The 274,030-nt window shown below is 42.2% G+C and overlaps 2 protein-coding genes and 2 long non-coding RNA genes across 22 annotated transcripts; 1 reads left to right on the forward strand and 3 right to left on the reverse strand.

Moving 5' to 3' along the window:
• Positions 1–13,018: 13,018 nt before the first annotated feature.
• Positions 13,019–119,894, reverse strand: LOC147916365 (uncharacterized). 10 transcript variants are annotated; one of them, XR_015553259.1, is made up of 12 exons: positions 119,760–119,894; positions 106,885–106,968; positions 61,410–61,636; positions 60,229–60,299; positions 46,020–46,140; positions 45,601–45,717; positions 45,170–45,365; positions 44,345–44,613; positions 28,281–28,418; positions 22,959–23,317; positions 21,351–21,510; positions 13,019–20,609 (listed from the first exon to the last, which is right to left on the reverse strand). It is a non-coding gene; the product is annotated as an uncharacterized LOC147916365 (long non-coding RNA). The 10 variants fall into 10 exon arrangements; XR_015553261.1 differs by lacking the exon at positions 45,170–45,365 and adding an exon at positions 58,207–58,281; XR_015553262.1 differs by lacking the exon at positions 45,170–45,365 and adding an exon at positions 67,987–68,079.
• A 155-nt stretch (positions 119,895–120,049) lies between these two features.
• CREB1 (cAMP responsive element binding protein 1) lies at positions 120,050–185,636 on the forward strand. Of its 5 annotated transcripts, XR_015553272.1 has the most exons (10): positions 120,125–120,257; positions 138,837–138,958; positions 144,763–144,909; positions 145,664–145,705; positions 152,383–152,483; positions 157,464–157,606; positions 162,168–162,350; positions 164,251–164,401; positions 179,396–179,963; positions 181,268–185,636. XR_015553272.1 is itself a non-coding variant. In XM_014784760.2 (9 exons), the coding sequence occupies exons 2-9, from the start codon at positions 138,845–138,847 to the stop codon at positions 179,538–179,540; spliced, it is 1,026 nt and encodes a 341-aa protein (XP_014640246.1). In that variant the 5' UTR covers positions 120,050–120,141; positions 138,837–138,844; the 3' UTR covers positions 179,541–179,628. The 5 variants fall into 5 exon arrangements, 4 of the variants coding, with proteins under 4 accessions (XP_014640246.1, XP_004426902.1, XP_087291840.1 ...); XM_014784760.2 differs by lacking the exon at positions 181,268–185,636 and having other exon boundaries at positions 120,050–120,141; positions 179,396–179,628; XM_087435713.1 differs by lacking the exons at positions 120,125–120,257; positions 181,268–185,636 and adding an exon at positions 136,936–138,058 and having other exon boundaries at positions 179,396–179,628.
• A 5,420-nt stretch (positions 185,637–191,056) lies between these two features.
• METTL21A (methyltransferase 21A, HSPA lysine) lies at positions 191,057–203,594 on the reverse strand. 3 transcript variants are annotated; one of them, XM_087435716.1, is made up of 4 exons: positions 203,451–203,594; positions 202,756–202,935; positions 201,005–201,116; positions 191,057–192,759 (listed from the first exon to the last, which is right to left on the reverse strand). In XM_087435716.1, exons 2-4 carry the CDS (start codon positions 202,900–202,902, stop codon positions 192,362–192,364), a joined length of 657 nt encoding a protein of 218 aa, XP_087291842.1. In that variant the 5' UTR covers positions 202,903–202,935; positions 203,451–203,594; the 3' UTR covers positions 191,057–192,361. The 3 variants fall into 3 exon arrangements, with proteins under 3 accessions (XP_087291842.1, XP_087291841.1, XP_004426904.1); XM_087435715.1 differs by lacking the exon at positions 203,451–203,594 and adding an exon at positions 203,076–203,159; XM_004426847.3 differs by lacking the exon at positions 203,451–203,594 and having other exon boundaries at positions 202,756–203,166.
• Positions 203,595–217,710: 14,116 nt separating this feature from the next.
• Positions 217,711–226,119, reverse strand: LOC147916366 (uncharacterized). Of its 4 annotated transcripts, none has more exons than XR_015553269.1 (4): positions 225,998–226,119; positions 225,493–225,562; positions 219,985–220,122; positions 217,711–218,253 (listed from the first exon to the last, which is right to left on the reverse strand). It is a non-coding gene; the product is annotated as an uncharacterized LOC147916366 (long non-coding RNA). The 4 variants fall into 4 exon arrangements; XR_015553270.1 differs by having other exon boundaries at positions 219,649–220,122; XR_015553268.1 differs by having other exon boundaries at positions 217,711–220,119.
• Positions 226,120–274,030: the final 47,911 nt, after the last annotated feature.

Below are 274,030 nucleotides of genomic sequence, written 5' to 3' on the forward strand. Positions count from 1 at the left end.
ATTCTGAAGCTTAACGCACCAAGTCCCTAGTAGTTGGCCCCTGCCTGTCTTTCAACCGTCATCTCCCACCTCCCCCACATGTACGTTGTAATTCCACCATCCTGAGCTGCTAGTGTCTCCCATGCTTCTGCGTTTGTGATGCCTGGGATGCCCTCTGCCCTCCATTATCTAGCTAACTCTTACTCCTCACCCAACAGCAGTTCGTCTTATCCCCCAGGAGTCCTTCAAAAACCCCCACCCTGATCGGATATCCCGGCTCTTTGCTCTCAATATCCTTGAACCTACCTCTAAAATAGTACTTATTACACTGCCATGCAGTAAATGCTAATCCACTTACCTGTCTGCACACTAGTTCAGAGCTTCTTCCACTCGTCAACAAAAGCATAAATTTTTACCAATCCAAGTCTAAGTGTTAAAGAAATGGCCATTGGGATTGCCTGGTACGTATGGAAAATGAAGTAGGCCAATCTAACCAAGAATTGATGTCGTATTTATCAATATCCTCAATCAGAATTTTTTAATTAACTAGGAGATTTATCATATGGTGGAAGCCTGAGAATAATTCACACTATTCAATTAAATAATTTATATGTAAAAGTTATTTTACTTTTAAAATTAAAATGTTATTTTAATTTTCCTACGTGTATTCTTTAAGTCACAATTAAAGCTCTAAAAAGCTGCTTTTAGCTGCTGTCTTATAATCTGACCACCTCAACTGGTAGCAAAAACTCCACCCTACTGAGGAATTAGCTCAGTGTTCTCTGTTTCGTGTGTACTGTCTTCCTTATGTCTCCAGACACAAGTGTTTTGTCTTTGTTTCAGCCCCTCTGTAATCATAACCTTTTCTGCCTCTTCACGGGTTTCCTGTTCAATTCCTCTGTTAGTCAAAACTCAGTTGGAAGTGTCAGAAAATACAGGTCAAACCATCTTAAACAGACAAACTAAAAAAGACACAGGGTTGATTTTCCTGGGGCATCTAACTGAGCAATTCAGGGCACACAGCTAGATCCAGGGGTTGAAATGATGGCATCAGGAATCTGCCTCTCTTCCTCTTCAATGATTTTATTCTCCGTCAGACTCTACAACAAGGAGAAGAGATGACCCCATCCACAGCTCTAACCTTACGTTGCCCTTTTGGCTGGCAAATTCCATAATAAACTGCCATATAACTGAGAGTTGAAGCAAAAGTCCCAAGGGGAATCTTATTGTCCCAACTTGAGTCACATGCCCATCCCTAAACCAATCACTGTGGCCAATGAGATGCATTATTCTGATTGGCTAGGCTGAGCCAAATGCTAAACCCTTTCGTGAAAGGAGGCCACCCCATTCAAAGTGGGGGACAAGATTCCCCACTTTGAGGAGACAGAGGAATGTGTTACCAGAAAAAGAGAGAAAAGAAAAGATGCTGGGCAGACCAAAATTAGACACAAATCCTATATCTCCCCTCCTCTCCGTGTTTTGAAAAACAAAAAGGAAAAGCATTCCTTAGTACCCTCTAAATGTTTCTACTGAAGAGCTCCTAATAACAAAGTGGAGTGTATCAGTCAGGGTTCTACCAAAGACACAGAACCAATAGGATATATGGAGATTATATATGCACACACACGTGTGTGTGTGTGTGTGTGTGTGTTATATATAGATACACATGCATACATATATACATACCCAATGTCTGATGCTGCTTCCTGGCTTGTACGTGGCTGTCTTCTCGCTGGGTCATCATTTGGAGAGGGCAGACAGAGTAAGCTTTTTGGTGTCTCATCTTGTAAGGGCACTAACCCCTTTCATGAGGGCTCCACCCTCATGAACTAATTACCTACCAAAGACTCCACTTCCTAAGACCATTTCAATGAAGGTTAGGATTTTAACATATGAATTTGAGGGGGGACACAAACATTCAGTCCATAACAGGACCACATTCTCTTTTATCTCCCCTCACTAAATTCTTCTCCCTGTAACACACCCAAGACCCTAATACCATGCACACTGTAAATATTCAGTAAATATGCATGGAATAGATAAATGAACAAATTGCATTTTAAGTATCTCACTTGCTCCATTGAATATGAATGACTATTTTTCTCTTCATATAGCTTCTACTACATGAAGTAAAATAGTAAATTAAAAAATTTTGAACAATGCAGAGCATTAAGTAATCTGTAAAATAATTTTTCCATGTATAATAATATAGATATTACAGCAATTCATATGCTCAACATTACAGTCAGAAATCCTACTTGCAATAAAGTTTGTAATTTTAATTAACTTACAGACTTTCTGTATGGCACTGTGCTAGGTGCTTCTAACACCTATCTATCAGGAGACTAGCATGATGAGAAGGGAAGACTAATTCAGTTGTGATAGCATATAGGATAGACTGCAGAGTGAAATGCTTGAGGTCAGACTATAGGACTATGATAATAATCCAGGGCTGAAGGAGGATGGTAACACTGAAACTGGAAAGGGAGAATGGATTAAAAAGACATGACAAGGGAAGAGTGGAGAAGATTTGAGTTAATCAATTGCTATGGGGAGAAAATTCCAACGTGTGAGATGGGGTAAATGAGAGAATGATGAGACCTTAATGAGGCTGGAGAAGGAGCTGGGGTGGGAGGCATTTTGATGAGTTAGTTTATACTCATTACGTTTGACGTTACGGAAACCTCCAAGTCAGCAATGTCCATTAGGCAGTTGATGATGTAGTAATGACACTCAGAAGTCGACTAGAGATTCAAATTTGGACACCACAGCATGACAGGCATCAGCAATTTCCTTCCAATCCTGTGCTACGTGTCTGTGTGATTAGATGTCTCATCTCCACAGAATCCCCCAAAGATGGAAGTTCCTTCAGCCTAGGTTCTTCTGACTTTTACCTGAGTGACTTTCTACTTCCGTAACCTGGAATAGGTAAGAAATCAGGGAGAGCATAGATATCATCTTCAAAACAACCCTTCCTCTTCAGTTACTGCTGCTTTTCATCCCCTGCTCTCTAGAGGAACACCTTCCTTGGCAAGTTGACATCAGCTTACTCACACCACTCATACACAGTCTCCATCTGTAGTCTAGCTTGAGGAGTTTCATTAAGGTGGATCAATAAATATTTATTGATCATATAATTTGGTTCAGGAACTGTGTTCACATTGAGGAAATAAAAATGATTAAGACCTACTCTCTGCCCTGAAGGAACTATAAGTCTGTTAGGAAGACATAAAAACAAGTAGGTAAGGATGGTCTGTGGAATAAAGGAGGAAGAGATCTACTCTGCTTGTAGGATTTAGGGAAGGCTTATGAAAAAGAGGTGCCTAGAAGGACACCTAGGAGACCACCATGTGAAGAAGGTGAGAAGAAGCAGGGATTTCCAGACAAGAGGAAGATTATGTGGGAGGCACAGGGGCTATGAACCACATGGTCCATTAAAGGAACTGAAAGAGACTCAGTTGGAGGTTGACTGGTACATAGGATGTGAGGCAGCAAATGGCTGGAGGTAAGGCTTATGAATAAGGACCAGAAGATGGTGGGACTTGTTTGGTTAGGTTTTTGAATTGTAGGGCACCAATCATGTACAGTTGAGGCCCATCACAAGTAAATCTCACGTCACTCAACAGGGTATAAGCTTGAAGCACTAAAGACTATTTCTAATTACTGAAGGTTTTTGTGAACCCTCTGGCCAAAAACCCCAGACTTAACCCTTGGAATGGGGGTCACTGTGATTTTCTTGTTCATCTAACCTGCTTTCCCTCCCAACCAAGAACTCATTAGTTCTCATTCTATCCATCCTATACCTTTTAGAGTCTTATAATATAATAGGATTGTTTAACTGCAAGTAGCAGAAACCTATTCAGACTAGTTTAAACCAAAAAAGTTGAGTTTATCATAAAGGTATAGGAATGGCTTACAGAAATTGAAGGCAGAAATGCATCTTGGCCTCTAAAGAGAGTGGATCCAGGAACAAGAGAAACATCCAGAAGAATCTCTTATCTCTGCTTCCCTCTGCATGTTATAGACCAGAAAATGAAGCTAAACAGGCATACTCTGCCTCTTGGGTGCACATGGCAGGGAAGAAATGCCCCCCACACAACAAGGAAGCTTTCAGTGGTCCAGCTCCCCAGTAAAAATCTGACTATCTTTCTGTCATTTTCAATTCCAAATCCCCAGGGAAGGGACTCAGGTCCACCTTGGATTAGGTGCATACTCTTGAACCAATCCATGTGACCAGAGAGCAGCGTCACCTTGTTAAAAATGTACCATGGGGCCAGCCACTGTGGCCAGTCCAGCCAGCTGAGGGGTTCATTTGAGCTGGGCAAATCCTGAAAAGGTGCTGTCCTCAATAGGTCAAAAATCCCAACATCACAGTCACCTGCACAACTAATTCACAGAGAATTCTTCAGCCTTTCTCCACATAGATCCTTGACTGGCCTTGCCTCGTTCCGAGGAATGTCCTCATACTCCTGAGCCGGACCTCCATATCAATCACCATAACCAACATTCTTTCTCTAGCCTTCAACCTGTTTCTCTTTAGGGAAGGCCTAACCCTGATCTTTAAACTAGGTATTTGAGCCCCCACCTCACCCTTCACTCACCTTCTCCAGCACAGAAGTCTCATCCTCTTGGCATAGATCTACCCAACCCAGAGGATGTGTGTCTTTCATCCTAAATAACAGGTTAGGATGTCATAGAAAGCCTCATTTAAATCTTTTGTATTCATTTTCCATCAATTCCACTGCTCTCGAACAGTCTGATAAATTTCAAATTAACAAAGATTTTGGGGGAAGGAGTTATTTTACAACAGACTACAGGCAGTTCTCACTTTGCATGGTACCGTGCTAACTCCATTGTGTGTATATCAGAACCATGTCTCATTTTTGTACAGTTCCATGGTAACCATCTTGGTTACCACTAACCGAGTAAAACGATGACACGGTTCTGATGCACACACAATTCAGTTAACGTAGTATCATGCAAAGTGAGGACGACCTGTATTCTAATTTGACCAGTGGACTAATGGAAAAAGACTATTCCATATGGTCACGCATCCAACATCTCAAGAGTTACCCTGTTCTGCTCAGCTCCCTCCTCAAGTCTTATAGCCTTCCAGCATCAGAAATTAGAGAGGTTGGAGGGTGACAGGGCTGGGAATTTTCTCAGGCTACCTTTCTTGCTCATTATCCTGTCAATTTTCATTGTTACTCTTTTATTGTTATCAAGTTTATGGGAGAAATAGACGGCATCATATTAAGGTATAATTAGGATAATAAAGAGGAGCTGTGGTTTGTTTTTGGACTGATTCCAGTTGGGTAGCACACATAATCACCTCTAGCTGACTGCTTGGTGATTATGACTTTGACAAATTGGCATTATTTACTGCTAATGGATGAGATGATGATTTATTACTAATTACTCTCTTTTTCTATGATTTTTATATTATGTTAAATGAAGGATTACAGTTGGGGTAATAAATATTCACTAGAAAAAAATGTCTAGCTGCAGAGTTCATAAAACTAGACCCTGCGTAAAAGAGCCATTTTAATTAGTCAGGACCAGACATTAAAGGAAACTGTGGACTAGTTAGCGTATCCTTAGCCTCTCCCACCTCTCCGGTGAGCTTCTCTTTCCTTCAGTCAGGAGCCCTCACCCCACTCCAGGTTCTCCAAATCACCCCATCCACCTGCTCTTAGTTTAGCTCTTCCTCCCTCCTCATGAGACATTAGTGAAAACTCAGGTGAAAGAGCTTAAGTTGTAACACGAGACCCTCCTGGGTCACTTTGAACTTGAAGCATCTTCTGGGGAAAAAAAGAAGAAAATAAAAAGCTTTCTAGATATAAAGAAACAAAGATGGGATTAAGATCTATTCCTTTCCAGAAATTCGAGCATGTAGAGAAAGTCAGAGTGACAGAAGTGAACTTGATTAAATGTAAATGAGGGGTCCTAACTCTTACAAACAGTGGTGAGACCTCTGGGCCAGAAGGGGGTTACATTAACCAGTTAAAAGTGCCCCTTCTGGAAGAGGGACAGATACAGGCTAGGGTGGTCCCAACTGGAGTGTGAGACTTGATGGGTGGACGTGAAAGGTGAAAGAACTCGTGTGCTGATGTTGAGATGCAGAAGAGGGTGTGCCTACAGACGGCGTTCACTGATCCCAGTCTTCAGTGCGAGGTTAGGAGAGGGAATCAGAGACGAAGCAAAGCTGAGCAAGAGAAGAGACTGAAAGCTCTTTGAGGACAGGAACCACCTCTTTATACTTGTATAATCTCCACAGCACCTAGCGCAGTGTCCAGAGCACAGAGAACACTCTGAAAATGTTTGTTGACTGATTTTTGGTGGATTGACTGAAGCAGTGAGGAGCAACATTATCTGCATGCAGACTAATTAATAGCTAATTTATTTAAAGTTTGAAGACCACATTTGTAAAAGATGCTATATTTTTATTAGTGGGAAATGCAGTATCATCAACTTAAGCATTATTCCTTTATTTCTCTTTCACTAGAGGTTTTCATTGAGGGCTAGAACTTTGTAATTAGCACACATAGCAGTATCTGATTTTAATGTTGTGCCTGTGATCAAATTTTATTGTTGAGTAAGTTGCTTTTGAAGTTGGTTTATGTTATTTTTCCTTGACTGAATTTGTAGACCTCTTATTGCAAAATGTGTTTTCTTATAGCATCTTTTAATACTATACACTTTGGTTTGAATTCTATTTTCAGATTGTAAACATATGAATTGCTTTATTAAATAATATAATGTGAAATGAATTTAATAATATTTTGAATTTTATGGAATGTTTATGTGTCATCACTGGGCTATCAGCAGAAGGGACCACCGACCACTCACCCCCGCCCCAATCCTTAGGATTCACTAGATAGACCTAGACTCCAGCAGTGGAATCCAGTACACAACACTGGACTCTCACCAATGCTACACCCTCAAGAGATCTGAAGAAGTGATGTGCGGCCTGGGTGCTGAAGGATGAGTAGGAGTTCACCAGGCAGAGAAGAGAGGGTAGGATATCCTAGATAGGGAAAACTACTTCTCAAGGAAGAAAGGCTTGCAGAAAACAGAGTATTTGGGCAATGATGAAAAGGTCACTGTAACAAGAATGTATGGTGTGTGAGGGTAAAAAGGAAGAAAAGTTAGCTAGCAAGGTTGTTTAGAGCGAAACCATGCTAAGTATTTGTGTGGACAGATTTTAACCTATGGGCAACTGGAGGCTCAGAGGCTGTATTTGTCAGGGTTCTCCAGAGAAGCAGAACGAGTAGGAGAGATATATATATATAAAATATGAGGTGGCCGGCCCAGTGGCGCAAGTGGTTGAGTGGTTGAGATCCAACTGTGTGTTGCCTACAGTAAATGTACTTTAAATAAAGACCCATAGGTAAGGTAAAGGATGGACAAGATAGACCATCTTGAGGGCCGGCCCGGTGGCACACCTCTGCAGCAGCCTGGGGTTCACCAGTTCGAATCCTGGGCACGCACCAACACACCTCTTGTCAAGCCATGCTGTGGCGGCATCCCATATAAAGGAGGAAGATGGGCATGGATGTTAGCCCAGGGCCAGTCTTCCTCAGCAAAAGAGGAGGATTGGCAGATGTTAGCTCAGGGCCCATCTTCCTCACAAAAAAATAAAAAATAAAATATGAGGAATGGGGGGCCCGCCCGGTCGCGTAGTGCTTAAGTTCACACACTCTGCTTCAGCAGCGCAGGATTCATGGGTTCAGATCCTGGGTGTGGACCTATACACCACTCATCAAGCCATGCTGTGGTGGCGTCCCATATACAAAATAGAGGAAGATTGGCACAGATGTTAGCTCAGGGACAATCTTCATCAAGCAACAAGAGGAAGATTGGCAGCAGATTTAGCTCAGGGCTAATCTTCCTCACACACACAAAAAAATATGAGGAATGTATATTTACTACACTATGTATTAAATGAAGAACTGCCTCACATGATTATGGAGCCTGAGAAGTCCCACAATCTGCCATCTGCAAGCTGGACACTCAAGAAAGCCAGTGTGTGGTTCCAGTCCAAATCCAAAGGCCTGAGAACTGGAGCCTAAGGTGTAAGTCCCAGTCCAAGGGTAAGAGAAGACCAACGTCCTAGCTCGGCAGCTGGGCAGAGAGCAAGGATTCTCCCTTCCTCCACCTTTCTGTACTATCCGGTTCTCAGTGGATTGGATGAGGCCCACCCACACCGAGGAGGGCCATTTGCTTTACTCAACCAATTCAAATGCGAACCTCTTCTGGAAACACTCAGAAATAATGTTTAACCAGATATCTGGGCATCCTGTGACCCAGTCATGTTGACACATAAAATTAACCATCACACAAGCTTAAGAAGGAAAGTAATATGATTATATCTATATTTTAGAAAAATACACTGACACAATGTAGAGGATAGATTCGAAAGAGAAGGGAGCTGAAGAGACCAGTTGGGAGTTATCCCAGCGAGAAAGTCAGAGATGAAGTGTCCAGGGAGGAGTGGATGGCCTCCAGGGATAATTCAGGAGTAGAATCAACATCACTTATAACTTATTAAATACGTGATCAAGAGAGAAAGAGGTGACCCTAACATTTCTAAATCTGACTCCGTGTTTGAGAAATTTTGTGTGAAATTTTTCCTTTTTTTTTTTAACAAGTGACCCACTAGGCTTTGTCTTCTAAAGAACTTTGGGCTAAATTGAGTAAATAAATACTTCTATACCATAAAGGAAGAAAAACTAACTCTCTTTGAGAACCTACTAAGTGCTGGCTTTAGGCCAAGCATTCATTTAGTCCTCACAAAAGCCCTGTGAAGCAAATATTATTATTCTCTTTACAGATTGAGAAACTGATGGACAGAAAAAATTAATGACTTATGCAAGGTCACACACTTGGTAAATGGCAGACCCGAAAAATTCAAACTCAGGGTTTTTGGCTTTGAAAGAAATATTTTTTCCACCCTGTAATGTTGCCTCTCAGTAGAATAAAATACACCTTCATAAAACTCTACATTCATGTGAGTGATTTCATCAAAGAGAATTCAAAAGGGCTTTGAATTTCCACCCTGGAAATAATAGAGGAAGGAATTAAACAGTCGTTCTATAATTCTGCGTATAATGGGCCGGCCCCGCGGCTTAGCAGTTAAGTGCGCGCGCTCCGCTGCTGGCGGCCGGGTTCGGATCCCGGGCGTGCACCCACGCACCACTTCTCCGGCCATGCTGAGGCCACGTCCCACATACAGCAACTAGGAAGGATGTGCAACTATGGCGTACAACTATCTACTGGGGCTTTGGGGGAAAAAATAAATAAATAAATAAAAATTTAAAAAAAAATAAAAATAAAATAAATAAAATTCTGCGTATACTCAAAACTCGAAGGCCTCAGGTTCTGTCAGCAGCTTTAACCCGGATTGTTTGTGCTGGTTCATTGATTGTCCCCAGGAGTACTAAGAGCAGCAATAAGAATTACTCACAAACAGAATGTACCGCTTGTAATGTCTATTCACATTTCGTCAGAAAAGGACGATTTCAAAAATTCCAAGAGACATAAGTACATTTTTCAAAAACGGATTTCTAACAGGATATAGATTTGTTGTTTGTTGGGTTAACGGATCCCGCCAGGATCTTGCCAATGGCACATGAGGATCTCCCGCAGCAGACCTTGTCGAGCTCACTGGTTGAGGGACTGAGTAGCACTGAATCTCAGTGACGGAAAATGTGGAGTGGAGCCCACCTTCCCGTAACAACTCTCCTGTGTGGATTTTGAACCCCGGGACTAAAAGATTCTATCCATTCATTCAATGAATATGTATTGAGTGACTTGTATGTGCTGGCCGTGTTCTGTGTGTGGAAATACACACAGCAGCGAGCAGATCGTCAGGCACGGAGTTCACGTCTCGCAGATGGAGAGCGGGGAGAAACATGGACAGTAACTAAGTAAACAAGAACAGATAACCCCAAGCAGTAGATTCGTGCCGTGAAGACAACCAAAACTGGTGACCAGGAGAGGACTGTACCGGGGAGGCAGGCGGGGACTCCTGGGGGGATGGTGTTTGAACTGAGACGTGAGGAAAACTACCCAGGAAAAGATCTGCGGTAAAACTTTCCAGGCAGAAGGAAGAGAACACCAAGTCCTAAGGTGAGAATGAGCTTGAGATTAGAAGAGGAGGAAGGCCAGTGTGCTGAGACACAGCATGGCAAAGTGTATGAGAGGGGGCTGGAGAGCTGAGCAGGGGCAGCTCGTGGGGGGCTTTAAAGACTGCGTGCGGCAGGAAGGCTAGCTGTCCCCCAAAGATCCATGCCACCCCTTCCAGAGGGAAAAGCTGTGCCTGTGAAGTGTCTTCCTGCCAGAAACTACATCTCAGCCCCCTAGCTTCTAGGTGGGGCCATATGACCAAGTCTCACCAATGGAAAGTGGTCACATTAGGGTCACGGCCTTAAGTGAGTGAGCCTTCTCCACCCACTCTCTCCCATCTGCCGGCTGGGTGCAGAAGATGCTAAAGCAGCTAGTGAAGGACCGGCCCACAACATGAAAAACCTAAATCATCATGTGGAGGAAAGTGGCTCAAAACCAGGATCACCTGCCCTGCCTGTTACATGAGCCAAGGGTAAATTTTTGTTAAGCCACTGAAATTCTGAGTTTTATTTATCACCACAGCTAGAATCACCTTAACTAATATACCATGATAAGGAGCTGGATTTTATTCTAACTGCAAGCAAATGGTACTGGAAGATTTTAGGGAGAGGATGAGAGAGACCGGGTTTATGTGTTTAAAGACCACTATGGCTGCTGTGTGAAGCCTATCCAGAGAAGCTGATGAAACACTGAGGTTTTCACCTTAACCTGGGCAAGAATTAACAGAATTGGTGATAACAGCAGAGGTGGAGAAGAATGGACAAATTGAGGTCTACTTGGGAGGTAGAGTCAAGCATTTTCTAGCTGATTGGATGTCAAGGGTGAAGGAAAGAAGAGACCTAGGAGACTCCTGGCTTGTGACTTGGTGTCACATCCTCTTGTTCGAGTGGCCTGAGGAGCACGCTTGCGGGAGACAGGCTGGGCTTTGTTTTGGCTACGTTGGTATACCTATTGTCCAGACAAGAAAACTTTTAGTTATTATTTAGTATTTAGTATTTGTATTTAGTAGTTGTATTTACTTGTACTTAGTAGTTGTACAAAATAAATACATAAACCACTTAGTTATAGTATATAGTCTAAAGGAAAGCTTTAGTGACTTGTTTTATAACAAATGAAAGGAAAATGCTAGTACTAGATAAAGTGTTTAATTAATGTCACTGATCATTAAATTTTCCATTATTAGAAGTCTAGCAAAATTAAATAATAAAATTAAAGGCTATATGGATTATATGGTGAATGATGAAATTCTGTGGAACAACACTATTGTTGGTGCAAGTGCTGAATCTGATATTTTTTAACAAGCAGCCGCCATTTTTAAAGCTGGTCTTTTTCAATTCACACCAACATGAATGTATATCATCCAAATGCTGCAAACTATTAGAGGTCTGAAGGACTTTAAAAATTACCCAGTAAAATCTTCTCAATTTAAAAATAATACAACCTAGTCCCATAAAAATGCCTTGTCCAATGTGATGAGGCTAAGCAGATTCCCTGACCTGAAACCCAATCTCAGTATCAAGACATCTCGAAGCGGTGTTAGAAACTAGACTCTCAAAGGCCGAGAATCACAGATAATCTGTTTCACTGTATGGCAGGTTTTCTAAACCAAACAATATTTCAATGGATATAACTGACCACTCAACTGAAAGAGGAGTCAACACGAAGAAGGCTGAATTCAAATATCATTCCACAAATTTACACTCTCATTTTTATCTATCTAATTCCTGCTTCCTTAGTCATATGCTCTGAGTTTGGTAACAATAGGTGTAATATTAGACCAAGAATACAAACATCTGGGTTTTCAAAGTGCCCTGTCTCATCACGGTTCTCAAAAGCACCATGTAGAAGAATCCGGAATAAACACTGAAGAACATGCACTCATACTTTATTTTTCATTAGAGAAACGTAAGGCCGTTAGTGCCACAATTGTTTGTGTCATGACATGGTGTTAACTTGAACTTCGTCTGATGAACAGAGCTGAGGGACAAGGAGCTACACCCCCTATTCCCAAGACCCTCGCTGCAGGACCAACTAAGAAGGGGCTGAACTGTCCTGGGGACTGTAGCCCATCACTCACAACCTGCAGGCACAAAAGAGAGAAGACTCTAGAGAAATTCCCGGCAGTGGAAATGGAGGTGCTCTGCCTCTCCCACCCCCACGCAAAACACCCAACCAACTAGAAGGGGCTTCAACACAACTACCTGCCTACAGAAAGATGGGCATCTTAGTTCATGACTGGTGATCTCAGGGAATGGGGCAAAGAAGAGCTTTTGAGAGAACCTAACCTGTCCTCTGAGATGCAGCTACCCTGGAGAATAAGCAGACCGAGAGGACGACAGAGCGAGCAAGCTGCGCTTCCAGCAGCCGCAGCAGGATAAGGGTACCTGGACCGCGAGACCACCACAGGGGGAGCCAGGCTGGCACCGTCTTGAAAGGCAGAGCATGCGGCCAAAGAAGCTCAGCACAGCCAGAGCGGAGCTCGGAGAGGGCGTCAGAGGTCAGCCAGAGAGCACAGTCCCTGAGCAGGACACAGACCCCACAAAGCACTCCTGAGAGAAACCCTGCACTGGGGCCTCTGCCACAGAGAACTGGCACCAGTGACACCAGTGCCAGCCGAGTCAGAAACTGTTGCCATCCACCACCCCTCCCCCTCTGGAAGAGTCCAGAAGCAGCAGCTTTCTGAGTGGAGACTTGGAGTGAAAGAACAAAGCAGAGAACCGTGGGGGGGAGCGGGGGCAGGACCAGTCAGGCCTCGCTGCCACCCATAGCCCTGAGGGGCCGTGTCCTCTCTGAGGGTTGAGGGGGTCACTGAGGGGCCGTGTCCTCTCTGAGGGTTGAGGGGGTCACTGAGGGGCCGTGTCCTCTCTGAAGGTTGGGGGAGTGTTGGGGAAGGAGCTTCACTTAGGTGAGAAATGAAAGTTTTTATATTAGATTGGGCTGTGCTATGTAATACTTGAAAGTGAGCCTATTTGTTAATACTTTATAATTGACTGATAAGCTATGAGATCTGACCGAGGAGGCAGAGAAGGGAAATCTGACCATATATAATTAAGAGCAGTCGTGGAAGAAAAATAAATGTTGTTTCTTGGTTAAACCCTACTGAGTTTAGCTTATTTAAAAACCAGTTAGAGTAGTAGTAACTAAAAAACCACCAACGAGATACTGAGTTAAATATAAGGAATATGTGTACCTGCTCACAGTCCACACATCTAAGAGTCCTTTCTGGTCAAATCCAGTTTTAGTACATCTGCAACCAGGTGAAATGAGCTTAGAAGAGGCCTGAGAACGGCTCATAAACAATTTAAATACAATAGATTTGAGGGATGTTTTGAAGGGAAAGCAAACTAATGCAAATGAAGCTCAGACCAGGAAACTGATGTCACCGGGGAAGCATATTTATTAGCCATCTTCAATGTGCTAAGTGGTATTTAGAGGCATAAGAAGAATTAGAGGATGTGGCTCCTATTCTTGGAATCAGCTGGATGAAAATAAATCCATGCTTAAAAGAAAAACAACAAACGCTCTAGAAGAGAATGATAGAATAAAGTAAGTCTAACCAAGTGCTACAGTGAGAGGAGGAGGTTGCACTCCTGTAGGAAAAGCACATGCAAAGGTGGGAGGGTGGAGGGGAGTCGTGTAACGACAAGAGGAGAAACAGACCATCCAGAAAGATGGAGGAGGTTGAAATTGCTTTCCTGATGTAGATTTCAAAGCCCAGAGACAAAACTCAGGTCCATGGGAGTCAATGGAGATTTCCACTCTACGGGCATCTGTTGGCAGGCTCATTATGGAAAAACTTGAGCAGGTAAGAAATTGTTAAGGAGCCTTGCTGAGAATTTACTGCTGGGAAGAATACCACTGGGAAATGGTTAACAAGACTTTTTTTTTCTTTTTTTTTTTTTTGCTGGTCAGAAAAGAAAAGTCAATTGGCAATCCTAACCTGTCAAGGTGCTTCAGGGAAAGTGGCGATGGTATGACGGTATTCTGGACTTCTAATCACTAAAGGAAATAAATGGAGATAGCCTGGACTTTAAGGAAACAAGTGTGCCTAAAGCTACATTAATGAAATAACGAAGGCTGAAATACAACCCAACTGGAGAAACTATGGAGAATTTAGTTGGCAGAGGACTTCTTTTAATGCAAGTTTGAGCAGGACAAAGAGCGCTCTGTCTGTCTGAAACTCCAGCAGGCTCTTTGCTCTCCACAGTGACACATGGCCTTAGGTCTCACTATATGACAATTACTTGGTCTGGGTTTCCTTTTGAACCACCTTTGAGATTCTAGGAAGACCTTTTAAGGTGTGTAGGTGGGTTTAGTGGTATAAATGATGCAACTTTGGAGAGAAGCCTTTCTGCCTTATTCCCAGACGGGTCAGTCGCTGGGTAATTACCCTACTGCCTACTTGTTGCCATTTGGATTTGCTGTCCACAGTCATGCCACATTCCCAGAAGTTCTCCTGTTCTTTGGGGGCAACAAAGCATTGGAAAGAGAAAGGAGAACACTGAACCCTGGGGAGGCTATTCAGGTGAGATTTCTGTCAGTTAGTGCACAAGTTATGCTGACCCAGATATTCTGCTTTCAACTGCTTTCCACATCCACTAAAAAGTCCTGATATCAGCAAGCATGTGGCCTGGCAAGCTGGGAGTATTAACCTGCAGTTCCTTCAGGATTCTCCATCATTTTAACGTGGTTCAGTCGTAGTTAGCACGGCTGTACTATTCTCTCACTTTGGGGGTGATTCGTGTTGGTGCTTCCACTTACAACAGATGGAAGTGAACCTGTACCCAGGTTAAGGCCATCTCTGTCTTGACTCTTTTATCTGGCAGTTTTCAGTTAGAAAGATTATATTCTCCTGCATGTAAAACGGGCACTGCCAAGATCCAAAACACAGCTCTAGGTCTGATTATTTTCCAAGGAAAATAACATTGTACCTCAGCAAAACCAGTTAGTCTGTCCTTTCACCACAAGATGTGAGCTGTAGATTATAATTGACCACTGAACAGTTCAAACCAAAATTACAACTTCTGATTAAGTAGTACGGCCTGGCCTGCTGACTCACCAATGTTGAAACTCATCCCTGAAGAACAGGGAGCCCAAGATGACACGGGTTGCCAATGTTTGTGGAAACAGCATGACTTTTTGTCTTTTCAAGTAACTCTTTAATAACTAAACTTGTCCTCCAAATTCTGCAGCAAGAGCCCAATCGAGGTGCCCACAGAGGTGTGACTAGAGTCAGGAAATGACAGATAAGTTCTGGGGAACGATAGGCAGTACTCATGGATTCATTCCACAGATGTTTATGGGCACGTACCCTGTGTCAGGCACTGGGAGAAAAGCAGAGAATTACACCTATGAGACATCTGACGTCTCCAAGACGAAGGTGCACCATCCCGACTTCAGAAAGAAGTCTGTATCACTGAACCTGCATGACCTCAGATGTTATGAAAACTAGTAAATGAATCACTTAGGATGTTTTTGTGGTAAGTAATAGAAAACCCAATTCAAACTGGCATTAACAATAAAGTTAATTTATCGGCTTACATAACTGAAAAGTCCAGAGATTATGTAGACTTTGGGGATAGCTTGATTAGGCTCTGGCTCCAATCTGCTGTTCTCTTGGCTCTTCCTTCCTCAGTGTCAGCTTTATTTTCAAGCTAATTCCCCTCCTGTGACTGTGTTAGTTAATCCTATGTGTCAGTTTAACTGGCCATGGGGTGCCCAGATGAACATTATTCCTGGGTGTGTCTGTGAGGGTGTTTTCGGATGGAATTAGCATTTGAACCAGTGGACTCAGTGAAGGAGCTGGCCCTGCCCGGTGTGAGTGGGCCGCATCCAGTCTGTTGAGGGTCTGAATAGAACAAAAGGCGGAGGAAGAAGGAATGTGTCTCTTTTTCCTACCTCAGCCCTGGAGCTGAGACATCTCGTCTCGTCTTCTCCTGCCCTCAGACAGGGATTTACACCATCGGCTCCCCTGTTCTCAGGCCTTTGGGCTCAGACTGAACTACACCACCAGCTTTCCTGGGTCTCCAGCTTGTAGACTTGTGGGACTTCTCAGCCTCCAAAATCTCATGAGCCAATTCCTCCTCATAAGTGTTTCTCTATAACTATATTATAGATATTTATAAAGAGATATACAAATATCTATAATATAGATGCCTATACATCTATGGAGAGATACGCACATGTACATATGGATATATGTATCTCCTATTGGTTATGTTGCCCTAGAGAACTCTGACTGAAGACAGTGACAAACATGGAAGCTAGAGTTTAGGGTTCACATTCCCATACCAGGTCATCTGGAAAAAGAGAGAGAGCTTCCCGAGCAATGCCCTCAAGTCACAGACCCTCCTCTGCATCAATCACAGTAGACAAAAGGCTAATTGATTTAGGCCAATCAGGGTCCTTGCCTGACCCTGGTAATGGAGGTCACCCCAGCCATCCTTATAGCTGCTTTTCCAATGGTGGAATAAACGCTAAGAGCAAACCTCTACAGTGAACCTGAGCATTCATCTCCAACACCCAGTATTAGGAACACAAGATTTACCAAACGCTTCCTCTCTAGGCAGAGAAGTGGTAAGTTGCAGAAAAAGGCATATACTCACCTTTGTTCACAAATAGCATATGCAGGAGAGTTGAGGTGAATTAACTATATCTCAACAACATTTCCCTGGACAGCCTATGAAAGGTGCAAGTTACAATGTCTGCTTCTGAGAACTTCAAACGGTTTGCCAAACTCATGGCCCCTCTTAATGAGTTTCTGGCCCTCATTCACAGGCCCGGAAATGTGAACAAAGTGACCTGGAAAAGTTGGCCACAGAGGGTGGGTCCAGGCAGGAGTACCTGATCCAGAGGCAGCCATCCATCGACTGGCCTACAAGGTGGTCCAGCATAGGAGCTCAACACTACAGGGGCCTCTATCCTGGATGGGGACTGACTCACCCCGTCAGATCCTCTCAGGGAGTTTGAATGTAGGACACACATGTGAAGAAGTATGAAGAAATCTCACCTTCCTTGCAAGCTAACAATCTAGCCTGCCACACTTTCACAGATGCTGGCAGAAGATGCAGACAAGTGGGTCAGAGACAAAGGACTCATTACTCACAGCACAGCACGTAGCGTGGGCTTCATATTTGTCTTGGTTCCCCTTGTCCCTCACCCCTGTAGGCCCCAAAGGGGTGACACAGAGCAGCCATGTGATGCAGTGGGTTTGCATCACAGTTGGAATCTCAAACTTAGGAAACCTACATCTTTTATAATGGCTTGCTAGCAAACCTAGCCGACCTTTGCCCCTAAGAGAGACACTATTATACTGAACAGCAAATAAAGCCTCCCTCTGTTCCAGAGGGAGACACTGTCACTGTCTCCCAAGTCTGCTCACTGTACAAACATCCATGGAAAGATGGTCCAAAACAAAGGCCGTCAATGCCTCTGCCTGCAAGATATGCAGAAATGCAAGAGACCCATGAAGAACTGTCACCAACAACAATATTAAATAGAAAGTTGTAGAAACCAAGAGACCCACAAAGTGTGGGCAGCAAGTACTAACATGATGCAGCAGAAGTCACAAGGTCGAGAGAAAGAAAATAGGAATGAAAACTATTTCATAGCAGCAGGAGCAATAGGTAAGAAAGGATACAGCATCTTCATGCCAATGGAAGCCTGACAGTCTTTATAAACATGAACTGGAATCATATTCCCTCATCAAAACAGAATCACACAGTATTTGTAGAGAAGTTATCAGTGAATGTGGGCAACAACCAACATTGGGGATCATTTTGTTTGAGAGTAGAGATTTCCCACATTGCCCGCTAAGGTACCCCTCATCACAGTTAAGTCAGTCAAGCTAGAATCTCCGCTGGGTCAGGCTTCAGGGTTTTGTGGGAGATGGTATCATGTAGATGTGAGCTAAATACCAGAGGTGATTCGCCTCAGAAAGCTGAGCACTGGGGAACCGTCTCACTGTTTTTAGCTTCCTGCATTTTATCTCCTACTTTGGGTCTTAATCCAACCTGCTTCTCTAGACAAGAGGTGTTTGTTGTTGTTTGTCAGTGGTAATAACACCAGATGATTCTAGATACATCCTTGTTAAAGTCAACCCAACAATTACCTCAAAGGGGAATAGGCATATTTACTTTAAACACTAACTTGGCCTCTGTTTGCCATTTGCCTAGTTTGGTTAGTTCATTGCATTTTATCTCCAAAACCACAAATATCTCAAATTTCTTGCATTAGGTGTACACTCAAAGCAGGCATCTTAAGTTGTTACTACCTCTTATTTGTATTGCATTAAGCATTTTATTCACTCCCACAATAACAACAATTAAAAAAAAAAAAACCTTCCTGTTCATTGATAATTCGATGTTTTGCTTCATTTGGATTTCCTCCAACGATCTTCTGTTCAGATTCAGCTCTTATAATTAATTCTCCTCTTGCTGAACAACTGAAAACTGAAGTCTGACCAAAGTACATCTCATCCCACACAGATGTCCTAGTTACTCCACAAAAGGTTAATTAATCATAAGAGGTGCTTTAGAGCAGAAGGCGCTGGAAGAAATTCAGACCTAGTTTCTGGCAACACAGAAAAACCATCATCATGCCCATTGCCATTGAGCTCACACTGAGAGAATCATTTCAATGGAACAAAAATTCACTGCACAGAGTAGCTGGTGGATATAATATCATGCCTCGACAATGGAGCACACCACTTCCCAATCACTGATGATTCGGAGCCACAGACTGCTTGTGAGGGAGGTCAGCCCTGTGGACCCTCGTTTCACAGAGGGGCCCGAAGCTCCCAAGTCACGACAGTGGCAGAAGCAGGCTTCATTGTTCTCCTCGCTCTGGCTGGGCGCCATTTCATTACACGAACGAACCCTCCTCTGCAGCCAGAACAGTGTACACACCGTCTTCCCAACACACCGCCCACTCTCTCAACCTGTGGTTCCACGATGCCAGTCCTCCCAGTCCAGGAATAGCCTTGCCTTCTTCCACTGTCTGGCCGAAGCCTATAATTCAGTCAAGAGCCAGTTCAAATAACTCTCCTCACAAAACTGCCCCCAGAACATTCCAACCCAGAGGAACTCCTTCCTCTTCTGGCCCAGGAGCAGCTGTGGTGCCATAGAAGGGACAATGGCCCGGGCAACAGAAAATATGTGCCATACTGTCTCTATTTAATGCATAACTTGGAGCAAGTTGTTCAACTCCCGTGAGCCTCAGCTTTCTGCTCAATAAAATGGGAAGAACAACAACTGCTCTGTGGCCTTTGCCATGGGAATCAAACAGAATAAGGTATATGGAAATGTTCGCCACTTTGTTGCTGCTCAGAACATATTTCTTCGCTTGCTTGATAGTGACCATTCTTGTGTTTTTGTTTTCTTTCTTTCTCTATTTTTCTTCCCTTTAAGAAAAGATGTGACAGAACATCCCCTTGTGGTCCTTCAGATAGTAATCATCATCAAGCAGCCACCCTTAGGAGAATAGGAAGATGTTTCCATGTTCCTGAGAACACAGATGTCATAATTGTGGGTTTTAAAGATCTGTGAGAGGACATTTCCAGACCCTGGGGAGGAAATTGCTGGGGGAGCAGAGAAGGAAGAGCGGTCAGGACTCTGAGACTGAGAATCTGCACACAACGTGTCCAAGCGTGGGGCCCCATTTGTGGCACTGGAACTGGCTGTGAACTGAACAGGGAGAGAGTCCGCTGCCACAGGCCACGCTGCCTGAGGCAGCATCCGTAGATGGCCCTGACTCCCCTCACCCGGGCATGGTGGTCTTCTGCTCCCAGCATACTCTCTTGGGCAGGAAGAGAGACTGCATATGGATTTCCAGGTCCCTTGGGAGTCAGGAAAGAGAGCTCTATATTATGGAGATGGAAGAGAAGTGATGTCCTGGTGACAGCCATAAACTGTCTCATCATGTCTCATAAACGATTACCATGCCTCTTCTCCCCAGCTAGACTCTACATTCCTGAAGGCAAAAAACTAGTTTTAAGTTTTGTATGTTTTCCTCAGGACCCAGCCCAGAGCTCAGTGTGCATTAGGTAGATTCTGGTTTGTCTCCACAGCCTCACGAGATGAGCCCCTTTTCTCTTTCCGTCAGTCTCTGCCCCTTGTTTATTGTTTAGCCATGATTTAAACCATGTTAAAGTGGGTTCTAAATCAATGTTGAGGATTCTAGATGGTTATTGTTTCCTCCTTGCTGAACAATGCGCTCCATTTCTCCTGGAAGCTGCCACTGAAACAGTCAATGAGCTTGAGGGAAGGAGAGTGAGAAAGGAGCAAGGAAGAGGGTGGGATACGTGGCTTTGTACTGGGAGCAAAAAGTGCAGTGAGAAAAAGATGGCAATTCTGGTTCATGGTGGCAGCAAGGGGGCAATGCTGCTCCAGAGAGAGGCAGATGGTCCCAGCCTCCTTGTCCACCATGTTTATTTAGCTCTCTTGCAGAAGTCAGTCTTGAGCTGACGGTACAGGGAAGGTTTCCTTCCTGCCCAAGATGTCAACCTGTAAAACATAGTGATTGAAATAAATAACAATTTGCATTCAAGTCACCTTTATTCAAGGGTTCAAATCTCTTTTCAAGCATGATCGTGCCCAGTCTTCAGAGATAACAGGGTACTAGTCAGTTGTCTTCATTTTGGAGATGCCAAAACTGAGTCAGTAAAGTCAAATATCGAGTTCAGCTGAATAGAATTGGAACCCAATTCCATCCTTTTCATATATATAATTATTATAATTATTATCATTCAACAGCATTTCTAATGCTAACACAGCCCACTGTGCAGAATTCCGCCAGCGCCTGAAATGCAGCCAGGGAGACAACGTTTAATAAAAAATAATTCCGAGACCACAGCACTCCCAGTTTTTGAAAACCTTAAAATAAATCTCAAATTTATTCATAATGGAAATAAATCACAGAATCCAAGGTACAAAATTATTTCCACAGCTGCTCCAATAAACATCAGGAAAGGCCTTGCCAACTCCTAACTATTTAGGCTACTGTTGTACAAAGGAGCAGTTTTTTTTAAGGAATAACCCTTATCTGTCCTCCTGAAAGGCTAATAAGCAGGCATTATCAGGTTCTGAAAAGAACATGTTCAGTTTCAAGTTTTCTCAAAGCCTTCTGGTTATATTTACTCACTTTCTCAATTAGCAGGTGTTTGAAGCCCTGAAAAATGTTCTCACTGCTCTAATTTTATAGTCAATGACATAGATACAGATATAGATAGAGAGACAGATACATACCTTGTCTAGCTCCCTAACTGGATTGTTAAGCTTCTCGTGAATCCTCCCACAGCCAGAGTCTCCGGTGTCCCCCGGGTAGGTAACTGCTTCGGTTTCCATGTGGAGAGGCATTCATAAATGCATGTTGAGTGATGACTCAGTGTAAATATACAAGCTAATTCTGAATGGATGGAAAAGTAATGGTGAGCTCGAGAAATCAGCCCACATCCTTACCCCTCCAATTATAAAAAAAACAGTGCACCGAACTATAGAGACAGTAAAAAGATCATTGGTTTCCAGGGATTGGGGGGCAAGGAAGGAATTATGAATAGGTGGAGCAGAGGGGATTTTTAGGGCAGTGAAACTACTCTGTATGACACTACAAGGGTGGATACATGTCGTTATACATTTGTCCAAACCCACACAATGTACAACACCAAGAGTGAGCCCTCATGTAAACGCTGGACTTTGGGTGATGATGACGTGTCAGTGTAGGTTCATCAATGGTGAGAAATGTTCCACTCTGGTGGAGAGTGTTGGTAGTGGGTATGTGGGGGGGGGGGGGGGGAGGGCAGGGTGTTTATGGGAAATCTCTGTACCTTCCTTTCAATTTTGCTATCAACCTAAAACTGCTCTAAAAAAATAGTCTTTTTAAAAAGAAAACAGTGGTCCTTCCTAATTCTGTGGGAAGGATGCCTGCTGGTGCACGCATCACTCCAAGGGAAGGAGCCACCTAGCAGTGGTGAGGCTTCCAGAAGAGGGGAGCCAGGTGGGCGAGGGGCAGGAGAAGACAGTGCTGTGATGGGGGCGGGGGGGGGGGGTGCAGCGCCACGGTCCACACTTGTGCAGGCTGTGGGTTCCCCAGTGATGGAAAGTGATGTGAGTGGAGCTGTGTTTGGCATTAGAGAAGTCTGGGTTCAAGTCCTAATTTTTGTCTCCTACCAGATGGGTGTCCTTGAGCAAGGTGCTAAATCTCTCGAATCCTCATCTTTCTCGTCCATAAAACAGGTGGAATAGCCCCTTGGTGTGAGGATTAAATATGCTGATTAACTCAAAGTGCGATGACATGAACGGAGCACTCAATTAAGGCTAGTTTCTTCACCTTTCTGACTTCCTTGTCTACCAAGGCATAGTTTTTCCATAAAAGCACATGCTGGATAGATCCCTAAATGCCCCCACTTCTCTCTGTCACAGTATTTCTCAAGCTTTTAAAAGTCCTCATGTCCCTCGATCACACAGAGGCTCACTTTCCAACATCCCCTGTTGAGATTTATGGCTTTGACCCCTAAGATGGGTTGGAAAATTAAAAAGGCCAATAATACATGAACATTCCCTAAGCCTTGTCTCCAAACCACAGAGAGCACTGCAGCGCGGGTGGGTGTGTGCAGAGGGAAATGCTCTCAGGTTACTCAGCCCCCTTCACCAGAATTCAGGGATTCCCAGAAGTCAGGGGCAAGTTGAGTCAGCTGTTTTGCTTAAAGGAACAAGATACAACTTAAAGCCCCAAACAGAAAACAGGGGAACAAGAAGTGGTTTGGGAAACTAAGTGATCACTGAGGCTCTTGCCAGCGACCCAAGGCAGGCTCTCACCAACTGATTGTTTTTCAAGAAAAAATGCAAATGACACACCTATTTGCTTTGTGATTTCTCGGGAAGCCATCCGGCTTGGACTGTGCGAAGCCTCCAAGCTGGACTATGACCCAGCGTGGGGAGGGGCAGGGAGGAAGTGAAACACGCATCCTTGAGACTTCACTTCTTACTCTGTCTGCATCCTGGGAGGAACCCGCCAGACTTGTTCCGACACGTTACCCACTTTGTAGCAGTTGTTGGACAAAGGGGCCGGGCAGCTTGGACCGCGTGTGGCATCGCACAGGGCTGGGCAGTGTGGGGACATTTCCACAGTTCTCTGTTAGCCTGGGACAGGGAGGGAGCCAGCGAAGTTTGTGTGGCATGCCTCCAGAGAAGTCTCCGTGGGAGCTGTGCAGAGACTTTGGGGAAAAAGTGTTGAAAATAAAGAAGTAATATGCCAAATAATTTCAATACATGCAAAAAAAATCAAATCAAGATCTCTATAACCTACCTGTAACTGAACATCCTGGGCTACCTTTTTCATATTCTGCAGTTTCATTTTCTCGCTGTAAACCACACTCTTCTAAATTGGTTTGGTCCAATGCCAATCACATCTACACACATACGCAGCCACATTTAAAGAGGCTAAAAAATCTTTTCTAGTCATAAAATCTGGGCTACGGTAGTGATTTGACACCTCAGGGTAACCTAGGATTGGCAACTTTTCTCCTGAAACAACGGTTTTGATACACATAGGTCATTCTCTGGCAAAAAAACACAGAGGTCAGCAACCCCTTTATCCAAAGAATTCACAGGCATTAATTTCTAACACAGCTAACCCACCCTCATGCTCGGCAGCACAATACACCCAAACACCCACACAGGCGCACGGGCACACACACACACACACACCCGGCAATTCTATCAGCCTCTAGTCCTTCCTGCCGAGTCTGGGAGAAACAGACTAAACATGTTTACATTTTCTGAACTCAGAACAACCTGATTAGAACCGCAGTCTCACTTTTCATTCTATTCTTTGAACCATCTTCCAGAAGGAAGATCCACTTGTACAGGGGGGTGTGGAGCAATGCCTAGAAATAGGCACTGAGGCTCAGTGAACACTTTGCCGTTGACCTGAGTTGAAGGCAGCAGCAAGTAAAACTGGGAAACAGAACGGCCCTTCTCTTAGCCATGTCTGGCTGTCATCTCTCCATGTTTAGTGCTCAGGAAACGGGACGAACCAGACAAACCCAATCTCTGCACTCGTGGAATTTACAGAACAGTGGCAGAAACAACAAGTGAAGAGACAATTTCAGGCTGGGGTGATAGGTGCTGAAGGAGGAGTGAGAGGAGGACGCCCTTGGAGTGCAGAGAGGAACGTCACCCTGGAAGATGACCAGGAGTTAGCTGAGGAGGGGCAGGAGAGTGGAGGCATGGTCAGGAGTCCCTGGTGGTTCCCGGTGGCTGGAGGGCGTGAAGGATTCTGCAGAGATGTGGTGAGGAGTATCCATCAGACAACAGAAGGCCTCACACGAGCCAGGATAAAGACCTGGGGAGTCAGAGAAGTACCGTGAGCAGGGTGGCGACATGGTCAGATGAGCTGTTGAGAAACAGCACCATGGCTGCAGGACAGACAAGGGCAGCAAGGAGCGGGGAGAGCAGTGAGAAGGCGGTCAAGCGGTCCAGAGAGAGCTGATAGTGGCCTGGACTGCAGACTGGACAGTGAAGATGGAGAGAATGGACAGAGTCAAGAGGCTGAATCCCTAACTTTCTTCAAACAGGTGCACCGGAATGATGCACCCCAGGGGGAGGGGGACACGACATTTTGCCTAATATTCTTCAAATACCAATTATCACTTCATATTCTCTCTTAGAAAATCACCATCTCTCGTTCATCTTCTCCAGTGACATTCTTGGTAACTGAGGAAAGTATGGAATCTATCAGTTACCTGTATTTTGAACCAGAAAGGTCACGCAGTTCTCCTGGCCAAAACAGAGGGCTCACTTTGTAACCTTCCAGCGTGTGTTTCCACAGGACCCGCACGGCCACTCCTTCACCCTGGCACCTGCTCCTCATTCCACTTTCCCACCACGAAGGAGTGGCCGATGGCAATGGCTGCTCCCAAGCAGAGTGTCAGGGGGTAGTTGCCTGGCGGGTAGAGCAGTCGTCACGGTAGCCATGCTGGCATGTGGGTGCTGCCGATCACACCACGCTTCCTGATTCCTTGTAAATTGCAGGAACCTTCACTCCCGTAGGAATCACTATTAATGGGTAATATCATTATGCTAATAGCTGCTTAAAGTACAATTTAAGAATTTCAAGTGATCTAAGCCAGATATTAAAAACACTACAATAACCTAACAGAAATGAGCCAAAAAATAAATGTTATCACATTTAAGGAAATTATTTTTAAAGCGAGACACCTGCAATTTATCCATAAAAAAACAGACTTATACTGCTTGGCCTGAGTGATTAAATGTATGCACATTTTTTCAATTACTCAACAAAACAGAAAGTTCAAAATGGTCCACTATCTGAGCTCCTGTTCATGGCTAATCCATGAGCGTTTATACATACACACTCCCATTATGGAATATGCAGAGGCATGCCACCATTTATTCATTCATTCAACAAACATTGACTAAGCACCTACCCTGTGCCCAACACTATGCTAAGCACTGATGACCCAAGAAAAGAACAGAACGTGCTGACGGCCAGAAGGGGCAATTTACATTCACATAAGTACAATATTGACATATGTGCCAAATAGAGGCAAGTGCAAGGCATGGTAATGCTATAGAGGAAGATGCCCTTAACTCGATCTTGGTGGGCTCCCTAGAGGAGGTGACTTTTAAGGCAGCTCTTAGCAGAAAAGTCAAGAGGTTGGCAGACCAATCCAAACAGTGGGGGGATAACCCAGGAAAAGAAGAAAAGACTGTTCAAGGGTACAGAGGTCCAAAAGAAAACGGTGTGACAGGGGAGCTGCAGGCCTAGGGCACAAGGCCCATAAAAGAAGAGTTGAGAGAAGACTGCCGAGGGCTGGAAGGCCAGAGTGGGCCCCTGGAGCAGGAAGAAGCACTGGTGGATTATCCTTGACTTGCTCTTTAGAACAAGAGACTCTATGCGGCTAGGAGACCACCTTTGTATTTAGTATAGACAGTTAATGGTCTAGTGACCATGGTGACAAACCACGACACAGGGTAGACTACTGGAAACAAGACTCTCCTCAGAATTCAGGAAATATCCCCGTCCCCTCCCCCTGCTACCTTGCTGACTCAGACTCACCCACCAGTCTGGCTTCAGCGTCACTTCCTCAAGAAGTCCTCCTTGGCCGCTCCACTTAGCAACCACCACACATCTGCACTGAGCCATACTGGGAGCAGGCTGTGGGCTGCCCAGGACCCTGTGCAGGCTGCCGAAAAGCACCCTCGCCTTCCCTCCACTCTGTACAGTCAAACACACACAGCACACACACACACACACACAACATACACACAACACACACATACACCCCCAACACATACACACACACCACACACACACACCACACACACCCAACACATACACACACATCGCACACATACACACTACATACACATTCACACACATACACATACACAACACACTACATACACATGCACACACATACAATGCACATACAACACACAACACACCATGCACACACCGAGTGTTGAAAGTCTCGACACTTGCTCAGGGCTTGGTCAGTGTCATCTGGGAGATTCTGTTAATTATCTGGCTTATAGTTCAACAGGAAATAGTTGATCCCATTAACTAGCTTCACAGTCCTAACTTAAAGTCAGGGCACCCTGAGGAGGTGGGAGCAGCAGGGTAGCCAGCGAGAAACTAGGGGGCTTTAGTGGAGGGACAGTGGGAGGAAGTAAAGGGCCCCCAAGAATAGAGACACTGCAGAGGAAGGAGGCAACAGCCACTGAGAACTGATGGCACAGAGCTTCAAGTTCTACATGTAGAAAATTCCAGAGACAGCCAGTGGCCTGACAAAATTAAAGCCACAAGACGGTTTCCTGCCAGAGTCTGGGCTCTTCGGCTTCATCGGGAAGCAGTGCGCCGCTTGAACATCATCTCGCTTCTGCGCCCCCATCGCCCTTCATCCTTAAGGCGGTCCTCCCGCCCAGACTCTGCAGCCTTCCAGGCCGCCTGCGGTACCTGAAGCCCCACTCAGTCAGGGCAGTGCTGGCCGCCTGCACTCAGGGATTTTAATCTTTCCTCATACATCTCTCCCTCCGGCTCCTTAATCACGTGTGACAAATTGCAGTGACTGCAGCTCTGCTCTGATTTCCCTGAAAGGTCTTACGAGCTAAGCAGGGTTAAGCTGAGTCAGTAACCTAGATGGAGGACGCGAAACCACACAGGAAATGCACCAGATGAGTCAACAGACAACACATGGCTCTCCAAACGCCGGCTCCTCACCGTCTGCAAGGGGAGCTCCCGGGGCCTGGAGCCCCCCTGTTCTTTGAACAAGGAGGCCACGAGCATCAAGGCTGCTCCTGCCTGTGGAAGCCGGAGGTTAGACCAGGGATCCTCAAGGGCCCTTCAGCTTTAGTACACTCCGCGTTGTGCCCCCACTTCCTGTGAGAGGCAGACCGCCCTGAGCAGGGTTATGTCAGAACCAATCGAGCCTGTATGGCAGGAGGATTTTGACCCAAACTGGAAGAATTCTGAACTTGATCAAGACCCCAGGCCATCGCTGCTGGGAGTGAGGCTCGGTTCCAGCCCTTATTATTCTGAACTCAGCACTATTACAGCCCCGTACTGCCTCATCCAACAAACACAGCCTCCCGGTGATGGCCTCTGCTTCCTTGGCCTCTGAATGTCATGTTACGATCCCGTGATTCTGTGTGTTTGCTTGATCTACCGACACAGGGCAAGACAGAGGTCTCCCAGTGCCGATTCTTATGATAACAAGTAACGTTTACCTGGGGGCTTAATCATAACAGCCACCCTCCTAAGCACTTTCCTCATAACAACTTGTTTTAAACTTCTTGACAACCCTACAGGTAGAGGAGACATTGAGATACAGAGAGGTTAAGGACATGCCCAAGGTCACACAGAGAACAAGAGATAACCCTAGGATTTGAACCCAGGTAGTCTGATCCAGAGCCCGTGGTCACCACACTGCCACTCTACCTAGACCCTTTGGCATTATGGAGGTTTCTGCCTCTTACAGAAAATTGGGAGCATAACAAGAACTTACAAGGAAATGATAAAAAATATATAAACAATAAGGCCCGTGGAAGATGATAACCTCTAAAGTAGGAGCAAAAGCCACTGGCTTTTCTGAAAACATGGGAAGGAACGAGGGCAGCGAGACTATTCAGTGGGAGGTGGAGACGAGTACTTACTAGTGGATCTAGCAGCCCACTTCGAGGTGTGGGAAAGACAGTAGTTCAAACCAAAGAACACTGGGCAGGACTTGAGAGCAGGTGAAGTGATGATCTTGAGTGCACGCTGGTTGAGGGAGGGAGTGAAGAAAGCCGGCACTGAAAGAAGGTAGAGAGATCAAGGTCATGGGTGTCCCTCAACACAAATTATGTCACTGAATCCTCACAGCCATCCTGGGCTTCATGATTATCTCCACTTGAAAGACGAAGAAGTTTAGTCTTAGGGAAATTAGGTGAATTGCCCAAGGTCACGCAGCAGGTAAGTGGCAGTGTCTAGTAAACGAGTGCGAGGTCAGGCAGCCTGATCCAGAGGCCGAGCTCCTGGTCACCAGGCCACGGCCTGCATGCCTCCCTGGAAGGATCAGCGGAGGAAAGAGACTCCAGAGGCAAGAAGCACCGGAAGCGTCTGGGAAGCAGGGCTGGGAAGCAGCGCGGGGGGGGGTGCCAGGAGGCATGCGAATAGGGTTAGACTTACACAGAAGGTCAGAGTTTTCCTTCCCCTGAGATTAGAGGGAAAGACTGAAGGTGGAGTGAGCAGCTGGCCATTCTTGCGAAGAAGGAGAGGTTAGCTCACGTCACATGGGTCTCCTTTTCTCAGCCAGGTAGAGCAGAGCTCATCTGCCAAGGTCTCTAACCCTAGCTGGGTCGGGTCGGAGCTACAGCTGGAGACCTGGCGACTCTGGGGCGGCTGTTTGCGGTGCTAGCCTCCTCTGCAAGCAGAGGGGAGCAGTGCTCAGCGGCTTGGGGCCCTTCTGAGCCTGTGTCGTCTTCACAATGAAACCAGTTGCCCTGATTGTGTGATTTTCTCCAGCAATGGCTGCAAGTACAGGAGTAGAATTAAAGAAAATGACTGAGGTCCTTTCCTCAGTGTTGGGACTGCTTGCAAACACATGAATGCCCCAAAGTGTTACAATTATCCACTTTCTTTTAAAAAAGAAAAGTTCGAGGGGTGATAATCCATACAGTGGAAGACCAAGGCACAATGAACCCAAAGTGTAGACACTGGCATCAAGTTTGGGTTCAGTTCCCAGTGGTGCCTCTTGCTACCTGGTGACCTTGGAAAAGTGACTTAACTTCTCTATGCCTCTATTTCTTACCTGTAAAAGGGAGTACGATTTGAGTCACTTCATAAGGTCGTTGTGAGAATTAAATAAAACATATAACAGACACTTAGAACAGTGTCTAAGACGTAGTAAGTGGTCCATAACGTTAACGTTATCAAGGCTCACACAAGGACTTCCCTGGTACTCTACTGGTCAGCAGTCACTACCAGAAGCACGACATCTCATGCACACACATCAATGCACTAAACCATGGGAGAGACAAGAATTTCTCAGCCATCTGCAGTTGCTTTAAATTTTCCAGCTGTCCTGACTAGCTCTTGTTTTCAGAAGAAAGAAAAGTGGTGGTGTAATGGACTATGAGTTTGCTCCTAGGGAAAGTGGCCAACTGTTCCCTATTTAATGCCAACAAGAACTTGACCTTCCCTGCTTTCTATGTCAGCCTTGCTCTCATAAAGCAAACCCAGACCACGAGTCTGGCCAAAGAGTCGATATTAAATTAAACCTAGAATTTTAAAACATTACCCAGGTCTTTGTCAACAATTACAACCCTTTGTAAGCATTAGGTTTTCTGTGTGGGCTCCCAGAGAGTGGCAGGATAGAGCTGCTATTGTTAATCCTTCTTCCAAATCTCTATAGTCCATTCAGGGTCATTGCTTTTTATATTCTTTCATGTGCAAGTAATACAGGTTGCCCGGGATTGGGTTCTTATTCTTCATAACAAAAAGACTTTCTTGAAAATGTGATAAGAATACAAATGCCTTATGCACTTACATGTGTTAAGTAGCCATATTCCAAACTTCCTAAGAACTTTCTTCCTTTTGAGGAAAGAGAAATGTTTTTTCTCTTTTTCTGGAAAATAGAAGTAACAGAATACAGAAGCCTAATGACTAAGAATATCAATGATGTTCCTTTCTCTGAAGTCTTATGCTGACTGTGGTCTCTTCCAGGCCATGTCTCTAACTGTTGCACATGTTACTCTCTTCTGCCTCATTTGGGTGGGAGTATCATTTGCTTCTCTCGCAGTACCTAACAAGTTCGTGAAAGTAGAGAAGTGACCCAATAAAAACTTTTTGATTGACTTAAAATGGTTTTTGTATAATTAATTCATGTAAATCAGGGGACCAGGCAGGCAACTAAATAATGAAGCAAGCTGGGTGTGAGACAATATGGAGTAGTGGGGACTGAGGTTATAGGAAAAATGCATGTTCCATCTAAAGGGGTAGCTGGAACTCAGCTCCAGCTCACTCTTGCCAGGTAGCAATGTAGGCTTTGTGTGGCTAGATGTTCCAATTTTTAGAGAGAAGATAGATTTTTCTTCTTTTTATTTAAAGCTTCTTTTTTTTTTTTTTTTGAGGAAGACTGGCCCTGAGCTAACATCTATTGCCAATCTTCCTCCTTTTGTCTCCCCAAAACCCCAGTAGATAGTTGTATGTCATATTTGTACATCCTTCTACTTGCTCTATGTGGGACGCCAACTCAGCATGGCTTGATGAGCAGTGTGTAGGTCCACACCCAGGATCTGAACCTGCAAACCCCAGGCCGCCAAAGTGGAACGTGCAAACTTAACTGCTACACCACCAGGCCAGCCGGCCCTGAGGAGATAGATTTTTAATGTGAAATCTCCCAGCTTTTACATGCTGGCAACCAATTAAATAAAAATTTTAATACAATGCAGGCCCAGTCTAACACATCTGTGGGCCAGGTTCTGCCCAGGACCAACAGTTTGCAATATCTTAGTTAAAGGATATTGCTGAGTAATCATGATGAGAAATTCAGACTCTCCTTGTCTATCCTTTACACCAGACCCACCTTCAAGCAGCTTTGTGACCACGGCCTGCAGTCCCATCCTCTGTCTCTTCCTATTGCCAGTCACAGCTGGGCTGGCTCTCCTAGCAAGACTCATCTGGAGTCAGAACAGAATGACACACACCACGAATGCACACAGCCCGCTGAGCCCTTTGATGGTCTTGAACAAAGCTGAAATGATGGTCATTGGTAGAGAAGGTGTGCAGGTTAAACATTGTGACAAACCATTTTAAAGGCCTGAATGATTTCATGATTCTAACGTAGCCCCAGCAAAGCCACCTAAAGAATCAGCACGGATAATCAGGAGTCCTGTCTCAGACGTCAGCTGACTGTCTGCAGTGGGAAGCATGGGAAGGAATATTCCACTCCCCTCGTCCCCACCAGCTCCAAATTAGTCGGTACATGGCAACGATTCCTACTTGCCTATGAAACTCAAAAACATGTCCCTGCTAAAGGAACCATATTTAACCCAATAATAGGTTTGTATTCTTATCAGAATTTATAAATTTTCCTTTGGCATAAAACCCTGTCTTCATACACCCCTTGGAGCATAGATAAGGCTCAGTACTTTTTCTAAAATGAAATACTACTGAAATTCCCTGAAAACGGATCCCGTATCACGTCATCCTTTCTATCCCCAGCACCTGCACAATACCAGTCACAGAACAGAGACTCGACAGACGTTTATTCAAATAATGAATTAATGATGGCGAGATTGAACTCAGTCCATGCCTCGAATGGCCTCACTTTAGAGTAATGCTGGGGGAGGGGATAGAAAGAAAGAGGAGAGACGGGGTCGGCCCAGTGGTGCAGTCGTTAGGTTCATGTGCTCCACTTCAGCAGCCCGGGGTTCACAGGTTTGGATCCTGGGCATGGACCTACACCATCAAGCCATGCTGTGGTGGCATCCCACATGCACACACACACACACAAAAATACAGGAAGACTGGCACAGATGTTAGCTCAGGGCCAATCTTCTTCAAGCAAAAAGAGGAAGACTGGCACAGATGTTAGCTCGGGGCCAATCTTACTCACAAAAATAAAAACAAAAAACAAAGCAAGAAAGAGGACAGAGATCAGCATCTGTAAGTGCAACATGCAGCGCTTTGTCTCTGAGTTTAAAATACGTTAGAGAATTGTGAAGTAATTTATCTAATCCATCCTGTCAGGAAGAATCCGAAGATGCAGTCTCTGCCTCCCTGCTAAATCTTAGCTTGTACTGATTTGAGGTGGCTCCAGAAGTGAAGCTAAAACAATTAATTGCACTATTAAATAAACACTTTATGTTCCCTTGAAAACCTTTAACAAGAGCCTGAGTGTCAGAGGAAAAGATGCTGAGGCATCAGAACTGTGAAAAGGGACATGACATTTCTTTCCACTGCAGCCCTGTGGATCCAGCGCCTGCTCTCCAGCCCCACCAAGTTCACAGTTCCTGAACACGACACAAGCTTGACGGGGAAATAGCAGGTACTTGAGTAGTATCAGCATCGCATCTAGGAGGAAACTGAATTACAGATGGAAGGAGCTTGGGAGTTGAGAGCATCTGTTAGAAGAATCTGGATTTGAGAGGATACATTTGAAAAATAAGTCTCCCCAACTTCCAAATGAACTAAAATTGTTCATGATTCTCATTGCCTTTCTCTCTCTCTCCTTCTCTGCCTTTTAGAAGGAGTGAGAGGAGACTGAAGTTTTTCCACACTGTCAAGGTGAAGAATATTATTAGAAAACATTTCAGAAAATAATGAGTGGTTTTTATCAGTAGTGGAATGCCGATTAGAAATGTTAGAATATTCTAAAGATTCTTTTCAAAAAATCCTGATATCCTTGCCCAAATAAAAAGCACCGTGTTGTCTGGGGGTCTTTAGAAGTGACCTATCATGCTTGGTCAGCACGAAACACCCAGGACCTGAATGTGACCTTTCTTGTTGCCATTGTGTATCTTGTTTTAGCTAATGTAAGAAGGGACTAGGTAGTTATTATTTCATTCAACACAGATGTCGCTCTTTGAGCAAAGAACTCTCAGAGGATAGTTTATGGTTCTAAGTAAAACTTCCTGATAAATATCACCCCTAAACTACATAAAGGATGCAGTTCACTCCTTCCCCATCACGTTCCGACAATGGCTCAAGTCACACCTGACAGAACCCATCCCAGGCATGTGGATTCCAGGCTACAAAGGAAATGACTGGAAGCACACACTCATTTGTACCCAGGTCCACGAAGCAGCTTCCAGGATCTCACACCCTTTACTATCCCCGGTCTCCTCTCCAAATGTGAAAGATGGCTGCTTTGTAGACAGAGATCACCTGTGACCTCTTAGGATCACCCGAGACCAGCTCATGCCTGGACCAGATAACTGTGCCTCGTGCCCTTCAGCCTACAGTAGGACTTCATTCCAGCCTGCCCAGCCCCTCCCCACCACCCACCATGAGTTCAGCTAACCCCTCAACCTCCTCTAAAAACTAGTTGAGATCCAAGGTCCTTCCATGTTGCCCTTGGCCTAGTTCCCACACCATTGGATGCTGATTCCAGCTTTCCACCAATCGAAAGTGGGCGAAGGGAGATGAGAGGGAGGTGGAAGGCTTTACCCCCAAACAGAAAGCAATTAAGCAAGAGTAGATTCTGCACCAAGGAGGCAGGGTAGCTGCAGGACCAGGGGTGGCTGCTTAAATATGGCTGTGCAAAGAGCTTTTTAAATGACCTAATAGAGACCATTGGAACATAGAGCCAGGATCAAATATCCATAAAAATAAAATTCATACTTCCTTTTACAGGACTTTTGAAGAGCCCTCACCATTCCTCCCTGACCCTGGAGCAGTGGCTCTCCCTGTGTCACTCAGCAGGGACTCAGGATTCCTGTGGGTGTGCTGTGTGCACTGTCCCACCACCTTCTCTCTCATCATGATGAATACAACGGTTTGGGCACATCTGGCTAAAGTCAGGAGCGTGAGGCAGCCACATCTGGAGTCTGGCTTTATTTCATCTCTAATTTAATAGCTGACTTCCTAGTTCTGAAGCTGACAAAGGACTCGAGCGCAGAAGAATGAAGGGTGATCACTAAGCTTTGTTGGCTTCCATGTACTCCCTCTCGCCTTGGGGAAATGGGTGTCCTAGTCGACTGAAGACACTGCTCAAGAGACAGTCATAACCTGATAATAGTGCTCACAAAATTTTCTAAAGATTGACTTTCTTACTGATAGTCCCTTAACCTATGGTTGGGGTCAGACCTACACTGCAGAAATTTCCCCTTTATGCCACGGGCTCAAGGTCATCGCTCACCAAGGGTAAAAATACCCATTCCCACTTTCAAACTTCGCAATTCATTTTTTATTTTCTTTGTCTCATTAACCTTATTGATCCTCTCACTTCCTTGCACTGTCCTGTGATCATCATTTTTAAAGTTTTATTTATTTAGTAAGCTGGTGGCTTTTTTAAAGTTTTGATTAGGACAGTCTCAAGAGATCTCTGCTAAATGTTTTCTTAGAGCTGCTGTCAGAATACCTTTCTCCTTGCCATTTCTTTTTTGAATAACCTCATCTCTTAAGCATATCTTTATCTTCTTCACACATAAACCCCTCATTTTAGGATCCTTGTTCTTATTGTTTCCAATTTAACTTTACAATCTTTGCACAAACTTGATGGACCAAAAAAATTCACTGTAAGACTCAGGGTCTCTGTTTATTTATCTTTGAAATATAATTTTTATATGGATCTAATGTGACTTTATTAAAATACCAAACTTTGAAAATATAAAGTAAAGTACTATGCTCCCTATACAACAATCCTAAATAAATGAATTTAGCTGGTGCTTCTGTAGATGATACCAAGGGTAGTTATTGAACCAAAGTGGCTGGGTAACAGAAGACATTACCTGACAACCTGAAGCTCCTGAGAAATTATATTCCCCTGGGAAACATCTAATGAGCTCCGACTACATGTAACGCAGGAGGCAAGCGCCAAAGGGGTGGAAAAGGGACTCCAGGACACTCCCTGCCTGCCTAGTTGCTCCTTATCCAGGAGAAAAAGCAGACTCCTAGACCTAACAGCAGACAGTAGAACCAAGGGCAGAGGAGCTTGAATAATCGGATGCTAAAGCAGAATAGAGGGTTAGTGGAGTTTGCTCTGGCTCCTGCCCAGAGCACCAGGAGGTCTTGGAGCCCCCTATGCAAGCCTGCAGCTAGGAAAGGTGACCTTGTGGTGGGGACCATCCATTACAACTGACTCTCTGAAGAAATGCCGGCGACCTCTACGAAATACAAATGGCGAGTCTCGGAAAGGGGTCATTAGTCCCTACTCTCAGTTGAAGAGTCGGAGAGCCAGGAAGCCACTGGCAGAGCTCTGAGAGGGGTTGAGCACGAGGAGCAGCCGCCCAGTGGCCTCCCGTTCCCTCTCCCTCTCCCAGCCCGGAGCCTGCTGCAGGGGTCAGGGAGGGACCTTAAACATGACCACCCCAGAGGCCTCTGGCCCACTCGGGTCACACTTCAGACTCGGCAGCCCCTCCCAGCAGCATTTCCAACAACCCACTTCCGACTACCTTTTTATGACTTTACAACACAGTTTTTCCTCGAATTTTATGGCATTTCATTAAAGCCGCCAGAAGGTGATACTGCCCCTTTTCTAGGAGTGACATAAATTCACGTTTTATCGCTTCTGGAAATGCCCGAGCAGCTGTCAGGACATTTGATCGATTTTCTCAATTACAGGACTTGTGGAGCATTTTATACTTAACATCTGCACCGGAGTCCAGCACGAGAAACGCGCCTCTTGCCTCCCTCTCTTTATCTCCTGCATCTTTTCCCTTTTAATGACCAATTGGTTATTTTTTCCCTTTTATTTCTCCTTACCTCTTTTCTTCTGCATTTTGTTTCTCTTTTTGCTGTTTGGTTTAGAGAATGATGCATTTCTCATACAATCTTACATTCTTTGTAGAAGAAAAGGGAAGGAAAAGAACCCTAACCATGATCCACAGAAGAAAAAAGTAGTAGTTAAAATTTAAAAGCAAATCAGTTTTCCATGGGGGACTTTACTGTTAATATAAGGTACACTTTGCACATGTAGTATTTATTAATGTGGCATGAGATATGTCGGGTTGTTTCCTAATGGGATGGAGACTTTGGACTGTGTGACTTTTCACACTAATAAGGCTGCTCATTGGTGTTTTTCTTCATTATCAACATGCAGAATATCAGCTTTCAGTGACAACTTCGTGGATTATTCAAAACTGCAGAACCATGGTCCCAATGGATGCTAAATAAATAAAAAAGGTGAATGTGCAGCATAGACTGTGCCAGTGGGACGCACAGACTGTGGTTCGGGTGATAAGACATCTCGCTGACTTTGAATGGATCATCTTGTGGACAGAGCAGAAACTTCAGAAAGCAAATGGGTGATCAAAATGTCTGTTTTCATAGAAACGCTTTTGCTTAACATTTTAAAACATTGGGGTACTTTTGCCAACATTATCAAGTGTAACCTCCCCAGCAATCCTGGAGGGTAGGCAGGATGAGTATGATTACTCTCCTATTAGAGATGAGGAAACCAAGGCTCCCAGAGGACCAGTGCTTTGCCCAAGGTCAAAAGTGGAGTCTTAACTCCAATCCAGCTCTTCTAAATTCCAGTGATTTTCCTCTATTGTTGATCCCCCAGAGTACCTGACAATCTCAACAGGAAACAGTTAACTGCTCAGTTTCTGTATAGAGGACCTAGTAATACCTTCCAAGTACCTGTGACTTTAAAGTCGTCAAAATGTGCTCAATCACTCTCTCTGAATTTTCCCTGTCATTCTTTATACCATTACCCTGTTTAATTTTTTATAGCCCAAATCACACTCTGAAATTATATTCCTTATTTATTTACTCACCCATTTATCGTCTGTTTCAGTTATCAAATGCTGTGTAACAAACAACCCCAAAACTTAGTGGTTTAAAAAAACAATTTATGGGGCCGGCCCAGTGGCATAGTGGTTAAGTTTACGCACTCCCCATCAGCAGCCCAGGGTTTGTGGATTCAGATCCTGGGCATGGACCTACACACCACTCATCGAGCCATGCTGTGGCAGCTTCCCACATACAAAATGGAGGAAGACTGGCACAGATGTTAGCTCGGGGACAATCTTCCTCACCAAGAAAAAAAAAGAATTCATGATTTCTCACAAGTCTGTGGTGGACTGGGATCAGCTGGGTGGTTTTTCTGACCAAGGTGATGTAGCTGAGGTCATTGACACAGTCTTGTTGAGCCAGGAGCTTGGTTGGGACTGAAACGTCCAGGACGGACTCTCATCTTCCAGGCACTTCCCCCATGTGGCCTTTCAACATCCGGCCACCAAGCCCAGGCTTCTCTATAGCGTAGCGCGTGCTTCTAGACAAGAACATTCCAAGAGGTAAAGCCCCGATGTGCAAGCTCTTCTCAAAGCTTCTGCTTACATCCTGCTGAGGTCTCATTGGCTAAAGCAGTTCACATGGCCAAATCCAGACCCAGTGGGGACAGGACACCCATGATGTGAATGCCGTGTGGTGCGAATCATCAAGGGCCACGATGTCACAGTGTAGTCCAGCATCTGGAGAGGAAACTGCTGGAATGTCAACTCTGTGAGGGCAGAAACTGTCCTGTATACTGCTATAACCCTAGCATTAGAACAGCTCCTGGCAAATCAAGAAATATACATATTTGTTAAAAAAATGAATAAATGGATGAGACACACCCTATGAATCAGAACAGATTTTATTAACTTCATCTCCTTTTATTAAAGCCTAACTCCCCACGCCCCCTCCTGGTCACTACCCCTCTGAAAGGGTGACTACTATCCTGACTTCTAACACTTTGAGTTAGTTTTGCCTGTTTTTGAGATTTTACATAAATGGAATCATGCAGTATAGACTCTTGTGTCTGGCTCCTTTCATCTCCATCATGTTTGTGAGATGAATCCGTGTTGCTGAGTGAAGCTGCATTATTCCTTCTCCCTGCTGTATAGTATTCCATAATATGAACACTCTCCCACATAGTTATCTGTCCTACTGCTCATGGACATTTGAGTTGTTTCCAAGTTGGAGCTACTATGAACAGCTTTACTGTGAATATTTATGTTCATGATTTGAAAGTATGCATTTCTCTTGGGTACGTCATCTATAAGTGGAATGGCTGAATCACAGGATAAGGATCTACTCAGCTTTAGAAGATGCGCCCAGTTTACCCAAGTCGTTATAATGTATACTCCACCAGCAACACATGGGTGCTCCAGTGGTTCCACCTCCTCATAACACTTAAAATTACTTGCTTATAGCTTTCTGGGGGTGGGTAGAGGTATCACATTATGCTTTTAATTTGCTTCTCCCTGACAATTAATAAAGGCAGTTTATTAGTTTGCTATGATTGTTGTAACAAATTACCACACACTTGATGGCTTAAAAAACATAAATGTATTCCCTCACAGTTCTGGAGGCCAGAAGTCTGAAATCAAGGTGTCAGCAGGGCTGTACTTCCTCTGGAGGCTCTAGGGGAAAATGTGATCCTTGACTCTTCTGGCTTCCGGTGGCTGTTGGCAGTCCTTGGCTTGTGGCTGCCTCACTCCCACCTCTGCCTCTGGCTCTGTGCCCCTTTTATGTGTATCTGTGTCAAAACTCCCTCTGTCTTTCTCTTATAAGGACACCTGTAATTGCACTTAGGGCTCATCCAGATATCTCTTGCCATATAAGATGCTATTCACAGGTTCTGGGGATTAGGAAGGGAATATATCTGTCGGGCGAGCATTTTTTCAGCCTGCAGGTGGGCACCTTTTAATTTGTATGTACTCTTTTGTAAAGCACCTGCTCTTTTATCTACTTTTCTCTTGGGTGGTCTGCCTTTTTCTTATTGACTTCTCTGTTGTTCTGAATACAAATCTTTCATCAGATAGATGTATTGCAGATTCCTCCTCACTCTGTGCCCTGTCTTTCCACTCTTCTAATAGTGCCTAGTTCTTACTTTAATGTAGTCCAGTTTATTTCACTTTTTAGTACATCAATAAATTGGTTCAGAGATGCCTAATGACTTTTCCAGGATGTATCTAATTAGAGGGAAGTACTTCTTCTCAACCCTGTGTCCATGTTACCAAAGTTCATTAACAGATGAATGAGGTTTTTTAGTGCTATAAAACCACAGGGTATTTCTAAATGTTTCCTTTGGCATTTAGAGTTTTTATTTTTTAAAATAATAAAATAATAAATTTTTACATTAAATTTTAAAAGTTTGGTTTCTCCAAATTCCTGTTGACTTCTTTACAGAAATTGATAAGTTTATCCTAAAATTCATATGGAAATTCAAAAGACCCAGAGTAGCCAAAACAATCTTGATAAAGAAAAACAAAGAGAACTCACACTTCTTCATTTCAAAACTTGCTACAAAGCTACAGTAAATAAGACAGTGTGACACTGGCACAAGGCTAGATCAATGGAATAAATTTTAGAGTCCAGAAGTAAACCCACATGTCTTGGTCAACTGATTTCAGCAAGGGTGCCAAGACCATTCAGTGGGAAAAGAACACATGGTCTTTTTAGAAAATGGAGCTAGGACACTAAAAACCATTGAATTGTACACTTGAACTATTGGAAGATAGACGAACACATTTTTTCTTATTGTTCTATCATAAACCATCTTTAAGTAACATTCTATTCATTTGAAAGTTATAATAGATTTAGCAAGACATTATCTGATACAAAAGATTTATCACGTAAATGAATAGTGTGAACATAAAATTTTACAAAAATGTTTAAGAAAACTCATTGTCCTTTTTTGAAATGCAACTTTTGTGTACCTCTATAGTTTTACTCACATGTTGCACTATAACTGCCTATCCATGAATCTCTTTTCCCACAGAAAAGTCCTGTCATAAAGAGCTCAGAGCTTCCTTTTTTTTTTTGTATTTCCAGTACCTAGCAAGTGCCTGGCAAACAGTATGCATTCATTCAACAAATATTTACCAAAAGCTCACTGTTTCAAAGTACCATCCTCTGAACACTTCTGAATCCATTTACCTAAAAGCAACTAGTGTGCACATCAAAAATTATTCTTTTGGGGGTCAACCTAGTAGCGTAGTGGTTAAGTTCATGCACTCCGCTTTGGCAGCCCAGGGTTTGCAGGTTCAGATCCCGGGCACGGATTGAGGCACCGCTCATCAAGCCATGCGGTGGCAGCGTCCCATAAACAAAATAGAGGAAGATGGGCACACGTGTTAGCTCAGGGCCAATCTTACTCACAAAAAAAAAAATTTTTTGTTCTTTTAGCTTTGCTTTCTAAAAACACCTTCATTAGGAAATTTTTTGCTAACTTTCTTCTAGTTATATGTTTCTGTAAGTTACTAAACTTCATATCCACACTTCTTTACAAAATGTGGTATACTTCAGATTTTTCACCAATTCAGTCCTTTCTAAAAATTACTCTGAGCTAGTGAAGCTTCACTGTGCTAAATCAGTATTTGCGTTTTCAATTTTGGTTTTAAATATGCATATTCTTAGATCCAGAATTCTCATCTCCCATAAAATCACCCCTGGCTTGGTCATCGCAATCCAAAAAAGTTGATGAGTTGAAAGTAAATGTAAATAAACTACTGGTTATATTTGCTATAGGACTAATGTTAGCACTTATTCGGGTGGAGGCTACACAGGTGTTGGTTAGAATGTCTTTTGTATTTCTTGCACATTTTTTTAATTTTTCAAAATTAAAAAAGGAGGAAGAAACATTAGGGAGCTGCCTTAAGAGGTGTTGAGTGAGAAGTTGTTTTGGATGCGACAGTTAGGATGACCTGGCAGTAGGCAGAAAGGCCAAGGATGAGTAGTCCGATGTAGAGAAAAGAAGTCGGTGAAAGTTGTGGAGGAGGGAGGGGAGTCGTGAAGGGCAGCTCTGGGCTCCTCCTTTAACTACACATCACAGTGAGTTGGTGTGTTTCACTTGTGCATCAGTGTTTTTTTTATGGTTGGTTGGTTTTTATATCTGTTAAATACCCAGAAATCACCCTTCAATTCAGAGTCTTAAATACATTCTCTTTAAAAGGACAGACACACTCATAAATGATGAGCTTTCTATATCAAGCTAGAATCCAGTTCTTCTATGGCCTTATTTGTGTTTGTGTCTTCTTAAACTTCTGACAATGGTTCCTAAATTGTTTAGGATGTTGTGAGAAAAAAAAAAAAAAAGATAGATGGATAGATAGATAGAAATTTTTATAATACCAAGGGCAACAACAAGTAGAGAGAGAGAAAAAGTCCTTGCTGACGGTAATTAGCTGTATTCTGCACATGAGATTGTATTACTCTTGTCTTGACAGGCAAAGGTTACCCTCCTTCATAAATTTTATCCTGCCCACAGACCAATCTAATTATAGCAAATAATTTTCTCAATTCACAATTCTGCTTTTCTCCAAACTGCCCATTATTTTCTATATTTTTGCAATAAGCTACTACAAAATTGCATGTTTCACTACCAATTCAACATCTCTCTGAAAACGATGCAGTTTCAGTTAAGTCAGTTCCTTCCCCACTCTGCATCGAGAGTGCTATGTTCCTCAGTCTTTCGCACCATAAAATCTCTATTCAATAAAGAGTAGTTAATTTTTGATCAAAGAAGTGGGGGCTGTGATATTTTTACAACACTGGCAATATTACAGAAACAGAGAAGCAATATTGTGTTTGTTGGTGTGGGATGGTAGAAAAAGCATCAGACTGGGAGTCAGAGGATCTAGAGACCTACTAGCTGTGCCATCCTGGATAAATCCCTTTATCTTTCTGAGCTTCAGGTTCATCATCTATAAAAATATCATCCATCTTCTCAGGCTATTGGGGGCTCAAATGAAACAAGTAAAAGTATTTGAAAATCATAAAGAGCTACATAAACATGGAATATTAATATTATTTAAAATCACATATAAGTTTTTAAAAGCCCAGCTTCCACTCCACTGGCATGTGGCTCTCCGTTACTGAAGAAAACACCCAAATTGAACATATAGTATGTGCCCCCATATTTACTATTTACTCCCAAATAAATCCTCCTGCTATCTCCTTTTGTGGGTTTTTCTTGTTTTTGTTTGTTGTGGTTTTGGGTTTGTTTTGTTGTTTTGCTATCTGAGTTATTGATTTTGTAGCTTTCCTCAATAAGGAGAAGTGAAAATTTTCATAGGTAGAAATCCATCTCCATGCATGCTATCATTCCATCATTTCCCTGCACTAGGGGAGACAACCTACAGAACCTTAAACCTCTTTTTAAAGACCCCAGTGATGTATGAACATTCATTTCCAAGCGCTCCCGCTAGAGTCATTCTAATCTGGAGAGCTCTAGGGACTGTTTGAACGCGGTCTATATGAAGTCGTTTCTCAGGCACTTCTTCTCACTGTCATGTAGCCAACAGGCTGAATCAACCGCATGCAGTAATGAAAACATCCTGTATTTATAGGAGTATTTCTCCAAGGAACATCCTTCAGCAGGCATGCCTGAAAGAGTTCTAAGAATTGAAGGACATATTTCAGACATGTCTAACCTGTCTCCGAACCCCTATAAAAATGGTCAGGATACCAAATTGCTCCTTTCCCCGCCTCGTGCTGTAAAATGAAATGGGAGAGTTGTTTGGCTTTATGGCTCTCCATGTCATTGTGTCTCTTTGCTATTACATGGGTGTAAAAAAATAAATAAAAATAAGCTATATTAAGCATTATGCCATGTCACCTCCTCACCAAGCAGCTACATAACTTCAACTGTGAATTTTGTTTTATTTTAAAGAATTTTTAAAAACATCAGTCTGTACAACATAGTCTACAGGCATATGATTTTTCGATTTGCCTAGACAAAGCTCTTGGCATCCAAAAGTATTGAAAGGAGAAAAAAAAGATAGTAAGCTTTTGTAGCAAACCACAGTTTACATTTTCTCTTCTTTAGAGTGAAGGCATTTGGACTAGATTTGTTTTAAGCTCCTTGTACTGCTTAAATTCTTGAAATACATAAACAAAGAGCAAACTGAGCAGTTAATTATTTCATGATAGAAATATATATTTTTCAAAAGCTTTCCCAAAAGTAGCCTTTATTTAAAGTGGCCTAAGAGCAAAAAGGTTCCCAGGATTTCTGGGACAAGCAGTTGATCATTTCCTTGGTCGTGGTGGGGAACAGAAGAGGGACTTCTCCCAAGGAATGTGCTCACACGCCAATCGCCGGCAGCAGGCATCCGTTTCAGAAAGGCAGACAAGATACCAAACTTCACGTGGAGGTTGATGGAGGGAGATCCCATCCATTGATCAGGGGTCTTTGCCCAAGGGTTGGTGCAATGCAAATAGTGTCACTTTCACCTCTTTGCTGTCCTAGCCAGATTCAGAGTCTTGCTCACAACTCTGGATTTGTTTGCTCAAAACACAAGTTTAAAGAGGTGGACCAAGTAGATGAAAGGAGTGTCCCCTGATCACATCTAACACCATGGAGATGGAACACAGCCGTTATGTCAACTATGTGGCAGGCTGGAAAGAGGTACGTATTGCTTTATTCCAACGTGGCCAACATGATTCTTTGTCCTCTCCATGCCTTTTGCCTCTTCCCACCTTCACCCCAGGAGGTGACTTCAGCATAGTTACTCCAAGTGATACTACAAGAAGTGGTCAATATGAGCAAAAAGATGCTCTACTTTGAAGAATGATGGCAGGGGAACACCCACACCTATACGATGGAGGACCTTGAGGACCCACCATCTATTCCAATGAGTCACCATCATCGCAAGGGTTTCACCAGCCTCAGCCAATCCTAGTACCTGGAAAATGGAGCTAAGACACCTGGGGGTGGAGTGGGAGTGGAGGATGGTAGAGGCAGAACAAAGAACAAGATCAGGTTTCCAAAAGTCTGTTTTGATACCCATCAAAGACGGGTTCAGTGGGCCTGAAAGGCAACCCAATGGAGGAAGTTCAGCACCTCACTTTGGACTTTGTGTATATTCACGATCAGCTTAGACTGAGTTCTTTTAAGTAATAAACTGTTTTTCAAGCCCTTCTAGATGTTGCAGAATTACAAGATCCTTATTGCAACCTACAAGGTCCAGAAGAAGAAACTAAAGCCCAGGGAAGTTAGGTAACTTGCACAACACACAGCTAACAAGTAGCAGAGCCAGCATTCCAGGCCAGGGCTGCCTGACACCCAAGGCTGTGTCTTACTCACCACACAACACACCCTCTCACTGATGGCTCCTCCTGCTATGCTTCTTCTATTCCACTAATGGACATAGGATGTATAAAAATTCAATATTCGTCATTCTGTTTAAAACAGTTATTTGTGGTGATGCTGTGTTTATTCACATATTTCTAGGTGCACCATGATATTTGAAATAACTTCTTCCACTATGCATTTCACATTCATTCAACACACAGTTCCCGAGTTCCTCAGCCAAGCCAGGCATTGTGCTGGGTGCTTTAGGAAGTCACGGTCCACTGGAAGAGATCACATTAAAATGAAAATAAGTGCTTGGTTTCCCGTGGTACAGTAAGGCATAACCAAGAGATTAGAGCTTGCTTATTGAGCTGCAATCCAAAACCATATTATTGGGCTATAATTTCCTATTTGATTGACAAGAAAGGACTGAGTAACCAGCCCAAGGTCAAGCAGCTAGTCAGCAGCCATTCATTTCACTTCCTTTATTGTCTCTGAGATACCATGTTTTCATGATCAGTCTCTCTTAATAGCCTTATGTAATTTTCAAAACATATTTCATCTTTTACAGACATTTGTAAAATTTAAGGCCAAAGAAGCAAAAACATCAAAGCTAACACTGGGCTGGATCACATTTTGACTGCCAGCTTTGTGGACGGCAGAGAGCCTACAAGGTTTGGCTTTCCCCCAGGCATGTTTCCAGGCTATGGGAGCAGTTAATTCTGCCCTAAACGCATGCTGTATCCTCATCTCCTCTGCAGCCCTCTATCCGGCAAAGACTTAATTGGTTTGGGTTAGGTAATTCATAGTGTCTTATAAGGGCATCAAAACACATACCAGGCTCTCTAGTAATTTTCTCCCCGGAAAGAACATTGATTGGCTCCTTCATTGGGAAAGGAATTAGCTAGAGGACTCTTGAGTTTGTGCAAAGAGATTAAGTCCACAATGCATGATTTCAAAGTGTATTCTGCAATCAGATTTCTTTGAGTCTGTAGATCAAATTTTTCTTCTCTTGCTAAAACTTCTTGCACACCTACCCAATAGCAAGAAAGTGCCAGTTACCATGCAGAAATTATATAAACTATAAGTATTTTAAAGTTTTCACTTGCCAGTCTCCTGGTTTTCTTTTGTCTGAGACGAACTATGTTAATGCACTAATAGGAAAAACCATCAAAAGATTGCTTTTCTGCTGATCCTGATTATTAATTACTCTGCCTTCTGCTGTCGTTGTAACAGGCTCAGTCAGTGCCCTGTTCATATCCACTCACCTCCACACCTCGAAGGATGCTGTGAAGACCTACGATTCTCTGCTTACATTTTCTGGTTTCAGGAGATGGGTCAGCACTCCCACAGAGCGAATCGAAAGTGTTGGAGTGTTGATGCCCCTGGAATCAACCAATGACAGAGGATATTTTGGGGATAAATAGCCCAGCTTCCTCACCCCTCAGCTGGAGTAACTTTGAGATATGTTCTACACTCTCATCCAGAGTTCCTTGGCAGAATGAGCTTCAGTTGCCTAAAGTGATGACTGGCCTGATTATACACGCTTTATTGGCCTCTTTCCTTCCCAGTCTCACTTCCTCACTCCACTGCAAGTGTTTCCTGGGCTCTTCTCCCAAAAATATCACTTCCACTTGACTCCTTGTCTCAGGATCTGCTTCTGGGGAACCTAAAGGAAAAAACTTACCATGGTCCAGTCAATCTTTGACCATCTGAGGTCACTGAGACAGTTGTCCTGCTGTGGTCACTGAGGTCACTGAGACAGTTGTCCTGCTGTGGTCATTGAGGTCACTGAGACAGCTGTCCTCCTGTGGTGGGGGTGGAGCATTCTCAGTCAACTCTGTGTTCACCCTACAATCCGGACATAGTTGGTTGGATCTGGGGACTAATGGTTGGATCTGGGGACTAATGGCGTAGACTCACCAGGAGCCCGTTTTCATTAAGGTTAAAGGAACTTCCAGGAAAATAACTGACTCAAAAACAAAAGAGCGTTGAGACCTACCAATCAGGTCCAAAGACTTTAGATGAGTGTTGGTGAGAGGAGAGGAAGCGGTTGGGACAGTTTTGAGTAGAGTGTGACTGTACCTTTGACATTCTCTCATTCTGGTACCCTTAGTCCACACCCATGATCTTCTGAAGGGCTCTAGGGATCATGGTGGGGGCGAGGGGAGGGAGGGCAATGAAAAACAGGGAGTAAAGTAAACTAGAATAAATGAAGTGCTGCTTTCCTTACAGTTGCTGAAGGAAGTCAGAACAGAAACTTGCTGGTTTTTGTTATTGTATTCTATTTTTACCCTCAGATCGGTGTATCATGTGGAAACATTAGTAAAACTTCAACTAGCATCCCATAAATATAACTTCTCTTAATGCAGCAAGACAGCCAATTCCTAAAAACCTGCGAAGTCTTCTCTCAAGATAATATTCTAGGACTTTCCTACTGGAAAACAAAATAAAGCCATTCCTCTCTCTCCAATCACACAAAACATGAATTAGGCATATTGCCACTTACAGTCTTGAGAGGGCTGACCTGCTGGCTTTCTTTTTTATCCTTTGCTTTCTTATAAAATTGACATGACCCCTAGTATCAGCATGAACAAAACTGTGAATGGGATCCACTCAGGAGATTCCGGATTCTGAATCCTCCAGGAGTGTCCCATAATGCCCCTGTCAGTTGGTTTTGCCCTTGGGCATCTAATTTAACTGACAAATCTGAAGAGTCACATGGAGGCAGCCACCTCCCCAGTGACTTCACAGATGGGAACCCTGCAGTGAGTGAGTTATTCCAGCAAGTTTGACATTAGCTTATGCTGAACATTCTCCTGACAGGTCTGCTCATTTCTTAATAGCATAAAACAACTCACTGTTATTAGGCATGAGTCTTTCTTGACTTGATAAATACCATGGCCCCATTTCTGGCTGTTTTTATGGATGTCCTAAAGGGAACTGAATATGGTATTTTACAGTTGGCAGACGCTGATCAACAACAATTTTTTCTAATTAGTCTTGGAAGCCTCAGCCTTAAATGCCCAGGGTCAAATCTTCCAATAAGTGAAGGATATCCAACTCTCTGGACAAGTGCACTTTTGAAGGTGAATGGAGATAGGGAGGGCATTCATACTGCCTGAGCACATGTGGGCACATTTTGCAAAATCAACTTAGCTGCAAATTTAACCTGAAATCAAATCATGTCTTGGCATTATGCCTAGCAGGCATTATATAGTTGTTAGTTTCAATCACAAGAACAATTACTTCAAGTTATAGTGCAGACCAGTTTTAAAAGTCCTCAGGCCAGCAAAGTCTTCCTAGGATGCAGCTAGCTGCAAAAAATCAGTAGATGAAAGAAGTGCGATGCTTTATACTTTCAGCTTTTATTAATATTTTGTCAGTCAGTTGGCAACAGGCACAGGGCCCTGGCGGTGCACCAAACACCATGTGTATGGTGCCGAGAGGGTACAATGAATGAGGAAGACACGGCCAACGGGCTCAGAAAATGTGAAGTCTACAGGGAGAGTCAGGCCATACTGCATAGGCCTAGACAAAACTGCGAAGAAAACACAGAACTCTATGTAAGGATGAGATCATGAATGCAAAGCACTTAGCTCCGTGCTGAGGAGGCCCACAGTAAATGCTAAACGAGGAGTAGCTATTATTATTATTGCATTAGAAAGCTTAAATTCATAAGTACATAAATACAGAGAGGGAACAAACTCAGGTTGGAGGGGAGTGAGTTCTGAGTCAGATTATAAAGGTTTGGAGAGTAAAATTGGAGCAGAGAAAACACGAGGTCCATTCCCATCAGAGAGATCTTCTTAAGCCACAACACAGTCAGGAAGTGGGTCAATTTCATGCAAGGGCAGTAGGTCTAGGTAACCTCAAACAAAGATGCCATCAAGGAGAGGTTAAAATAAGAGGCTCTCAAGATGGGAAGGTGGGCATTCACCTTAGCGGCTAGGCAGAGAAGTTTAGATTCAATAGAAAATAAGGACCTAATGTAAGTTCTTTAGGCAGGCCGGCCACAAAATTTTCAGGGCCCAGTGCAAAACAAAAATGTGTTCAAAATTTCAAAGAATTTCAAGACAGTGACAGGAGAGCATTAAACCAAGTGTGGACTCTTCTGAGCCCAGAGCTGTGTAAATGCACATGTCGCATGCCCATGAAACCAGCCCTATCTTTCAGAGTGTGATGGTGAAAATATTTCTCAAAGGATGTGATTCTACCACCTACTCATTAGATGCATTGGAAAAGGAAAACATTTGAGGTAGAGAAACCCACAAGGTGACTCAACTGAAATTTGCCAAGAGATGTTGCAGAGAAAACTCTGGGCGAAGTTGACAATAGAAAAGATGTAAGGCATAAAGGAGAAAGACTGCTTGAAATCACCTCAAGTTAAGCAAGAGGACTAAAAACAAGATAAAATGCGGTAAGAGTGCTTTTAACCGACCAACTCGTTTCATTAGCTGAAGGTGTTATTCCCTCTGCACGATGTGCTGACTGATGTCTCAGCACACTGCACGCTGGCCCTGGATGGAAGCTCCAGAGGGCAAAGGTGTTTGTCACTTTCGCTCATTTCTATATAGCCAGGTGCCTGGCATAGAGTAGTCACTAAATAAATCCTGAATGAATGAATGAACAAACCCGTGTGAGTAGGCTCCTGTCTAAGAGACTGTACTTCCACTGTAAATTGAACCCCTTTAATCTTGTCTGAAGTCAGTTACTTTCTCAAACCTGTTCATGCCATTTGTTTTTATTGTAATACTGTGATTTAATCAATTATGGAAACCAATGAAGTTTGTATGCAAAGAGACTTGTTTTTATAAAAACTTGGTTGGAACAATGGAAAGACTCAATAAAGGCAAGCTATTGGGGAAAAAGCTCTCAATTAGACGTGGAGAACACAAGCAGGAAAGAACAAGGAAAATAAATAAATTTCAGAATTCTTGACTCAGATTGCTTTGCAAGTGGCTCTAAGTTTCCCTCCGCTTTAAACAGACTAAAACTGGAAACTGCAGCCTACCATGGATGTGTTTAATGCAAGAAAGACCATGCAGACTTCTCATACCAGATCCATGCTTGAAGAAAAGGCCTCAGCCCTACATCAAAAGACAGATGAGAGACTGCAATGTATATGCCATATGTGTGAGCAATGCATTTATCATTTTTTTGGAATTTCTACTTTAACTGAGATTTCTTTGGTTGCTTATTGTTACCTTGATTGAGCACATACTATTTGCCAGACACAGTAATACCTCTCTACTCACATTATCACTGATTTGCATGGCAACCCTGCCAGGTAGTATCGTTAATCCCATTTCATAGATAAAGTCTCTGAAGCTCTGTTGCTCAGTTAGGTTGTTACTTGCCTCAGGCTACACAGAAAGTGCTATAGCTGGATACAAACCCAGGTTCCTCTGGCTCCAAATCCCAGGGTCTTTCTACCATATCACACTGAAGTGATTTATTCAAAGTAACTAAGGTCTTCCTACTATAAACCTAATTTACTTTCCATTACATCAAGTTAACCAAATATCTTAATGAACTAACCAACCACCAGGTCTGATTGCATCAGATAAGAATAAACTAAAATAAAGTTGAATAAATAAATGATACATACACAAACTAACTTAAGGGAAATAAACCAAAATGTCAGCATAGTAGGTCAATAGCCTAATTATAGATTACAATTATACATTATATGATTATAGTTATAGATAATAGATTTACACTTATATTTTGTATTTATACTTTAACTTTATTATTTTACACTTCTACTTAACATATATTTTAATTTCTACTGACCCAATTATTTGCATTTCCTATCCTGGGAAGTCTCCTCCTGATATCAGGTTATCTGAGAGGTGAATTTTAATCAGAATGCTGATTGGTGAACATAGAGTAAAAATTTCCTTGGGAGGATGTTTTATGTAAACTCTAGAAGAGCCCAATGAAATATCCCTACTCCATAACCACATACACTGCTCTGATGACCAGATAATGGAATCCCCAAATTTAGTATCCTTTTACCATCAAAAGTATGAGGTCCATTGGAGTAGAGAAAGCGATGAGGAACACATTGATAAGCTATATGTGATAGGCAGAACGGCCTCCCAAAGATGTCCAAGCCCTGATCTCTGGAACCTGTGAATATGCTTCCTTACGTGGCAAAAGGGACTTTGCAGATGTGATTAAGGTAATGGACATGGGTTATCCAGGTGGGCCCCCTCTATCACATGAACCCTGAGAAGCAGTGAATTATATTTTCTGTCATATACTCGTTTATATTTTCTGCATCTCAACATTGAATAATTGTTCCTTATATAATTAGGGGAAAATGTTGTGAATTCAGATGTAAAGAAAAAAAGAGAAATAGAAAATAATTCCCCAAACTACAGGACCTGAGAATGAAGCAGGCTGGTTGGAGGTAGGCAGAGGAGGAGAGGGTAGAAACTTTGTCAGGACTATTTAGGTTGCAAGTGACAGAAACCAGTTCAGGTCATGTATCCGTCTCTAGGCCAATTACAGTTTCCAGTGGTTGACGCAGTGACTCTGAGTGGAAGATCCACCAAATACACATGAAATGTGGGTACTCAAATAAGGGGAGGGTCCACTAACAGAAGAAGGAGTCAAGAAATGCTTTCTAGTCAAAACAGTAGCATCTCCAATCCTAAAAGAAGAAGAGGCACAGTTGGGGAGAGGTGGCATAAAGATGGGGGAAGGAGGAGTAAAGATCACGATGACCTCAATTTTAAACTCATTCAAGTCTTTGAGTCAGAAGTTATCCCCAGTGTAGATGTTCTAAAGGCAACTGGGAATCGGTTAATAGAGAGGAAATGAGATTTGCGAGTGATCTGCATTGATGACATAGTAACTGTAGCAGTTTTGTTAAAGACTATATCAAGAGACAAAAATCTACCTCAAATTACTTTCAACCAAGCAACTGAAAAGTCCAGAGTAAAATCCAGAGGCTCAACTGGATGGAGATGCTCAAAAAATGGCGTCAGGTATGTGTCTTGCTCCATCTTCTCAGTTCTGCTTTGTCTGTGCTGACTTCATCCCCAGAATGCCCTTCCCACAGAATGGTGAGAGGACCACCAACCATCTGAGCATTCATCCTACCAGATCAGCAGTGCCAGAGGAAAGAAAGCACCACCCTCGCAGCAGTCCTAGAAAAAGTCCTAATGCTCTTTGGACTGCTTTTCGGCCACATCTTGAATCAGCGCCTATGGCAAGAGAGAAAAAACTATATGGATGGGCCAGCCCTGGATCATATGCCCAAGCCTGGAGCAAAGAGGAGGGGCCAGCAAGGTGTGTCAACTGAAGAGGAGTGATGAGCATTGAAAGTGGGCCCAGAGAAAAGTCCTCTCTTCTCCTCTTGCTTTGGACTTCACAGTTTGCACCCAGTATGTCGACTGAGGTGGACTGTGCCTTCTGCTGGGCACTCCCTGACTGCTCACTTACTCACCCAAATTAGATTTGTACATCCACATCCTTGTCATCATAACATAGGGAGTGGTTCAGTGTCCTGGTTCTTCCCTGATGAACCAGTTCTTCCCTGATGAAAATCCTAATGTAGTTGGTTTTCCTCCAAATGTGTGTAAAACACATGATGCTCCTTTGATCAACATTATGCGAAGAACCAGATGTTTACTTTTCGCTATCTTGCAGACAGTTGGTGTTTGAATGACCTACCTGGTGTTTCATCGTCCTTGTCCATTTGAATTCTGTTTTGGTGTGTGTGTTCCCACACAACTGTGTTATTTTTCCGAGATTGTTTTCTTAGACTGAACTTGAACATACTAACATAGTGTTTTGGTTTTCTATTGCTACAGCAACAAATTACCACACATTTAAAGGCTTGAAACAACACCCATTTATTATTTCACAATTTCCATCGCTCAGAAGTCTGGGCAGAGCGTGGCTCAGCTGGTTGCTCTACTCCATGTCTTCCAAGACTGAATCAAGGTGTGGGCACAGCTGCGTTCCTTTCTGGAGGCTCTGGGGAAGAATCTGCTTCCAAGCTTACTAAGTTGTTGTCAGAATTTTGTTCCTTGTGGTTGTAGGATTGAGGTTCTTTGCTGGCTGTGAGCCAGGGCTGTCTTTAGCCTCTATAGATCTCTCTTCAGGCCTTGCATGTGGCTCCCTACTAAGAACAAGCAGTGGTACTTCAAATCCTTCTCACACTTGGAACCTCCATGATTCCCTCTCCTGCCTCCTAGTCCACTGCAGGTCTGACTCCAAACAGAAAATTCTCTGCTTTGAAGGACTTGTGTGATTAGAGGGGGCCCGCTTGGATAATCCACATCCATACCTTAATCACATCTGCAAAGTCCCTTTTGCCACGTAAGGAAGCATATTCACAGGTTCCAGGGATCAAGGCTTGGACATCCTTGGGGGGCCATTCTGCCTATCACATATAGCTTATCAATTTGTTCCTCATCACTTTCTCTACTCCAATGGAACTCATACTTTTGATGGTAAAAGAGTACTATTTTGATAGTAAAAGAATACAAAGATAGTATTTGGGGAATCTCATTATCTGGTCATCAGAGTGGTGTATTTGGTTATGGAGTAGGGATACTTCATCAGGTTTTTCTAGAGTTTACATAAAACAACCTCCCAAGGAAATTTTTACTCTATGCTCACTAATCAGCATTCTGATTAAGATTCACTTCTCAGGTAACCTGATATCAGGAAGGGACTTCCCAGGATAGAGAATGCAAATAATTAAGTCAATAGAAATTAAAATATGTATTAAATATAAGCATAAATTAATATACAAATGGAAATTAGAAATATATATTAAGATAAATTAAATATAAATTAAAATGATGGCACTCTAACATCCACTGGAATTGGTAATATGAGTCAACAACCAAAAGAACGATCATGTCTAGGAGTACTTAAAACATCGAGCATCCTCATTCTAATATGGTGATCCTCTGAGAGACTGTGTCACCAGAGCCATACGGCAGCCTCATCATGGTCTGTCTTCCCACAAAATCACCACTGAAGAGAGATGTTGGAAAATAGTTTTTATAAATATGTTAATTGATGTAAGCATGGAGCTTCTCCAAGAGCGTCTATCAAGACAGAGGAGTCAGTAGCCCAGGACCTTGTGAGAAGATGCTGGTTATTAGTAGGCAGGGATGAAGAGAGGGGTAATGGATAATTCAGCCAGGAAGGAATGAGCCACCCTGTAACACGTGTTCCTTACCTAGCCTGCCTCTGTCAGCATTTTGACTAATTGGTAATGCGACTGACTTGGCATCTCAAACAATTCCTGGGGATGTTATTTATCAATGGATTTATAAATAGAACTACAGAGTGCCACCCTGTGCAATGGGAACCAAACCCACATACATATATTGTGCATATATATGCATACATATATTATACTTGTGTATATATATTTAAATAACATTCTGTGTAGGCTTGGTGCTAATTTACAATTCCTTAGGGCTCTGCTGCATCCCATGCCATCTGCTTGGCCAATGCGTCAGCATCAGAGACCTAAACCCTGCACCTTTTGTATCCGTACCATCTTGGTTTTCAAGAAGCCACACTTTTATATTACCATTTGACACTGTAGGGGCAGAAAATTTTCCCTTCTACCCTTCCAGGTTCTTTGGCTGGTCTAATAATTAAATTGACATAAGATAGATTAACAGGAGAAAAACAAATTTAATTCCATACATACAGAAGCCCCAAAGATATGAGATGCAAAAGCAGTCAGGCAGTTGATGCTTAGATGCCGTCCTGAACTAAGGAGAAGGGGCCTGGGGCTTCAAAGAGGAGGAAGACAATTCACAGGAAGATGAGATGAGCAGATGTTTGGTAAACAGATGTTGGCCCTGCCATGTAAGTCAGTCTTTCAGGTAAAAAGTTATCTCTGGGAACAGCTCTCTTTCTGGGCCAGGCCCCTATCTGAATTCTTTCAGGCAGTTAAGGAGGAGGTAAAAAGCTCTTCCTGAGTCTGCTGGGTCTTGAGTGCCAAAGTGGCACGTTCTGGGGTGTATATTCTGCTCGACACCAACTACCACTTTTCCTTACAGATCATAGCTAGATTTCCGGAACAGGTGCTCCTCATCCTGCTTCATCACTTCACATCAGAATTTTTGGAATTGTACTACTTTTATTACTATGTTACTTTCTTCTGTATTTTTTTTTTACTTTTTCTGCTTACGGTTATTTATTATTGTATTACTTTTATCACTCAGCTAGAATTTGTGAACTCTCTGTAGACTCCTAAATCATCAGTTTAGGAAGAGAACCAGGAGGTCAAAGAGGAAAGAGGAGCTGCTCGCCAAATTCCCACTGCAGCTGGACACCACGAGTACATCACAGGACAGGTCAGCTGCCTAGGACTTTCATAACAGCTTGATTTTCATTAGATTCTCCTCCAACTTTTTCATAATCTAGGCTTCCTGCCCTGTGTTAATTATATTTCTGACCCAAAATCAACAAAGAGGCTACATGTTGTGATGGAAAATGTGCTGGACCAGACACCAAGAACTGTGAGGGTTAGGGCCAACTCTGGAGCTAGCCAGCTGTGTGATCTTGAACAAGTACCTTCACCTCCCAGAACCGTGTCCCCTCACTTCTTCAACAAACAGCTAATTAAATTATGTCTATAATTCTTCCTGGTCAAAGTGCATCATTCTTTGATCCTGATTCCCTTTCTTCTTACTACTAATACACCGTATATAACAACGTAGTCTACAATGCTTATACACCAGGCTAAGTTGTTATTACTATTTCTTACAAAACATAAATTACTACTCATGAACTATGTAACACTAAAAATGAACACTATGTGCAATTTCGAAAACAACTTTGTTAAATTTATTTCAGGTATGATGCAGCAAATGAGGTATTTAACATACCACTGTGAGGGTAAACCTTGGTTTTAAAACCCAGCAAATAAAAACTGGATCTGAAAAACTGGAGCTAAGGTTGCTAAGGTCCATCACCTTTATGAGAGTAGAGGGACTTAGAACATACCATTTTCCCGAGAACTGGGCAGATAATCTGGAGCAAGAGGGCAGGGGGTGGTAAATTGGTAGAAAATTAAAGAAACATTTTCCCTAGCTGTTTGATTTTTCACGCTGTTGAGTTTGAGGTTACAGTCTGTAACTCGAATGTGAAACATCACTGGGAGGAAGGGAACTCATTTAATATTATGTTAGTTGTGGAATTATAACTAGGCGTAAAGCAAAGAAAGCAGTTATCTATTATTCATTCCTTCTGAATAGACATTTCCTGTCTGTGAATACAAAGCATGACTAGAATTCACTTGCTAAAACTCAGAGATGCTACAAGAGAACATTTCACTTTCATTTGATCTGACCTTGTATATGATAATGGAGATTCTTTAAAACATTGATGCTTGTCTGTTCTCCTTATATTGCACCCCCGAGAATTATTCCTACCTCCGGCCCCAGAGTGGAGAAAATTAACATTAGAGGGTTTCAGTGACTTGTCCAAGCCATGCCAATTCTCTGTCTCTTTGGGCAATCCTGAACAGATGCGGCCATAAAACCCAGTCAAGTTAGTCATCTACGCAGTGTTGGGGGAAGAGGGAGAATCTCCCTCTGCCCTTTCCCTTAAGGTTCTTATGGCTGGCCAAATAATTAACAAGACAGGTTAGCAGGAGAAATTAATACCAAGTTTAACAACATGTATACATGGGAGAAACTCAGAAATGAGCAACTCGTCCCTCTGACTAAGCTGCTTGTTTAAGTATTGCAGCTAAAGGCGAGGAGCGTGTTGGGGGTGGGTAGTGGCCTGGGACTTCAGAGGGCAGGAGGACAATTCTTTTCAGGGTCATCTATAGACAATGTGGTCAGGGAGAGACAGAGTTTTTGATAAAAGGGGCTTGGTGCCCCTCCCATTGTAACATCTATTTTACATTATCTTTATAGCCATCATGATAGAAGATCTGTTCCAGGAAGGAGCCACCATGTCAAGTTCTTTAGGCAGTTAGTGGGGGAGGTCAAATGTCCTTCAGAGAAAATAATCAAGGTAAAGAGATATATTTCAGGGTGGCCAAATTTTGATCTCCCACAGCAGCCATATGTGACCGCCTATGTTACATGAAGGATTTCTCTCACTTCATGAGCCCACCTAGCCGGCACGTCAGATTGACCAGAAATTAACATACTTCTTTGTTCATTCCAAGTGTCTCTAGCTGCAGAGTGAACCTGCAAAGATGGCTTCCCTTTAGCACGGTGACAGAAAAGAAGTGTCCTGACTAGAGACACTGTACAGAACACAGATGTACTAGACATAGACGCACCAGACACAGATGAGCCCCAGGCCCAACTGCTAAGTCATGTGCCCTATCTCCTGACCAAGGCCTTGACTGAACCAAAGCATATGACCCCAAGCTGCAAAGAACCTCAGGAAACAGAGATAAGACTCCCTTTTGTTTTTGTCTTTTGTTTTTGCTTTCTCGAATTAAATTATGCACTAAATCAACTTTAAAATTCAGTCAGATTTGACCTAGAATTTAATCACAGAGTCAGTTTTGACCTAGAATCTAATCTACTCATTTTCTAAAAATTATTAAATCAGAACATAATCTCATTGAATTGATACGTCATCCAGTTTAAGACCTCCAAAAATTGATGGCTAGATGGATGGATAGATGGGTGGGTGGGAGGATGGATGGATGGATGGATGGACAGATGGATGGATAGATGGTTTGATGGATGGATGATAGATGAATAGATGAGATGGATGAGTTCTCTTTCCTGGACTGTAGTTACTGGCTCCAACCTCTAGGAGTATATAACGTACCTCTTCATGTAGATACCACCTTGCTAAAAGCCTGCGCTGATTGAAAAGTGAATGTAAATTTTCTGTGATGAGCTTTTTATCATGTTCATAAGAAGGGGACGTCTGATATAAAGTAGTAAAACAAGAATAAACAAACTCACAATTTGGAGTAGCAGCTCTGGGGACAATAACAAGGTTTTCCAATCTCCCAGATCATAATTACCAGTGTAAAGAATTAAAGGGAAGTTCAGGAAGGAGTGCTTAAACCTTTTGTAAATTTAAAAACAAGTAATGATCTCCATTGCTGTTCTCCAGGTTTATTCAAATTTGGACAATTAGGACAATTAAACATAAAACAGAGACAGTTCTAAAGAGGGAGCTGCAACAAAGCAGAATAATTGCTTATACGAGCTATCAAATTTACATAAAAAAAGATTAAAAAGCTGATTTACATTTAAAAAACAAGATCAGGCAACATCTAAAATAGATAACACAACCCGATGAGAAAAGCTCTTTTCATCAATAAAGGAGAAGCAAAGGTGATTATACATAACAAAACTAATCTTCTATATTGCGTTAATCACCTAAAACCACTTTAACTGTTTATTTGGGAACTGTTATGTGAAAAAAAAATATTGCATGTGAAAGCGTCTAATTTCCAGGTTGCAATAAAACATAGACACCATCAAGACCCTGCTCACACACTCCCTGTTCCTCACCTGCTCTCTTCTCTAGATCCTGTCTTCTCTTGGTTATCAAATTGTTCACCAATTACAAATCCACTCATTCTAGAACTTGAAAATTTGCCACGTAATTGGTTTAACAGATGCCTCCAGAATAGCTGTTCTGTTTATTGTTAAAGTATCTCATGAACAAAGTAAAATGTAAAGACTTTTCCTTCCTAGACTGAGCACCTATGTGACATTTTGAGCTTTTTTCAAAACAGAGAAAACATAATTACCTGAATTTTAATATGTGCCATCACCAGATCTTTTGTTAATATTTACTATTTTATTGTGTGTGTGTGTTTTCAAGAATAGCTATTTATTCATTAGTTAGGTACATTCATGATTTGAGCTTGAGGAATCAAAAACACTTACACATATCTCAAAATTGAGGGATCAATTGCCATTAATAAATATGTTACTGTTCTTAGATCTTCTTGTTAAATCACCCTAGAAGTTAAGAAGAAAATTACAATTATCCCAGTCACGAATTTGAGTTGATTAAGAAAAACAGCAAGAAGGTAGAAATTGGGAGAAATTTCCATTTCAGTCCACTTATAAAGAAGCAATGAAATGCTGATGATGTTGAAAGCTTTCAATATACCCCATGATGGGGCTCAGGACACACTAGCCCAAAGTATGGACCCTGGGCGTATTGAATGGTTTAAGCTGAAGGAGTCTGAGAAACAGCAGGTGCAGGAAGGATTCTCTGACCCTCCCTGAAGCAAGCCATAACACCCTCCTATGAGAGGGGCCCTCCCTCTACCCGAGGAAGGAGCATCCTTGTCTCTGAGGAAGGAGGGATGCTGAGAGGAGTCTGGACAAACAGGCCTTGCTCTGTCTCCCCAGTTTACTCCCTTAGCTCACACCCTTCATCCTACCATGTTTCCACAACTTCTACTCTTCATCAAACCTCGCGCAAAAATACAGGTTTACTGTTTCCTCAGGTCTTCCTTTTCTTACGAAGGCTCCCGTGTCATTTACAACTTATATTAAATAAATTTGTATGCTTTTCTCTTATTCATCTGTCTTATGTTAGAGGGGCCCCAGCCAAAAACCTAGAAGAGTAGAAGGAAAAGACATTTTTCCTCCCCTATGCAAGACATCAAGATAAACAACATGAATGAAAACAAAATCCAAACTTAAGAGAAGATAGAGTTGACTTTAAATTATTTTACAAATTCTCTCAAAACTTGTCCATACATTCCTTTAGCTCCTCTGTCTTAAAACTCTTCATGTGAAAAGTGCCTACTATATGTTGTTTACATGGAATAGTTCCAATTGCACATATTTGTGAATCAAATAGAAAGTATTTGTATGTTACAAAGGCACCAAATATTATCTAGCTGAGTTGGGCATCACTTTTTTTTAGTCAAATGAATCCAGTTTCTCACTCATTTCTATTATAAATAGGAAATTCCACAGGAAACAGAAAAGACAGCTTATGGCAAAAAAAAAAAAATATATGGTGGGAAGGGGGTCAGCGCTGTGGCCTCTCCTGAGCTGTGGTACCCGGAGTCCTGAGCTCCCAGAAACTGAAAACATCGTGTGCTTTCACTGCGGAAAGGCATCAATTAACACCTCCCGTCATCACGTCTGTAAATTTGTAATTTCCCACATCTGATTTATTTAAAAGTAACACAATAATAAAAAGTGTCACAAAAGGTAGAGGTTAAGGACGGGCCATCAACCCTCACACACACAGAGTGAAACAACAGCACGGCAAGAACTCGTGTGACAACAGGATTCCGACACTGTAAACCTCTCCCAATACTCTGGTCGTATAATGCACCTCCTTCCACGGGAACAGTCCTAAAGCACTTCCCAGGGATCAGAAAAGACAGGGACTGAATCCGAGACAGAGGGAGCGACAGCCAGGTTCCAAAATGAAAAGATGAACTAGAAAGTGAAAGTCACCCTGAATCCCTTGGATAAAGGTCCTATAAATATTTATTATCGTTGTTATTATTACAGTAAAACATGCCTCAGCCCTCAACACAACCATTTCGACTGGATGAGCAGTGCACGCAGGGAGAGAAGATAAAAGCTTGCTGTCACAGAGTAGCCATGTGAACTGGAATCTAGTCAGCATTTGTCACATAATATTTGCAAATGTCCACAATATGCTGATATATGAAATGCAGAAAAGACACAGCATGTACTTTAAGAGGTATGGAAGGTACAAGATAAGACAGGGCAAAAACATACAGAATAATAAGACACGAAAACATATAACAAGAGGTGCTATAAACAAAAGAACAAACAACGTGGATGAATCTCAAGATGTAACAACGAGTGAACGAGGCCAGATATAAAGGAATACATAGTGTATGAGTCTATTAAATGAAGTTCAAGAAACACAACTCGTCTGTCATTAGAAGTCCGAAGAGCGCTTACCTGTTCCCGGTAGGTGGACGATAATGGGCTGAGAAGGAAACGGCCTAGGTCTTGATCCAGGTGGTGCCTTCCTACAAAAATACATTTGTAAAAATTCATCAACCTGCACCCTTAAGATGTGTGCCCTTTATGTATGTTATTCCACACATTTTTTTTTAAATGTTTAAATAAAGAAATGCTACAGGTGCCACCTCTGTGGAATTCTCATGAGCAGATGTCAGAGGGATGCAGGAGTGACTGGAGTGAGCAGAGAGGGGCAGGGGCCCTCAGAGAATGTTCCAAGAGTGTGGTTTCTGTATGCTAAGGGACTTGATTCCGCAGAGAGGAAGGGAGAGGACATTCCCCACAAAGGAATAGTAAGAGGCTCCTAGATAGTCCTAGACCATGTTTCCAAGTCATTAAAAATACCATGGACCTGTGACTACAGCAGAAGGCTCAGGGATGAAAGATCCTGCAAAACGCTCTCAGCAGAACAAATGGCGGATGGCTTCTATGACACAAGAATTTTGGTGACATAAGCTATCCCAAGATGGTTTAGGGTCAGAATATTTAAAGTCTTCTCACAACGGGTGAAAGTCGGAGCTCAAACAACTGCTTAAGTCCACAGACATCGCAGATGCAGTCTTCAAAATGGCATCTATTTCTTCCGAGAGCACACTGAGAAACAGCCATGCCAAATCGACTGCAGGCACAGAAGAGGAAGAGCGCCCTTCTCTCTCCGCCTCTCACACCCACCATTTCTTCAACAGTAAGATCAGCAGGGGGCTGGGCTCCCTGAAACAGAGCCTGAGACAGAATTCAGGGGTTCATGATTTACTGAGAATGTACTCGAAAGCAAAAAGCTGTCAGGAGGTGAGGGAAGCAGGCTGGGGAAGAGGAGGGAGGCCCCGAGAGGAGAATCTCTTCAGGCAAGAAATCTCACTTTTTGTACTCGTCCTGTCAATCATTTACTACAGCTGGGTGGAGAGGACAGTAACCTGCAAAGAGGCCCTGTTGGCCCAGGGCAACTCTCTGGAGAAAGGTAAGCCATATGATATTAGCAGCCAACACTCCAGGAAGCTGGGGATGTGTGTGGCCTGCTAGAGGGATCCAGGCTGGGCAGTGTCCACTACCGTAGCTACTTGAGCACTACACCCAGCTTTAAATAGCAGTTCCCATTGGCAATCACATCAGCCCATTACCTTCACACAATCCTCATGATCTGTACAGCCAACATCTAAAAAAATCATTTGGTTTTTCTACAAAACAAATCTCATCTTAATAGCCAAGACACAGATTGGTTTCGGTGACATTCGCATCTCCTGTGTTAGCAGCAGTAGTAAAACAAACAGATGATCATCAGCACTGGGCTGTGGCAGTGGGCTCCAGTTTGCCTTCAGAAATGACTTTCCTTCAGATCCCGGGAAATCTGGGAGTAAGAGAGAAACAGAATGAAAGTTCAAGAGAGGGACAGAAAGTGTCTCCTCTCAAACTGTAAATCATAGAAATTGAATTAGATCATCTCAAATTGAGGGACAAAAAGCAGTTATAGATCCATTTCACGACACTGGCTGACATGGATTCCATTTGTGACTCACTGAGCAGCATTACTTATTCTGAGTGCTCCTCTGACAATGCAAGCACTTAACATGAAGACATGTGTAACATTACAGGAGGATAAAGCAAAGAGTGAAATCCTGTGGTTTGCCTAGAAAGCAAACTCTGAGCATCAGGCATATGCATTTCTGAGTCTGCTCTCAGTGTCTGTTAAATTTTCCTTTTTGCATAGCTCAAAATATATAAGATCCTATTCTCTTTCCAGATGCAATCAACAAAATCAAATCATTTCTATCTCAGCCTTAGGGCGATAGATCAATAGCAGAAGACTATAAGGTAACTGGATCAGCCAGGGATCCAGCTAGGGTAAGTGAGGAGACTTCAATGACTTTAATTGTGGGTATGGGTAGGGCTAAAAGAAACCAACAAGAATGGTGAAGCACGCTGGAGCCAGCAACAGTGGAGCTGTCACCAGCCCTGAGTGAGAAGAGTAAGAGAGGGGAGCAGAAGCTGCAGAGAGGGGCCAGATCGATCCCAAGAGCTGAGGCCTCCAGGAGAGGACGGGACCCCCTGCGAAAGCAAGCTGGGCGAATAAACACCCCACCCCGGCCTTCTCCCACCTTCTGATCACCTGTCAGGGCTACCCTTGTCCCATTCCATCCAGAAGTGAGGGAGCCAGGGTCTGCCCAATGCAGCCCACACAGGGCACAGAGCAGGCAGGAGAAGGGTGGAGAGCGGGTCTAGGGCAGCAAACAGATAAAATCCAGCACGATATCCAGCTATCCTAAGCATGGAATTGATATCTTTTATAAACAGGTTGAAGTTATAGTTTTAAGAAAAAAAAGTAGTTCCTTCAATTTATTCCTTGTGGGAAGCGCTTCATATGTTATTGGTAATATACAACAACTGCTGTACATCAGGCACTTACCAGATGCTTTACTGTTAGTTATTTATGCTATTTAATCCTCATAATAACTGTGTGGTGGGTAAAATTAGCTTCGTTTTGTAAATGATCAACTTGAGGCTTTGCAGGGCCTAGTACCTGGCTTCACGTACACGGGGAGGAAGAGCAGGAGCCGAGTTGAGACAGAACTCTGTGACACCACAGCCACACGCTCTCCTCTGTCCTGCTTCCTACAACAATGATGCTGCCATTGCTCAAAACACTTCAGAAGCCCTCCTCTGAGTTGCTTTCAGGAGTCTTACCCCCTTCCCAAAATCAGTCTCGTGACTTTATAGTCACACATTTTTAACAACAACAAAAGGAGACGGCGATGATTCATCCTCATCATGTTCACCAGATGTAAGGCCAGATGACGCTCGACTGTTTCTAAAGTCAAATTAGATTCACCCTTAAAGGACTGAGGATATTAAAAATAAGCTTTGAAAGATAACTCCAAGAGAGAAGCCTCAAAAACAACCTCTGCAATGCCGGACATCCCAATTCAGAAAGTGGCACCTTTAAAACCAACAGGGGTTTTCTCGCAGAATAATCCAGGCCTCCAAAAGAGGCCCACTGCTTATTTATAGGAGCAGGAAAATCAGAAACAACCTAAATCTCCAAATATAGGGCAATTCGTAAATAAATGTGTTTGTGTACCGCCTCCCTCCACTGCACCCTACCCTTCATCAGATGGAAACCAACACAGGCGGGAGCTCACTGCCTTTGCCAACTGCTCCACCCAGCTCCATGCACCGGGCTGGGCGCGCAGCAGACCCTCATAGATATCTGCTGAATGAATGTATGGAATTCCCCTTCCTTCCTAGAGCATAACCTCCGTGTTAAGTATCCCACAACCTTTGATGTCATTCTGCATGAAGAAGAACTGATAACAATGAACACAAAGTGTTTTGTTCCTTCACATATAAGGCCAGCAAATAATCTACAGAATTATATATGGGAAAGTAAGAAAATAAATAACCCCCTACTCCTTTCATCCTCTACACCACACCCCCGGCCAGCTTCCCTCTCTCCCTCACACACTCGAGTGTCAAAACAATCACCAGTTCTGTTTGGCAGACATCAAGCATCCTTTTCTTGCAAGGCCATCCAAAAAATAATGAGTATTATTACATCTCCTCCACAGCTAATACTAAAAGTGCTAAGAGAGATAGCACTTTGCTGGTTCGCATCTAAAATTTAGACAATCAACCATGAATGCCTCAGGCTGATCACATGCTGGGAGAAGCAATAATAATACGTCTGGCCAGAGTTCCCTGCCAACTGGAAGGCCCAGGTTGGGGAGCAGATGTGCTGTGGAGGTGATACATTTGGCTTTCAGTGGGGAGGGTCTGTGGGCCTCATCTGTCTTCCGCACCCCTACTGGTCAGCTCAGAGATCAGCACTAAGGCCAGCTGCTTCAGGACAAGCTCTTGTGTGTATCCTCTGGGCACAGGGAGAGAAGCCCCCTAAGGAGGAGGCTTTGCTCACAGGCTCCTCTTTTTGGTGTGGAGTCCACTCCTCCTTTCCCCACAGCCAGGGTTTCGTGGCATTCTTCTAGGTGGCATTCTTCTTCTAGGGAGACTTCAGTGCTCCCCTGCTCTGCTAGGAAAGTCCAACTCCTGCATATGGAAGCAGCCTGCAGGCTGCAGCCAGGCGGGCTGCAAGCCACAGATGATCCTGTGCAGAATCAATAAGCCTCCGTCGCTGCCACGAGAGGGGGACCCTGAGCTTATCAGCTGCATCATGATAAGTACCTATTTGCCTGACAGCTCCTCAATCAATAACTTTGTTATTGTTTGCATTATCCGACTATAAGTTTGGTCAATATACCCAGCTAATGGGTAACACGAGGCAGGATTGCATTTCAATTTTTTTTTAAGTTTAACTCTCTCTGCACCAGGTAGAACGAGTCACTAAGCGAACCTCACTGGCTCTACTTCTGCCTTTGCTGAGTTTTACGGAACCCCTCCAAGACATGGGCTGTCTGGAGACAAGGAAATTAATGCTGCCCAGGTCTAAACCAAATTGAATAAACCCTGCATCTCTTTGCTATTATTTTTATTAGGTTTTCACAAGGACGGGCAGATGTTTTTGTGTGTGTGTATGTGTGTGTTTCCTTTACTTACATCACTGGAGAGAAGAGAATAACCTCGCTAGTATGCAGTCACGATGCGCAACACAAATGGTATCAGCTGGGTGAAAAGTGTGTGTGGATCTAAAGAGGTCTGAACCCCTTGGCACGATTAGCCTAAGATATATATGGTAACACCAATATAGAAATACATATTCTTGAATCTTGCCACAAATCAGCTCCGTGCCCATATCAGAAGGGCCCTGGCCATTGTTCGAGAACCATGATCAGATGGCCCGGCATGTGGCAGTGGTTCCAGCTGGCCTCCCACCCTTCTCGAGATTGCACGGGGCTCTTATATGCGATCGGGCCCACAAGGTTATGGCTAATAATAAAAAAGAAATAAAACTCATAGTAACAAACGTGTAATTGTCACATTAAAAATATTTACTAGTTTCTCCAGTCCAGATTTAGTGGCAACCCCAAGTACAGAGGGAATAAACAAACTGCTCACTTACCAGAATGAGCCTGGTAGTATCATCACCTACTTCATCATTCTGCCTTTTAGTGCCTTTTTTCCCCTTTTTTTGATTGGTTCTAATTATTTATGTATAACTGCATTGGTAATGGGGTATAAATATACAGATCACAGGAAGGTTTCTTTTTAATAAATTAAATTTAAAACTCGGCTATAGGATTTTCAAATTGCAAACTGCTGCTTCCTAGTTCCTGAGCTTGTGGAACCCAGAGCCCCCCTTCCAGCCCGTGCAGCCTTGCCCCTGGTTGTACAGCTGTGGCCCAGAGAGGTGAGTGACTGCCCAGGTCACGCATCTGTCCTCTCAGCAGTGGGTCAACTTCCTGCCATCAGCTCCCAGCTCTGCAGGACTGCCACACACTGTTTGCCTCTGCTGTCCTGTTTCTCCACTTCTGATCCCTCATGGGTTCATTTCTTTGTCTTTCATTAGAGAGAGCATGGGGATAATGGGCAGCCGCTTAGAACGAGCAAACACTTGACCTCTATCGCATCTCTGACCGTTGGTTCAGACCTTCTTTGTAATTTGCAAGGGAGAGGAAGACAGAAGGAGAGGGAGGAAAACAAGACAGTGCCAGAGGAAGGAATAAGGCAAAGGGGTGAGGGGGTGGTTTGTGTCGATCTGCTCAGACACAGGAGACGTGGACAAATACCCTCCAAAGCCCTCCTTCCCTCCCCCTCTATTACCTTCACCTAAAGTCCCAACGAGAATTGATCCAGCCAACAAACAGATCCAAAGGGGCTAACGGGGCTGACATGGATGTATCATGGGAAATAATGAGTCATGGAAAATTATGAATGAAAACCAAGTGTAACCAACATAGGGCTACAGATGGGAGGGGTGGTGACAATTCCAAGGCATCAACTCCTTCATTCCACATCACGACTGACAGGGTTCAGGACACACTGCCCCAAAATGTGGCACCTTGTACTGTACATTGAGTATTTTAAGCTGAAGGAGTTTGAGAAAACGGCAGGTGCGGGAGGGACTCTCTGACCCTCCCTGAAGCTGGTCATAACACCCTCTCGTGAGGGGGCCCTCCCTGTACCCGAGGAAAGAGCATCCTTGTCCCAAGACGGAGGGACGCTGATAGGTGTCCTCTGGAACCGCAGGCCTTGCTCTGTCTCCCCAGTTCCCTAACACTTAGCTCACACCCTTTGTCCTATCACGTCTTCCCATGACTCCACTCCTCACCAAACCCAGCATAAAAACACTCAGTTTTAACCATTTCTTCAGTCTTCATTTCCTTGTGAAGGCTCCCGTATCACATACAACTTACACTAAGTAAATCTGTATGCTTTTCTCCTGTTAATCTGTCTTTGTCAGTTTAATTTTCAGACCCAGCCAGGGACCCTAAGAGGGTCAAGGAAAACTTTTTTCTCTGCTGCATGACATTCATCCCAGAACCCATGCTCCCGGGTGCCCTCATCTGGGCCACACCATTAGGACCAGGGTTCTGGCACCCGACACGGAGGGGCTGACTGAGGTTACTTCTTCAGCCTCCTGTCCTGTGGCTAAACCGAAGGCTATGGTTTCACACTGATGTCCTGCTCTTTTCTTTCACTCAAGTGATCCTATCTTTAAATTCTGGGAGGCGTGGAGAGAGGTGGCTACTGAGAGATGCTGCATGAGCAGCAATCACGTTTAAGCCCGTGAACCTCAGACCGAGTTCCGTGAGAAAGGAGGGGCAGCTGGGTTGTGCAGGGCCTTCCTGGGGTGCGTGCTGAGTTGGTGACATATTTGGTCCCCACGTTCCTAACAGCCTCTCACTTTCCCTTCTGTGTAGACGTGATTTCCCGTGTGGCACACTCCACGAGCTTGGATCCCAAGTTCTACAGCTGTCCCCTTCATGAATTGGTAGGTTTAGTTCATGATTTACCCTCCAAACACCATCTCGATACAGCACTGACTCCAGGCTCCCAAGGCCCGTCTGGCAAGTCACAGGATTCTGTGGAAGTAAGTTCTCTCAAGCAAGTCTGTCCTTGGCACTGTAAGCTGAAACAAGGCAATTTCAGCCTCTCTGGCCACGTGTTCACGTGTGTTCCTTGCACACAGAATCCAGGTGGAAGGTCAGAGCTGTGTCTGTCTCTACACTGACTTCTTGCTGTGAGGCTGGTGGGGAATTGCCTGACTCCCAGATGTCTACATTAGGCCTACTAACACGTCTCCAAGTTCTCCAGCAGCCACAGCCCTTGAGCCAGGTCAGCTCTGGGGGAGAGAAGTTTGCTTCTCCTTCCTGTAACCTTGGGACTGATTTAATTAAGCATCTCCTGCAGCCACGATTCTGAGTCTGAAGCGCGTTCTCGCGGCAGCCCTTGGCCGTGCTGTTTTTCAGTGATCTGCAACGCAATAAGCTAAGATGAAACACCACTCTGAGCGTCTGCTGCCACCCTGAGAGCAGTTCCAACAGTGCATTTGTCTCTGAACGTTTAACCGCAGCGGGTAGCCAGGCGGGCCAAGGTTTCCTCTGGTAACAGCACCATCCTAGAAGTCGGAGGAGGGGATGGCTGAACTCCCTGGGCTCCTGCTGGGAGCAAATGGCCCTTTAAACCTTATTTTATAAATCACAAATTCTTTTTTTTCAAGATTAAAACCAAAAACAAGAAAACGATCACACATAGAGGTGGGAGGGCTGAGGAAAGTGAGGGGAAAAGGAGACAGGATGTCACAGGTACCTGTCCTCGGTCTGTTCCTCGTGACTTTTTGTTCCACTGTCAGGCGCCGGACGTACTCCGCAGTCTGACAATCCAGACCCCCCAGCCTGCCACCTAGGAACGAATGAAACCAAATTTCCCATAGGAAATGCCCTTTCCTAGTCTCTCAAAGGCTTCCGCCTCAAAATGAAATCTGACAAAAGAAACAAATTAGCTTAAATTGCAGCACTAAAATCTTTGGATTGCTCAGATAAAAATCTGCAGAGTTGTTGCGACGGAGCACAACCGTCTTCCGCAACCTGGGGAAAAACTCGAAGTCCTCCGTCCTTCAGCTGTCCTTGCCATCATGGTGCACCGTTTTCATCATCATCTGAAGATGATGAACTCAGGAAGGACACCAACCTGAGCGCCCACAGAGGCCAGGCAAGTCACACGCATGAATGAAGCTGGACCAGTGAGAAATTTTATACGATCGCTCCAGATTTTCAAACGTTAGCAACTCATTTGATTAAAAAATCCACCACTGTTCCTTTCATGTTGATTGAGCACTTTCTATCTTATAGGTCCATGCTGCTATTACCTTCAGTTCACCGACGGAGAAATGCGAGCCTCTCAGTGGCAGAACCAACCCCTGCCCACAGCTGAGGCCACATTTTATCCACGACACTAAACTGCCTAGGAGTTTATAGATAGAGAAACTGAGGCACACCGGGGCTAACTAATGTGACCAGGATCATCAAAGAGCAGGGCGATTTTTCAAAAATAAATCATCAAACTACAGAAACTGAGAGTAGAATGGAAAGGAGATGTGCTGGAAAAGAAAAGAGAAAGAAAGAAATATAAGAAAAAAAGATACACGTCACTGTGAGACCATAACAACCTCGTCCTGATGGTTGCCTAGACCAAGAGATAAAGATGTTTTATTGAAAAAATTACGAATTTTCAAGCATAAATAATGATGCTTCTATTATTATTCCTTTTTGTCGAAACGAAACGGTGGAAGAAACTCACAAGAATATCTGCAAGGTTCAAATTTAGTCGCCATTCTGTGATTTATGTAGGCAATACTGCCCTCTCATGGCCAGCTTCTTAAGAACATGATCCTGCGTTTAAAATCAAAACATTTTTAGGTTCCTTATTTTCCCAAAGTACTCTGAAGAATTTTGCATTCATTTAGCATCATATATGTGCATATAGTGTATTATTTACACAGCACAATACCCTCTGCACATTTTTATATCTAACCTGGGATTGGGCTTGTACCATTTTCACATGTGTTTTATAGGGCATTGGAGGAAATGAATGGGAAATAAATCATGGTGCTACTGGGCTCCGGAACTTTCAGAATTCAGTTCCACGGGGAAGAAATGTTTTTCTCATGACAGAAAACTCAGAAGAGCTCCAGACCAGAAAACGTTTGAGTGTCTGTCATCTGAATACCATCTGACAGAAATGACTCTCCCCTTCCACTCTAGGGAGAAAGGTTTGTCATATTTGAAGGAAACAACAGACCAGTATAAAAACACTTTTAGGTAAAAACAACCGCTTGTGGTTGTGAATACAAAATCCCCTTCTAGTTTCCTACAGGGACAGGTCACCTGTAATCACAGAAGAATCGCAGACCAGGAGCCAACTGTTGCGTGTGAGGGAAGACGATGCAAGGCCATTTCCTTAGAATGAGTGACAGCTCTCAGAACACTAACCAGAAGCCTGTTGCCTCCAAGCCTGTGCCACGAGTCTCTGTCCCACCAGGGAGCCAGGATGTGGATGGCGGGTAGACAGCTGCCCTGAGGAGAAGAGGTGCCTTTCACAGAAACAAGGTTGGGGAGCATTTTGTAAAGAGGGAGAAATCAAGGTCCTTCTTGAAGAATATTTGCAAGCGAAAGAAAAATTTTCACCCACCAGATCAATTGTTATTCTTGGTGGAACTCTAAATCTCAAAATACTTGGAAGCCAAGCATGCCAAGAGTAGACTGAAGCCAGCAAGGCAGACTTCGCTTGCTAATATACTAGTGTGGCCTGCACTGTGTGTTTTTTTAATCAAAACATTTTACATAAAAATCCAATTTTTGGTTTTTAAGTAAAACCAGAAGACCTGGCACCACTGCACCTAATTTTCCACTAAAGCTGAGAAGCGGCTGCACCCTTTAGCTAGAGCATGCCCACTGTGGTTTACCACAGTCCCCACCACTCCTTAACACACACCCAGCCCATTTTACTGATGTACAATACTTGTCTGTGCCTTGTAGGCCTCTCAGTGATGTGCTTTTTTGCTCTAGCTCAGAGAATTAGGATGCACATATTTATTCTTTAGCAGCCATAGAGCTCAGCAAATTTAAATAGCACTCCAGCTTGAAGGAGGGGAGAGCACAGTTTATGAGCACTAATTCTGATTTATCTCCTTTCATTTGGCTTATACTTTTCCTCCATTGTCTCCCTTCATCGTTACAACTACCCGTAAGGGGTTTAGGCATTATTTGAGTTAAAAGTTATCTCAAAAGCACCTACACTTTGGTAGAAAGTTTTTATATAAATCTATATTTAAAATAATTAAAACAGACTAATGGAAAGCACATTGAATTAGGAAGCAGAAAACCCGGGATATTATTCAAACCTTTTCCACTGATAAACTCTGTGGCTTTAAGTAATCCACTTAAACCCTCTTTACCTTTTAATACTCCATAAATAAGGGATAATAATACTTGTTCCTCTACCTCACCGGGATATTGTAACAATAACCATAAATCAGAAAACATCTGAGTCCACAGAAGAAATGTGTCCTATAAAGACCAAGACCGCATTACCATGATGCAGCATTAGATACAAAGTAAATATTAAAGTGTTATCCAAAGCGGACTTCAGGAAAAAGGAAGCTGTTGCTACACGATCATATCTTTGGAGAATATACATCAAAATGTTAATAGTAGTTATATCTAGGTAGTGGGATTTGGAGTGATTTTTCTACCTTTGGCTTGTACTTATTTTTCACTTTCTCTATAATGAACATGTGTTAGCTGTGTAATAAAAAATATAAGAAATAATAATGAAGGTTGGGAGAAAAAATAAAACTCCTTACATTTTCAATTTTAATGGACTTGAATAATCATTGATTTCTACTGCAACCATTTCTAAAATTTCTCTTTTTACAGTTAATGTATGTCTTATGTTAGGAACCTAAACATTAGAAAACTTCTGGGAAATATCCTGGAATATGTTACTGGCTGGCAAGCACACTGGGCCAAAGTGAAGGCCAATTCACTGTTGGTGCCGTCTCCTTCCTGGTCTCTGTCTGACCAGAATCCATCAGGCAGACTGACTCAAGCGCTGCGGGGGTGGGAGCTCTGATTCCAACTTTGATTACAGACAAGGCATGTGCCAACTTCTCTGCCTGTGCTTCCATATCAGCAATGGGGGTCTCTAATTCTTAACATTCTCTAGTAGTTTTGCCCTTTGGGGAGAAACGGTCACTATACTGCCGGACTGAAGATGACTGTAAACCAGCGGTTCTTAACTGAGGGTGATATTGCCCCCTGGGGACCTCCAGCCGTGTCTGGACACGTTGTTGGTTGTCACGCTAGAAGATGGGTGCTACTGGCGTCCAGTGGGTAGAGGCAGGGACGCCGCGAAACATCCGTGCGCAGGATGGCCCACAACGGAGCGTCAGTGGCGCTGGATTGAAAAGCCTTGCTTAAATGAAAAACGCTGAGTTCGCACACACGTGTCGTGAGGATCGCTTACTATCAAGTGAGATTATTTCTTAAAATCCCTTACATTCGAACTCCGTGAAAGGTGACACCATGGAAGAAAAATCAGAGAAAGAGTTGTGAAGAGCTCAATTTGTCTCTGTTTACATTCCTTTCTACCAGGAAGATGAGAGAGAACGAGCTAAATGCTGTGCTGGATTGAAATGAAACCCACACCCAAAACATCAAATATGCTGACAAGACATCACTCCCTTGAAATTCAGACAGAAAAATGCTCTCAACAAGAAATGTGGAAGCTTAGAGTTGTGTAAATAAAAAGGGAATTTAAAAAACACTTATTCTTAAAAACAGTATCCTTAACAAAGGAAAAGCAACTCTACACTAGAATCTAAGAACACTCAGGTTGAAGCAGAACAAAAGCGAGAAGATATATTTAGACACAAATGCTGCAATTGTTTTCCTTGGAAAATCACTTTCCAGAAATTTCTCTAATTAAGCAAATAAAGGGGTTTTAAATGGATTCTCAGATGCATTTATTAGTGTGGATTACTCTTCCTTTTTTGTTTGCAAACAGTATAAGACAAAATGGAGCTTCATCAGTCAAGAAATTATTCAGGATCAAAATTAGCAAGTTATTTTTGGGGGTGAAAATTTTTACTCATTTCTAAAACTCCTGTCACCACTCTATCTAGAGATAAGCTATGAAATAAAAACCGAAAAAAGGGAGAGGGGAGACTCATGGAGGCTTTGGCTTTATTGTCTTTGAGCCAAATTCTTGATATTCGTTATTAATATGTTATGTTCATGATAGTCATCATAATCAAAATTCATTTCCCTGATTATTCTCCTTTTGACCCATAGGTCACAGAGCACCCTATTTATACTCTTGTTCAGGAGGAAACTGAAGGAGGGGAAGAACACAAAACAGCCTCATTGCTCCATTGACTAGCAAGCGGAGTTGGGCCTCCAAACCCCTGCCCTCACTCTGGATTTGGTGCAACAGAGAAAGGGAGCTGGACATCCAGGAGTCGTCCGGGCAGATGCTGGCCAAGTATGTAGTGCTGGCTCTCGTGTGGCTTAGATACCAGATACCAAGAGAAAAAAAGCAGATAGGAGGACTAATGAAAGCATGATAAAATCCATTTCAAACCACTGCAGCCTAGGGTCAAGAGTCCTGGGACGAGTCCAAAAAGGGACATGTGTGACACTGAAATCAACACCTCTTCTGGCAGGTCCCTTTGCTTTACTCTGATTGGCAGCCAGCTCAAGAGCCCATCACACTGGCTCATGGCAGTCGGCCCGCACGGCTGCTTCTCCCAGCCTCTGAAGCCATCTTAGCTGCTCCCTTTGTCCCCTCTGGCCCAGTGAAAGACGTCAAAGCAGACGCAGGCAAAATATGTGGGGGTGGGGGATGACCACGGAAGCTCTCGTGAAAACATGCAGGGGAGAAAAACCGGACTTCCACACTGGTCCTGTTTTACTTCTAAACAAACAATTGGAAATACCATAGAACAGTAGCTAACTTTCACTGAGTGTTACTACATGCCAAGTTCTTTCTAAATACTGTGCATATATTAACTCACTTGATCTCCACATCAGCCCTCTGTAGTTTGTACCACCATCACCCCTCTTTACAGGTAGGGAAACAGGCACATACCCCTGGTTACACAGCTAGTAAATGACAGATCAGGAAGAGGAACCAGGTGGTCTGATTTCTGAGCCCTCATGTGCTCCTCACCGTCTTACGTAGCCTCTCACCTACTGGACACCTCTATGGGACGGCTATCACTACATCCTGTGTTTTATAGAGCCGCTGAGAAGCAGAAAGGCTGTGTGACCATCCCACAAACCACGATGCAAGGAGAATCCATGTGTCAATGCCCCTATTATGTTTTTCTGCACCTCTTGTCACATTTAACCAAAGAATTTGATGAAAACACCCCTGGAACCAAGTCCAGTTCAACAGGTACATTAATATTATGAATAAATAGAAACAAAACACAAAGGAAGATAATATACCTTTATGTCATTTGGGTTGTTCTCTAATTATTTTATGTACATAAATGTCTGAAATGACAACTATAAACCCCTCAAGGGCAGGAGCATATATTTCATTTGTAAATATCCTATTGTACTGACATGAAGTATACTTGAAAATTACTGGTAAGATGAGGCAATCAATCTACCTATCAACCAACTACACGTTTGTTGAATGTCTACCATTAGGTGCAGCAGGAGGTGAAAGATAATAGGTGAAATAGATTGATTCTCACTTCCATTTAATGCAAATGGGATAAACTAAATATGTACTTTTAAGATCAAGAATAAAAGCATTCTCCCCTTCTTCCTTATCAAGAGAACTCAATTCTATTTGGGGTGGCAAAGTACCCCGTTACAAATCCTCCCCTCTGCCGGCTTCCCTATGGTCAGAAGTGGCCATGGAAATCAGTGCTGGCTGATTGCAAATGGAGGCAAAACGCACAGGGTGGAGCTTCCGTGGTGCCGTCTCCAAGGCTGCCCTTTATCTTGCCTGGAACATAAACACAATGCCTGGTGGTGGAGCCAAGATGACCACGGAGCAGCAGGAAGGAGCCCAGGTCCTTGGTGACTTCCTCAGGCACCAGCACCTTCCCCCACTGCCCCACCCAGACTCCTCATCACGGGAGGAATACGTCGCCATCCCTGTCTAAGCCAAAGAAGCCAGGCCTCTCTTCCACGCCGCTGAACACAATCCTGACTGAGGGCGACTGCCCCCTGGGTCTGTCCTCTCTCTCCCCGACTGGTTTTGAAGAGTACGTGTCTTCTATTCTGCCTATATGGCGACAGGCCAAGATATGAGAAAAAGGGAAAGAAAAACCAGAAGAGATACAATAAAGCATTACTAATTGCACATTATGTAACTTTTACAGGTTTGATTATTTTTGGAAATTATTTGGAAGGAAAGTAGTAGATTTGTTATAATATTTTTTTCCTGCAGTGTCCCCCATCTGTTTATTTTTTTATACATTTTGACGAAATCACTTTTCGTGTTATTTTCCACTTAGTTTCTTTAATATATGGCTATTGAATGATCTCCCACTAGACTTTTCCAGTCAATTTTAACTACTATTTCTTGCTCCAAAACTAAACTGGACCATGACATCTAGGATCTTCTAGACCATAATGCATTTAAAAACATTATGTAGTTTCTTCTTAGAGTTGCAATATTTATCATCACTGAATCATAATTGTTCCACTAAAAAGTCTTCAAATAACTTTAAGGAGTTCATTAAAATGAGTGCTCAAAAAGTATTGCTAAAGAAATCAACATGTTCTTTCAGATGTTTAAACAGTACCCTCGTCATCACGCAGCATTAGACTCATATAACAGGAGCAAAAATAGGTAAGTCAAGATCAATATTTTTTAAAACTTTATGTATTTTTTTAACTTCACAGAAGTTAAAAAAGTTTAGAAGGTTAAAGAAGATTTTTTTAAAAAACCTTACAAATTTTTTGGTTGTTTTAAGGTTGTTTTGATATGTCCATATATCATCTGCTAAAATCTACATTCACAGTTACTCACATATCTCAAGTAAAAACACCACCTCACTTTGTTTAGCTGCCTCATTATTCAGAGAAAAGTTGGTTTGGGATTAGGAGTTATCAGAATGACTGCTTTATTTACCGAAACACCAATACTCTTCACTTTTTAGTGTGTGGGCTCAACTTGTAACTTGGTCATACGAAAAAATATTCCAAAATAAATTTACTAAATGAAGAACCAAACTCAGAAAAACTTGCCTGGCATTTATTCAAGTTATAGAAACTCATAAATAACTAAGAGATGAAGTTTGGGGCTGATGAATTGCTGCATAGCATGGGAAATTTGTTTTCTAGGACAGTCTCTGCCTTTCAGATGCCTCGATTACATGCATCTCTTAAATACAAATGACTGCACCAGCCGGGTGGCTCCAAAACCTCTGTCTCCTCTCCAGGGTCATTATTTGGGATTCCTTTCTCCTTCTGTCTCTCCTCCCCCTTCTCCTCTCCAACTACAACCCTTGTGCTACTGCAGGACAAATCTCTAGGGGCAGCAGAGAGGGAACAAAGGACACGTGAGGGAGGAAGAAAGTGAAGCTTTATCACCCATTTCTTCTGTCCCTTATAACTTCTCACATCGCCTGCTTGGGGGTGGCAGGTGGGGGACCCTCCTTTCACAGCACACAAGGTCCTTCATGATCTGGCTCCCGAGTATGTTTTCTAATGTCATTGCCTAAAATTCCTGGGGAAAGCCCTGCCCAGCTCAGCTGAGCATCCGTCCAGTGTGGGTGAGGCTGCTGCCAGGCTCCAGGCTGTGCGTTCTTCCCATGCACATTCCCCATTTAACATCTTCCTCTCTACACAGTGAGCAACTGGCGAGCAGAAAAAGTCTTTCCTCTGTATTTTCAGGGCCTAGCAGCCTTGCACAGGGACTGGTTCAAAAAAACCGATGGTGCTCAAAAAGTACTTGTTGTAGCACAAATGAATGGCCACAGGACTTTTCCAGTTGCCACATCCCAGAGCCCCTGCCCTGGCCCTCACCGGGTGTGCCCCACCAAAACTTAGTCCTCCATGGTAAAGAAGGAAGATGAAGTTAATTGAGCTGCTTTGCTGAAATGGAAATGAAACTACTTAAGGTCCTTTTGCTAGCCTGAGACCCAGAGTTATCAACTCTGTGTACCTATGCCGCTAAATGGAGAAAAGGAGGTGGCAGGGGTCACTGGAGAGGCCCAGACTGTCATTCAATGGCTGGGCTTTTTAAAAGGACAAAGGCGAAGATATGGCTCTAGATAATAAGAGCTAACATTCAGTCAGCCTTTGTTCTGTCCAGATACTCTTGTAAATACAGTACAGCTGTTGTAACCTTGACTTCTTGAATAGTTCTATGAGGTCTTGATGCTCTCCTTGAGTCAGAAGGCAGAACACTTTCTCTTATGCGTTAATATCCACTCAACAGAATGTTACCAGGCATTAAAAAAAAGTAAGTGTGTATATGTGGAATCTAAAAAAACCAAACTCATAGATATAGAGAACAGAGAGGTGATTGCTAGAGGCAGGAGGTGCCGGGTAGGTGAAATGGATGAAGGGGGTCGAAAGGTACAAACTTTCATAAGTCCCAGGGATGTAACGTACAGCATGGTGACTATAGTTAATAATACTGTATTGTATATTTGAAAGTTGCTAAGAGAGTAGATCTTAAAGCTTCTCATCACAAGAAAAAAGACTAACTATGGGAGGTGATGGATGTTAACTAGACTTATCGTGGTGATCGTTTTGCAATATATACAAATATTGAATCATTATATTGTACACCTTAAACTAACACAATGTTGTATGTCAATTACATCTCAATAAACCTGGGGAAAAAATAGAGCTGCTTCCAAAAGAAGAAAAACATGAAGTGTGTAGACTAGGTAGCAGCATAGGAAATGTGTATGTAATTAGTGAGAATAGTAAGATGGAGAGCATAGGCCCCGATAATCTACAGCCACACAAACATATCAGTGTAATAGGGACTGAAAAGGAACGTCCACGGATGAGAGCACTTGGGCTAGAATGATGAGTAGTGTCTTTTTTTATGTTGTTATTATTGTTAAAAGCTTGTAACAGAGAGAAACTCCAGTCAGAGACAACCACCATGGGAGTAAAGGAGGAAGTAAAAGAGGTCTGGGGGGAAGTCACGGCGGGATGACTCTAACGCTGACCGAGGATCAGGAGTTGTTCCAACTCAGAGATCTGGGCTGGCAGGTTTGGCCCCCCATAATCCTGGCCCCCAATACCCAGACCACTGGCCCACAGGAACACAGACCCCAGACTGTCCTGCTAGACAGGGATCCTACCCCACCAACCTTGACTGGCTTCGAAATGTGAGAATCCCCCCTCCCAAAACCTGGCTGGAAAAGGAGGCAGAGGGAGGGCCAGGCCAAGGCTGCCAGGGAGAGGATCTGTTCCTGGGTCTCTAAGTCCCAGGGAACTACTTCTCAACCCTGCGGATCTCGTTCCGTGGTCACGCAGGTTGTGAAGTTGATAGGTTTCTGAGGGCTGGGCAGAACCTAATCTAGGCCTTTCGGCAATGCGCTTAACTGTTTCTATGGGAAAACCCATGGTAAACACCAAAGAACCCGTTACCAACGAGCCTCTGGAACCCAGCTGCTCCTAAGTGGACCCTGTCTGCACAGTCAGCATGAGTGAAGGAGACAGGCGTCACTGTCCACAGGCTTTTTGCAGAGAGCTTAAACTTTTTATTGTCATGGCCTTGTTTTCTTGCTATATTCTCTTTCCTGGCAAAATAAATGCTTAAATAGGACTTAACTAGTTTTTTTTTAATTCAGATTTTAAAAATAGATAAACATTACAGATATAGTTAAAGCCTCCCAAAACTCCTCCCCGATTTTGTTACCTGTCCTCCTTCTGCAGGGGCAGCCCCCGCCCTGACTTTCCCTGCGTGGTTGTGTACTCTCACTACATGTGGATGTGTCCATCAGCAGTGGACACTTTTGTTGGGCATACTTTCAAACTTTGCATAAATACCTACTTGCATCTCTTTTACTCAGTTTTTGGTCAGCATTGCTTTTGAGGTTTGTTCATATTAACATGGCTCTAGTGAATTCATTTTTAATTGTAGCATTCTATTACGTGTAACTGTCACATTACTTTATTATGGTATTCTATTACTGTTACTATTCATTTTGGTATTTAATTGTAGTGTTCTATTCTGTAGAGATATCATAATTTGTTTCTTAATTCTCCTGAAGAGTGGAATAGCTGGGTGGTAGAGTATGAACATTTTTAACTTTAAAGAGAAGTTTGGTGATATCTGATAAGGCGGTTGAACCCATTTACACCCTACTAGCGGAGGCTGAGAGCTCCTGATGTCTCTCATCCTTAGAAACACTCGATGTCAGACTCTTTAGTGTTTGCCCATGTGATGGAGCTGACATGTAATCTCACTTTTAGCAAGATCTTTATTCACAGATTGAAAAAGGTATTTTTTTCCAAAATGACTTGAGAGGTCACTGGTTCTCAAAGTGTGGTCTGGTCTGGAGACCCCTGGAATACTCCTGAGCTGCCTTCAGGCAGCCATTGAGGTTACAGCTATTTCATTATGGCACCGAGACATCATCTGCCTTTTAACTCTTGCTCCTGCACAAGTGTGCATGGAGTTATCCAGAGGCTGCCTGACGCGTGACGCCACAAGAGACAGCACGATCAGCCAGCTGTCTCCTAGCAAGCCAGACAGTAAAGAGATCTGCAAAAATGTAAACAATACCACTCTTCTAGTGACTTTTGTCTTGGAAAATGTGATTATTTATCATTCGAAAAAATATGCTAACATATAATGGGTATTTATTGTTCTTGTGTGAATTAATAACTATTTTCCCATATTTCCCATATTTCCATTTCTAATGTGGTAAATATCACTAGATATAATATATACACAAACCCAAGCTCTTCGGGGTCTTCTATAATATTTAAGATTGTAAAGGGGCCCTCCTGAGACCAAAAAGTTTGAAAGTCACTGGGATGGGGCACACCCTGTTGTCACTGCCCACTGAAATCGACAACAGCCGACTTGAGATGGTGCTCCCTCCACGGGCCTGCATGCTCAGTGCCCAGGGGCCACCTCTCCTTCAGCCCTCAGGACCCTCCTGGAAAGCAGCTTCTGGGATCGGCCCCACTTGAGGGAGAGAGAGCTGAAGCTGGGGGCAGTTGGCCAGTGTGCCTGAGGTCAGGCAGCGGGATTGAAGTCCAGCCTAGCTGCCTCCAGAGGACCCCCTGCCTTCACCATCACAGCCACTGATCTCCCTCTCTACCCGCACAGCTTTCTTCTCTTAGTCATTCTCTGAGTCAGCCACCTGGAAACTATCTACTCATCTTTGAATCACCCTCTCCTCTTTACTTGAAATGATCTGAATTCCCTTCCCAAGGAGCAGAGGGGCCAGGGCTCTGAGGCTGGCTTCCTGGAGGTGGAGGTGCAGTAAGCGTGTCCAAGCCCCAGGCTTCCGGTCAGCAGAGCCAGGAGCCAAGGGAGGTGCACAGGCTGGAGACCTGGAAACAGACCCTCCAAAAGAGCAGCACTAAGAAGGACAATATTTGCTAGACAGGTTCTGGAAGGAAGGATTGCCGAGGCCCTGGAATAGAAGGGTAGATCCTTTTCCTCTGGATTTCTCTGCCTCAGGCCCATAGGTGCGGAGCAAGTGTTAAAATCAGGCACCTGCCTATTAATCATATCCATCTCTTAACATTGTTCCCACTCACTGACCTTCTCCACTCAGCAAATACAATGGTGTGGTAAGTGGGTTGTGACAGGGTAACAGTAACAGCTAACATTTACTGGTGTGAAGGGACACAGGTGCCTAGAAACAGGGCCTGGAGAGGTCAATGAGAGCCAGCCCATGAAGGACCTCATAACCTGAGAGTTTGGATTTTTACACGGAAAGTTTAATCAAGGAGTGACATGTGCTGATTTGCTCTTTACAAAGATCCTCTGGCTGCAGAGTGGAGAACAGATTGCAGGCGAGCAGGTAGGAGGCAGGAAACAATGGGGCCTGGGATTAGCACAGGACTAGTAGGAACAGATGAAATCAGTGACATAGAGGCGGGAGGCAAGGATGCGAATGGTTTCTAGAGGGCCTCCAATTATCGCCATGGCCTCCCCCCAGGATTTCCTTCCAATCAACCCTGAGCATCACCACCAGATTAACCTTCCTTAAATGCCACTTGTCATGTTGAGGAGAACTAGACAGCCTGCTGATTAGGCACATTGGCTCTTGAGCTGAACAGCCTGGGTTCAAATCCTTCCTCAGCCAGTGTACTGTGCCCAGTTTCCTCATCTAAAAAATGGGTTGCTACTGAGAATAGTGTTTGCGTCACAGGGATGCTGGGAGTCAATGTATGTGAGAGCACTTATTACCTGTGTACGGTAATCCCGCAATAAAAAAAATCAGTCCCTATCATGGCATTCCTCTACTCAGAAACCTTCAGTAGAAAACCATCTATTTCCATTTGCCAGAATTCCAAGGCCTGCCTCTCCAGCTCCCTCATAATGGGGCCCCTCCCTTACGGCCTCATGGAGCCCCGTCTCCTGCATGCGTCACATGATCTCAAAAGACAAGCACCTTGTGCCTGGTCCTGCTGTCCCCTCACTTCAGATGCCTGTCTTTTCCCCGTCGACCCTCCCCAATCCTTCTGTCCCTTACATGCTCATCACCACTTCTAGAAAAACGACTCCAAATGCGGGGACTGGTGACCAGACCTGTATAATCACTCTCCCCCATGCAGGACAGCATGCCGTTCCTACCGGAGGCTACCATTCCAAACCACTCACAAGGCCACTCACGCTCCACCTGGCCCTGCTATCTAAACACTAAGCATAAAGCCCAGAGCATAAGCTTGTCTTTCCTGTGCTTCCTGGAGCTCTGTGGAGGCCCCAGACACCCATAAATAAAAAATAACTTTGGTACGAGTTAAGTTTTCATCAGGACTATCGGCTATGAAATATTTAAAGGCTCTTTTGGGTTGGTAGGCTAAACCAATGTTGTGTGTTATAAAAAAATGGGACCAAAAATATTTGAACTAATTGACCAAAATACATTTTAGAGTAAGCAAAGTTTTACCCTAAGCAGGACTTCATAAAGTGCATGTGTCCTTCTGCGCTTCACATCCTTTTGTTTCCACAGCTTTACTGAGGTATGATCAACAAACAATAGACTTCACAGGGCCGGCCCTGTGGCCTAGTGGTTAAGTTCGATGTGCTCCACTTCAGTGACCTGGGTTTGGTTCCCAGGCACAGACCTACACCATTCGTCAGTGGCCATGCTGTGGCGGCAACCCACATACAGAACAGAGGAGGACTGGCACAGTTGTTAGCTCAGGGTGAATCTTCCTCAGCAAAAAAATAATAATAATAATAATAGACCTCACAGTGTTAAAGGGCGCAATTTGATAAATCTCATGTTCTCTTAACCACAAAGCTTTATAACAACCAGCATTTTTATTAGACTACTTAAGATTGTCATACAGTTTCAAACACGATCGTGTAATGATAAAATCCAAGTTTGCCTACAGTGAGGCAAATTTCTAGTAACCTGTAAGTTACTAGAAATTCCCCTTGGTTGGGAAAATGTGTTCTAGAATTTGAAATTCAGAAACCAAAAGGATTTCTTTTTCAAAGAAAAATGATAGCTTTGCATTTTAAACCACATATTACAGGCACTTGATTTGCTTTTGGCTAGAAATAAAAGATTTTCTCTAAATTGTGCCCCTCATTAACTATCGTCTCTCTATATCTTGCACTCAGATCAGTTCTCAGAGGAGAACTCAGAGAGGTTCAGAGTGAGAGAGTTCATCAAAGTGGCACCAAGCACCAGACCCCTGCAAATGCTTACTTTTGATTGATTCATTTATTCAACCAACATTTCCCGAGCCCCTGCTTTCTACTGGGCTGGGCAGTCCTGTCCCATCAGCAGCTTACAAACTGTTTTGAGATATAAGACACAAGTTGTCAGCCCCTGTGGGGATCCAGCAGGAGGTGCATCCATGGACCGGAGGAAGCCAGCTGCTGGAAGCTGAGGGGGGGACAATGTACGACATACACGTTCCCCTACTCTGCCGTGACGGCCAGTCTATGTGGTTTGGTTTCTGTCTCAGATTCCTGGATTCTTAACTTCTCAGTATTTTCTCCCTGACAATATTCTCTCTGGAACTGAAACATTTCCCTGAATTCTAGCCTGCTTAGATGAGCCCCAACTGTCGATGCCTTTCCCAAGAACTGGCTCTTATTTCCTGAGCCCACAGCTGCTGGAAATGTCCAGTTGTGAATGGACTCGTCAATCAAACTTGCCTGACCATTAAGAGTCACCTTGGGCACTTGTCAAAATTACAGATTCCTGGGACCCAACTCCAGTCTCTTTGAATCAGAAACTCTGGGGGAAGGGAGGCTTCAGACGAGGAAACTCAGGCTCAGAGAGAAGAAATTACAGGCTCAAATCACACATGTGAGCACAGAGCCAGGAGTAAAACCCAGATCTTCAATCCCACCCTCCTCCATGTCATAATTAGACATATGAGAGGGTATGGGGCCATATTTACTTCAGCCCCACCCCCTTTCCTCAAGCACAGCCTCCTTATTCCATTTCCTGGAGTCATACACTTCCTCAGTCTCTTCAAGAATGTAATCTTGGGTCACAAACCCAAATGCGCATGACAGACAGAAGGGCCAGGAAATGACTGAAGCAGGCAGGGTGGCAGTGCATATGCAGCATCTGTGGAAGTCTAGGACTCTGGAAAACGAGTCCTTCCATGTCCAAGCAAGCAACTGCTCCTCAGCTCCCACCAGCTGTTTCCCAATGAGAACGTGGGCCCAGCTTTGCTGAAAGATCTAGATTTTCAGGTGAAATCTCAAAATGTCACTCCCATGGTTATATTATACTATGTAACAGTCCATCTTAGAGACTCGAGAGAGAAAATCTGTGGCTGACCTTGAAGAAGCAAGTTGCTATGACGTGAACTGCCCTGGAGAGGGCCACATGGGAGGTGGCCTTGCGGTGGCCTCTAGAAGCTGAGAGCCTCAGTCCTATAACAAGGAACTAAATTTTGCCAACACCATGTGAGCTTGGAAGAAGATCCTAAGTTCCGGAAAGGAATGCAGCCCCGCCAGCATTTGATTGCAGCTTCGTCAGTCTGAGCAGAGGACCCAGCTGAGCTGTGCCCAGACCCCTGACCTACAGAAACTGTAAGATAATAAATGTGTGCAGTTTTAAGCTGCTAAGGTTGTGGTAACTTGTCACACAGTAATAGAAAACCAATACACCCTCCTAGGCCTGCCCTTCTCAGATAGTGCTTCGAACTCCCGAGGTTCCCTCTCTCCATCTGCCATCAACATTTCCATCCCTAACTGCCCTGATCTCAGCTGGCTGTCAAGAGACAAACTAATTTGACAAACTGATTTACCATTTATGATGTACCTTCCCCTGCTAGGGATTCTTTGCATTTTTTAAGAGAGGGCTTGGAGAGATATTGGCTAAATCAACGTGTGATTGATTCAGAGAATGACAGAATTTCAGAAAGTCATGCAGGAAAGTAGAAGTAATTTGATGACTGGGGATTATCCCAGAGGCCTGAAGCCATACCACGGTATTCACCTAGGAAAAAGTTCAGCCCAGCCAAAAACACTCTAAACAGTGGGACAAGGAGCCAGGAAACACACTGCCACTTACTAGGAAGACTTATTGGCGAAAGCTTCCATTTTCTTCTCTGTGAAATAGAGGGGAGATCTCCCTGCCCACCTCAAGGACTGCTGTGAAGATCACGCCAGTTTGCGTATGTGCGTGAGGTAACAGAAGATATACATTGGTCTCCACCCACCCCCCCAACCCCCCATTGCTGGCACAGGGCTCCTGAAACCCTTGTAATTTCCTGGGTGGTGGGAGAGTCTTTTGTTCTAATGAGGTGACTCTAGATGGCTCCTGGATTAGGGCTGGTCACTGGAAAGACCAAGCCATGATTAAAAGCTTGGAATTTTCAGCCCTTCCCCCTATTCTCTTGAGAAGGGAGAAGGGCTGGAAATGGAATTAATAATTGGTCAGGCCTATGTGATGAAGCCTCCAAAAATCCCAATAGTATAGAGTTCGGAGAGCTTCCAGGTGAGTGAACACATCCACATACCGGGAAGGTGATGCACCCCAACTCCAAAGGGACAGAAGCTCCTGCGCTCGGGACCCTTCCAGACCTTGCCCTGTGTGTCTCTTCATTTGGCTGTTCATCTGTATCCTTTATCACATCCTTTAATGAACTGGTAAATGTAAGTAACTCTTTCCCTGAGTTCTGTGAGCCACTCTAGCAATTAAACCCGAGGAGGGGGTCATGGGAACCCCTGATTTGTGGACAAGTTGGACAGAAGTTGTGGGTAAACTGGGGACCTCCTACTTGCAATTGGCAACTGAAGTGGGGGGATCTGACGCTCTCTGCAGGTAGAGAGTGTCAGAATTGAATTAAATTGTAGCACACCCAACTGGTGTCAGAGAATTGCTTGGTGGGGGAAAACCCCACACATTTGGTAACCAGAAGTGTCAGAGGTGTGGTGACTGATAGTCATGTGAGAGTAAAGGAGAAACAGAGGGAGGAAAAAACTGACTTTTTCTACTCGATGTGCACACACTCTGTAAGTAAAAAACATATTCACCAAAATAGATTGAAGTGACGAACAATCCAGATAATTTAAGCCAAAAAGACCCTGGCGCACACATTCTGCCCGCGGTCCTGCAGCTCCCACACTGCCCTCGCCCGGTCTGTTGCCAGGCTTTCCTCATCACCTCTCTGTTTCCGTCAGAGGCTGACATTCACTTCTCCAGCTTCCATGCCGCTGACAAAGGCCAGGGAGGCTCTGAGAAGACGCTCCTCTCACATCCCAGCCTGTGATTAAGCAGGGAGGAGGAGGCTTCCAGGAAGGTCACGTGGAGGTCTGGGGCATCCCCTGACACCAGACCAAACACAGCCCCTCAGGGTCCCCAGGCTCCAAATATGAAGCCACCCCTGTGAGGCCGAGAGCACTAAGTCCTTCAAACCCAAGCAATCAAGCCCCTGAGCATTCTAGAACTCTGTCACATTCAGCAGGCCTCCGCTGTGCCCAAATCCATATTTCAAACTGCAGGACCAAGCAACCACTTTCCTCTGACGTCTGTATGGCTCAGAGTGAAACCTACATTAGGCAAAGAGTTTTACTGGATTTAAATGGACAAGAAAAGGAGTCAAGAGGAAGAGAAGAGGTTGATTTATCCTCCTTATAGTCAAACATAAAAACCACGAGAAGAAATAACAGCTTCCCATTTTAAAGCCAGAGATTGAAGTCAAGGATCACATGATTGAAGGAGGAGGGAAAAACTCTCATTCCTCAACTAAACTAAACTATTAAATTCTAGAATTTAACAATAATAGTAATAATAACAATAATAATAGTGATACTAACACAGCCATAATGATACTAAGTTTACCGTGTGCCTGGCACGGTGCCAAACGCTTGCATGCATTCTCTCACTCAATCCTCCCAACAACCCTGAAAGAAAGGGACCACCGCTGTCCCTACTTAACAGATGAAGAAACCAAGGCTTAGTGAAGTGAAGTAATTTATACAAGGTCATGCAACTAGCAAATGATAGCGCTAGCTCTTGAAACCAGCTAAGTCTGCTCCAGAGCCCATGCTCTTAGCATGATGCCATCTTGCCCCTGAAAATGGATATGCACAATCGTGCCCCCACTCCCCAGAAAAGCCAAGGCTGCTGTCCACAAATCTGTCCCTGCTACAAGCTCATGGTACTCCGTCGTCCCCAACTTGTTTTTCCAAGATCCTCCTCAAACAGGCCTGAAGAAAGGATTCTCTCCATAGCTCCCTCACAATGACCCTCCTCTCTTCAGAGCAGAGATAATAAGCTCCACATAATAGATGCTAATATTCATTGGTACTTTTTCTTCTCTAGAAATAAAATATTAATAATATGCTCTAGTCCTGAAAGATTCCATGTGCTTTTAATATTTTCAGAAAGTGAGCACCCTCTTAATTGGAGACAATCTAGACACCTCAATTTCCCTTGCAGCTTGGTGCCTAACAAACAAATGGATACAAGTCTTCGGATCCAAGGAAGAAATTGTTGGCTTTGCCTGGACCAATTTCCCTGCATTGCCAGGACTGGACACAAAGGCACTACGATTTTATATTATTGAGGTGTATATATTATTTTGCAACACTAGATGGGATTTTGATTGTTTGGCGTCTTTTTCAAGAACTTAAAATTAGTAAGCAACAGAGAATCTGGAGCTGATAAGTTTATAGTAGCATTGAAGAAAGAAACATGGGTTAAAATGATCAGAGGTTTGCAACCTGAGATCAATATTCAGTGCATTTGGAGAACGTGAAGTGAAGGCAGAAATGGAGGGGAAGCAATAATTGGCACAATGGCAGCCTCTGTGTGGAAGAGAAGAGAATCATTACATGGGTGTATGGAAGCCAAAGAAGAGTCAAGGCTGTGGCGCTGCATCCTCAGAGCCGCTCTTCCGCAGAGCAGACCCAGTCCTCCGTGCCACAGCGTCCTGGAATGCAGTTTGGGGCACATCTAATTATAGAGATGGAAGGGAGGAAGGACTGGGGGATGAGGAAGAAAGAAGAAAAAAGAGGAAAAGCAAACATGAGGACTCTAAGTTAAAGCCAACATGGGCAAGTAAAATCTGTGTAACAACAACGAAAAGATTCTCAAGTTTTCAGAAATGAGACCTCATTAAATCTAGATATTAAAAATACAAAAACAAAAAATACTGGATAGTATATTGGTATCAGTACTTGACCTGTAGTTCAGAAAATAATAGCAATGTTTAAGGCCACAGGAAGTAGTGGAAGAGGTGTGACAGAGAACATTATTTTGGATGATATTTGTGCTATATAGGCAAACTAAGTAGCAGTTTTCCAATTTTTGGTTTTCATAATAATAGCTATTATTTTTGAGTTCCTTGTGTACCCATCTCTGCACTAAACACTAGTTGTAATACTCTATTTGACTTAGTCTTCCCAGCAAGTTTACCAGATAACTGTACTTACCCTCACTCATACATGAGAAAACTGAAGAGGAGAGAGGGTACATTGCTCAAAGACATACAGGCGGTAAGAGGCAGAGCTGCCCATCAGTGCCACCCTGTGTGACTAGACCCCCTCAAACCTGTTCAGTCCACAGCATCATCCTCACCACCACCAACACTTACTGAGCAGTTTACAGAGAATGCCATTTTTAATCCCCACCACAACCCCCTGAGGTGGCAACTATTGTTACTCCTACTTTACAGAAGGGGAAACTGAGGCTCAAAGAGGTTAAATAATGTCCAAGGTCACCTAGCTAGTAAGGTGGTGGAGTTGGGATATGAAATCAGACAAGCTGACTCCATATATTAAATCATTGCATGCTTCAATACTCCATACATTTCAGAAATATGACAGGCACTTTAAAACACTCCTGTACAAATAATATAGAACAGTATTTCAATAAATGTTAATAAATGGCTCGCTCTATTGTACTTTAACACGAGAATTAGCCTCAAAATCAGGTCAAATTCAGTTACAGGCGATTTAATGCAGAAACCTGTTGTGTTTTATTTTCACTTTCTCGTTTTGATGGAAATATGCTGTAATGAGTTAACTGTGATAAATCATATTAACAGTCTATTGGCATTAGAAATAAAAAAGAGCTGATGCTTAGTCTTACCATCTTTCTACAGCAACAGTGAATTAACAAATGAAAATAAATATCCTAAACAGAAAACAGTAAAGGTGGTGCCTGGAAACCCTTTCCTTCCGTAGCTTTGAGGTGTGTGTATATTTGTGGATGCACATAACCTGGGCTGTTAGGTCTTGGAAACTGATTGGGACTTTAGGTATTTTTGTCTGGCAGCAAACAGGAAGAATAATGAATTTTGAAGAGCTCAGCTTATCTCTCCTTTTTCCACTTTCTTCCTGCCCTTTAACTTGCACAATAAATTGGTTATGTTATAGGTATTTATCTAACAATTGAGAAGTACTCCAGAAAGAACATATTTTATAAAACATGAATCTGTCAGAATACAATAGGCTATGCTACATTAAAACATGAGCCAGTGGCTTAACTCAACAAAGTTTAATTTCTTGCTCACACAGAGTGCCAGGTCAATTGGGCAACTCCCCAGAGCATCTGTCCTCCATTTGGAGACTCAGTAATCCTGGCTGCTTCCCTCGAACGGCTTCACCATCTCAGCACATGGCTTGCAAGCTCACAGCAGCAGAGGAAGGAAGAGAGAGAGGGAGCTGAAAGATCACACACAGGCTCCTAAATGCTTTGGTTCAGAAACGGCACATGTCACTCTGCTTAGAGTTCAGTGGCCAGCATCAGACTCATGGGTGAGAGGGCCCGGAAATGTAGAGAAGCACACGCATCTCTAGTGGGTCCATACCTGCTTCCTTAATACTACTACTACTACTCCTGTTACCGCTACTACTCTTACTGCTGCTGCTCCTATTACTACTACTGTTACTACTGTTGCTACTATTAGTTGCTAATATTACTGCTACTATTGCTATTACTACTGCTATTACTGTTGTTGTTGCTGTTGCTACTACTACTACTACTACTATTGCTACTACTACTGATAGTAATAATACCATATACTTATCACTACCAAAGTTTGTTCTATTCATCTTTTTTCAAGGAGCTAACTTTTGGTTTTATTAATTAATTCAACTAAGGTTATTTTGCTTCATTAATTTTGTTTTTATCTTCAATCTGCTGTAAATTCATCTACTCTCTAGGATTTACTTTTGTTGTCCCTTTTGTATCTTCTTGAGCTGGGTACTTTATGCTTAATCTTTCTTATTTTCTTATCTTTCTTATCTGTAAATTTCCTTCCGAATGCCACTTTGGCTACTTTCTATGGTTTTGACACATAATACTTTCTTTGTGGTTTCATTCTGAACATTTTGCAGTTTTACTCTGACTCTCTCTTTATCCAAAATTACTTAGGAATATGCTTTGTTAACTTCTAAATGTAGAGATTTCGAGGGGCTCTCTTTGGTTGTAATTGATATCTGCATCTTGTTTATCATTGTATCGCACTCATCTTTGTGTGCACGGGGCCTGGCAGGGAGAAGGCACTAATAAATATGGATGACTACATGAATCAAAAGTTACCTGTGGAACTCTTGAGCATCACATAATGATACTAAAGGTCTGTATGACAGAAATAAAACCCTACTTCATCTTCTGACATGTCGATGGCTTAAGAGGTGACAACATTTACATTGCTTTTGTTGTATCTTCTCCCCACGTACAATGTTGAGCGCATGGTAAACACTTCATAAATACATCTTAAAGGTAATTTATGAATATGTGGATTAGTTTCCCATTGCCGCTGGAACAAATTACCACAAATTTAGTGGCTTAAAACAACACAAACATTATTTCAGAGTTGTGGAAGTCAGAAGCTTAAAACGGGTCTCACTGGGCTAATCGAGGTGTCAGCAGGGCTGTGTTCCTATCTGGAGGCTCTAGGAGAGAATCAATTTTCTTGCCTTCGCCACCTTCTAGAGGCTGCTGCATTCCTAAGCCTGTGACTCCTGTCCATCTTCAGAGCCACCCACGGCAGCTCTTTCTCACAATGCCATTTCTCTGTTTCTCACTTTTTTGCCTCTGACGTGCCCATTTAAAGAACCTTGTGATTATATTTGGCCCCCAGATAATCCAGGATAATCTTACTTTGAGACCAGTTGATGAGCAACTTTAATTCCACCTGTAACCTTAATTCCCCTTGCCATGTAACATAACATAATCACGGGTTCTGGGGATTAGGACATGTACATCTTCTGGGGACCATTATTTTGTCTACCACAACATGTAACACCAAAAAAAAAAAAGGAAGAAATGACAATGAATGGACAAAATGGAGTGCTAACATTAAAGGACAGGTGCATTAGATTACAAGATTCTGGAACAAAGCAAAAAACATTCTCTATTCAATGCTATTAGCTAATTTCAAGCGTGTATGCGTGGGCACGCACACACACAGTAATATCCTCGTTAGCTGATGCCACAGCTGGGATATAATTGTTTACTAATTAGACAAAGTAAACAAGAAATGCATGACGTTTGTTATTTATAGAATTTTTGTAGAAAAAGTTACCAAATTCCTTTCTTCCTGAAAAAGGGTTATTTTTTTGCCCCTTTCATTCTAGCTCACCTCCAATATTTCGGGAAAAGTTCTAGAAGGATGGATAAAAGTCTCAACATTTGCCTACCCCCCCTAGGCTGTCACTGTGCCAGGATGGCTAGTGACTGTCCAAGTGAGCTCACAGCTGGAGCACTGCTAACCTGGATCAGAGGAGAAGGCTGGTGGACATCGCCTCCTGGTGCAGAGACGTAGAGAACCCATTCCCTATGGCGACCCAACCAGTTTGCTAGAGGACATTTCTTGGCTAAAACTCCACAGAAAATGGTTGTTTAGAACCATGACTGAAGTTCCCCAGAGCTTTTAGAATCAACTTTAAACCTACTTATTGGGAAATCTCTCTAAAATGTGTTACACAAAAAGAATAATCATACGGAGTGAATCCTGCATGAAAGGATATAACAGCATGAAATAAATTATCCATCTCCTTGCCTTGTAAAGAGTACTTGGAATGCAACGTAAACAATTCTTCCTGGCTGTGAACCTCAGTTCTTTTATTGTTTTGTAGAGCAGATAGAACACCAACATTCTTTTGCATGTTTATGACATTTTGTGTGTGTATGTGAGGAAGATTAGCCCTGAGCTAACATCAGTTGCCAATCCTCTTTTTGCTGAGGAAGATTGGCCCTGAGCTAACATCTGTTGCCTATCCTCCTCTTTTTGCTGAGGAAGATTGGCCCTGATCTAACATCTGTTGCCAATGCTCCTCTTTTTGCTGAGGAAGATTGGCCATGGGCTAACATCGGTGCCCATCTTCCTCTATTTCATGTGGGATGCCGCCATAGCACGCCTTGATAAGCGGTGCGTAGGTCCACACCCGGGACCCAAACCTGCCATCCCAGGCTGCTGAAGTGGAGTGCTCGAACTTAACCACTATGCCACCGGCCAGCCCCCCATGACATTTTTTAAAAGGTATTTTGTTACTGTTGTTGTCGCTTTGGTTTTTTGCCTCCTCTGTTGCTGTCAGGGGTCACTTTTTGATTTTGAGTTTGCTGTGTGGCTTCTTTCAGCAGTTTCCTTGCCCTTCTCATTTGCTGTAGAAATAGTAACTAGGATACCAAGCTAGTTAGAATTGTAAGTAAAATGAGGTTAAAGAGGCTCCTAACAGAGCCCCTCTTACAGGGAGGTGTGTAAGATTTTAAGACAAACCAGAGTGACCCTGCACACCAGTCAGCCCATTCCATCTGGAATTTGTGACTGTCTGACTCCTATTTGTCTACTTAGAAGCTATTTTTATCTCTTTTCTATTTTTGTTCTGAATAGGTTAGTTGTGTTTTGGCAAGATGGATTATTGCTTTATTTTTCATTGGGCCAAAGTCTTGAAATGGGATAAATATTCCTCACTCTTAGGATCAGAAAAACAAATAGCCATATCCTCTTCAATGCATATGGCAACTTGAATATAAAACCAGGGCTGCAACCTGTGTGTCCATTAATAGGAGAATTGGCTAATTGTGGCTCATCTATATAATGGAATTCTCCACAGCCATGAACTGTGTAGAGCACATATACGTACACCAACTGGAAAATATGCTCATTGTCATGTTGTTTAGTTGTGGGGGGAGCACACTGATAGAAAAATGCTCCCCTCTTTGGTCCCCTAAGGGACCTTATTTCCTAATAAGGAGGTGCCGGCAGGATCTAGCACCGTCCCCACAGCACTGTCCCACTAGTCATGCAGACTTATATAACCACTGTCTCCCCCTGCTTCTCTCCCCAGTCTCTACTTCTGCTCCTGCAATCACCTCCCCAAGTCACAGCACAAGCCTTTGTCTCAGGCTTTGCTTCTGAGAGAAGCCAGGCAAAGAAGGACATTGTCAAGTGAGAAAATGGTGTATGGAGCTGCTGCAGCCATCTTGCAACCACGAGCGGAAAACCAAGAGAACTGCAAAGAAACTGACCCAGATCCGTGGCATCATCGGGCTACAGAACCACTACCTGCCCCTAGACATCTTGTTCCATGAAAGGAATAGCCCCCTAGTAAGTCACTTGCAAGTGGGTTTTCTGTTATTTACAGCCAAAAATACTTTAAATAATACACGAGGCCAGTCCAAGTCCTTCTTGGGAATATTTCATTTAGAGCTGAAGGCAGAGGGATAAGCCCTTGGTGTGGGGAAACCTAGGGGTGGGAGCCAGCAGCTTCTGGTGACCAGAGCCCTAGCTGCGAAGAATGCTGGTCTGAGAGCAGCAGAGACAAGAGACAGAGAGTGAGTCCTGTGGTTTAAATTCTTCTGCCAGTGAATTCCTCTTTTTGCATAAAATAGTTGATGAAGAGTTTCTATCACTTGCCAAAAAAGTCCTGCCTAATTTAAGTGTGAGCTCATTCTTGTTTTACAAAACAAGTGGGTGTACATGCGTGAGTGTATGTCCATCTAAGCATGGAAAAAACATGAATGGATGTATGGATGTTCTAAACAGCTACCAGTAGTTATTTCTCCAGAAGTGGAATAGAGGGGAGTAGGGAGGACATATGTACCACTTTTCCTTTATAGACTTCTTGTTTAAACTTGTTATAACTGGCTTATATCATTTTTATTATTTACAAAAACTAAAAACTGCAGAAACTCTGAGATGTGTGCATTGTTTCATGCTGTTAAGTTTGAGGCACACAGCAATTGAAAACTAATACACACAAGGAGTCATTAATACACACAAGGAGTCATTACAAACCTGAGTACCACTCTTGAAAACCACCAAACAAAACTCAGACAGACAACCTCAAATCCCAATGCCCTCATAAAACCAGTAACACTGTGCCGAGTGAGGGACTGATGCTGGGAAGTTGTATCCAATCGGCCTGTGACCATGGCCCCTACCCCACATACACAAATAATTTCCAGTATTTCTCCCAAAATGCAACCCAAATAAACCCACAACCTAAGTTTAAAAAAAAACAAACCAAAAAAAGAGCACTTGCCATATAAATGCAGCTTCAAAACAAGCTTCTCCACTCACTCCTTTCCAGCCCAAGACACTCTAGACAGAAAGACCTGGAGCTGGCAGAGTGCCATGAGTGAGTGTAAAGGATTTGGGGCCAAGCTAAGCACACAGCTGATGGGTGGAGCCAGGACCAGAGAGGGTGGGGTCATAGGAAACGGATACAGCTGGCTCAGCCATGAGCTACGAGGTAGGTTGATCAAAGCACACAATGGTGGGGAGATGACATTCTCCAAGTGGAGATGGTGCTGGCAAGCAGAGCACAAACAGCTAACAGAAAAGCAGGTGACAGTTCTGAGTGATACCAGGAGGACCCCATGAGGTAGCCAGAGGATGGCAAGAGCAGAATAAAGACCGAGGACCAGCAAGATCTTGTGGGAGGCTGAGGGGTGGGAGGCAGCATCCAATGATAGAGGAGACCCGGAATTCCAGGCAGGGATATTGAGACAGAAATTCAAGGGTACAAATAGTAAGAGCTACATGTGCTTACTTACTACATGCCAAGTGCTTTAAACTCATTTTCCACTTACTTCTCCCAAAAAACTTGTGAGGAGGGAACTTGATCATCTCCATTTTTCAGATGAAGACACTAAGATAGATAGAAGATATGTGATTTGCTCAAAGTCACACGACTAGTATATCAGTCAGCTTAGGCTGCCGTAACAGAATGCCACCGACTGGGTGATTTAAGCAACAGAAATTTATTTTCTCAGAGTTCTGGAAGCTCGAAGTCCAAGATCAAGGTGCCAGAAGGGTTGGTTTCTGGTGAAGCCTCTCTTCCTGGCTTGCAGATGGCTGTCTTCTTGCTGTGTCCTCATATGGCCTTTCCTCTGTGCACACTCAGAGAGAGAAAGATCTCTGGTTTCTCTTCCTCTTCTTGTAAGGACAGCAGTCCTTCTGGATTAGGCCCCACCCTTAGGACCTCATTTAACCTTAATTACCTTCTTAAAGGCCCTCCCCAAATACCGTCACACTGGGAGTTAGGGCTTCAACTTATGAATTTTGGGGGAGGGGACACAACTCAGCCTTAAGAGCTAGTTAGTAGCAAACACAGACAGTGTGACTCCAGAGCCTAATACTCTTTTATTTATTGAGGTATAATTGACATGGAACATTGTATTAGTTTCAAGTATACAACATAATGATTCGATATACGTATATATCGTGAAATGATCACCATGATAAGTCTAGTTAACATCCATCACCACCATAGTTACAAATTTTTTTTTCTTCTGAAGGAAACTTTTAAGATCTACTCTCTTAGCAACTTCCAAACATGCAATACAGTATTAACTACAGTCACCATGCTGTACATCACATCCCCACCTAATGCTCTTCTTGTGTGTGTACTTTTACGTTTTGTTACAGTATAAATATTATCGTTCAATAAGTTTTGAATAAATGCCTACATCCATGTGATCCACATTCCTAGCAAGAACTACACAGTACTCTCACCACGACACTCTACAGACTACGTGATGACAGGAGGTGCTGCCCCTGATGTCACAGGAGCCAGGAGTCATCGTTGGCACTGCAGACACCAGGTCCACTTGCAGCAAGACTTGCTTCTGAGCCCCCTCCATGCATGCCCACGTGGGGCTCCCCGCCTAGGACAGCCCTCATGCTCTGCTGCTCTCCTCCGGGTGCAAGAGACTGACTTTGGGAGCCGTGTTCCCAGGGTATTTCTCCCCCTCCCTCTCTGCCTAAGGCAGTGTCTCTGGCACCTCCTCCGTGGCTCCAGCTCCCACCACACTGTCCCACAGTGGTTTTCTACCAGATGGCCCTAGTGCCTCCTCCACTGTGGTAGAAAAGCACCTCCTCCTGTTGACCTCCAGGTCAGAAAGCAGCAGTGGCTTCCTGCTGTTGCTGTGCTTTGGGTTATTCACCATCCACTGTTTGGGCTTCTCAGCTCTCCCATCTCCTGTATGAACAATTACCTGCAGTAAATTCCCTCTGTTTCACACACTTCTGTCCTGGTTACACTCTAGAGCACACCATGTACTCCCTACCCGTCAGGACCAGCTCTGCCGGGGGCGGTCCTGGGCATCAGAGGGAGCCCATGCAGAGAGGCAGGAAGGCGAAGGACTCATCAGCAGAGATTTCTCCAAGACGACACCAGAGATCGTTCTCCTCTTGCTGACATCTTGCTGGTCCATCTTGTTAGCACATTAGCACTTTCCTCCAATTCATTCGTTGCCCATGGCTCACCTGTGTTTCAGGTGGACCTCTGCAAGCTGTCAAGACTAGGGATGCTTTTATCACCTGGTTCTTCAGCTACTGTCATGACACTAGGCTACTAATTGGATTTGTCAGACTGCCACATATTTTCAAAAAAATATGAAAATATTGTTTGTCTAAAATATGAAAAATATGCTTGTCTATATGAAAGTGGCTGAGGAGGAAAACGTGAATAAGGAGGGCAAGACGGGACACTCCAATACCGAGGAGGCTTCCACAGCCTGTAGGTATCCCCCAGGATCCTGCCAACCAGCTGGGCGGTCGAGGAGGAAGCCTTTGCAGAGGCTTAAAAGAGGCAAAATGCCTGGTCAGCTCTAGCTCCAGGCTACAGCAGGCTCTGGCTAACTGTAAAATCCACATTGAGTAGATCCCCAGGACTACCGCAGAAGGACCTCCCTCTCTAGTTTGGCTGCAAAACTAAGTCTTGTCTTCCAAGAGCCTCTGGCATTAGGAGGGAGAACCAGGAGGCAGACTGCACCCACTGGCTCCAGGTCCTGTCTCCGGGGACTTCTTCAGAACTGCAGTAGTTGTGAGTCAAGTCTCCTTCCTCGGCTCACACTACCTAAGTAAGAGGCTGTTGGCCTGTCCTGACTGCAGGAGTAGACGCCCCGTGTCAGTGGGTAAGAGGAACACAGACAGTTCCCACCTCTCCTTCACTCGCTGGGTGATAAATCACTCCCGCGGGAGAACTGTCGAGACATGCCCTGGCAGCTAATGGGAGAAATGTAACCCCAAAAAAGAAAGAATCCTGTTAGTCACAGAGCTTTTCATCTGAAACCCAGAACAGGCTCTTGATTTCTGTGGGAATAATAAAACCACAGTCCTCACTACATTAGCTCCTCAAACAAAAGCAGCTCCCTAGAATGCAACTCTTCAGGGCCTCTGAGCTGGATTTAGTTTTCATTGGGTAAAGGCACACAAAGGAGAGACTGAGGACCCTTAAGAAAGTCAGAGAAGTAAGCTTGCTGTCCAGACGCGGTGGGCAGTTCCCCTTTGCAGTCAACCCAACACCTGGTGAACCAACAGCAGGGTCTCTGCCCCGCTGGACTGTTCCCACAGCGGACGGCAGCTTCAGAGTCCAGCAGAACCCAGGCTGTCTCAGAGACGGTGGAAAATAGGTGAAAGGGCAGGGCTGGAAGAGATACTTCATTCTAAAGAAAAATCACAAAAAGCTAAAAGTTATTATAAGAAAGGACCTCAGAGCAAGCAGCTGGAGCTATTTTAAGGGTAAAGAAATAGTCTTTGTGGAGAAGTGTTTAGGAAAAAAGCAGAAAGAGTTCATGAATATCATATTATAGGAACAAAACATTCTCTTCCAGATAAAAGCCGGTACGGAATTGGTTGTTTTAACACCACCTAAGCCTAAAGCGTGCCACCTGAGCAGGAGTCGTGTGAGGTAAAGAAACGTGGACTCAGCGCCCGGATCTTTCTGTCCTTCCTCCTCCCACCCCCACCTCTAAGTCTTTATAATGTGTTCTGTTGCCTTATGTGTCTCAGATAGTGTAATCTGTAATGAAGTTTTCTTCCAGTTATTAACATTTCTGGTCAAATTCCACCCTAATGATATCCGTCTAAGACATAAACTCCCTCAGCTCCTGCCTTCAGCACCCGCTTCCTCCACAGGCATCCAGGACTCGCAGAGTTCTCTGAGAAGAGTGCTCCTCTAAATTATTCATACACAGTGCTACTGACTTCCTATCCTTCCTTTCCCAGAGGCACTTGCTATGTAGGGATCCAGTGAAAATGAGCAATGCTTGAAACAAATAACGAACCATTCCTGGTAAAATTTCAGGGGAGAGTCTCTTACCCACATCCTAAGTGGTACCACGTATAAAAATACACCATAAACTTGACTTCTTTTAGAGCATTAATTCACATTGCATGAGTGTGAGAACACTATTTTTAAAGGCTGACTTTCAAAAGTTGAGATTACAACTTTCATTCAAAATAGCCGTGTGTCTAAAGAAGGCCAGCAGAAAAATATTTTTGTGTTGTGTTCTTGCTCATGTTTGAACTTGTGTTCTCCTGTTCACGTTTGAACTTGTATACCAACAAAGGTATGGGAAAGTTTTGTTAAAAACCAGCAAACCTTTCTAAAGTCCTGTTTGACCTAGCCACACTTCTTTTCTACCAGTGCACCAGAAAATTTTGGAAGTATTTTATCTAAATCATACTCTGGTCCTGGTAGGGATAAAATACAATGAATGACAGGTCTATGTCCATATTGACAATTGTACGGATTCCTACCCTCATACTGCGTTCTCCTTCCTTACTACGGTAGACTGTTGCCAGAGAGAGCTACAATAATCCCTCTCAACTGCTTACCCTTTTCCAATCTGACTCTGCCACTCCTTCCATCAACAGGTGGAATCTACTTCCTCTCCCCTTGAATCTGGGCTGGCTGTGTGACTTGCTTTGATCAAATGAATTTGGCAGAAGGGACTCGGTGTGATTTCTAGGCTTAGGCCTTAAGAAGGCTTAGAACTTTCATTTCACCCTCTTGGAGCCCGAGCCTCCATATCAGGAAGTCCAGGCTGTATCTCCTTGCTATCAGAGGAGCAGTGAGGTGGCCCAGCGGATAGCCAGCCCCAGACATGTTAGCAAGGCCATACTGCATCCCCCAGCCCTAGTCATGACCAGCCAACATATAGAGAGGCAAGCCTTCTCCAGAGTCCTAATCAAACTGCAGATCTACAGAATCATAGGCAAATTACTTCTTTAAACTACTGTGTTTTGGAATAATATGTTACAGAGCAGTGAATAACCAAAACAGTGACCTTATATAAAAATGACTAAACTGTGTAGAGCTATCCACATTTGACACATCAAAGATACTTGACCTCAGAAAGCATAATCTGTTTTAGTACAAAAACGTAAATGACCAAAGTCCAAATCAGAGACTGTCTCCCCAATATCCATGTTCCTCTTCTATGGCAGTGGTTCTCAAACTGTGGTCCTGGACCAGCAGTTTCAACAACATATAGGAACTTGTTAGAAATGCAATTCTTGGCTTCCTACTGAATGAGAAACTCAAGGTGGGGCCCAGCACCCATAGTTCAACAAGTCTTGCAGGTGATTCTGCTGCATGCTGAAGTTTGAGAACCAGTGTTCTACAGCAACAAAACTTCTGATGTTTAACTGGTCTACTGGCCTCCTGGATAAACACTAGGTAGGATGGCTAGGTAAGGCCATAGTTAGGCTCTGGCCAGCAAGAAGTAAGCAAAAATGGGAAAGGCGTGTTCCCTTCTCTGTCCCTTTCATCTTCATGCTAGAATTCAGAAGATGGCTGGAGCCTCAGAAACTGTCTTAGACCATGAGATGATCCTGGGAAATGAACCCATGCAGAGCAGAGCAAGAAGATGGAAGGAGCCCAGGACCTTGACTGACTTCCTGACTTTCCGAACATGGAGAGAAATTTCTATCTTATTTAAGCCCCTATTTTTTAAAGTTCTGTCCCTCACAGTTAAATCTTATCCTAACTAATACACCATCCTAATAAAGTAGTCCCTCTTCTTCTCACCTACTGAGATATTCTTTATTATAAGAATATTTTCTTGAGCCAGCCTTGATGGCCTAGTGGTTAAAGTTCGGCATGCTCTGCTTCAGCAGCCTGGGTTCAGTTCCCAGGCACAGAACCACACCGCTCATCTGTCAGTAGCCATGCTGCAGAGGTGGCTCACATAGAAGAACCAGAAGAACTTAGAATTATATACAACTACATACTGGGGCTTTGGGGGTGGGGGGAAAGAAGGAAAAAAAGGAGGAAGACTGACAACAGAAGTTAGCTTAGGGCAAATCTTCCCCTGCAAAAAAAAAAAAAAGGACTATTTGCTTTGCTTTGCTTGTCACAAGCTATCTTTTAGACTGTTGATTTCTTTAGTTGCTTATCAACGGTTTCCCTGTTTGACTGGAAGCTCTATGCAGGCAGTTTTGTTTTATCATTGAATCCCCAGCATCCAACACTTCTATCCTCACAAATAGAGACTTGATGAATATTTACTGAATCGAATGAACGATAGAAGAGTGGATGTAGGCAAACCAAATTTTGTCCAGACAGTTTTTCAGCACTGATAAACTGACCAAGGCTTAAAATAAAATTTTCTTTTAAATACTGAACATCCAGCAAAACTATCCCCCCCACATCCCGCCTCTGTTCCACACTTTAATCTGAATGTGAAGGGATAATAATAATAACCAACACTTATAAGTCTTCAAATGTGCCAAAGACAAATTCCAATAGAGGGGCATCCCACAGTACACCTGAGTACTCCTCAAAACTGTCAAGGACATCAAAAACAGGAACGTTTAAGAAACTGTCACAGGGCCGGCCCCGTGGCTTAGCGGTTAAGTGCACGTGCTCCGCTACTGGCGGCCCGGGCTCGGATCCCAGGCACGCACCGACGCACCACTTCTCCGGCCATGCTGAGGCCGCACGTCCCACATACAGCAACTAGAAGCATGTGCAACTGTGACATACAACTATCTACTGGGGCTTTGGGGAAAAAAAAAGGAGGAGGATTGGCAATAGATGTTAGCTCAGAGCCGGTCTTCCTCAGCAAAAAGAGGAGGATTAGCATGGATGTTAGCTCAGGGCTGATCTTCCTCACACACACACAAAAAAAGAAACTGTCACAGCCAAGGGAGCCTAAGAAGACAGGGCTACTAAATGTAACATAGTGTCCTGGATGGGATCCTGGAACAGAAAAGGACATTAGGTAAAAACTAAGGAAATCTGATAAACTACAGACTTTAGTTAACAATAATGTATCAGTTTTGGTTCATTAATTTTAACAAAATGCACCAAACTAACGTAAGATGTTAACAAGAGGGGAAACTGGGCTGGGATAGGGTGAGAGGGAGGTTTATAGGTGTATATTCTCTGTACTATCTGCTAACTTTTTCTGTAAATTTAAAACTATTTTAAAAAACAAAGCCTAGTAATAAAAGAAATACGTCAAAGATTTCCACATATTAACTCCTATCACACATATTAATCCTCATGAATACTGAGACAGGCACATGATGAGCCCTGTTTTACAGACATAAAAGAGTACATAAAATTTGGTTTCCACAAGACCTTGAGGCTTAAACGATATGTTTCTTCTGAATCAAAATTTATTTGATTCAGTCATTTAAATAATGCGTATTGATTACTGTGCACCAGCCACGACTGAGTTTAGGTGATTCTATGAAAAGAGTCAAAACTGGGAAGGCAGAAAGAACTTGATATCTGCCTCCTGAAATTTGAAGGGCACAAGCAAACATTTTAAAGAGTGTACAATTCTAAAATGTGTTATATCTATTTATATGTTGACAGCACACATACACCTCCACCAGGTGGAAACAATGGAGCTTGACATATGATTATCAAAAATAACTATTTAAACACGAAGCCACCAGATGGCACATAGTGTTAAGAACATATAAATCAAACATCACAAGTTACAGAGCTGATTTGAGAGTGGCTTTGTGTCTTATCCCAGGTACCAAAATAGCTAAGGCTCTATCTCTGAGGACACTCCCAGGTCTACACTTAAAGAACACTTCAAATGAGCAAAATCCCTATGTTCCCTAAAGATATTCACTGCAAACTTCCTTAAGTATTATGTCGGCGAGCAGCATCCTAGCACTGTCATCACTGACTACTCTGCTGATCAAAACAAAGATCTGGCACCTTGGCTGGTCAAGACCACATAGTTTGGCCGTAAAATGTTATCAGGGCTCACTATGATAACATGGTACACCCAGACAGAAATAAGCTTTGTCAACAGTTTTTTGCAAAGTATATTATCTGTGGGGTTCCATACTCTGAACTGTAATCAAGAGGTAGAGTCCAATCTAAATACCCACCTGAAACAATACCCAAGGGCATATTTTGTATCTGTAACCTCATTACTTCCCATGGTTCCTGTGATGGCTGCATCACTATTTATCCTTAAAAGTTCAGTTGAGGCATTAGCTCCTTCACAAAGTCCTTCTTAACCTGCTCAGTGTGGGCCATTTCTATACACTCCCGTGGCACCTCCTGCTGACCCAGGTCACAGGATCTATCACAATTCAGTACAACTCAACAAGTATCTAACAAATGCCGGCAAGGCACTGTCCTAGGCACTCGGAAATCATCCGTGAACAAATCAAAGATGTCCGCCCTTGTGAGGAAAGACACATAATAAACTATAATAAATAGGTAAACTTTATCATATGTTATACTGATAAGTGCTATGGAAAAAGACAATGTGGAGTGGTTGAGGGGGATGGGTGGCCTGGGGCACAGAGAGAAGTTCAGGCTGCAGTATTAATTAGGGTGGCCAAGGTAGGCTTCAGCCAGAACACAAGATTTGAGGAAAGACTTGAAGGAGGTGAGGGAGGTAACTCTAGATCCTGGAGAAGGAGGCTTCCAGGCAGAGGGAAGAGCTAGAGCAAAGACCCTCAGACAGGAGCAAGCCTGGCAAGGTTGAGAAAGAGCCTGGAGGCCAGTGAGTCTGGAGCAAAATGCCCCAGCAGGGAGAAGGAGAGGAAGAGAGGTGAAGCCTGGAGCATGAATTACGTAGGGCCTGGGGCCATTACAAACACTTCGGCTTTTACTCTGAGAGAAACAAGGAGCTACTGCTGGGTTTTGAGGAGAGACAGGATCTGACTTAGTTCTGCAAACTCAGGACACTCTGTTGAGAAGAGAATTGTCATGGGGCCAAGAGAGAAGCAGAGAAACCTGTAGGAGGTGATTCCAGGGGAGATGCTGATGCCACAGGCTGGAGGAGCAGCAGCAACGGGGGGCAGAAGGGAGCCAGGTTCTGGGTTCAGAATCTTGGTAGGCTGGATGTGGTGTGACAGACAGAGGAAGCCAACAACGACTCCAGGGACTTTGTCCTGAGAAACTGTTACAATGGAGTCATCAGGAGCTAATGTGAAGAAGACCACAGAAGAAGCAGGTTAGGGTTGAGGAGCAGGAATTCTGGAAAGAATATGAATTTAGTTCTTGTCTGAAAATGTTGTTGACACCTCCTGGTAAGATGGAACTAGCACAAGCAGAGGGGTTGTCAGTGGTTTGAAAGAAAATCTGGGATTCGGCAGAGGGGCACATTTTAGAAGTGTGGCATTTCTAATTTCAAACACTTGGTATCACAGACAACATTGTGAGAAAAAACACAAAAATCAATGTCTCTGAGTCAAAAAGTGATTCTGAAGAATTAGACTCTGAACATGAAAAAGTTCTAGAAATACCTTAAATGATTTGTTTACATTTACCTTTTTACATATGGCCTGAGAATGAAATGATTTAAAAAACCTATGTCTAAAGATTCTTCAATAAATAGAAAATAATTCTGGTGATAAGAAATCATCATATAATAATAGTTTAATGGGCAATTTTTTTCTTAATGACACAAAATGTATCTGTTAGTTGGATGCAATGAAACATAATGATAAAAATATCTAACTCACTAATCACTTAACGATGAGTCAGAGACAGTGCTAAGTGATATATATAGATTTTTTCATTTCATCCTCAGAACAATCCTATGAAGTAGTTACCATTTCCCCCCTTTTTAGAAAAAGCTCAAAACAGTGAAGAAAACTTGTGTGTCTTCTGTATATCCCATACAATCTTTGTACTTTGCTATTTTTTTTCTTGGAAAAAAATCATCAACTTCTTTTTTTTTTTTTTTTTTTAAAGATTTTATTTATTCAGCTTTTTCCCCCCAAAGCCCCAGTAGATAGTTGTATGTCATAGGTTCACATCCTTCTAGCTGCTGTACGCGGGACTCGGCCTCGCGTTGGACGGAGAAGTGGTGCCTCCGGGCGCTCCCGGGATCCGAACCCGGGCCGCCAGCATCAGAGCGCGCGCACTTAACCGCTAAGCCACAGAGCCAGCCCGCATCAACTTCTTATTTAATAATTCCCAACCTTTAAGAATTTTAAGAACAAAATCATGGGCCTTTCAAGCCTGCTCCATGTTCTCCCAAGCGTGGCTGCTCTCTCTGCCCCATGTGCACCTCTAATGTGTCCAGTCTTCTGTGTCCTGTGTTTTAGACATTCAGTTTGGTTCCCTGTGTTCAGGTCAATAAACAGGCAGAGAAGGAGGTACTAGGCTCAAGGGAGGAGTAAAACTTTGCCCCTGGCCTTGAGGCACTTACAGTCTAACGGGTTAGACAAATATACGAGTGGGTAATGTGCTTCATAACATGTGACAGGTGCTCTGCCTCTGTGTGCAGCAAGCTCTGACAGTGAAGGGACAACGCAGGGCAGGCCTTAATGGAAAGAAAGGGAGGGTGTTTTCAAACTCCTTTGGCTTCACGCTATATTCCAGGTAATCCCCGCAAACATTCCTGGGCTGCAGCAAACCCCTGAGGAAGCGTTTGGATTACAGCCCTTTTACACCCTGCATCACTTAGGCCACGCATAAGCTACTTGTTTAATCTTGGACTAACACTGACAGACTAGGCTACATAAAAGTCCTGAAAATAATTCAGTTCTGGCTTCCCAGAAAAGGTACAAGAAATTCTCACACACAATTACAAAAGCATTCTACTGGTTTGGTTCAAAACCACAGTTACAAAAACTATTTAGCACTGTCTCATAGACCAGACAGTAGACAGTAACATATTAGACACTAACATTTGCAGATTCATTATAGGAATCTACACAGGTAATTGTACTGGGGGGTAGGGGGTGGGGAAAAAAAGGATGTAATCCATCCTGGAAAAAGACCAGTCCAGTTAGGGATACTCTGTGAACCTAGAATAAGCAGCCACCCTGTCAAGAGCCAGGGCTGTGAGCATACCAAATTCTAGCAAATTCAATTCCATTTCATCGAGTTTATAACTCTCATTCATAGTTTGAGAATACACATACTAAGAGACTTCTTATCTTAAGAGGATCTCAGAACTGCGAAGGTATCTGCTCTAAGCAACGGATTAGGATGAAACAGTTTTTTTCCTAATCTATAAATGCAAGACCCTAATGATATAAAATCTGCTTATGCAAGGGAGGCATGGGCATGTGCATCCTCTAAGTTCTGCTGGCAAGAAGATACTTCCTGGAAGAAGCAACACTGTAGTTAATGCAGCGTACAGAAACATATACTAAATCACTGTCATTTTTTTTAAATTGATGTCATAATAGTTTATAACATTGTGAAATTTCAGTTGTACATTATTGTCAGTCACCATATATATGTGCCCCTTTACCCCTTATGCCCACCCCCAAACACCCTTCACCTCTGGTAACAACTAATCTGTTCTCTTTGTCCATGTATTTGTTCATCTTCCACATGTGAGTGAAATTACACAGTGTATGTCTTTCTCTGTCTGGCTTATCTCACTTAACATAACACCCTCAAGTTCTATCTATGTTGTTGCAAATGGGAAGACTTTGTCTTTTTTTATGGCTGAGTAGTATTCCATTGTATATATATATATACATATATATATATACACATATATACATACATATATATATACACATATATACATATATATATATGTATATACCACATCTTCTTTATACATTCATCAGTCATTGGGCACTTGGGTTGCTTCCATGTCCTGGCTATTGCGAATATGCTGCAGTGAACATAAGGGTGCATAAGTCTCTTTGAATTGTTGATTTCAAGTTCTTTGGATAAATATCCAGTAGTGGAATAGCTGGGTCATATGTATTTCCATTTTTAATTTTTTGAGAAATCTCCATACTGTTTTCCATAGTGGCTGTACCAGTTTGCATTCCTACCAATAGTGTATGAGGGTTCCCTTTTCTCCACATCCTCTCCAACCATTTGTTTTTTGTCCTGGTAATTACAGCCATTCTAACAGGTGTAAGGTGATATCTCATTGTAGTTTTGATTTGCATTTCCCTGATGATTAGTGATGTTGAAAATCTTTTCATGTGCCTTAAATTACTGTCATTTCTGACAGGTCTCTTAAAAAAAAAAAAAGTATGTCAAACACTAAACTATAAGAATTTAGCTGACAGGACTAGATTCCTTGTTAAGAGTCTACACAGAAAAGAGACACTGGAAATCATGATATCGACATTTGTAAGAGTTCTTATTCTCATTTGCTGCCTGGGGACATGTACAGATGAAAAGATTCATTCTCTCCTCCCCCATCATCCTTACACACCAAAACAAGTAACCTCTTTTTAAATTCCTCACAGAGGGGGAAGGGCGAGGAGGGGATAAAAGTCTAGGTGGGAGGAACTTTTGAAAACAGCGTCCCTCCCTGACTCCATCTCTGGATGTTACTGTGTGAAAAAGACAGAAAACCTGAGGACCACTCCTTAAGTATCTGAACACACAAGTCAGATACCCTGATACAGTTAGTTTTAGGAGATACAGTAACTCTTACTTCATAAGCTAACAGGTTTGACAGCCTTTCACTATGCAGAGATGGGATGCTTCCCAGGGCGTGGTTTGAACCACTGTATCCTGTACCTGAGTTTAGGTAGTAACAATTCCCATTAGAGCATGAGTCAGCTGTGTTGTTTTCCAGTGTCACCAAGACAACATACATGACCGAACCACAACTAACACAGAGACAAGAAAAGTTTTATCAAGATGCCTGTGAACCTCAGCACTGAGACTGACAGAATTAATGACCACTTCATCGTTTTTACTCATATATTGAAAGAAATGTCACTCTTCTGGAGAAGAAATGTGCTCTAGAACTTCTAAAATACATCCTATGATAAACTGTATCTTACTTTATCACAGTAAATCACCGATTTTCAAGCCCCGAAAGACATTTAGTATGGACGTTTTCTTTGTTTTCTTTTAATAAGCACTGGGTAGCATGGGCATAAAGCCTGAAGGCAAAGGAGTAAGAATCTAATAAGACAGTTAAAAAGGCAAGAGAATCCTTATCTTTTTATATTATTATTACTAATGCCTTAGGTATTTGACTATTAACACTAGTATGAGTAGTGTAGTCAAAAATGCAGAATTTGGACAGGACTACAAAAAAGTAAGCTTGTTATCCTTAGAAAGTCAAATGTCTCCACCTTCTCAGGGTTTCTAATGCTGCTTTCCCATGGCTTCTTGGAAAATACCACTGTTTTCTTTGGGTTCTTTCCAGGTGCTTTATTGAGAGGACAATATGGAGAAGAGGAAAATGTCGTAAACACTTTATCACAGAAGGGCGGGGAATGCTGACCTCAATATGCTTCTTTTCTTTCTACATAAAATTCTCATAAATATAATTGTGGAGGAAGAAGGATGATCAGAAAATGTAGCATTGGTCATTTGCTGGTTGTTCTAGCACAATAATTCTCAAATACATTCATCCTAAAGCCTTACCTTTATACCTTAATCAGTCAGTGCTTCTAAGACTATCTGTGGTGAAGGACCAAATGTTCAAAATTTCCAATCCATTGCAAACTTCTGTAAAATACAATAGAAATGAATTATGAGAAAAGTAAAATTTCTTAAGAACAAAGAATACAAAATATGAGCCCCCAAATTTTGTATTATTGATTTCAACAGACACAAAATACTCTGTCAAATTGCTATTAAAGTTTATAAATGCTTATTCTCCATTTCTGTACATACCTTACTACAGACGGGTAACAAACTCTTCCCAACTACAGTGTGACAAGAACTGCCCTAATCACACACATACACAGAAACACAGGACATACACACATCACGGAATCACACACGCAACACATCAAAAAATAGCTAAATTTCTATCCACTTAAAAATAATTTAAATTTGTATTACATTAGTATATTACACAGTTTTTAAAAACTCACTTCATACCAAAAAAAAGCTGATGAGAAAACAGCAGTCTCCTGCCCTATTCTTCTTGGTTTCTAGTGCCTACCAGAGAGGCAGCCATCTAACAAGCAAGCCTGACAGCAAAGCTATCAATGCCAATCCCTCCCTGCCCCGCCCTTCCTCCTGGAGGGCTCTTCCTCCTGCTTCTCACAGCTGCTGTCCTGACCATTCCCTTTGCCTCTCTTCTAGGCAGGGGTTCCCTTTGAGATAGACTGTATTATTGTTCAAAATATTTGCTGCTCCTGCATTGGGGTGGATCATACTTCCTTGCCCCACCGACGCCAGGCTTGGCTATGACTTGTGATGTCCCAGCCTATGGAACGATTTTACACCTCTGCCTCGTTAAACCCAGAAGTGACCATGTGACTTGCTTTGGCCAATGACATGCGTCACTCTGAGGTGAAAGCTTAAGAGACAATCTATCCTCTCTCTCTTTTCCCTCTGCCACAAGACTAGCAATATCCCAGATAGAGGATGCTCCATCAGCCTGAGTCCCATTATGAAGGAGACAAGGAGCCGAACTACATGATGGACATGTTGGGTGAGAAGAAAAAAACCTATGTTGTAAGCCATGGAGAGTTTGGTGGTGTTGCATTGTAGCCTAAGTTGACAGATACACCCTTGTTTCCTGGATCTTTCTTCCTGGTTTACTGCCTGATTTTGGTAATGCATATCTTCCAGTAGTTTCCCGAGAAAGTGTTCATGACAAGCGAAGACTTACTATGTCTGAAAATAACAAAATACTGGATTTGAAAGAATCTCCCCTCAGAATTAGAAAGCATTGATACATTGTCTTCTAGCTTCCAAAGCTGCCATGGAGAAGCCCAGAGCCGTTCTCCTTTCTAGTCCTTTGTATGCACCTTCATCTCCTCCCAAAGGCTTTAAGTTGTCTTCTTATAACTGGTGTTCTAAAATTTCAGGGTCATGTGCTTTGACATGGGCTTTTCTCAAGAGATTTGAATATCTCTTTCAATCTAAGTATTCATGTTTTTCAAATCCAGGAAACTATCTTCAATAATTTTTTCCTCTTAAGATCATTTTTTATCCCTTATTTTTTAAGAATTATTTTTATCAGAGTTATACACGCTCATAGTTTGAAGAGTCAATAGCCCTCTCACTGAATATTTACCTTTCCCCAGAGACAGCTACTGTGAATTCTTTTAGCTGATTCTTTGGAATTGACCTCCATACCTCTACACAACTTGTTTTAATTGTGATAACTTGATATTTCAGCATTAGGCGTTAGTTATTGACTTTTCATTATGGAAATGAGGATTTATTCTCTTCCTTCTCTGCACACCCACCACAAGCACACTCCTTTCACTATATACCATAACTTTAATTAAATTAATAATGAGTATTTACATTATTAGGACCTTATATTCTAGTTAGATTTGAGCCATATAATAACTATGATTACTTTTCCTCTCCTGCCAAACTTTTTGTTTTCCCTGGAACTAATAACTGTATTGTTCTTTTCATTTACTTAGTTTTCTAAGCATATATCACTAATTCAAAACTCTCCACCACTCATTTAAATCTCATCTCAATACATTCATACATATCACTTTCTGTTTGGTTTGTTAGTTGGTTGGATAATTTGTTGGTAATTCCTGAGGACTTCTGTGTTTCTGCAGGGCATACTGGCTTCCCTCATATTGCTATCCCTTCTGCAGGCACTTAGGTATCAGCTTCCTCCACTCTGCCAAGTCAGCTACCTTTCCTTCATCCATCCCATCTTCTAAATGTGTGTGGAATTCTCTCAACTGCTGTCGTCTCCTTCCCTGTTTTTTTTGTCCTTGAGGGATTGTATTAGTATCTTATTGCTGCTGTAACAAATTACCACAAACTTAATGGCTCAAAACAACATAAATTTATTATCTTATATTTCTGGAGGTCTGAAGCCCAAAATCAGTCTCAGTGGCCTAAAATCAAGGTGTTGGCAGGGCTGCATTCCTTCAGGAAGCTCTAGGGAAGAGTCTGTTTCTTTGCCTTCTCCAGCTTTTAGAGGCTGTCTGCATTCCTTGGCTCCTGGCCCCATTCTCTATCTTCCAAGCCAGCAGTGAAGCATCTTCCAATTTTTCTCTCTCTCTTCCTCTAACTCTCCTGCCTCCCTCTTTCCCTTATAAGGATCCTTGTGATTATATTTGGCCTACCCCAAAAATCCAGGATAATCTCCCCATCGCAAAACCCTTAACTTAATCACATCTGAAAAGTCCCTTTTGCCAAAAAAAATAACACATTCCTAGGTTCCAGGAATTAGGACATGAGTATCTATGGGGACGGGGCCGGGGGGGACATTATTCTGTCTACCATAGGGTTTATATTTTTGTCACTCCTTTACTGTGGGGTCTCAGGAATTAGCAAATCAAAAAGCATGTGTTCAATCACCTTGTTTGATCAAGAGCCCAAACAGTATGTGTCCTGGTTCTAATCCCTGGGACTCTTTCACATCCATTTCTGAAATAGATATAATGATAGTGTAGAAATAATAATAGAAATAACCAAACATCACTAAAGCCCTCAACCCATACACAGGATTAGGATAGGCCCCAGAAATGTTTTCATAAAACCCTAAATGCCACTGTTTGGGAGAAAATCTGGCAAAGTAGAAATGGGAAGAAAATGAATAAAAGTGGAACACAGAACAAAGGAGTGGAAAAAAAAGTCTTTTGAAGGAGGTGCATATGATAAGATAATGAAATATGCTTGTCCTTCAGTAATATGGGTGCTACCCATGGACTAGAGACAAGGATCAGAGACAGGAACAGGAAGGCAACATCATATATGAGAAAAAGAAGCCAAATTTAAAATTGTAAGTTCTAAATTCAAACCCCGGTTCTCAAACTTACAGTTTGATCTTGCACAAGTCAATTAGGTATCTTGGTTGTACAGCTGAGGAAACTGAAACCCTCCAAGAAGTTATCTCCACTTAAATCAGCAGATAGATATGAAAGACCCTAGGGAGACACCTATCATATAGCAGTTGAACATTAGTTGAATCTGAAGCAGAAAGAGGCACGAGTTGAAATCTAGCATTATAGCATAGGCAACGATAACATGAACATCCAACAGCTGGAAGGCAGACTAAAGGAAAATTATCTTTCTTATTTATAAAGATGGACTAGCCTGGCCACAAGAAAATTCTCTTTAATGCATGGATATGATTGCAGACATTCTATAGAAACATGACTTTTACTCATTCAAGAAAATTTTATTGAACTCCTCCAATGTGCCAAACACCATGCTAGGCATTAAGGATACAGCAACGAACAAGGCAGATGCAATCTCTGCCCTCACAGAAGTTTCAGTCTACCAGAGGACTAGACAATTAAACAAACAGTGACAAGGAAGTGTGATAGGCACTTTGATGAAAACGAAAATGCAGAGTTCAGGCACTTAAATCAGATGAAGGCACTGGTGTAGGGGGCAAAGTTAGGTAGGGCACTCAGGGTTCATGACATACCCTTCAGAGCTCAGCTAGAGTAGCAGCTAGTGAAGCAAAGATGGAGGGAACAGTTTGGCAGAGTGTTTCAAGGAGCCTACTCCTTTGCCTAGGAAGAGTGACAAGGTATCTTGGAAGCTAGTTAGCCTGACTCTTATGTTATGCAAGAAAATGGCAATAGGGCTGACATCAGAAGAAAGTGCTTGGGTTACTATGGTGCTTTCAGAACGACAGACTTACACTGATGAAATTATAATTACTTTGCTTCCCTGTCAGTGCAAAGTCCCTCCTCCCTTTTCATTCTACAACCAGGCAGTGGAGCACAGTGTTAAGAGTGCAGGCTGAAGCCAGACTGCCTGAGCTCACACCTGACTCTGTCATTACTAGCTCTAAGACATGGGAGACATTTCTTCGCCCCTGTGGGGTTCAGCTAACTCATCTATAACGTGTTCCTAATGTTAATATTTTCCTTGTTGGGTTATTATAAGGATTAAATCAGTTAATACATCAAAAGTGTTTATAACAGTGCGTGGCACAAAGTAAGCACTCAATAAATCTTCACTTGTTACAGCTATTGGTTTTAATTGCCAATAAAAATTCACTGGACTTTTTGAAACTTCTAGGAAGATAAGAGGCCATTTTACTTTGTTTACATGGCATTGCTTTCAGTCACAAGGAAGATCAGAATGCAGCAATACTAGTAGCTTACCATTTGGTCCTCAAAATAGAAACTAAAGGCAACCAGAATCTTGCTAATCAATTCTTCAGTTCTGACTCTGGGATGTGGAAAGATCAGAAAGCTTCAAAGAGGTCCTCATATCTTTGAGATTATGTGGTACTGAGACAGAGATGACAAAGAGCATGGCCATGCTGAAATCAGGACCCACAAAAAGGCAATACTTTGGTGAAACCGCCATGATTCAGGCTGCAATATGGAAACTCAATATTTATAGATGCACCCAGAGGTGATCAGGCTCTTGGCTGAGGGAGACCTGTTTATGCCAACCAAATGCCAGGAGATTAATATTAAATCCAGAATTTCAACTGCATTCACTCAATAAACATTTGAGTGCCATCTATGTACCAGACACTGTTCTAGATGTTAAGGATACAGTAGTGAAAAGAGATAAAAGTCCTTGCCCAGGAGGGGTCAGAGGGACAACAAACCCAATAAATGAGTTAAATATGTAGCATACCAGGAAGTGAAGGGTGCTATGAAGTATACAGCACATCAGGAAAGGAGGGATGCTGTGGAGTTAGGTATGTAGCACACCAGGAAGGAAAAGGTGCTATGAAACTAAGTACACAGCATACCAGGAAGTGAGGGGTGCTATGGAGTTAAGTATGTAGCATACCAGGAAGGGAGGGGTGCTATGGAGTTAAGTAGGTAGCATACTAGGAAGTGAGGGGTGCTATGGAGCTAAGTATGTAGCATACCAGGAAGGGAGGGGTGCTATGGAGCTAAGAATGTAGCATACCAGGAGGGGAGGGGTGCTATGGAGCTAAGTATGTAGCACACCAGGAAGTGAGGGGTGCTATGGAGCTAAGTATGTAGCACACCACGAAGGAAGTGGTGCTATGGAGCTAAGTATGTAGCATACCAGGAAGGGAGGGGTGCTATGGAGTTAAGTATGTAGCATACCAGGAAGTGAGGGGTGTTATGGAGCTAAGTATGTAGCACACCAGGAAGGGAGGGGTGCTATGGAGTTAAGTAGGTAGCATACTAGGAAGTGAGGGGTGTTATGGAGCTAAGTATGTAGCACACCAGGAAGGGAGGGGTGCTATGGAGCTAAGTATGTAGCATACCAGGAAGGGAGGGGTGCTATGGAGTTAAGAATGTAGCATACCAGGAGGGGAGGGGTGCTATGGAGCTAAGTATGTAGCACACCAGGAAGTGAGGGGTGCTATGGAGCTAAGTATGTAGCACACCAGGAAGGGAGCGGTGCTATGGAGCTAAGTATGTAGCATACCAGGAAGGGAGGGGTGCTATGGAGTTAAGTATGTAGCATACCAGGAAGGGAGGGGTGCTATGGAGTTAAGAATGTAGCATACCAGGAGGAGAGAGGTGCTATGGAACTAAGTATATAGCACACCAAGAAATGAGGGGTGCTATGAAGTTAAATATACAGCACATCAGGAAATGAGGGGTGTTATGGAGTTAAGTGTGTAGCATACCAGGAAGTGAGCGGTGCTATGGAACTAAGTATAGAGCATACCAGGAAATGAGGGGTGCTATGAAGTTAAGTATGTAGCATACCAGGAAGAGAGGGGTGCTATGGAACTATGTATAAAGCATACTAGGAAGTGAGCGGCGGCATGGAGAAAAATAGCAAAGCCGGGGGCTGGCCCAATGGCGCAAGCAGTTAAGTGCGCCTGCTCCGCTGCGGCGGCCCGGGGTTCGCCTGTTAGGGTCCCGGGCGCACACCGCAGCACTGCTTGTCGGGCCATGCTGTGGCAGCATCCCATATAAAGTGGAGGAAGATGGGCACGGATGTTAGCCCAGGGCCAGTCTTCCTCAGCAAAACAGAGGAGGATTGGCAGATGTTAGCACAAGGCTGATCTTCCTCACAAAAAAAAAAAAAAAGCAAAGCGGGGGATATCTGAAGGGAGACCAATTTTCACCAGGGTGGTAGGGAAGGCCTCTCAGAAAGAGGGACATTTGAGCAAAGATCTGAGGAGGTGAAGAGAACATGGGAATGTCTAGACGGAATATTTCCAAGCAGAGGGACTAGCAAATGCAAAGGCCCTGAGGAGAGAGTATGTCCAAAGTGTTTGAGGAACAGCAAGGTGGACAACAGGCCAGAGCAGAGAACGTCAAGGGAAGAATTGCAGGAAGTGAGGTCAGAGAGCAAACAGGGTCTTGTAGGCCTAATGGTAAGAATCACTGCCTTTCTGAGTAAGATGTGGACTACTGAATAGTTTTTAACAGAATCATGTTTTAGAAGGATCACTCTGGCTGCTGTGCTGAGAACAGAATGAAGGTTAAGGGTGGTTGATGTAAAATCCTAGTCAAAGGTGACAGTGGCTTGGACCGAGCCGGCATCAGTGGAGATGGAAAGAGTGGTCATATATGTTGAAGAGACAGCAACAGGATTTGATGACAGATTGGATGTGGGGTATAAAAGAGTTGCTGAGTCTTTCTCTGCAATGGGAATGATGGAGTTGCCATTACTGAGATAGAGAAGGTTGTAGCTAGAGGTTTTTGAAGGGAGGGGAGATCAGTTTAGTTTGGGGTATAATAAAATGGAGAGGCCTATTAAACATCCAAGTAGAGATGCTGAGGTCCATGGATATACAAGTCTGGATCTGAGACCAGGGAGTTGTGAGCATGTTTATCATGTCTAATGCCATAAGACTGAATGAGATCACTAAGGGAGAGCAGAGAAACAGAAGATGTCCAACGACAGAGTCCTGGAACATTCCAATATTAAGAGGTCAGTGAGTAAAAGAGATTGAGAACAGTGACCAGTAGTGTACGATGAAAACCAGGAGAGTGAAGTGTCCTGTAACACTGAAGAAACAAGTGTAACAAGTGAAGGAAGTGTTACAGGGAGGAGGGGGTGACCGACTGTGTCAAACACTGCTGATAGGTCAAGTGGGAAAAAGACTAACAACAAGCCATTGGATTAAGTAAAATGGAGAGCAGTTATGGTGGAATGCTGGGGGCAAGAGCTAGTTGGCGCAGATTTAACAGAAAATGAGAGGAAAGAAATTGGGACCGTGAACATAGAACTCTTTCAAGGATATTTACCGTCAAGAGAGAGAGAGAGAAAAAAAGACTAGAGGAGGAAGTGGAAGTCGAGAGTTTTTTTGCGGTTAAGATTAATTTTAAGAAGCAATATATTAATTTACATGGGGAACTGTAACTGGTAAACAGACCAGGAATAGTTGTAACAGATCAGTGCTTTCTCTTCTCTGCTGGAAAACTATTTGGAAAGCACAATTAAAATCACAAGATTACTTCATGAGCATTGAGAACAGCTCCACCTTGCACTGATTCCAACTATGAAGAGTCTCAAGCACCCCACTATACGCAGGGGAAGAACCACTAAGTAGATCAGATGCTTGCATCAGCTGGGCAGGGTACCTCTCCCTTGACCAGTACTGGAGAAACCCTAACTATTCACTCATTCTTTCATTCAAGAAACATTATGGAACACCTATTATATGCTAGTTACCAGGGATGCAAGTTCGATAAAACAAAACTTTGCCTTTAGGAAGCTCATGGTTCAATAAAGGATGCAGACAAGCAAATGAATAGTTACAATGTAATAAGTGTTAAAAGAGACCATGTATAAATAAGGGACAAAAAATGAATTAAATAGTTAACTAGAAGTGGAGACATTTGGGTCATTTACTTTTTTTTTTTTTTTGCTCTTATAAATAGAGAGATGTTAAGGATTTCAACTGCTTCCTGATCTAGAAATATTTACTGTATGGATATCTATTACATTAAGGTTATAGGAAATCTTACCAAACAAGAAGGAAATCTATTATATACCTCCTCATTTTAATTGCAAAAGCAACCAAGAAAATAAATCCGAACAGTATGAACTACCTAAGACTGAAGACAGGCAAGTTGGAAATTCATTGAACAAATATATACTGAGCACCTATCATATGTCAGGGCCTGGTTTCAAGTGTTTGAGATACATCAGTGAACAAAACAAAGACTGCTTTTTAGAACTTGTAGTTTAGCAGGAGAGCCAGTCAACAATAAACATAAAAAGTAGTAAAATAGATGGAATGTTTGAAGGTAATAAGCACATAGAAAAAAATATTAACAGGGTAAGGGGATTCCAGAAAAGTGGGATGTGTATGGGGGTGGTGGAGGTGGGTGTCAAGTTGCAATTTTAAATAGTATGGTCAAGGCCTCAGTGAGAAAGTGACATTTCAGCAAAGACTTGAAGGTGAGTGACTTAGCTCTCTTGATATTTAGGAAAGGAGTATTTTAAGCACTGAAACAGCCCCAAGGTGCTAAGGCAGAAGTGTGGCTGGTGTGTGGCTGGTGTGTGCCTGGGGAAGAAGTAGGGAGACGTCTTAAGAAGCAATTGCAGTAATCCAGGTGAGAGACAAAGGTACTGTGGACCTGGCTCACTTGCAGTGGAAGTGGTAAGTAGTCAGTTTGTGGATATATTCTGAAGGTACAGTCAATAAAATTTCCTAAAGGAATAGATGTGGGGTGTGAGAGAAAGGAAGGCATTAAGAATCACGCCAAGATTTTACCCTCAACAATTAAGACGGAAAAAGCTGCAGGTGCAGATGTGAGGAATATCGGTTCAGACTTGGACAGAGTGAGTTTGAGAGCATTGGGGCATCTCAGATCCTCTTGGCCCCTTGCCTGTGGGGCCTTTGGCCACTTATTCTGTTCCTATTGCCATGGGCAACCAATCTCAGGCAGTAACCATGCAACAATACTTTGCCTCATGCTCAGGCCACACATCTCACATGAGGGTCTGTTTGGTGCCCACACAAAAGGGAAGTATGTGCTGGGGAGGAGGGCAGTGTTAGCATCCCACTGACTGAACCTTGACCTCCTCTCCTGACTCACTTCTTTTGCCTATCCTCATTTCCCTGGGATTGTACTCCCTAATAAGATAACAGCACAAAAGCTTTTGCCTCAGATTCTAGGAACCAGAACAACATCCAAGAGGAGGTGTGAGTAGGTAGTTGTTTAAATGAGTCTGGAGTTTGGGAGACCATTTTGGGGAGAAGATATAATTTTGAGAGTTGTCAGCATAACCATTACATTTACAATCATAAGACTGGATGAGAGCACAAAGGAGTGAACAAAAATGTCAAAAAGAGAAGAGGATGAAGATTTTAGTACCTTTGAGAGCAGAAACAATGTTTTATTCCCTGCTATATCCCCAGTTTCTAAAAGAGTACATGACACAAAGTAGGTGCTTGACAGATATTTTTAGAATAAATGAAATAGGTCACCATGGCCTTGGGGTTAGGGAGGAAAGCAAATTAAGTCATGAGAGGTGATGAACTAGAACAGGCAGGGTTCATGGAACTTCAGTTCGTAGTGAGGTAAAAATTAGGTTCAACAGCGGAAGCAAGAGAGAAAAATAACAGGAAAAGGAAGGTGTGGTTAGAGAAAAGCTCTCAGATATCACTTTCTCCTTGAAGCCTTTTCTAATCATCTCATGAGATCTTCCCCCTTTTCTGGACCTCTCTCAAGGCACTTACCTATCTATCTTATCTTATGCCAAGTTATAGCCAAGTGCTCTTCTGTACTCTCATCTCCCCAATATTGACCACATTTTCCAACTGAAAAATTGAGTCATAGATGGAGGTAGCTTCCAAGTCCCAGAGACAAAAAATGGATACTGAAAGTTTGACATTTCTAGTTCATTTCTATGGTTTATGGAGATACTAGAGCAGGATACATGAAATTGCGAGACTAGATTTCAAATCCAAAGTATATCTAAAATGGTTAGTAAAATAACTTGCACTTAAAGAATGGATGATTGAATGAATGAATAAAGTTAGGTGAGAATGAGGCAAGGAGAGCAGAAGTCAAGGAAAACACATAATTTAATAACTGAGGCCCACTGGTCTGAGAGTAGGGCACGAGTGAATAGCGGAAGTGGGCCTGCAGTCAGAAAGCACCCACGAAGTTAGCAAAGTAACTAAGACATGAAGAGACAGAGCCTACATGAAGGTCAGTGTGAAGAGAAAAGGAGAATATGAGGAAATTTTAAAATAAAAAATTACTGTATTTGGTGGGTCGTAAATATAGGCTATGGGTAAATAATTCCAAAATTTGGGTATCATGTATAGGGGCAGGGTAAGAAGAGCAAAGATGATAAACTCAATTCTGAAAATGTATTTGACACAAGGGTGAGATACGCAAGCAAAAGCTAGTAAGAGGCACCACTTTAGTTAACACTCAGTACATGCCACTGTTCCAAGCACACTTGCCAGGAATGATCTCATCTAATTACCACAATAACACTATGATGCAGGTGCTATTACTGTCTTTATTTTACAGATAGGAACCCTGAGGCACAAGAGTGAATAATTTGCCCAAAGTCACATAGCTAGAAAGTGGCTGAGCCAGGATTTGAACCCAAAAATACTAAGAAACTTTGCCCGGAACCACACAGATATTCCTTATTAATTCAATAAATATTTAACAAGCACCACTACATTCTAAACATTGTGCTAGGGAGGGGAGGGGAGGTGAAAAGCTGGTGGTGAACAAGACAGACGTGGTTCCTACCTGCACAGACCTCACAAGGATGGTAAACGAATAATTACAAGTGTGATGAATCAGAAAGGAAAGTGGTAAGTTACAATTAGGTAGGAGAGTGGGTGACAGAAGAGAATTCCAGGGGAAGGGAATAGCATGTGTAAATACCTTGAGGTGAGAGCCTACGACGATAGAGAAAAAAAGAGAGAAAAGAGCCTGGAAAAAATAAAAAGACGAATATGGCTGGAGTGCAGACAGCTAGGGGGACAGCTGAGGAGGCTGGGGAGAATGACAAGCCCAAACGGTGGAGGGCCTGGTCTCCAAGATAAGGAGCTTAGACTGTGTCCAGCAAGCCAAGGGAAGCCACTGAAGGAGTTCAAGCAGGGTAGTGACTTGATCGGATTTGTATTTTTGAAAAATTACTCTGGCTGCAGTACACAACTGGACTGGAATGAGCCACGAGCAGTTCTGTAGAACCTGCATGGCAGTTACCGCAGGACTTCACCAAGACATGAAGGTGGCTTCGAAGACAGCGTGATGAAAAAGTGGCCAAAAGATGGGAGAGAGGCCACAAACGCATCGTTTTTTAGGGCCAACAGGTCTCGGTGTTTCTGAGGTGCGTTGGCAGTGCCTCAGGCTTCTGGCTTGACCCGAGCAGATGGAGAGGACGCCCTTTCCCGTCACGGGCCACGGGAGGGGGCTTCTGGAGGGAACAGGACGCCCGTCATACAAATGCGAGCGCAGCCAAGGCGGTTAGAACTCGAGTCCAGAGTTCAAGAGCAAGACACAGGCCTGAGTTATGGGCGGACGGTCTCGGCAGGGGGTCTCCGGAGCCACCAGAGAGGACGAGCCCACCCAGGAGAGCGTACCTCGTGGGACTCAAGCAGAGGCTGGCTCGACTCGGCAGGATTCCACACTTAAGAACTGAGGGGGGGCGGTGAGGAGGGAGGAGGGGAGCGGTGACAGGGGCGCCGTGAGGAGAGGGGGCGGTGAGGGGCGGGGGTGGCGCGGTGAGGAGGGAGGTGAGCTGTGACGGGGGCGCCGTGGGGGCGGCGGTGAGGGGAAGGGGCGGGGTGAGGAGGGAGGTGAGCGGTGACCCGGGCACCGTGGGGGCGAGGAGAGGGGAAGGGGCGGGGTGAGGAGGGAGGTGAGTGGTGACCGGGGCGCCGTGTGGGGGGCGGTGAGGGGAAGGAGGCGGGGTGAGGGGAAGAGGGCGGGGTGAGGAGGGAGGTGAGCTGTGACGGGGGCGCCCTTGGGGGCGGTGAGGGAAGGGGGCGGGGTGAGGAGGGAGGTGAGTGGTGACCGGGGCGCCGTGTGGGGGGCGGTGAGGGAAGGAGGCGGGGTGAGGGGAAGAGGGCGGGGTGAGGAGGGAGGTGAGCTGTGACGGGGCGCCCTTGGGGGCGGTGAGGGGAAGGGGGCGGGGTGAGGAGGGAGGTGAGTGGTGACCCGGGCACCGTGGGGGCGAGGAGAGGGGGAGCGGTGAGGGAGGAGAGCGGTGAGGGAGAGGGGCGCGGGGAGGGGGGCCGGTGAGGAGAAGGGAGGACGCGGTGAGGGGGCGCCGTGAAGAGAGCAGAGGGGACCACCGCCGCGGGACCTGCGTGGGGAGAGCGCGGGCGACGCCTGAGGGGGCCGGCCGCCGGGATCCCCGCAGGTGCTCGGGGCAGGCGGCCCACGGAGGGGACCCTCCCACCCGGCCGCGCCCGCCGCCCTCCCGCCAGCCTGTGCCCCGCGCCCCCCGCAGCCGCTCACCGCCGCGGGGGCTTTCCGTCCAGCCGCCGGCGCCCCCGGGAATTCCCCGCGGGCGGCGCGCGCCCCACTCCCTCCGTCACACTTCCGCCGGCGGGCAGCGCCCTCCCAGCGCCGCCGCGGCGCTGAGAGACCGCGCCTCCCCTCCCCGCCTCCCTCCCACCGCGCCCGAGGGCGCCCGAAGACGCCCGAAGGCCTTCGGAAGCCCCGCCTCCGGCGCGCGGGGCGGGGCCGCCCGAGCTTCTTCGGGCGCGCTCGGCTGTTTCCGGGCGCGGCCGCTGCGCACTCGGCACTGGGCGGCGCTGGCTGCTCCCTGGCTGCGGCTCCTCAGTCGGCGGCGGCGGCGGCTGCCTGTGGCCCGGCGGCTGGGAGAAGCCGAGTGCTGGTGAGTGACGCGGCGGAGGTGTAGTTTGACGCGGTGTGTTACGTGGGGGAGAGAATAAAACTCCAGCGAGATCCGGGCGGCGAACGAAAGCAGTGACGGAGGCGCTCGTACCGCCGGTAAGAGGAGCAGGAGGCGGAGGCAGGCGCCGGCCGCCGGGCCCGCGCCGCCAGCTCGGCCTCGCTCGCAGGAGCCGCCGCAAAGATGGAGCGCGGGCGGCCGCGCCGCCGCCGAACAAAGAGTAATGGCGGCCGGGCAGCGGCGGCCGGGCACGGCGGCGGCTCTGCCCGCAGCCAGCGGCGGCGCTCGGCGGGGGGCGGGCGGGCGCGGGCCTGCTTCCCGCGGCGCGGAGCGGAGCCCCGAGCCCCGAGCCCCGCGCCGCCCGCCCGGCCGCCGCGGAGCGCGGACCCTTTGTGCGCGGCCCGGCCCGCCCGCCCGCCGCCCCGGGACGGCCGGCGCCCCGTCCCAGCCGGTGGTCGCGGGCTCGCCCTCGGGAGGAGGCCGAGGAGGCTCGTCCGCGCAGCGTTAGGAGACTGTCGGAGCTCGTAAAGGGAAGCTGCGCCTGCGGACGGTTTCGCTTTAGCCCTGTCGGCGAGGCGGTGGCCGCCGCGTCCCGTCCGAGGCGGCGCGGGAGCGCTGTCGCCCGGCGCCGCCGACGCCGCCCCGCGCGGCTCTGGCCGCCGCGCCGGCGGGTCCGCCTCGGCCCCGCGCCGGGCCGTGCCCGCGGCCCCCGCTCCGGGCGCACACCGCCAGCGCTGGCTCCGGAGACGGCCGTTTGAGGTCGTCCCTGTGGGTCACACGCGGTAGGTAGCCCCGGCCCGAGACCGACAGCAGTCTGACCCGCAAGGCGCGTTTTCTCTGCCTGTTGGGAGCAAGGCACATCGGAAACTCAGTGACACGTGCAAGATGAAAAGACAGTTTTCAAAGGACCTGGGATATGACCCAGTTAAGTTTGTCTTCCCTTCTCCAGAAGTTAGAATTTCATCTGCCTGAGCTCGCGGCAGTTCTGTCCTCTGAAGCTTTAGCATAAAAGATACTTTTGGTTGCCAGCTATTGGAATCTTTTACACTCACTGCACGCTTCGTGATTGGAAAGTGAAAGCAAAACGGTTATTTTAGGTGATGCGAAAGGTAAACAGGTTACTTGTTTTAAACATACTAACGTATCACAGTATGATAAAATTGTGATTGATACATACAAAGTTTCTTGTTAGGAATAAATATTGGTAACAGATGCACTGTTTTCTGTTTTCTCTGTATCCAAATCACTTTTGCATAATCTACTTTACTGTATTGCAAGTCTTTAAAAAGCCAAATTAGCAATTTGTCATTGCTGAGAAACTTAATTAAGATGTAATAAAGAGAATGTTTCCATAAGGATTGGGAAGATGGGTTTATTTCCAAACACTGAGGAAATTATAGTATTGACGATGCTCTGTTGACTGTTTTTCCTTAAGAAAGATTCTCTGCAAGCCAGCATCAGTTGACTAGAATTTTTTTCCCCTTAGAGAGAATATATGGCAATGACGCTTCCTTTGTGAAATTAAAAAAAAAAAAATTCTGATGGGTTCTTTCTTCAGTTTTGTCCAAAAGTTCTTTTAAATTTTATCTTATTTATAAATTCATAATCTGTAATTCTTAGCAGTTCCAGGTGAACCTTTTCAAACTTTTAAATTAATTAATATTTGAATATTCACTTGGTGCATGGTACTAAATTATACTTCTGCTCCTTCCCAGGGATCAGTAAAAATTACAGTTAAATCTGCTTGAACCTTTTTTTTTTTTATGGACACATGTATTCACAAAGCAAATGAATCTTTGACACAAATTGACCAAAAAATGTTAAAAGGGCACTTCTTGTGGAATTTAAAATTCTAGTGGTACCCATTTTGAATTTTTTTGTTTTTTTTCACATACGAGGCTAAGGAACCTTAGAAACCTGATCTGTAAAATGGTACCTCCCTTTTTCTGTTTTCTGAAATTCGTTTTCTTGGTTAGATCTGATTAATAGAAATTCATTTCTTCATAGAGAAGCAGCTGTATTTTGCCTCTCGTTGTAAGAGGTAGCATTTTGTTCTGTGGCGTATAATGTGGTTATAGTAAAACTAAGTACGTATCCCCCACTTCGCCTCATTTAAAAAATCTTTTTTCTTTTTTTCCACAGTAGAAAAAACTATTTACTTGTAACTTAATGCTTACAATGTATCACTGAAATTTATAATTTCATTTATTCCATAAATGTCTTATCTGATATGGTTATATAAACTTGTTTATAGCCAGCCTGTGACATACATAGTCTTGTAAGCATCTTGATATAGTGTCACTTCCAGTGATGGCTTCTTTATTGAATAGTGAGAGCTGAAATCTCAATTTAAGGATCTAGTAGATAGTCAGAGAATGGAAAAAATGCAGGACTTTTTTTTTCTTACTCATGTGTGAGCTCATCTCTACTGCAGTATCACTTGAGACAACAGTTTGTGGTAATTCAGGTATTGAGTTAGCGCTTACTGTGACGCAATGTAGTTAGTGGAAAGAGCATTGGGTTTGGAATCACAGACCTGGGTTTGAATCTACTGTTGCCATTACTGTCATATGCCTGCCCTCAAGGAATTTTGTGACCTACAGGAAATTTCTTAATCTTTCTCAGCCTTAGTTTCCTTATATGTTAAATTAGAATAATTTTAAACCACCTACTTTATAGGATTGTGACATAATTATAAAGCAGCTCCTTAGGGACTCAATGATAGCTGTTCATTTTTAAGCTTTATTTTAACTTCCTAGCCATGGAGCCTTGGGCAAGTTTCTTCATACCTCACTTTCCTTGGTCATAAATGTACAATAACTACCTCATAGAAATGTGGGGATTAAATAAGTTAATACATATTTAATGCCAGGCATTTCATAAGTGCTCAACAAATGTTTCTTATTATTTTTTAAATTGTTCATCATCATTATTATTACCATGTTTAAAAGACTGGGCAGAAGCTGCAGCGAATCCCAAGATGAATTACCCTGTCTTATCTGTACCTTCCAGGAACTTTTAGGGACACAGTGACTAATAAGGCAGAACATGTGTCATAAGAAAGCAATCAAAGGAAAAAGAGATCACACCTGGTGAAGTAATGGAAGAATATTTCCAATTTTATTTCTTAATTAATTTGTTCGCATAGTCCATAATTCAAAACGTATAAAATATAGCAAAAAGTCGTGTGTACCCCCACCCCCAGTCACTCGTGTTACAATTTCTTATTTGTTCTTTCAGAGGTATCTATCCATACACAAGCAAATATGTATGTACTCTCCTCCCCACTTTTTATACAAATGCTAGTATACCATATATACTGTCTTATGTTTTGCTTTTTTTCCACTTAATATGGCTGAGCAGTTGATTTGCATCAGTACATAAAGAGCTTCTTCATTCTTTTTTTTAGTTATGAGGCATTTCATCATATGGGTATACCTGTATTTATTAACCAGTTAGTGAGCAGATTTTATATTTAGGTCTTATATGACCTTTTAAACTAAGGGGAGCTGTCATTATGTCTTTATTTCTTTTGGTGAAAGACATTTCATTTGAATGAGGTATACCAGTTTGTGACAGGAAGTTGTTATTTGAACTGTCTCATTACCTTTTTAGCTCCAGTTTTTAAAAGTTTTTTGTAACTTGATCGAAATGTTCATGAAGAGGCAAGTAAGCTATGTAAGTGTTAATTCTTAAAGTGAATTTAACTCTCTTGTTGAGGTTCTAATAGCCCTGAACAGACTACTTCCTTCTATTCTTATCTCAGCCAAAATAGTCTCTATTGTTCTTTCTCTCTAAATGAGAAAGAACACCACATGTAGTCCAGTCCTTTTTTTTTTAAGCAGACTATTCTCATATGATATTATCATCCAGTAATGCTGATTAGTGTACTTAGCTTTCTCCCTTCGTTTAATTATTTTTTACATACTCATCACCTTTTTCTTTGATGATTTTCTAATATTTCTTAGTGTAATTATCAATGTTTTATTTTTAATAACTAAATAGTGAGTTTCACCAGTACAGTTGTCTACTGAGACTTTACTGCTTAGATGACTCTTCTTTTCTTTTTTATTTTTCATTGTGGAAGTCCTTGGTCAGCCAGTTGGACCAAGTAATATTCATTTCGACTAGAATGCAAAACAAGTTTCAGTACCTCTCCTTTTTTCTTTTTTGGCTCTTCTAAGCACCATTTAACTATAGTGCATTTTAAATATACCTGCTGTTAATGTATTTATCTTTAAAATACACATGCTGTTAGTTTTTTAAGTTGATTAAACTTAGAAGGAAAATGATAACTAATAGTCCAGCTGCAGGGACACAAATAAGTCCCTTATCTTTCAGAAAACAAATCATTAAATGAAGCTGCTCTGGTATATCTCATTCTTTGTATACTCAAGTTGATAGTTATGTATGCTAAGGTTTTTAATGTAAGAATATTGTCTTATTTTGATGATTTACTACTATTTTATATAAAATATTAATATGTGCTATTTTTACCTGCTCAATGACTAAAATGTATACAAAACACTTATCTTTACAGATTTAGGGGGTGGAGGTAGATAACTGAAATCTGAAAAGGCTGAAAATTTTCCTTCTGGAATATATCTGTGGGCTACCAAGGAATTAAGTGATTTCTCACAGTATCATGAAATCAGTAAATTGTCTTTTGGCATGGAGGTGAAAAGATCATGAGCTAAAGCAGCAAACCGATGCTGTGAAAATCGCCAATTTAATACATATGCTAACTTAGTCATTATAGAAGAGGTTAGCCCTGGTCAACTTTCTGAGGTTGTAAGAAGAAAGTATGGTTTTAAACTTATTCTACATTATCAAATCAGTAAATGTAGGTTTTTGGGACATATTTGAAAGTTGGATGAGAATTTTGTTTGTTAGTGGTGTCCAGTGGGATTCCGACTCCTAGCAACCTTGTGGACAGCAGAGCAGAACGCTGCCTGATCTGTTTGCACCATCCTCTCACCTTCCGGCGCTGTATATAGAGAGAGACTATATTCCTGCTATTCACAGGGTTTTCATGGCCATAAGTGGGTGGCCAGGTCCTTCTTTCTAGTCTGTCTTAGTCTGGATGTCCGCTGAAACCTGTCCACCATGGGTGACCCTGCTGGTATTTGAAATACTGGTGGCATGGCTGTTAGCATCACAGCAACACGCAGCCGCCACAGGGGGACAGCCTACAGTTGGGTGGTGTGGTTCCCTGACCTGGAAACGAACCTGTGCCTCGACGAGCACCAAATCTTAACCACCAGGACCATTCATTTTTCTTCTCGTTCAGAATCCTTCTCTCCCCTTGGTACATAAACACTCTTGTCTCGCATCCTGTTTGTTTTGTTTTGCGTTGTTAGCTCTGCCAGAAGTGGCCCTGTAAAGATGTTTTGTTATATTTTACTCAGAGTTTTGCTCACCTGTCTTCTCAGTTACCAAAAGAAGGGAAAAAAAGGATTAATCATTCATATTCTGGTGTTGATTCCAACAGATAAGTAGAAGACAGTCTTTTACATCTCCAGTGATGAAAAATTACCTTTAACTATATATTTAATCAATTATTGAGGCTAGTTAATGAATCTCAACTTAAAAAAACAACGGTAGTACTCCTTGATAAACTTTTAAATGCCTGAGTTGCTTTTTCTCAGTGTTGAGGTAAGGTAATCAAGGAGTTTATCGTAAATGAGATGGGCTGTCTGAGCAAATTCTTCCTGCTGTTGGATTAATCTAGGATCTCTGAATAATCTAACAAGGGGCAAGGTTTGGAGAGTAAGAAGTCTGACGGGATCAATGGTGAGTTTTTTCCAAAAGGAGAGAAGTAAAGACTGATATTTTGTTGGACAAGAGAGAATTAAGTGGGAAGCTAAAATAGCTAAGTAATGACCTTAGTGTAGGAGTGGAGGGTGGGTCTGAAAGTTGACTTAACACCAATGGTAATAGAAAATGTTTTTCCCAAAGATTAGTCAATCTTCTCTGAAACTAAGATAGATTTTTCCTCAATTTTAAGTGTGTTCCTCGTGCACTGGTTATCTACATGTGAGTTTCTTGTTATATGGCAATATGTATGTAACTAAAAATGTTTGTAATTTAGCCAAAGCTGAATAGCCATTATTTTTGAGGGTTGTTATCCCTATTTGTATAAGTGATTGGCAATAGGAGACTCAGAAATATCTTGTTTTTCGTCACTGAAGGGAAAATTATTGCTTGTTCTGAACTATTTTTACTTTAAAGGGATATCATTTTCTTAAAAGTATCAGTAGCAGCTTTATTGTTTGCTGTGACCAATAATAGTAATATCTTGGTTTTACTTACTCCCATTTATCAATCTAGTCATTTATTCAATGAACATTTATTGACCATCAACTTTTTTATAGTTGGTGAAATAATCATATTGACCATCAACTTTTTTATAGTTGGTGAAATAATCACAAGAAAATTTATTGTTAGGTATTTTTATACATATAAAATGAAGCGTTGTTCTAGTTGCTATAAATAATAAAGCCTGAATATGTGGCTCCTGCCCTCAAGGAATGTACAGAATAGTGGAGATGATGAAAATAGTATAAGAAAGAATGATTTATACATGGCAGAATATCAGGTCTCACTACTGTTTTGAAAGGCTATAGAGTTTAGAAGAGAAGGAGTTTAGTGAGGAAAAGTTGTGAGAAAGGTAGAAGTTAAATTGAATACTGAAGGACTTGGATAGCTAGAGATTGAAGGGAACGTATTCTAGGCAGTGGCATGGACAACAGAAATGAAGATATGGAAGTAGAATGACCTTGATATGCTCACAAGTTGGTGAAGAAAGTGTTACTTTAACCAAATCTACATTCTGAGGAACCGTGAGTGTGAGACAGGAGGCTTTAAATTTCATGTAAGAGAAGGGACGCTAAAAACTGGGTAATGACATGCTAAATTGGGTTGAAATGTAGATTTCCTGACTTCTAATCCTCTCTCCTTCGTGGCAGATTATTTTGCAGTTTAAAAATTGGACATCATAGATTCTTTTTTTAACAGCTTTATTAAACTAATTCACAGACCATACAATCCACCAATTTCAAGTGTACAGTTCAGTGGTCTTAACATGTTCACAAGGTTGTGCATCTATACCACAATCAGTTTTAGGACATTTTCATTACCCCAGAAAGAAACCGCACATCCCTTAGCCATCACCCCTCAGTCTCTCCATACCCCAGCCCTAGGCAACCACTAATCTTTCTGTCTCTGTAGATTTGCCTCTTCTGGACATTGCATAGAAATGAACTCGTACGGTATATTGTCCATTATGATGAGCTTCTTTTACTTAGCATAATGTTGTCAAGGTTCATCCATGTTGTAGTGTCTATCAGCACTTCATGCTTTTTAGTGCTGAATAATATTACATTTTATGGATATACATTTTATCCATGGATTCATGGATGTTTGGGCTTTTTGGCTATTATGAATAACGCTGTCATGAACATTCATTTATTGCGTGTGTTTTCATTCCTCTTGGGTATATACCTAGGAGTGGAGTTGCTGGATTATATGGTAACTATGTTTAACCATTTGAGGAACTGCCAAACTGTTTGCCAAAGCTACTGTACCTTTTTACATTCCTACCAGCAGTGTATGAGGGTTCTGATTTCTCCATATCCTCACCAATACTTATTGTTTTTCATTATAGCTATCTTAGTGGGTGCAAAGTGGTGTCTCATTATAGTTTTGATTTGCATTTCCCTAATAAGTAATGGTGTCTAGCATCTTTTCATGCGTTTATTGGCCATTTGTATTTCTTCTTGAAGAAATGTCTGTTCAGATCCTTTGCTCATTTTTAAATTGGGTTATTTGTCTTTTTATTATTGAGTTGTAATAGTTCTTTATTCTAGTTACTTAAGTCTCTTAACAGACAATTTACAAAATTTTCTCCCATTCTGTGGATTTTTTGGCTTTCTTGATGGTGCCCTTTGAGGCACAAAAGTTTTTAATTTTCATAGTTTCCAGTTCATCTTTTTTCTTTTGTTACTTGTGCCTTTGGTGTCATATCTTGGACATCATAAATTATTATTGTTGGAAACGTTTTCTAAATATCTTTGAAAGCCCAGGCAAACAGGATACCATTATTTAATGAAAAATAACTAAAGCCATTAATGCATATTTGGAGTTACATTCCACCTCCTCTGGTCTTCTCTTTATTCTGTGTCCAAATCGCTTAGTTGGAATGACTGATGAAAAGAAGCAAAGATAAAAATCAAGAAATAACAACTTTCAGTGAAGCATTTTAATTTGAAGTGCTATACTTTAAGAATTATTTGTTATGAGAGAATTTATTATGTTTGTGTGGGTATAGTGTATTACTTATAAAGTCTACTGTATTTGGGGAATTCACACTTAAGAAACTTTTACTGTGAAGGGAAGGGAGTAGTAACTCCTTCGTTTTTTTCAGATGACTAAACTGAACCTTGGAGAATTTAAATGATTTACTTGCTGGTAGAGCCTTTTCCGTGGGCAAGAAATAACAGTAAAGCATAGTCTTCATCTTCTTTTGTAGCATTATCTCTGTGAAGAAAGTTTTCAAGGTTCTAATTTTATTAATGATTACTCGAATTTTTGTTCCTAAACAATAGTAGTTTAGGTTTATAAAAGTTCACTTGGAGGAATTATTCTAGTCAAGGTCTTAAGAAAATATATTGATCTCATTATCTTATTAATGGGATCTGCATCAGTAGAGAGATTACCACAAATGGCCAGCTCATGTTTTCCTTTTTTCCATAATTCATTGTATTCCTATCATTTCGAAAGAGAAGTTTATGGTTTCAGATCGTTGTTATTAAGTACTTGTTTGGAGGGAATTCATAGATAAACTGGTCATAAGGATTAGTTTATACTTGCCCCAGCTCTTTCATATAGAGTACATACTTATCTCTGATTAGCTTGTAAGCTCTTTGAGAGACTCCTGTTCTTGTCTGCTTTCAACTATAGTCCCCATAGTTTTCGGCAGAATGCTCATTATGTAATAGGCACAGAAAATTTGTTTAAGTAATGATTCCCTCTTGAAGGGTCATGAATTTGAAAGGCAGAAAGGCTTTTAAGCAATTCCCCTTTAGAGTTTCACAGATTAAAGGAAGCAGACATATATCCTTTAGACAATTAAAACTTACTGAAATTACAGATTTATTTTTTAAAAGCCAAGGAAATTAGGTTCATTTTCCATAGCTTAAAAAGAATATTTTCATTAACTCTGATGCTTTACTAATACTTCCTGCCTCTGAAACATGAGAAATAGCATGAGATTGTATTAATCAAAAGGACCTTAACAGAAATCAGTACCAACTTGGTAAAAATAGTCCAGCTACCTGAAAGATTGGGCTTGATGTTGATTCTTTCAGGATTAAAGATAAAGATAGCTAAACCTGAAGTGATTCTTTTATCAAAACTGTACATAAAGTCTTTGCTGTTGTCTGCATGTCATTTATCAGCTTTGTCCATTAACTATGGCTAATTTTTAAATATAGTCCAATGTCTCCTTGGTGCCTTGAGTGCTTAGGTTTTTTCTACTTAGCGAAACATAATTAAAATGATTAGTATGTTGTTGCTTAATAGTCCATGCAGTTCCACTGCCAAATATACAAAGAATTCTTCACTTTTTATACTATTGGAGGCTATGTGGTATAGCCCTGAACAGTCTTGTAAATTCCTCACAAATCTCTTACATCTCTAGTTCTCCATCTGTGAAGTCAGAGCTAAAACCAGAATTCCTGTCTTATGACTCCTACTATAACATGTGCAGTCTCACTTCAGGAAAACTGAATTTTCACTCTTCCATGTCTAATTTGTAAATAATTCACCAAGAATAGCATTTCAAAATTTATTTCAAAACAGAACTGTCAAAATATAAATGTTAACTTTATAAACTTATTTTTAAAAAACACTTGAACATTCATTTTCCATTTGAATGTAGTGATTTTCACATAGTCCCTCAGGTTTTGTTAAGTAAATGGAATAATAGGCTATAAATATTTAATTTGAGGGCATAACTTTTGTGGGTCCTTCCAGTTTCAGCATTCAGCTAGTTTGTGAAGCAGAACCTCACTTGAAGATTGTTTCACTCTTTAGTCAACACAAAAAGTGCTTTTCTAAAAGTAACTGTGTGTAGGAGGTGTATAATCCTTTTTTCCTTTAAAAAAATTCCAGCTCTAAAAATTTATTTAGTAGAACTTCATATATAGATGTCTACATAGGATCACTTCTTTGAAAGACTTAAGGTGTAAAGCTGTAAACATAATATTAGGTGGGTGTTTGGAAAGTAAGGAGCATGGGAAGAGATGGGATAAAATGTTATTATCTAAAATAATGCACAGTCATGGTTGCTGCTGTGCTAAGCAACACTGTTTGTCTCTTGGTGACCAGAAACGTGAAAGCTTGTTTTCAGAACCATGAGTAATCTTAGCCTGAAGGAAAACAAGACAGATAAATTTTGCCAATGCTTAAAAAATAATAACTTTGATTCGAGAAAGCACTAAAGCTTTCTTTTTTTTTTTTTTTCCCCCCAAAGCCCCAGTAGATAGTTGTATGTCATAGTTGCACATCCTTCTAGTTGCTGTATGTGGGACGCAGCCTCAGCATGACCAGAGAAGCGGTGCGTCGGTGCGCGCCCAGGATCCGAACCCGGACCGCCAGCAGAGGAGCGCGCGCACTGAACCTCTAAGCCACAGGGCTGGCCCTAAAGCTTTCTTATTGAAAGGTGCTATAGAATTAGTCACCTATCCTAAGATGGCTATCATAAATTATGCAGTACATTTCTGTAAATCAATAACATTTTTCTAATTCACTTCTGTTAAGTAACTTCCTTTGAGGACATATCTTTCTCATAGTGCATGCTACACAGTTAAGAATTACTTGTTAAAAATAGCATTCAAATACTCTGGTAATCACAAAACTACAATAAATCATAAAATAAAAATGCTGAACTTGAAGCAGTTTATCTCAGTTCAATCCAATAAACAAATCATTAGGGAACTGATTTTATTAAATAACATTGGAAAGACCGACCCCCATTGCTGTGTGCTGCCTTCTTTTTGGTAGTAGTGATCAGGTTATACTGGTATTTACTATTAATACAAAGAATTCATTAAAATATATAAACAAATTTTCAAGCTTTTATTTCTGTCTTGTAAATGATTAAATCTCATCAAATTTAAATCACACAGAATTAACTTCATATACAGCCTCTCTTGCCTTCCTCTGATATCCAGATTAGAGGCTGAAGTATGGATTTGTTCTCCAGTTAAAGGAGAAAGACCTTGATAGGAGCACAGAGAAAACTGTTTCTGAAAACTATGTCAGAATTCACTTAGCTTGATAAAGACACCAATTTATTTTAGTTTATCACATTGCCCGTTTTAACTCTTCCTAAAAATGTATATAACCTCATCTTGTTAGGGTGTGATCAGTCTCATCTAGTAAAGTTTTTATAGTTGAAGTTGATGTGTGTGTTGAGTTGGATGGGTGTACATGTATATACATATGCATACAGATATATGCATACATCTACACACATGTATGTGTACACATACAACATTTGAATATGCTATTTTCCTATCTGGTTTCAGAGAAGATAAACTGTATGTAATACAAAAGACTTATTAGCATCAGAAACCTGGAACATTGCTAAATTTCCAGTATTGATTGCGTACATCTCAGTTCTGCTAGATTGAACATATGAAAAAGATTAATGACAAGTATTTCAAGGTTAATAACAGGAAAAAAAGGTGGAGGAAAAGAAATAGTGCAACATAGTCATTGATTCCTGGAAAGCTAGAGTCTGTTCTGTAGCACCTGAACATTTTGCCACTTTCTTTAGTAAATTCATCATAATACTTTAGAAAATTAGTCGACATGTCCCAAAGGTGTTGAGAATGTGTTAACAAGGGTTTCAGTTATAATAACTAAATAACAGGTACAAAATAAATATGTAGAAAGTATTATGTATCGTCCATAGGTGTTTCTGGGTATACTTCTGCGAAGTAGTGTTAGTAATACATTTGACTATGACAACAGAATAGTCATTTAGTTTTGAAATTGTGTGTCCAAATGTGCCTTTTGCTGTGGTTACCTTGGAGACTTCAGACTGCTGCTTATATGATTTCCTTAAAGTCCCGGACTTTTGAATCTGTGAGAGTTCGGGAGGAGTCACCCCCTTGCTGGGGTGCAGGGGAATGTTTTTCCCTCGTTTATAATTAAGGTCATTTGCATTTTTAAAAAAATCACAGCATGTATTCATATGTTCCATTATTTACAAACGCTTTATTTCTCTTCAGAGTCAAAATTCACAGTTCGTTTCTCTGAATACTTACCTTTCATTGTCAACTGGATTATATTTGTCATAGATTTAAGGGATTAAAAAATAAACCAGGTTATAGGGGAGATGGGTTTATTTTTCATAAACTTGAACTAGAATGTTTAGGATCGTAGGGACTAGGGCACTTCTTAAAGGTCAAAATATTTTAGGAAAAAGAACAAGGTGAAATTCTGCAACATTCTTTCCTTTTGCTTAGTGATTTTTAGCAAAAGTGATGATATGGGCTTGCTTTCTTGTTTGATGAGCTTTAGTTAATTTGGTAGAGGCAGATGAGTCGGAAATAGTGCTGCCAGAAATTTGTCCCTGATTTGGTAGAGTCCTGTATAGGTGCTGAGTAGGTGAATTTAAGTGCTACTTATCAGTGAGAGTTTCACTGGTCAGCTTTTATAGTCGTGAAAATCCCTCCTGCATCCCTCCCAACTTTATTTTTTACACAACACATCTCACCATCTGATTTGTTATACTTTTTACTTGTTTACTTTCCCTCCCCTGCTCCACACACTAGAATATAAGTTCCACAAAGGCAAAGTTTTAAAAATTTATTTTGTTTATTTCTTTATCCCTAGTAACTTGAACAGTGTCTGACATATCAGTGCTCAGACATGATGCTGTAATACAAGTATAATGTATATAACGTAAATTGTTAAAATTGAAGATATTGTTGGTTTTAGAAAAGTGAAGTGTTCACTTGTGAATTCCCTCAGGATATATTACTCTATATAGTAGAAGTAAAATCCATTGCAATATAAAAACTTTAAACCCAATTACTTACTTTAAGAGACATCATTCTCGGGGCCAGCCCGGTGGCGTAGCGGTTAAGTTCATGCATTCTGCTTTGGTGGCCCAGGGTTCGCTGGTTCGGATCCTGGGTGCAGCCCTACTCACCACTCGTCAAGCCATGCTGAGGTGGCGTCCCACATAGAAGAGCTACAACTCTACAACTATGATAGACAACTATGTACTGGGGCTTTGGGGAGAAAAAATAAAAAGGGACATCATTCTCATGTTCTTATTTTGCCCTAGCGGTTCCTGACTGCTTTGGAGAGACTGTTCTGTGTTCTCCTTTGTCTTCTCTCCTTGCTTCTATACAAAATCTGACACCAGCCACTGACTCACTCATTTCTCTAAAGGCTTATGCTGATTTAAGCTTTTGCTCACACCATTTTTCTTATCAAAAAAGTTATCTTCCTTCCTCAAATTTATCAATACTGTATTCATCCTCAATGCCTGTTTGGAAGTCCACCACTGTCTTGACTATCACAGAACATATTCTCTTTTGAATGTCATGGAAGCACTCATTTGACACACTTCTGGGACGTTTATTTAAACTACATTTTAGACTTTTAAATATCTATTATTTTCACTGTGTAAAGAGTACAAAAGTGATATAGCCCTAGTCAGATAAATTTCTTGAAGCTTTCTAAGATGGAAAAACTGCTTTATCCTCTTTGAAAATTAAGAAAAGGAATGATTAAAGTACTTAACTATAGCAACAGTTATGACTAGCATAACATAATGAGTAAAAGAGACACTGTCCGCCATGTGAAACAGAGAATGCTTTTAAAAGTACTGCTCATGGGGCCAGCCCCATGGCTTAGCAGTTAAGTGCGCGCACTCTGCTACTGGCAGCCCGGGTTCGGATCCTGGGCGCACACCGACGCACCGCTTGTCCGGCCATGCTGAGGTGGCGTCCCACATACAGCAACTAAGAAGGATGTGCAGCTGTGACATTACAACTATCTACTGGGGCTTTGGGGAGAAAAGGGGGAAAAAAAGGAGGAGAATTGGCAATAGATGTTAGCTCAGGGCTGATCTTCCTCACAAAAAAAAAAGTACTGCTCATTATCTCCAGCTGTATTTTCATGATATATATATATATAAATGAATATATATATAAATGAATGATAATATTTCTGATTTGGCCAAGATCAAGAGGCTAGGTGACCTATTCTTAATACTTAGTCAATCTGTCTTTTACCATATATATTATTTTATTAAGTAGCCTGCGTAATTATGTGTTTGTACTTGCAGCTTGTGGTGTCAGTTCCTAGAATCAGAGCATTTAAAGTTGGAAGAGATCTTTTAATCCATCTCCCTTGTTTTTACAGATGAGGAAACTGGAAAACAAAAAGTTTAATTTGTCCAACGACCACTTGATGACAGATCTCATTTTCCATCAAGTGTTAGGCTCCCTTTCCCAATTACTTATAGCAGCATCCTTTGTTTCTCCCAAGATTGGGTGAATAATACTACAGAATCACTTTGCTTTTTATGTTTCACATTAAGAGGTAGAATTCTAACGACCATTATAGCAAAATGGTGTTTATCTTTGTGAATTGGTTTTTAAAATTTTGTTTCTTTTAGACATGCCACTATTTTTTGTGTGTGTGTGTGAGGAAGATCAGCCTTGAGCTAACATCCATGCCAATCCTCCTCTTTTTTTGCTGAGGAAGACCAGGTCTGAGCTAACATCCGTGCCCATCTTCCTCCACTTTATATGGGACGCCGCCACAGCATGGCCTGACAAGCGGTGGATCCGTGTGCGCCCAGAATCCAAACCGGAGCCGCCAGCAGTGGAGCGCGCGCACTTAACCGCTACGCCACAGGGCTGGCCTGGAGGCCTGCCACTATTTTGGAATTTTTTTATAAATTCATGGTTTCCAAAGGATTATGTTAATTTTTAGGGATAAATCATGAAAATCCCCAAATCTTAAAGATCAATCCCAAATAAATTTTAAAATTCAGAATTACTGGAAGAACAAGAATCACACTACTGTCAAGCTAATATTAGATTTTCAGTGATTTCTAAGATCCATTCTGTTTCTAATGTTCCAGGCCTAATATTTATACAACATTTTCTGAGTTCATATGTACCTGATCTTTTTCTTATTTTATAGTATTATTTAGTCTTTTTTGTTGTTGTTCTTGCATTCTTGAAAAGCATTTATTTGTGTAATGAATTAGGAATCTCCTTTCTTCAAACAACTTCGGGAACCCACATATTGGCTCTATTTACTGATCATTTATCTGGATACTGCATTGCTGGCTGTACTGCTCCTGGGTTAATAGAAAAATTGAAGATTGTACACGTGATACCATAGCATCTCTTCTCTCCCCACCTGAAGATATGAACGAAAAAGAGTGAAAGATTTCAAAGTCCAAAATGAATGCACCCACTTTAAATGCTATTTAACATGGTCAGGAGGCTGCTGTTTCATTTTAGTACCTTGGCAGTGAAAACCAGAAGAATAGTATCTGTTTTAGTTGAAGTGAGTTTCTCATCTGAAACAAATTGTTCTTCCTTAAATAATTCTCTCCTGCACTTTGAAAAAGGCCTGAATTTTCTGATGAAAGACAGTAATTGTACTGTTGCCCAAGTGGTTGATACCTACTCAAGCTAAGAGTTATAAAAATTAAGAACGCTGTCCCCTCCTCTGAAAAAGGATTGGTAGTCTGCCTGAATGAAATGATAATAAAACACTGACAGTTTACATGGAGATCCTATCCTTTGGAAAATCACACTTTGTTTTAAGTAGAAAGAATATTATCTAGTTGGGGAGGGAAGAAGGATGCAAATCACCTTCCTGTTTTGAATATGTCTTTGTAGCTGTAATTACTTATGTTAGCTAATGGGTTTTGTTCCTTTATTATAATATAGTCATAAATATTTTATTTTCCGAAACAAAAAGTTGGAATCATGCCCTTTACATTAAATGTCAGAAAAAATTCAGTAGCTCTGATGTGTTTTAGAGTAAACAAAAACAAAAGAGAGATCTGTGCCTTAGATGGCTTTAATCAGATGGCAGGGTGAGACCATATGGATGACATAGTTAGATGGCAGAGTGAAACCATATGGACGACAGCGTAGGTGTGAAAAACGTGGCTTGCGATAAAGTCTTTTAAAAATGGTTGCGTATACTCTTTCTATAAAGGAAGTATTATGATGATAAGTTTGTGTTTTATCTTCATTCTCATGAAAATGCTGACTTAGGGGAGTAGATAGAGAAAAGTTTATGGATTTCTGCTCTTATTTAGCTTGACTCAGTACTGTCCTCAAATGGATTTATTTACTTACTGTTATTAAGATTAGATTTTTTGCTTTCACATGCCATTTTCTTGCAGACCAAAACTATGGGCAACATTTAGGATACGTAAACTGTTTTGTTGTTGATGTTGCTTTCTGTTACTTTTGATGTCTTTCTGAAATATTTTAGTTTAAAAGATCACAGATTATAAGTATGCAACTCAGTGAATTATCACGTTATAATAAAGGTTATTTGATAATTTTTAAAAATAGTTATTACTGTTTGGAAATGTAGGGTAAACCGTTTAGGCAATATTTTAACAAAAATAGTAATCTCGTAAAAAGTATCTGGGATTTAAAAAATTTTTGTCAACAGGTATCTCAAAATCATGATTGAAATATAGTTTTTGGTTCATAGTTTCAAAATGTTATCCATGACTTCTGGTACTAAAAATTTTTTAATTGTACAAGTAATCCTGAGTCCATGCTCACGGGAAGAAAAATATTAATATTAAAATACTAAAGTTTGTAAAAAGTGAAAGTCATCATTCTATACGGTTCTACCATATCTCCCTCTTCTCGGAGCTATCACTTATAGTTTACTTCCCACACCTTTTTCCATGCATACACCTTTACAAGAATTTGTTTTACTTGTTTTTAACATAAATGGGGTTCTATTTTACAGTATGTTCTGTGACTCACAATTTCACTCTGTCTTGGGAAGCTTTATATGTCATTACATTATAGACAGACTTCATTCTTTTTCATTGTTATAATTTCTTGAATGGTCCTCCTAATGATGGATACTTGTTTCCGGTTTTTTGCTGTTGTAAAGAAATTCTGCAGTGAATATCCTTGAACATATATCTTTGTGAACTAGTCAATAGTAAGAGTTTCTTATTGACTAGTAGTTTCCCTGTATTCTGGATGTTATTGTATTGATTATATGTGGCAGATATTTTCTCCCTATGTTATTGTCTTGGTGGCTTTTGTCATGAATGTTTTAAATAATTATGTAGTCAAGTCTGTGATCTTTTCCTTTGTCATCTGTTTTGTGGATTCTGTATTTCTAAATTATTTATATTCATTTCCACAGAGATATTTTCATTTCCATTTTTAACTGTCACTTGTAAAGCACTTTCTTTTTATAGAACCCTGTGAATCATGGCAAAATGTATTAGTATGTGATACATTCTGATGGCATGTAATAATCACATAAGCGTTAGTGACAATTTTGATTATCAATTTCAGAGTTAAAAAATAAATGTAATTCTGGAAGAGCATTGAGGTTTTTGTGTTATTTATGGAATCACTATAGGTAGTCCTCACTATTAATAAATTCATTTTTGACAGGTAATATGCTAGGCACTGAATGATAACAGTGTAGTACAAAAGGAAGATGTATTACCTTTTATTGTGAATCTTTTAGATACGATCGCTTCCCCGGTTACTGAAATTTCTCTAACCTCATGTAGCTGCTGCTGCCAGGAATTGCTCTCCACTTTTGCTGCCATCCAGTGCAGATTACCCAACAGGTATACTAAGCCATTAGCAAAGCAGAGTCCAAAAGTAAAAAAGATCAGTCTTGATTAACTTATCTAGAATTTTGCAATTAAGCATTTTTTAAGATGTTTTATTTCATGTGTGTGCGTGTGTGTAGCGTTGCATACTATCCGTAGGGTAAGGAGTGAGAGCACTGACATTTTCATTGTTTGGGGCCTCTAATTTGGCTCTGTGGCTATTTATCGTACCTTTCTACCTTGATACCCCACAACTTGGGCTCTTCAGACTTGGGCTGATTTTGTCCTACCACCAGTAATTTCCTCTGGAAGTAGCTTATAATTTTTCTGCTTCTTCCCTATAATAGGAGGGAATACGCTTCTAGGAGGTCCCATGAAGCCGGTATCTCATAGACCTGTCATCAGCTCACTTCTACTCTCTGCCTTCTCTCCACACCTGATTGTTAACAGTTTGAAAAACTTTTAACTTTGCTGCCACCCCTCTGCCCTTGTTGGTAGGGGAGATTCACAGAGGAGAGGACTCCCTTCCTACTTCTAGATGGAATAATATCCCATTGGGAAGAAATGGCAAGGGAAAAGTGTTTTTCTTTTTTGAAGGGACTAGAACTTGCACAGCTCAGCAAATTTGGACAAGTTCGACAATAATTCAGCCTCCTTACATTTTAACTAGATTTCTGGGTGCATTTGCTGACCTAACCACCCCGTATACCTATTTCTGACTTAAAATTTGCCTTTAGAGTCACAAAAGCACAAAGCACTGTAGTGCCTGTAACACTCTCCCATGTTATTGTAGGTGACTAAATGACCATGGAATCTGGAGCCGAGAACCAGCAGAGTGGAGATGCAGCCGTAACAGAAGCTGAAAACCAGCAAATGACAGTTCAAGCCCAGCCACAGATTGCCACATTAGCCCAGGTATAAAATACGTGGAGAGATCCCAAGTTGTGTCTCCCACGAGGAGTATGTTTCAGACAAGAGAATTTAGTTTTTATCACAGAGATATACATAGAATGAGCAGAGACATTCTTAGAATATCAAAATTCCTGTTTACTTGGTGTTAACCCAATTTTAGAAATGATATTATTAATTTGGTAACATAACAGAAAAATGTATTGTTGAACACTAATAAATTGTTTGTAGTGACATGATTCAGAAATAATTACATTGTAACTGATGGGTGGCTTGTATCTCTTAGGAAAGACAACCTGATATGATAACTGTTTTTCATATCACACAAATTTATTTTGGGGCATGGGAGGGATGATCTGAAAGGGTGTTGATGTATGCTTAAACTAAAAAATAGGATAAGCAAATAAATGGACACACAAGTAAATTTTGAAGATGGTGTAGTTTTTGTTTCCTGTATATTTTAAATATAATTCACAATTCTTTCATTTTGTCTTTGTCTTAAACATTCTATCTCTAAGGTTATATTCTCTCATCCTTATTTTTTGTTCTTATGTATTTTTCCTCAAATATTTTATTTTATCAACAGCTATTTGCATATATATGAATGAGAAATGTGGTTAATATAAAAACCAAATAGCAAACATAAATCTGCTAGGTAAGGGAGTGTGATATTGCCTCTTGCAGATGAAGGCTCCCAGGAGAAAATAATCCTAGTAGAGGCTCTGAGATGTTGAGCTTCAGCTTCCCCAAGAGTGTAAAAGCTCTCCTAGGGGAGTCGCAAGGATGGGTCTTGGGAAACAGGGCTGATCACAGATGGTTACCACTGCGCTAAAATGTGGGCCAAATACTGGACGTCAAGCAAGAATGTGGTCAGAAGGAGTGGGCTGCTTTGTGTTTTCTCCTGAGATCACCAGGGCCCACTTCAGCCCTCAGGAGCAAGGCAAAGCGGAATACATTTGGGGATGAAGTAAATGTACTCAGATGAGGCGATTGCAGGAGCGAAGGGGAGAGAGCTAGGACTTCATCAGTACCTGGTCAAGGCAAGCATGCACAGATAAGAGTCTGGGCTCATCCAAGCATTCGGCACGCTGTGAAAAGAAGATACAGTGCCAGCAGGGATCTTCGTGATGACAGCCCTCAACATGTCTGTCTCTTGGGTCATACTATCCTGTCTGGTCTGCTTGTCTTCTAAGTGTGTTATACAAGGTCATCCTGGAGATCCCTTCCCCTACAGTCTTGTGTTCTTGATATAGTATATCATGTTTTCCAGTGGGTTCTTGGGCAAGTTTGACTTGGTAAAGAAATCATTTTTCTTTCAAATTTCGAAGGCAGTGGTCCACAGTCAACTTCTGGTCTTGGTGTTTGAAAAGACTAAATGTTTCTTATTTTGTGTCTCTGGTATCTTATAAAAATCTTCTCTCTGTTCACAGTGCTTCACTATTTCATTATCAGAGCCTTGGTTTGGATCAGTTTTCATCCATTGTGCTTTGTGTTCAGTAGGCTCTTTTATAGTGGAAAGTCATGTCTTTGGTTCTGGGCAATTTCTTTAAATTATTTGGTTGATGATTTTTTTCCTAACTTATTTCTCTTTTCTCTCTAGAATCCTTGTCATCCGGATGTTATACCTATGGGACTGTTTCTCTAATTTTCTCATCTTTTGTGTCTGTCTTTTTGCTCTGCTCTCTGGATGATTTCTTCAACTTCACATTCCAACCCATCTGTTGAATTTTTTATTTTGCTTTCATGTTTTCAAGAGTTCCTTTTGTTCTCTGAATAGTCCTTTTTGTGTTTATAGCATCCTGTTTATTGTTTCACAAAGGCAATATTTTATCTCTGGAAATATTAATTAGATTTTGTTTTGTTTTAAGTTTTCTTCTCCTCCCATAGATTTTCCTCTGTATAGCTTTTTCCCCTTCCATTTGTTTTGGTCTCTATCTTTCATATTAGAATCTTTCCTCAAATGTTTGAAAATTTGTGGTTTGTCTGCTCAGTTCTAAAAGTAGGGGACCAAAAAGCTGTATTGGAAGCCCTGTGGATATGTTTGAGGCCTGGTATCTGTGAGTTGTGAGCTTCGCTGGAGGTGGCATTCCCAATGTCAGTATCATTTGAGTCTTTCCTCTTCCCCTTGGCATTGGTCAGATTCCCCAGAGAAAGCTTTACTAATCCCCTGCATATAGGGTAAAGGCCTGGGAGCCAAGTGAGAGAAGAGAACTGGGGTTTAGTACCCCACCTTCAGCAATGCCTGGTGTTAGGCAGTCAGGAGACCCTCTATCTAGAAGGTAGACCTCCATTTTTCTGTCAGTGTAGGGTCGATTAGTCGTTCTTCCACAGGGAGTTGAGGGAGGGGATCCAGATGCTTCTAAAAGAGCCTTCAACTAGCCTTCCTTATTTTCAGCCTCTACTTTCACTCTATCCTCCAGGGTGCCTTAGGTCCTAAGCCTGTCAGGATTTTTGTGGTGCAGTCAGACTTTCCCTGCCTCCACCTCATGAGTTGGCCTTCTGAGGTCTTACAAGGTCATTACCATTCATCCATCTGCTTTCTAGCCTCCAAAACTCTTACTATTATCTCTTTTCCCATCTCCTGTGCTCATGTGATTATGTCTCTAAAAACAAAATCAATTTCATGAAGTTTAATTGGAGATTCGGGAAGGAGCTAAATTATATGCACATGTTCAATTGGTCATTCTTATCAGGCAGTCCTCTAGCACTTAAGACTTTTAAAAGCAGAATGACATGATATTTGAGTTTTAGGAAAGCTAATATCTGTTCCCATTTGTATAGTTTTTTGTTCTTTTTATTCCTAATTGCGGAGTTTTGTCACTTGCTCATCCAAGTCCTTGACACATACCTCAGACGGTTTTCACATAATTTTCTCTCATAATTCTGATAGCTGTTATTTTTTTACTGTCAGTCTTTAATATTAGAAAAATGCAATAAAATTGTCAAATCCAAGATCATTGTGATTTGATCAATGAACAAGAAAAAACAAATTCAGCCTAACTAGTAAAGGAAGAAAATCAATCTGAAACAATAATGAGACACCTTATTTTACTTTTGAAATTTACAGAGATTTTTTTAGGTGGAAAAAAAACCAATGTTGGTTTTAACTATGAGAATGTGAATTTTTATGGATTTAACTAAAGAGTTGGGTAAAAGGATGATCACTGTAGCTTTCTTGTAATAGGCACATTTGAAAACCTGAATATCCAATAATAAGGAATTTATTAAACAAATTATGTAATTTTTACTATTATGCAACCGTTAAAACCATTAAAGAAGACTATTAATGGTGTGATGGATTCAAAAGGTAAAATAGATTCCATGACAGTGTATTATAAAAATTGATTGTATATATGCTCCCTTAAAAACACCCAGATCTACAGCAAAAATATTAACAGGGGTTAGCTCTGAGTGATAGGAATGTAAGTGGTTTTTATTTTATTTTTGTGTATCTGTATTTTATAAACTTAGAATAAGAGGAGCCATTATGTAGAAGGATCAGGGTAGAAAAGGAGTTACTCACTATGTTGGCTTGTTATATTTACCCTAGAAAATACTCAGAGAAGAGGATATAATAATTGCTTCAAATATTAGAAGAGCTTTTATATGGAATTGAGATGAGGTACTCTGAATAACTTAAGGTTGTGCTTCTCAAACTTCAGTGTGGGGGAAAGCGTCCTTGGGTCCATCAGAGATTCTGACTTTATGAACAGGCACCCCGTGTAACTCTAATGGTAGAATGGAGTGGTGGTAGTCCATGGACCACATTTTGAGAACAAGGTAAAACTAAGCAAGATTTATAGTGACCAAAGAGAAAGTTATTAATAAGGAAGGACTTCCTAATGTCCGAACATGGGAGTTCATGGTTTTAACCTCTACCTTCAATAGAGATCTTTCCCCCAAGCTTCACAGTCAAATATTTGACTGCCTGCTAAACTTCTCTGCACATTCAGGTGTCAGGTCAATTCCATCATCTTCCTCCACTACCCCAACTACTCAAAAACTTCTCCTTACTCGCGTTCTCTGTTTCACTTGATGGCATAGTCTACCCTGTCTCACCCGAACATGAAATATGTGAGTCATCTTTAATTCCTCTTGCCTCCTTCAACCAATCATTCATAAAGCCCTTTCTCGTCTGCCTCCTGAATTTTCATTAAATCACTTCTCTCATTCCCATCTCTACCACAGCTAGTGCCTATTTCTGGCCTTTATCATCTTACCTTAACTATTATATAGGCTTTCTCAGTTGGCCTCCTCACCTTCACTTTTTTCTTCTTTTGAAATAAATGTTTCGCACTGCCACTGAAGTGAACTATCTAAAATGCAAACCTCATCACGATATTCAGGAATTCAGAAGCCCTTCAGAGCCTTTTCTCATCTCCTCAGGATAAAATGCAAGTTCTTTAATGTGACAGAGAAGGTTTGTCATGACTAGCCCGTCTAGCCATTGCCTACCTCTCTTGCTTCATCTCTCCTCACTTCCTACATATGCTCCAGTGGTACTGATGGCTGGTCATCCCTCTCTGCCATGTACAGACCATGCTATTTCTCTTTGCTTTTGCCAGTGCTGCCCTTTCTGCCTGAAGTTCTGTGCCTCTCCCCTGCAATAATAACATGCCTAACTTGTATTGTTTTTCAAATTCACATTCTTCCGTGGTAGCCTCCCCTCATCTTGGATGGAGTGGGCTAGCTCTCCTCAGCGTGTCCATTTTTCTCTTCACAAACTTCATCACTTCACTGAATTATATTTATTCGTGTTCTTTTCCCCATTCCTTCACATATGTACCCCAATAATTTCCTTAAGGGCAAAAACCTATGTCTTTCTCATTTTTGTAGTTTCAGTTCTCACATTGTTCCTGGCACATAGGTTCCCAATAACTGTTTGCCAAAGGAGCAAATAAAATTCCTACTCCCGAGTGTGTTCAAGCATAGGAACAATAAGTACCATCAGGTAGACAAGTAGAACCTAAGAGCCCTCTTAACCTGGATATTGACTCAGTAAAATAGTGCCTTCTTTGTTCCTCAGGAGAAAATTGATGTCTTATATTCTCTCAACTCTGCTTTTTTATTCTTTGAAGAGGAAAATAAATCCTTAAAATATCAGCTATTACCAGTTTAGTGATTTTAGGGGGGTGGGGGGGATAGAAATTTTCAGTTATAATACCTGTTAATACATTTTCATTAATGAAAGGCATACTTGTAATTAGTGTAAAAGAGAAAACTATGCTGTATATTGTAAGATCTGTTTGTTCTAGATTAATAACTAAGTTTTGCACCAGTTTGAGAGCAGTTATATTTTAGAGCATGGTTTATTTAATGCATGACATTCTGAAGACCTTTATGTTTCTTCAAGGCTAGCATATCTCTTGACCTTGGGTAAGTTACTTAATCTCTTCTCGCACTTGCTATTTCTGTCTCTGAAATGGAGATAGTGCTTATTACCCAGTCCTGATTTCTTCAAAGAGCAGAGTGAGACCCTGGGTATGAAGGCAGGTGAGAAAATGTAGAGCACCGTACATGTGACATGACAGTTAGTGTTCCGAGGAAGTCTGTGTATTTATTGTGATTACATTAAAGTAGCTTTTGGTTTTTGTCATTTGGGAGGAGTTGAAAAATAGGGGGGGGGGGGCATTTGTAGTCTTTTTTAAAGAAGAATATTAAATTTACTCATTAGTCTTTTTCACATCAGTGAAATACTTATCTAGCAGAAAGATCATCTTTTTGCTGCTAAAAAGTTGCTTCATATTTAACATGAGTACTCCCAAGGAAGTATCTGTGATAGTAATTTTTTTCCATGTTCAACACTGTAGGTATCTATGCCAGCAGCTCACGCAACATCATCTGCTCCCACCGTAACTTTAGTACAGCTGCCCAATGGGCAGACAGTTCAAGTCCATGGAGTTATTCAGGCGGCCCAGCCATCAGTTATTCAGTCTCCACAAGTCCAGACAGTTCAGGTATGTGTATAAAAAGTTGTGCATCTACCTTCATAACTGTTGTTTATAGCCATATCTCTCTCCTTTCATTAGTTTTGAAAATAGGAACATATGTAGTTCAGAGTTTAATTTTATTTTATGGTAAGGGAATATGCAGCATCTGTATAGTCACCTTATGTATAGGAACATATACATAGGAACAGACATAGAAAAAGACTTTTTCTTAAGCTATAGAAGAAAAAGAGTTGGTTGGGGAAAATCATTAAGTACTTGGGATAAAGTGGAAATGTTTGGGAGAGACTGTAAGGCTGATGTACCTCAGTTGAGGAAAATTGAGATACAAAAATAATAACTTTGTAATTATTTTCTAAACATGTAATTGGAAAAAAATAAACCCTTGTCAAGAATTAATTAATAACCTTATCTAAGATATTATTTGAATTAGAGATCACGAAAAGCATTTGTAAAACCAGCTACGTTTAGGGTTCTAAGTTAGAGTATATATCTTTGAACTAGTCATGTATTCAGAAAGTACACCTTAAAAATCAGGGATTATACTACACCTGTTACCTTATTCTTTGGAGAGATTGTTCCTTTGGGTTGGAACCAAAGAGGATAAAGACACATAGACCTCGGAAGGTGACTACTATACTTAATTGTAGGAACCTAGAGCAGTATACATCTTTGCAATGAGCTTATTGAAGAAACAAGACTTGAACATTCATTCAAGTAGGCCATAACCCCAGCCTCCCATTTCATATTTTTTGCTTCACAGTCTTCCTGTAAGGACTTAAAAAGACTTTTCTCCGGAACTCAGGTGAGTCCTAGGTCCTAGATTTGGAGAGAACTATTTTTAGAAAGGAAGGTGAGAAATTATTCTTTATATCTTTGACCTTCTCTATAAACATGGAATTCAAGGTATGAATAAAAATCTTAGAGATCTTCTAGGTCTAGGCCACATTTGTTACCTACCCAGCCCTTAGTCTATTGCCAAATTTCCCTATATAGTCTTTCTCCCCTCCTCCAAATGGTGATGGTCCAGCATTACTGGAACACTTCAAAGGAAGCGCTATCTCCTGAGGTAACTGGTTTATAATTAGGCGTAATTGCTAAAGTATTCTTCCCTCTGGTGGGCCAGAATATACCGTTCTGAAACGTTTACCTAGTGGTCCCAGTTCTGTCCTCTGAAACTGGGTAAGCAAGTTTAACTCCTTTTCTTTCTCTTCCCCATCTCCTGCACCCTTCCCATTAAAAAAAAATCCAGACTAAATAAATGCCTGTTTTTCTTCAGCTGTTTATTACATGGTGTAGCTTTGATTCCTCTTCACCATCCTTGTTGTCTTCTCGTGTGTGAGAGCTCCTGTGTTTCCTTGAGTGTGGTAGCCAGACTGATTGATATTTGTAGGGGTGAGAAGTACCTCCTTTGTCCCGGAAGCATTCTGTTAATGTCATCAAAGGACATGCATATTAGATTTTGTCAGCCGTATTGCACTCCTGAGTCACGGAACCCCTGGTACCCGCCTCTGCTTCATTCTGTCCTTGTGCTTTTGGTTTGCTTGGACAGTTAAGTGGGGAAAAAAATAGAATGTTTTCATGTGTAATCATCAAGTTGTCTAAATTTCCATACTGAAAGATACTGGGAATGAAATTTGTTACCAAGTAGGAGATAGTGTTGTCCAGGTAAACACCAAAAGAATTTCATATTTCAGTGGAATCACACTGACTGAGCAACAGTGTCCTTCATTTGCCTCAGTTTTTGTTTCATTGAATGCTACCCTACTGTTCTCCATACTTGCCACTACTACTTCCCCACTGATCTTTCTCTCGATAACAGTGGGGAGAACCTGACTTGCCAGTCAGGAGACCTGGATTCCAGACCTCACCTTAACCTTTGCTGCTTCTTTGTCACTTGTAGTAGGAGGTCTTTCTATAAAGAACACACAAAAATTACCAAAATTATAGCCACAAAATTTGTTAAGATTACAATTTTTGGTTATCATATGTGAGATTTAATGATTGAATGTATTCTTAATTTTACTCTTTACTTTGTGGCAGTAATAATAATAATTTGGACCTGGGGGTTATACAGCCATTAACTCTATAGAAATATGTATTTATCTTTTCAAGAACACATTTTTCTGTTGAGGTGAGCTATGCTTATAATTGAAAGCCTGAATTCTAAAAATAGAGACGCAAATATTGTATTTTTTCTTTAAAAAGCCTGAACCATGGAGAATCTATTAAACTTGATCGTTTCACCTGGTTAACAGTAATTAGTATTAATAACTAGGAAGTAGTTTGCATCAGAAGAGATGATCAAACAAGGAGAGAAATTGTCCCTCAGACTTCTAGACGAGAGAATATTAGTATTCTGGAACAGAGTTTGCAAAATAGGCAAAGTACATTTCTCTTAATGTGAGAATAAGATATTAGGACTTCTGTTTATATTTTTTAATCTAAGAATATTAGAAACTAAGCTGTACTAATATTTTATATATGGCTTGACATTGGTGCCCTAACTTTATTCTTATGTATATGTATAGGTCAAATCTCAAAGATTATGTGAGAATCCCCACAAAAGTAATGGGAGTTACACAAATGTATAGACGTTAACAGTGACATCCTCACTTTTTGTTTGTTGCTTTTGGACACATTTTCAATATAGTGCAGTTTAAATGTGTCAGAGGATTTGTGGATTATGTTACCTTAAATTATTACATTCATTCCTTCAGTGAATTTTTATTGATCACATGCTATGTGCCAGTCACTGTTCTAGGTGCTGTGAAAGACAGCAGTGAACAAATAATACTTCCCTATTCTCATGAAGATCACATTTGAGTGAAGAGACAATGAAAAAATAAAATATGTCAGGTGAGGACAAGTGCTGGGAAGATGACTAAAGCAGGGGAAAGGGATAGAGAATGGTGTGGGGGAAGGTGCTCTATATTATGTAGGGTGGTCAGGAACCAGAAGGCAGGGAAGGAGGCGAGCCATACAGGTAATCAAAGCAGACGCAAGGTCTCAAAAGTGACAGACACTTTACTCTCAGGAGTAGCAAGAAGATGGGGCTCGCATAAAGTGAGCAAGGGGAGAGGGGCTGGAGATGAAATCTTTGATAGAATCCTCACGATACTCTGTGATAGAATCCTCACGATACTCTGTGAAGGGGACAACAATAAAAATCTTTTGTGCAACATAGAGATTCAGTGGTTATCTTATAGCAAACTGTTTCAGAGTTGTCTCACAGAAGGATGCACTACTTGTTTGTTTTTACAGAAGACAAGTGTTCCAAAGTTTCTGATCTTTTCAATGATGGCAAGTAAGGACTTGCAAGGGATATATTACTAACAGTTTTATTTATTTATTTATTTATTTATTTATTTTTGGTGAGGAAGATTGGCTCTGAGCTAACGTCTGTTGCCAATTTTCCTCTTTTTGCTGGGGAAGATTAGCTCCGAGCCAACACCATGCCCATCTTCCTCCATCCCATATGCGGGACGCCACCGCACATAGCCCGAAGAGTGGTGCTCAAGTGCACGCCCAGGACGCCAACCCACGAACCCTAGGCTGCCGAAGCGGAGTGCGCAAACTCAACCACTACACCGCTGGGCCGGCCCCACTAACAGTTATTTTTTAAAAACATAAATCCATTTCAACTATCCTTTCTGGAAGAAAGTGACATTTTAACAGTGCATGAGAGGGCACCTGCGTTTTGAAAGAAGCCTGGGCTGTGGAGAGAGCATTTTGAAAACAGAAGTTTGGAAATGTTTCCATACTTTTTATTTAACTGCAAACAATGTAAATTTGTCACCTAAAAACTCGAATAAGTATACTTTTAAAACCTTGGAAATAGAATTTTCTGAACTATTAAGTCTTCTAGAGTTGCAGTAGGTATTGAACTTATTTGATAAAATATGGAACTATAGCATCTTCTATTAGCATACAGTAACTGAGAGCCAGGGAGGTGAAGATACACTAGATAAATCTCATCAAAAGTTTTATAATTGATAGATGAAAGTGAAAAATGATTGATTTATTTAGTAAGCCCAGCAAAAAATGCACTTACTTTTATATATATATATATATATATATATATATATATATATATACACACACACACATGAGTTCTCTTTTTCAGCAATAGCAGATGTTAAATCATATTTCAAAAGGCCCGAGCTTGGAATCAGATTTTTGAATCTCTGTCATAAAATATTAAATGATTTGTTAATGAAGCTTACTAGATAACATCAGTCTCACTATTATGAAAAATTAAATGAGTTTAAGAAATTTACAAAGGTATTTTAATGTTTATACTTATCCTATCTTTAAAAATTATTTTGTTTTATAACATAAAATTTACAAACAAGAAATATATATGTTTATGTAAAATTTTCTTGTTTATGAAGGAGATCTGCAGATCAAGAGTTTGATCATTGCTCTAGACTTATATTAAAATTCTTGATCCAGGGGGCCAGCCCTGTGGCTAAGTTGTTAAGTGCTCGCGCTCCGCTACTGGCGACCCAGGTTTGGATCCCGGGCTCACACTGACGCACTGCTTCTCCAGCCATGCTGAGACCGCGTCCCACATACGGCAACTAGAAGGATGTGCAACTATGACATACAACTAGCTACTGGGGCTTTGGGGGCAAAAAAAGGAGGAGGATTGGCAATAGATGTTAGCTCAGAGCCAGTCTTCCTCAGCAAAAAGAGGAGGATTGGCGTGGATGTTAGCTCAGGGCTGATCTTCCTCACCAAAAAAAAAAAAAAAAAAAATTCTTGATCCAGTGATTAAAAAACTGTACCTAAACCATGAGTCTGAACTCTACACAGGGAAAGTACTTAAGTTTCTAGGGGACTGTGTATAGTTTGAGAAAACATCTAATAATACCATTGCTTTCATTTGGTTCTAATCACTGTATATATTTTATTTTGAAACTTAAAATAACATCAAAATAGGAGGGTTTTTTTTCCCCCTTATAAACAGAAAGTATGGGTTTTTAACAAACTAAAAGGAAGTTGAGAAATACAGATCTAAAACCTTACATCTGCAAGTGGTGGTTTGGCTTTCTGAAAATTTGACTTATAAGTGGCCCAGGTTGAAGACCTATCTAAGGAGCTCAGGAAAGGTTTAATAAGAGAGATGATGGGAGGTGAGGACTAGAGGAAGGGGCTTTATCATTGGAATGTGATAGTAGTCTATGATAAGTCAGGATATAATTTTTCATATGATTACCTTTAATAACCTGTTAAATATATATTAAACTATAATTAATTTTTTTTATGAAAAGGATTTTTGACATGATTTTTATTGGTCTCAGAAATATGAGCCCCAGTGTGTTTTTTGTTTTTGTTTTTTGGTAGTCCATAGCAATTGGCTTCATACTTCTGAGTTCTCCCTGGATAGTATTCCCAAAGAGGAAATGTTACATTCATTATGTGGTATTGAATATTTGTGAATTCCCTTTACATTTAAAAAGTTATAATCACTACATAGGGGTAAGTTAATTCCCTCTGTCTGAATTGACAGAATCTTTTAGTTCAGAGGAAGGGGGGCTTTTTTCCATTAAAAGCAATAGATCCACTGAGTTTGAAAAAATATATATATCAAAGGCCATATTATAAAAAGGCAACATTAATTTATTTCATTTCAAAACTTCCTATAGGTGGTTTGTGTAGCATGTCTTAAAGTTGTTGTTTTAATGACTTTCAACTTGGGAGAGTATACCTAAGTCACTATATGTCCTTAAAAGAAGGGTGTATAAGGATGAGGGTCAAACAAAGAAGGCAGAAAGAACAAGAGAGGAACCAACGTTCTGAGAAGTATTGATGAAGGTTAGAAAACACTTGTCACAGTACTGTCCGCTTTGAGTTCGGTGTTCTTCCTTGAAATTCTGACCCTCAGCTAAGGCCTTTTCGCAGAGACTGCTGAGTGGGCTAGTTACGGCAGCTACGGATCGGTGGGAAATTGTTCTGTGTTCTCCTCTGGCGATAACTACAGCATTATGAGTCTGCAGAGAATCACAGACTAAATTCAGCCTTGCCTATCTCTTTGTCTGTCATTTCTGGATGCATTAAATGTGCCTGTTAATTTTTAGGTCTTTAAGACTATACTTCTGAGACGTTAAAGTGTTTGGATAGGGCACATTACTTATTGCAGGTACGTTTTATGAAGCATTACTAGATTTACCTAATTTCATTGTAAAGTGAGTGCATATCTCAAAGCCCTGTCAGCGAGTCCCCCGTCTCCAGAATGTTTAGGCTCAGACCACATTAAGAGGACCTTCGGGATTTCTCGAGTACTTCGGAAGATGTTTTTTCTTACTGCCACTTTCATAAATTTTGATGTGGAGCTAACCCACACAGACCCTTTTGCTTTGGTTAAATCTGGCTCCCCTTCTGACAGTATCATGTGCACCTAGTTCAGGAAGAGCAGGAGCTCCTGCTGATCAGACTAGAGAGACTTGGCAGTAAAAATTTGACAGACAGGCTTGCCTAGGTGAGGGAACTTTAGTCTAAAAACACCTCTGGGTTGCTGCTTCTGACAAAACTGGTTTGAGATTGGAACCAACAGGATTTAGATGCTGGTAAGGATGTCTAAAACTGAGATACCGAGTATTGACAGTGGCTCCCCTACTTCCTAGCTTTGTGACTTGGGTGAGTTACTTAACCTCTTTGTGCCTTAATTTTTCCATCTATAAAATGGATATAATAATCATACTTATGTAGCACCTGTTGTTACCGTATTAGTATTAAGTAATGTCATATATGTATGTGCTTTAGCGTAGCACCTGGCACATAGTAAGTCCTCAGTAAACACTGGTTGCTATTTTTATCATCCCATGTAAAATCTTTATTCAACTTATTGTCATTACTTTTCAGTCCAGGGTTACTTTCCAGAAATGCACAGTTCTTTACCTTGATTTTTTGCTTAATAAAAATCATAGAATGCCAGCTCTGAAATGTGTCCATTTGTAGCAGAGGGTTTCTTCCTAACTTGCTAGAAACAGTCATCTGGAACATGGTGGGGGGGCACTGACCTTATTTGTACAATTGTAAATATATTCACAAGTAATTTATACAGCAGTTAAAGGAAAATATTTGTATAGTCACTGTATAGACTTAGATGACCAAATATTTAGTCATTTGTTCTATCCTTCATGTCAGAAACCTTATCTTACTTGGTACTTGTATTCTAACAACTATAAGAAAACAACTGACAAGTAATATTGATGCATTCAGGAAGTCCTGAAAAGAGATTAAGCTGAGTTTGGTTTTGACAAAAATTTTTTAGGTCCTCTGACTTCTATAGGATAAATAAAGGGGAGAGGAAAGTGATTAGTGTGGTCATCTCCCATAAAAACTTTTTTTTTTTCCTACCGAAGCGTGTACAAGGTTTATATATGTCCTTTTGTATTTGACTTTTTCTTAAAATTTATAAAAATTTTATGGGAACTAAAATTTGATTATCAAGATAAAGTTCTTCTTTATTTTCAGATTTCAACTATTGCAGAAAGTGAAGATTCACAGGAGTCAGTGGATAGTGTAACTGATTCCCAAAAACGAAGAGAAATTCTTTCAAGAAGGCCTTCCTACAGGTATGGAATTTAATGGTTAAAAGAATTTAGAATCAAAGATGTACAGGAGGGCCGGCTCCGTGGCTTAGCGGTTAAGTGCGCGCGCTCTGATGCTGGCAGCCCGGGTTTGGATCCCGGGCGCGCCCCGAGGCACCACATCTCCGTCCAACCCGAGGCCGAGTCCCGCGTACAGCAACTAGAAGGATGTGAACCTACGACATACAACTATCTACTGGGGCTTTGGGGGGAAAAATGAATAAATAAAATCTTTAAAAAAAAAAAAAAAAAGATGTACAGGAAGCCTTGGGTAGTGGCGGATGAAGAGTTCAGAAGACCAGTGAGCTGCACAATTCAGTAGCATATAGCTTACTTCTCTTCATCTTGAGTTACGTCTCTCAAATAAGTTGAAGCTTATCATACAGAATAAGAGCACTTCTTACTCACAACAGTCCTGGATAAACACTGATTTTTTTTTTCTGCTTCTGTTTATGTCGACCATACTGGCTGCTGCTTTTCTATTAAAAAGTTTGGAGGGCCGGCCCCGTGGCTTAGCAGTTAAGTGCGCGCGCTCCGCTGCTGGCAGCCCGGGTTCGGATCCCAGGTGTGCACCAACGCACCGCTTCTCCGGCCATGCTGGGGCCGCGTCCCACATACAGCAACTAGAAGGATGTGCAACTGTGACATACAACTATCTACTGGGGCTTTGGGGGGAAAATAAATAAGTAAATAAAATCTTTAAAAAAAATAAAAAGTTTGGAATACATTTTTGATAAGGTTATAGCATTTTCTAGTTATATGTCAGTTCTGAGACTATACTGTTTATCTACTTAGCAGCACATTTGCAGACTGTTTCTTAAGCCGTGGTACTTAGCAAGTAACCGTTAATTTAATAGTTGCTTCAGGGTGATGCTTTGCTGATATCCCCTAATTTTAGGGACACTTATTGTAGATTTTGTGTTCAGCTGTAGAAATTGACTAGTCCATGCTCTGCCTCCAAAGTGAACCAAAACCATTTTTTAAAATATGTAGAAATTGGCTCCACACTGAATATCTCCAGGAAGAGCAGTTCTACAAATCTTCATGAGCTTACTTCAGAGGTTAATAAACTGCAAACTTGTGGTATTCTTCCTTAGTTTTTATTTTTTTGAGGACGATTGGCCCTGTGCTAACATCTGTTGCCAGTCTTCCTCTTCTTTCTTTTTTCTCCCCAAACCCCCAGTACATAGTTGGGTATCATAGTTGTAGAGTTGTAGCTATTCTATGTGGGACGCCGCCTCCGCATGGCTTGATGAGCAGTGAGTAGGTCCACGCCCAGGATTCAAAGTGGCGAACTCCGGGCCACTGAGGGGGAACAAGCAAATGTAACCACTACGCCGTTGTGCTGGCCCCAATATTCTTCCCTATTATTAGCCTAAATTATTTCTGTTTGTGTATATTCCTGCTTTTCAAAGGGATGGTTAGTTTTTTTTTTCCACTTGGCTACTAAGCTAGCCCTTTTCTCTATCCTCACAATTAAGTTAAGGATCCAATTAAATTGATGTTGAGGTCTTAAGAAATTTTATGTTACCAAGTATGTGTTGTATGCGTTTATACTCATAATTTCATTTTTTAAAATATAGCTAGTTTTAGATTTTAACTTTGAAGTATATCTCATGTTAGTATATAACACATTTAATCCTGAAGCAAATCCTACCAGGTATTAAGAAACAAGCTACATGGCTTCTCTCTATGTAAATTCTAGGCAAATCTGTAGACTTTATGAAAGCTGAGGTTTATATTGAAAAAAATCTTTCATTTGCCTTAATTCTTTGTAACCTATATCCCATCAAAGATCTTTTAAATAATAACACTTTAATTAATAATCAAATAGAAGATGCCTGAGACCACACATATGTAGAGAAAGGGCTACTTTCATGAAAGGTAGAGGTATCCTCCCATACAATCAAACCTCCACAGCGGGGGTGTACCATTTTTTCTTTTAAGTTGATGAATTCTTGAAACCTAGCCTCTATGTCTTGATTATAACAAGGTCTTTAACAAAGTCCTTATGATATGCTTGTGAAGTTGGAGAGATGGAGATTGATTGATAATACAAGATGAGTTTTTATTGGAACAACCCAGCTTTATAGTGATTAATTTATACCCCGAGGGAGTCCTTGAAGGGCTCTCGCTTGTCTCGTCTGGCTTCATATTTTTACCAGAAATTTGCTGAGAAACATAGAAGCCATGCTTATCAAATTGCAAATGACAGAACCTTTGGGGACCCTGATGGGTGGGAGTATAGTACTCTGAAAGATCATAGCAGCCAAGGGAAATAGACTGAAACAAAAGGAGGAAATGCTGGTGATAAGTGTAAAACTTCTGAACTTGAGTTTAAAATAAAACCAGTTATTCCAGTACAGGATTCTGGATTAAGAATTCATTTGAAAAAGATAATTATGTTCTTTAATTACCATTGATGAGATATGATTACCAAAAAGCCAGTACACTGTAAGGCTACATTGGTAAAAACCTATGTCTAGATTAAGGGAGGGAATCTACCCCACTGTTCAGACGACATCTGGAAGATACTTTAAGAGAAAGGGAACTGTCTCCAAGGGGAGAATGATCAAGATGGTCCAGAGCAACAATTTGAGAAACTGGAAGGAGAAGACCAAGAAGGATCACTGGCTTCATGCAAAAGGGTAGATTTATTTGCAGGTCTAGAGTAATAGCTTTTAAACTTTTTTTTTTTACACAATCCACAATAAGAAATATATCTTACAATTCTCTATACATACAATTACACATACACACATATATAGGCATCGGAAGCAAAAGTTACACAAAGCAATACTCATCCTTATCATGTGTGATGTTCAGCTATTTTTTGTTTTTATATATTGGTTGTAACATACTTAATTGTTTTCATGGCCCACACATGGAATGTGACCTCAGTTTGAAAAACTTTAGAGACCAGTACTACTCAAAATGTGGTCCAAAAATCAGATTAGTAAATCAGCATCTCGTTAGAAATGCAAATTCCCGGGAGCCTACCCTATACCTAACCATGGAATCTCTGGGGAGGGGACCTGGGAATCTGTGTTTTAACATGCTCTTCAAGTGCTTCTTTTGTATGCTGAAGTTTGAGAAACAGTACTCCAGAGCAGTGATTGCAAAGTGTGATCTGCTGACCACTGAGTCCACAAGCTGTTTGAGATGTTTATGTTTCTCATTCACAAAGCAATAAAGGAGAGAAGATCATCCTTACAATCAGAATAGGAGTTTACTAAATGAGAACAGGCAGATATGGAAAACAATGAGTAAGAAATCTTGGAAGTGAGAGATACAATCAGTGGAATTATAAAAGAGAAATAGTAAGTGGGATAAACTAGATACAAGTAGTTGGTGAGGGAATTGATAAACTGGAAGAGAACAAAGAAAGTAACTGGGAATGGAGAGCAGAAACCAGTAGAAATGTATGAGGTGAAAGTCATAGAGAATAGAGGGAGGTCCTCCAGGGAGGCATTTCTAGAATTTCCAGAGGGCAGACTGGGAGAAAGGGAATATTTAAAGAGATAATGTAGAAATTTTCTGCAATACCAGTAAATGTAATTATAAGGTCATATATAAAGGTAAAAAGTTTTGCTTTCTAAGTCCTCTTTTTTCCCTAAATTATTTGAAAGACAAATGCATAAAATAATAATTGTAAATCTGTTAATGAGCACACAATATATGAACACGTAGTTTGTCACAATAACAGCATAAAGGGGCAGAGTTTTGGCAGACTGTCGAAGCTAAGTTATTATTAATTCAAACTGGTTTGTTAGAAATTTAAGATGTCAAAAATTACTTGGGTTAGGATTTTTTTCCTCTCTTCTGTGATTATGTTAAGCATTTGAAGTATGGTAAGGTTCATTTGTTTTTGTTTGTGTTCCATTTTAGAATTTTTCCCTCATCCTTGTTGATATCATTTCCTTTTTCTGAATATATGAAACATTAACACAGTTCCAAAAATCAGAATTATACAAAAATATATACACACTCAGAAGTGCACCCCCCTTTACTCTTTCAATCCTTTCTTCTTTCCCACCCACCCCCAGTAGCTGTCTAATCTCATTGAACTCCATCTAGTTTATCCTTTCCAATTTTTTTCTTGAACAGATGAGCAGGTACATGTATGTTTTCTTATTTCACTTTCTTTCCTGTACAAAAAATGCCATGCTTTATCCATTATTGGATGGACCATGGTTCATACTCCTGTGTGTGGGCATGGAGATTGCTTCCAGTATTTTGCTATTACTCACAGTGCTACCGGGAATAGCCTCATGCATCTGTATTTTCATCCTGTTGGACGTGTATCTTCAGGGTAAATTCCAAGAAGTAAGATTGCTGTGTAGACACATACAGTTTCGTTAGCTGTCACCACTTTCCTTCTCTGCAGGTGGTCCCAACAGCAGTGTATGAGAGTGTCTGTTTTCTCACAACTTTGTTAACAGAATATATTGTTACACTTTTTTTAGTTTTACCAATCTGAAAAGTGAGAAGTTATAAGTCAGGGTTTGGCTCTTTTTTTCCCTCAGTTTTTAAGAATTCTTTCTATATTGGGGATATTGGGCTTTTATCTGTAATAAACGTAAACATTTTCTCCTAGTGTTGTTGATCGTCTTTTGACTTTATTTTTGCTGTTCTTTGCCATGCAAAAGGATTTTTTTTCTGTAGTAAATTTTATTAATCTCTTTACTTGCACCTGGATTTTAAATCCTAGTCTTTCTTTATATTCAAGTTAAAGGGAAGTTCATCTGTTGATGAAAAATTTATTTTTTCTAGTCCTCAAATTGTTTCATTTTGACATATAGAACCCTGATCCATTTTTAGTTTATTCTTGTAAATTCTTACATTTTAAACTTCTGTGCTAAGCACTAGCAGCTTTCTGCCAGTTTTCTGATCTTTTCCTATTATGTGTATTTAGCCAGTTAATGTTACTTTTATTTTAATTAATATAGTTCTTTATTTTACTAGGAAAATTTTGAATGACTTATCTTCTGATGCACCAGGAGTGCCAAGGATTGAAGAAGAGAAGTCTGAAGAGGAGACTTCAGCACCTGCCATCACCACTGTGACGGTGCCGACTCCGATTTACCAAACCAGCAGTGGACAATATAGTGAGTAATAGATGTTTCTGTTTTGAAAAGTGAGACAAGAAATGCATGGCTGGATCCTCCTGAAAGGAATCATATAAGTGCAAGCTCTTTTCTCAGTCTTGGCTGCCATTATTGTATTTCCTTTACTGTTCAGTATGTGAAGTTCTGTAATGGAAGTACTTTCTTTCTTCAGAGTTTTAGTTAGGATTGCTCAGGCTGTGTAGCCCTTTAGATGGCCCTTTGTTTTGTGCAGATGCATGGAGAGTCTAAGAAGTGTTCTGAACCAGTACTTGAAACTCTAGGTTTTAGTTCTCATATAACATATGATGTTAATAGAGAACATGAGTTTTTTCAGATAAAGAAAATAATCATTCTTTGATTATGTTTAAGGCCAAAAATGGTCTTATTATTCATCTGTTTATTTATTTATTTATTTTTTGTGAGCTAACATCTGCTAATCCTCCTCTTTTTGCTGAGGAAGACTGGCCCTGGGCTAACATCCGTGCCCATCTTCCTCCACTCTCTAGGGGACGCCGCCACAGCGTGGCTTGCCAAGTAGAGCGCATGCACCCAACCGCTTGCGCCACCGGGCCGGCCCCTCATTATTCATCTATTTTAATAATTTATCTTCCTTTCTAAAAGTAGCATTTTAAAATCATATTTAATGTTTTGTGGTGGGGGTGGAGAGGCTTGGTTGCACTCTACTAATACATTCAATTATTATTCCTTTTGATATAAAAGGTAGTTTAGTGAATTATGATCATGTCAACATAAGGACTGCTGAAATTAAGAGGATACTTTGCTTTTTGGTTCACAGAAAGAAAAGATTTCTTTTGCAGAATTATCAAAGATTTCATTTCTTTGACGTCTCTGTCTGATACTTAGGTCTCTCTTCTTATGTTTCACCTAAACCTATTACAAAGTACTTTTGAGTTCTGGTTTTATTTGATCAAAGGCATTTGTGTGAATGGTACTTTTTTCTCTTTTCCCAATATGTTTTTGCCTCCCAGAGTGCCTTACACATTTGATTTCTTCATTAAGTCCTGCCCATTATCCAGTCTTCCCCCTCTCTTCCTCAATTACAAATTAAATATGCACATTGAAACTCCTGTGCTGCATTAGTTTTCTAATGCCCTGGGGTAGTCTGTGTCAGAAATATGTATGTAAGTTTGACTCCCAAGTTCATAGTTTTCCAATTACAGCTCAACCTTGGTTTGCGTAACACTAATTTGCATTCCAACTGTATTGAAAACAAATTCCCAAGTAGCAGACATTTTTAGCCCTCCCAAAGCTGAAACTTTTGATAGTAAGTAGAATGAAGGCAGTTTTGGCTAAGCTTGTTGTGCACTCTGTAAGCTTCATAGAGTTCAATCATCTTTTCCTTCTTAAGTTCTTTGTTGGCAGAGATACACAGGTACTATCTATGTATGTGGATGGGTGTATTTTTTAGCCTTATATCCAAATAATTTGAGTTATTCAAGACGTGTGTTCTAAGACATTGATACATGACCTTTATTTTTCCCCTGCTTCAGCACACCTGAGGGATACAGCATACTCCTGTTAGTAACAGTGATTCACTTACTACAGCGAATCTCACTTGAACCAGAAAATACGCTCTTGAGGAAAGAGGCATAGCAGAATCTCAAATAGGGAAGCGAAGTTTAGAAAAGTAGATGTTTAACTTGGCACAGTGCTCTCCTCCAGCAACTGAACATTGCTAGTTTTAAAAGGTTAATACTTTGAGATTTTTAAAGCTTTATTCAATATCTTTATCCCTTATTCTCTCTGTATGTACACATATGGCCTTGATGGAACTGATTTAACATGTCCTTGATTGTTATTAAGAACCAATACGACTACTTACATCTACAACATTTATATATTTCTTAACATAAAACAAATATATGGTTGTGAAAATGCAAATGGCGGAGGTATATAGTATTAGTAAAAAAGTAAAAATCCTTTTCATCCCTCCCCGGTCGTAAGAGTTTGGTATATATTCTTCCATTCTTTTTTATTTTATTTATACATACACCTGTTATATATTTTTATATAAATGAGACCTACATTATATACCGTAGACATATATACACATATAGTTATGTATATTGTTTCTTTAACAGCTACATTGTGTTTCACTGTATAAATATAACATTTATTTAAATATTTCACACACACTGATGAATATTTTGGACATTTCTACTGTTTCAAACAATGCTACATGAATGTTCTCATATATGTAGTAGTGTCTTGGTGGGAGAGCATCTGAATCCAAGCATATCCTGCCCAATTGCCCTTCCCAGTGGCTGCACCGATTTGTATTCCTTCCATAAATTGGTTACTTTTTTTTTATTAATACTGTTAACTGGTTTTACCCATTACTTGGTTCACTACCCCCGATAATAAAGTCTTGTTTGAGAGATTCTATTTCTTAGGTAGAAAAACGTGTCTTACCATTTTGAACTTGAATTTTTTGTTTCACTAAATGAAACTGTAACCCATGATGTTTTCCGCTTTATTTTGGCTGCTCAGAATCTCAGCTAAGTTTATGTTTAATTGTATTCTTTCCTTCTTGTAGATTTTCTGGTAGAATCATTGTATACACCTAGAGACACATCAGTTACTTGACTTCTATCTTTTCCTTCTTGTTTTAATGAATTTAGTTTTATTGAATACTATTCAGAATCCTTTTGGAATAATCAAGTGTATAAATAAATATGATAGAGAAAAACTATATTTGATAGGATCAGAATTCAGTTGTCAGAGTACTTTCATATACGTGATCTAACTTGATTTTTCCAACAATTGTACTTAGTGGCTAGAACTAGATATTTTTATTTTTACAGAAGAGGTAACAGATTCAAATAACAGTTTAGTGATGGAACTTGGACTAGATCCCAGATCTTCTGAAATCTAGTTGCTGTGTGTGTTAAATACAGTGGAATTTGCTTATTAACTCTATATAAGAAATTGTGGTTTGATTCTGTTAACCTTCTGATTCTTTCAGGGTATCCTGCAATGTTAATCTCAGAATAGTTCTTACATATTCCTTTGTTTTTCCTTGTCTAAGATAAGTAAAACTTATGGGATTAGCTAAAGTGGATGGATTGTATATGCCAGTATCTTAATTTCCACAGGTCTCATTTGCTAAACCAAATCATAGCCATTAACTGTTATTATTTCTTGACTGAACAGTAGATAATCAATTTTCCATATACAGATGACTCAGGATATTAGTTACCCAGAGCTGGCTGACAATTGATCCCAAACTAATTCCTTCTAACAGACAAAAAGTAAAATGCTTAAGCCCGAGTTGTTGACTTATTCAGTTGAAATCATTATGCAATTTTATATATAATGTTGTGATTTTTAGTCCTCTTTCTGGAAAACTTGAACTCTAACAGGGAGAGTATCTAGAGAAGGATCCAACCACCCATCTCTGGTGGTGTCTGGTATCTAAAGATTGCTTCTTCCAAATAAAATAATAATCTATTTCTTTTTATTAACACTTTATACTGTAGCATAAAGGTGAATTCAGTTTTTTTATAAAGTGAAGTATCTATTAGTATGAGCCAGAGTTTATTACTTTATAACAGATGCATGACAAGTGTGGTTAATTAGTGAATAACCAACAAAAGATCCAATATGAGAATGCTTGAATATGTAACTTAGAAATAGCAGTAAAATATTTTTTTTCTAAATGATGATCTTGAGCTCTAATTTTAAACTCTGAGAGACTGTGATAAAGTTTCATAGGACATTTCAGTTCTTTCATTGAGTGGACTTTTGTTATAGTTTATGCATTGCTAGCTGAGTTACAGAACAGAATGCACTACTGAATTGCTTTATTAATTATGCATTAAAACAACCATTTATTGGGTACCTATTACATGCCTACTTCTATGCTAAGTACATGAAAGTAGAGAAGAAAAATCACATTTCCTACCCTCAAGAAATGTATATACTAGTGGGGCAGCACATATTAGACAATTAAAATATTATGTAGTGGGCCGGCCCCGTGGCTTAGCGGTTAAGTGCTCACGCTTGGCTACTGGCAGCCTAGGTTCGGATCCTGGGTGCGCACCAACACATCGCTTCTCCGGCCATGCTGAGGCCACGTCCCACGTACAGCAACTAGAAGGATGTGCAATTATGACATACAACTGTCTACTGGGGCTTTGGGGGGAAAAAATAAATAAATAAATAAAATTTAAAAAATAAAAATAAAATATTATGTAGTTAATGTTAGAATAAAGGAAGTATGGATTACAAAGTGGTACCTCCCCTGAACCAAGTAACTTCAAAAGGAATTTAACATTTTCTCATTAATCTATTTTTTTGATTGTTAACAGACATTATTAGAAATGATGTGGTTCATAGAGTGCATTTATATTATAGGAATTGGATATGGGTTTCCTGAGCAGAAAGTTACCTGAGTATACCAAATCCTTCTTGGCAATGTTATTTGCTGTAATAATTTCTCCTAGATTATGTCTTGCAAATTATTCTACTTTGAATTTTATGTATTATAAAAGTCTTGTATGGTATTAAACTTGTAACAACAAAATCCATTGGGTTTTAGTTGCCATTACCCAGGGAGGAGCAATACAACTGGCTAACAATGGTACGGATGGGGTACAGGGCCTGCAAACATTAACCATGACCAATGCAGCTGCTACGCAGCCGGCTACCACCATTCTGCAGTATGCACAGACCACTGATGGACAGCAGATTTTAGTGCCCAGCAACCAAGTTGTTGTTCAAGGTAAGAGAATTCAGAATTGACAGGTGTGGTCAGTTCTTTGAAAGGTTAAAATTTTATAAACTCAGGAAAAGTAAGTATAACACTGCAAAGCATTGTTAAAATGTAGTTTATTTTTCTTTATTGTAGGTAGTATTTTCCATGAACTCTTCCATTATTTCAATTGGACCAAAATGTCATGGCATAAAAACAACTATTTTACGTTTTAAAAATATAACATCTATCTTGAACACCTTTAGCATTTAGGGATAGGAGAAACAGAGTAGGTTGGAGGGAAAGACAATGAAATCTGGATTTAGGAAAGCGAGAGTCTAGATGTAACTGCATAGATTTGCTATGTGACCTTGAGTAAGAGCCAGCTTCTCTAGGCCTCGTTTTTTCTCACATGTCAACTGAGAGTTGTACTAAATCACTGATAAGAATCTCTGGAGGTTCAAAATTCTGTTTCTCTGCTTTTTATTCAAAAGAAATTTACATCCTCGTTTCTAAGATCATTTTTTATTTCAGATAAAAGCATTCTATTCTGACATATCTTATACCAGTATGCAAGTTTACTGGTCTATGGAGAAAAAGTAGTAGTTAAATCCTGAATGAATTATAGAAATAGCTTTTTTCTGTTTTATTTTTTAATTTAATTTTTTTGTTTTCTTCCTATTTGTTTCAGGAATCTTTATGGATAGGAGTTGACCATTTTTCTTTGAATCATCAGAACATTTTAAGAATATGATTTATGTCAGATTGAAAATGTGCATATTGAGGAAATAATAAATCTGTTTCTAAAAATATTTTCATTAATAATACTGTGTTTGCTCTGCTAGGTAATGACAGTTGTGGCCCTTCCCCATGGGTGATAATTTTTGAATAATCCTAAAGTACCAACTAGAGAGAGTCATAATTTATTTAAAGGGCCTAATGTATTTACAGAATGTATTCTGTTACTAAACATAATATTTGAAGAAGATAGTATTTTGCTTACTAATGGGAATAAAACAGCTTTTCACTTTACATGCAGGTACTCACAAATTGTAAAGCAGGATGTCAGTGCATTTGAATTCTGAACGTCAGTTTGAAGATGGTAACATGTTTAGTATATAAATGTTTTACACTCAAACTACACATTTTAATTGATATTAATGACAAATATGGATAATTTTATAAAGAGCTTCAAATTCTTTCAGATAATGTTAGGTTCCTTATTCTTAGGAGAGCATATTATTAAGGTGTTTAAAAAGCAGTTTGACAAATAGTGATTGGTTTTTTCCCACAAATGACGGATCATTTAGTTAGAAAAATAAACCACCCATTTATTTAGCCATTATCATTTACATTAAAACAATGTTTACAAATAATAATGTTGGCATCAAGTGGTACAATTTTTCATACTTTCAGTTTTGTTTCAATTAGAAATTTATGATAGTTGACCATAATGCTTTATTTTCTCTTCCATTTTGCTATTTTATGAAAAATCATGGTCGTTTTTATGTCGTGGCAAGAGTCTACTTGAAATTTTTTAATATGAACTTACCAATATCAAAGGAAGACATTGAGGACTCTATCTAGGAAGATCATCCAAGCTGTGCCCTATTACCTTTAGACGTAAGGTTGGTAAGCATGTTAACAGCAGAATAGACCTGCATTCCAGTGAAAGCTAAATAAATATAAGACCCAGCAAACATAGGTTAATACGTGTTTCACCCAAGTGTCTATACTAATAAATACATTAAATTGGGAATTATTTCTCAATAATGACCCAAAGAATTTTGTTGATTCTTTCAAATTTTAGTCTGAATCATTTGTTCCTTTTTTCCCCTTTTAATCCAAATGTATGTTTAGACCGATGATGGATACGTAGTTTTACCAAGTCACCATGCTTCAGTGTCTTACACCATGCTGTTTTTTTCAGCTGCCTCTGGAGATGTACAGACATACCAGATTCGCACAGCACCCACAAGCACCATTGCCCCTGGAGTTGTTATGGCATCCTCCCCAGCACTTCCTACACAGCCTGCAGAAGAGGCAGCACGAAAGAGGGAGGTCCGCCTCATGAAGAACAGGTATGTCTATTGCATTTACTTAGATTGTTGTAGGTCAGATACGTTGGTTCAGATTCTGCCAGACATGTGTCTTTTACATCTGCTGACAAAAGTATCTTTGCATTGAGTCTTTTTCTGGTAGAGTTGATGGATCTTGCTAAAACTTCTTTATTTAATAAGCTGCGCTTATGAGATGGCCACTGGGATTATGGATCAGTCTTTGATCATAGAATAGTTTTCTTTCATGCAGTTTCTCCATGAGAGATTAAATGCACAACTGTGCTATATTTTCACTGTGCTTTAACCATCTAGCTAGGTGATATAAAAATTGTTTCTTTTCCTGAGTAGTATTGTTGAAGAAGATCAAGAATTTAATGTATGTATATTAAAATTAAATGTTAGTTTTATTTATATTAAATTTATTTGTAATAAAGAAAATGGATGATGGCCAGTCCATGTTTTAATAAATCTTATCTTTACTCAATAACAATTTAACACCTAAATAAAGAGTCTGAAAATAGATTAATTCTAAGAATACCTGGTTATTGACAAAATCTTAAAATAGAGTTAGTCTTCAATAATGAAAATGCTGAGTATCAAAAATCCATGAAATGTGGACAGAGTAATTCTCATAAAGTAAATTCATAGCTGTAAATGGTTTTGTCATCAAAAAACAAGATAAAATATTTTTATTTACTTATATTTACCTTAGTATTTTTATTTATTTAGCTTAGGATTTAAATATTTAACTTAGGATTTTAACATGGACATGACTTAAGACAAACCAAAGAAAATGAAAATAAAGGTATATAAAGATATAAAAAGTTTGAAATTGGTGAAAATATTCCTCTGCTCTTCACCTCAAAACTCTTCAAACACTATGACAAAGTGAAAGAAACCTAGAGATTGAACTCAGAAGATCCAGATTCAAGTCCTGGATCTACCCCTTTTCCTGTGAATTTGGAAGAACTTATTAACCTTCTAAACCTCAGTTTTCTCCTTCGTAAAACGGGATCCCACCACCCACCTAGACGGTTGTTCTGTGGGTCCAATAAGATAATTCCTCTGAAAGTACCTTGTAGCTATAGTGCTCTGTTGAAGTGTTTGTTTTTATGCAATTTCTTGTTTCAGCTCAAATTAACCTCTTTCATTCCTAAAATATTCTTAGCTCTTATAGAGTGTTAGTAAATTACATCTACGTTATAAGAAATGGCAGAGCTTTTTCTGGGATATTAGGAAAAGAATTGGAAAGAAGCTGAATGACTTTTATTTGTGCTTCATCAATCTGTGATTTTCTTCAAGTATTTAAGTTATAATAATAAACAGAAGTGGGCCAGCCTAGTTGTGTAGTGGTTAAGTTTACACGCTCCACTCTGGCACCCGGGGGTTCTCGGGTTCAGTTCGGATCCCAGACGTGGACCTACACACCGCTCATCAAGCCATGCTGTGGCGGCATCCCACATATAAAAAAAATGGAGGAAGATGGGCACAGATGTTAGCTCAGCGACAATCTTCCTCAAGCAAGAAGAGAAGGATTGGCAACAGATGTTAGCTCAGGGCCAATCTTCCTCACACATGCAAAAATAATAATAATAATAAACAGAAGCGTAAAAGCTACATTCATATTTAAATGTATTTTAAAATACAAATTGAACTAAAATCTTTTCAGTTTAAAAATATTTGTAAGGAAACGTTTAACCCTTTGTAAAATTAGAAGCAAGTCTGATTAAGAAGTCTCAAGTAAAGGCTAGGTTATAAAATTTAAGACAACAGCACTTACTAAAGAAACTAAATCCTCTTATAAAAACAACAGAAGGATTTCAGATTATGTCTATGTAGTTTGGCTCTGTGGAACAGAAAAGACTAAGAGGCAGTGTCAGTGTCAGTGTCTGCTCTGTTGTAGAGGCCAGCCCAGAGAGCTGCCCATTTGTGAAAACTCGTTAATTTGACTAGCAGACCAAATTGTCTTTTTTCTCTATTCATTTGATTTATGATCCGCCCGAGACGCATGCACAAACACATAAAACGTACACACCAGCTTGAGGGACAGGGCACATAGCTGCAGTTCCTAACAACCTTTGTTGCCTGAGATCTTCAGGGAAGCTACCCGAGTTGAATAAAATACTTGGGCTTGGATTTCGCTTCACTGTAAGGAGACTTCTCATTGACTCTGCTGTAGTTCCCTTTTCACTTTACTCCCAGATTACTGCTACTTCTCCTTTGCCAACTTCCATTCACTAGAATCTGGCTTCTGGGACCACCATGCCATTCTTACGTCTTATTATAAAAAGGTACAGATTCCCTCTCACTTGGTAAATCCGGTATTCTCTTTTCATTTCCTTTTACCTTTATGCAGTATTTGACACTTTTGACTGCTCATTCTCCTAAACTCTTCTTCTTTGGCTTACTCCCCTGGTTTCTGCCTACTTTGCAAATTCTCCCTTGGGACCTCCATCCACACCCATATGTTCCAGGCATCACCTGTGTGCTGGTCCCTCCTAATTCTGTGTATTCTGGCCTTGACTTTCCCCTGAGGTACTGTTTACTGAGGGCCCACTATGTGCTGGACACTGTAAATAGCTGCTTTGCATATGTTATTTTATGCTTCCTACAATGAGGTAGAAGCGTATCTCCACTTTACAGGGGAGATTTGGTTCAGAGAGAAGTTAAATATCGTGCCAAAGGTCATACACTTTAAGAAATTGGTAGAGCTGAGATTTGAGCCTGGATCTGGCCCAAAGCCTGTGTACCTGCTACTTCTCAGACTCCAGTGTGCAGCCATCCCCTGCTCTACCCCTCAAACTGGAGGGCACAGCAGTGTGCTGGAGATGTGTAACACCGAGAGGTTAACATGGAATGCTTTCCTTGAATGTTTATTTTGCTCAAAAATTTTAGAGAAATAAACATTTTTAATAAAAATAAGAGATTTAAAAGAAATTCACACCAGCAGTGGTTGCATTGGGTTATGCCCTCAGAATCCCCATATTTAGTTTCCTCTACCACTATATGTACTTTTGTGGAAAATTTAGAGAACCACTCTCCTGAATATATTCACTAGGATGAATGTCCCCTATGCACCCCAAACACAGCCTATCTTAAACTATAGTTTGATGAGAAGTTGTGATCTCAAAATTCGGCACCATCTAAATTACTGTTTACTCAAAAATGAAGATAACTGGTAAACATTGTAAAAGAAAGTATAGGTGGTGGTGTTACTAATTTGTGTTGCCGCAGTAACAAAAAAATCACAAAATCTCAGTGTCTTAGAACAACAAAAATTTCTTCCTCACTTAGGTTATTTTGGCAGCTATAAGTCAGCTGCTGTGGCTCTCCTCCATATTTTCCCAGCCAAAGGAGGAGCCCCTCTTTGAGGCATGTCATTCTTGTAGCAAAGGGACGGGGCGATGCCTTGTGAAGCATCTGCTTAATCTCGGCGTGTGTCGTGTGCACTCATGTACCACTGGCCGAAGCACAGGCAAGGCCAGCCCAGTGTCAGTGGACTGGGAATGTGTGCTCTTTGCACAGGGAAGGAAGAGTGAAAAATTATGAAAGTAGTACAACTCACCACCCTTGTCTTATAATTTTAGATTTGCAGATGTATTTTAATAGATTTCTTAAAGGCAGACGAAATAAAGGAAAAGTTTAAATAGGTTTGACCATATAAAAATATAAAACCTCTGTTTAGCCAAGAAAAAGATTAAGTAGCTAAGCAAATAAACTAGAAACATTTTAACAAATAAAGTCAAAAGACGAATGAGTTAAGGATATGAATGGGCAGATTCCTAGAGAATGAATTAGAAATGAGTAAAAGTTGAAAAATTCCAAACAATTAAAGTGTGTATGATCCATTCAGCTGTATGCAACCAACCATTAAGAATGAAGATAGGTGTATTTTTATTGAGATGGGAAGATGCTCACAGTGGAAAAAAGCAGGTTACCAAAGAGAGTATGTATATTACAATCCCATTTTTATTTATTTTTCTTACACAAGTAAAACGTGCTCATTATAAGCACACTAGAAAACATAAGCTAGAAATTGAATCATTGCTAATTGCACTGCCCAAAGTGTTAACATTCTGGAGTATAATTTTTTTTCCCTAATTATATATGTGCAAAGATAAATAATACTTTTTTTCTTCTTTTTGTGAGGAAGATCGGCCCTGAGCTAATATCTGCCAGTCCTCCTCTTTTTGCTGAGGAAGACTGGCCCTGGCCTAACATCCATGCCCATCTTCCTCCACTTTATATGGGACACCTGCCACAGCATGGCCTGACAAGCGGTGCGTCGGTGCACGCTCGGGATCCGAACTGGTGAACCCCGGGCTGCCGCATCGGAACGAGCGCACTTAAGCGCTTGCACCACCAGGCCGGCCCCAAATAATACATTTTTAATATGTAGTTTTTAACTTCTTATTTTGAAATAATTTTAGACTACAGAAGAGTTGTAAAAATAGTACATAGTTCCTGATACTGTTTATCCAGCTTCCTCTCATTTTAACATACTACATAACCAGGCTACATTTATCGAAACTAAGACCATACTATAGTATACTATGTGTAATAATTAACATTGTATATACTTTTTATTCAGATTTCCTCAGTTATTCCACTTATGTACATCCCTTTTCTCTTCCAGAATCCAGTCCAGGGTACCACATTGCATTTAGTCGTCATGTCTCCGTCATCTCCAATCTGACAGTTGCTCTTTACTTGTCATTCATGGCATTTTTTTTTTTTAGATTTTATTTATTTATTTTTTCCCCCCAAAGCCCCAGTAGATAGTTGTATGTCATAGCTACACATCCTTCTAGTTGCCATATGTGGGACGCGGCCTCAGCATGGCCAGAGAAGCGGTGCTTCGGTGCACGCCCGGGATCCGAACCCGGGCCGCCAGCAGCGGAGCGTGCGCACTTAACCGCTAAGCCACGGGGCCGGCCCTATTCATGGCCTTTTAAAAGTAGTAGTCTTGTTTCTTTTAGAATATCCCTCAGTTTGGGTTTGTCTCATGTTTTCTTAGGATTAGACTGAAGTGATGGATTTTGGGGAAGAATACCACAGAAGTGTGGTATGCCCTTCTCGTCACATCATATCAAGGAGCACTTACCAGCATGACTCATTACTGGTGATGTTAACTTTGGTCACTTGGTTAAAATGTGTCCGGGTGTCTCCACTGTAGAATTACCATTATTTTCTTTTTATATATAAGTGAGTCACTAAATCCAGCCCACATTGAAAGGTAGAAGAATTAAACTCCACCTCCTGGAAAGGGGAGTATCCACGAATTTGTGGTCTTAAGTGAAAAGCACCTAGTAATTGGTGTATTTCTCTTTGAAGTTTTGCCCACTAATTATAGTATTCACTGGTGAATCTTTCCTGTAATAATTATTACTGTGCTGTTCCAATGAGGATTTTCTATTTCCCCCATTCCTTCTACAATTGTTAACTGGAATTCTTCTATAAGGAAAATTTGTCCCTTCTTCCCTATTTATTTATGGATTTACGAATATTTATTTTCGGGGCTATAATCCAATATTTCCTATCTATTATGTTGTTCAGAGTGATCCAGTTTTGGCCACTGGGAGCTCTGACAAGTTGGTTTCTGTGTCCTCTTGATGTCCCATTTTTTTTTAAGCATGTCCTTCCTTTCTGGCACTACGAAATTTTCCAGGCTCAACTTCTCGTGTTTTCCCTGCCTTGGCCATGGAATCAGCCATTTCTTCAATGAGCCCTAGTTCCTTTTATTGGAAAATGGTATTTAGAAATCAAGACCTGGGCACTAGATGTGCTCTTTGTTCCTGGACACAGTTGGGAAATACATTTGTGTATACCAACCCATGTATGCACACATCTGTATTTCGGTGTCTGTATATTACTAAAATAAATGAGTTCATCCTAACTTCTCTGACCCTAATCTGGAACCACAGGGTTTATGTTAGCCTGTGGTTCCAGGCTTAATTGTAACTTATTTGTCTGACTGAAACTTGGCTTTCCATTAAATACAGTTTATTTACATATTTGTTTAACTCTAGTATACATATAAAACAGTTTCAGAATTGCTAACTTGTGCCCCTGTGAGAAACAAATTTACCAATTACAATACAGTATTTATGTACAGTTCTTTTTGTTTTTAGCCTTAAAGTACCAGTGAAAGCAGTGTTTTCAGAGTTACTTAGGTCTGCTCCTTTTTTCTCCACTCTCTTTAATGAGGTTATGTCATACATTTGTAGTCCGGTTAGATTTGTCACCACCTTCATTCAATTCTGGAATTCCCCAACATCCTGTTTTTTATTTTTAAATTTGCATATAGTTAACTTTACCCTTTATAGCTAACTGTGCTATAGTTCTATGGGTTTTGACAGATGTATCATGTCTCTACCACCATGGTGCCACGGGACAGTTTTACCACCCTAAAAAGAATCCCTTGTGATACCTCTTGGTAATCAGCCTCTACCCCAGCCCCTAGCCCCTGGAAACCACTGAACTGTTTTCCGTCCTTATAGTTACGCCTTTTCCAGAATCTCATATAAATGGAATCACATAGTGTGCAGCCTTTTGGATCTTGCTTCTTTCACTTAGCAAAATGCACTTAAGATTCATTGATAGTGTTGTATGAATCCATAGTTGGTTTTATCCCTGGTATTCCATTCTATGGGTATACTGTGGTTTATTTATCCATTCGCCCATCTTAGTTTCCATTTTTGGAGGATTATGAATAAAGTTATTGTAAACACTTACATACTGGTTTTTATATGAACTTGCAATACACTAGAGTAAATATCTAGGAGTGGGCTGGCTAAGAGGAAAGGTAAGTATATTTTTAACTTTATAACAAGCTGCCAAACTGTTTTCCAAAGTGGCTGAACCATTTTGCAGTCCCACTAGCAATGTGTGAGGGTTCTAGTTGCTCTATATCAAGTGTTACAATTTTATGTTTTACATTTAGGTCTATGATCCTTTTGAGTTAACTTTTGTATAAGGTGTGAGATGTGTCAGGGTTCATTTTTTGTATATGGACATCCATTTGTTACAGCACCATTTATAAAAAGACTATTCTTTCTCTATTGAACTGCCATTACACTTTTGTCAAAAATTATTTGACCCTATTTGTGTACATCTGTTTCTGGACTGTCTAGCTTGTTCTATTGATCTGCATGTCTGTCCTTTCACCAATACCCGAAGTCTTAATTACTGTAGCTTCATATTAAGTTTTGAATTTAATAGTGTGATGAGTCCTCCAACTTTGTTCTTTTACAGAATTGTTTTGAATATTCTGGTTTCTTTTCATTTTTATATAAATTTTAAAATCAGTTGATGTCTAAGAGAAAGTTTGCTGCTTAGGATTGTGTTGAGTATATAGATCAGATTGAGGAGAACTGACATCTTAATAATACTGAGTGTTCCATTCTCTGAACACAATATCCTGTCCATTTTACAGTATATAAATCCTGCACATATTTTCTTAGATTTATACTTAAATACTTCTGGGCTTCGGGTTTTCATTTTCTTGGTAACAGTGGGGGACTGTTTTAAACGGTATATATGTTTTTTAAATTTAAATATTTGATTGTTCGTTGCTGGTATATAGAAATAAAATTTACTTCTTTATTAACCTTTTATCCTGTAACTATTCTAAATTTACTTATTAGTTCTAGGAGCTTTTTTGTAGATTCTTTGGGACTTTCTACATAGACAATCGTGTCATCTACAAATATGCACAGTTTTATTTCTTCCTTTCTACAGTCATACATCACTTAACAACAAGGATACATTCTGAGAAATGTGTCATTAGGTCATTTCATCGTTGTGTGAACATCATAGAGTGTTTAAACAAACGTAGATGATACAGACTACTACACACCTAAGCTCTATGGCTCTAATTTTATGAGACCACCATCATATATGTGGTCTGTCATTGACTGAAACGTCATTATGTGGCACATGACTAATCTGTATGCCTTTTCTTTTCTTGTATTATTGCAGAGTTTGAGACTTCTGATAAGATATTGAATAGGAGTGATGAGAGAGGACATCTTTGCTCTTTCCCCCATCTTAGGAAGTACATTAGTTTTCTTGCTGCTTCTCGCTAATTGCCACAAACTTAGTGGCTTAGACAACACAAGTTTATTATCTTACAATTCTCTAGAATTGAAGGTCACCATGGGTCGAAGTTGGGCTAAAATCAAGGTGTCAGCAGGGCTGTGTTCATTTCTGGAGGTTCTAGGGAAGAATCTGTTTCTTTGTCCTTTCTGGCTTCTAGTGGCTACCCAACATTCCTTGACATGTCATGGCTTCCTTTCTCTGTCTTCATAGTTAGCAATATTGCATCTCTCTGTGTCATCCTTCTGTAGCCATATCTTCTTCCTCTCTTCCACTTTTTTTTTTTATTATTATTATATTCGGCCCACCCAGATAATCCAGGATAACTTTCCTATTTTAAGTCAGCTGATTAACAATCTTAATTCCCATTTGCCATGTCAGGTAACATATTCACAGATTACAGAGATTAGGACATGGACATCTTTGGGAGACCATAAATATGATGATAGCTGTAGATTCCTTGTAAATGCTCTTAAGTAGGTTAAGGAAGCTTTCTTCTATTCCTAGTTTTCTGGGAGTTTTTATCATAAATGGTTGTTAAATTTTGTCAGCTGCTTTTCTGACTCTGTTGAGGTGATCATATGTTTTAGTCTGTTATTAGGGTGAATTACATTGATTGATTTTCCAGTGTTAATGCATGCATTCCTGGAATAGACCCACACATGGTCATGATGTTTCATCATTTTTAACATATTGCTGGCTTTGATTTGCTAATACTTTGTTGAGGATTTTCGCATCTATGTTCATGACTAATAGGTGATTTTAGTTTTCTTTTCTTGTAATGTTTCTGTCTGGATTTGTTATCAGGGTAATATTGGCCTCATAAAATGAGTTAGGAAGTGTTCTCTTTTTCTGGAAGTGGTTGTATTAGTATTATTTATTCCTTAAATATTTGGTAGAATTTGCCAGTAAAACCATCTGGGCTTGGAGATTGCTTTTTTTTGAAAGTTTTTTTTTAAACCATGAATTTAATTTCTTGAACAGATACCAGATAACTCGAACTATCTATTTCTTCATTGAGTTTTAGAAGTTTCTGTTTTTAAGGATTTGGTCCATTTCTTGCTAAGTTGTCAAATTTATGGACATAGAATTGTTTATAGTATTTACTTAACTGTCCTTTTAATATCTGGGATTAATAGGGATTTCATTCCTGATATTGATAATTTGTGGCTTCTCTCTGTCACTTTTTTGGTTAGTCTGGCTAGACGTTTATCAGTTGAAAAAAACAGGCTATGTGGGTTTGATCCATGAGCTGTAGTTTGCCAAACCTTGGTCTAACTCAGGTAAAAGACATAAAACTGAATAAAAAACCAAGACCTAAACAATATGCTATCTACAAGAATCTCACTTCAAATATAAAGACATAGATGGGTTACAAGGGAAAGGATGGAGAAGAATCAAAAGGAAGCTGGAACATTGTCAGGGATAAAGAAGGATATTATATAATGATAAAGGGGTCAGTTCTCTAAGAAGACATAGTAATTCTACATGTGTATGCTACTAACAGAGCTTCAACATACATGAGACCAAACCTGATGAAACTAAAAGGAGAAAGGAACAAATCCATAATTATAGTTGAAGACTTCAGCACCCTTCTCAGTGATGACAGAAAATAAAGACATAGAAGATCTGAATGACATTATCAACCAATTACACCTATTTGACATTTATATGACACTTGTTAATTTAAGAGAATAGAAAAAGTGTTCTTGGACTATAAAACATCTGGGAAAATCCCCAGTTGTTTGGAAATTAAATAAATATCAAACATTTCTAAATCTGTAGGTCAAAACGGAAGTCTCAAGGGAAATAAACACTTTGAACTGAATGCAAATTAAAATATTACAAACATTTGTGAGATGGAGCTCAATCAAAGAAAGTCTTCAATCAATCATCAATGTCAGGGGCTGGCAAACTGCACCTCACTGCCTGTTTTTATAAATAAAGTTTTATTGGAACACAGCTAGGCTCATTTCATTATGTATTACCCATGGTTGCTTCCATCACCCTACAACAGCAGAGTTGAGTAGTTGTGACAAAGACTATATGGTCTGCAAAGCCTGAAATATTTACAATCTGGCCCTTTAAAAAAGTTTGCCAGCCTAACTTCTGTGGTAAAAAACTAGAAAAAAAGAGCAAATTAAAATCAATGAAATTGAAAAGAGAAAACCAATAGAAAAAAATCATTGAAACTAAAAGTTGGTTGTTAAAAAATCAATACAGTTCATAAACTTCTTCAAAAGCAAAAGAGAAAACAGGTAGTATAGAAGAATTGAAGATACTGAAAAAGGAAAGAATAAGTGAAACAATAAAATTATATTGAGGCAAAGAATTAGTTCAGTAAATGAAGGAGGAGGATGTTGAAACACATTATGTGAAAGAACTCTTTTTTTTTTTTTTTTGTGAGGAAGATCAGCCCTGAGCTAACATCTGTTGCCAATCCTCCTCTTTTTTCTGAGGAAGACTGGCCCTGAGCTAACATCTGGGGCCATCTTCCTCTACTTTATATGGGACGCCGCCACAGCATAGCCTGACAAGCAGTTTATCGGTGTGCGCCCGGGATCCGAACCGGCGAACCCCAGGCCGCTGCAGCGGAGCGTGCGCACTTAACCGCTTCTGCCACCGGGCTGGCCCCAGAACTCTTTTCTAAAAATGTCTGTCAAATCAATTTCAGAATTTATAGGCCATCTGTTTACAAGAATGCTTGGAATCATAAGATCCTCTTTCTGTGCTGGAAGAGATATCAAAGGTCCATTTATTCTTCACACGATATCCTCAGACTAATCCTTTCATTCTCTTCTGTTCTTAAAAATACTTAGAAATTTTTGATGAGCTTTAAGAAGCACTCGCCAAACTAAAGATTTATTTAAAGTTCATTTGAATTTTGTATTCTATTCCAAAATATAGTAATGCTCATTTTACTGTGAAAACGCTTGCCGCCCATCTGCCCCATCAACTAAAATTGGTGCTTTCAGTGACATGCCGTGTTTATTCCCTGGTTTTGCATACACCTTAATACAAAGCTAACTGTCTTGGTTTGACACATGTTGATTAGTCCTTTTTGTTTGGTTGGTTGAGTTTTTTTGTATAAACAGATGAGGAAACAGTCCTTGAATGGGAAGGGACCTGCTGGAAGCAACACAACTAGTTAGTGTCGAAGCCAGGATCTGAACCCAGACCTCCTGACCCTCAGCTAGAACTCTTGCTGGTTGATCATACTGTATTAAATTGGTATCCAAATTGGCTTATTTTAAACTGTGCCTACCTTGAGCATCATTCTGCAAGACAGTGTTACTTGAAATTTATTCTCCCAAAAAAGTATTGTATAGTCAAAATCAGTTTGGGACATGCTGCAAAGAATTCCTCTTTGAAGAGAGTGTCAGTTCACATTAGTATATCAAAAGGATTGAGAAGGTCTTGCATTTAAAAAATGTGTTAATTTTCTTTGCCCACTGTTTTTTTTTTTCTCTTTTGAGAAGTGTATATTTTAATCTTTCACAACACTAGTATACCGATTTTGGTGGAACAAAGTTGGGAGACTAACCTTTAGGATCATACTAGTTTAACTTTGGAAACTTGTATGTAGACATTGCATTCATATGGGCACTTGTGGACTGGAAATTCTCAGAGGATGGAGAGGAGAAAGCAAAGGAAACAAGATTAGTCAGCCCTGGCTAAAATTAGATTCGTAAGTGTATGTACATCCCACATGTTTTCTGTATTGTTAGAGTCCACCACATACAGAATATCCAGATTGATCTCTCAATCAATCGTACTGTCACCGTTTCCATCTCTCTTGACCTCGTAGCATTCTTGGCTTGTCTTGTTCACTCTTCATGGGAATGTTGGGCCATTTTTCAAACCATTTCCAAAAAAATTTTCTTCAGTGGTAGAGTGATGCAGTGGATCATGTGTTCTTCATATCTCTCTATCATGGATAATATAACATTAGGTGCAGTTTTCTTAATTCCAAAACTCAGCTTGCATTAGAAGAAAATGCTCCTTTTTTTTTTTCCTGAACTGATAGGCTATATGGGGATGAAGACCTTAATGGAGTTATAATGTACTACCATTTGAGTTATCTAGAAATAATAATAGCTAACACATATATAACATTTACAGAATGCCACCCACTATTTCATGTGCTTTTCATCTGTCAACTCGTTTAATCCTCATAAAACTTTTGAGGTAGATCATATTATCCTTTTTTACTGTCAGGAAACGAAGGTTAAGTAATTTGCCTGTGGTCACATACTTGGTAAAGTGTAGAACCACTTAAACCTAAGAATCTGACCCTGAAGATACTACTATTAACTGCTGTGCTACACTGCCACTGTTGTAAATGAGGGATTGTAAATTGCTGCTTTTTTAAATTTTTTAAAGACTTGGAACTTTTTTGCTTTCAACTCTTATGTTCATTCAACACTAAGTACTTACCTTGTGCCAATCCCTGCGCTACTGACGGGATATTAAAGAATAAGATATGGCTTTTATCTACATAGAGCTAAAAAAGAGTTTACTAGTTTAGACTTACTAGCTCTCCAAAAGATATTTTTTTATTATTTTTAATGTTAGATGTTTTTAATAATTTATTTTTAATTTTGGTAAAAGACATAAAATTTACCATCTTAACCATTTTTAAGTATATAGTTCAGTAGTGTTAAGTATATTCACATTGTTGTACAACAGATCTTCACAACTTTTTCATCTTGCAAAACTAAAACTGTGTTAAATAAACAACTCCCCTCACTTCCTCCTGCCCCCCGTCCTTGGCAGTCACCGTTCTACATTCTGTTTTATGAGTGACTAATTTAGATACTTCATATAAGTGAAATCATACCGTATTTGTCTTTTTATGCCTGGCTTATTTCACTTAGCACTGTATCCTCAAGGTTCATCCATGTTATAGCATGTGACAAGATTTCCTTCTTTTTAAAGGCTAAGTAGTATTTCATTGTATGTATATAGCACTTTTTTTATTTATTCATCTGTTGACAGGCATTTGGGTTACTTCCACCTCTTGGCTATTGTGAACAGTGCTGTTGTGAACATGGGTGTGCAAATATCTCTTCAAGTTGTTAGTGCTATTAAGTCAATTCCATCTCCTAGCAACCCTCTGTACAGCAGGGCAGAACCCTGTTTGGTCTTTTTGCACCATCCTGTCACCTTCCAGTACTGTATCAGACAATGCTGCGCTGCTATTCATAGGGTTTCCATGGCCAATTTTTTCAGAAGTGAGTGCCCAAGTTTTTCTTCCTAGTCTGTCTGAGTCTGGAAGATCACTGAAACTGAACACTGAAACCTGTCCACCATGGGTGACCCTGCTGGTATTTGAAATACCAGCGGCATAGCTTTTCAGCATCACAGCAACATGTAGCCACCACAGTATGACAACCAATAGGTGGGTGGTGTGATTCCCAGACTGGGAAATGAGCTTGGGCCGAGGTGGTGAGAGCACCAGATCTTAACCACTAGACCACCAGGGCTGGCTACATCTCTTCAAGATCCTGCTCTAAATTCTTTTGGATATATACCCAAGAGTGGGATTGCTGGATCATATGGTAATTCTATTTTTAATTTTTTGAGGAATCACCATCGTGTTTTCTGTAGCAGCTGCACCATTTTACATTCGCACCAGCGGTGCACCAGGGCTCAAATTTCTTCACATCCTTGTCAACACTTGTTATTTTCTGTTTGTTTGGGGTTTGGGGTTGTTATTTTTAATAGGAGCCATCCCAGTGGGTATGAGGTGGTATCTCATTTTGATTTTGATTTGCTTTTCTCTAATGATTAATGATATTGAGCATCTCTTTATATGCTTTTGGGTCATTTATACATCTTCTTTAGAGAAATGTCTATTCAAGTTCTTGACCATTTTTTAATCAGGTTATTTTGTTGTTGAGTTGCAGGAGTTCTTTATATATTCTGGATATTAACCCCTATCAGATATAAGTTTGATGTAGTCCTATTTGTTTATTTTTGCTTTGGTTGCCTGTGCTTTTGGTGGCATAGCCAAGAAATCACTGCCAAATTCAGTGTGTTGAAGCTTTTCCCCTATATTTTCTTCTAGAAGTTTTATAGTTTTTAGGTCTTACTTTTTGGTCTTTAATTCATTTTGAGTTAATTTTTGTATACAGTGTTAGGTAAAGGTCCAACTTCATTCTTTTGCATGTGGATGGATATCCAGTTTTCCCAACATCATTTGTTGAAAAGACTGTTATGTTAGATTTTTTTTAATGCCCTGAAATGATGAGTTTCTGAGATTTTTCTATTTAAAAGATGTTTTTCACACTGAAATTTAGTCTTAATATTGCCTTGGTTACTGATATTGATAGAAGTTCCTGTTTTATAGGTATGATGCAGAGCATTTTAATACACAGGGATAGATGTAATTTTTAAGTGCTCGTTCAGTGCTTTTGGTTGTTTGGGGGTTTTCACATTTGGGGTTTTTTTGTGTTTTGGGTTTTTTTGAGGAAGATTAGCCCTGAGCTAACATCTCTTGCCAATCCTCCTCTTTTTGCTGAGGAAGACTGGCCCTGGGCTGACATCCGTGCCCATCTTCCTCTACTTTATGTGGGACGCCGCCACAGCATGCTTGATAAGCAGTGCGTAGGTCCGCTCCCAGGATCCGAACCTGTGAACCCCGGGCTGCCAAAGTGGAGTGCGCGCACATAACTGCTATGCCACTGGGCCAGCCCCCATATTTGTTATTTTTAAATCAACCTTCTATGGTATATTAAAATTTTATATAAGGCAATTTCCAAGTCATTGTGTATATTTTCTTCAAATGCCTAGTCTTTAATATATTAAAATGTTTGTTGCTTTGAACTAATTCTCTAAAAAAAATGTACTGTGTCTAACCCAAAATAAATGATATAGAAATGTTGCATAATTTTTCCTGTCCTTTTTTGCTTGTAGGGAAGCAGCACGAGAATGTCGTAGAAAGAAGAAAGAATATGTGAAATGTTTAGAAAACAGAGTGGCAGTTCTGGAAAACCAAAACAAGACACTGATTGAGGAGCTAAAGGCACTTAAGGACCTTTACTGCCACAAATCAGATTAATTTGGGATTTAAATTTCACCTGTTATGGTGGAAAAAGAACTGGCTTGGCCACAACCAGAAAGACAAAATAAACATTTTATTTTCTAAACATTTCTTTTTTTCTATGCGCAAAACTGCCTGAAAGCAACTACAGAATTTCATTCATTTGTGCTTTTGCATTAAACTGTGAATGTTCCAACACCTGCCTCCACTTCTCCCCTCGAGAAATTTTCAGCACCAGGAATCATGAAGAGACTTCTGCTTTTCATCCCCCACCCTCTTCAGAAAGTAATAATTCGTTTACCTGTAAATTGATGGGGGAAATGAGGAAAAGGAAATCTTTTTTTAAACGATTTCAAGGTTTGTGCTGACTCCTTGATTGCCTTAGGGACAGAATTACCCCAGCTTCTTGAGCTGAAGTAATGTGTGGGCCGCACGCATAAAGTAAGTAAGATTCAATGAAGAGGTGTTGATTGCCAAATTGACATGTTTTCACATTTCATTGTGAATTATGGAAAATTGTTAAGAGACATACCCTCCAGGAAGGAATTTTAGTATGGTGTTGAAGAAATTAAGAATGAATTCGGAGTGTTTTCTATGTACATTCTCTTCTTCAATACTGAAAACTTGTCCTTGGTTCTTAAAAACATTCTGTGTTGACTACAGCTCTTCCACAGGGCGGTTGTTGCTTCTTAATTCAGTTCTGTAGGTGTTCCACATTTTTCAGTACATTAAAAGAAGTAACCAACTGAATGAAAAAGCATGGTATTTGAATTTTTAAATTAAATGGAAGTAATAAAACTACAAAGCTTGTTTTAGTTAGTACTAAGTTCTTAGTAAAAAGATGCTCCTTAGTAAACCAATCCCTTGAGTTATATAACAAGGTTTTTAAATAAATGTTTTTCTCATCGCCTTCAAAAATATTTATATTGTCACTCATTTACTTAAAAGGATATTTCTAATTAAACTGTTCCCATTTGCACTTACATTATACCACCAACAGAAAGCCTTCAAGTTTAAATAAATAAAGTGACATATTGTTTATAAAATGTTATATGTTGTAGAAAAATACTAATTTTAAATCTTTTCCATATTAACATACATACTTTAACAATATTTCTAGTGAATTTTTTAATGAAAGAAATTGTAAGGATATGGTTCTAAAAAGTACAGTATTAGCTGTGCACAAGGAAAATAATTTTTTTCAGACATGTTTGAATAACTGCTGTACTACAATGTTTGGATTGTCATTCTTGGAAAACATTTTTTTGTTGTTTTTGTCTAAAAAGGATAATTATGCTTTAGCTTTCCAATATGCTATGTAGCCTTTGTTGTTCTATAAGCTACCTGTTTTGACTCCTGACTATAACAGTCTGTATTTGTATGTATCGTACATTCTTTCCAGTACTCCTTTTAATATTAATTACTCATTTTACTCACTAAGCCTGGTAAATCTAAAAGTTACCCTTCAAAAGAAAAATAAGACTAAGGTGGATGTGAAAAATTGGAGACTGACATAATGTTGGATATAATTTCTTATTTGACAAAGTTATTCTGTTTAAAAGAGAGTCTAAAAAATTAATGTTTTATATTTGGTCATGGGTTATTTTTAAAAGTTTGTTAATTGTGTTAACAAAATATGCAAATATGCATATTATTTATTGGGTTCATTTTGAAAAGGAAGATTTTTAATTAATATTTGTAAATGGTTTATTTTTGTTTATAACAAACCATTGTCTTTTTTCAAGGATGAACAGAGTTTATGAAGGAGCATCATTCTAAGAATTGAGTGATGTAGTCTTATATTTGGACAATTCACCAGATTCTCAAGAAGGCTTTCAAACAACTGTAAAGTTTTATGTTTATCCTGCTGAGCTAGTGGAGAAAGGTATAGCATAAAAATTATTTGTATACCAACATAGATGTGTCATTTTCCAAAATTGGTTTAACAGAAACCAAGCAAAATCACAAATATGTTCACAAACTAGAATTCTTTCTTAATGAGTCAAATGGTCAAAATTGAACATTTTGAATATCATACACTTTATAAATGAAAATTGCCTAGTATTTAGCAAGTTGTGTTCTCTAAAATTGAACATTTTTCAGAAGTTGAGGCTTTCTATTCAGTTAGGAAGTTGGTGGTCCTCTGCAGTCCCTGATAAATCAAGGCAGTCACATCCATATTAGCTGTTTGGATTTATAAGTTACTAAGACCGGGTCCTTTGTACCTAAGGATGATTGCACTGGTTTGAAGTCAGTTACTTAATGATGAGGTAAAAAACATATTCAGTTGCTAAATCTGTTTTAGACCCTTGGAGAGACTTGAAGATTTCAGTTTATACAGTTAGAAATTAAGCATCTTTTGTGCAGACTTTTTTTTTAATGAGAATTGGAAAAAGGTGTTTGTTTTTAAGCATGCAACTTTGAGAATCTTTATTAAGAAAAAAGACATAACTTAAAAAAAATCTTATAGCCAAGAACATATGTGGCCACATTATAAATGTTTTTTCTCTTCATTATTGGCCAAAAGGGAATGAAAATGTCAACATAGGAATCTGTACATATGCTACTGATTTGCTTAGAAATAAAAAGTTTGGTATTGCTCACTTTGCAAATATAGGGCCATTTGGCACTTTTATCTATAGGACAGATGAACTCTAATAAAAATGAAGTGGGAGGGGTTTATTTTTGATATATTGCTCTTATAAGTTTTCAAGCTTTGATAGTGTTTAACTGAAAAGTGGTTTAGAAAGGGCTAGATCCAATGTGTTCACATTATTAAAATATTGATATCAGGTGTAATTTTAAGTTTAAAGTTCATTCTTTTTCAAACTCAAGTACCATATTGGCAACCATAATATTGTCATAGGTGCTCTGTTCATTTAGATATTCTTGGGGGGGATATGGCATTTGTATAATATATGTGTACATATATATATATATACATACAGTATATAATCTGAAGCTCTGAGAGCTTTTAATTCAGGAATGCTGAGTATTATAGTATATTGAGGTCAGATGAAATTTTACATTTTTGCTTGTTCTAGTGCATCCCTTTTGGTAGTTCCTTGGACTGCATTACTCCAGCACTCATGATTGATTTTTATCTTCTAATTTTCTTCCAAGTATTTTACCTTTTTTTATTGTTAGTTTTCTTTGGCGTGATACTTTTAAATGTTACTAGTCACTTGAAAGCTACCCCCCAAAAAAAATATTTGGTTTTTATGCTTTGTCTCTGGCAGCTATTAACAGTGGTAAGAACATTTTGAAGATAACTTCTAAAACGTACCACTGACTTTTCAGAAATCATCCTGGGGGAGGAATTTTGGTGTTTTCATTTGAGCAGGGGTCTTTGTCGGGAAATGAGTTTTGAGGTTGTCTGCAGCAGTGCTCGTATCTGAAAGCACGATGCCAGTTGGCAGGCTGTCCAATCAGAGTCCTCTGGCTGAAGGTCATCTCTGTCTCTCAGGCCTAATCCCTACTATCCTTTTGACTATTTGGGGTGACATGTGGAATCATACAAAGAAAGGCTTAGGAAGAAACAAGTTTGTTTAAACCAGGATGCTTTTACTTACTTGAAGTGACTTCAATCTAGATTGTTTTCATTTTTAACGTTTTTAATTCTCTGATCAACTACAGTCAGCTATTAGCACACATTGGTCTCTTTATTTTGAAGATCAAAAAGGCTGCTTCATTTTGCAGGATTAAGTAAGGCTAATATCTTAAAGTTAAGATTTTGAATTAAAGTGGGTTTTAGAACTAGTGGGTATACATCTTTTCAGTTATTTTCAAGAGGCTTTATTTGTTGCTTTTGTAACCCTGAAAACTGTTGGTATGTTGTTTCCCATTGACCTAATACAAAAGTTGTATATTTATTTGGATTATATTTACATTATAGTCTTTGTAAATGTTTGGTGTAACTTGCACTTTTAAAAATGACCCGGTGTGGGTATTAGCAACTTGAGAAATTCCCTCATTAATTAATTGTCAACTGACTTTTTATGTCTTTCCCCTTTCTTCAAATCGTGTGACTTTTTTATGGAAGCTATTCATTGATTAAAATATTTTAGCACCTAAAGGCTAACCTTATATATAGCTGTAAAAGAAAAATACCAGGAAATTAGATTTGACTAGCCCAGCTGATTAAAAGATGGGTTCAAACCCTATCTTACTCTTTTTCATCATGGATAAAGACAGAAGGAAAAGCAACTCAAGTGAATAAATATTTATTTCCAATTTTAAATGTGACTTTATCCTCACCCTAATATTAATACTGTCTGTAGGATACCAAGATATAATTTGTCCAGAACAGTAAAAGATTTTTTCAAGGCAATTAATTATTGTCATCATGGAGACCACATGTAATCATTTGACCAAATTTTTTTCACTGTAAATTGGCTTTGTTACATCAAAGAAATAATGCCTAGATTTGACTGCTTTCGGGTGAGGAGGGGAGGTTGCAGTGTGCTTCGTAAGCCTGTAGGTAAAGATTTGTGGGATAAATTGCTCCCTGAGTTGTACAAAGCACAACTAGAACTTTTTGTCGGGTGGCTGACATACATCTTGAATACTTTTACATTGACATGTTGACCTTTTGAGTTGACTGCACAGTCACTGTGTGTACTAGGAACTGGTTTCCTCGACTTAGCAATGGCTGGGAGAGGCACTGATCCCTGAGGGTGGACATATCATGAAGCTGAGTCAGTATGGAAGAATTTCACATAATCAAACAGGGTGCTGAAGTTCCATCTGTCTCATCTGCTTATGATAAGTTCTTGTTGATTAGTGAATGTAGCTTAAGGCTTTGTATGTGTCCTCGGAGGGCAGACAGACTTTAACAGGGACCAGATACTGTTTGAATGGAGGGATTATATTTCAGGTGTTTTAGCTTGAAATTTATTTTTTAAAAAAATAAAAATAGAAAAAAAATAGAACAAAGCCTGTGAAGCAAGTTGATATTATAAACAGGCAGAGTTGTTCAGCACAGAGAGAAAGTATTGGCCTGTCTGCATTCTGGTTCTGTGAGCGCAGGTTCTGGCTGGGTATAGCATGAAACGTTTGAATTAATCTCACCAGCAAGTAAAAGGAAAATGAATAATCTTCAGGAAATGTCTTTGAAAGGGGTCAAACAGTAGGAAATTCAGATTTTACCTACTTTGTACAGGCATTATTTAATACTTGCCTATAGAAGTATGGCATTTCCAAGCTTCTTTCTGAGGAACATCTCAGAGATGTGAGAGTAGATCTGAAATAGTTTAAAACTGGTAGGGAGGAAGAGAATCCCTGCGGATGGAGATCTCCTGTTAGCTGGCCAAGTGGGATGATCTGTTGTTGTGTTTGGGAGGTTTTATTTTCTTATGTTTTTAAAATTGAATTGGTAAATGCTTTATAGACATATTTTTATCCAGGTGCCACTCCAATTTGTGTATGTAATAAAATTATTTATATTACAAGTGGGAAATAATTTGTCAACATTTTTCTTGAGTATAGATTTATTAGGGATGGCAAAGAAGAGTGCTAGTTAGCAGTTTTCCATGTAAAGTTGTCCCTGACTGGTTTGTCCACATGTCAGTTGTCGTCCCCACCTAAAAAAGGAATTATTTCTAACCTAGATGTATCACTTGAAACTTTTTAGAAACAAAATAATCAGGGAAGTTTCTAGAGAGAAAGGTGTTTGTTTTTTTGATTTTTCCTTGAGGATTGGGGTAAAGAATACCTCCCCCCAAAACTATCAGCACAAAACAGGGTATTGATTTTTTAACTCTGATGTTACTATTGGAGTTGAATACTAAATAAATAACTATAATGAGGGAAATTCCCTACATTCTAGAAACATCCCTGTTTTAATTTTTTTACCTAAATCTTTTTGTGCTTTATCTGTGTAAAGAGAAAAAATGTACTGAGTTATAATGCATTTTATTAACACTATGTACATATTAGCTGCTTTGTGTTCAGAATGGTAGCAGTTGCTTTGTATATTAAAGTGATCCTTGTGAATTTGTGAAATATTGTCATAAAGTGCTTTTTCTTACTGTAATCTTTGTGGTATCAACTGTCATAATGCCCTTTTTACACAAACATTTATGTGCAGTCACATAAACATGCTTTTCAAAACTCTGTAAGTCTCTTTTTTGGGGATGGGATCTCTGTATTTAGGTTTTTGGTAGTAGTGTTAAGTTATATTTTCTTGGACTTAGGTTTATTTTGTTAAATGAGCAAAAGTTATGTTAGACTATATCACAAGCTTGTGTTGCATAGCAATGGAAAACTAATTCAAGCAACAAGAACATACCTTCAGTTACTTAATTTTACTGTATTCCTAATTTTTAGCACAAGATTTCTTTTTTCAGTAAGGTTGAACAGTGTTTATTTGAAGATTTGGAGATGTTACTGCCCAATTGAGATAACCAATGGGAGACATGTGACGTGCTGTCTCAATGTCATAAAATGCATGTTTGCATGGGAAGAACAACAAGAAAAGATAACTTTTCAGGTCCCCTTGTAATTCTGAAATTCTCTGAGCATATCATAAAAGGGAAGGAAAGAGGAGGGGGATGCGGTTAATCTGCTATTTGATGGAAGCGTAAGAATGAGAGACTCTCCTATACTATTGAGTCAATCCCTGAAAATAAACAGTTACATTTATTCTAAAGTGCTTTTTTAAAATTGCCATGATGTGTCTCGTAGCCTTCTTACACTTTCTTACACTTGCCGTTGTATTGAAGGAATTACATGTATTTCATTCATTCTTTTCTTCTGCAAAAAGTGGCCACATAATTTACTGTACAAACTGAGACAATGCTGAGAGTGAAAGGGTGACATTATAAATTACATGGGGGGGCCGGCCCCGTGGCTTGGGGGTTAAGTGCGCGCGCTCCGATGCTGGTGGCCCGGGTTCGGATCCCGGGCGCGCACGGAGACACCACTTCTCCGTCCATCCTGAGGCCGAGTCCCACATACAGCAACTAGAAGGATGTGCAGCTATGACATACAACTATCTACTGGGGCTTTGGGGGGAAAAAATAAAAAATAAAAAAATAAAAAAAAATCTTTATAAATTACATGGGGACAGCAGGTGCAAACTAGGATTATGCTGAGCAAATCGGGACCTACGGTCACCCTCCTTGCAAGCCGTGATCAGGTGCCTGGACCTCAATAAACGTAATTTACTGTACAAACTGAGACAATGCTGAGAGTGAAAGGGTGACATTATAAATTACATGGGGACAGCAGGTGCAAACTAGGATTATGCTGAGCAAATCGGGACCTACGGTCACCCTCCTTGCAAGCCATGATCAGGTGCCTGGACCTCAATAAAAGCACAGCGTGCTTACCTTCTCTTCAACCACACCTTTGCTGCCACTTGTCATTTCACAGATACTCACTTCCTGAAAAGGCCCTGTCCTCAAGAAGCTCTAAGACACACAGCCAAGGAGATAATTCTAACACTTTTATACAGTTTTATCCCTGAGTTCCAGACTCGTATCCTTGTCATCTCCACTCAGACTGTGGAACACAGGTCCAGAACAGAACTGCTCATTTCTCCTCTAAATCTCCTTCCTTCAGCTGGTTTTTAAGGCAAAAGCCCAGAAAAGCACTGCCTTCATCAGTGTTACCCTTCCTCCCACTGTGCATTCTAGTTTCTCCATGTCTCTCTCAAGCACATTGACCACACTGGGGCTTGGAATTCTAATGAGGGCCTAGCAAGTGAAGAGGAAAGGGCATTTCCAGTTTGAATTCTATTTTTGTTTTCAGCTGAGGTGCAGTTCATCTAACAAAACTGGCCGTTTTAAAGTGACCAATTCAGTGGCCTTTAGTGCATTCACAACGTTGTGCTACCACCACCTGTATCTAGTTCCAAAACATCTCCATCACTCCAAAGTAAAACCCTGTACCCATTCAAGTGTGACTCTCCATTTCCTGCTCCCTCCAGCCCCTGGCAACCACCAATCTGCTTTCTGTTTCTACAGATTTACCTCTTCTGGACATTTCATATAAATGGAATCATACAATATGTGACCTTTTGTGTCTGCCTTTCACTTAGCATGATGTTTTTGAGGTTCTTCCACCTGGTAGCGTTTGTCAGTACTTCATTCTTTTTATGGCTGAAGAATATTCCAGCGTACACATATATACCAGTTTGTTTATCTGCTCATCCATTGATAGACATTTGGATTATTTCCACTTATTGGCTATTGTGAATAGTGCTGCTGTGAACATTCACGTACAAGTGTGTGTTTGAGTCCCTGTTTTCACTTTTGGGAATATACCTAGGAGTGGAATTGTTGTGTCATGGTGATTCAAATGTTTAACTTTGTGAGGAACTGTCAAAGTTTTCCTCAGCTGCTGCACCATTTTACATTCCCATCAGTGACGTATGAGGGTTCCGATTTCTCCACATCCTGGCCTTGTTATTTGGCTTTTTTTTTAATTACAGCCATCCTAACAGGTGTGAAGTGGTATCTTATTGTGGTTTTCATTTGCAATTCTGTCATGACTAATGATGTTGAGCATCTTTTCATGTGTTTGTTGGCCATTTGTATATCTTCTTTGGAGAAATGCCTGTTCAAGTCCTTTGTTCATTTTTCAATGGGGTTGTTTTTTGTTGTTGAGTTTTGTGAGTTCCTAGATATTCTGGATACTAGATCCTTATCAGATAATATGATTTGCAAATATTTTCTCCTATTCTGTTTGCTTTTCACTTTCTTGACAATGTCCTCACTTATTATTTTTTACTTAGTTTTTTTAAGTAACACGTATATTTGGAAAAAACTCAACTACAAATGGGCAAGCAGTAAACAGCAGTTTCTTGTGTATCCTTTTAGTGACAATTTGTACATATACACGCAAATGTAATGTATATTCTCCTCCCTCCCCCTTTTTTACATAATGGTGCTTTTTTCACTGACTGTGTCTTGGCAGTAGTTGTACTTCAGTTTATGTCCACCTGCCACAGTCTCTAACGGGTGTGTCATGTCCCATTGTATGGACACAGTTTATTTAACAGTACTCTCCTTTGTGGACATTTAGGTTGTTTGAATCTTTTGACTGTTACAGATATACACAAATTAGTGTATCTCCAGGATAAACACCGAGAAGTAGAAATTATTAAGTATGGTTTTCTTCATATTTAGAGGTTGTTTCCTAAGCATTATTAAGAATCTACTAAAGTAATAAAATTATCATGTTGGTTAGTATTTTTTATGTCAAACTTCACAGTCTATGTTTTTTTCAGTAAGAAACATTAGAAGTAGCAGAACCAGCCTGACACACGTTTCTGGAGCAGGCAGACCGCCCTGGCTCACCTCTGTTAACACCACTTGCCTCTCCTCTCCCTCAGAAACAGTTGTTCTCAGCCAGGGAACTTAATTTTTCAGAATGCCATCTTTTCTAGTGTTAAATTTTAACCCTTCCCTGGTTGTAGAAAGAAAAGCATAACATGATTTAAGAGTGGAAAGAAACCCGTGAGCTAACAAATCCTCAATTTTTAAAGTGGCCATCAGCAAGAGCTGAGGATGGCCGTGATTTCCCGCAGTCCCGTCAGTGCTGAGAGAGCCCTCGTCTCCCGTCCCAGAACAGGGCCCTCCTCACAGCAAAGCCTCACTCTTGTTAAAGGACTTGAGATTTCGACTCTGTCTGGGGAGAGGTTCTGGGAACAGCAGAATTGTGCCTGTTTCTCTGACACTAAAATAAATCACATCTGTTTCAGCAACGATCATGGCAGGCCCTGGATCTAGGACCTCTTACCAACACTGGCACATTACAAAGTGATTTCTGAAAGTACTTTAAAATTGTATTTTTGTTATCTTGATTTAAGTTGACAGAAAATACTTCTATCTTCCAACTACCATGAACTAAAAGCATAGCGATTAAATGGAATTGATGTTGGAGGTGACCCTTCACATAACTTCATGATAATTGTGTTACTGGGATATACTTTATATTTTGACATCCCTGAGAATTTATCCCTTACCTTGGGCAAGGAGAAATAAAGCACAGAAATTAGGCAATTTAATAAGGTAACTCATCTGTAAAGAAACCTGTATTTTTCATGAGTAAATGTTTATTGAACTCCCTTAAAGAAGAGGCACTGTGTTAACACTTGAAATATAAAATATGAGGTATACTCCTTGTCTTCCAGGAGCATAAATTGTGTATGCTAAGATACAACATTCCAGACAATGTTGTTATTGTGCCCTGAAAGAGTTTTCCATCTAGTGTTCAGTTAATTTAGATAAAGTATTTTGATTAACTAAAATTCTGATCCTTGTGTTATGAAGGAATAAATGTTCTGCTAGAAACTATCTGAATATGGTACCAGGGCTTTGGATATTTCTATCATGACCTAAAGCAAGATACCCTTAAGAGGTAATCTAGTAGAAAGCCACCGAGTACTTGGTGGTGGTCGTTCTAAGAACCTGGTGTCATACGTGTATCTTAACATAGCATCTCGGCAGCAGTCCTTGATTTTAATTGGGGAAAAGTTACAGATATCCACTGCACAAATTAACTGTACAACAGTTCAAAGAAACTGAGCGATGTGAGAATCAAGGCTTAGTAAAGCAGGTTTATACTAGGTTTCTGTCCTTTACTTGAGGACTTAAAATGCACATTTATGGGATAAATTAATCCTTTTAACATAAGTGGAAAATGTCACAACTTTGTTGACCTTTCTAGCAGACGCTGTGGCATACTACCCAGATGTACTCTCTCCCCACCACACACCCATGAAGTCCTCGCTTCCCCAGCTTCTGGGAATGCTGGTGGCTGCTGGCTCAGCTGAGTCTCTCTCCAGGTCCTGTCTTCACCCCAGGGTTACACCCCTTGGATCCAACGACTAACCTACGGAGAAAGCCCCGCCCCCTCACCTCATCATGGCCCAGCTGCAGGGCCATCCCAGCGCAATTCGACTTTCCTGACTGCATCCCAGCCCAATTTCCTTCCTCTTCCCTGGTCCTGCTACTTTGCCTCCCTCAGAGATGTTGGTCTTTTTAAACTTTCTGCACCACACCTCCATTGCTGAGCCTCGTTCCCCAGGGAACCTGACCTGTGACAACATTTTAAACCCAAAGCCAAAAAAATCATTTGATTTTCACTTAGACAACCAAACTATTCCTACTGAATTTTCCTTGCCTCTTCATCTATTTGCAGGACAAGAAAAAAAATTACCTTCAACCTTTTCTGATTCTTAATGTTTTATGATGATGTAAAATAACCCAGTCACTGCTTACCTCACTTGGCAGAGCATCCAGGCCTCCCTGCCCTAAACCGTTGTAACACCCATCTCCAAAGCTGGGGATGTTCAAGTCGAGGAGCTGGACTCCAATTAGCACATTCGTTTCTAACAGCACACCCACGTGGGGCTGGGCTTTCGGTCCAGTGTTTATGGTATTGCAGGGCTTTTATTTTACTTGCTTGAAAAGACCTTCCATGTTCACAGTGCAGTACTGGCATTTTAATGGATTTGGTAAGCTATGAATATTTCTGTTTCATGTGCATTTATCAGGATTGTATTGAAGTAGTACATCACAGGATGCTCTGAACTTTTAATTCACCTTTATTAAAGTAAAAAGCTCTGTATTGGGTATTTTCAGTGTATTGGGTATTTTCACATCTAAGATATTCATTAAAAGGTTAAGAGGGAGGAGGAGGTCTTGTTTCTAAGGTTTTACAAAGGAAATCTATCTTTAGTACCAAATACTATACTGGGATTATAATATTCTTGTCTAAATTTGTTTAAGCTTTTACATTGTATAAAAGGGGGGCAGGGGGCATTCGTGTGCATGACTTCATTCATAAAACCTATCAAAGATAATCATAAAACAACATAGCAGTCTTTTAACCCAAAGATCAATACCCTCTAAATGGAGTGTGTTTTGCATTCAACAAATATTTGGTTGTGATATGCTCGATACTGGAGAGGCAACAAGGAAAGAGGCACGAGCATCCCTGGCTGGAGAGCAGCTCAGTCTCTGGGGACCACGGACACTGATTGACAATTACAGCATCACAGGGAGGGAGCTCACACTTGTGGAGCTAACCTCACATGGACGGATGAGATTTAAAACTCTTTTCATTGTCATCCCATGCATTATAAGGAGGCAGGGAATGCTTAGGAAAGGAATACAAAACCAACATTTAAGAAAGGGTAAAGCTGCAAGGGGAAAGTACAGCTTCTGATTTGAAGAACATAACCTGTTCACAGGACATGGAGGTCGAAGATCTTAGGTGCTTTCAAAAAGGAACTGAAACTTTATTTTTACATATTCCTTTGTTTATATACCTAAATCTGAAATTAAGCCAAAAAGCATAATATGAGACGTCGGAAAACACTTTCTGATCTCAAAAACCAAAAGTCTAAGACCTAAATGGGGCAGAAAGAAGACTCCTAGAGCATTCACAGCTCAGGGAATGGACATTAAACCTCGTTTCATACTCAGAAAATTAGGAAACCGGGCTAAACACCTATGTCAGAATGTGTTTAAGATAATCTGCATGATTTAGCCTCAGCACAAGCTCACAGCTTTGAGGAACCTGGACAGCAGCCCTTCCTCATGCTGTCAGTGGAAGCTTCACAGGAGGGAGCAGCACAAGGTACACAACCAACAGGAACCAAAATCCACACTTTCACGTTAACCGAACGCCGCACTGAATAGAGTGTAACTGAAGAGTCACGGCAGTGGGACAGAGTGCTGCTCTGTCTGAAACTGCACTTGTGCTTGTGCTCGAGACCCGGCGCGAGGTTCCCGCACATAAGCCATTTCACGAAGTGCAGTCCCACTCCCCGTCTCAGACCTTCACTGACGCACGCGGTGATGACATGTCTTATCAATTACAGCCAACTATAAGTCCTCCCTCTGGTTTCTCTTCTGTGCCTCGTAAATATGCACATCTTTCTCAGGATCATAGTGAACCTCACTCACAGTAAACTGCCTCTCCAGCAACACTAAGAAGTTGTTATCCCGTTCATAGCGAATTCGACAGGCTAAAAGAATCACGGAGTGGTTGCTACTGAGATGTTCCAGTGTTTGAAGAAGATCTGTGAATGTTTCTTCTAAATATATGATATCAGCTCCAAGTATCAGGTCAAATTCTCCAGGTGAAAAACTCCCCAAATTTTGTCCCCAAGTCAGCTCCTTAACAACAGCTTTGGGTTGGATATGGGGAGGTAAGTTGGCTTCGACGTTTGACTTAAGAAATTCTAATGCTACTTTTCGATCCGTGATAGTCACGTGAGCACCTAGAAAGTGGGACAGAGAAATTAATGTGCACATCAGTACAACTCATAGTAGGGGGTTGGGGTGAAGTTAAAGGGCAGGGTGAGGGTCTCTACTGTCTACCTGACATGCAGAAGATCCTGCCCTCCATGGACAGCTGCAGTAGATCAGAACAGTGACCAGGGGCTCCTGCACTGCCTGACGGTAAAGGTGAGCCTTTGGTTTGCCTCCATGACACACCTGCTGTTTGCTGAAGCTGTGCCTCTAAAATATGGAGTCCCCAGGTGACAAGCTAGCTGATGCTTCTGAATTCTGCAGGCAGGGCTGGCCCACCCTCCACAGGTCCACAATACCACTATACTTCATTCATTAGGTCACGATCTTCAAGTCAATAGACTTTAGGATGAAAAGGAATCCAAGAGTGAAAAATCAGGGAGCAAACGACTGTGAAGATGACAAGATACCAAGAACAGGGAAAAGCTACTTTCTGGGGTTAAAGCTTTAAAGGAATCAAGGAAAAGATTAATCGGCTACTGAGAAATCCCAGTCCATGTCTCCTTATACTGTTATGAAGCAGCCAACCTATATGTATTTATGTAACATATACCATTATTGAAAAATAGTGAACAGAAATTACTAAATTATATTAAAATACTGTAGGTTAAAATGTGAGGTCATGTTCTCTAAGTGCTAAGTTTCTATGTGTGGTGTATAAAACTAATGAGGCAATATTTTATTACTCTGTTTCTTGTGGGTTGTTTACCATGAACTAAAAGATCCAACTTTTTGAACCGATATGGCTGAGAAGACTGGACTGGTAGTTACCCTTCAGGTCAAGCAACCACATAAGGTCAGCCCGGGCACACCTCATCTACACTGTAGTCACAATACAATACATGCAACCCTGCTTAGTTTTGGCCCCTTAAGTTCTGAAACTTAAAATTATGTTTCATTCTTTCACAAAATTATTTCTCATTTGCATCTTTCTTCAGTTTGTCATCTTCATGGGTAATCTCCTCGGGATTCCAGGCCAGCTGCAGTGAGCACCATTTCAGGGGCAGCTTATTAATGTTTCTTATCTTGACCGGTAGGATTAGGGCGGTGTGTAATTCAACTCGACATTTACAGTCCTGAGTGCGATGCTGATGAAAATGCTCCAGCTGTTAGGTTTCATGAGCACGCCCTGACCACTGACAGCGTGCTGCTGAAGGAGCAGAGGCCCTGACACTTTCTGACATCTCTCCTGGTAACGGAAATCACGGCCTTTTCCCGGTTTGACTGAGAACTTTATCTCTGGATTTCTTCACACTCTACACAGCACTCTGCTGGCAATACTAGAGTAATCTAGTCTTCTACATATCAGCTCGGTGTTCATTTTAATCGCTCTTAGATGTAGACCTCTTCTAATGACTGTCTCAGGGATTTCTGAGGCTGCTTATAAGCCACTAGGTGTTCCAGGAGTCTTAATAGGATCTTAATGTCAGTTGACCATTCTCCTCAAACATCCATCAATTCTACAAATATCCAAGCGGCTTCCATCAGCTGCTGGACAAAAACCCCCACCCTCACAGAGCTGACCCTCAAGTGAGGAGAGAGGCAATAGAGTGTTTTAAAAGTAGAACATCCAGTATGTTAGTTGGGGGTACGTGCTAAGGAAAAAAATACAGCAGGAAAGAGAGACACACAATGTCAGAAGTGAGGGAGGTGGGCAGAAAGGGACAGCCTCACTGAGAAGGGGACTTAGGTTCAGGCCTGAAGGAAGTGAGGGGACGACGGAGTGCATTCACGGGAGCATGTTCCTGGAGGCAGAAGAGCCGAGCCAAGGCCGAGAGGGCAGGCGAGGAGGAGGCTAGAGGGAGCAAATGAGGAGCAGAGTAGATGAGGCCAGAGAAGTAAAGGAGGGAGGGAGGCAGACCATCCGGGGCCTCCTAGTCCTGTTCTGAAAGGGCTCTGGCTTTTTCTGAGTGAGCTGGGGCCCCTGGGGACGCTGAGCAGAAGTGCCAATGTTCTGACCTGGGTTTTAACAGAATTCCCAGCAGGGGGGCAAGGCCGGGAGGCTGGTGGATTGCACCTGGCCGTGACCACCCCCAGACACCGTCCACAGGGACCATCTCCCGACTCACAGGATCACTCCCTCACCAGTCCTGAGTCTTTCAGGTCACCCCTGAACAGACAGCTTTGCTGAAGGTTGTTTGTTTAGGGGAGGGGTACACAGGATGTTTTAGGTCTCTCTTAATCATCAGTTTCCTTTCTCTCTTTTTCCTACAATTTAGGGACTAGATCACTTGTCCTGTAGTTTCCCACAGTCTGGATCTTGCTGGTTGTCGCATCTGCACAGTCTAGTGTGTCCTCAATCCTCTGTATCTCCCATGAATTTGTTTGATCTGAGTTTGACTTTTTGAACCTATTTCAGAGGTGGTGGTGTGCTTTTCGTCAAGAGGCATGTAATACTTGGTGGGCTCTATTTCTGCAATGTGAGCAGCCATGAATACTCCATGCCCGGATCCTTAATTCATTAGATTTCTTTTGCATTTATTTGTTGAGAAACCTCTATAAAAGGGAAGCTTCTTTCAATGACTCTTTGGTTACTCCTTTCGTATAGGAACTGTCTGAACAGGAAAGGCAGACAAATTGTGCTCCTCCCTCCCCTTTTAGAAATCAAATTTCAGAGAGTTGGTTTCTAAGCATCTGACAGAGATGACTAGTGGGGTTTCTTTTGTTGCTGTTGTATCATGAACTCATGGATTAAATATATTTGATGTACTTAAATCCATCACTGTTATCATCATTGATGTCCAAACTGTCCTATCTTTTGCCAGTGGACCTTTCACACAAACCCAGTCATCCCTGACCGCTGTCTGGTATGACAAGGTATTCCAGGTCCTCTGATACATTTCCTGCCACAGACCCAGAAGCAGCCACTTAAGAAGACTTTTTTTTTTTTTTTTCAGATGAGAGAAATAACAGCAAGTTTGTATGCTGATAGGAATGATGAGGGAGAAAGGGAGAAAGGTGAGGATGCAGGAAAGAGAACAGGTGACAGGGTGGGCCCGGCAGGACTGACGTTTCTTCTGGACATTACAGCATCAGGAGCAAAGGCACAGACTCGGTCCAGTCGCAGGTGGGGGCAAGGCAGTGGTGGGAGGGTACAGAGGCTGCAGTCTCCTCAGTGAAGTAAGAAGAAATGTCGTCAGCTAAGAGTGAGGATGGAGGAAGGAGCACCGCAGAGCACAAGGGAAAGAGCATGGAAGGAAAGAGAGGAAGTTGAGTGTGACTGCTCAGCACTAGGTGCGCCCTGAGGCTCCGGATCAGGAGTTCACAATGAGACCAGCAGCAGGATGACTCCTACAGCCACGTTCAGCGGCACGGGGCAGGCTGGGGACAAGGGGAAAGCTGCACTTCACCTTGCTTTCAGACGAACAAAGAAGATGAAGTGAGGAAGGGCAGGGTGTTGACGGGAGGTGAAGATGGTGATACAGACAGTGATCTGATCGATGATTCCTGAGATTTATGCTGGGTAAGGAGGGATTATTCAAACATTTGAGCACACACTATGTGCTAGAGATACAGAGATAAGCAAGAAAACCCTGCCCTCTAGAACTCAGAGTCTCCTGAGAGGCACATAAACATAACTGTGATGCAGCCTCGGCTATAAACGAGAGGAACACGGGCGGGCCGGGAAATTCTGGGTCACGAAGGGGGGCCGCTTGCAGAGGAGCAGAGCTCAGAGAAAGCTTTCTTTTTTATTTTTTTAATTTTCATTTATTTATTTATTTATTTGTGAGGAAGATCAGCCCTCAGCTAACATCCGTGCTAATCCTCTTTTTGCTGAGGAAGACCAGCTCTGAGCTAACATCTATTGTGAATCCTCCTCCTTTTTTTTTTCCCCAAAGCCCCAGTAGATAGTTGTATGTCATGGTTGCACATCCTTCTAGTTGCTGTATGTGGGACGTGGCCTCAGCATGGCCTGAGAAGCAGTGCGTCAGCACGCACCCGGGATCCGAACCCGGGCCGCCAGTAGCAGAGCGCACGCACTTAACCACTAAGCCACAGGGCCGGCCCGGAGAAAGCTTTCAAAGGAAGGGAAATCTGGGCTCACACTGAAAGGACATGCTATTAACCAGAGGGAAGAGGTGAAGAGAGGGCTCAGAGAAGACAGGCCAGACGCAGCGTGTGTCCCCGGAACTTCAAACAGTGCCATCGCGCTGAACAAGAGTGAGGCTGGGGAGTCAGGCAAAGTGAGGTTATAGAGCATGGGGTTCAGCCTACAGGTGGTGGGGGACACAGGAATGTTTGAGTGTGGTCACCCCATAACTTCTGCGTTTCAGATGGGCCACTCCAACAGCCACTGGGAAAGTGGGTTTGAGAAGACAGAGGCAGAAAGTTCAGGAGGGGATGTGGGTCTGATCACGAAGGAGAAGGTGATGAGAGCTCCAGCCAGGCAGTGGGACTGGAAAGAAACAGAATCAAAAAAGTTAAAAGAGGCTGGCCCAGTGGCATAGTGGTTAAGTTCACGCGCTCCACTTCAGTGGCCTGAGGTTCTCGGGTTCAGACCCCAGGTTCGGACCTACACACCGCTCATCAAGCCATGCTGTGGCAGCATCCCACATACAAGACAGAGGAAGACAGGCACGGATATTAGCCCAGGGCCAATCTTCCTCAGCAAAAAAGAAGAGGATTGGCAACAGATGTTGGCTCAGGGCTAATCTTCCTCACCAAAAAAAAAAAAAAGAAAGAAAGAAATAGTTAAAAGATAAAATTAGCAGAGGTCAGTGTTGGGGGTGGGGCGAGTCAAGGAGTTGGCCTGAGCCACCACGTGGATGGTGATGCTAACCCAGAACAAAAGAGAGGACGAGTTTGCAAAGGGAAGATGAGCTCGGGTCTAAACACGGACTGCGAGGGGCTGAGACACAGCCAGGGAGAGACATCCAGCATTCAGTTACACACACGAATCAGAAGATCAGGGAGACTTGCACCAGAATTACGGAAAACGAAGAGACCGTTTCTTCCTGAGCCTCACATTTTAAGACAGTGTCCGCAGCCTGGGTTGGGCATCATGTCACCTGGGAAAGCTTTCCAAGTCCAGATTCCCTGACCCCACTCCAATTCACAGAGCCCTACCTTGAAGGTGGGATGGTTTTTTCTCAGAATAGCTTCTAAGCAGTATAAAGGTTACGTGGAGAGGGGAGAGTTTCAGACTGAGAACCAGGGTTTGAGAGTCAGAACTGGACTCAAATTCTAACTCCACAATCCATTAGCTTTGTGACCTTGGGCAAGTTCCTTCACCTCCATGGAGCCTTCATTTCACCTCCTGGAGAGAGCTCCTCGAGCAGACCCACCACGAGGGGCCCCTGGGGGAAGGAGAGCCTGGAAAGAACCAGCACCAGGAGATAGGAATGGCTCGGCCTTAGCAGTTGCTGCTGCTTTAACAGGAAATCTCATCATCCTAAATTGACATTCTGCGTAGCACGCACCCTTTTGTTTTGGCTTTTTAACGTAATTTGTCTTTTCCTCCCTCTCCCCCAGTAGAATTAGAACAGAAGCTTCCTGAGAGCAGTGACCTGCCTGGCTTCTCGCCGTTCTGTCTGTGGCACGGAAGAGGGGCCAGGCACGTGGGGGGTGCTCCTGGAATTCAGGAATAAATGACGAGGGTTACGAAAACGAAAACACTGGGAAATGGAGAACAACCAATCTCTCTCTGACATTTCAAAATCACTGCCTATTTTAGTTCTCACAGTCTCCATTCTAAAGAGATGAACTTTTTCTCACCCTCAGGTTTCAACATCAAAACTTCTCCAGCCTAATACTGTCACCACAATGAGTGTGAAAATCGAGCAGCAGCGCAGAGAAGTGCACACGACATTGTGTTAAATGAAGCATCACACGTATGTGTGCGTGTATATACACATGTGCACACGTGTATATAACGATGACTACAACTATGATTAAAAATACGGATGGAGGGGCCGGCCTGGTGGTGTAAGCAGTTGGCTGCGTGCGCTCTGCTGCCTCGGCCCAGGGTTCGCCGGTTCAGATCCCGGGCATGCACCAATGCACCACTTGTCCAGCCATGCTGTGGCGGTGTCCCATATGGAGTGGAGGAGGATGGGCATGGATGTTGGCTCAGGGCCGGTCTTCCTCAGCAAAAAAGAGGAGGATTGGCAGAGGTTAGCTCAGGGCCAATCTTCCTCACAAAAGAAAAAAAATAAAATAAAAAATAAAAAAAAATACGGATGGAGAAGAAAGAATGGAAGGACATACACCAAAACGCTAATAGTAATTATGAGCAGAGTCATGAATAATTAGAATCTTTGCTGGGGTTTTGTCCTCTTTTTTTAGACTGCTTTTAGGGCTATATTTGTAACAGAGTTAATCACTTTTATGACAGAAACATTAACCGTCGTGATTCTCTAGTTCGTCCGTCTCTCACTCCAGAACGAGTTAGTGTCTGCTGTGAAGCAGGTGCTGCAGTAGAATCAGGCACACACACAAGGAGCCGGACCCTCTCAGAGCCTCAGGTGCCAGGACACAGACCGTGGAACACGCGGGAGGCAGGCACAGAGGAGACGGGGCACAGTGCCACGGGGAAACAAAACGGGGCAGCAAAGGGCTCAGGGGTGACAGCGAGGCTGGGTGGGGAACACCGTGTGCTGTTCTACCCACTCCCAGGGCCACCCGTCTTCTGTGGCGACAACCAACTGGGCCCTCACGCCGTGACCGTCTGTGATCCCAACCCCACAGGCCCGGATTTCTTGATCAGAAGCAGAAACCCTCAGGGAGGCAATCAGCACTTAGTGAGCACTTACTGTGTGCCAGTCAAGGAGCTCAGATTTCTACCCCTGATCTCATCTGATCCTCACTGAGGGGTGACTACAATTATTATCCCATTTTATAGGGAACCTGAAGTCTAGATATTAAGGAACTTGCCCCAGGTCACACAGCTGTAGGAGTGAAAAGAGGTGTGAACCTCTAACCTGTGTGCTTGCCCACACCACCATGTCTCTGCAGCCGGCTCTGCGTGAAGCCCCTGCTCTCAGCAGACAGAAGGACCCGTCTCCCCTCGGTTAACCCCTCTCAGGGCAGCAGAGGGAGATGGTGTCGTGGAGAGGAAACAACTCTGGCTGCGAAGTGTGTTACACTTGGTGTGATCTCGGGGCTCCCGACCAGGCTTCAGAAAGCGGCTTAATCTCCTGCAACCCCGGTTTCACTGGAAAAATGAAAATTAAAAATAATACCTAACATTCCTGAGAAGAACACAGGGTGTAGCAGCAGGGGCCCCATCAGTGCCTCAAGCGCTGTGGTGTCAGACAGAGGGCTCCTAACACAGCCTTCTGTGCTCGAGCCACCACCCCTGCCCACGCCCCCATGAAGAGAATACTGAAAAAGAAATAAGGCACCAGAAAAAGCACAGAACAAAGAGGGGCTCTAGTGGGACCTGGAGCACCTGGACACAACATGGGAATTCTAGATCCTTCCCACCAAAGTGCGGCCCGAGTGCCGCAGGCCCAGCATCAGCAGCACCCGGGAGCCTGTCAGAAAGGCAGGCTCTCGGGCCTGACCTGGCTCCACGGAAGCAGAAGAGGCCCAGGTGACAGTACTGAAGTGATGAACATTATGGACATTCTATCTTAGCAGCTGGTCTATCCTATCATCAGGTGGCTTGAACTGTATAAGCCAGAAGTTGTAGAAAGGAGTCAAGAATGAATAATAAAGTAAAAACGAAGCTTAAAAATGCTCTAGGCCTAAATCAGTGTCTGCATATCAAACAAAAAAATGACAAACCTTGATATCAATTCAAACTGTAAACTGTTTAATATGTCAGTACAACCTGAAGCCGGGCCGACCCTCCCCAGAAGAGAAATACCAGCCGTTTCCTCAGCAGTGAAGCAAAGAGACTCTGCTCTGCCCACCTGTCAGTTAAGCGCCAGAGGGCACGGGAGAGCCCTGGACATAACAACTATGTCCATGAACAAGATAACTCTCCTTGAACTCAAGGTTGCCTTCAGATCCTATTATCAGCACCGCAGAATTGAAGGAGGCAAAGCAATGCCCCACGAAAAGTATGAACTACAGGGTGAGAGAGAGAGAGATTAGCCCTCCCAGAGCTGAGAGCACCAGCAGTCAGCCCATAACTCATAATATAAGTACAGGAGCAAGGAAAATAATCCAGAACGGGAGAAACTAGCAAAGGATTTGCACCATGGAAACAGCCAAGGCCCCTCTCGACGAGTCCACTCACACAGGAGTGAGCCGGCAGGTCACACTCACCCAGCAGGGCAGCCACTATGCCCACCAGCCCCGCGCCAGCACCCAGCTCCACGACAGCATGGCCCCTGAGCTCCACGGCTCCCATCTCCAGATACGTGGAAAGAACAACAGCCTGGGTCAAAACACAGCAGTGTGATGAGGGTCAGCACATGCTGGAGGGGCTGGGGGGCTTCAAGCAGGCTACGCTCTGCAGGGAGGACACACAACCCCCCCCCGCAAGGCTCAGCTCCCAGCTCAACAGCACGCAAGGGACTCCACTAGCACGCAGACACCCGGCCCCCACCGCAGGTCCCCGAGGCCCCCTAAGTCCCTAACGGGGCGGCAGCAGTCAGTGACACTGCCCACACGAGATGGGTCCCGATACTGTGTCACAGCGTTTTCACACTTGGGGTTCACAAAACTACTCTGCAGAGCTGACTGAACAGTCTCTGAGAGTTTGTTTAAGGGAATGTCGAGTCCCCACCCAAGCTCAGGTCAGCCAGGTCACAACCTCCCAGAGGGAAAATGCAGAGCAGCGCCCAGGCCCCGGAGCTGCAGCCCTGACCACCCCACAGGGCCCTCACCAGACATTACTGGGCGTCAAAAGGTGAGTTTTGGCCAAAGTTTTGGATACTTGATGTTTGAGCCAGCACTCGAATACAATTCTATAAGGCATTGTGTCCTGTTAACATAATTGTTTACTATAATGTGCTTTTCATGGCCATAGGCTGTAAGTATAATTACAATTCCTCTTCTTGGTGAGCATTACTCACTAGCAGCTATCTTTATCATTCATTCCGGGAATACTTGTCACATAGTCACCTTGGACTAAAGTCCTAGAAGTGGTATTACTGGGTTAGAACATATGGAGATTTTTATTCCTAAACATTTCTCTGACATCCCTAACACAATGTTCAGGCTGTAAAATTGTATCCATGCCAGTCATTTATCCAGCACTAACTGAGCGCCCACTGAGTCCCAGGTGTGGTGCTAGCTGTGGAGGGCAAGTCACTGTGCTGGGAGAAGAATAAAAAGGATAATTCCGTGACCATCACAACTATGGGAAACAAAGAAAATACACCATCTTCATTTCATGTTTTGTCACTTTAAAAGATTCTTTGTGCACTATTTTAAAAATTTGACTTAAGAATTAACTTAGGGGCCACTGGGTGGCGTAGCGGTTAAGTGCGGCGCTGGGCTTCCGCAACCGGGGGTTCGCAGGTTCCTATCCCGGCGCCCAGACACGCACCGCTGGTCAAGCCACGCTGTGGCGGCGTCCCATATAAAGTAGAGGAAGATGGGCACGGATGTCAGCCCAGGGCCAGTCTTCCTCGGCAAAATGAGAAGGACTGGCAACAGCGGTTAGCTCAGGGCTGATCTTCCTCACCAAAAAAAATAAATAAATTAACTAAATGAGTGTCCAAAGCTGTTAGGGGCTGCTGCTCCTCACCCACCCCTGACCCAAGTCATTCAACTCCCCTCTGCTTTCCGTTACTCACCCTTAAAAAGCAATGGGGGAGGGGGGCAGGGAAATGATTCTAATGGGTAGAAGTTATTTTGGATGGGGTAGGTGATGAAAATGTTTTAAAATTGAGCATAGTGCTGGTTGCACCACTCTGATTATTCTTTAAAAAATCACTAAATTGTACACATTAAATAGGTGAAATGTATGGTATATGAATTGTATCTCAAGACAGCTGTTTATTTTAAAAAGTACAGGCCAGTCTTAGAACCAGCTGCAGACGCTGTCAGAGGCCCCCGGGCTTGCTTACCGCGTCCCACACCACCGCCGCCACTCCCAGGTGCCTCCAGTCCTGCCGGATCTGGATCGTGTGGTTTGCGAAAGAGAAGGTGGCCAGGGGCCTGTGGAACTTCTGCAGCCCCACCGCCGCGGTCTCCTCGTAGGGCACGAGGGCCATGTCGCCCGCGCCCAGCTCTCTGCCTCCTCAAACCTGTTGGGCAAAAGAACCCTGGTGACGCTCTGGCCAGAAAACGCGCTGTCCCTCAAGTGGCTCCAAATTCCTTTTAAGGGCGTTTTACAAGTTCAGAGAGGTGGGGGAAGCCTTTGTCTAATTCCTTTTGCGCGGCTGACCCCGAGTCTTCTGGGAAGGGCGATCTGGCTCTGAATTCGCGCCGAGGGTCGTCTCCGGGCCGGGCAGCCCGCTCGGCAGCACCCCGCGGACGCCCTGCGCGCTCCGGCGGTGCCGCGGAGGACCAGAGCCCAGCCCGGAGAGGCGCGTCCACGCCGCCGCAGCCCGCAGGGTATTTCTCGCTTGGTGTCGGTCTTCCCTCCGCCCTCTAATCGGTGCGCTCGGCGGTGAGGACAGCGCGCGCGAACCCGCCCTGCGCGTTAACGGTTTGACTGCCGCCTCCGGACGCAGCGGGACGCGTGCGGCCCGCGCGGGCCCTTCTGCCCGCCCTCCGAGCCGGGTCCCCAAGCCTGCCGCCCCCCTCCCCGAGGACGCACGGCGCGCGTTCCTGCCCGCGGGCCGGAGCTCGGGGACGGCGGGCCCTGGAGATGCGGGGGCGTCCACAGGGCCCCCACCCGGGGTGCCCTCCGCTCCCCCCTCCCGAGGGCCCGCGGCGGGGCCTGGCCGGGGCGCACAGCTGCGAGACCCGAGGGTGGCCGGGCACACAGCCGCCTGGAAGGGCCCGAGGGGGGAGGCGGGGCCGCGGAGGAGGAAGAGGGAGAGGGAGGAGGAAGGGGAGGAGCGGGGCAGAAGGAGGAAGAGGAGGAGGAAGAGTGGAGCGAGGGAGGGGAGGAGGAGCGGGGGCAGGGGCCGCCCGGGGGAAGGCGGCAGACGCGGCTGCCTGGAAGGGCGCGAGCGGGGAGGCGGGGCAGAGGGAGAGGAAGAGGAGGAAAGGGAGGAGGGGAGGGGTGGGGGCCGCCCGGGACGCGCTCCGCCGGGACAGGTACTCCCCGAGCGCGGGGCGCGAGGACGCGGGGCTGCGGCGACGGGGTGGCCCCAACCTGGCGCCGGACACGCTCTCGTGCCCGCGCGCGTTCTTCTGTGGTTTTCAGCGCGCGTGCCGGCTTGTGTTTAGGTTTAAAGGTGGCCAGTTAGGGGCGGAGGAGACAGCTCGCTCCGGCACACGGGTCCCCACGTCCTCGCGTCCCCAGTGAGCAGTGACGCGGTGCGGCGGCCCGCTGGGGGGCAGCAGAGCCGGAGGGACAAGGCCCGTCTCCACCAGGCGCTCGGGGGAGCTCGCGGCGGCCGGTAAGCCGCGTGGTCAGCCCCTGACCGCCGACCCGAGGCCCCGGTCGCCCCGGGGCGCGCAGAGGGTTGGCGCCCTGCCCTGGGGACACCGTCCCGGGCCGGAAAGCTGCCGCGTCCCGGGCCGCAGGCGCTGGAGAGCGGCTCCTCCCGGGGACGCTCTTTGTCCTCCCGGACCGACCCGGCCCGGCCCGGCCCAGCGCCCTCACGGAGAGTCTCAGCCTGGCTTAGCACCCCCAGAGAGTCTCGGCGGTGGGGGGCGCCCCGACCCTCCGGGGCCTGCCGGTCCTCGCGCGCAGCTGCCCGGAGGCCAGCCAGGCCTAACCTCCCACCTGCGGGGGGTCACCGCCTTCCGGATTTCCTCAGCCTTCCAGAAGGCCGGGCCGCTGCAAAGGTGACTTGAAGTGAACTTTGCAAGTCACCAGTGAAGGTCGTTTACTGATTTTGTTTTTGTTTTTTTTTGCTTTGCTCATCTTGTTTATTTTTATTTGTTTTTAATTTTTTATGTAGTAGAATTTATTTTTTGAGAGCAAAGTTTACAGCAAAATTGGGGAAAAGGTACAGCGAGTTCCCGTGTACCCCCACCCTATCCCATACACAAGCACAGCATCTCCCACTATCAACATCCCCCACCTACTTGGTTTATCCATTCACCTACTAAAGAACATTGTGGTTGCTTCCAAGTTTTGTCAATTATGAATAAAGCTCCTATAAACATCCTTGTGCAGGCTTTTGAGTGGACATAAGTTTTCAACTCCTTTGGGTACATACCAAGGACCATGATTGCTGGATCGTATGGTAAGAGTATGTTTAGTTTCTTAAGATATTGCCAAATTGTCTTCCAAAGTGGCTGTACCGTTTGCATTCCCACCAGCGATGAATGAGAGTTTCCCGTTGCTCCACATCCTCGTCAGCATTTGGTGTTGTCTGTGTTTTGGATTTTGGCCATTCTAATAGGCCTGTTGGTTCAATTTGTAATCTCCTAATGGCATATGATGTGGCGCACCTTTTTTTTCCAGTTTTATTGAGATTATAATTGACATATAACATTGTGTGAGTTTGTCTACAACATAATGATTTGATATATGTATATATTGCAAAATAATTATCGCTATAAGTTAACATCCATCACCTCATGTAGTTACAGTTTTTTTCCTTGTGATGACAACTTTTAAGATCTACTGTCTTAGCAAATTTCAAATATACAATACAGTATCGTTAACTACAGTCACCATGTTGTACATCACATCCCCAGAACTTATAACTGGAAGTTTGTACCTTTTGACCCCCTTCACCCGTTTCCCCCACCCCTAACCTCCACCTCTGGTAATCACCAATCTGTTCTCTGTTTCTATGAGTTTGGTTTTGTATTTTTTTAGATTCCACATATAAGTGAGATCATACAGTATTTGTCTTTGACTTATTTCACTTAGCATAATACTCTCAAGGTGATCCATGTTGTCGCAAAGGGCAGAATTTCCTTCTTTTTTATGGCTGAATAATGTTCCATTTTGTGTGTTCTTCATCCATTCATCTGTCAATGGAACTTAGGTTGTTTCCAGGTCTTGGCTATTGTAAATAATGCTGCAGTGGACACGGGGGTGCAGATAGCTCTTTGAGATAGTGATTTCATTTCCTTCAGATATATACCCAGAAGTGGGATTACTGGATCATATGATAATTCTATTTTATTTTTAAATTTTTGAGGAAACTCCATACTTTTTTCCATAGTGGTTGCACCAGTTTACATTCCCACCAACAGTGCTCAAGGGTTCCCTTTTCTCCACATCCTCACCTGCATTTGTTATCTCTTGTCTTTTTGACAATAGCTATCATTACAGGTGTGAGGTGACATCTCATTGTGGTTCTGATTTGCACTTCCCTGATGATTAGTGATGTTGAGCATCTTTTCATGTGCCTGTTGTTTGGACCATTTTTAAATCTGATTGTTTTCTTAGTGTCGAATTTTAAGAGTTCTTTGTATATTTTGGATAACAGCGTCTTTTGCAAATATTTTCTTCCTGTTTGTGGCTTGTCTTCTAATTCTCTTGATACTGTCTTTCACAGAGCAGAAGTTTTTGATTTTAATGAATTCCAGCTTATCAGTTATTTCTTTCATGGATCGTGCCTTTGTTGTTGTATCTGAAACATTGTCATCACACCAAGGTCATCTAGATTTTCTCCTATGTTGTCTTCCGAGAGTTTTATAATTTTCTGTTTTACATTTAGGTCTGTGACCCATTTGAGTTATTTTTTGTGAAGGGTGCAAAGTCTCTGTGTAGATTCATTTTTTTGCATGTGAATGTCCAGTTGTTCCAGCACCATTTGTTGAAAAGACTATCTTTGCTCCATTTTATTGCCTTTTCTCCTTTGTCAAAGATCAGTTGACTGTATTTATGGGGGTGTCTTTCCTGGCTCTCTATTCTGTTCCATTGGTCTCTTTGTCTATTTTTTCACCAGTACCACACTGTCTCGGTTACTGTAGCTTCATAGTAAGTCTTACAGGTAGTGTCAATCCTCCGACTTTGTTCTCCTTCAATATTATTTTTCCTTTGTTGGTCTTCTCTCCCTCTGCTTTTTCCTCTCCTATCTCCTTTCTCTCTTGCCTCCTCTGCCCTCTGCTGTTTCTCCCTCTCAACTTTCCTTTTACCTTTCCTTTTTTTAACCTCTCTTCTCCTTATTTTCTCTTTCCCTCTCTTTGTCCCTTTCCTTTGGGGAGCCAGTACTGGGCACAAGACAAAGTAAGTGCTTTGGAGCTGGAGAAAGTGTGAAAATTTAAATTCTGCCTCTGACACTTGAACTGGAATGAACTTGAGTATTTCCTAAACCTCCCTAGATCCAGGCTCATCCTCCATAAAGCCTGGCTCAGAGATTCTGGCCCCTTCTCCCTGTTCTCCGTTGTTTCTGCTGAAATCATGTGTACGACTTTACAGAACAGGACCTTCCCACCCTCCCCAGCTCTCCGCTAACAGGACATCTGCCTCGTTGTGTTTACTGACAGTTTATCCAGAAAGCTGCCCTTACTTTTCCTCGGTGGTAATGAAGAGCCTCGTTTAGCTTTACCCATGTTCTCATTGGTACAATTAGATGTACGGTTGGCTCAGGCAGCACCAAAAAGAATATTTAGGAGCATGTGCAACTTGTATAGCAGGGTAGACGTTAGGTGGAGCTCTGTTTTTACCAAAATAAGCTAAAACAGCCGGTAGTTCCCTGTGACTACTTGAAAATAAATTTTTAATCCTCAAAAGAAGTCGGGTATGTGGTAGATTATCTTATTTTATTTTATTCGAAATGCCCAGTCCACCTGGTCCAGGCCTGTCGTTGGTGTCCTTCCCGAGGAGCGAATGTCTCCGAGCCCTGTGGAGGTCGGGCGTGGCCGTGATGCAGTGTGGGGGCGGTGACATCTGCGGGCAGGAGCCTGAGGGCCGGGCACAGCTGAGCCACTGCCCCTTTGCCCTCTGCTCCGGAACTGCATGTCCACCTCCCTACCCCAGGTCCCCAGGTGGAGCAGAGCCACAGCTGGCCTGTAAAATTGTGGAACAAGCCTTTGTGCAGGTCGCCGTTGAGATTTTGGGGTGTTACTGTGGTAAAACTCTGCAGAAGCTGACAGAACACAGGTGTGAAAGAGATGGAAATTTCAGAGATTAGTAGACGTTTTTACTGTGGGTGCCTAGGGTAGCTTCTCAGTAAATCCTGTTGTGGAGCCTACCTGGCTCATCATGCCTCCTCACCTGCCCTGCGCAGGGCCCAGCGTCAGCGTCGCCTGACTCCTGACCACCTCTGTCCGCCTGTGGTTCTAGGACTGAAGACGGTTCTCCCGACAGTCTCGCTGGAGATGTGCAATTCACTTTCCGAGGTGTCTGTAATGCCGGAGTGCAGTCCAATCGTAGTATAACCATCTGTGAATTATGTGCTCCGCCTTAGCTCAGGGACTTGGCCTCTTTCTCTGGTCCTCTCCTGGACCCAGACAACCGAAAGGGACTGTGCTGGGCATCTCCTCCAGCCCAGTGGGTTCCCTGTGCACCTTCAGACCGTGGACTCCGCATCCCAGCTCGGCCCTGTGGGGAGCAGAATTTAGGGTGGGTGGAATGTACGTGAGCACACTCGGAGGCCACTGCTTGATGGCTTTTTACTTCTGTCCCTGTGACTAAAACTCCTTTCCCCAATCATGACCCTCACCAGAGAATAATGGTGCAAGGATGCTTCTTCTTTGTCCCTCCTGTGTCCTGGACCAGTCCACCTACGAGGTCACAGTAGAAGCAGCCATCTTGTGCCACGTGATCCCCGCCCAGGCCGAGTAAACATTTCTCCCTGCAGGGCGAGAACTCTGAGTGCCACGGGCATCTGTTGTGATTATCTCCATCAGCCCAGCATCCACTCCCACTTTGCTGGTATGTTCCCTCCTATAATGGTCAAAAGCCCAGCGTCTGGGGCCCGAGAGTCTAGGGCAGATCCCAGGTCTGCAACTGACCAGCTGTGAGGACTTGCTGAGGGTATTTGCCTGTGCCTTAGTTTCCCCATCTATAAAAGGGAGACAATGTGCTGACTAAATTAGTGAACAGAGAAGATACTAAGCTGAGGTTAAAACCGTGCCCAAGGGCCGGCCCCATGGCTTAGCGGTTAAGTGCTCTCACTCCGATACTGGTGGGCCAGGTTCGGATCCCGGGCGCGCACCGATGCACCGCTTCTCCGGCCATGCTGAGGCCACGTCCCACATACAGCAACTAGAAGGATGTACAACTATGACAGACAACTATCTACTGGGACTTTGGGGGAAAAAAGGAGGAGGGTTGGCAATAGATGTTAGCTCAGAGCCGGTCTTCCTCAGCAAAAAGAGGAGGATTAGCACGGATGTTAGCTCAGGGCTGATCTTGCTCACACACACACACAAAAGTGCCCAATAAACAGTGAACTTTATGTCCCTTTGCTCTTTCTGTCATGTGTTTGGGGGTGCTGACCTCGGCCCTGGCTCCAAGACCAGGCACATGTCCAAGGCCTGGCCAATGGGCGTTTCCCTCCATCTGGCCGTGGGTGCTTCAGAAGTGGGCACAGACCAAAACTGGTGGGCTTACCCCAGCCCATCCTGAGACCTGCCGGGACAATCAGAGAACCATGTTGGGTGAGGATGGAAGCTGGAGTTCCTGTTGGTCATCTGGTCCCCAGAGGGCTGAGCCGGCACAGACGGAGCCAGTGCCGGTGCTAGTGGAGGAAGAGCTGCCTCCTCCGGTGCTGTGTGCCCGCTCAGCAGCCACCTGGGGCGGGGGGCAGGAGCGTGCCATCCCAGGCCTTGACTGCAAGTGCCACCTCTGCCAGTCCCTAACCATGTGACCCTAGGCAAGTCACTCCGGCTCTCTCGGTCCCCTCCTCTGTGAATGGGGTCGATAGTGATGCCCTCACAGGGTTGCTTCGGGCGCCAGAGGAGCTGATGGAGGGAACACCTTGCTGAACGCTGCGACGCGGATTATTGAGTGACATATGATACTGTAAGAATTAAGGAAACAGGCTCGGAGTCAAAGCACCCGACTTAGCTCCTGGCAGTGTCCTTTCCTAGCTGTATGACCTTGACCAATGACCAAGCATTTCTGTGCCTCATTTTCCTCATCTGCGAAGTGGGCGTCTTACCACGACCCTGCAGCTTGATGTCGGGAGGAATGTGGTTCCCGCGTGCTCAGAGCTCAGAACAGCGCCTGGCTTACTGAGAGCATTCACCAAATGTCTGCTGTGACTTATTTCCTCACTGTTCCCCGCGTGTTCCTGGTTAACAGGATTCCTAACCTTCCTCCCTTTCAGTGCCACATTTTTAGATCTGTTCAGTCACCGATCATGAAGTCCCAGGTGGCTGTGGTGTCCAGTGTCTTCAGGGGCTGGCACTGTGGTGCGCACCCTGGGGAAGAAGCCCGTGGCTTCCCTCGACTCGGCCTTCTCCCTGCCGTCTCTGCAGCCCGGCTACTGCCGTGGGGTCTGCCTCCAGACTGCCCCAGGGTCTGCCTGGGGATGCAGTGAAGGACTTCCATTCTTTGGCATCCTTTGGTTTATTTGTCGGAACTTTAAGATACTTAACGGGTAGCAGGGTCTTGTTGTTTCTCCCTGAACCCTCCTTTCCTCTTCTAAGGCAAGCCGTGGTGTCTCTAGACTGGCTGCCAGGTCTCCTGTCCACTGCCAACATCAGTACACACCGGGCAGCCGTGCTGTGCTTGAAATGCAGCCATACTGCTGAACGGGTGCCTGAGGGCTGTCCCCCCTGGCCAGCCCCCCTCTGCCACCCCATGGCTCCGCGTCCCGCCTCACCAGATGACCCCTCTGCCACCCTCTCCTTCTGAAGGCCCCCGGCCCTCACTTTGCCTGCATGCCATCTTTACAGCCATGCATTTCAGTGGCTCCCTGTTCCTTACAAGTTCATTGCATCAAATTCAAAGACCTAATTTTTTTTCTTTATACCCTGCCTTGTACCAGAAAGTACTTAAGGCAGTATCTCATTATTATTAAGATTCTCAATGATCTCGCTACAAAACTAGACCTTCAAAATAGTCTTAGAACCCAGACCAAATGGTTCGCTCCGTGTGTTCGGGCCCTCTGCTGGTTTGGTGCCATCTCCAGGGTGTGTGCTCTGAGTGCAGCCCCGGTCACGGCACCCTCTCAGGACCTTGGTCCAGCTGGGGATCCAGCCCATTAAGTCAGTGTATCACTTCCTAGAGCTGCTGTAACAAAGCAACACAAACTGGGCGGCTTTTAGAAAATAGAAATGTATTCTCTCACACTTCTGGAGTCTGAAGTCAAGGTGTCGGCAGGGCCATGCTCCCTCCAAAGGTTCTGGGGAAAATCCCTCCTGGCCTCTTCCAGCTTCCGGCGGCCCCTGGCATTCCCTGACTTGCGGCACGTCACCCCAGTCTCTGCTCCGTCATCACGTGGCTGTCCTCTCCCTGCGAGTCTGTCTCCAAGTCCCCCACTCTTTATAAGGACACTAGTCACTGGATTTAGGGTCCCTTCTAATGCAGCATGACTTCTTGACTTTACATCTGAGAAGACCCTATTTCCAAGTAAGGTCACATTCACAGGTACCAGGTGTTAGGACTTGAACATATTTTTTGAGGGAACAGTTCAGCCCACAAGAGTCAGCAACCAAAGCAGAAGGTCAAACAAATGAGGACAAATTTTAATGAAAATACTTTTTTTAACTCTTGAATTTGCTTAAAATTCACAGTTTTGTCGTGGAAACTGGTATGGGATAGTGGTTGAGAGCATGGGCCACTGAGTCCTAGTGTCTGAGTTTCAATCCTGCAAAGATCAGTTTCTTCGCTTTTGTAATAACAGTAATACCTGCGTCATTGGACTGTTTGGGGGTGTGGGGGTGCCCGAGCGAAAACACGTCAGTCACCAGATTGACACCTGCACAGTAACCCCTTCAGAAGACTCATCTGTTCTTAACTCAGTAGCAGTATTTGACCAGTGATTCTCATTTACTCGTTTTTTAATTTATCCTTTAGAATCTTAATTTTTCAAAAAGCTTGAATACTTTAAATAAATCCATTGTTATTAGGCCTTAAATCAGCATTATTGTGCACGTGGGCCGGCCTTATGCGTCATTTTGTAAATGGACTCCTCTGTGCCCGTATAGCCTGCCTTCTACCAAGGTGACAGGGATTATAACTATCAAGTTATTCCACATTGTATCCCATTGCAGCGAACTTTCTGCCCACATGGCTTACCCTCTCTGTGAAGTGAAATGGATTATAAACATCCAGTAGCTATTGTGACATTGAATAGCCACTGCAGTGAACTGGAAGAGAGTGGCTACTTGGTTTTATTTAAACCGAACTTTGCCGTAATGGCAGCAGCATGAGACAACACACGAGCCGCCAGCCAAGCTCGGGGCTGTCTGTTTACAGTTTGCTGTTAAAGGGGCTTTGCTACACGGATTCCACCTGTGGTGATGGTTCATGGATGTGGGCCAGGGTAACTGCTTAGACTACTCACCTCCAACAGGGAGACCCTCCACCGATGGAACCTGTGGGGCTGGCAGACGGGAGACGTTTTCCCACTATTCTCGAGAAGGAATGGCGTTGAGGGGAAAAGGAACAGAAAATTGAGGAAATTTCTCTGAATTTTTTGTTAATGTTCCTCTCTTAGTTTTTTTCGAATGCTTGATTCCAATCCAGGCTCCTATGATTGATGTTTTGGATCAATCTTGTCCAAGGTTGTAACATAGATTAGTACTGTAGTTGTGCTTTACCCTCCTCTTAAAGGTGAATAAATAGAGACGTGGGCATTTTTAACCCGAGACGCTCAGCTGCTGTGCTCGAGTTACACTGACACCAGGACACCTCTCACCAGCAGTTCTCAGACGTCTTGGTCTTGGGATCCTTCACACTCTGAAACTGCCGAGACCCCAAAGAACTTTTGTGTGTGTTATAGCTGTTGATGTTGATCATATTAGATAAACTGCCTGTGAATTCGTTTTAAAGTAACAGCTACGCCTCCGTGCGATGTTGGCGCCACAGCAGTGCCCATCATCATACGCAGGGAGCCTCTGGAAAACTCCGCAGTGCATTCAGGAGAGGACGAGTGGGAAAAAGGCAATAACATCTTAATGTGATTGTGAATGTAGTTTTGATCCCGTGGGTCCCCTAAAAAGGCCTCAGGGTTCCCCAGAAGCTGCAGACCAGACCTGAGAACATTCCTCCAAGCTGTTCCTTCACCTTCTTAGCGAAGCTGCCTTCTCTGACTAAGCTACTGTTATTCAGGAGGTTAGTCCAAGAATACATGCAAAATTCTGAGTTTCTAACACTGAATATAAGTATATAGTTGATATGTTATCAATCGTCTTGTTATCTTTAACATGAAGGCAATGTAGGCAAAACGGAGTTTGTGTTCTGATTGGGCTCTGGAGGCTGGTGCCCTGGGTTCCCATCCCGGCTCCACCACCTGGCTGTGTGGCCCTGGGTGGATCACCAAGCCCCCTGGCCTCAGTGTCTTGTCTGTGAAATGAGCAGGCTGTTCCTCTTTTCCCCGGAGGCCTGTGAGGATTACCTGAAATAATCTCTACAGGAAGACTACGTCCCCAGCCCCTTCCAGGGAACTGGGTCCTGGCCAGTAGGATGAGGGCCGTAAGGACCCAGCCTGCAACCCTCTCGTGCCCATGCTCACACGCTCAGAGGTGGACAGACGGGGGAGCTGGACTGTGACATGAGCAGGAAGTAACCCTTGGTTGTGTTAGGCCCTGAGATGTGGCGTTGACTCCCTGTTACAGTGAAGCCGGCCTGTCTTCGCTAAGGCACAGGGCAGGCCATTTGACTAGTGGAAGGAGAGGGCTCTGAGGGGTGACCTTCACTTGGAATACAAAAGATTAGAAGGAAATAGCCCAGGCGTGGGGATGAAGGGGGCATCGGTCAGGGAGTAGAAAATGCAGAAGCCCCAGCAGAAGAGAGAGACTGTCGGAGACAAGCCCTGAGCCAGGGCAGGTGGCCCGAGAGAAGCCTAGGAGTCGGTCAAACCCGTGCTGAGACCCTGAAGCACCCCACACCACGTGGGAGGGACGCTGCTGCACCTCAGCGCCCGCTCCTCTGTGGAGCCACAGAGCCTGGGCCCCCAGGGGTGAGGCTGACTGCCCTGACGACACCAGTACACTGCTGACCCGTTCCTGCCTTAAGACATCCGAGACGCCTAGGGAATAAAGCTCAAGCTGGTGCCACAGCAAGACACCCGTCCCGGTGCCTGGTGCAGCCGAGCTCACCGCCGTCTTCCGGGCGTCTCCAGCTGCGGCACCTGAGGGTCAGTCTCACAGGACCTCACCGCGTGCAGAAAGGCACACGGAGCTGCCCGGTGCCGCACCGAGGGATGCGCGGCATGAACAGTGACATCCGGAGTTTTCGTTTTCCCAGTGAAATCACACTTGCTCACGACTGCGTGGCCACTGAGCTGAGCCCCGCCTCCCGTTCAGCAGCACAGAGAGGCCCCGGGTCCGGTTTGGCGGCACAGAAAAGCAGCAGCATGGGGAGAAGTGTCCACGTTCGTGTTCTGCTGGGTTTGCACTCACAGCTGTGGTTTTTGGAGAGCTGCTGAATAAATATTTGTTGAATGACTGAATGACTGTGACAATTCAGAACTGTCACACTAATCATTGCCCATCTCACTGTAAGAGGTGTAAGTTCAAATTCCACTTACTAGACACCTTGGAGTCAATGATACTGAAGACTCCAAGACTGAAGAGTTAGTTGTCGCTTTCACTTTGTGTGTGTGTTTCATTAACCTGGGGTTCAGGAATATCCACAGGTGTGGTACACGTTTGGGCAAGAAGCTGTTGACTGCTTATCTTTTGACGAGTCCAGGAAAAGGGTTGGAGCCATTTGCCCTTTCATACTGTGCATGTTACTTTGTGTGTAAGTATAAAAGCGGATACACTTTAAGTAAATCAAACCAAAAGACATCATCAAAAAGAGAACAGTAAATTAGCAGATGAAATGCTAGCTTGTAGATCCAAAAAAATTCGTATACTTACAGCAGGGCCCCTCCTCAGATGAGACACAGCATCTGGAGTTCTCGTTTTCTGGATGGCATGACCAGGGAGGGTGCAGTGCTGAGAGCCCAGGGCAGGAGGGGCAGCTGTCCCAGACCTGCAGCCTGCAGACAGCCCTGGCCTATGGATGTATTTTGTTTGTCCCACACCAACCTGGCCTTCATGGTGTTCTGTTTCCTTTTTTAGTTCTGTTGTCAACCTTTAAAAGTAGGGAGATGTCAGATAAAAATCAGGATCTCTGGCCTCCTTTGAAAATTTTGAAATATCTGGCAGAATTGGGTCCAAATGCCCACAAGGTAGCACTGAGCTAGAGCCAAGCTCCCTCTGCCCTCTTTAGAGGTACTCTCTCTTTAGTTTGCCACAGTCCCCACCACTCCTTAGTGTCACCCCCAACCGGCTTCATTCATTGACGATACTGTGGGGTCTTGAGGGGTCTCAACAAATAACATCTCTCTCTCTCCTCTCTGGGTTCTAAACAAGTTAAGAAATAAAACAATAAAATAAAACCGAGGGCAAAATATCCCCTGTATTTACTGAGAGAGAAGAGGTTGGAGGGCGTGGCTGACAGCTCCAGGCAGAACCGCGTGACTGACCCAGGTGCTGCAGGTGACACTGGGGGGCGGGGGGCGGGCTCGTGAGGTCCTTGCAGACTGGAGGGGCAGCGCGAGCCCAGCCTCTGGGGCGGCCCTGCCCCCAGGAGGAAAAGGACGCACCTGCCAGGCGCTTATTCTCCCAAAGCGCGTCGGGGGCAGAGGCCTGGAGTGCGGGTCACGGGGCTCCCGGAGGGGAAAGGGCACCCCCCGGCCGGTCCTCGGGGGCTCCTGGGCCGCGGAGGCTGGGGAAAGGGTTCCTTGAGTGCCCCGCAGGGACCCCCGACGCCGACCCCGCCGTGGCGGTTTCCTTCAAGGGGCTTTCAGCTCCAGGTCCAGCGCGCGCGGAAACGCGGTCCCGGACAGAAAGCAGCAGAGCCCACCGTCTACCGGGGCAACCGACTGGATGGAAAGCCTTGAAAACAGGCGGAGGAGGAAAAGACGAGGACCTCGCGGAGTCCGGCTGCACTGATGAGCAGACGCTGGACCCGGACGCGCGGAGGCCAGCCGGGCGGGACCGGCGCCGGCAGGTGCGCGCACGTCCCGACCCTGCGCGGCGGGCGGTGTCCCCCGAGAGGGCAGGAACCCGGGCCGGGGGCTCCTAGGGCCGTGCCGAGCTTCCGGGCCGACTCCGGGTCCGGACCGTCCCGCTCGCGGCTGTCCCCTCGGCCGCGCTGGGCGGGCTCCCGGAGAGGCGGCGCGGCCGGCCCCTGTCCGGACCCGCAGCCGGGTCAGGCCCGCGCTGGGCTGGGCGACTCCCGCCGCCTGCCCCGGGCACCGGGGCGTCTCGCCTCTCCCTGCTGTGATCTCTAGTCTGGGGTGCACGACCTCATCTGGCCGTCACTCCCCACCGCACACAGAGCAGAGAGGATGGGGAGGGGAGACACGCCGTTCGACCCTCCCGTCATCAGCAGCGAGTGTTCCAGGACAGCGGGGGACCTTCAGGGCAGGACCCTCTCTGAGGGCTCTGGACCCCTGGACTAGTCGGTAAGCGACTGGAGACAAACCCGACACACTTTCTGGGATCAGGCACGCCGTAGTTCTCCAAGAGGTCGACTACCGAAAATTCCTAAATAGGAAATGTTTTTAGAAGGAACATATAGGGAATCAAAAAGGGGAGCCTGTATTTACAGAACTGAATAAGAAGCAAAGAAAAGCTGAGCAGAAAGAGGCGGATGGACAGGCTTTCTCCTGAGACAGGTTTTTCCCGTGGGTGTCGGTGTGAGTTTTGCTGTATATGTGAATTTCTGAAACACTGAGGAGTTACCTATAATTAAAAAGAGGAAAACAATTAGCTTATGATGCGAAGAGTAGTTCCGATGTCCGTCACGTTGGAGAAGCACGAGGCCCTGTCCACCAGCGAACGTCAGAAATGAACCCACTGGGTGCATCGCCGACTTAGACGTGAGCAAATACAGCTCAGGAGTTTTAAAGAGAGGCTGCGGATTTAAGACATTGTTTAGGTAGTTGAAGCAACTCCAGAAGAAATGTTCTACATCACTAATGCTGAAGGAAAAAAGAGACAGACTTTGAAACCGGGGTAAGCAGGCAGGAGAGAGACTCACGGCCCAGGAAGGGGAGGAGGACGGAGCAGTCACTGAGCACCGAATCCCCCCACAAGGCACATGTGTGGCGGTTCTCTCGCTTCATCTTCGCAAGATCGCTAAGGTACGGAGATGATTATCCCCTCTGTATAGACCAAAAATCTCAACAACACAGGTCGCACTGCTGGGACACGGCAGGCGTGGGTCCAAAGCTAGTTCAAACCCAGCCCGGTCCTTCAGGGCGGCGTCAGCAGGCCTGGTCCTGACCCCTCCCCCACTCCAGTTTTCAACTAAAATCCATTGGAAGATTGTTCTTCTTTCTTTAGGGAGATATTTCCATGAAGGCACTTGGTAGTAAAGCTTACTGTAAAGAATTCCCCTCCTAACTGTTGTGTGTGCCTTTCATCATTTCAGTTAAATTTTTATATTATTTTGCGTGTATCTTTTTCTGTACACAGACCTTACATATTTACACAGGAGGATGTGATGTAAATGTTGCACTCAAGTGGATCTTTGTGATGCAAAATCTAACAGCAAAGGGTGGGTCCTGACCAGGCCGCCGCTGCCACTCTCCTTTACTCAGACATCTGGTGGTCTTGGAATAGGCAGGGCTGCTGACCACGAAGCAGCAGAGAATGAGGAACGTGGGAGACCACGGCTGCCTCCCTCTCCGGACCTGGCTGTGGTACAAGGTTTGATCAGATGCGCTGGGTTCAGTTTACTGAACAGTAGTGTAAGGTGGCCTCGTGCGGCACCCCACGAAGTGCTGGTAGGGAGCCCACTGGTCAGTGGCAGAGGAAGTCTCGTCCCTAAGAAATGTGTATCAACCCGCCTGCTCAGACGGGAGACAACCCACTCCCCCACAAATACCCTAGAGTGCTGGACGCCAAAGTCAGGGGCCTGAAAGGCGGTGTCACTGAGCAAGAAGGGATGTGGAACTGCCAGTTGCGTACATCTTTTTAATCTCACACTTTAAAATTTTGAGTTTCGTGTGACAGGTTTGTGTGTATTTAAAACATTAGTATTATGATACATGCATAGACTTTATTAGTTAACAGACATATATTGTAAAGGCATGCTTGAAAAGTGTTTGCCAACATGGGTGCAAAACCAAAACAGCTTGGAAACTCTGCCTGGAGGTAGGTGAACATCTGTGAAGGATGAGGCGGCGAGGGCCTGCCACCAGTTCCTGAGATCCAGAAGATGAACCTGAATTTTCTGGGTCATGGAGTTACTACAGTCAGACCTCTCTCTGCCTTTCTTCTTAACAGTGATGATGACTCCCCGTAAGATTGAGAAGCAGGAGGGTTGTGACAGTCACAGAACAGCCTTCTCATTCCCTGAGCAGCCCCAGGCTATGGCTCCCAGAACTCAGATAGACCAGCCCTCCTTCCCAAAGTGATGAGCTCTGCTGGTCAAAGGAGAAAAATGGCAAAAGACATTAAAAAGTCAACATCATTCGTCCTACAAGAAATACCTTTAAACCGTCAAGAATTACCCTATTCTTCAACCATCGATTACATAGATTTAAACAAATCAGTAGTCGGCCAGGGTGAAAAAACAGGCCTTCCCATATACACCCAATGGCTGTGAAAATTGGCAAAATCTTTCTGTAGGCAGTTTGAAAATACTGACCAATGGTTTTAAAAATATGTACATCTACTACCCATCAATTTCTCTTCTGGGTATTTTTTTGAAGGACATAATCAAAATTGTAAATAAAGGTGTTAAATACATAAAGGCTTGTTATTCGACCGCTGATTCACTCCATCCACACTCACGGGCGCCTTTTATGAGGTAGACTGTGCTGGGTGCTGCAATACCACAAAGAGTGAACCAGACAGGGCTCCTGCCTTTCTGGGGCTTGTTAATAATCCTCGCAGCGCTATTTATGATAAGGGAAAATCAGAAACTAACAAAATAACCAAAATGAGTGTTTCTTTTTTCAGTTATGAGTGACTGCAGCCATTACAAATTTTATTGTAGAACACACTAGAAAACATTCACACTAAGTGGTTGAGTGGAAAAAAGCAGTTTAGAAAACAGCATATACAAGATAAGTCTCCTCATGACCTTGAGTGCTCAGAGGAGTCACAGCTCAGCCTAGCGTTTGAGACACAGGTAATTTAGAATGAAGAGACTTCCCTTTAGGGAGAAACAAAACAGAACAGAACAAAAAAGCGTGGGAAATATGCCCATCATTTCTTCCTACTTCTTGAGTGTTCTCTGAGGATGATTCCCTGAGCCAGAGGAGTAACAACAGCGTTGATGGGAGATTCTGAGAGGCAGTAAGATATGTCTAAGGAACAGCAGCCCAACCAAAAATAAGTACCTCATCCAGTAGTTAAAAAGCACTTCTAGTGTAATCAATAAAGGGCCCTAAGAAAAATGGGTTTGCTCATACATTGTTGATGTGAGGGTGCCTTGTTATAAACTTTTGAGAAGGCAGTTAGCAATATCTATCAAAATTCTTAATGTCACTGCCATGACCTAGCAGGAGTACTTATGGCTGCATTAAAAAATTGGAATAAAGAGATGAAAATTAACCAACATATGCATAATGGGAGTCCCATAAGGAGAAAAGACAGAAAAAGAAGCAGAAAGAGTATTTGAAGAAATAATGGCCAAAAACGTCACAAATTTGATGGAAAAGATTAATCTGCACATCCCAGAAACTCAACAAACTCCAAGTGGGATCAACTCAAAGAGATCCACACTGAAATACATCACAGCCAAACTGTCTAAAGCCAAAGACGAGGCGAGAATCTTGAAAACAGCAAGAGAAGAATGACACAGCCTGTACCAGCGATCCTTGGTGAAATTAACAGGTGACTTCTCATCAGAAATGATGGAGGCCAGTAGTCAGTGGGACGACACATTCAAAGAGCTGGAACAAAAGACAGAATTGTACATCCAGCAAAATATCCTTCAAAAATGGAGAGGACAGTCAAATAAACAAATATAAACAAAACCTGAGAGAATTTGTCACCAGTAGACCTGCTCTACAAGACGTACTAAAGGCAGTCCTTCAGGCTACATGAAAGGACATGAGACAGTAATTGAATCCACATAAAGAGATAAAGGTCTCACCCTTGACCGTACTGAGTACCAGGAATATGGAGGAAAAGGCCGGACATACCACATGCTTGGGACAGCTCTACTAAGGGCTTCCTACTTATACCTTCCAGCACAATATCACGGTATAGGGAAGAGCAGTTGGCTTTTCTGATTGGTCCCTCTCTTCTGGGCTTCCCCTCTTTTCTTGGGAATGCATCTACTTAAAAAAACAAAACAGAGAGAGAGCACCAGTAAATACAGCATAGGTAAATATAAACAACAGTATAAATGGGTGTGTGTGTGTGTGTATAACACTTTTCCTATCTGATTTAAATGACAACCACATAAAGCAACAATTAGAAAACTGTGTTCATGAGCTTATAAAATAAAAGATGTAATTTATATGAAAATAATAATACAAAAGAGGATGGAGGAAACAAAGCTATTTTGGAGCAAAGTTTCTGTATTCTATTGAAATTAAGCTAGTATTAATCCAAACTAGATTGTTTCCAGTTAGGATACTAATTGCAATCCAAGGACAGTTGCTAAGAAAAGAACTGAAAATATATAGTAAAAGGAACAACAAGGGAAAATGGTACACTAGAAAATATCTATGTAACACAAAAGTAGCAGGAATTGAGGAATAGAGAAACAAAAAACATTTGAGCTATATGAAAAACAAATAGTAAACATATAAAAAATGAAATCGAGACTAGAACACAACAGAGAAAGTCAATGAAGCTGAAAATTGCTCTTTGAAAAGATCAATAAAATTGACAAAACTTTAGCTAGACTGACCAAGAAAAAAAGGAAGAAGATGCAAATGGAAAAGGGGACCTCACCACCACCCTTACAGAAATAAAAAGGATTGTAAGGGAATACTATGAACAACTGTATGCCAACAAACTGGATAAATTAAATGGATTAATTCCTAGGAAGACAGACACAAACTACCAAAACTGACTTAAGAAGAAATAGAAAACCCAAATAGACCTATAACAAGTAAAGATTTTGAATTAGTAATTTAAAAACTTCCCACAAAGAAAAGCCCAGGCCCAAATGGCTTCACTCGTCATTTAAACAAATATTTAGAAAAGAATTAATATCAACCATTCACAAACTCTTTCAAAAAACAGAATAGGAGGGAATATTTCTCAACTCATTCTATGAGGCCAGAATTACCTTGACACCAAAACCAAAGGCATCTTAAGAAAACTGCAGATTAATATCTCTCATAAATACAGATGCAAAAATCCTCAAGGAAATAAAAGAAAAACAATTCCAGAAACATATATGAAGAATTATACACTATGACAAAGTGAGATTTATCCAAAAAATGCAAGGTTGGTTTTAACATCTAAAAATAAATCAATGTAATACACCATATTGAGAGAATAAAGGACAGAAACGTGATCCTCTCAATACACAGAAAAAGCACTTGACAAAATCCAACACCTTTCTATGATTAAAAAACAAAACCAAACTAGGATAGAAGGGAACCTCTTCACCTGAGAGAGAGCATCCTCAAAGAACCCACAGGTAACACCACACTTAACGGTCAAAAACTGAATGCTATCTCCCTTGGAACAGATCAAGGATGGCTGCTCTCACCACTTCTGTTCTATATTGTACCAGAGGATCCAGTCCAGGCAGGAAAAGGAAAGGCATCCAGATTCGAAAGGAAAACACAAAGCTATCTCCGTTTGCAGATGACATGATCTTGTATACAAAAAAAATCCTAAGGAATCACACAGACACACACACACACTATTGGAACTAATGCACAAGTTCAGCAAGATTGCAGGATACAAGGTCAATATACAAAAGCCAATTGTATTTCTATACACTAGCAATGAACAGTCGAAAATGAAATTAAGAAAACTGTTCTATCTACAATAGCATCAAAAAGGATAAAATACTTCTAGATAAATTTAACAAAAGTGCAAAATTCGTACACTGAAAACTACAAAATAGTGTTGAAAGAAATTAAAAACCTAAACAAATAACAGAGAGACCTCCCGTGTTTGTGGCTCACAAGACAATGTTATTGATGGCAATACTCCTCAAACTGATCTACAGATTCAATGCAATACCTATCAAAAACCCTAGCTGGACTTTTTGGAGAAGTTGGTAAGTTGATTCTAAAAATCAGATGGAAATAGAAGACACCTAGAATAGCCAAAACAATCTTGAAACAGAACAAAGTTGGAGGACTCACAATCCTCAATATCGAAACTTACTACAAAGCTATGATAATCAAGACTGTGTGGTACTGACAAAGAGAGACACATAGACCAGTGAAATGGAATTGAAAGTCCAGAAATGAATCCTTACATTTATGAGAAATAGATTGTTGGCAAGGGTGCCACGACAATTCAATAGGGGAAATAATAGTATTTTCAACAAATGGTGCCAGAACAACTGGCTATCCACATGAAGAGAAAGAAGTTGGATCCTTATCTCACACCACACACAAAAATTTTCTCCAAATCAATCATAGACCAAAACATAAGAGCTAAAATATAGTATTTTTAGGAGAAAATATAAGAATAAATTTTTGTCACCTTGGGTTAGGCAATGCCTTTTTAGATACAAGACCAAAAGTACAACTAACAAAAGAAAAAATGAAAATTGGAGTTTATCAAAATTAAAAATGTTTGTGCTTCAAAGGACACAATCAAGAAGTGAAAAGACAATCCATGGGAGACAATATTTGCAGATAATTTGTCTAGTAAGAGAACTGTATCTAGAATATATAAAGAACACTTACAATTCAACAATGAAAAAGATAACTTGAGAGGCCAGCCTGGTGGCGCGGTGCGGACCTACACCACTCATCAAGCCATGCTGTGGCAGTGTCCCACATACAAAATAGTGGAAGATAGGCACAGATGTTAGCCCAGGGCTGGTCTTCCTCACCAAAAAATAAAAATATAACTCAATTAAAAAATGGGCAAAGGATTTGAACAGACATTTGTCCAAAGATATACAAATGGCCAATAAGCACATGAAACTATGCTCTGTATCATTGGTCATTAGGGAATTACAAATCAAAACCACAATGTGATGTCACTTCACACCCACTAGGACGTCTACAGTAAAAAAGACAGACAATAACAAAGTTAGAGAGGATGTGGAGAAACTGGAATCCTGATAAGTTGCTGTGGTAATGTAAAATGGTACAGCCACTTTGGAAAACAGTTTGACAGTTCCTCAAAATGTTAAATACAGAGTTACTATATGGTCCATCATTTCACTCCCAGGTATATACCCAAGAGAAATGAAAATATATGTCAACACAAAAAATTGTACACAAATCTTTATAGTAGCATCATCCATAATAACCAAGAGGTGGAAACAACCCAAATGTCTATCAACTAATGAATGGATAAACAAAATGTGGTACAGTCACACAGTGGAATATTATTCAGCCATAAAGAGGAATGAAATACTGATACATGTTATAACATGGATGGATCTTCAAAACATTATGCCAGACACAAAAGACAGTGTATATATCAGTATATATATGCATGTATGACTGTATGTATTGTATGATGCTATTTATATGAAATGTCCAGAATAGGCAAATGTATAGAGACAGAAAATAGAATAGTGGTTTATTAGGGCTGGGGAGGGTGGGGAATAGAGAGTTATGGCTAATGGGTATGAGATTTCTTTGGGAGAGGATGAAAATTAGATTGTAGTAGTATCTTTGAACATACTAAAATCTACCGAATTGTATACTCTGGGTAAATTTTATATTATGTGGATTACATCTCAATAAAGCTGTTTTTAAAAAGTGAGTTAGTCTTCAAAGCTAATAATTAAGCAAATTAATATTTTAGTAGAAGTTTAGGACAATGTGATAACTTTCTTATGAATTTTATGGATGTTTCAGGAAATAGGCTTCAAAGGTTTTCATTGTAAAAGGATTACTGAAGTTTCCATTCTACGTCTTCCTTAGGAATTGTCTCTGTTTCTTCATTTTACCTCAAGGAACAATGATAATTATTAAAATATTTATCTTTCCCTTTCTCCCTCCTCCCCAAGAAACCCCAATAATAGATAGCTAAATTATTAATGCAATGATAAGCAGAAAAATATCTGCTAAATCATTGGGTTTCAAACTTTTTGACTTCAACCCACATTGAGAAATATTTTATTTTTCCTCATTGTACATGCCAATATAAGTAACTTAAATAGAAATCTCATGAATCAATATTTACCCACTACTATGTATAACACCTTCTGATTTTTTTTCCTGTTTATTCTATTTTATTTTTGGAAATGCTGGTTGTGACTTAGTAAATTGATTTTTATCAACCACTAATGGGCCCCCAGAAGTGGATTTAAATCATGGTTAGTCCGCTTGCTATGAGAAACTGTGGGTTCAGCTTTTTGTTTTGGGAAAAAACGAAACATATTTGGAAAAAATGATCAAAAACAAACGTATACATGATCGTTGACGTTTTTATGGGAAACAATCTGCAGTAGGCCAGCCAGGAAAATCGAATAACCCAGGCTTTAAGATAAATCATAAGAAAACGTCTCTGAACAGAGACAGGAACAGGACTCCGTGGGGATGCTTGTTTACTGGGATGGAGGAGAAATAAGATGGATGAAGGAGATACAGAAGCACACTGAGGGCCGGCCCGGTGGCTTAGCGGTTAAGTGCACGTGCTCCGCTGCTGGCGGTCCGGGTTCGGATCCCAGGCACGCACCGACGCACCGCTTCTCGGGCCATGCTGAGGCCGTGTCCCACATACAGCAACTAGAAGGATGTGCAACTGTGACATACAACTATCTACTGGGGCTTTGGGGGGAAAATAAATAAATAAATAAAATCTTTAAAAAAAAAAAAAAAAGAAGAAGCACACTGAGAGAAGATTAAAGAGTATCTCCAAGAGCAGCTGGATGCCAACTTCTGGTCACCTTTCCCCTTCCTCTTACTCTTCAAGCTTTACACTCTGATTTTTGAGTGCAATATCCAATCGTACTGAATTAGCCTGAGGTTTGATTTGCAGGGCTGATGACCCAATCTTGTTTTGGCTTAGAGCTAAGAGGTATCTCCCTTCGTATGACAGCTCAACCTGAGAAATAATACTAGGGATAATAGCGTCATCATTTTATAGTGAAAGTCTAAGTGGATGTGAATCAAAGTGCTCTTGGCCGAGGGCCCCTATTATGTCTTGTTTGAAAATCTGACCCAAGTGTCTGACAATCAAAGAGGAGTATCTTTCATCTTGCCATTATTTGTTCACAGTTATGCCATCTGGCTCACATAATCAGAAGAAACCTTGACACCCACATTCAACCAGAATGCCTGTCAGTTCTCAAAACATCTTATTTTCTCTTTGCCAAGAACAAAGTGACAACTGATCTCAAAGTGTAAGGATTTATCATACTTGCACTTGTAATATAAATGACTGGCAGGGGGGAGAATTTTTTAAGAAAATAGAGTTGGAAGAGCGTTTTGGTGTCATCAGATAGCTCAAGCTGTGTTCTAATGGTATAACCTAATTTATATTTCTTTGTGTTTGTCTCTGAATTTTCAGTTCAGTTTAACAAATACTTTCTGAGCACCTACCTTGTGAAATGGAATGAGCTGAGCACTGAGAGGATACCGAGTTGTATCAGTCAGGGAAATGGCTCTTGCTCTGTAAGAAAGAAAACACCAGGTTTCAGCGGCTTAACACAGTGGAAGTCAATTTCACACTTATCAGCCCAGTGATAGTGTTATAAGTCAGCAGGCAGCTTTCCTCCACCTGGCGATCCAGGGATTTGGGCTCCTTCTATCTTGAGTTCCTGCCATGCTCTAGGGCAGCAGAATCTTTGGCCTCAAGCTGCCTAAAAGGGGGAAGAGTGAAGAAGGCATGCACACTTCTTAAAACGCCCGGCCCAGAAGGGACGCCTGTCACTTCCACTTAACGTTAAACCGGTAAGAACACAGTATTGGGCACACCTGGGTGACAGTATTAGCCAATGTAGTCCCCGGCTGGGTAGCCACTTGCCTGCAACAACTCTACACTCGGGAAGGAGGGAACAAGCAAGAGGTCTCTGTCATTCATATTGTGTTAAGACATAGCTTCTACCTTCAAAGAATCTTGGTCAGAGTAGAGAAAAAAGCTCACGAGAGAGAAAGGTCCTGGAGGAGACGGCATTTGAGACGATCCTTGATTGACAGACAGAAGCGCCAGACGGTGGTGTTGGTAAGAGAGGCATTCCAGGTGGAGCTCGGGCACTAACAAAGCTTGGAGGTGGGGAGGGAATGTTGAGTCACTAGTTTTCCTGGGACAAAGCTTTGCATAAGGGTGAGATCAAGCTTTAAAGGTGGGTTAGGTCACTGTTATATAAGGCCTTGAGTGTCAGGAGAAAGAGTTCCATGCCTCCATTATCATGATTATCATGCGTTTTTAACACAAAGGCCCCAGAACAATGACAGCAGTAACCGCTGGCCAGGAACAGTCACAGATCAGACAGTACATTCAGTGTGAAGGGATTTCATTGTTCAGATGGTAGCAATGATGATGGTATCATATTGCATTCCCAGGCTGTAAAAGATTCCAGAATTTTGCATTTGTTCCCGTGTGTCTTGATATTTATGAAATACAAACATTGCCACTCTGTTCTTGCTCCCTCTCCCAGAATTACCTCACACAGTTATTGAGAGATGCCAGGGGTGGCCTCACGAACTGACATCACAAACCAGCAGGCCTCCTTCAAGTGGGGCAGAGGACCTCCCCCAGCTGAGAACTCTGAATGCCATCACCAAACACTCACACTCCACAGGTGTGGTTGCCGTTCACCTCCAACAGACAGTACAGTCAAACATCAATGTGTGAGCATACTGGAAATTTAAGGGGCAAAAATACTTGTTTAAAACACTCAGGTGCAGTTGAAATATAATGATGTACACTTGAAATTTATATAATGTTATCAACCAATGTGACCTCAATAAAAAACTCAGGTGCAAAGGGACAGGAGGGCCACAGGCAGCAGCATCGGGGAGCCCGAGGGAGGTAGGAACTGGACTAGAAATGAAACTTTTTCTGCAGGTGTTCAGCTTTCTAATTCTAGTGTTCTGCGAATTGTGACTGACGCACATCCCTCCAAATCGGCAGTGGCTTTATAATACACTCACGTAGAACATTTGACATTCTTTTTTTTTTTTTTTTTTTGTGAGATCAGCCCTGAGCTAACATCCATGCCAATCCTCCTCTTTTTGCTGAGGAAGACCGGCTCTGAGCTAACATCTATTGCCAATCCTCCTCCTTTTTTTTTCCCCAAAGCCCCAGTAGATAGTTGTATGTCTTAGTTGCACATCCTTCTAGTTGCTGTATGTGGGACGCGGCCTCAGCATGGCCGGAGAAGCTGTGCGTCGGTGCACCTGGGATCCGAACCTGGGCCACCAGTAGTGAAGCGCGCACACCCAACCGCTAAGCCACGGGGCAGCCTTAAGACATTCTGATTGTGGGCGAGGTCTGGCTGTTCCCATTGTGCTGCGTATATCAATGTATTAGTTGTTCCCTTTTTGGAGCAGGGTAGGAAGAAACAGATGAATAGATTACAGAGAGACGCTGCTTCCATCTCTTCCACACTAGTCTTACTTGAGGCTCTTTGACCTGCCTTACCTGCTACTTCCTTATTCTTTTGATTCCAGTTAATACAACGCGGTTTTGCCAAACTGTTTTTAAGCCCTTGTTACCTTGGTTTAAAATAGTCTAAATAGGCAAGATGTAAACCAGAACTTAGTTATACAGAGCTCTGGTATTATATGCTTAATGTTGTTTGCTTCATAAAATAAGACAATTATAAGCAATAATTTTCACAACAATCAATGTTTATTTTTTATAAGTTCATATTCATATCCATTTTTCCCACAATAAAATTAGCAAAAATTTTATTTATTTATTTATTTTTCTGATGAGGAAGATCAGCCCTGAGCTAATATCTGTTGCCAGTCCTCCTCTTTTTGCTGAGGAAGATTGGCCCTGGGCTAACGTCCGTGCCCATCTTCCTCTACTTTATATGGGACGCTGCCACAGCATGGCTTGATAAGTGGTGCATATGTCCGCGCCCGGGATCCGAACCTGAGAACCCCAGGCTGCTGAAGCAGAGCGCGCAAACTAACCACTATGCCACCAGGGTAATTTGAAAAGATAATATTTAAAGTTGGTGAGAATATTGTGAGATGAACATTTTCATTCACTGATGTGTTAATTTAAATAAGAACAAACTTTCTGGAAAGCAGTTTGGCAAAATGTATCAAGGGTTTAAAATGTCTATTCCATTTCTCTTGATTATATACACACACACAAACAGAACAAAAAGGCCCTCCCCCCACCCCAAAAAACCCCAAAGTGTTAATGGTGGTGATCTCTTGGTGATGGGATAATAGGTAGTTTTTACTATGGAATTATATTTTAAAAATTATAAATTATATATTAGTAAATATATTAAATTATATATTAAAAATTTTTTCCCAGTGAGAAAGTACTAGTTTTATGATTATGGCAAAAATCCTTTCCATCATTTAAGAATATTAATAAAGAATATTAATAAAATAAGAAAATATCTATAATATTCAGTGAGAACACCCTATTTTATAAAGAAGGCATCAACTAATTATTTATGTATTTGTGTATACATGCAAATACATAACCATTTGTCTAATAAATACATCTGTTTTCTAAGGCCTAAAATCAGATACAAATGAACTAAGTCTAAAATCATGTTTATCAATGTGTTAGGATTATTGGAATATGAATTATGGATTATTTTTAATTTCTTATTTTATTTAATTTTCAATTTTTTAGCACTGAGCTTATATTGCTTTTATATTCAGAAGAAAACACTTGAAAAATCAAATAGAAAAAAGAATCTCTACAGAGCATGATTATATCATTCTATTCATGCTACAGTTCTTAAATCATGTCAAGTTGTCAGTGTTCTCATTCGTAACTTAAGGGGATTAGACTAGATGTTCTCTAAGCTGTCTCCCAGGTCTAAAAGGCTCCAAGTCTGTGAACCGTATAGCAGACACCTAATAAATAATTATCAAAACAATGGACCACAACTATTGAAAATCAAAAAGGACTCCGACCTTGGGGAGTCAGGATCTAATCATGAGAACGTGATCTTAGCATTAAAAATACCTGGCTAGTATCCTGACTGGGTCTCATTTTCCTCATTGGAAAAGTGGGGATGATAATACTTCTCCCAAAGGACTGAAAGGGGTTGAGCTGTGATAACAAGTCTGAGGGCCTTGGCACGTTGGCTGCATGGAGCAGATGCTTCACAAGTGAATGTCTTCTCGATAATCCAGGATTTGATCAGTACATGTGCCAGACTGCTCTGGACCATCGGTTTGCACTCGCTGGATCTAAACTCCCATTTTGAGCCCTGCAGCTGGAAGCAGAGGTGACCTTTGTGAGGATGAAGACTTTCAGCTTTGGGAAGTTGAGGTGGGGTCAGGTGGCCCCAAGTGCAGCGGCCTGCCTGGTGAGGTCCTCAGGGTTCTCGAGTCCTATGTGAAGAGAGCGGGCAGGGTGTGGGAGGAGGGCATAGAGGAGAAACCCATTTGTGTGCTTTCCTCTGTACCTGCTTGCTCACCTGCACGTCACACTTCTTCCTCCTCCCCTCCCTTCCTTCAGAAAATATTTAACATACAGATTACGTGGCGTCTCCGTGCTTGGCATTGGAGTTTGAATGTTAAATGAGATATTGGCTCTGACCTTCAGGAGCTTATAGTCTGGTAGGGGAGAGAGATAGTGATGAAAATCACACACCCACATGATCAGCCCTGCACACAGGATAAATCGATGGTCCAGAAGAAGGAGAACTCAGTTCTGTTTAGAGGGGGTAGTGGGCTACAGGACATGGTGCGAGAGGCTCCCAAAGATAATTCCCTCAAGGTAATTTTTCTTTCTGACAGAAGTAGATTTTGCTCCAGCAGTCAGATGTGTTTGGGGTAGAGGGGGAGCACCCGTCAGGAACAACACAGGGAGATGTCAGGAGCGTGGCTCCTCCATTAGGGAACCTCGTGGAACTGAGCTGGCCGAAGAGGAGCATGTGAGGTAAGGAGAAGAGGCAAATGAGGCTTACAACCAGATCCTGCAGGGTGTAGACCGTGCTTAAGAATTAGGAACAGCCACTCAACAACAGAAAAACAAAAAATCCGATTAAAAAATGGACAAAGGACTTGAACAGACATTTCTCCAAAGAAGATGTACAAAGAGCCACCAAACGTGAAAAGATGCTCAGTTTCACTATTCACCAAGGGATGGCCATTGTAAAATAACGATAAGAATGTTAAATGCTGGTGAGGACGTGGAAAAATTTGAACCATTGTGCACTGCTGGTGGGAATGCAAAATAGTGCGGCCACTGTGGAAAATAGTATGGCGATTCCTCAAAAAATTAAAAATAGAATTATGATATGATCTAGTAATTGTGCTTCTTGGAATTTATCCGAAAGAATTGAAAGCAGGATCTCAAAGAGGTATTTGTACACCCGTGTTCACAACAACATTACAGTGTTCACAATAGCCACGAGGTAGAGCAACCCAAATGTCCATCAATGGATGAATGGATAAAAATGTGGTGTATACATACAATGGAATATTATTCAGCCTTAAAAAAGAAGGAAATCCTGTCACATGCTACAACACGGATGGAACTTGGGGACATCGTGCTCAGTGAAATAAGCCAGTCACAAGAGGACAGATACAACATGATTTCACTTATAGGAGGTATCTAAAGTTGCCAAACTCATAGAAACAGAAAGTAGGGGCTGGCCCCGTGGCTTAGCCCTTAAGTGTGCGTGCTCTGCTGCTGGCGGCCTGGGTTCGGATCCTGGGCACGCACCGACGCACCGTTTCTACGGCCATGCTGAAGCCGTGTCCCACATACAGCAACTAGAAGCATGTGCAGCTATGACATACAACTATCTACTGGGGCTTTGGGGGAAAAAAATAAATAAAATTATAAAACATTGATTTTCAGAAAGTAGAATGGTGGTTGCCAAGGATTAGGGGGAGGGGGAAACGGGGAGTTATTCATGAGTATAGAGTTTCAGTTTTGCAAAATGAAAAAGTTCTGGAGATCTGCTGCACAATGATGTGCATATGGTTAACACAAACGTACTGTACACTTAAAAATGGTTAGGATGGTAAATTTCATGTTTTGTGTTTTTTACCAGAATAAGAAAAAAGAAAGAAAGAATTGGGAACAGTCTCTTGAAGGCAGTGGGCCATTCCCTGGGGCATTTTACAGCTGGGAGGGACATGGTCACACCTGCATTTTAGACAGCAACCCCTGGGGAAAGTGTTTCAGGATTTGGCAAATTGGAGGTAGAATAGACTGGAGTCTGGGGAAACCAGCTGCAGGGCCCTCTATGTTCCAGACCTGGGTTGATGAGGATGTGACAAGCGCAGAGAGAAACAAGGAGGAGATGTGGCAGCAGGAATGCAGGCCTGGCTGGGAACTGCTGTGGTTATTCCTGTGCGTAACGGTGGACGCTGTCTGCCTGGGCAGCTCTGGGCATTGTCCAGCTTGGCATGTTGTTAAAAGCCGCCCAGAGAGGTCATTTGATTCAAGATGATTCCCTGTCAGGAATTCACATGATCTGCTTGTGGTTGTTGCTCTGTACGACTGTGGGACAGGGTCTCTGCCCCTCCCTTCCTCCCTCCCTCCCCTCTCTTCTCTCTGTCTCTTTCTCTCTTTCTTTCGTTTTTTTTTAACGGTAGCATTGGTTCTCTTGAATACTGTCATTCGTATTCAAAGTTGCAATTCTCCTGAAGTCAATTAGACAGTCCTGATTCAGGGAATATCTCTAGAAATTCAGTAGCTTTCCATTTATCTTTCTTTTAGCTCCATTCTGTGGAATTTCCCAGCAATGACATCATTCTCCAGAAATGCATTGTGTGTGAAACCTTTTTGAATCTCCACATGTGAGAAAAACCATTGTAGTGAATACTTTCCTTTGTACAAATTCGTTAACAGGTGACTTCTGGAGAGTGAGTGTGTCACAGTACGTGGGTGAGAAGGACAAGGCCACCCTGAAATTCAGGTGCTGGGGGTCAGTTGGGGTACTTTCAATGAGGACTCCGTCAGGCAGACCACACTCTTGGCACCAGTCAAATTTTGACTCTACAAAATGTCCTGGTTCTCTCTGTCGTTGGCTTTTGGGATTACTTGTGAAATGTGGACATCACTGAATGCCAACGGCCAGGAATAATTTCTTCTCAACTCGTCATGAATGACGATTGGTAAAAAATGTTGCTTGTTAAAATCATCTCTAATATTACAATTTACAAGTCATCAAATCTCTTGTTTTTGTCCTTTGGCATTGCACTTAGTGCCCCCAAGCTTAGGTAGGTTATAATTCCTCTAAAGATATCATGACTACTTGTTTTCTGGTACTTTGCTATGACTTGATTTATATATTTAATTGTTAAATCTATCTAAAGTTTTTTTTGTATAATGTAAATTAAATTGTTTTTCAATATTGTTAGTATCAAGAAGTAAATCCAGAAGGGGTTTTACTTCCCCATAAAGCAGATAATTTGCATGTTTTGTAAAATGCTTAGCACAGAATCAATGTGAAGTAATATAAGTCAGAGGAAGAAAAATTTTCACTCCACCTCTCCCTTGGGAAATATTTGAAATACAGTGGTCACATAGCTAATTTTCTTTGAAGATACTTTTTGATAGAATCCAGGAAAACCACACTTTGTAAAACAGATGATGTTTCATCTGAAAACTCAGTCCACTTAAAAAAACTTAACTACCGAGCATGTTTAAGTGTCTGTGTTAGTTACTGTGGTGCAAATTATCTTCCATAGAAGTGTCATGCTGAGAAAAACCATGAAGTACATAAGATGAATGCCCTCACTGTGATTATTCTCTTCAGGAGCTGGAAAATAACTACTTAGAAAGGTTATGCATGACGGTAATTGCTGTTTAATGGAGAAAAAGTGGGGAAAATAATTAAAGAGTGAAGAAGATATTTTCTAACCATCTGTCATTTAAAAATAAGAAACAAAAAAGAAAATGTGGTGAATTTTTCAGAAGGACTTGGAAGTGACGCCAAAAGGCGGTACTGATGCACACACAAGAACTTTCCACGAAGACATTTGAGATTACTGTATGTAAAAGGTCTGCCTAGAGCCTTCACCAAGGTGTGCTTTCCGCTTATGTCAGTCGCCTTTATTTGACATTTCTACCTGGCCAAGGTGGAATGAGACACCCAACCAAGGTGTCAGCAACTGGGAGCAGGAGATACCACCAGAAAGACATTTCCTTCTACAAGGAAAAAAAGGTGCAATGGAGAAAAACAATCTGAATGTCTTAGTTTGTTTAATGCATTGAAGGAACATTAGTAAGCTAATTAAGGTCTATATTTATGAGGCTGTATAGGCTTTATTCGGATAACATTTTATTGATGTTCTCTTCTGTTGAAGCCGGATTCTTAAGTCTATAGATATTAGTCCCTGCAATATGCCTATCAGAGTTCTCCAGCTCTGCCCCCGAGGAGATGACGATCTGGGTGCAGAAGAAGGAGCAGCGTGAATTATTCAGCGTGGCTGGTTTGCTGTGGTTCAACAATACAGGAGTTAGTAACGAGACCAGAAAACAATATAAGAGATGCTGCGAGGCAGCCTGTGATTAAGGGTGTGGCTGATGTGCTCTCTCTCTCTCTCTCTCTCTCTCTGAATCTCCAGAGGCTTTATCTGAGCCTCTGCTGGCACTTTCCTCTTTCTCTCTGATGTCGCTATTATTTCTCTTTCCCTACAGGGCAGGGAATGACTCGAGGGCAAGCTGCAGGTCTGGCTCCTCTGATCCCCACACAGAGCCTCGCCCAGACCTGCCTAGCACTGCTGCAAGCGAACGTTTGTGATTTGAATAAAATGAGGGACACAGAGAATAAGTCTGGGTGTGCAGAGGATGCGGGGGCATGGGTTTGTGTGAAGATTCTCACTTTGGACAAAAATAGATTTAAGACAAACAATAAATGTCTGTAAAGGACATTGTCTACCTCTGGAGCATCACTCCTTCTTTGCGTGGTGAGAGCACCTCGGTTTCCTTTGGGGGAACTACTGCTCCCCTCTCCATGTCCGAGGTGGGACTGTCATCAAGGCCTGCCCTCCCTTGGCCTAGACAATCACACTGTCGTGGAGATGGAACTCAGGCGGAACAAGGATGGAACGTGCAGTGACTCACTGCACGTTGACCTGTCCAGTGTGATCTGGAGATCGCCATTTGGTCGCCATGCTTTGGCAGATTGATGGGGGCTGCTCTTTCTCAGCCAGTCCTCCTGTCAGGAGCTGGAGTCTATGCCCCTTCCTGTCAATCTGGGCAGGCGCTGTGACTCCCTGACCTGTAGAACAAGTGCAAGTGACTGTGCCAGGCTCAGGGCCTGTGTCTTCACAGACTGGTGGCTTCCACTTCTTGGCTCTTGGAAGGTTCACTCCTGGAGCCTGAGCCACGTTTAAGTCCAACTGCCCTGAGGCCACCACGCTGTGAGGAGGCTGAAGCCAGCCTTTCGGAGAGTCTTGTGGAGGGACACATGCCCAGCCTGCACCCCGCTGCTCTAGCCACTGTGGCCCGAGGCCTGCCCTGTGAGTGAAGAAGCTTCACACGACTCCGACCTCAGAAGCCGTCTGACTATAGCTGCAAGAGTGACCCCAGTAACTGCCAGATCACTCCCCAAACCAAAAGAGAGAACGCTCCACTCAGGTTTTCAATCCGCTAAGTTTGGAGGTCATTGGTTACACAGTGAGACAACTGGAAGTCATCCCGACTCCCAGCTCTTCAGAGCAGTGTTGCTCCACTTTCCCTCAAATGTTTCTAGTCATCTTCTCCCCGCTGCAATTACGGCCCTGCCTTGAGTTCCTGCAGCAAATGTGGTGTCATAAGCTTGCTAACACGCACCATCTCCTCTGTTCTGTTCTGTACCTCAACGCTTATCTGTAAGATGGGTTCTTAGCTGCTTTCATCATAGGCTGATATGAGAAAAACATGAATTAATACCAGTAAAAAAAAAAGTGCTTCAAACATTGCCCAGCATAAAGTAAGGGCTCAGTGACTATAGCTTCTGTTATTTAAAACAATATATTAATCTATGTAACAGTCCCAGGATCTAGATGAAACAGTGAAGCTTAAACAGGTAAATCAGAGACTGCAAACTGGCCACTTGCTATTGGCCTGCGCAGTCCGAACAGATATTTGAATTTGTTGCAGCCACTTAAAAACCTGATAGATTTCATATGAATATCTAGAATTCTGGCTTAATGTAGCAACAGGACGATCTCTTAACACTGGGCCTGCGTTCCTGCAGGGCACCCACTGGCTCTTGCTGAGCACTGACTCCCTGCACCTGGAGCCTGAGCTCTCCAGGTCAGCGTGGATCCAGCGCTAGCTGCACTCACATCCGCCACATTTGTCCATTCACATTGCTTGCCTGGCCCTTATGGACATTAGAATTTGTGACTCAAGGAAGACAGGAAAGAGGAAAGGAGGGAAGAGAGGGAGAGAGGAAGGATAAATTCAGCATGTGGACATGTACTTTCTGAATATAGCTACACTGGCAAACATGTTAATGATCAAAACAGGCTTTGTTTGGTAGGAGGATCAAATCCACCTTGTAGAGCAAGAACCTACTTCAATCGTTAAGATAAAACAAATTTTTGATTTGGAGATGGGTTCTCATTCAAATGCTCGCAAAATATAATACCTTGTCTGAGAGATGCTGTCTCTCTTTAGGGAGAACCTTGGGAAAAATGTCTATAACTGTGTTTGTAAAATGAGGATAGGCCAAAATATTTTGAAATGTTTTCTTTATTTTCAAAAAAAGATGCTTTTTACAGAAAATTCTTATTTAAATTACTTAGCTCTCCTTCGCAATCTTACTTTTCTGTGTGGTCTCAGTCAGGATTAAATTTACCCCCAGAGCTGGGGTTGCTGTCTTTTTAGAAAGGGAGTCTGTTTGAAGGGATTCTGTACTCTTCCAGGAATTACAATCCTTTTAGGATCCTTTGACTTGTGCTTTGTCTAAATTACTGGAACTATTCAGCTTTCCCATTTCATCGTGGGGGAGGGTGAAGTTAATCTCATCTACCGTGGCACAATCTGAGTTTAAAGGTGCCCTGTCTTCCACGTGAGTGCCTTTGCAAATCTCTCTCCCCTCTCCCACCCCAGTTCAGGAGGGGGGACCCTCTGTGCATTGCCAGTAGGGGGCTGAGGCCCTGGCTGTCACCTGTCACGTGCAGCCAGATGAAGAACCGAGTTTCCCTCCAACCAGGGCCTCAACCCCATCTCCTGACATGAGAACACTGTGGACTGAAGAGGGAGCCTTTGTTTTTCTTGGGGTCTTAGTGGGCGTCCCCCTGGTCCCAAACGGGAGAGAGAAAGTCCACAGTTTGTAAATATTTAACAATCTGCCAATCAGTCCTCACCTAGGAAAGATGCAGGAACACTAAAGCATCTTGTTAAAAGTTATTATTAAAGTAATATAAACACAAAGAATAATTAGAACACAAGAAAGAAAAAGATCACCTATGGTCCCATCCAAAAAATAGTTAAGTTTAACATTTTGATGTTCCATTTTGTTTCTGCCAAGCTTTTTTCTTACAAATATTAATAATCATAGAGAATAATTTTGAATTTTGCTCTTTTTACTTGACATGCTCTAGTAAGCATTTTTCTCTATTACCTATCCTTCGTAAACAAAACTGTAACGGCTACAAAATATTTCAGGATATATCATAACATATGGAATTACTTCTCTAAATCTTGTACATTTAATTTGTTTCCAGTTTTTATAAATAACGCACTATGAACATAATCGTACATAAAGTTTTTCTTATATTTAAGATCATGTCCATATGCCAGGGCCTCAGAAATGGAATTACTAGTCAAAAACCATAGAAAACTTTATAGCTCTTGATGGATACTATTAAATTGTTTTCCAAAATGCTTTAACCAATTTAGACTGCCTCCTGAAATGTATGAGGGAATGTGCTGTCACCTCCTTACCAACAGTGGGTGTAATCAGTTTTTAAATCTTAAATTGGTTAGCATGGTATTTCACAATTTGAATTTACATTTCCTTGACTCTATTCAGAATGAATCTTCTTCCATTTGTGGAGTACTTGTTTTTTCTTCATGTTGAATGTCATTCAATGTCTTTTGTGTACTTATGTATTAACATTTGAGTGTTTTTCTTATCTTTTTGTGGGCTCTTTATATAAGGCAATATTAATCTCCTGTTATATTTGTTGGAAATATATTTTTCTAGTGGTTTGAATTCTAAAAAATATCTTTTTCATATATTGCAAACATAAGACACTTTTAGAGAATAATGAAGTGAACACTCATGAACCTACATCCAACTTTCTCAAATAATATTTTCCATAATGTCAGAAAATTTTCAAGGAGAAAAGATTACAAATTATAAAAAATACATGATCTGTGCGACATCGATTTTTTGAAATTTGTTGAGGCTTGCTTTGTGACCTTGCATGTTGTCAGTTTTTATGATTGTTTCATGTGTTTGTGAAAAGAAGAAACATTCTCTGTTTACCACTTACAGGATTCTCTATAGCCCTACTAGATCAAACTTGTTAGTTTTACTTTCTAAATAATTTATATCCTTCCTAAAGTTTTTTGCCTTCTGATCCAATAGTTTCTGATAAAAGTGTTAGAAATTTACCACAATGATTTTGGATTTATAAGTATCTCCTTCTCAGGGCCAGCCTGGTGGTGTAGTGGTTAAGTTTGAGCACTCTGCTTTGGCGGCCCAGGGTTCGCAGGGTCAGATCCTGGGGATGGACTAGACGCACTGTTGTCAGGCCATGCTGTGGCAGCATCCCATACAAGGTAGAGGAAGGTGGGCACGGATGTTAGCCCAGGGCCAGTCTTCCTCAGCAAGAAGAGGAGGATTGGCAATGGATGCTAGCTCAGGGCTAATCTTCTTCACTGAAAAAAATAAAAATAAAAAATGTATCTCCTTCTTCTGTCAGTTTTTGCTTCATCTATTTTGTAACTATGTTGTTGGGTATACACACATGACTGAACATGATTTTTGCTCTTAATTATTATGTAGCATCCCTTGTTATCTAAGTTTTTTGCTTCACATTCTATTTTGTCTAATACGGTAACTTCTACTCTGGCTTTTTTTTTTTTTTTTTTTTTTGAGTATTTCCTCTGTTTCTATACTTGCCTTGTGTCTCTCTTTCCAAACACTCTCCGTCCTGTTTTTTTTCCCTTCAAATTTCATATGGTTTTGTTTTAGGCATAATTTGGTGGTTTTCACCTTGGCTGCACATTAAAAATCACCTGGGAGGGCCGGCCCTGTGGCTTAGCGGTTAAGTGCGCGTGCTCCACTGCTGGCGACCTGGGTTCGGATCCTGGGCGCGCACTGACGCACTGCTTCTCCGGCCATGCTGAGGCCGCGTCCCACATACAGCAACTAGAAGGATGTGCAGCTGTGACATACAACTATCTACTGGGGCTTTGGGGGAAATCAATCAATCAATCAATCAATCAATCACCTGGGAAGTTTTAAAAAGAACCCACTGCCTGCCATCCTCACAGTTTGCCCACCCCCGTGGAGATGTTAAGGGGGAATTGCTTGGGGCCTGAGCATGGTACTTTTATTTTTATTGTGGTAAGAAACACATAACATAAAATTTACCATCTTAACCATTTTTTTGTGTGTGTGTGTGAGGAAGATCAGCCCCGAGCTAACATCCATGCTAATCCCCCTCTTTTTGCTGAGGAAGACGGGCTCTGAGCTAACATCTATTGCCAATCCTCCTCCTTTTCCCCAAAGCCCCAGTAGATGGTTGCATGTCATAGGTGCACATCCTTCTAGTTGCTGTATGTGGGACACGGCCTCAGCATGCCCGGAGAAGCGGTGCTCGGTGCGAGGCCGGGATCCGAACCCAGGTCGCCAGTAGCGGAGCACGCGCACTTAACCGCTAAGCCTCCGGGCCGGCCAGCCCCCATCTTAACCATTTTTAAGTGTCCAGTTCAGTAGTGTGAAGTATATTCACATTGTCGTGTGATGAGTCCACCTTGCTCACACCAGTGCCATAGTGGTCTGCCCCAGTCTGGAGGGGGGCTAAACTCTTGGTCTTAGGCTTTGCTATTTGAGAATGGTTTCGTTTCGTGTACACATTGCAAAAGTTTAGCAGCGTAGACGTCTGTCTTCCATCAGCACCATGAAGACATGACTTCACTGGCTTCTTTGTGGCATCTAATATTCTGATGGGAAGACTGTTGCCTAATTGCACAGAATCTGTCTTTTATCTATGATAGCTCTTAAGATTTTCTTGTCATTCTTGATGTTTTGAACTCACCCTGTAACGATTTAACTTTTTTATCCTTTTGGTATGTATAACACACTTTTGATATGAGGATTCAACTCTTTCCCTTCGCTTTCTTCTTCTGGAATCCTCACAATCTGATGTCAATAACTGTTAATTTTTCTCTCATATTTTTCTTTTCTTTGGCCATGAACTGGGTGAATTCCTCCCTTCCAACTCAATAATCCTCTCTTTGAATATTTCCAACCTAAAGTTCATTCTTGCAATTGATTTTTAAATTTTAATGTCTATATTTTTTGTTTTTATTTGTTTCTCTTTCAGATCCACCTGTTTCTTGTTTCATTATTGATTTTTTCCATCATACTTGCTTGTTCTTTTTTAATGGAAAGGTTATCTTCATTTATCTCTTTGAGCATCATCAGCACATTTATTTTCAATTCCTTATCAAACAGTTTCATAAAATTAATTTTACCTAGAGTGAATTCATGTTCCAACTGGGGAGGTGGGGTTTATACTCTTTCTTGTGTTAGATATTTTAATGTGGTTTTGGAATTTTATTTTGCAGGAGACTCATTTTTAGTAGAAAGGTTTTTAGTCTTTTATTTCCTCTCGTTCTTTCCTTCCATGCTCACCCCTTCCTCTCTGACAATACTGTTTTTGCCACACAACACCCTGGGACCCCCAGTTCAGAACCGGCTACGCAGAAGTATTTTGGTATTCCTGACTTACTTTGATATTGTAGATGTCACAGATTCCTTCATTGCATCCCGTTGTGTCTTTGAATTCCTACTTCCCAACATCTGCACCTTCCTATGAATCCGTAGCTCTAAGCAGTGGGTCTCCTGTGACTAGAGGGAGCTCTAGCCCTGGTCCTTGCCCTCAGAGTTGTCTGCATGAGGCTGTTCCCTGTGAGTCTTCATTAACTTAGGAGCTGGAGCCTTGCACGTGGGCATAGAAGGCCAGTAGGTGTACAGCTGCACTTCTCTTTCTTCACTGGGGTGTTTTTGTTTGTTTCTGTTCCATGGCGGTATTTATATTTGTGCTTTTTGAACCCTAGTATATCATTTTGATTTTCCCTTTTAATATCCTATTTGTTATTACTATGCGTTTGGAACAGGTGTGAGGACTAAAGGTGGGAGAGAACGTTTTATCAGAGCAGGAAGCTGCTGCCCACTAGACTGACTAATTTCCTCCTGCTTATGTTTAATGTGCAAAAAGGTTGGGACTTAAGTGATCAAATATTACTTCATTCCTCTTTTGATTCCTCTTCCTACTTCTAGCCTTAAAGAACTCTCTTCTCCAGGTGTTGGATAAATATTCACTTTTTCTACCTTGTCTGAAGATTTTACTATTTCATTTTAATCTTTAGTTTTTTAATTCTACTTAGAACACATTTTATTATAAAGTATGAGATGAGGAACTTCTTAAAGAGCTAAAATTTTCTCGACACCATTTATTGAAAAGTCTTTTCTTTTCTCATTATCATTTCTCTCTCTCTTTTTTTTTTTTTGGTGAGGAAGATTAGCCCTGAGCTAACACCCGTTGCCAACCCTCTTTTTGCTGAGGAAGATTGGCCCTGGGCTAACATCTGTGCCCATCTTCCTCTACTTTTTTTTATATATGGACGCCTGCCACAGCATGGCTTGATAAGTGGTACGTAGGTCTGAGCCTGGGATCTGAACCTGCGAACCCCAGGCCACCAGAGCACATGAACTTAACCACTACACCACCAGGCCGGCCCCTCGCATTATCATTTCTTAAACTATTACATTTAATAGGATTTATTTCCGAGCTATCTGTTCTGTTCTATTAATTTACCTGTCTAGTCATCTTCCAATAGCATTCTGCTTTAATTGTTGCAGCCTTTGTATGTTTTAATATCAGGTAGAACAAGTCCCACTGCATTATTCTTTCTTTTTTCAAAATGTATTTTAATTCTTATTTAGTTTTTCTCAATAAACTTTACTTCATTTTTCTAATTTAAAAAATCACGTTGGAATTTTTATTAGTATTTGCATTAAACCCACATATTAATTTGAGGAAAATTTACAGGATATGGCATGCCTTAATATGTCATTTTTAAATCTCTCATTAAAATGTTTTTGATTTTCTTTTTGTAGGTCACATTCATTTTTAAGGTAATTCTAGCTTTTTGATTTTTTTTTCCTTTTTCCATTATACTTTTTTAAAATAATTACTTGTGGTCCATAGGACAAGTCTGTCTTGTTACCGCTTCCTACATTGGCTGGAATTTCTATCTCTTTTGTCTTAGTAGTGAAAACACTTAAAGGTATGAACGTACTTCTTTGGTTCTGAAGGAATTTCTTCCCCTTTTCAAAAAACTATGTTCAAGTTTTATTTGTTTTTTTTTGTTTGTTTTGTTTTGTTTAAGATTTTATTTATTTATTTTCCCCCCAAAGCCCCGGTAGACAGTTGTATGTCATAGTTGCACATCCTTCTAGTTGCTGGATGTGGGACGCGGCCTCAGCATGGCAGGAGAAGTGGTGCGTTGGTGCGTGCCTGGGGTCAGAACCCCGGGCCGCCAGCAGCAGAGCGTGCGCACTTAACCGCTAAGCCACCGGGCCAGCCCTCAAGTTTTATTCGATAAGCTATTAAGTAATTTTTAGTTTTTATTTCTGATTACAAAAGCTAAAACCCTTAATTACATGAAATTATGAAAACCCAAGAAAGAAGGGGAAATTCCAAATTGGAGACTGGTGTGTGGGTTGCCTTATGAATGCCTTTTCTTTGAACATGTGCCTTGAAGAAGAAGTATTTTGACAGTGGTATTGGGGGGAAAGGAAAGATAGAAGGGCGTGCCAGAGGGCAAACAAGGGTACGGAAATAAACATACTGAACATAGCTCACGGGACATTGCTGGGTTCATGCAGTAGGATGGACATAGACAAGGCTGGAAGTGAGTTGGATGAGATTTTGGAGATCTTGAATGTTAGCCTAAGGAATCTGGCATTTATATTCAGCAGGAAGTGAAAATCCAAGTCCCACATTTGTCCTTAAAAATCTCACCTTCTAGAACACACAGAATTCCTGTAAAGCCCTTTGTACCACAGCACAGAGAAGCACGATGTTATGTTTGAGAACCACTGTTTGTTCATTTCCTGTAGGACATATTTGAATGGAAAATGGGAGGAAAAGCCTTGTATTTAACTTCCTTCCTGATTTTTTTTCCCAAAGGGAGGGGGAAAGTTACGCGTTTATCTTCTACAATTGAACACAAGCAAAACTCCACATCTATGCCCAACTGTAAAGTCCAGTCACAGAAGTGGCACTAACTATAAGCACGGAAGACACTTTATGTTTCTAGAAGAGCACACTTACAATCAGTAAAGGTGTTTGTAATGTTATCTAAAACCTGAAAAGTCTGTAGTTTTGATTATTTGCCTAGTAAGTTGAAAGGACTTCTTTTGCAATCTGGGTTTAATTTTTCTTGGCCTGAGGCCCAATCTGTCACCCGTGGTGAGTCAGAAGGGATGCCTGAAATAGTTCATGTGCCGTTATCTGTGTGTCTGATCTTCCTTGGATGGCCAGGACAGTTTCTTATTCACCTATTTATTTCACAAAGGCCTAGCAAAGTATTTCCATATTAAGTGTTTGCTGAATTAAACAATAAATAAAAGAATAAAAAGGTTTCAACTCATCTGTCAAAAATGTGAGACAACAAACAGCACTTTGTGATGTGTATATTGAGGTGAACTTTAGGCTGGCAGTTAGAATCACAAGGCCAGAAGTAACCCAGAAATCTCCTTATCCCTTTTCCTTGATGGGGAAGACCTGCCCCATGAATGCTATTAGCTGATGAGGAAAAAGTTCTGGTAAAGATACTTTTTCAAGGTATTAATAGAAAAGTAAAAACATTTACTTACATAAAGTGATAATCATTGGCTAGAAAGGTAAAATTACATATGAAATAGTGATGGAGGTAAGACAGAATTGCAGAAGCAGGATCACTAACCCCCTCTCCAAAACCCTAAAAAAAAGAAAAATAAGTCAGCAGTAGATAACACTAATATCAGCGGTGTGCAAACCCAGGAAGGCCACAGACTCGGAAGAACGTCGTCCTGAGGGAGTGGAGGGCTTAAGGAGCCTTCTCCCCTCTCACTTCCACCCGACCCTCCACAGCTGTGGTGGCTCTGGAGCTCTTCTCAGAGGTGCCGACAGGGTTTCTGTGGGAGCCTCTCTTGGCCACACACACAGGTGTCAAATCAGGAGAGCACAAGAGGTTGGGCAGGAAGGACTGAAGCAAGTTGTTACCAAAGGTCGACACTCACACCAGCCAGAAAAGCAAGTCCCCTAGCCCTCAGTCTGCTTTCGCAGGAAGTAAGTCAGTGTTGCTCTCAGCTAAGGAAACACAGGGGACTCCATGAACTCTTCCTCCCTGGGGCTCCTGGACATTCTCCATCTTTTCCTCGTTGCATCCTATCTCCCCTAAACCTCTCTCCAGCACTGGATTAGAAAGTAGCACAAGACATGGTTCTTAAAGTAGAATGGTGGTTGCCAGGGGCCTGGGGGGTGGAGGGTGGGGCGGGGGGAGACACTCGAGGGAATGGGGAAATGTTGGTTCAATGGTATAAAAGTCCAGTTATAAGATGAATAAGTCCTGGGGATCTCATGTATAGCATGATGACTATAGTTAACAAACTGTATTGTGTACTTGAAAGTTGCTAAGAGAGTAGATCTTAAATGTTCTCACTACACACAAAAATGGTAATTATGTGAGGCGATGGATGTGTTAATTAACCTTACTGTGGTAACCATTTTGCAATATATATGTATATCATATCATCACATTGTACACCTTAAATTAAAACAATGTTATATGACAATTACGTCTCAATAAAGCTGGAAAAAAAACCCATGGCTCGCAATTTGCTTATGGTCTGGTGGTGAGATTCATTTATTCATTCAACATATATGCAGCACCTATGTGCCTCGAATATATGACAGGAGGGCAGAGTGTTTGCCAAATGAAGGGCGCGATAGGATTTGGGATGCGATGTTTGTGGGTCCATGGCCTGGGAAGACTTTACCAAAGGCCTCACGACTTGACAGGGCCTTGAGGAAAGGGTAGGGTTTGGACTGGAGGAGAAGGGAGGGTGAGAGCTGAAATATAGAGGCATGAGTAGGGGACCTGAGAGAACTCAAGCAGGAAAGAGGTTTGGGCCAGGTTGGGGAGCACCTGAGGGAGATGAAATATGGGAGGAAAGGGAAAGTATGGTCAGCAGAATAACGCCCCCTCCAAAGATATCCATGTCCTGATCCCCAGAACCTGTGAATATGTCACCTTACATGGCAAAAGGGACTTTGCAGATGTGAGTAAGTCAAGGATTTTGAGATGGGGAGTTTATCCTGGATTATCTGGGTGGGCCTAACGGAATCACAAGGGTCCTTCTACATAAGAGGGAGGCAAGAGGGTTAGAGAAGGAGATATGACCTCGGAAGCAGAGCTTGGAGGGATGGGAGGAAGGGGCCACGACCCAAGGGTTGCAGGCAGCCTCAAGAAGCTGGAAAGGCCAGGAAATGGACTCTGCCCTGGAGCCTCCAGGAGGAACCAAGCCTGCCGACACGTTGATCTTAGCCCAGTGAGACCCGTGTTAGACCTCTAACCTTCAGAACTGTAAGACACTAAGTTGTGTCATTTTAGGCCAGGGATTTCATGGTAATTTGTTGCAGCAGCAACAGGAAACTAATACAAAAGAGAAGTAACGTTAAAGGATTAATGTAAAGCACTTCACGTTAATCCTTTCTTAAACATTCACAACATCCTTACAAAGCTGGAACTACTCTTTCAACCATTTTCCAGGAGGAAAGTGAGGCTCAGAGAGGTTGTGAAATTGCCCAGGAATGCACAGGTGGTAAACTGCAAAGCAGGCTTCCAACCAGTCCTAGCTGACCCCACACCACTGGTCCTTCCCGTGCATCAGGCTGCCTTGGCTGATGGGGAGATGATAGAGACCGCGAGCGCGGTGGGGACTTGCTTCCCAGGAACAGTGGCCCGGTGGAGGCCCCACAGCTCCACCACTTAGGGACTGCTCCGTCAATACCCGCTGTCAGAAAACACCACCAATGACAGGGACAACACTCCGGCACTTTCCTCTTCACCCAAGGTGGATTCTGACTGGGGAAGGGAGTTAGTCTGAGGTAGGGCAAGAGGGAAGAGAGGGGGAGTAAGTGCCAGAGAGAGAAGGACAGGAGGGGAGCGTGTGTGTTTAAAGACAAACTTTGTTTTCTCCTGCTTTGGCTTGGGGTGGCCAGGCTCAGACGTGTCCCCACGGTGGTGACCTTCCTGAAGGGGCCAGGCAGACCCTTTCCCACTGATTTGCTCTAATCACTTCCTTTCGAAATGTTAAAAACTGAATTTCCTTTTCTTTTAAACAAGGCTGTAGAATTATTTAAAACAAGATTTCTTTTTTCTCTGAGGATCTCTTGCGCCATGTTAAAAACTGATAATTAAAACTAAATTTGTACTTTAAAAGGGTGAATTTTATGCTGTGTGAATTACATCTCAGTTTGAAAAAACAAATTTAGACTATTTAGTTAGGAGCCCTGCAAGGAATAAAAGTAAATGTTAAAATTTATCCTAAAATCAAGGGTAGAATCACTTTTTGACCAAAGGTTACATTCTACACAGCAGATCAAGTGAAAATTGTGTCTGCTTTATGAAAATTACTCTGAAAAAGCCCTTGAATTGCCCAGGGCATAGTAACAGTCAGGATTAGTATATTCTTTACCATTTCTTAATAAATCCAGCCCCACCAGTTTTCCCTCCAGTGTTGGAGCCCATCACCGTTTCTAGCATTCAGTAACAGATGATGTTTTTGGCTTGCATTTCAGGCCTAGGTTGTATGAAAAATACAATTTGAGTGTGCAGAGTTGACTTGTCAGAAATTAAAGACATATATGATGCAATTTCACTAGATTCTTAAATTTTACTATTTACTTCATACTCGTTCACCTAATCCCTTTCCTCATGTCTAGTTACTTTATGATTAAATTCTACTATCTAGTCCTAATGAACCCTAACATTCTTTCTGTACATAATATACATCCTTGCAAAACAACAAAACCATAGTCCTTCCACACAGATATTCAGAATCTTAACTTTTCACGTATTTCTTTCTCATCTTTTTTCTATATTTTTAAACAGTTGAGATCATTCTGTACGAATTGTTATGCATTTTCATTGTTTTTAGTTTTCTGATGTAATAAATAGTGCTGCCATGGAAATACATGAACGTATCTTGACCTTTCCGACTGTACTTTTTCATTTTTAAAATTCTGAAATAATAGCAGATTTAAATCTTGAAACAATTACAGAAAAGTTGAAAGTACAATTCAAAGAAATCTATTTTCCTTAACCATTTCAGAGTCAATTGTCAACCTGATGCCACATCACCTCTAAATATTTCTGTGTGTTTTCCTACAAATGACACATAACCATGAAATAACACACCAAAATCCAGAAATTAACTCTGATACATTACTACCATCTAGTAATTCTTAGTCCCCATTCAAGTTTGGGGAATTGTTCCAATAATTCCTTTATAGCAAAAGAATCCAGTTCACATTCAGGTGTTAGTTAGTCATCGTGTTTCTTTAGTCTCCTATGTACTGGAATGTTCCATCAGCCAGTTTTTTTTTTTTTTTTGTAAGGAAAATTAGCCCTGAGGTAACACCTATTGCCAATCCTCCTCTTCTTTGCTGAGGAAGACTGGCCCTGGGCTAACATCCGTGCCCATCTTCCTCTACTTTATGTGGGATACCTGCCACAGCATGGCTTGATAAGCAGTGTGCAGGTCCGCACCCGGGATCTGAACCTGCGAACCCTGGGCCGCCAGAAGTGGAGCATGTGAACTCAACCACTACGCCACTTGGCTGGCTCCCTGTCAGCCTTTTCTTGATCTCATGGGCTTGATACTCTGGAAGACTACGAGCCTGTCATTTTGTAGAATGACCCTCAGTTTGGGTTTAATTGACATTTCCTCATGATTAAATTTAAGTTTGTCATGAGTGTTTGGCAAGAAAAACACAGAACCGATGCTGAGTTTTTGTTTGCATCCCACCAGGTGGTGTGTGATTTAAATTTGTGCCATTTCTTTATTTTATTTTATTTTATTATTTTTTCCCCCCAAAGCCCCAGCAGATAGTTGTAGGTCATAGCTGCACATCCTTCTAGTTGCTGTATGTGGGACGCGGCCTCAGCATGGCCGGAGAAGCGGTGCGTCAGTGCGCGCCAGGGATTGAACCCGGGCCGCCAGCAGCGGAGTGCTCGCACTTAACCGCTAAGCCACGGGGCCGGCCCTGTGCCATTTCTGATGATATTCACTTGGATCATTTGATTAAGGTGGTGTCGGTGAGGCTCTTCATTGTAAAATTACTCTTTTCCCCTTTGTAATTGATACATATTTTGTGGGGAGGTACTTTGAAACTATGAAAATATCCTATTTCTCATTAAACTTTCAATTTATTCATTCATTCATTTAGACCAGTGTAGACTCGTGGGTTCTTGTTTTATTCATGGATTATAATCTGCTGTCATCATTTCTGTGGATGCTCAAATTGTCCCTGATTTGGCAACTGGGAGCCTATTCAAGCTGGCTTCTATGTTTTTTTGACACGTTCCCTTTATTCTTTGAACACTTCTTTGTTTTCCGGTGCAACAAAATATTCTAGGCTTGCCTGGTACTTTCCTTGCACCAGCCATGGAATCAGCCATTTCTCCAAGGAAATTTGATTCCCTTTAGTAGGAAATGGTATTTGGAAGCCAAGACCTGGGTGCTAAATGTACTCATTGCTGTTGGGATGTCTTTGGCCAGTAGACAACATAGACACAGACACACAGGCAGACATTTACATCTAGAATTATTTCCATACTTACCTACATATATTGAAAACCATGAGTTCACACTGACACACCTAATTCCAATCCAATGTCTTTTCATATTGTTCTCCAATAGGAAAAACTAGGCTTCCATTATCCTTAAAATATTTGCTTATTTGATCAATTTCCTATTTGTAACTGTAGTGGGTTGAATGGTGGCCCCCAAAAAGATATGTCCACATCCTAACTCCTGGAACCTGTGAATGTGACCTCATTTGGGAAAAGGGGCTTTGCCAATGTAATTAAGTAAGTTAAAGATCTCAAGACGAGATTACATTGGATTATCTGGGTGGGCCCTGAATCCAATGGCAGATGTCCTTATAACAGACACACACAGAGGAGAGACACTCAGGCAGAAGAGGAGAAGGCCACGTAAAGACAGAGGCAGAGATTGGAGCTATGCAGCCACAAGCCAAGGAACCAGCACCTTCCACCAGAAGCTGGAAGACGCAAGGAAGGATTCTCCCCTAGAAACTTCAGAGGCGGCACTGCCCTGCAGACACCTTGATTTCAGACTTCTGCCCTTCAGATCTGTGAGAATAGATTTCTGTGGTTTGAAGCTAGTACATTTGTGGTAATTTGTTACAGCAGCCATGGGAAGCTCACCCTCCTCTGCTACCCTCCTGTGCCAGTGCCCGCCTTTCTTGGCTCCAGCTCTGGCCCCCATTTTGAGCCACTTCCCACCTTCCATGAGGGTGCCCTGCTCACACCCCGCACCCCGCACCAGGCCGCACGCCCTCTGTGTGGACGCCCTCCTCATACTGTTGCCAGATAAAAGATGGGATGTCCAGTTAGATTTGAACTTCAGATAAACTACAAATAATTCATGCAAAATTTGAGATATATTTATACTAAAAAAATTACTCATTATTTATCTGAAATTCTAATTTAACTGGGTGTCATGTTTTGTTTTTTGGGTTTTTTTTCGCTAAATCTGGCAATCCTATCTCCTCATACTACTTAGGCTCATACCTCCACCCCCACCACACCAGGCCGCTGCACGTGTGACGGCCTCAACCCTCCATGGGGTGCTGACATTGGCACCAGGCTGCCCCTCCAAGGGGCACCCGTTTCTCTCTGTTCAGACTCTGGCATCCCACACTGGACCATCGTGGCTCCCCACACTCCACCCCCCTGCCACAGACATGTGCCTTGCTTTGCCCCACATAATGGCTTCAGGACTGAATTGTATAGGAAGGGGAAAGGGGAGAAGTCAGATTATACTTTTAAGTGTGGTTTATATTCTCCCTATAATAGAATGATTTTTATGTGAAGAAATGGCATATGTTAGTCATGGTTCTCCAGAGAAACAGAACCAAGAGGATATAGATTGATACAGATCTTCCTCAATTTACAATGGGGTTACGTCCCAATAAACCCATCATAAGTTGAAAATATTGTAAGTCAGAAAAGCTTTTAATACACCTAACCTACTGAACATCATAGCTTAGCCTACCTACCTTAAACATGCTCCGAACACCTACGTTAGCTTACAGCTGGGAAAAATCATTGAACACAACACCTATTTTATAATAAAGTGTCGAATATCTCATGTAATTGATTGAATAGTATACTGAAAGTGAACAACAGAGTGGTTGGATGGGTACAGCATGGTTGTAAGTGTATCAGTTTTTCACTCTTGTGATTGCGTGGTTGACTGGGAACTGCCTCCGCCCAGCATCACGTTAATCGTTAATTATTGTTAAAAATCGTTAATTGAACCATCGTAAGTCGGGGGCCATCTGCATAGATATACAGATATATAGATATCAGGAAATTTATTACAGTCATGAGTCACTTAACGACAGGGATATGTTCTGAGAAATGCATCCTTAAGCGATTTCCTTGTTGTGGGGACATCATAGAGTGTACTTATACAAACCTGGATGGTACAGCCTACTACACACTTAGGCTATATGGTGCTAATCTTATGGGACCGCCGTCATATATGTGATCCGTTGTCAACTGAAACATTGCTATGTGGCACGTGACTGTATAGGAATTGGCTCACATGGTCATGGAGGCTGAGAAGTCCCACAATCTGCCCTCTGCAAGCTGGAGACTGAGGAAAGCCGGTGGTATGATTCAGCCTGAGTCCAAGGCCTGTGAACTAGGGGGGCCTCTGGTGTAAGTCATGGAATCCAAAGGTCCAAGAACCAGGAGCTTTGATGTTCGATGGCAGGAGTAGATGGAAATCCCAGCTCAAGAAGAGAAAGCCAAGAATTCACCCTTTCTCCACCTTTTTGTTCCCTTGAGATGGTCAGGGGATTGGATGAGGCCCACCCACAGGGGTGAGGGTGATCTTCTTTACTCAGTCCACTGAATCAAGTGCTAGTCTCCTCCAGAGATGTCCTCACAGACATCCAGAAATAATGTTTTATAGGCTACCTGGGCATCCCTTAGCCCAGGCAAGTTGACACAGAACATGGACCATCACATGACCTATATGGGAAATTGATAGCCCTTTGTCAGTCATTAAATGCATGGTAAATTATGTTGTTTGAGGATTGCCTGAGGATAGTGAGATTTAAAATGGTTCAAATGCTAGGACAAATACTATTTGAAGGGTGTTCAGTGTCTCATCTTTTGATCTCATTTCTCAGCTTTTGTCTTTGTTAATGCCTCTATCTCTCAACGTCATATCTACTCAGGATTTTCATGGGATTTCTGAATAAGAACCCCTAAGTGCCAAACTCTCAGTTTCCCGCCTTTTCTCACATGGTCATTGTCTTGGCCTCAACCAATCCTTTGATTAAAAAGAAAAAAAAATAGTAGAGGTGATTTAAAACAGATCCAGTGTATCTGCTAAGTACTGCAAATCAATCAATCATCCACTCATAGCTATTTTTTCTGCTGAGTTCTGTTGCTCTCCTCTTCCGTCTATCGCAGACTATCCCTACCAACATTCTATGCCCACCACCCTCAGTGCCATTGGAGATTGGTTTTTCTTATGTTCCCTTCAGACCGATGCTGCCCCACTGCTGCTGTGCCTGGGCCGGGGCAGAGCCAAGGCCCCGGCCTCTCTGTCGCCCCCACAGTATGGCCATCCTTTGTACCATGACTCACTGCTCACGGCCCTTCTCTTCCATCTCCTGCTCCTCACACATGGGTGTGACCCTGCAGACTTCGTGCCCTTTTAATTACCTAGTTAGCCCTTTTGACTTATCTGTATAAATTTTATAAAGTTATAATGCAAAAGTCAAAACTCAAGCAGAGTTTTGGGCTCAAATGATAACCAAATTAGAAACTTTAGTTTAGGGAAACAGCTCAATTTCCTAAGTGCTCTCTAGTTATGTTTTTTAATTTGCTGTCAAACCAACTTCAACCATAAACTGAAGTGCAGTGGTTAGAGGGCACAGTTCTGACCAAATAAATCACAAATCCACGTCAACCAGTCAAGGCATAGCATGGTCTTTTCAGTTTTTACAGTCATAGGAAGCAATAAATGACAAGGCTAACATGCAATAAAGCTGTTATCAGACTGTGAGAAAAACCCCGTTTGTTAGAAGTTACATTATAGCTATGCCAACCTAATAAATTCAGATGCCTTTTATATGTTAGAATATTTTCCCATCACAAGTGAGATACCAAAGAATGTTTGTCTTTCCGAAGGTTTGCCAGAGTCATTCCTACCATCCCTGCGTGAATCATGCTGGTTCACCTGTTACGACTTGGAAGACTGTGGTCAAGGTCAACATAAGCAGAAGTGGTAAGTGTGCAGTTGGCTCCTGTGAACACCCATGCAGACTCATTTCAGGAATAAAGGGGAGGACTTACAGGGGCTGGGCAGTGGGCATGCCAGACATGTGTGGGAATTTCAGGAGCAGTGGAGCTAAGAGCTAAGTAGGGGCCGGACATGTGTGGGAATTTCAGGAGCAGTGGAGCTAAGACACAAGGAATTGGAACGATGAGTAGGTGAAGACCCACCTACAGAGGTAGGAGAGAACCGCTGAATTAAGGTCATGGCTGCAAAGGGAAGCACTGGTCAAGGAAGGGTCCAAGTCAGTGCTAACCTCGACACCCCAGGTCTGCCCAGTGGATAGCTGAGGCCGTTAGCATGGGGCAGCTTCTGCTGTGAAATGAGGAATAACTCTCTTTCTTTTCCTTAGAGGACTCTCTCAAAGCCAATGAAGTGACAGGCGACCAAAAAAGCTTACAAAAATCTTGGTGATATACTGCACAGCAAGAAACAAAGTTTACGTTTTTTAAAAAAGGCAATTCCTACCATTACTCTCTGTTGAAGTGTCACATAATTGAAGAAAATTCATGTTAGTGATGTAGGTAAAAATCACAACCTACCAATCAATTGCCCCTGAGTTGTGCTTATCTGTATCCAGCACCCCCGCCTTAAATTTTTCACCACCAATAAGAAGAACATGGGTACAAATGCCAGAGATCTCAGGAACAAGAGTGGTCACTGGCAAGGTGAAGAGGCACAAGGTGAGGGATGCCTCACTGAGGTGGGTTTCATTTTTCTTCTGTTGGGCTCTTTGCTTGGGCTCAGGACTGGACTTGTGTAAGGGAAGAAGCCCAATTTATTTCCCTCTTATGATAACTAGGCAACTATAGCACAGACTTTACAAATTATGTTTCATTTGGGTGAAACTGCACTTTGGAATTAATTATAAGAAAAATCTTGGGAAAGGTGCCAAAGGTAAATCTAGTTTTCTGCTTGTTGTTACGAAGCATGGTGTTTACTTTTTAAGAATTAATTTGATAATGATTTGGTGTTGAGGGTCTCTTCAGATGACACCTAAGGGGCTGGTGAGTACAGTCCAGAGTAACTTCCTAGCTTTTTTGCCCATCTCAACACCCATTCAAGATGACATTCTTAGAGTATTTCTACCCAGTAGAGAATTCAAGGAAGTGAGGATCCTTGAGGATTGTACAGGAAGAAACTTGAATCTGTTTTAAAAGGTGAAAAATTGAAAAACATATATGCTCTAACTATTGTTAGTGACTAATCTCTTGTGACTCTCCTCGAAATGGACGGCAGCACATCAGGTGTGCTAATAAGATAGCTTGAGATGCTCTGGTCCAGAAAACCTCTTGAGGACTCAAAATCTAGCTGAGGCAAGTCTTCCCACTCCAACGTTCCAAGAGGTCTGCAGAACTCTTCCCACTCCAAACAAGAGGATTTCTGGATAAAATGCAATAATTTTTTTTAATATATAGTTTTCAAAAGGAAAGACTTACGCTCCAGAAAACAAGATGGAGCTCAAAACTAGAGCTGCATGTATATGAGATGCCATCCAAGAAGTCCTGGGAACACTGGACCCAGACAGAGCTCCCATGGCCGTGAGCTGGCATTTTAGTATCCATACGAGGATGGAGGTCATAGCTGAGGGCTCACACCCAGTAGGGAGCTGGAACCAAGATCTCTGCTTCAGAGCAGAGTCCTGAAAAGGACATTAGACATACCACACCTGAGGCCCAAAGGAACCTTGTGCCCTGGGCACTTTGTGAGTAAGAAGGGGTTTCCTTTGAGAAAGTAAAACCCCACGCAAAGCTGTAAGTTCTGAATGTGTACTATCTACCTGGGATGAAAATCCCAAGCCCAGATATTAGTATAAAAATGGGTCCTGAATGGGATGGAATCCCCAAGAGCCATGACAGAAGAAAATACAAAATCTCTCTTTGGGGACACTTTTATAACTCAAGCCACATGGAAAATCTAAAGAAACAATGCACCTTGCTAAAGATGTGCTCACAATTAAAAATCACGGACTACGTGAGAGAAAGACCAATTTTGAGGGAGAGGCAGGAGACAACAAACGGGAGAATGAGCACCCCAAGAACTCGAGATAATAGACACAAAAATAAGAAACAATAAAATAAAACAATCAAGAGACAATAAGATAAAATGCAAGGAGGAAAAGATGAAAGGAATAGGTTATTCAATAAAACAAAGAGACGTTAGAATATGACGTTAAGTGCACATATTCCTACAAAGTCACTAATTCGTCATGGATTCAAATTGAAACCAAGAATTGAAGGTAAGCTTGAAATTTTTTGATTGTTATGCTTTGTAATAGATTGCCTGAGGGGATTATGGAAACTTAATTGCGTGACTCTCATACAATTATATTTAAAACCACCTAATGGGTTTAGCTCAGATCGTAAATACACAAACTTTTCATTGATTTTGAGCTGCTACATAAATAAAATTTTTCCATAGAAATGTTTTTCTAGTTTTTAACTTTTTCTAATTATCAAAATAATACATCTTTATTATTTGAGACAAATTCTGAAATATGGAAAAGAAGTACAAAAAAATCAGTCATCTCACTATTCTGAAGCACTACGAACATTTTAGTATATTCCCTCCAGTTATGCTTTCTGTGCAATGTGTCCTTATGGAGCTGAACTTATTGAAATAAAATCTAGTATGGCCTTTATTTTATAAATTTAACATTATGGCATAAGCACGTGACCATGTCCCTAAAACTTGTTATAAATACAGTTTAAATGGTTGCATATTTCCTCACAGATATACTATTTATTGCATAATTCTCTTACGCCCTGTTTAGATTGTTTCCATTTTTTCATTGTTATAACTGCAATAAATATTTGTGCATAAATCATTGTTTATGGGGTTGATTATGTCCTTAGGCTATGTCTTTGATTTTTAAAATCAAGGAACAAGCCTTGATCTTTTACAATTCATGTTTTCAAATGTATTTATTTCAATTTAACAAACTTTGAGTATCTACCATGTGCAGATAACTATACACTTATTATTGTGTATTTTTTTCTTTCTGATTGTCAAAATCATCACATGCACCGTAGAAAATTTGGCAACCGCACACATGTGTGCAAGTGTGAGTGTATAAAAAGAAAAGGAAGAGAAGAGGAAGCAGGAGGGAATTCAGCTACCTTCTGTGTTCAGCTTATAGGATCTAAGCCAGCAAAGAGAAAACTCAGGACATTTGCTGGGCACTTAAAAAATTTGCAAAACAAGTTTCCTGGTTAGATGCAAAAGTGCTGGAGTGTTGGTTTATTTCATTTGATCTTTAAGATGTGTTTGCATCTGTAAGGTGAATTAGATTACCTCCTTCCCAGACTTTCTTCCTATTCTAATTCTAGGATTTGATGACAACTTTTGTAGCCACATTTGAAAACTATGTTAGCTTACCAAAGTATCTATTCAACCACAACATACACCCGAACATACACCCGTCAGAGCCACGTTCACAAACTCCAGCTCTTCGTTACTTGTTTCGTCTCAGAGAAGTAACACTAACCAAGTGATCAGAAGAATCAAATTGATCTACAGCAACAATTTCTTGAAAAGCCTAAATTTAAAAAATTAAACTGAACTTACTTCAAATAAGCCAACAACCGATTTTCTGTCTTACGCACAAAGGTAGATAAACTATTTTGCTTATCTGTTCAGGTTCTGCAATAGCAGAGAAAAGAATTTAAAAGTCATAATGCTAAAATCTGGAAATAAGGTAAATCATTGTAGATAGAGCAGGGGAAAAAAAACCAAAGGACAGCACATTCCTGCTGTTAAATTCTCTGCCCTTGTGCTCGGTTCTCCTGGCACAGAGCTCTACCTGCGAGGGCATGGCCAGTGGTTACGCGCTTGTGCACTGAGCAGTCCTGGGGGCGCCACTCACAGTGAGCACTGGTTGAGGACTCAAGCATTCCAAGTCAATTTGTGATTTTACACACACACACACACACACATACATATATATATATAAAATACAATAGACTGAGATGACTTCAGAAAGAAGAAATGACAACTGTTTATTGTAGGAAGGGACTCACTTTTGAAGAAACAAAGAAAAGTGAAGTGCAAATAAGTAAAATCAGAAATGAAAGAGGAGAGGTTACAACAGACACCTCAGAAATACAAAACATTATAAGAGAATACTATGAAAAGCTATATGCCAACCAATTCGACAATCTGGAAGAAATGGATAAATTCTTAGAATCCTACAACCATCCAAAACTGGATCAAGAAGAAGTAGAGAATTTGAATAGACCAATCACCAGTAAGGAGATCGAAACAGTAATCACAAACCTCCCCAAAAATAAAAGTCCAGGACCAGACGGCTTCCCTGGTGAATTCTACCAAACATTCAAAGAAGACTCAATACCTATCCTTCTCAAACTCTTCCAAAAAATTGAGGAGGGGGGGGAAGCTCCCTAACTCATTCTACGAAGCTGACATTACCCTGATACCAAAACCAGACAAGGACAACACAAAAAAAGAAAATTACAGGCCAATATCACTGATGAACATCGATGCAAAAATCCTCAACAAAATACTAGCAAATCGCATACAACAATACGTTAAAAAGATTATACACCATGATCAAGTGGGATTTATTCCAGGAATGGTTTAACATTCGCAAATCAATCAACGTAATACACCACATTAATAAAATGAAGAATAAAAATCACATGATCATCTCAATAGATGCAGAGAAAGCATGTGACAAGATACAGCATCCATTTATGATAAAAACTCTGAATAAAATGGGTATAGAAGGAAAGTACCTCAACATAATAAAGACCATATATGAGAAACCCACAGCTAATATCATCCTCAATGGTGAAAAACTGGAAGCTATCCCTCTAAGAACAGGAACCAGACAAGGATGCCCACTATCACCACTCCTATTTAACATAATACTGGAAGTCCTAGCCAGAGCAATCAGGCAAGAGAAAGAAATAAAAGGGATCCAAATTGGAAAGGAAGAAGTGAAACTGTTACTATTTGCAGATGACATGATTTTATATATAGAAAACCCTAAAGAATCCACCAGAAAACTTTTAGAGGTAATAAACGAATATGGTAAAGTTGCAGGATACAAAATCAACATACAAAAATCAGTTGCATTTCTGTACACTAACAACGAAGTAGCAGAAAGAGAAATTAAGAATACCATCCCATTTACAATTGCAACAAAAAGAATAAAATACCTAGGAATAAACTTAACCAAAGAGGTGAAAGATCTGTACACCGAAAACTATAAAACATTTGTGAAAGAAATCGAAGAAGACACAAAGAAATGGAAAGATATTTCATGCTCTTGGATTGGAAGAATTAACATAGTTAAGATGTCCATACTTCCTAAAGCCATCTATAGATTCAATGCAATCCCTATCAAAGTTCCAACAACATTTTTCACAGAAATAGAACAAAGAATCCTAAAATTTATATGGAACAACAAAAGACCCCGAATAGCTAAAGGAATCCTGAGAAAAAAGAACAAAGCTGGAGATATCACACTCCCTGATTTCAAAATATACTACAAAGCTATAGTAACCAAAACAGCATGGTACTGGCACAAAAACAGACACACAGATCAATGGAATAGAATCGAAAGCCCAGAAATAAACCCACACATCTATGGACAGCTAATTTTTGACAAAGGAGCCAAGAACATACAATGGGGAAAAGAACGTCTCTTCAACAAATGGTGTTGGGAAAACTGGATAGCCATATGCAAAAAAATGAAAGTAGACCCTTACCTTACACCATACACAAAAATTAACTCCAGATGGATTAAAGACTTGAATGTAAGACCTGAAACTGTGAAACTTCTAGAAGAAAACATAGGCAGTACGCTCTTCGACATCGGTTTTAGCAACATCTTTTCAAACACCGTGTCTGACCGGGCAAGAGAAACAATAGAAAAAATAAACAAATGGGACTACATCAAACTAAAAAGCTTCTGCACAGCAAAGGAAACCATCAACAAAACAAAAAGACAACCTAACAATTGGGAGAAGATATTTGCAAACCATACATCTGATAAGGGCTTAATCTCCAAAATATATAAAGAACTCATGCATCTCACCAACAAAAAAACTACCAACCCAATTAAAAAATGGGCAAAAGACCTGAACAGACATTTCTCCAAAGAAGATATACAGATGGCCAACAGACACATGAAAAGATGTTCAAAATCACTAACTATCAGGGAAATGCAAATCAAAACTACAATGAGATATCACCTCACGCCCGTCAGAATGGCTATAATTAACAAGACAGGAAACAACATGTGTTGGAGAGGATGTGGAGAGAAGGGAACTCGCATACACTGCTGGTGGGAGTGCAAACTGGTGCAGCCACTATGGAAAACAGTATGGAGATTCCTCAAAAAATCAAGGATAGAACTACCATATGATCCAGCTATTCCACTGTTGGGTATTTATCCAAAGAACTTGAAAACAACAATTTGTAAAGGTACATGCACCCCTGTGTTCATTGCAGCGTTATTCACAATAGCCAAGACTTGGAAGCAACCTAAGTGCCCATCAAAGGACGAATGGATAAAGAAGATGTGGTATATATACACAATGGAATGCTACTCAGCCATAAGAAACGATGAAATCCAGCCATTTGTGACAACATGGATGGACATTGAGGGTATAATGCAAAGTGAAATAAGTCAGAGGGAGAAGGTCAAATACCGTATGATTTTCTTCATTAAGTAGTAGATAATAACAATAATAAACAAACACATAGGGACCGAGATTGGATTGGTGGTTACCAGAGGGGATGGGGGAGGGAGGAGGGTGAAAGGGATAATTTGGTACATGTGTGTGGTGATGGGTTGTAATTAGTATTTTGGTGGCGAACATGATGTAATCTATGCAGAAATAGAAGTACAATGATGTATACCTGAAATTTATACAATGTTATAAACCAAAGTTACTGCAATAAACAAAAAATTAAAAAGAAAAAAGAAAAGTGAAGTGACAATCAGGTACAGTTCAGGAAAACGAAACTCCTTTTGGCAGGTGAAATGTCTTTTGCACAGTGCACCAGGCTGGGCTGGCACCATCGCCAAATTTTGGGAATGTGGCTGTCAAAAGCTGAGGCTATGAATGTGTGTCAAAAAGCAGTTTAAGAAAATAGAAATTACTGCAATTTGGTACTTAAATAATTCCTTCAACGATGCCCAATGGTAAGGAAGAGGAGACATGAAGAACAGGAACAACCACAAGCTGGTTTTCACTCCACAAGGATAGTTTCTCTGGGGCTTCCACTGCCCGCCTGTGACTTGAGCCTTTTCAAACCACTGGCCTCAACAAATGACTCAACAGTCTGGGAAACAGGTGGAGCAGGGGCCCAGGGGATGGACTCTGACCCGGCGTCCTCCAGCAGGGGCAGGCCCACACAGTCAGCCTGCCACAAGGCTGGCGGGCGCCTCTGGGCTGACTTCTGAAGGCGGCAGCTTCTTTTCTCCCTGTTCTGGGGCCCCACCCTGGGAGGTTCAGGGGACAAGCCGAGGGAGTGCAGTCTAGTTTTTAACTCCTAAGCGTCCGAGGTGTTTATGGGGTGTTTCTCCTACATCAGGACCTGCTTAGTTGGACTCTCACAACGTGTATACTTTCCCCCCGGAGTCACTGTGCACCTCTCAAAGCCACACCAACTTTTGCTGTGCAATAAAACGGAAAGAATGTGAGCCTGGGAGTCAGGCAAGACCAGGTTTTGAACCTTGAGCAAGTGGCCTGGGCCTTCCCTTCCTCATCTGACAAACGGGAAAACAGCGATCTCCTCAGGAGGGATAGTCATCACCCCGAGATCACTTGACACAGCATCTGGCACGCAGAAGGCTCAAAGGAGGTGTAGCTAGTGTTGAGCTGCTGCGTAGTCAGGAAGAGACTGAGCTTGGTCAGACCGCCGAGTGTGAGTGTTGGCCCTGTCACCTACAGCTGTGTGGCCTGTGCAGGTCCCTCCAATGCTGTGCCTCAGTTTCCTCATCCCTAAAATGGGAACAATGAGAGTACCTGCTTGGTGGGGAGTTGTGAGGGTGAATGAGTTAATGCATGGACAGTGCCTGGCGCACAGTCAGTTCTCAGGGAAAATCTTAGCCAGTTACTGGTGTAGGAATTAGCAGATGATTTCATCTCCTGAGGCTGTGGGGAGGTTTATACAAAACAATCCATGAAAGTACTTAGCAAAGCTTCTCTCATATTAAGTACTCAATCAGAGTTAGATATTACTCTGCTGTTTATCATTACCATGATTACTGGCGTTTCATTGCATTGAATACTTCTGTAGTATAAGACAGATTTCTACATTTTTAACAACAATGATATGTTATTAGTGATTAATGAGATGGTGCCATGGGTTGGTAAAAACGTATTTTCACATATGGCTGAGAAAAGATGTGAACTGAAAGGGGTTAGAATAATATAATTAAAGAAAGCACAAAAGTTATTAACCTTTCTGGAAACGTCTTACTTTACTACTTTCCAACTCTTTGTAAGACAGATTTTCAGAATTTTCAACGTTTTACCATCTGAGTTAGTTCAAGATATATTTATTTCCTTCAAAGTAATTTGAGTCAGTCCCCTGGTATTCAGCTAAACTGAACTCTGCTATTTTGGAACAGCGTCTGTGACACAAATATATTTGGCATCACTGGGGAATTTAAAGCTACATACAGACAGTGTCATGATCCCTCAAACTCAAGATAACAGTATCATTATGGAGTACAAGTGCTGCTCAAGTTCTATGCTGTCATTTCTGTACTGAACATATGGGCATGTTAGTGTCTGGTTGGCAACGGCATTTACAGAGATTAAACTGTAGTTTTGCAAACATTCTTAAAGTACACTAAGTACTTTGCTTTTTGCTCAAGAAAATAGGAATAAGATCTGGTAAGACACGCAGCCGGACATGTGTAAGTTTTCACTCACCTTCCATCTGATTTCGAGGTGACTGTCTGGGGTGAGAATCAGACCCCTCCCTCGCTTCATCCCATGGGCATATCTGATTCTCACTCAACCTGGAAGATGTGGATTCTTGAGATTTTGTTTTGGTCTTGCATAGATAAAATTCCTTGATGGCTAAATTAAACTACAAATCTAAGAATTCAGAAACTAACTAGCCTGGGAAGCACATTTGTGACTGTGGGTCTTCTACAGCGACACTTTAATTTTCTAAGAAGTAACACGAGGAGGCCCTTAGTGCTGAATGACCAGACTTTGTCACCCTGCCTCGGTTTCAAGTTTTCCTAGGGCCCTTCTGAGGTCAAGAGAGGCATAGGCCACTTCCATATTAAACCAAACCAAATCAAAACAAAGAAAAAAAGAAAAAGAAATGCCAAATAGAGTTACAGAATTTGTGGTTTATTTTAAATGTCAATATCTAAGAAGTAAAAAATTTCAACCCACACATGCAAACATACACATTCACTTCAATATAATTATACCATTCCCAAGGTGATTAAAAGAGTTATTAGCAGATTTATTAAAATATTTGTTCATAGTTCACGAGAGACGTGGCCCAGCAATGAGACACATAATTAAGTTGGGTGGTGATAACTTCTTTCTTCAAACCTGCCAACACTTCTCTCTAATTATAGGTATAGCCTGGTAGCATTGAGGCCCTTTGTGACAATGAAGACCCAGGCTAGTGGCCCTCCTGGTGTGCCCCCTCTTAGGCCAGGAGTTTGCACTGGGGAATGTCCAGCTAATACAGGTGCCGTTGCCTGTGTTTTCAGTGTCAGCTCTCATCTGGGGTCAAGCCAAGGGTCTGGGCTGAACGGCACACTTACTAATTGCATCACTTTGGTTTTCCCAGTTCTATGTGTTCATCGCTCTTTGAGAAAGAGAACCAGTTTGATCCCTTGTTTTCAATGAATAATAGTCAAAATGCAGCCTAGAGCAGAATGAATGACAAGTATATGTTAATAGAGTCAATAGGCCTCAGGTGTGGGGCGATGGGGGCCATGGATAGACTTTGAGCAGAAGGCAGAAACAAGCACATACGTTCTTAAAGGAAGTTACTGATGAGGGCTCTTTCCATCAGAGAGGACCCCTTAGTAGCAAAAGAGAGGTCTGGAAACAACAAAAGCTCCCGAGAGGAGCACACCGGTCAATGTTCAGTCCAGCCCTGGGCTGTGTTACTGCCCACGCAGCCACTACCTCTGACTTGATAGGAAGGCAGGAGGTTTCCAAATTGAGTGGGGCAGCCATGACTTGGTTCCTATACCTGAGTAATGGAGATTGTCCACTTCCCTGAAATTCCATTTGCAAGTATCAGAGGAGGCTTCCATTTCTCCATTCCCGAGGTGGAAGCCAGGAATGAGGGAATGGGGGGGGGCCGGGGAGAGAGAGAACTGAGAGTTGGAGAGAATCTTGGCAGATGGCAGTTGGTGCCAGTGAGCTAGGAAGGCTTGAGTTAGGTGGGTGGAGCCTGTGGATTGGGAACCTCGGTGTAAGACACAGGGAGAAGGAACAGACCTAACGGAGGGGAAGGGATAGCAACCACTGGCCTTGAAATGGGGGAAGAGAGGTCCCTCTGAACGACCCCATGGAGAAGGACTCATGGAAAAGTGAGGCAGGTTTAAGATGACGGCTTATCCAGTTATCAGATTGGGGAGTAGGATGGCCAAATGGGATGGTGGGGGTATGAAGAGGGCCTGGGACTTCGGGCCAGTGTCCCAGAAGCCCCTCCCCCTGCCTCTTACTCCAAACCTTTAAGATGCACTGCTAAATAATTTAATTGATTAACAAGAGGTTACAAACTTTTTAATACATCTGGTCTGGGCTCCACACAGGAGCCAAGGACCTTCATGAAAATATGTCAGGTCCAATGTTCTCTGGTGGTTTCGTATTTCCCCCAGAATATTATCAGAAGTCCTGTCCAAAGCCTGCAGGGCACTTGAGGACCTAGCGGTACCCTGCTGCCTCTTCTGACTCATCTCCTTCCGTCCCTCCTCAGTCACCCTTCTGGGCACCTGACCCCTGTGCTTTTCTCTAATGCAAACAACCACGCTCAGCTTTTGGGGCTTGGCACTCACTGTTCCCTGATACCGCAAGGCTTGCACCCTCTCACTTCATGCAGGCCTCTTTCTCTGCCCCTGTATCAGTTTCCTAGGGCTGCCGTAACAAAGGACCACAGACTGGGGGGATTAAACAATAGAAATTAATTTTCTCACAATTCTGGAGGCTGGAATGCCAAGATCAAGGTGCTGGCCGGCTTGGTTTCCTCTGAGGGCCAGGAGGGAGGGATCTGTCCCAGGCCTCTCTGGCTTGTAGATGCCCTTTTCCCCCTGTGTCTTCACATGGTCTTCCCTGTGCGTGTGGGTCCAAACCTTCTCTTCTTAAAAGGACCCCAGTGGTGTTGGATTAGGGCTCACCCTAATGACCTCATTTTTTTATTGATGTATTAATAGTTTATAACATTCTGAAATTTTGGTTGTACATTATTTTTTGTCGATCACCATATATGTGTCTCCCTTCACCCCTTGTGCCCATCCCCCAACCCCCTTGCCCCTGGTAACCACTATACAGTTTTCTCTGTCCGTGTGTTGGTTTATATTCCACATATGTGTGAGATCACGCGATGTTTGTCTTTCTCTCTCTGGCTTATTTCACTTAACACAACACCCTCCAGGTCCATCCATGTTGTTGCAAATGGGACAATTTTGTCTTTTTTTATGGCTGAGTAGTATTCCATTGTATATATATATATATATATATATATACCGCATCTTCTTTATCCAATCATCAATTGAGGGACATTTGGGTTGCTTCCACTTCTTGGCTATAGTGAATAATGCTGCAATGAACACAGGGGTGCACAAGCCTCTTTGGATTGTTGATTTCAGGTTCGTTGGATAGATTCCCAGTAGTGGGATAGCTGGATCATAGGGTATTTCTATTTTTAATTTTTTGAGGAATCTCCATACTGTTTTCCATAGAGGCTGCACCAGTTTGCATTCCCACCAGCAGTGTATGAGGGTTCCCGTTTCCCCACAGCCTCTCCAACATTTGTCATTTTTTGTCTTGGTGATTATAGCCATTCTAATGCATGTGAGGTGATATCTTAGTGTTCTTTTGATTTGCATTTCCCTGATGATTAGTGATGTTGAACATTTTTTCATATGCCTATTGGCCATCTGTACATCTTCTTTGGAGAAGTTTCTGTTTATTTCCTCTGCCCATTTTTTAATCAGGTTGTTTGTTTTTTTTGTTGTTCAGTTGTGTGAGTTCTTTATATATTATGGAGATTAACCCCTTGTTGGATATATGTTTGGCAAATATTTTCTCTCAGCTGGTAGGTTGTCTATTCATTTTGATCCTGGTTTCATTTGCCTAATGACCTCATTTTAATGTATTACCTCTCTAAACACACCATCTCCAAATACGGTCACATTCTGAGGTGGTGGGGGTTAGGACTTCTATATATGAATTTGAGGGACACAGTTCAGCCCATAACAGCCTCTTATCGGAGAATAGTTCCTGACACATCCAAAATAGCATACCTATTAACTGACACATTTATTCATTTAGTTTTTGAAGGTCTCTGTCTACCTAAATGTCAATTCCTAGAGAGCCAAATACTTTGTTTCGTTAACTGATGTATCTCCAGGGCCTAGCTCCCTACCTGTAGAGCAGCAGACCCTCAATAAATATTTATGAACAGATGAATGCATATTATGAAGCCATTACAAATTACTCTGCAAAAAAGAAATGATAGAGAAAGATGTTCAAGGTATACTAAGTGAAAAAAGTACAATTGAAAAAACTGCATGTGTAGCATAGATTCATTTTAAAATCAAGTATACATAATTTTTTCTTATAAAAATAAAGCTTGGAGAGATATGCAACAAAATGCTAATAGTAGGTGGCTCTTGGAGTAGGATTTTGATTTCCCTCATTTACGTGTATATTCTAATTTCTATTCAGTGAATGTAAAAGACAACAAAAGCTATTAAAAGTTAATATAAGATATTTTATCATAACTTTTAACTGGCTAAGAGAGAAAAAATACATTATTTATCTTTTTCAATGGGGGATGGTGGGAAACACAGCCAGTGGGCAATCTCTTGGAGGCCATTGGCTGAGAGCACAGCCAACAGAATCCACCCAAACTGGATTTGAGTCCCCACCTGCCACTTTCTAGATGTGTCATCTCAAGCCTATCTGTTACGTGTACTGAGTTTCAGTTTCTCCTCTGTAAAATGGGGTAATAATGGTATACCCAAGACTTGGGCTGTCTCTCATCTCTGGTGCTGGCTGGAATTTGACTCTTTTGATTCAGTGATTTGGAAATTTCAGGACACCAAGGGTGAGAGACCAGTCCAAGGGTTTGGTTCTCCCTTTATCCCCTTTCAAGTGCAGGGCAAGCAATGTCTGATACTTCTCACTTTGCTTCTGGGCGCAGGGCCTGGACTGGGGCGAGGTGAGTGAGGCACTTGCCACCAGTGCCAAATTTAAGGGGGCACAAAACCTCAGTCATAAGATATTTTTTTTTTTTTTTTGTGAGGAGATCAGCCCTGTGCTAACATCCGCCAATCCTCCTCTTTTTTTGCTGAGGAAGACGGCCCTGGGCTAACGTCCGTGCCCATCTTCCTCCACTTTATATGGGACGCCGCCACAGCATGGCTTGCCAAGCAGTGCGTCGGTGCGCGCCCGGGATCCGAACCAGCGAACCCCGGGCCGCTGCAGCGGAGCGTGCGCACTTAACCGCTTGCGCCACCGGGCCGGCCCTGTCATAAGATATTTTAATGAAATGTTTTCAAAAATAAAATTGTGTGGGGTGAGAGGTTGGGTGAATTAGGTGAAGGGGATTAAGAGGTACAAACTTCCAGTTATAAAATAAATAAGTCACCAGGATGGAATGTACACCAGAGGGAATATAGCCATTAACATTGTAATAACTTTGTATGGTGACAGACGGTTACTAAATTTATGATGGTGATCATTTTGTAATGTATATAAATGTCAAATCACTATGAAGTACACCTGAAACCAACATGATATTGTCTGTCAACTAGGCTTCAATTAAAAAAATAAAATAAAATTATGTAAAAAATTATAATGAACAAAATATCAATAATTTTAATAAAGACAGGATAAGTGTTACTGATTTCTCCTTTGCCTCAGGCTCCCTTATGGCTCGGCAGGGCACTGCTTCCAGCCCACAGCCTGAAGGTAGAGAATCTTCAATTATTCAAATCATTATTAATTACTACTTAATTATAATTAGTTGTCCAAATTATCCTGAGCCTCAGAACTGTCATTGCTCGCTCTGTGATTGTTGGGCCTTCAGTCAGGCCCTGAAGGATACCAGCAGAGAATGTGTACTTTTCCGACCCTGTTTCTTTCTCTCTCCTATGCAGACATCTAATCACAATCGCCACCTGATCGTAGCCTTCTGGCCTCATTGAAGACTCTGAGGGGCAAGTTTCTCCCTATTCTTTTATAGACACATAAAATGCCAGCCAAGCATGATTTCTACCCAGAAGAGTGCTAAGCAGAGGGTGCAGATGTTGCAGGCTCCTCCCCTGGTACTTCTGGGGAAGGGCACACAGACCTTGGCACACCTTGCTTCAGAAACCGTCAATAGCAAACAGTGTGTTTCTTCCATGTACTTCCCAGGAGGGAAATCCTCCTGCAATGGGGTCAGACAGGTCTTGGTCCTGTGTGGAGAGTTTTCCTGAGGGGCTTTCGTGTTACTATATCAAGGGGTTTGAGGGGTATTAGTTTATGCATGTAGAGCACTGCACAGTGCACATTCACGTGGAAATGGCTAAAGCAGCAAGGATAATAACATTTAAAATCTTGCTTTCATGCAATGCTTTCATTGTACATGGGACACCTCATTTGCTGAAACCATTGATTCTAAGTGGCTCTACCAAAGTAATCACTAGAAAAATGTGTTCTTAGCACGTGGATTTTAGGAAATTTCCCCTAGTACTCTTCTCACTTTGGCTTAATGTATATGTTATTTTCAAACATACAAGTTGAGACGTCACAAAATGAACTTGACCGATGACAAATTTGTTTCTGAAAGCCCCAGCAGAAATCTGTGTTCTTCCTAGCTACTAAAAACTCAGAGACCAAGGGGCAAAAGGGCTTATTTAGATGGCAGGCAGTACATAAGACTTAGATTTTGTTACAGTAAATTTAGCATAATCCATTGTAAGGTGATGATCTGGATGATCTTTGTAACAATGAAGAAACTGGCTTTGAGTTGTTTTTCTTTAATTGAAGGAATGCTGCTCACCACACCTCCCCCTTCTTCCCCCGTATTTTTAGATTAATGTGTTTACCAGAGAAGCAAAAAACATTGAGATTATATATCTGTGTCCAGTAAGAAGCCTGACTACTCTCAGACCACCATGCTGTGAGGGATGTCCAGCCTTCGCAGGCCAGGCACCTGACGGGTGAGTGAAGGAGCTACCCTGGACATTCCAGCCTCAGGAGGTGTGACATGGAGAAGAGCTGAGGAACTCAGCTGACAGCCAGAGCTGACACTCCAAATGTGCGGCCACAGGTGAGCCGTCTCAGCCAGGCAGTCGCTGGATCGACTCCAGCTGAGGCCCCGCCTTCCTGGGGCAGGGATGAACAGTTCCCACTGTACCCTGCCTGCTTTCCTGACCCACAAAATTGCAAGCATTACAAAATGGCTGTTCTTTTAAAAAATGCTGTAGGGGAACAGAACTAGAAGTAGAGGCATAAAAGAGAATGGAGAATACTGAAAAATAAAGAATAGTTATAATGGTTCTCAAATTGTGATTGTCAGTACTCTCAACTTTTTCACTCATTTATCCATTCACTCAAGAAAACTGTATTGAAATAGCTGCAAGCCAGGTATTACACTTAGCGCTAGGGATACAAAAAAATGAGTACAACAGCTCTGTCCTCAGGGAGTGCCTAGTTTAATAGAGGTGTCAAACAAACAATTACCAAACTATGTGATACAAGGCTGCTCTATTGTAAGGGTTTGCCAGAATGAACTGATCACACTGAAGATGCAGACTCTTATAGCCTTGAGGGAGTCAGAGAAGCATTGCAGAGGAGGTTCTGCTTGAGATAAGCCTCAAAGAATGAGCAGAGGTTTACCAGGTGGCCAAGATATGGCAGCTCTAACACTGTGGCTGCAAAGGAGAGGGCAGATTAGGTTTAGACATGGGCTTCAGCTGCACCTCCTGTCTCAGATTTTCTTTGCCTCTCCTGGGCAAAACATTGTGTAACCAGAGTATTTTTTTCAGAGGAATATTCTATTTTATCTATGTGGTAAGTACAACTGAGAAGAAACAGCTCATGGGGTGTGCAGCATTACTCCTCCCAGGCTCATCAAATGAGCACCCTACAGAAGCCGGGCTTGCTCAGCAGAGAGGCCAAGGCCTTAGACCCCCAAATGCAATCTAAGTTGTTGTTGTTGTTGTTGTTTTTTAAGTGTGCTTTCTATTCAAACGTGTCTCTTGGACACATTTCCTGGCCTCTACATCCATGCCGTTTGCTGTCCTAATCCCTTCTGATAGAAAAATTCTAGGGCTACTTCAGGGTGGCCGCCATGGTATGAGGATAAAAGTTGGTTTGTCTCCACAATAGGGCAATAGAGTCATCACAAGGATAGATTGTGTCCTAAAATCTACGAGCTTTGTTTCTAGGGTACAGACTTGGTTTAAAAAAACTTCAAACTTTTCCCTGCTGTCAAATTTAATGAAAGTCCTCCTCCTACAGCATTTCTGACATCAGCTGGATTTGAGGAGGCTGCTGTCAAACAGGCTACTAGGAGGAGCTGACGGGAACATGTGGAATCATCATGAGAAAATGGTTCTAACTTCAGTAAGGCAGCTTGGCCAAGGATTCCATTTTAAGAGAGTGAAAGCTGACACCTTTTAAAGGTACCAAGATACCACACAAGTGAAAGAAGGGGAAAGAGTGAAACATGGAATTGTTGGAGAAAAGGAGCATTGGCATGACTAGGAAAAAACAAAAGCATTTAATGTGTTTATTATCCTCTGCTTTGTTCCAAAGAGGAGTTAGCAGTGAGTGTTTCCTGGGTGTGTGTAGAGGGCAGCTCTCTTAGGAAACTAGTTAAGTGCACACCCTGTGGAGCTGGGAATAGAGCTGGCATCTGCTTTAGAAAAGCAGGAACAGGGCACTCCCAGAGGAGGAAGGCTCTCCACACCCTTGGAGGTGATGAGGCCACACTAGCAGTGGCTGAGAAAGAGTTTAGATCTCCTACAGCATGTAGACAAATGGATCTGGAAGCAAATAAACCATTAAATAGAGAAGAGTAGAGGCCCAGGAAGGCAAAGGAAAGTCCAGTCTCAGTACTGCAGGCCCTTCCTACAATTTGTCTCATAAGATGCCCTGAGGTTTGGAACTGTAATGACAGTGGATATTGGGGTCAGAACTGACCTGTCCAATGAACATTAACTGCCCTAATGGTATGGCAAACTAACACCATTTTTATTGTTTTCAGAGCATCATGTCAAATAAGTTAATATTCTCATCTCACCCGACTCAATTGGCAGAAAGAAACCTATATGCTATGAGGAGAGAAGGTGAGAGAATAATTCAGAAGGCGTGTAAAGAGACGGGTGGAAGAAGCACTGAACAGTTTCCTAAAATGTGAGTACCAGCACCATTGAATGCTCCACTTACTGAGAAATCTGGATCATAATTTTCTGAAGTTGGAAATCAGTCGTTTCACGTCAAATCAGGTATAATAGTGGTTCTTAACATTTTTGTTCACATATACCTTTGAGAATATGATGATAACGATAGACTCTCTGCCCAGAAAAAAATGTACATATGACTTACACACAAAAATCCTATTCTATAAGAACAACTAGTCATAATACTCAAGATGGAACCCAATTAGTCACAACTCACATATAATATATAATCCTGATCACTTGACTGCCATAAAATCTTTCTTGCATCTAACCTAGTTTAATTCTATACTTTAAGCCTCTCTCACTTTTTGTCCTCTAACTTTTAAGAAAAGATCATTACAGCACTCCTTGTATAAGTTTTCCATATTTGCTTGCAAAGGGCTACGAAATTGTATCACGATCATTCTTTAAGTTGAAACTTCCCTAATCTTCCCTTACAGATTGTGGCATAGCACTCTATGCCACAATCTGTGCCTTCCATTACCTAGTACTCCGTTCTACAGTAGTTACTGAGCTACATGATTACATTTCCTGAGCCTCCCTTGTAGCTATGTGTGGCCATGTGACTAAGCTTTAAGCCAAAGATATGTAAGGCACTGTGCTATGTGGATCTTCCAAAAAATCTCCCTTTGTCTCTTCCTCCACTCTGCTGTCTGGAATGAAGATATAATAGCTGGAGCTCAATAGCCATCCTGGGCCATGAGTCTGAGGTGTGACGGTCAACACTGTCTGTTGACCTCCCTACTAGAAGATAAACTTCATGAGAACAGGGATCTTGTTTATCTTGGTCAAAGGAACATCCCCTGCACCTAAAAAGTGTGTGACATGTGGTAAGGGCTCAGGTACTGAATGAATAAAATGAATGAGTTTACTCCAGGCCCATGTAAAACACTAATCATCAAGTCCTCCCAGGGGAAGTTCAGCCATCAGTAGGCATATGCAAGATCTCAAGTTCTGTCACAGAATCAAACTCTGGCTTAATTCAAACCACATCACTCCTATTTGCTTCACTTAGCTCTCCCAGACTGGCCACTGTCATAGGACAGGGCTTTTTCTTAATGCTCTCCAATGCTCTCTTCGAACAAAATATTTTCAAAACAATGCTTCCCAATATTTTTCTGCTTAGCAAGTTTAAAATTCTTTTATTTTCAAGGTCATGGGTATCTATTTTTGTGTGTGTCTGTTGTTAAATGCAGGCACTATTTTGTAACTTAATATTAGGCATTGTTTCAAGTCTACAAGAATCATCCAAAATGGTATCTAATAACATTCCTTGGACTTCAGATGGTATCATTATTATCACAGAATGCAGTCACTAGGTCCTAAGGATTTAACAGGATGTCATTCACTGAAACTGAACTTCACTGAATCCTTTCCCATTCCTGTTTCCCACATTTCAACATATTGCCTATTTATTTATTTTTTTTTGGTGAGGAAGATCAGCCCTGAGCTAACATCCCTGCCATTCCTCCTCTTTTTGCTGAGGAAGACTGGTCCTGGGCTAACATCTGTGCCCATCTTCCTCCACTTTATATGGGACGCCGCCACAGCATGGCCCGACAAGAGGTGCGTCGGTGCGCACTTAACCAATACGCCACAGGGCCAGCCCCAATATATTGCCTATTTTTATCCCCAAACCTTACTTACATCTTTTAAACAATTCCATTAAATATTAATCATCCCTGCTTCCCTGAGTTTTGAGGTGACTTTCCTCCTGCTATCCTTCTAATAGAGAAGAACACAACTTTTGGCCCCCTTTTGATCCCTTATGTGACTAAAGGGTTGTGAATATTCATACTTGTTGCAATTACATGTCATTTTCTTCTTAATTTTGTTTTTACTTCTCCCTAAAAGTTGTTGCTATTTCTTTTAACTATCTGGGGGAAGTAATTAGCCCCATCTTCTACTTTTGTGATGTATCTATTTATACTAGAGCTCCTTGGTTTTTGCTCAAATTTCTCATCAATTTATCCACCTTTGAGGGAAGATATCATTTGATTTTTGTTAGGTATTACCAAGCTTTTCTGAAGTGTAGACTTCTCTACACATTATCCTCTTTCCCACAGTAGCTTTCCAGATAGCTTATTACAGCAGAAAACAATAGGACTTATGCCATGAGCTCTTCCTAAGCCTCGACTCTCCCAGAAACGTGTCTCTGGCCACACAGGCCCTTGCTCCCTCTGCTTTTCTGTCAGTCCAAGGCTAAGCTACCCCTGCTCTGGAGTGCATGCACTTCAGCCTTCTTGGGGACCTTGCTCTGTTAATTCTCCCTTCTCTTCTAACTTCAGACTTTTTTTTCTCCATTGGCTCTTACCCTTTAACACATAAATATACTCATATTTTTTCCCATCTTAAAAAATAAGCATCCTTAACTGTCCATCTCCCTCTAACTAGTACTGCATCTCTTTTCAGTTAAATGTCTAGGAGAAGCCCTCAGTCCCAGACTTTGCTTTCTCACCTCCTCTTTACTTCTTGACTCCCTGCTTGCCATCTGGCTCACACACATCCCCAGTCACCCGGTTGCCACAGCCAAGGCACCTGGAGCTTTCCTGCATTTGACTCTGTTCAGGGGATCCCGTATTGAGTTCCCACCGGCTAGGCCCTGTACTAGGTACTGCCTGTTACAGAACCCAGAGGCAGAGGTAACCCCCACCCTCCTGGGACTCCCCTGATCAGCCATTCCTCATTACCACTCAGTCCCTGGACTTCCACTGCTCACCTTTGCAGTCTTCACGGACGTGCCACCTCAACTCCCTGTTGTCTGAGTCTCCTTTCTTTCTTTCCTTTCTCGTTATACCTACCCTCTCAAGGCAATCACTTCTGTACCATCGCTTCAGTTACTTTCTACATACTCTAAAGAAATACAATTTCAAACGTTGTTTTCATTGAAGTTTTATTTTACATAGGATGCCTCATTTACTAAAACCATAGATTCCAAGTTGCTCCATGAAAGTAATCATTAAAAAATGTGATATTCTTTGCATGACGACTTTAGGAAATTTCCCCAATTACCTTTTCTGGTTTGATTTAATATATGTGTTATTTTCGAAAACTTAAGGTGGGATATCACAAAACGGACTTAGTCAAAAGAGGTTTATATCCAACTTTCAACCAGAGAGCTCCATTTCAACGGTCCACTTGGAGACGAAAATGATGTCCACCCGCCAAGCCTACTCCTGTCCTGCCTCTCTACCCAGGAGGAAGTCACTACTGCCCACCCCGTCCCCAACCAGAGCCCGGGCGGCCGTGCCGCTCCCCTCGCGTCTCCGTCCACATCCAGTCTCCAGCTCTTCCCCGGACGGTCTCGGGCCCTCTCCCTCCGCGTCAGCCCGCGCCGCCCCCAGCGGGGCCGCTGCTCTCCGGGGTGGACGGAGGGGCTCTCCGCCGCTGTCCTGGCTCCCTTCGCTCCTCCACACCGTGGAGTGACCTCCCTACACCGTGCGACAGGGACTCCTCGACCTCGCAGCACGCGGCCGCTCTCAGGGCTCCGAGATGCGACTCGACCCCTTTGCCCAGCGCCCTCTTCGGGGTCAGGGGCGCGAGGCCGGAATCGCGGGCTGCAGCGCTCTCCGGCGGTGGCCTCGGACGGCGGGACTCGAGCCCCGTGCGCCCGTGCCCCCCGCGCGCCCCGTGCGCCCCGTGCCCCCCGTGCCGGAGCTCGCGGAGGCAGCGTCTCGCGCGCAGACCACGTCGAGGGAGGGACACACCCGGCAGGCCACGAGGAGACGCGTCCCTCCCGGAACACCCCGACGGCACTGTCGCCTCCGCCCACGCCGTACTTCCGCCTGCGTGTCCTGAGGACGCCGACGAGGCGCCGCGGGGACCCGCACCTGGAGCGGGCCCGGCCGCACCCCAGCGGCCAGGCGGCCGTGGGGGCGGTGCTGGTGTCCGTTTCTTCTGTAGAGGGAGGCGCCTTCCGAGGGCCGAGTGAGCGCCCGCTGGGGCGGGGCGGGGCGCGGCGCGGCCCGCCGGGTGCCGACCGTCGTCCCAGCTTCCGCACGGGAGCGGGGCTGTGCCCCTCTCCGGCGCCCCATGTTCTAGGCGCGGGGGGTGAAGGGGGCAGGCCGGGCCTCCTGCGTGGAGGAGGAAGAGCGGCGGGCAGGTCCCGCTCGCTGGGCGGTGACGTGTCCGAGTCCGTCCGCACGGCCGCAGGCGGAACCGGTGGTTCCGGTTCTGGACCGGTGCTGCGGCCGAGCTGCGGGCGGAACCAGCGCTGTGAAGGCGGGACCGGGAGCGCCTCGTCACACAGCGGCCACCGGCCGTGTCACCAAGCCCGGGGAGCGGCGCGTCAGGGCAGCCGCTGTCGGAGCCGGGCTGCGGGGCCGCTCACGAGCCGGCCCGGTAGCCTCCATGGAGCCCGTTGTCCAGACCAGGGCGGCCCCCCGAGCGCCCCCCGCCCGCCGCCCCTGCAAGGCCGGCGCCCGCGCTGGGGGGAAGCCGGCACCGGCGCTGAGGGACCCCGCTCCCGCGCCGCGCGGGGCGGGCGGGGCAGCGC

Source organism: Ceratotherium simum, chromosome 9 (genome assembly GCF_057802395.1).
Source record: "Ceratotherium simum simum isolate JZ-2026a chromosome 9, ASM5780239v1, whole genome shotgun sequence".
NCBI lineage: Eukaryota > Metazoa > Chordata > Mammalia > Perissodactyla > Rhinocerotidae > Ceratotherium > Ceratotherium simum.

Excerpts from the sequence above, each read along its gene's own strand:
- METTL21A (XM_087435716.1), bottom strand. The coding sequence starts at position 202,902 with ATGGCCCTCGTGCCCTACGAGGAGACCGCGGCGGTGGGGCTGCAGAAG. Across the intron at positions 201,117-202,755 it reads CGGCGGTGGTGTGGGACGCG|GCTGTTGTTCTTTCCACGTA; the intron begins GTAAGCAAGCCC and ends GTTTTGACCCAG. Across the intron at positions 192,760-201,004 it reads CATAGTGGCTGCCCTGCTGG|GTGCTCACGTGACTATCACG; the intron begins GTGAGTGTGACC and ends CCCACTTTCTAG.
- CREB1 (XM_014784760.2), top strand. The coding sequence starts at position 138,845 with ATGACCATGGAATCTGGAGCCGAGAACCAGCAGAGTGGAGATGCAGCC. Across the intron at positions 138,959-144,762 it reads AGATTGCCACATTAGCCCAG|GTATCTATGCCAGCAGCTCA; the intron begins GTATAAAATACG and ends TCAACACTGTAG. Across the intron at positions 157,607-162,167 it reads AACCAGCAGTGGACAATATA|TTGCCATTACCCAGGGAGGA; the intron begins GTGAGTAATAGA and ends ATTGGGTTTTAG.